Below are 272623 nucleotides of genomic sequence, written 5' to 3'. Positions count from 1 at the left end.
ACATCACATCTGTATGCATTGATTATTTTCCAGATTGCTCAGCAAAAATGTTTTGGAAACGTCGATATTTCCACAATTCTTACGTTCATGAATAACAATACTGTAGAGTATTTCATATTTTAAATCGACGACATCAATGTTTCATTAATCGTCGTACCCCGCCCCCCCCCTAGACATTGCTTCATACATTTTCACAGCCCTTTGTCATTGCACTGCTCGTTCAAGGCCTTCCTATTCCACATCAGTTTTGTAGGTTTCAAAATACAGTACAGTATTGTACAGATTGGTTCGGATGACTTTTGACCTCCATTTAATTCTTTAAAACGTAATATGTTTTAAATAGGGCTTATTTAAAACATAAATCAATATCCAAATGGCAAACAATGTTAAGAGTCAAACCAGATGTCACAAGACATCTGGACCACCCATAACACGATGCTGGTCAATACGGGGGGGGGGGGAGTTGGAGTTGAAAGGGTGGGGGGGGACCAAGACTGGGTTCAGATCTTCAGACATCACTCTGCCACTGATGTTATCCATGGCCAGAAATCAAGCTCGGGCAAAAATATTAAATTAGTTGTTTTTAACAATTACATTTCAAAACCGACGGGAAACATTGTTCAATGATAACCGGTGTGATCATAAAATTATTCAATTACAATTTTGGCTTGGCACTCGGCCATTCATCCATCCAGCCGTTGATGAAATACACCACTTCTTGGTAAGTCATTTATTTTTTTACAAGACTCGGTGTTGCGAACATGAGATTTACACCACCCCGCGTTCATTTGAGCGTAAGGCCATATTTTACATATATACAGTGCCCTCATCTAAAATATACACCAATAATAAATAAACTGATGATGCATTTTAGGGGTTATTAAACAAGCGGTCGGCCCATAAAACACGGAAATGAGTTCATCAGCGGCTAGGTTAGAGGGTCCATATGCAGCCATTCGCTGAGCGATACATTTCTCCGTGGGCCAGATGAAGCCCTAGATATGGGCGTATTGATGCTGATGGGACACGCAGCATCTGCCGCGGTGACAACGTATTCCCTCCCAGAGGGCAATCATGCAGCCCAGTCACTCTCCCTCCCCATCTGCCGGCAGCGGCGAAGAAGAAAATAAAATAAAATTATAAAAACATTTACCGCCCGCGAACATAGCCACTGCAAGACCCTGAAACGGAATACGGCCCGCGTACTGCATCCAAATCATCGGCAACCCGAGCTTGCACCACGGTAAACAAGGACCAGCGACATTGCCCGTGCCAGCCTAGGTGCACTGTTAGATGACGTAGGATGGCAAATGCAGGCCAGACGGGAGATGAAAGGACAGGCCCAACGTGTTATCGGTTAACACACCGAGGTAACTGCCAGATTCCCCAATATTTGCTCCCGCTATGATACATTTTTTATTCATCCGATGCTCTAATCATTGTTACGAGCGTCACTTTCTTTCCAGTTGTTGCTGGAGGGCAACTGTCCGGTCGCATTGCTATTCATGAGACGCCTGTCGTTGTACACGCAACAGGGGCTGATCCTGATGCAGCTGGAACCAGCAAGCCCACTCATATCCAGCGTCCGTCTGTACGCACGCGAGCCCGTCTCTTCCTTCACCGGTGCCAATTTAATCAGTCGCATCCGTCCAAATTCTCACGCGATCCCGCAAAATAGGCGGCCGCTCTTGTCCCGCGTCTGTCGGCGTAATGGGAATGAATAGCTCGTTGTACATTTACCGCGCGAGGCTCCGAATAGCTCGTCACTCCTGACCATTTGGTCAGGACAAACGAGCTATGACCATTTGGTCACGACAAACGAACCTCATGGTGGGACCCCGGGGTCCCATTCGTCCCCGGCTCTCGCATAAACATGAAATTAGAATGTAAACAAACACTTTGTTATTTTTCACCAATGGATTTGAAGGATGGTGGCAAGTATTGTCTTGTTCAACTATGCCTTTAATACGGAAAACTACTTACCTGCAGTACCTCTATTTAAATACAGTATCGAAAAAAATATTTACACCCCCCTCTGTCAATCATCGTGTTTCTCAGCGCGGATTTGTGAACACACTTTCTAAACAGTACATAAAATAGTACGCGTTTTCAATGCGCTGTTCATATTGTAACAAGCGTTTATACCAATGTTACTCTACATAGTGGGTCGCCGCTCCTCTTATCCACATTGATACGAGCGGTATGTGGGGACTATGGCTTAACCGCAACAACAAAAAAAACTATCTGCACAGATGCATACGGACAAGAAAAGTATTATCAAACAGGAGGAATTAACGGTGCAACGCATCTCATCTGTTAAATATATCTGCAGGTAATAGGACTGTCATCGATTGATCCTGGCTGCAGACATTAGCAGGTCGCAAATAATAATGAAGATAAGAGAGCATTGCTACAACTCGGTGGGCTCTCATGAAATTGTCTTTTCCGAGACCAAGGTTCTCTGCAAACCTCCTGGCTACCATCAAAGGTTTGTACACGAAGCCATACAAATATACAAACACAGACATAATTTCAACCGTGATGACGGTCACAAACTGAGTAATCATTGGAAAGATGTGATTAACCATGCAAAAAAGATTTAACTACACTTATTTGCCAATCTTATTTGACAGACAACTATTACAGTTTTACCATGTTTAGTGGTTGTCTCCCTGTCACAGGTTGATTCACAAACCGTACCTCTCCATAACAAAGGCTCACCCTCTTAAGCCTCACCTTACCATATTAATAAAAAGTATGCGGCCCTTGCCCCAACACCTTCTCCAACCATTATATAAACGGAGTGGTAGCTCCTGCAATCTCTCATTTACTTGATACATCTGTCGTGGCTGTGACGGTTCCACCTGAAGACGGAAGCTTGTGTTGCCTCCGAAACGTCGTGATTTTTATTTTATTTTACTTTTTTAATTGTTTCACCTACGTGACTTTACCGAAAAAACCTAAGAATATAGATAAGAGAGCAGTTTCACTGCATTATGCATCCCGTGGTGACAAATAAAGTACGTAAGTCGTGCGTAGGCAGTTTGAGCAGCTTTGGATAAGACTCATGATCCTGCCCATGCCCGAGCATGGAGTGCATTCGCTTGTTCAGCTCTTCAAGCGGATTCGTCCTCGCTGCTGCGCTTGGGACACAACGTGACCACAAGAATGATCCGCGCCAGGCGGGTCGCCGGCGTTTGTGTGCGCGGTGGGACGGAGTCGCCAAACAATGAATGCATTCGTTACGATTTTGACTCCCGTTTAATTCGGGACCCCGGGGTCCCGCCATGAAGGTTCAAATATTGACAGGCTGTAAAAGGCGCTTGCGTGTTCGTTTCAGCGCGGCGGCGTTTCGTAAGGCAAGCCGGGGTAACAGCAAGGGGTTGGTTGAAGGAGAGGGGGGAGCGACTGTAATAATTAGGCTGCCATAAGAAGCAGGCAACAAGGAGGAATTAGCCAGTGCCATGCTCGGCGTAGGGGAGGGAAGGCCGGGAGTTTGGGGGGGGTGGAGTGATATCGATCGGTAGAAACAACGTCGGAGAATAGAGCAGCCTAGGCTTGTCGTAATGGGCTTCATTATACGATGGTGGGTTTAAGCTGCGTCCCAGCGGGCATTGTTACGGATGCTTCTACGGTGCCTTGTGAACCTCATGCGTGCGTGTGCCGCACGCTCGCGACCTGCACAGGGATAGTTAAACACAACTGTGGCCCCATACTTTACAATTGCAGTTTGCTACGACCAGACTGGGTTTTTGTATGTGTGTCTGTGTGTTTTACAAACAGAGCCCATCGCACTCGCAATTAAAGCTGCAACGCATTGCGGCGTGGAGCATTGCCGGCGGCCTATATGCAAAATATGTTTTTGGACCTAAAAATAAAACGCGAAGCGAATGACGCCGCAAATGAAGACGCAACGTCAACAATATGCTGCACGGAAGCACTTCGAATCGCCCCCTCTCGCGGCGCATCGAGACATAGAACGGGAATGGGACCCGTAAAACATGCAGGTGCGATCACCGAATATGATATTAGCTGCCAGTTTATCAGGGCTTCAGATGCATACCCAATGAAGCTTGAAGCAGATGTGATGGGAATATATATGTACAAAGACAAAGATCCCCCCCCCATTGGTATAGCCTTAACAGACTGCTGGGGAAAGTGCTGTTGGCAAGCACCTGTGAAGGCCCGCACGTATACACGAGGGTGTTGTTGGCCAGCACCACGCCCGACCGCCTTTGTCTCCCCAGTGGCGATCATTTCACACCGCACCGAGTTAACTAATTTGAGGCCGAGTCGACCTAGGGGAGGCCCCAGGACCGGTTCAGGTCATCGTCGCTGGTGTCGTTGGCGTGAGTTCTCTTCATAACCTGCCCACATCCGCGTGTGCTCAGCCTCACGCACCTGGATGCTTGGGGCGCGACACTTGAGCCACGCTGAGTCGTTGATTTTTTTTTATTACTACACGCTTTCTTTTAGATTTGAAGTTTTCGTGACTGCAAGTCACGTAGGTAAAAAAATAAAAAATAACGACGTTTCTGGCGCAACACAATTGTCCTTCTTAAGTTGTCCCCACCTGTTGTCCCCACCTGAGGAAGGACGCTTGTGTTGCGCCCGAAACGTCGTGATTTCATTTATTTTAATGTTTTACCTACTTGACTTTACCGAAAAAACTCACTGTCTGTTGTTGTTGTTGTCGTTGTTGTTGTATCATCAAATCTTGTAACTCATTTTTTACCCACTTCCCAATGTGCTATCGACTGCAAACTTGGTATACTTATGTCATACTGATGACAATACCATATTCTATCATTAAAAATTAAAAACACATATATTTCAAAACATTATTTTTAATGTTATGTTTCGGCTTGGGTATAATTGTCTTACACGCTTTTATTTAACTCACTATGCCTGTTGTTGTTGTTGTAGTATCCTCAAATCTTGTAACTAAATTTTTACCCACTTCCCAATGTGGTATCGACTGCAAACTTGGTATACGTATTTCATAATGGTGACAATACTATATTATATCACTAAAAAATACATATTTTTAAACGATATTTTGTATACGTTATGTTTCGGCTTGGCTCTAATTGTCCACGGTCAACTGACGTTGGCTGTAAATCACCACGGCCCCCTTACGTTATGTCAAGCTTCGGGGCCACTTCCTGGAATCGTGGATTTCTGCCTTTACTCCCACGGTACATTTCATTAAAGCGTGTTTAAAAAAAAAGTTTTTTTTAAATATTCTACTTGTTTGCAACTCGACGCGGTCGTTGGAGGAAGTCGGGGGGTGGGGGGGCGGTGGGGGGGGCGGGAGAACGCGTCCTAGCTGTGAACTCGCCCGGCTGAGTCATTTACGCCGGGTACACAGAGGCACGGCGTGTGTCCACCCCTCGAGTCGCGCTGTCAACTCCGAGACGCCGACGCGGGGAGCCAGCGCACAACTCGAACCCTCCCTCCCTCCCACCCTCCCTCCCGCTCCTCCTCCTCCTCCTCTCTGCATGTCCAAAACAAAGATCCCCCGTGTAGCGCGTAGCAGACCGTTGTGGCGAGTGCCGTTAGCGCGTAAGGGGGGCGTCCATAAATTAGGTCACGCACCTAGGGAGGGGGGGGGTCAGACGAGGGGGGGGGGGGTGTTGAGAAATGTGACGTTACATCAAAATGTGCAACATGAAATGAATATAGAATGATTTTCTTGGTTCTTTCGGTAAAGTCACGTAGAAGGGAAATAATACAATAAAATAATACAAATATAAAAAAATGTAAATGATCACGACGTTTCGACTGCAAAGGTGTGACATCCACAGCAAGAACATTTTCTTGCTGTGGATTTCACACCTGATGATGATTGCTTGTGTTAATTATTTACCTTCTACGTGACTTTAGCGAAAGAACCAAGAATATGAATCCCTGCAGTCACGAAAGCTTTAAATCGGAATATAGAATTGTTATATCAATACTAATTGTTATAACAACACTCCTACAACATCAGAGTGCAGTGCCACATGAAATACGCACTACAATGACAATAGTTTAAAGCGATTTGAAGCATATTTTATTTTCAAAATAGAAATATGGTTTTGTGGGGGGGCAGAGCTTTGTGACGTCATTTTTGAGGGGGGGTCTGACTTTTTGTGACGCCATGTGACGAGGGGGGGAGGGGTAAAAATTCGTCCAAAATCGCGTGACGTCATTTATGGACGGCCCCTAGCACCTATGAAGGCCGGCATGGCACACGATGGGTTTGGGTGGCCAACACCACGCCCGGCCGCATTTGTCTCCCTAGTCGCGATGTTTACATACCGCAGCAGGTACTCATTTCAGGCTAAGTCGACCTAGGGGAGGTCCAGGACCGGTTCAGATAACCATGACTGGTGTTGGCCGTGAGCGGGAATCCAACTCGGGTGACCGGGTCCATAGCGCAGCGTATCGCTAACCACCTGTCCAAACACTTGTGGTCATTCGCTCGGCAAAACTCATCAGCGACGATGATCTGAACCGGTCCTGAGGCCCTCTCCCCCAAGGTCGACTCACCAATGTGGCGAGATGTTGACTACCTCGCCAGGTATGCAGGAGGTCGAGGGTTCGATCCCAACACCGACGTCGTATTATTTTCACTTTCCGTGTTCTCCCCCGTGCTCGCGTGGAATTTTCTCCAGGTCCTCCGGTTTTTCTCCCTTAGAGACACGCATTTAGAGTATTTGCCTGCTAGAAATTCCCACACGATGAGCCACTGAATTGAGCTGTCATTTGTTTCCAGGTCGCTTCTGAAAAAGAACTATTATATAACAGCTCTGCGGGCCTTACCTGGTAAAATAAAAGTTTTTAGTTTATACTCAAACGAGTCCCTGGTGCGGTGTGTAAACATCGCCACGAGGGAGACAAAGGCGACCAGGCGTGGTGCTGGCCACCCACCCCCTCGTGTGCCGTGCCGGCCTTTATTAAGCTGCTCGTTAAAAAGCGCTAAGGCTGTACAGGGGAGCTTTGTCTTTGGGTGCACTTTTTTTTTAGCGCTTATTAACCCTCTACTCCGTTACAAACATCACCTGAGCTCGATTCCTCGCGACGGCGAACTTAAGTGGCATCAGAACCTTCCCTGGGCACCCTCTACGTAGACTCAGCCTCAAACAAATGCCCGATTTAATGTGCAAACATCAGCAACCGGGGAGACAATCGGCAGCTGGGAGTATCACTGCCCAAACGACCAATTCATTCATTGGCGCTGGCTTTAAATAGATGCTCACTAACAGCACTCATCCCAACAGTCGTAAGCACTGCATCGGGGATCTACGTCTGAATGTGCATGACTTTTGCAGCCGCTTAGCAAACACGGACACCCACGAACGACGGCTCACGCAACCATTTCGTGTGTGCGCCCTGAAACACCCTTTGTGTGTTGAGTTGCTAATATCGATCCAGGGGGTACCTGGGCAGTGTCTGTTGTGTGCTTGCCCATGCACATTGGTTTTAGCATGTTGACTAACGCACTCGATTATGAACCTCGTAACGTTTATATTATTTGGGTCTCTTCGGTAAGGGGTCGTCCAAAAATGACGTCACGCACCTTGGGGGGGGGGGGGGGGTCAGACATTTGTGACGATGTGTGACAAGGGGGGTGGGGGGTTGAGAAATGTGACGTCACATCAAAATGCGCAAATTTAAATAGATATAGACAACACGTTCTACTTAATTAAATATACTTTTTAATAGATGCTTTCTCCTACAACATCAGAGTGCAGCGCCACATTAAATACTCACTACAATGACAATAGTTTAAACCGATTTGAAGCATGTTTTTTTTTTTGGGGGGGGGGGCAGAGCTTTGTGACGTCATATTTGAGGGGGGTCTGACTTTTTGTGACGCCGTGTGACGAGGGGTGGGGGGTCAAAAATTGTCCAAAATTGCGTGACGTCATTTATGGACGGCCCCTAACCTTTGTTTAACTCCCAGCCATTGCTAACTTTAGTGGCAAATGATTGTCAGAAAACAACCCTTCGCTGCCCCCTATACACCTGATTTAATGTGTAATGATCAGCACTGGGAAGACAAAGGTGGCAGCATCTGGTGCTGACCACGCCATCACCTGATGTGTTGTGTTGCCCTAAATAGGTGCTCGCTAACAGCACTTCCCTCAATAGCCTCTATGGCTATACAGATGAGTTTTATATTTGTACGTGTGTGTGTTTGTGTGCGGCGATATACGTATGAGTGGCGGTGTAGTGGTTAGCGCAATGCGCTACGAACCCAGCGACCCAAGTTCGATTCCCACTCAAAACCAATAGCGGTGACATATCTGAACCAGGTTCCCGGGCCTCCCCCTAGGTTGACTCGGCCTCAAATGAGCGCCTGGTATGGTGTTTAAACATCACCGCTGCATAGACAAAGGTGGCTGGAAGGGAAACTGGTCACCCACTCCCTCGTGTGCCGTGCCGGCCTTCATAGGTGCTCGCCAACAGCACTTGCCCTAACAATCTGTTTAAGGCTATACTGGGGATCTTCGCCTTTGTTTGCATTCTTCATAAACGATTTGGCACCAGAATCCTTATGTCATGGTCGCAAAATTGAAAGGCACATAAATGAGGATAATTATATACGTCTATTATATACTCCATTATGTACTTATGTAGGAGGGCACTCAGCTACACATTTCCGAGGGGCCAAAGCTGATTACTGTAAACCGTCATTTATATGGACATACAAATCGGCGATGCAGTGACCGTCTTATTGCGCGTTTATGTACGTAAGTAAATGTTCACTGTATTGGCTGTTCATTATACGTGACCAAATCACGTAACTCAGGATATATTTGGTTAACATGGAAATCGTAACTCAAGAATGGAGTATTGGAGATGTATTCAGTCTCAACCGGGATACAAAGACGAGCTATCTAGTCAAATCTGTGAAAAGTGGTTTCCACTGCACCTCACTCGCATACCAGGATATGCAATTGATTAGATGTCCTCCCTAATATTGCTGATGCATTGTGATTTTAACCCAGGCAGGCCTTACTCAGAAGTCTCAATAGCACTTTTTCAGGAGGCTCCTGCATTCGGATGTTCTCTAATTCCATCAATGCTTTGGCAAATAAGAGAATACCAGCATACGCAGAAAAAACCCAAAAATTCCCCAACAAATAGATTAATTAATCTATTGGAGTAGTGTAACTTCAGCACCACATTGCAGTCCGAATCTACAATACCTGGTATTGCCAGGTGGTTTCACATCCGGACTCACACCGGCTTAGCTTTTTTGTCATCTGTTGACTACATCCCTCACCACGGGACTGAGGAAGTACCACCACTGGTTCAGGACCATAGGCAGACTCTTTCTACCAACTCGAGGTCATTAAATCATAAATATACCCCCACCCCCCTTCTCTGACCCCTTCTTCTTCTCCCCTTCACCCCCCTCTTTTGTTGCCCCCCCCCCCCCCCTCAAATTCGCCCGTTGGCTTTGTTATATTAAAACAAAAGTTTGTTAACGTTTTATTTTCTATTTCCCTTATTGCTGGTATGAACCTCCTGGTTACACCAGCCCACAGGGGATTATTGTGTCCGTCCGTCGTGCAGGGAGGGGCTGGGTGGGGAGGGTGGGGAGGGGCTGGGTGGGGAGGGTGGGGAGGGGCTGGGTGGGGAGGGGCTGGTCACCCCGTGGTGCCCTTATAAAACTCAACGTTTAACCTAATCACGTCGGCTTGTGCCCGCCCTCACAGTCGGGCATATTTGCGGAATACACCACGCCGCCGTTGACCCTGGCCATTGACCGAGCAACCCAACGTTCCTACCAGCTCCCTCAGCAGGACAATGTGTTTTATTCCGGTGCAACTCCATCCCTTCCCCTCCAACCCTCCAGCACCCCGGGATCCTCCCTCCTGTGGTACCTCACTTGACTCAGTTCCCGCTTCCCCCCTCCCCCCTCCCCCTTGCCTTTTTACTTCTTTCCCTACTGACCTGAGAGGCGTCTGTAATGGTTAGCAAAGTTTTCTTTCCCCTCCTGGAAAAAAACAACAACAACACACAGAACGATGCATTGCTCGGCGGCTTATGCAGCATTCTCCGTCCGCAATACGGCCACTTATTCATTATCGTAAACATTTATCTTTACAAGGCTAAATTACACATAACTGCCCCGCGGCTCCATTTTAATTTCTGCACACTGCAACATTTGAAGTCAGAATCTCTGCCCGTTTGTCAACAGCCACTGGCTGCAAAGAACCAAACGCAATTGCACAGACGCAAATAAGCATCTTGGATTCGCGAGATCGACACGGAAAGGATCACCCGGAGATTTGTCATTCTGCCACATGAACTGTTATATATTTTTTTACGTTGGGGGTGGGACCCTACATTCCTAGTTAAACACAATTATTTGAAACATTCAATGGGAGGAATTTGGTTAAGAGTAAATTAGCACTCCCATTATAGATGGCGCATTAGATTAAAGCGGAGAGTTAGGTGCATTAAATCACCAAGCACCTCTCCGCCGAGGCAGTTATGACTCCGACAACGCCATCTGCGATCATCCCTCGGGTCATTTTAACCAGCAAGCAGGAGGTAAAGGCAGGGTAGTTTGGAGAAAACATGTTGGGAAGTCATGGCCACTGAACCGATCTCCAATCCATCTCAGCAGGAAGCCTACTTTACTTTCCTTAAGCGACAACGTGATGCCTATAACACTGGTCAAAAAAAAAACATTTTTTCTGGCCTGGACTTTTGCAGCTGTTTTAGATTAATTTCAGGGCACTGATTTCAAATCTGATTTGCTCAGATTTTCTCTATCACATCATTTTTATGCTATCGGCATACCCCATTTTCATTGATTTTACCCGAAATTAACTCTGTCACTTATGATTGCAAGTTGTTGCGAGTCAGTGACTGCTTTAGTGTTAAAATATGGTGCTGTATTTTTAGGATAGTGTGTTTATAATATCATTTTATGTAGATATCCACATTTATTTAAAATTATTCTTCTGCAGTTTTTATTGAAAATGCAATATTTGATATCTCAAAAAACCTGATGTGATAGACAAAAACTGATGCCAGATTTGGAATCAGCACCCCAAAATTACCTTAATACCGTTGGAATACCTTATGCCAGAAAAAAGTGTGTTGACCAGTGTAATTTGTGTTCTGTGCCAGAGTCCGCGTGTACCTCTCCCGCTCTCTCGGTGTCATTCTCCCCCCCCCCCCCCCCCCGCGTGTCGCTCTCTGCACTTTGTGGGCGCTTGGGGCGCTTGGCAAGTCATAGAGTCCACGTTCCTTATCCACATTTTATGGGAGGTAATATGCACAGATCGAAAACTTTCTTTATTGAGCGCACTGCTCGATATAAACTTTTTGTTTAATTTCATGAAATATCATTTGACAAAAGCACTTCACCCAGCTCTCCCTTGCCTACTCTTAGTTTTTTCGGTAAAGTCACATAGGTGAAAAATGAAATTAAAATTTATAAAAGTAATAATAGAAATAAAATAATAATAAAATCACGACGTTTTGGAGTCAACACAAGTCTCCGTCATCAGGTGGGACCGTCACAGCTATATTTGCTGTATCAAGTGAGGCAGGGATTCCAAGATGCAAGTTCTTAAATACAAGTTAAGGTGGAGGAGGGGGGGAGCTTATATCCCTTGCCTCTTTAGTTCATCGTTTAATCCCGGTTTAACTTCATTAATTACCATAGCTTTACTTATTTCATTGGGTTTTCCAGTTGTGTCCCTCCGACAATTATATGTTTTTTTATGTTTCGAGAACTCGTTATTACTTTAGTTTAGCTCGTATTCATCTTTGTTCTAATCTCACGCAGCCTTATTTTTTAGGTCCCTCTGCAATATCCGGAAGGTTAGTTTATACCAGTTGTTATAACGAATACCAAAATACCATTGTGCCTAGCTTTTGTAGACAATGCATTCGATTCAGTGAAAAGACATTTCGATTCAGTTGAATTCGATACACACATTCAAGTTCTTGCAAATGATTGCCTTAAAAATATATATATATAAATTTTCAAAATAACGTATTAAGAGAGAAGAGCTATACTGGGATTACATGCAGAAATTTGCACCGTACAATAAAGTCAGGCATAGAGATATGCTCTCACAAAAGCTCCTGAAAGTGACATTAGAAGATGGGGGGTTTTTTTTCTCTCCAAAAAGTGCATTGCAGAAATAAAGGAGCGAACAAAAATGACTAGAATATCAATCATCCCAGATTTCCTGACGCCATGGCCATTATAACAACCACTGTGAGCGTATTAAGTGCTTCCACGTCTCAAGTAATACTTGGACCGCAACAAGAACGTAAAATACGAAAGTGGTTATCTTGCTGCAAGATCTGAAATAGATAGTAAAACAAAAGTTAATTTGAAAAACCATCGTCTAAAATGATTGTATTTCCCTAAAGCAGCACTCGGATTGCTTTTGCGCTTAAGATTCACACATTGGCACAGGATCTGAGGTATTTAACCAAGATTAAATTACCTTCAAAATTCAAGAATACTCAGGATTACGAAAGTACATTTACCATATCGAAGGTGGTATTTTTTCCGTAATTTCACAGTTTGATTTTCTATTTTTATAATTTCACACAGCTTATGAAAAGGGAGAACAATATTTCAGATAGGTGGCATCATTGAAAGAGTACAATAGGGCCTGAGTTGGGCGAGAGTCAGCCAGAATCTGGGTGGGTGGCTCAATCTGTGAGGCTCAATCTGTGGGGCCGACCAGAGGAGATGAATGCCGACTGGCGGGACCAACAGTTTCAGCAAGGAGGGCAAGTTTTTAAATCGCCTTTGTGCAAAATTGCCCTCGTGCAAAGCTCGCCGATCACTTGTTTACACAGCTGCCTTGACAGATAAAGGGAGAGAGAGAAAGAGAGGTTAAATGCAATGACATCAAATTGAATGTAAGACGTAGCTCGGGTGGTTAGCTTTGCACGCTGTTGAATCAAGTGCCGTTAGTGAACACCTGTTAAATTAAAGGCTGCATGGTGGTGCAAGAGTAAGTGGAGAGGCCAGAAACACGTAGGCTGTGCCAGTGCTCCTATTGACCACACTAAGTGGGAATAGTTTTAGGCCGAGTTGACCTATGGCAGGCAAGGCTAGGTTCAGATATCAATTGAGCAACAACTGAGCAATCGAGCATGACTGGGAGTTGAACTCAGGCCACTTGGACTATACCGCAACAGCACCACCGCTAATCTCCCCCATGGCATATCAATCCACTGCATCGCCTGTCCATTGCCTGGAGAAAAAGTAAATAAACTTAGTCAGAAAATTTACATTCTATTGTTTGTTATTGTTTAAAAAAGTCAAGTCCCAGTGGCGCACTGCTCAAAGGAGAGTTGGCAGCAACGGTCTCTTGTGGAGGCACAGAATGACTTTATTCTTCACCGACACTCATAAAAGTGACCACATCACCCCCATTCTCACGTCCCTCCTGTGGCTTCCAATTGAATCCTGTATCAGCTACAAAGATCCTCCATGGACTTGCCGCTGTATAACTTTGCCCCCCCCCATCCCCTCTCATCTTACTCTAACAAGTCGTGTAGTGTGGTTGGCATGGGACCTCTTGCAAGGGATGAAACGGGGTCTCCCCACTGTCATCCAATTGGCCCCCTCTTTATATTATTTCTAGATTTGAAGCTTTCGTGACTGCAAGGATTCATACTCTTGGTTCTTTCGGTAAAGTCACGTAGGTAAAAAATGAAATTAAAATTAATAAAAAAAAAAAAAATCACGACGTTTCGGAGGCAACACAAGTCTCCGTCATTAATTTTAATTTCATTTTTTTTACCTACTTGACTTTACCAAAATAACTAAAAGTACCCCTCTTTATAGCCCGGCGTCTTGGTCCCCTTCTGTCTGACCCGTGGGCCCGGTGCAGTTGCACACTCGATAACTACCCCACTGCACTCCAATGTCCTCCACGTGCCCAGCAACCAATTCCATCTGTCAAGACTGCCCCTTCATTCAATAGGAGGTTGCTCCATCTCCGTTGCTGCCCCCTTTGTGAAGAATTGTCTTCCTGCAACCCATCGCACTGACGATTTTCAGATCGAGGCTCAAGACTTTCCCCTCCTCCTCTGCCTACAACTGGAAGGATTATCCCGCAATATGAATGGATTTAATTTGCATCTTTACCATCACGACTCCCTTTCTTCCCTACCCAGGAGCCTTCTGCTATTCAGTCCCCCGCCCTGCCATTAAACAAAAATGAATTGCTTCCATTAAACTCCATGCACGTCTTCCCATGAGCACAGCGTTTTGTGATGCGGTCACATTTATGCAATGCATGAATCCAAAGATAATTGTATTATAATGGCCTCGGCCAACGTATCCATAAGAAGACCACTGATAAGATCTTACGGAGTGGTACTCATTTTTGTTTACCCTGTAGAGATAATGGCATAAATAGATTTCAATGCGAGATTTCAGGTCGCAACCCTCACGATCGCAAGTTCAGTCCAGTATTTAAATCGCGATGCCACCTGGCCAGATGCGTATTGTTTCATAAACTCGGGCTCATCATCTTGACATTTTCGCTTTAAGATAAATGAGTTTAAAAAAATTTGCTATTCTTAATTGTAAGTAGATTACTCGCAGGACCGCCATCACAGGAAAGGAGTATGGGCACGAGAAGTCACGCTGCCGTCTGGTTGACAAGTGGACAGTTACTCGGTGCATACACAGAAGCCCCGGAGGTAATTGCATCTCTCACGAAGGGGTTGTGAGAGCGGAGGGCCAGCACCTCTTGGGGCTGTGGCGGCGATGGAGGCACGTGTGCCATGCTGCAAATTGTACCCCACAGCGTGTGTCGAGCGTTCGTGCCATTACGCGTCGACAAACACAGCCAATGAATAAGGATTCATACTCTTAGTTCTTTCGGTAAAGTCACGTATGTAAAAAATTGAATTAAAATTAATCACTTGATGCAGGAAATCTGGCTGTGACGGTCCCACCTGATGACGGAGACTTGTGTTGCCTCCGAAACGTCGTGATTTTTATTATTTTATTTTATTTCTATTATTACTTCTCTAAGTCACTTGAAAGTATTTTTTCCATTTGCTCATGAACAAAGAATTTCATATTTGTGCATGAAAGCCATATGAAGACAAATATAGCACGTGTGTACCGCTGCAAAATACAGACCTAGATTTCTAAATTGAATCCTGTCCATGTATTTGTTTAAAGTGAAACAAAACATTTTGTGGACTTTAACAGCCGTGAATAACATTGTCTGTTTATACTTTCCGCCCGAATGTTCATTTTAAAATGATTCCAACGTGTTGCAGGCAAATCTTTATTCTGGTTAATTATTGTTAACCACTGGGCATTTGTTTACACCGAAATCACTACGAAACTATAATTTCGTGACCCAGGAACAAAAGACTGGATCTCCGGTTTAAATAAGAATTTAACGACAACGATGATTAACTTCGGTAAAAATGTAAATCGTTAAGGTCAACCTGAACATGAAACCAAACAATGTCCAGTACTCTCAAGCTGTTTTGAATGCAAATGGGGCGCGCACACGTGGTTACGGGCCCCAACCCATTGCGTTCCCAACATTTGCCGTGCAGGCAGGCCCCAGTGGTCAAGATGATCACATGACGTAATAAACCTCATCGTTCTTGCGCAAAACAATGAATGATGCAATCTGAACCTGGTATTGCATCATACATGATATGAATTGCATCATGTTATTCCTAGAAGTCATGGATGATGCAATCATAACTCTGCTGAACAAATTGCCCTATATCAGCTGTAGAAATCATACAGTGTCGTGCTCTCTTATTTGTCAGTCTTTGATTTTACAAAGGGACACAGTTCTGTTTAGCCAACGTGAGCAGAGATGCCTCGTACTTGTGTGAACAAAGCAGAAAACTTCTGCTATGTTTGAGAAGTGACTTTTGCATCACAAAACGCAGTATAACCACTATGGTTAAGAGAGCCTATCACTTTTATGTTGGCTGCAAAATTGGAGATCAGGAAAAGATGTATATGCTACAACACTTGTTCAACAAATCCTCACCAGTGGTTGAACAGGAAAAGAAAATCTATGCCTTTTGCAGTACCAATAATTTGGAGAGAGCCAACAGATCATATCAGCAATTGTTACTTCTGCAACGTGCCTCCAGTTGGGAAAAGTGTGTCAAAAAGAAAAAGTGGACTGTGCAATATCCAAACATTCCATCAGCTATACGCCCAGTACCCCACAGATAAGGATTGCTGCTTCCTGATGCACCAGAATAATTCTCACTTGAGTCTGATGAGGAAGAGGATGAAACTAATGGTCCTGAACCCTCAAGGTCACATGACCCACAGTTTCTCCCATCCTCCTCCTCTGAACCACACCTCATCGCACAAGGTGAACTGAAAGACCTTGTCAGGGATTTGGAACTACCCAAGAGTAAGGCAGAGCTGTTGGGCTCCAGACTGCATCAGTGGAATCTCCTGGCAGGTGATGTTTCTATGTTCCGTGACCGTCAAAAGGATATTGTCCCATTCTTCTTCATGAAAGGTGATCATGTAGCTTGCAACAACATCGATGGTGTAATGACAGCCCTCAACATCGTTCATGATCCAGATGAGTGGCGACTGTTCATTTATTCATCGAAAATGAGTCTTAAAGTTGTTTTGCTGCATAATGGAAATGTTTTGCCATCAATTTAAGTTGGTCATGCAGTCCATAAAAAGAAAACGTATGACAGCATGAAATAACTTTTGAGGTGCATCAACTATAACCAACATCAGTGGCAGCTTTGTGGCAAATTGAAGGCTGTTGCTCTCTTGCTTGGTCTGCAGACCGGATACACAGAGTACTGCTGTTTTCTCTGCGAATGGGATAGTCACGCGAGAGATTCCCACTACATCAAGATAGATTGGCCACTCCGGCAGTCATTGGAGCCTGGAAGAAAAGTGTTCGGCATCCACCACTTGTTGAATCAAGGAAGATTTTGTTACCACCCTTACACATCAAGCTGGGTCTGATGAAGAACTTTGTCAAAGTCATGGACAAAAATACTCTTTGGTTCTTTCGGTAAAGTCACGTAGGTATAAAATAAAATGAATCACGACATTTCGGGCGCAAAACACAAGCGTCCGTCATCAGGTGGGACAACCACAACAAGAAACAATTGCTGAAGTGGACAAAACACAAGCAGCTTTCAAGTACATCCGTGGTAAATTTCCAAGGTTAAGTGAAGCTAAGATGACGTAAGGTGTCTTTGTTGGTCCTCAGATTCATGAACTTCTTCGAGATGTTGCATTTGAGAGTGCACTGCGTGGCAAGGAAAAAACGGCACGGAAACCTTCCAGTTCGTGGCAACAAAACAACAAGACAGACAACTACAACTACTACAGGGAGTTGGTGGAAAACGTTCTCATGGCATACAAAAGCCTTGGTTGCAACACGTCACTAAAATTAAAATTTTTGCAGTCTCATCGAGAGTTTTTTTTTCCAAACGAACTGCGGAGCAGTGAGCGACTTCGCCAGGACGTTGCAACAATGGAGAAATGGTTAAATTTAAATTTAAAGCTTTCGTGACTGCAGGGATTCATCTTCTTGGTTCTTTCTACGCATTTCACAAGTAGTACTGATCGCATATCTGCATTTGCCATAAATATGCTAAATTCCTCTTCATATGCAAATTATTTTGTCAAGGCGCTCTTCCCCCCTCCATCCCAGCTTAAATAGACACTCCAAGCCTGGGGTGTGTCATTCAGACTCTGTCTTCTCGACAGACCTGTTCTTCACCTGAGGACGGCTGCTTGCGTTGTGGCCGAAACGTCGTGAGAATTATTTGATTATGTTTTATTTTAATTATTTTATTATTTCCATTCTACGTGACTTTACCGAAAGAACCAAGAAAATGGAGAAACGCTGTCAGGGCAAATGGAGTCCATCAATGATTGCAGACTCTTGCTGGACAGTGACAAGAGATGCTCCATTTAATGAATACAAAGAGACAAGCCAAGAAGCACCCAGAAGACACTGAATAAGAACTAAACTATGTACTTATATGTAAATAATAGTTAGTTTTTACTTTTTTTTCATAATACATTTTATTTACATAACCTTTTGCTGATTTTTTAAGTGTTACATGAACAGGCCAGGTGACATGTTACCATGTAAAGCAAGCATAAACACATGAACAGACCCATGTTTACAATTTATGAGTAAAAATCTACTATTTACACAATATACATAGACGTAAAATGTAAAACACTTATCTTGGGAACAGTAGCCAAGCAGTTGTTTTTATTGTCATATTTGAATTCAGCACATCAAAATCCATAATGAACAACACATTTCATCTCTGAAGCAGACGACGTCTAAAAAATTGCAGACCAGTGTTACCCCAGCTGGCTAAGTACATACAGAGCGCTTCGCTTACAAACATATACAAAATGCAAAGTTTATAAAAGAGATTTTAAAAAATATATTTGCCTAATTTTAGAAACCACAACACCTTCATGGTTTACTCCACCTGTGTGTAAACAGAGGTGCGGGGGGAAGGACACCGAACTAAACACAAAGCAGTTTTTAAAAATTCTATTTAGATTTTAACACTCTGCACAATAGATACCCCTTACACGCAGGCGCCAGGCTGAGAATCCTGATACTCGGGACTACGAACCCACACAAACCTACCCGTGAACCTGAACTACAAACCCCAAAAACCTGGACAGGGCCTTAATAGCTGCTCACTTTTGCCCGGACAATCTATAATGCCTTGGTGGTAGTGTGTGCGCGTGTGAGTGTGTGTGCATTCCTATTGTGGGGAGCGATAGTGCAGCGGTTTGCGCGCTGCGCTATGAACCCGACGACCCGAGTTCGATTCCCGCTCACGGCCAACACCAGTGACGATTATCTGAACCGCTCCTGGGCATCCCCTAGGTCGACTCAGCCTCAAATGAGTACCTGGTGCGGTGTGTAAACATCACCACTAGGGAGACAAAGGCGGTCGGGCGTGGTGCTGGCCACCCACACCCCCTCGTGTTACCGTTGCGGCCTTCATAGGTGCTCGCTAACAGCACTTGCCCCTACAGTCTGTTAAGACTATATGGGGGATCTTTATCTTTTATGCATTCCGATACAGGGCTTTACAATGATTGACGCTTGAAAGAGATGGTCACCCCCTCCCCTCTTCGCCTGCGGGGGTAGAGAGAGGTGAGAATGGCAGCAGTAAAACCAGCTCATGGCTTCCTGCAGCTTCCGCAAGAGATTGCGTTAATTTTTTCGCTCTTCTTCTCTCGATGCCCAGATTAATGGCCTTTTAATATACTCTCCACAATTGTGCCCTTTTTCCTGGAGCGCAGAGCAAATTCTCTCACGCCGTACTGCCAGGAAATGGGCACATTTCATTTAAATCGCAACAGTCATAGCTGGGGATTTTTTTTAAATATATTATTGTTTTAGCATTTTATTCCATTTCCCGTGGCATTACATGCCAGTCCGATGGCTACTCAGAAAGCAAAATAAGATAGAGGCACCCTTCGGGAACCCATCGCAACACTTCTCCAAACACCAAACACATTTATTTTATTTATTATCCGCACTGGCTCTCACCTCAATCCCACATCAATTACACGATTGCCCTCAATGTTTTTCAAGAGCCTCCATGGACCTGTCCCCTCGCCTATCTCTCCCCTCTCATTTCATTTCCACTCCTCTCTCCGTGCCCTCTGCCCCTGCAATCAAGGCCTCCCTGTCGACACCCCTTGACACCCCCTAATCAATCAATCAATTGGGAGGTCACTCATTCTTTTCTGGTGGACCGCATTGTCTTAAAATTCCCGACCGTCTTCAAATCGGACTCACGCCCTGTTACGGATCAGACCTTCTCTCTTCTCCTCTGCTAAATGTTCTCGCTAGCTGACGCTCACTCTCTCTCCCTTGCAGTTTATTTTACCTTCTCCCCTTCACCAGCTGCAACCTTGTTCTCCGTGCTCTGAAAAAATAGGGGCTCTTGTAATTGTATGCACATGGATACATATATATACACAGCAATTTGTTAATCCACTGCTGGATGAGGGCCTCCCCATGCTTGTGTCATCCTCGCAAGGGTTTTATCTAGATTAAAAATAAATTTCGTTAGAACTGCTTTTTGTGTTTAATTTGCTGTCCTTCCCCCGCACCTCTGACGAACAAGGTTTTCTATGTACGATGCAAAAGAAGTTCAAGATACATACATACCTTAGCTTCTGAGCTCTGATGATATCGGGCACCTATCGGTCAATTTGGTCGCGGGCGTTGTGCATGTGGGAATTCCCAGCTCAAGATCGTCCATTTCCTTTTCCCCATGCTACCTCTGTACCTGACCACCTTCCCACCCCTTACTAACATTGCGTTTTTTCCAAACCCTCCTTATAAAGCATTGCAATCACACACTTCATAGATCCAAACGTTACTGTCTCAAGTAACGCGCCACAATGTTTACGAAACTGTGCGATCCTTCCCGAATTTATTAAACATTTCTGAGTTATTTTTCTAATTACTGCATGTGACTATTTGATAACATAAGGTGTGATGGGCATAAAATTAGGTTAGCCGCATAAATATGCAGAATTGAACAACCGAACCCACATGAAGCGAAGGAAACCTGCATATATACGTATGCATATAAGTCTACTATAATAAGTGACATGACAATTCATCTGTAATATGATTATTCATTGCTGAAGTTTCAACCAAATTTAGTGCGAGGATTTTTTTGGGCGATATCAGTGTTGGGGCTGAAATTGTGAAGTAGTCTGCACATTTCAAAAGCCTTTGTTCGTCTTTAAAATTCAACTGGGTTCTCGAGACGAAAGGCTTAGTGTGCTTAGATTGGCAATAGCCTTTGAAGCCACAAAGTTATCTCGACACAGCTCAGATACCAAATAACCTGGATCATCCATACAGCACAAGAACACAACACAGCCTAAGTGCATTATGGTTGTAATATGTATCGGCACCGGGGAGCAGTGGTTATGAACCCGTGACATTGAGTTTGATTCCAGATGACGACTAACATCAGAGGCGGGTGATATCTGCGCGAATTCTGGCCTCCACGTTCACCAACCTGCATGGTCCAGTGTGGTGAAGTATGGCCAACAAACCCCCAAAAATTAAAGGAACTCAAAGATCCTTAGATATGTGGGAGAAACATCACAAGCTATCCCGTACGGCTGCTGCCTTGTTATTGTTTTGTGTGACCAGGGAATGGAAGCTCGGAGTTTTCAGTTTTCTAAGGCTCTGTCCTAACCTCTCATTTCCACCATTCCCCATAAAATGCATGTGTAGTGAGGCTGACACACGTTGTCCTTTATTAGGAGCCCTTATTCAGACCCAGCACTATCGAGGCCCAGGCTTGTATCTTGGTGCTTGAACTCCATCTTCTCTACATCCGTCCCCTCCCCCGTGTGCTGTCCCCTTTCATACCCCTCGTGCCCCCTCTCTGGAAGTCGCTCGCCCCACTCCTCTCAGCCAATCCACGTCCTCCTCCACCAACGGTTGTCAACCGTCGCCTCAACCGTCGACCCCCACTTCCCACCTTTAACGTTTTTAATCTCCCCTCCAATTCCCTTTTGAACCTCGCCTCCCGACCAATCACCCTTGTAGGCCTCTCTGCACCGATCGGAGGCCTTGGACGCCTTCCTGACTGTCCGTCTTGCCCGTTAGGGTTGTCTTCGGTAAGCGGTCTGTTGCCTCGGTCATTGCACATGCAAATATGCGAGGTGTATACAAGCGGGACTTTAGAAGGACGGGGCGAAGAGTTGACGGCATGCGAATACAATGAGCGATGAAATAAGGCAGCCAAGAGAATGAACGCACTGTTTGGGATTACCTCAGGCGAGACAGAGCAATTCATGCATGGCACTCTGTGAGCTCGTCGAATAAAACTTTCACGGATGGATTTACATACAACGTGCACAATATTGACTTCGAGCTGTGAACCCAGACCCTTTTTTTTGTCACGTGGGTTGCTTATAATCTAGATTTGAAGCTTTCGTGACTGCAAGGATTCATACTCTTTGTTTTTTTCGGTAAAGTCACGTAGGTAAAACAATCAATGAAATAAAATGAATGAAAACAACCAAATTAAATCACGACGTTTCGGAGGCAACACAAGCTTCCTTCATCAGGTGTAAAAAAGGCACAGCAAAATAACCGTAGCGAGAGTTATTTGTGATGAGACATTGTGACGTAGGGTAAGAGGAGGGGGAGGAGCCAAGGAGGACCTGATGAAGAAAGCTTGTGTTGCCTCCGAAACGTCGTGATTTAATTTGGTTGTTTTCATTCATTTTATTTCATTGATTGTTTTACCTATGTGACTTTACCGAAACAAACTAAGGGTATGCTTATAATCTATTGCGTAGCACGTGAGACTGCATTCCAGAACGGTTTCACACACGCTAGCACAATGATCAAGAGCCAATTCGCGCAATTGCATGAATAAATAACACTTTTTATGGCTATAAGGTGTCAGACATTGCACATTCATAACTCAAATGATGACACAAGGGTGAAGTTTGGTTCTGAAATGTGTAACACTTTTCTCCATAGAACCATATAAAAATATACAAAATGCTTGAAAAAGAAAGCCATAACTTTCAAATATGTGTTTCCTTCATACCTTTCCATAATTTAATCCAATTATGCAATTGGTGTCGCATTGCGAAGATCCGTTTGGATCTCCATGTGTTCGAGAAGAGTCTGCGGAAGGTGATGTCATAAAACTACTAATTAATATTTTCTCAATTGACGTTTTTAATTCACTTAGGAATCACTACAATTTCCCCATGCATTATGATGCAGAGAATTGTCCGTTTTTACGACAGTCAAACTGATATTCTAAATTCTCAAGAGTTGTGTTTTTTGTGCAAAAATGCGTGGATGTTAAAATGTCGCGACAATTTTGCTTTGGTTCGTGCAGCCATCGGTGACTGGACTGAGCCCATCAACTGACTACACGTGAGATAAAAAAAAACATACAACAAAGTCACATTTCAAATTCAACAAGAGTCTGAACATAATTACAAAGTGGACAAAAGTTTTCTAATGAAAGTACTTCCATAATCTCCTATTATTTATGACCGAACATTAGCACCCATCATTTTACAGGTAATTTAAAACATCGTCTTAAATCGAATTGAATCAGATATAGCGAGGCCAGACAGAAAGGGTAGCTGGCTATTTGGATTTGAGGCACATCTTGCCAAGTATATTTTAAGCGCTGGCATGTCACAATATACGTGCCCTTACACTCTGACATGTGCCCTTACGCCATGAAATTCGTCATTATATGCAGTTGTTGAATGAGCTGCTTGGATCTGAGACATTGTGCCAATTATCAAGATGAGCCAATGATCTTCATTAAAAAAGAAATGCGACCAATTACTGCGTGAATTGCTTGAAAATAATGGTTTTACAGCCTGCATTATTACGATGTTTTTTCTTATTATCATCATCATCATAATTTACAGATTCGACTAATTACTAGCAAGGAGATATGGAAACCCAGCTAAAGCAAGCGTAGTGATTGGAGCATTACCAACGCAGACGTAGACCAAAGAAGTCAGGGCAGAGGCATGAGTGTTAATTATGGCTGCAGGGTGGAAGTTACAAATATTAAAAGCCTAGGGTAATCATCTCGGGTGGCTGTCCTGAATCCAGTGGTGCGAATTCTTCATTCCCATCGCAGTCCAATGACTTATGGCAAAACTGTTGAATTCCCACGGTGTGCTTTCTCATTTTATCGATCTTTGGAAGGATGCTGGGTTGAACCTATCCGACTAAACGTTTTACTCGTAACCCTTGTGATGAAAATTAAAGACAATTGCTATGTTTATGGGAAGGCCTTCATCCAAGCAGTGTATATAGTCTGGTCACTGATATCCTTACAGCCTGTGTTAAATATTACAAGCAATTACATGCCTTAGAAAATAGATGGTTTACTTCTCACCTCCATGTATACCTCCTCCTAAGCTTCAAGCCAAACTATGAATAGCACGTTTGTCTACGTACGGTGCGAAGTAAGTTCAACATACATACAAGACAAATGTAAAAGTTACTTTGTGTGCTGCTTTATTGAGCACGGTGCAGTGTTCATTTTATGTTTACAGCCCTCGGGCAGTGGTGGAAATTACACATTCCTATGACAGAGGCGAGTATTTTTGTAAGACAACCACTGATGACTTCTTCAAAAAGCGGTACTCCTATTTATCCACCCCAAAGGGATGATGATGGGACTGAATGAAACCCCCGATAAGAGGGGCTTTTGAGCTTGGAAACCTTTCGAATGCGAGCTTCACTCTCCGCAGCTGAGCCACGGGGCTGGTTAGAAAGACGGAGAGATTTCATTTGTTGGTAACCAGGTGAGAGACCATTGAGACGAGGGAGTCTCGTTTTCAAGAGAGATACGAGTCAATATAAAAGCACCGTCCAACAAACCAGAGAAATCGTGACAAACATAGTGCAGTACATATTCTTGGTTCTTTCGGTAAAGGCACGTAATTAGAAAATAAAGATAATAATAATAAAATAAAATAAAAATTGGAATAATAAAAATTAGATAAAAAATTATAAATTGAAAATAATTAAAGCACCTGATGAAGACCGCTTGTGGTGCGATCGAAATGTCGTGGGTTTTTTGCTTTTATTATTTTCAATTTATTTTAATTTTTTTTTGCTTTTAATATTTTCAACGTGTTATTTTTATTTTAGTTTTATTATTTGAATTATAATTTTATTATTATTATTTTTTTAATTTCTAATTACGTGACTTTACCAAAATAACCAAGAATGTGAATTCCTGCAGTACAATTCGAAAACATCTGAGAGGGCTACATAGCACAACTGTGAAAAGCTATATAGAACATGAAGGTCTTGATCAGTGATGTAATGATTCATCGATTAATCGTATTTCTTAAGCTCGTGAAAACGCATAGAATCTCGTACAAATAATGAAGACGTCTTCGATTCGCACGTGTTGTACGCAATGAGTTCACGTGACCCCCTGCAGCTCACTAATGGACATCCACAGTCACCACAACGGCAACAAATACATAATTTTATCGCGACATTGCATGCGTATCGTAAGGCTAGGAAGCCGCTATAATTCCAGACGTATTCTTGAACCTGGACTTGAACACGGGGGCAGGGTGCAGGGTGCCCGCAGAACGAATATGCGACAAACACCGTTCACCTAAATCGGCCACAGCTCTAGCGGGGAATTTGAAAAAGGCGTCGTCTGTGTGTGATGCCCTGCGATAAATGCTCGGCTCTGCTACGAACCACGCTGGTTGTCCCCAAAAAAGATCACTGTTGCCCCCACATGTCCCTTCCGAGTGCCGGTAAGAGCATGGCTGGTGTGAAGCCGCTAGGGCTACGTATTATGCACTTTAACATCCAGATTGAAAACTCATTTCTTTAGAGCACCTTTTTTGTGTTCGGTTTGTTGTCTATCCCCTGCAACCCTGATTACCACGGTTGGCTGGCTACGTGTGGTGCAAAAAAAGTTCAACATGCATACGCACACTCCTCTACTGAAAGGAGACACAGGCGCTTGTATATAAACAACAAGGTAAAGGTGCAGTTCTGCAATTACTATCATGGCTGGCTACATATCGTGCGAAAGAAGTTCAACATACACACAAACATGCAAGCCATGCGGTGGTACAAGCACACTCATTGTAGAGTGGAGTGCAGGAACAGTGGTTAATTCTAGATTTGAAGCTTTCGTGACTGCAAGGATTCATACTCTTAGGTTTTTTCGGTAAAGTCACGTAGGTAAAAAATAAAATAAAAATGAATAAAAGTAAAATAAAAATCACGACGTATCGGGGGCAACACAAGCTTCTGTCTTCAGGTGACGGAAGCTTGTGTTGCCTCTGATACGTCGTAATTTTTATTTTACTTTTATTATTTTTAATTTTTTACCTACTTGACTTTACCGAACAGTGGTTAGCCAGGTGACCCAGAGCTCGATTACCTGGCCATGGGGAGTGATATTTGAACGTCGCCTCCAACACCAACCTGCCACTGCCCAGTGCGGTGAAGGATGGTCAAACAACCCCCAAGGCTGACACAGCATGGGGAAAACTCCACGAAGCAGTGGATTGGCAAAGGTTTGCACATATGTTGTTGTTATTATTAAAGTTTCAAATGTCTTATTCTTTCCAGGACATTAATATTCCTGCTTTTTGTCAGTTGGGTAATATTACACCACTCGGGAAAATGCATGTACATGTAGTTCTCCCAACTTCTGGTATTGTGAGATATGCTTATTCCGGTGATGTCCATGGGCCCTACCTTCTATACATGAACCATTTTTCGGATGCATTTTTGCAACCTGCAGCTGAGGAAAACAAGTTTAGGAATGGAAGTGCTGACTCCTTGACTGATATACCAACAACATGTCTTCATGACTGAACTGCAGAATCCATGCGAACGCATTGATACATTGGGCAAGCGTCAGTTGGAAATTCACATATGTGCAAACACATCACAAAAACGTATAAAAATTTGTTTTCTAATATGCTGCTCTATTTTGGAATGAGATGACAGTAACAAGGGTAAAGGTGCAGCCCTGCAATTGCACGCTCTCGCCACTGCTCGGTCAATGGCCAGGGTCAACGGCGGCGTGGTGTATTCCACAAATATGGCCGACTGTGAGGGCGGGCACAAGCCGGCGTGAGTAGGTTAAACGTTGAGTTTTATAAGGGCACCACGGGGTGACCAGCCCCTCCCCACCCAGCCCCACCCCTCCCACCCCCGACCCAGCCCCTCCCCACCCAGCCCCTCCCCACCCTCCCCTCCCCACCCAGCCCTCCCCAACCCAACCCCACTCAGCCCCTCCCCACCCAGCCCCTTCCTGCACGACGGACGGACACAATAATCCCCTGTGGGCTGGTGTAACCAGGAGGTTCCTACCAGTAAAAATTGCAATGCGTGGCCATGGTGCAGTCACCGCGTGTGTCCACTAAGTGGCGTTTGCGTCCGCTGAAACTATGCAGACCAGGAGCCAGCCATTTCAAATTCGTGCAGCAGAGGGCACGTGGTGAACATTTACTGCAAAAGAAAAGCCTCTGCCATGGAAATAAACGTTTGCCAATTTGTTTTCATCGCCTCTCCAGCCGAGACTCACCGCCCACGTTCATGTCAAGCTCCGACCGCAGACATTTTGCATCGAGCGCGTGCGTGTGTATGAGGGTTGCCCACCTCTTGAGGAGGTACAAACAAAAACACTGAATCTTTCAGAATCGTTTTTTTTCCCTTAAAAAATCCGATGACTTATGAAAGTCGTTTTCACCGACGTCTGGTCAAACCAGGGAGATATCATGGTAAGATATCTGGCAGCACGGGAAGAGGGCATGGCTATTTGTGGATGCATTACGCGACTGATCAAAACCGTAACCAATTCATGTTCCACGGAAGACTTCATACATTTCAGCTGCCTCCTCGACAAGAGGGCGATCCTAGACAAACCCGGAGAGTTTGCAACTCGCATTTATTTGTGACTGATATTTTCTGTTTAACACGTAGGCTTTCGCGACCAATATTATTCATAATCAACGTTTTTGGGTTTAGATTGCGTTATTTATAAATGTGTCGTAACCCTCCACTACCCGACACGGCCAATCAGTAAAAAAGTGTCACGTTGACAAAAGACAAAAGAATAGTTCACTGCTTTAGCCCACCGGTGTGTTGAAGCGTGAAACCACAACATTTACAATTTGAGTACGACGTTTCGCTGGTAATTGCATCCAGCATCATCGGGCAATTCAAATTGTAAATGTTGTGGTTTCACGCTTCAACACACCGGTGGGCTAAAGCAGTGAACTATTTGTCTTTTGTCAACGTGACACTTTTTTACTGATTGACCGTGTCGGGTGGTGGAGGGTTACAACACATTTATAAATAACGCGATCTAACCCAAAAACGTTGATTATGATATTTTCTGGTTTCCTCCCGTGTGCTGAAAATGAAACAACAAAAAAGAAACGCTCATTCGTGGAATTGGCCAAACATGCCAGTGCAGGACATTCATGGAATGGACTTGAAACTCAGTGAAGCTTTCCTGGTTCAATAATTTGTATTTTTGTTGTGTTTACATTTTTTATTTGACCAACAAAAATGTCACTTTAAGATAAGAAAACCAGGTTGCAACCAAAATAACTTAATTATTTTAACTTAACATTTACGCGTTTAAAAATGTTCGTGTTATTTGGGGTCACAACAAAGCTCCCTCGAATGAAACGTATTAAGTATTTATTTTAGTAACTGAGCGCACGTCGAGAGAACCAAAAAAAAACACTTCAACTTGTTATGGTGCACACGGAATTAATGAACCAAAATGTGTTTACGGTTCAACTGAATGGTGGTGAAAACTGCCAATTGCCAATCAATGTATTGTTCTTATTATTAGTATTCATCTTTAATGGGGGAGTGCATGATGAACGTAAGACCTGAGCAAACATGTTTATTGTTTGAAAGGTCGCGATGGCACGGAGCTAATTAATCACAGTTTTGGGCTGTGCCGATAAGCCGTCGGACCTCATGAGAACAATGTCAAGACGCAAAATGGACATCCTTTCATGCCATTTAATTGCCGGAATATCGACGCATACTCGCCGCTCCGCGTATGCTTTCTCATTATGAGCGATGCGCTCTCTCAATGCTTAACACCATCGCCGAACCAACCCCTCGCAAAATTTCGATTTAAAGCTTTCGTGACTGCAGGGATTCATCTTCTTGGTTCTTTCGGTAAAGTCACGTAGACCACTCGCACTTTGGTGCAACATCGTGACATCGGTGCATTCGTGACCCACCTGCTCTCAATTCACCGTTGAAGTAGGACAGCGTCTCCCCACACATCGTGTCGGTTGTGGTTGCCGTGTTTGACCATACTTCACCACGCTGGACGGTGCCAGGCTGGTGAAGAAATGACCGGGGTGAAGGAAGTGAGGGGGAAATAGCCTGGTTCAGATATCGCTCGCGACTGACATCGGCGTGGCTGAGAATTTAACTCGGGTCGCAAAGCTTCGTGGCACAGTAAGGAGCACACACTACGCCATTACTCACGTGTTGAGGGCACAATGATTCACTCCCCTCCTCCTCCTCACCGAGCCGCTCCCCCAACGATCAGATGCATTTCCACAATTGTGGGCCGCGATTTGATGCAAATAATTCATTTTTTTCACTCGTCATTCCGTCTCGTTTCTAACGTTTCTCATTAATTTGTTTCCTCTCATTTGTAGGTGTTTTGCATCAATGAGCGAAGATGTAACCGCCGGAATGTAATTAGCATCCCTCTAACAATCGACTGCTTGATGAAGGCCTACTGATGATGATACTGTCGGCCATGGCGGGAGTAGTTTTGACTACATTTCACCAACGTGGCCAGTGGGTTAGTAAAGTGAGTTGGTGAAGTGGGTTGGTGAAGTGAGTTGGTGAAGTGAGTTGGTGAAGTGAGTTGGTGAAGTGAGTTGGTGAAGTGGGTTGGTGAAGTGGGTTAGGGAAGTGAGTTGGTGAAGTGAGTTGGTGATGTGAGTTGGTGAAGTGAGTTGGTGAAGTGGGTTGGGGAAGTGAATTAGTGAAGTGAGTTGGTGAAGTGAGTTGGTGAAGTGAGTTGGTGAAGTGAGTTGGTGAAGTGGGTTGGGGAAGTGAATTAGTGAAGTGAGTTGGTGAAGTGAGTTGGTGAAGTGAGTTGGTGAAGTGAGTTGGTGAAGTGAGTTGGTGAAGTGAGTTGGTGAAGTGGGTTGGGGAAGTGAGTTGGTGAAGTGAGTTGGTGAAGTGAGTTGGTGAAGTGAGTTGGTGAAGTGAGTTGGTGAAGTGAGTTAGTGAAGTGAGTTGGTGAAGTGAGTTGGTGAAGTGAGTTGGTGAAGTGAGTTGGTGAAGTGAGTTGGTGAAGTGATTTGGTGAAGTGAGTTGGTGAAGTGAGTTGGTGAAGTGGGTTAGGGAAGTGAGTTGGTGATGTGAGTTGGTGAAGTGAGTTGGTGAAGTGATTTGGTGAAGTGAGTTGGTGAAGTGAGTTGGTGAAGTGAGTTGGTGAAGTGAGTTGGTGAAGTGAGTTGGTGAAGTGAGTTGGTGAAGTGAGCTGGTGAAGTGAGTTGGTGAAGTAAGTTGGTGAAGTGAGTTGGTGAAGTGAGTTGGTGAAGTGAGTTGGTGAAGTGAGTTGTTGAAGTGAGTTGGTGAAGTGAGTTGGTGAAGTGAATTGTTGAAGTGAGTTGGTGAAGTGAGTTGGTGAAGTGATTTGGTGAAGTGAGTTGGTGAAGTGATTTGGTGAAGTGAGTTGGTGAAGTGAGTTGGTGAAGTGAGTTGGTGAAGTGAGTTGGTGAAGTGAGTTGGTGATATGAGTTGGTGAAGTGAGCTGGTGAAGTGAGCTGGTGAAGTGAGTTGGTGAAGTGAGTTGGTGATATGAGTTGGTGAAGTGAGCTGGTGAAGTGAGTTGGTGATATGAGTTGGTGAAGTGAGTTGGTGATATGAGTTGGTGAAGTTAGCTGGTGAAGTGAGCTGGTCAAGTGAGCTGGTGAAGTAAGTTGGTGAAGTTGATTGGTGAAGTGGGTGCCCCCCCAGGATAGGTTAAGATAGATGGCCAAGGAATAAAACTCACGTGACCGGGTTCAAATGATATAATTTCACAACTTGAAAAAGCATAAATCCTCACACGTGCGATTAAATCTGTCCATTGGGAGTCTGGATAATTGATAGTAATCCATAATTCAATGAATGCATTTGTACCCAAATATTTGTAAGTGAAAGTAATGTGTGCAGATTATTATTGTGCACCTTTGTGCAAAAGGCAAGTTTTTTTTCTTGAAAATGTCTTAATTAACAAGAGAGAGGGAAAAAACAGACGCATACGTGAACATATTTGCATACGAATAGCATAGATATAAAAAAATACACATACAAATTGCGCATCTATCCAAGGCGTTAAATTGGGTGTAACGTGTTCAGAAGAAAAGAAAAAAAACACATTGGAAAAGACTGAGAAATGAAAAACTGTTATCCCCTACACTGCAGCAAACAACATCACCACCACCACCGCGATGCCTTGCTTGCTGTTTGCTTTCATTGTCAGCGTGTGTATGGTTGCTTTTGTGAACACATAGTTGTGGGAAATTGCTAAACCGTACGTGACATTTGGGTGTCTTGGAGAAATGAATTATTAATGGCAATCCATGCATATTCTTTGAGGTTGGACACTTGTTTCTTAAAGGTCTAGTTTTCAGGTATGTGTTTGTCTCTCTATGTTGTTTCTACGCTCCACAATAATTATTCCTTGAGTTGGAGTACTGAGCCCAGCACTGCAGACAACCATGGAGTTTAAAGCCCAGTTTCAGCCGCCCATATTTAAATTCTTTCGCAAGTGTGGAGGGTCAATCGTCGCAGCCCGGCCATGCATGGATTGCATCAAATCACCTTCCAAAGTTAAGCTCGCTTTCCTCACTTAAATTTGCCTAAGATTTAAAGTACGTCAGAAATCGTCCCACGGACAGAAAGTCAGAATAACAATCCAGAAAGTCATTTAAAAAACAGTGTCACGTAAACCGGCCTCTTAAATACCTACGAAGTGTTTTTGTTTTCCTGAATGATGTTTCTTCACCTCGACTGATGAATGAACAATTTGGATCTCGATTCGAGTTGTGCAACGTACTCGATTTCAGCGAGTTTTGGGCCGATCGTTTACAAAGCACTATTATTATTATTGCAGTTCGCAAGTTAATTGCTTATTCACATCCTGTACACAGCAAGTCGAGGTTTTAATGCAGAGCATATGCAGCAAAAGTTGTTATTATTATTGACAGAGAAATAGATTAAACGTGCGACAACCAATAAACCATTTGACATTGAGCCGTAATATTGTTCCAATTTACCACTGTTTTGTTTTAAAATAAATGTCTCTTTTACAGCATCCATTTCGTGATAACAGATGTTTGGCAAGTATTTAAACAAAAGGCGGGCATTAACATTTTAACATCCTGCGCTGTGCTTTTACAAACATACGCAGACACATTTCACGATATCCATAATCATGAATTTGTAGTCAAATCAAACCTTCAATGTTTACTCCGCACATCGCATGCCAAAGAACTAAAAGTTACCAGTAATTATGCAGCGTTTGCAACACCTATAAACGCTTCACTTGGACGCAATGATAATATTACAATAACAATTTGGTTAATTTTTTCAAGCCACCTATGATCGGTTCAGATATCGCTCGGCCACTGACGTCAACCCTAGCCGGGAATTGAACTTGGGTTTGCTGGGTTCAAGGCTCAGGGTTGCTCACCGTTGTGCCATTACTCCTTCCTTAAGCGCAGTTAGTGGAGCACATATTGAATCCAATACAGCACACAATAGGTGGAACTTCAACAACATTCCCTGGATCACATTTGAACCTCATGGCGAGACCCCAGGGTCCCATAAGCGCCCGGCTCTCGCATAAACATTATATTATAATGTAAACAAAAATGTTTGCTTTTTTTCACCAATGGGTTTGAAGGATGGTGGCACGTGTCGTCTTGTTAAACTATGCCTTTAAAACTGAAAACTACTTACCTGCATTACCTCTATTTAAATACACTATCGAAAAAATAATTTACACCCCTCTATCAATCATCGTGTTCCTCAGTGTGGATTTGTGAACACACTTTGTAAACAGTATATAAAATACATTTGTATTTAAAGCTTTCGTGACTGCAGGGATTCATTATATAGTTTTTTTCGGTAAAGTCACGTAGAAGGGAAATAATAAAATAATAAAAATATAAAACAATAAAATTATCACGACGTTTCGACTGCAACACAAGCAATCATCAGGTGTGAAATCGGCAGCAAGGAAATTTGAAAAAAGTGGCGTTTTTTTTCTTAACGTCAGCACCATGGACAGCGATTTGGCAGTTGGTCAGATGGACTTAAAAATAGTACACGTTTTCAATGCGCTGTTCATATTGTAACAGACGTTTATACCAATGTAACTCTACAAAGTAGTGGGTCGCCGCTCCTGTTATCCGCATTGATGCGAGCGGTATATGTGGGGACTATGGCTTAACCGCAACAAAAAACCTATCTGCACAGATGCATACGGACAAGAGAAGAATTATCAAACAGGAGGAATTAACGGTGCAACGCATCTCATCTTTTAAATATATCTGCAGGTAATAGGACTGTCATCGATTGATCCTGGCTGCAGACATTGGTAGATCACAAATAATAATGAAGATAAGAGAGCAGTTTCACTGTATTATGCATCAAGTTATGACATAAAGGACTTAAGTCGTGTCGCCAGTTTGAGCAGCTTTGGATAAGACTCATGGATCCTGCCAATACCCGAGCATCGAGTACATTCGCTTGTTCAGCTCTTCTGCGCATTCGTCCTCGCTGCTGCGCTTGGACATGACAACAGAATGATCCGTGCCAGGTGGGTCGCGGCGTTTCTGTGCGACTTTGACTTTCGTTTATTCGAGACCCCGGGGTCCGCCATAAGGTTCATTTGTCGGAACGGTTCAAATGTAAAGATAAAAGTGCAGTGCTAAAATCGCTTGCGCATGCGACTATTTGGTAGAAGACCCCCCCCCCCTCCACTGGGAACTGTACAGGGTATTTGGCCTACTCTTTCATGCCGCCCAGACGTCTTGGACGAGTCGGGAGCACCCACACTTCACCCGACCACACACGACCTGCCAATGGCGCATCTGCGTGGTCCACTCATTTTAACTGCTGGGTGCACAGTGATTGACGCTGTCGTTGTTCTGTTATTTACGATCAGAGGAAACAAGAAGATGCTCGGTGTAGTCGGCACTTTGCTTCGTTCATTATTTCGTTTTTTTTTAATGCTTTGCTTTATGTTATGAAAGATTTAACAAAATATGTATTGCTCTGCTCTCCTTACCTCTTTACCTCTCTCTCTACCCCCCTCTCTGCCCCCCATCTCTCTCTACCCCTCTCTTCCTACTCCATGTCGCTGTCTCTCTCTCGCTCCTGCTTTTAACTACTACAAGTGCTGCATCTGCACGCAGCCCTTCTCGCAGTCCAACGGCCTCCGACAGTAGCTCATATCTGCATGCAGAGCTCTCCGTCATCTGCCACCGAGCACACGGCCTCCTCCATCGCCCACTGCTCCTTGAAGGCCGGCACGGCGTGGGTCAGCCGCACATGGCGGAACTCCGGCCACACACCCTGGCTCCGACCAGGCTGCTGGCCGGACGTTTCCCCTCCAGGGCCACCTTCCTCGCCCTGTATATGGCGAGCTTGGCATAGCCGACAAGCACGTTGACCAGCCCCTGAAGATGTTGGGTCTATCGCTCTTCGGATATCCAAAGATGAGGACCGTCGGGGAGAATTGGAGACTGAAGCTGAGGAGGATGCACTCCACGTATTGGTGCACCACCGTCTCAACTTTACCGCAGAACCGGCACTCCGGGGACGTGTCGGTGAAGCGCGCCAGGGAGGCGTTGGTGGTGACGGTGCCGTGGGCGATGCTCTAGCTGAGGTCGCCGATGCGGTTGTACGTCGGGCTGGAGTAGAGTTACCTCCAGCGAGGCCTGTCCAGAGAGATGCAGGGCAGGGCTTTCTTCCAGGCATGGTTCTTGTGGCTCAAGGTGTCCTGTTTGTGAAACCGGACCATGTAGGAGTAGAGGTAGAGCACCTTCCTGTTCAATCACAAGCAGCGGTGGCTGCTGTCCTCTGATATCGTCGGGAAGATATCGCCACCAAGTCACTGACTCAGCGTGGTGAAGTCTTAACAACGCCGATTCTTTGACACGGCAACGGTTACACTCTTAGCAAGGTTGTTGCTGTAACCCTCGGTTGGTTTCTGTATGAAAGTTTATTATATTATTTTCCCCTGTTCTGCATGAGTGCCCTGTATAATCTACATTAAATCATACAATTTAACTGGTATGAAGAATCAATGTAACTGGTCTTGGCCAAGCATCCCGATAAATACAATTATCCTGCAAATTGTTCAATTGGGTTTTTCGCGTAACAACTCTGCCCCCTACTGTGACAACTTGGCAGGAGGTTCTTGAAAAAGAGTTGAGATTCAGTGAGGCTTTCATGGGTAAACGAGCTGAATAAAAGTAATTAAACCCCAGAAAAGCCATACAACAAACCAAATAGATAAACACATTTCAAAACCCAAAAACTGGGAGGGGGATCATCTTTGTGCGACAAGAAAGCGTGAGTTTTGTTCAACCAAGTGGGAGCTTTTCTGATAAAACTGTATCCAAAGCAGGTATAAATTTGGCCATATGAGCATTCGTGAAATAAACACAATCGATGATTGAATATTTGAAGCCTCCGCGGAGCTTATTTAATACCACGACGGAGGCCTTCCATGTGAGAGGCCAGTCTTGTTCTCGGGTTCTCCCAGGTAAGATTTTTTCCATAAAAATACCGTTTTAAGTTTCTGCCTGGGGACATATGACCCAGAAGTAGTTAGTGTGTTCCTAAGATCGTATTATTATTATTTCCCGATGGTCTGCTCAACCATTCCTCTGTGTATTTTGGAAATGTCAATCATGGCTTTTGGCTACCTTTCAATAATGACTGACTTTCTCACGTAATTTGCAGAAGCATCTTTGGATCCATAAGTGAAACTGCGATCCAATTGCCACAATCGATATGTCAAAGAATCCGCACGAGGAAAAACAAATTATAACGCAATGGGCGGTGGGGGGGTGCATGCAACTTGAAATGTTAATTGACTTCGTGGTGTCAGTCATATTTTATCAATCACGAATAAGGCTATTTTAGACTCCATTGTGTGGGCTGGGCATGAAGTGTGTGACATCCTTCTCTCGCAGGGGTAGAGTCTTCTGCATTGATCAATCAATTGGGATTTTGTGGTGACGGTACGGGTGTCTTAAGTAAACACATGGTCACAGGTCGTTGGCTTGGAATTTTTTTTGGTTCAAATCTTGGGACACGACCAAATTGCAGTCGCCGTCTGTGATCAAATCGTCCAAATGGTGTTGAAGGAGGAGATCGATCCATTGCAACGTCTCAGTGACAACAAGGTTTACACCACTGGAACCTCATTTGCCAGTAAAAAATATGATAATTGTTTTTTTACCCTTCTATCTGGCAACAAAACTGACACCATTTTTTTACAAGAAGTCATGTTTGCATAGACCACAATACCTGCAGCCATAATGCAAACAAAAAACATAACTCTGATAGGACAGTGCATATGTAATATAATTGAAAACTCTTGGACGCCGGGGTTGGAGACACACGTATTTATTCCGAGATATTTGGCACAATCGCGGACATACAACACTGGAGGGGGTATCGGCCCCCTCACCCGGCTAGCTGGGGATACACTTGCTAGCTATGCCTAACCTACCTCCTAGTCCTCCACTAACGGGCTAGGGGAGGCTATCTGGCCCGACACTGGTAAGTCGGGCTCACGGTACCCGGAGTCCCAGACCAGCTCTGATAAGAGCACCGGCTCTGGCTCTCGGGACCACGCCGCTGGCTCGGTCCTGTGCAGCCCTGATAAGGGCGGCGACCCAGGGGAGTCCAGGGCTCTATCTAGACGATCTTCGGTCTTCACTGGTTTAGCTTTAACATTATGCCTCGAGCTCTCCGGCTCATCCCCTTTTATACCAAAACCCCCCGCTGAGGGGTGGGGCCCCGGGGGATCACAACTCCGGGTCAGCCCCCCAGGCTGCCCGGTGCGGACGTCGTTGAGAGCACCTCCCCGTGCACTCACGTCGCCCCGCCCACTGTGTTTGTTTCCCGTGTGATCCCATGTATACAGCCTCTCCGTAACACCCCTACACATACATTATCAGAGTTATGTTTTTTGTTTGCATTATGACTGCAGGTATTGTGGTCTATGCAAACATGACTCCTTGTAAAAAAAAGGTGTCAGTTTTGTTGCCAGATAGAAGGGTAAAAAAGCAATTATCAAGGGGTGTGTTGTATCCTAACCCTTCTTCCAAACTTGATATTTTTATATATTATTTTTTTTACTTGATATATAATGAATGAAAACACACCAAAGCACAGCAAACTGCAAAACACCAGGTGTTGTTAAGTGATGAACTGGAGGAGGGCTGGGATGACAGAATTTGCAACTTTGTCTCAAGGAAGATAAATCCAGGGTGAGTGGTCAAATGAAGTGGGTCAGCAACGCTGTGTGCACAGGGGAGGGAGCTGATTAACAACCCTGCCCGGCTGAACCGTGAGGGGGCCTTTGACCTGAAATTAAGAATAACACTCCCAGAGCAGAAGGTTGGATGACCACAGTGAGACGAATAAGAGCGTTGTATATCAAGGATGCAGACTCAGCTGAACGGCGAGGCTGCGGAGGTTACCAGGAGTTCGCGTTCGCCTAGTTAAGTCAAAAAGCTCAATAATTCTGTATTGCTATTAAAGTAACGTTAAAGTCAGAATTTAACAACAGGATAGGCTAAAGTTATCGATATTCACACCCACTCCAATTAAACCAGGCCACAAGTTACGCCTACTGAACCATCACCATCATTAAGTCAATATGAAATGTTATTTCCATACTTTAAAATACAACTCGACCCAAAGCATATGACAATCAGAACCTTCCTAAGTCAAAATTGAATCGCACCCAGACAGGAGCGAATAGTCGATATAAGGTTGAAGAGGGAAGGAAATTAAGAGCACGGCGAACTGCAAACGTAAGCAAAAAGCCGGGAACAACACACCAGCCAGCAACAGCAAGTCGGGCTTCGACAGGCCATAAAAGTAGGAATGATAACTCCCGGGGTCAGGGGACATCAGAAAAAGCAAGCAGACAAAAACCAGAACTGACTCCAAGGTTCAACCGCCCTCACCTACAAGGAGTGACGGAAATTAATGAGGCCTTGAGTTAACGGCGTCAGCTGGACAGCAACAACAACGGCGAGCAGAGACAGAGTGAGGCAAAAACCTGCGAGGCTATGAAATGCAACTTCATGTCAGTGAAGCCTGACCAACAAGTTAAGTTAATGACATCACAATACATAATATCGTACATAACATCAATGTTAACGCTATTCACCGTCAACTATATTCCGCTTATATAACCATGCAGACACCAAGGAATACGAATTCCTAGGATCAAGAAACTTACCCCTTAACCTAAGATATCGGAAATAAATTAATAATAATAAGCCTATGCATGAAAGACAAAAGTAAAACTTATGAAAAGCCAGGATAGCGGGATAAATCACCACCAGGTCGAAATAAAATACATAATAAAAGAGCGATGTTAAACCCAGGGTCGGAGAGAAAGGGAGATCCCGGCCGTCTTTGTATCCCCGCAGCGCGGGATGGGAGTGTGTATGTGCTCGGGGAGGCACCTCCACTTGGGTCAAGCACCACGATGGGAAACGACACACCTTAGGCTACATACAGAATCATAACTGGGAAATGGTAAGGGACAAATGTTAATTTAAAACTTTTTAACCATGTCTGTGTGCGTCTGTGAGGGTCGGAGGGAGTGTGCCCCTCCCTCCAGGTCGTGCACCCAGACAGAGAGACGACTTCGAGGCAATTTGTAACATCTGATTGTTTGCTCATGGATTTTATGGAGGGAGTATGACAACGGAAAATACCATGGGTGATGCACACAAGGACACACGGACGTACGGACACACACATGAACACACCTACACACGGACAAATCCTGACACAGTAAATCAAAAGAAAACTCCGCCTTGTGGGCAGGACCCAAAGGGATTTTTCGGCATAAAAGAAAGGACCCTGAGCATTGGAAACCAGTTCGACCAGGAGTCAACTCATCACGAGTGCGACCAACAGGGTCGGCTCAGGAGCGAGCTCGACCGGGAGGGTCGGCTCGACTCATCTTGAGTTCGACCGAGCGGGTCGACTCAAGGGCGAGCTGCGACTAACGGGTCGGCTCGACTCTTCAGCTTCTGGGACTCAGCCGAGTTCAGACGGCTCTCGGGGCTCGACTCAAGCGGCTCCCCGTCTCCTCTGCAGGCGGGCAAGACCCGCTTGACAGCTCAACTCGGCCTGCGTGGGCCAACCTCTGCGAGTCGAAGGTTTCCCTGCTGCCGCGAGAATCGCGGTTTGGCGACGACGCTGCGAGCGAGCTGTGGGCGCCACCTACCGACCGGGTTCCGAATTAAGACAGCGTATCAACGGACATCCGAACCAAGTTCACCGCGACAGGGGAGCGATTGATACGTATGACGCGCACCGCCCCCTCACCACACGACCACCAGGCGTTTGTCTGACATAAAGAACCGACTCCGAACATTGACTCTTCAAGACCACTCTTACCACTCAAACACACTCGAACCCATAAGCCATCCGTGGCTGTGAAGAAAACACTCGAGACCGAGTGATGGCCATCCGTCGTTTATAAGAGTATTCGTAATTTTATCTTTAATATTTAGTGGGCTGTACTCTTAATCGCATAAATTCCCAACAGATCCATCAATACGAATTGATTCTTGGCACCTCCTTCCGCCGAGCAACGCTCACGTGGGGAGTGGTGGCCCACCAGATCCTTAACAGGTGATCTGGTCCCCAATTAGTAAATTTGATATAAGATAACGATCTTCGGAAAAGGAGCATCGTCGCCGGCCCTTACTCCGAGCCATTCTGTTGACAGATAACCTGCCGATGTATCTGTTGAGACTGGTGCCTTTAAGAATAATAACTGTTTTGATTGTGTTTTATCGCCGTATAATCTTTCAAGTATCTTTCATTCATTAACGTTAAGGTTTTCTTAGCATACGTATTTGCATGTTTTAACGACTCTCTCCCACTAACAACCATCGCGTTACGCGGGATCCATGTGCCGTTGTCAAGTGAAATCAGACAATCATTGATGATACTGTATTGATGCCGTGTTGACGTTCCGGGATTAAGAGTTCGCATACTATATCATAGTTGAAGTTGAATTAGTAATAAATTGATTAATACAGAAGTGGTTGTGTGATTCTTTCCTGAACTATGCACAAGATCTGCTTCTGCGTTGAGATCTGAACTTGGTGACCTTAATAAACACACTAACACATACTCAGTAAATGTTAAAGCGATAACGGGGCGAACCGGGGACCTAAAATAAGCGAGAATAAGACGAACCTAGACAACGATGCCGAGTTAATCTAAGTTAATCTTGCATACTTACACCACACCTGCATAACTGCATACGATTAATTGCCTTATTCCGATCGATAACCCACCCTCGTCACCGAGGCGGGGGTCTGGTTATCATAACGACTTGCATTATCATAATTACACCCACTCGCATAATTACTACGATTACCTCTCGAATTGGCATAACTAAATGTGCATAATTACATAAATTAACATATTTCCGGATAATTACACATTTGGCCAAATTTCATTTGATTATTATTATTTTCACTGAATATTCATAACCCACATATACGACATAATAATTTCACCCACGCACGCATACAACACATCAAAATTTTCAAACCCAACATATACAACAGGTGGGTTGTAAACATTCACCGAGGTGCGGCTGAAATCCACACAGGACGTCTCCCAGAATCACAACCATCCCTGAGGAACGGCAATGTACAGGGTGCTTCAAACATCTTTTTGAACACGTATATGGGATGATCGTTTTGAATGGAAAAATGACCGATAATACACTGCAATCTTCTCCAGGTGGTCTCCAGAGCCCGGCGACACATTCCTTGTGGTGTTGTTGCAAATTCTCCGAAGTGTTAACATTTTATTGAAGCGCCCTGTATGGAGTATGTTTCAATTAAAACTTGTCTATGAATTATATTTTAAACTGTTAGTGGTATGAGTCACTGTGGGCCTGATTGACCCAAGCACCCCTCTTTATTTGTGCGTGTTAAAATAGAGTCGAATGCATTTCTTGAAGAAAAGCAATATCTGACTTAATATTGTCACGGCGCGTTGCCATTTTGTTGAATGTTTCAAGCCATTAATATGCAGATAAACCAGGACATTAATTGCTGGGCTAGTGAGAGACGATGGGGGCGGGGATCACAACCCTTGTCTTTATCTGTAATCAGTTTTGGAAGCGGGGGGCGGGAGAGGTCGATATCAGGTGTCAGGGAAATAGTCACATGTCAAAATGTCAACTTGAAACGCAGCCATATGGCACAGAAACTGATTTTAAACTACAGGAAGTTGTGGGTTCAATCCCTACCCTGATGCCTGTATAGTTTGTATTTGCACGTTCTCCCGTGGTCGCATCGATTTTTCTCCAGGTCCTCTGGTGTTTCCCTCCACGTTCAGAAACATGCGTTTACAGTATTTTGCTACTATAAATGTCCACATGATAAGCCACTTCATTGAGCGATCATTTGTGGCCAGGTCACTTATTAAAAAACAGCAATATTGCTCAGTGGGCCTTACCTAGTAAAACAAAAACTGTTTAGTTTTCATTCCCTATTATTTTAGGAAAAGGATGAAGCAGGCCACTTAAAGGATTTGTTTTGGGTGAAGTTCCGTGAGATACATATTCAGCGACCATGATGTTATCTCCCTCGCCTGGTATGCAGGAGGTCGTGGGTTCGATCCCGATCCTAATGATGCAAGTATACTCTTTGTTTTTTTCGGTAAAGTCACGTAGGTAAAACAATCAATAAAATAAAATAAATGAAAACAACTCAATTAAATCTCCAGCCCGTGCCGTGCCCGTTAAGCCCCCTCTATGCGGCCAAACAGAAGCTGCTTGGGCATGCGGTGGTTGAGCATGCGGGCAACATGACCCAGCCAACGCAGCCGTGCCTGAAGGTCAATAAACATGCATACAGTTCATAGAAAGAGCCCCTCTCTCTCGAGGGTATTTTGGATTACTCTTCCTTGCTGGCCAGACGTTTTGGAAGAGACGAGAGTATTCACACTTTACCCTGCCACACGCGACCTGCAGATCCGTCGAATGTGGTGTCCTCGTGTATCATGATGGTGTGGACAGGCACGGGAGGAGCAGGCGGGGGGAGTCTTTAAGAAACGCGCCCTTCACTTGAACAGGAGATCAAAACCAGCTGACGTCTGGACTCGCAATCTGGATGGTATTAACCAACACAGCACAGCAGCATCCGTAATGACTGCACGAGTGCGATTTAGCAATGACTTGGAGAAAGACGAGTCGGTGGACGACGTGAAAATTCGCCCACCCCCCCCCTCCTATAATGTTTGAGTGGTATGTCCTCCCGTGGGTACACCATTATGGAATATGGATTCGAGACTGCTGAGTTACCATTTCTAGGGACTATCTGCAAAATAGGGCAGATAATAGGCGGACATTGAAAACGCTTTCTGGTATATGCTGATTTTAGTAGTTACATTGGATTGTTGAGTGGAGGCTATTGGCAAAAATATTCAAGTTTATATGCAAACACGTGGTGCCAGGATGACATTCCTCGATGGAAAAAAAAGTTGCTTTTATGAACAGAGATGGCCCAGGACATCTGGCTGGGCTGGTGAATTCACCATTCCAGAGCCTGATGCATCAAATCACTATTGAGACCCAATTCACTTTGTTCAAATCATTTGAACAAATTGCCCCTGTTAGTCACTGTGCAATGAAATTATCCATTTAACGTAAACATGGCAACAATGATTTGGCAAAGCATAAATTCCAGTAAAACAAACGAATTAACACAATTTTCTGTCAATTAGGGCCCCGTTGTAAATTCGTACACATAACAGCCTTATGAAACATGCTTATATTAATTTAGAAAAGGAAGATATGCAATCACTTGCACTGTGGCAATACCCCTGCTCATACGCATGGTAATGAATATTTTATTAAATCTACTCAATGCAATTTCATGAAAGTTTTAATGTGTAATGTTTAACATGGAGATTGCCGCTCTGTTGTTTACATTGGCGGTCCGTCAGAGCCAGCAAGGCCTTCACTGCTGGCCTCGATATTGTCAAAATCCTAAAATGTTATTTTGAAAAATGTAATATACATTTTCACTAATGTTATATTTATTTTACACAATTAGTTCCCATCAGTGTATTAACGTCATTTCATTGCTACTCTCTCTCTCTCAGTTGCACTGCTTCCAGTGCAGTTCATCAATTAGAGCTTTTATCCAATCAGATTTTCCACCTGTGCTGTCTCTGGGTGAACAATCTACCCTGAGGCCTTCAGAATGTCCAGTGAATCCCCTCTGCTGTTGAAGCAAATGGCGACGATGTTGTTGAGTGTCATATTCTTTAACCAATCAAATTTCGAGTTTGCCATGTTGGGCGTGTCCTTTGACACGCCGGAGCCTTCTAGCTGGCCTAGCCGCCTACGTTAGCCTTGTTCGTGTGGTGTGATCAGAGGGCCAGTTAGCTAACTGAAGTAAAACTAGCTAGCACGTAACGTAGCATCATCTAAGATTTGTTTAAACTTTTGTGACGTTTAGATTTTTAATGTAGTGATTTAGATTTTTTTTCTGTGGGGAAGCCTGTTGAATCCTGATTGTGTTATTTGTGTTTTACGGCATTTTTGCTTGCTTGGTGGTCGTATGAGTAAATGTGACTGGTTGTTGTGAGTTTGTTCTTGTTTCTTTGGTAATGACATTGATTTGGGCTACGCGATGTCTATTTGTGATGCAGCATCCTGTCATACTGCATACTAGTGGTACATCCTTTGTTGGTTTCAGTCACCATCTATTCATATCTCCGCAATTAGTGTATTGTAACTCTCGTAGGTGTTGAGCCTCGTGTTAAATCACTTTATTCCATTTCGATTTAAAGCTTTCGTGACTGCAGGGATTCATCTTCTTGGTTCTTTCGGTAAAGTCACGTAGAAGGGAAGTAACAAAATAATAAAAATAAAACATAATATTATGTTTATAGAAGGGAAGTAACAAAATAATAAAAATAAAACATAATATTATGTTTTATTTTTATTATTTTGTTACTTCCCTTCTACGTCACTTTATTCCACTCGATAAAGGTTAATCGCACTGTGAATGTGGGGTGGTTACGTCCAATGGCAATAGCCTCTCGAACTAGTTTCACGGTGAGGTTATTCAAAGGCGGTTGAATTGCGGGAGGATATCACTGAAGGCCTAGGTGTAAAATACACGGCCCGCCATTGGTTGTTAAACGGGTCACTTCGAAGCTGCGTCGTTTCCATTGTTCGAGCATTTGGTTTACTGGTACTTAGTTTGTTTTGTGAGCGACGAAGAGCTGACAATATTGAAACCATAATAGTAGAGTCTTGAGTTCAAATCTTGATTGGGGATTAATTCAGCCCATCATCCATCCTGGGTCAATAAAATATTTAGCATTTATTCTTTCATTGTCCTACGGGAAATGTCCCGTGCCACGGAAACAAGGAATTTCCATCACAAGAGGGGGGGGGGGCTATGTTCAAGAGGCATCTTTAAGCTCAGTAAGGCTTTTCCGTGTAACTATTATTATTTGTAATGCAAGAAAAAGAACGAGTCGCAAAATGAGCCGTCGGTTAAAATGCAGTAATTTTTTTTTACGGCTTCGCGACGGGAAAGTTCGACGTTAGTGGTTTTTAAAACGTGACTGTTTTTTTTCCTTCAAATAGCTCAGGAGACGTCACGGTAAGCCGCGGAGGGGAAATGCCCTTCGCGCGACTTCTACAGGAGGCGGTAAATCATCCGCACTGGTTCCCGGTGCTGGATTACTAAATGATGAGAGGGGCTTTGCCTCAGTGAGCGGCGTCTTACTCTAAGCCACGCGCATAAACACCATGGTATCGCGGTTGCACACTGCTCACCTAAAACATAGGGCCCTCGCTGGTGGCGCACGGCAGATTTGTGACCTCTGAGATGCGGCGGTATGGCGAGATTTGTGACCCTCTTCCGAAACGCACAAATTTGGGGAGAAAGAATAAACATTTTCGTTTTCTCAAGCCACCAAAACGAGTGTCGTTTTCGCAGATCGAATTTCTGATAGCCGATCGCATTTTTTAAATGGTTTTCGACGATGCTACTGGGGAGGCAGCCGCAGCAGTATATTTCACAATATTAATAATGCAAGGTAGAGGTGCAGGGACTGCAATTTCTGAATCGTGTCATTGCTGGTGGAAGGACATCAAATGGAAAGAGCTCTAGAGCTCCTCCTCGTACGTGTGCATGTTTTCTAAACTTCTTTCGCACCGTACACAGCCAACCATGCTAATCGATGGCATTTGGCCTGATCTTCCACACTGATCCGAATTCTTGGAAAAGGTACGAATCACCCACACTTTCGCCCACCACGAGACATGCCGATTGATAAACCGTGGTGCACCCATGTATACTGTGGACACAGGCAGCACGGGGAGGGGAATTTGAGAAACTTGTACGTTTGTTTTAACTGCCACGCCGGGAAATCGAACTGGCGACCGTCCAGACTGTAACGCCGGACTTGCGTTGCTAATTTGAACAGGTGAAACACGTTTGCATTCGTACTTTCATAATATCCCACTTGCGTATGCTTACCATATATTGTTTTAATATTAAGGTTTTAAATATTGTTTCCTACTTAATGAAATTCGTTTCTCTTCTAAAGGCCGATCAATAAATTATGACTTCGCGACTGATGTTGTTACTGTCGCTGCTGCTGATGATGATGATGAGGACGACATTGATAATTCCGTTTCCGATTATGGTTCTGGGATTTGATCATGAGTGTGATGATGAAGACAGCCAATTTCATAGGTGCGCAATATGAACCATTGGATGCAACTGGAAGCATCTCATGCAAAGTTGCTTGGCAACATAATTCGACGGAGCTGAATGGAATGAAGGCTACGATCACCGCAGCGTTTGTATGTATGTTGAACTTCTTTCGTGCCGTACGTATCCAACGGTGTTAATCTGAGGTGCGGGGGGTGGGCAACAAACTGAGAGACATAAAGAGAGAGAAGTAAGGATACGATGATGCTGCTTTTTGTTAGTTATGATGGCAATGATGATTACGGAATAAGTCAACAATCATTGCATCGCCTCTTCTTGTTAAACGAGACTTTTGCTCCTCATTCACGCAAAAGTGGTGTGCGGGAGGTTGAGTTTCGTTGAGCGAACCACACAGCATTGAGAGTCTTAAACAAATGTCGCGGAGAATATACGAACGCGGCACGGCCGTAAAATAAAATAAAAAACCCCACCAAGGCTATATCGTCCTGACGGGGACATTACATCCACGCGGCCTCTCCAATGGCAAAGTCTTCCGCGATGTGCGCTGCGTTTGTTTTTGCAGCTCCCCCCCCCTCTCTCTCCCTGGCGGCGTACACGATGCATCACGCGGCAAGGCAGGCAAGCAAATAGAACACCGCTATCGGGAAAACGCAGAAGGCAGGGGAATCAAGTGTCGAGTCACTTTTATAGCAAATGATTTCGGTGGGGTTTTTTTTGGGGTTTTGCAGCGACGGCTTTAGTCGGCGTTATTATCATTCATACGGGCGCGATTTTTATCCGAGCAAATTAAAAAAAAAGACGTGGCAGAAGCAAATCATTCGAAAGCGAGGGAAGGGGGGGGGGGTATCATTTTTTTATATTATTCGCATTTAACAAAATAAAAGAATAAAAAACCCACAAGATACATATTTGTTTTCTACAATTCATGCCCTTAAAGTGCTTTCCGCATGTGTCTGCAGATGAGCGATAAGATAGCTTTTTCTATAAATTAGGTTGTCCTTGTGAAGTCCATTACATGGGAGAACAGAAGCGGGGGTCTTTGCATAAATCAAACGCCTCTGCCACTCCCGTGTAATTGTTTGTTCACCCGGGGCCACATTACGAGGGGGTCCAGAGGCCACGGACGAGCACGTTGCCAGGCAATGGACAAATACCCACAGTGCACCACCACACCCAACGCAGCGCTCAGCGAGAGTCAAAATGTAACAAAACTGATATTTTAAAATTGACCCGCTGTTTGAATGTGCCTACAATGTACTCCGTGGGAACATTCAAACTACAACGTTAATCATGCGACCTCCTTTGCCAGTAGCAAAATATGAGAATAGGTTTTTCCCCATTTTTCTGGCAACAAAACCTGATGATGATTGCTTGTGTTGCAGTCGAAACGTCGTGGGAATTTTATTGTTTTGTATTTTCATATTTTTATTGTTTTCCTTCTACGTGACTTTACCGAAAGAACCAAGAATAACAAAACAGATATTGAGGTGTTAAAACACCAAACTGAAACCTTTTTGCAAGGAATAATGTCTGCATTGACCACATATACTTGTGGTGAAAATACAAACAAAAAACATGCTCTGACAGTATGTGCATTGTCTTTGAAACTGATTGGTCCACACCAGAGACAGCTTTCTTTTGAGCCTAGTCTCAAAACGGTGCTATCAGAGTATGTTTTTTTTGCATTCTGACCACACTTATTGTGGTTAATGCAGACATGATTCCTTGTAAAAAGGTTTCAGTTTGGTGTTTTAACATCTCAACACCTGTTTGGTCTCATGCAACGTTAATGTGAAGGCCTGCATGTTTTCCTGTGGTTCAGTTGCACAAACTTCACATTCGACAGATTCACCACCGATGATCACAAACAACACAAGGAGACCTTTGGATAAGACACCGATTGAAATGCTAACAGCCAAAGCCTACAGCACCAGCTGTTTGTTAATTTTCAGGATAGAGATGGAATAACCCCGCAATGTGGGAATGATGTGTGGGAGCATGCACTGACTCTGATGCCACTTAACCAATCGTAGCTTGCATCGACCAGGCTCGACCTTGCTTTGCCTCTGAGATGTGCTGAGATCGGGTGCACTTCACGGCGATTTGGTCAAGAGGCAAAATACTGCGCTTGCAACTCGAGTATCCAGCCAGGTGGCATTGGCTAGAGTGGAGCGCTACGGTGGCAAGATCTTAACTCCCTCGCCTGATATACAGGATGACGTATGGTCGATCCTGACGCTGACGCCGGCTGTATATTTGGAGTTTGCATGATTTCCCCGCAGGCGTGTGGATTTTTCTGCGGGTCCCCCGTTTTTTCCCCTCCACATTGAGATATATGCAATTAGAGTATTCGGCTGATATTAATTTCCACATGATAAGCCACTTCGTTGTCTTACCATTTGAGACCCGCTGAGCTATCTCCATATATATAAAAGGCAAAGTTGTGAGTATGTGTGTCTGTTCAAAATGTTTAGCGTACTTCCCAGACTGTACACCATGCAAAAAATTATGAAAATACACTTTTTTGTTTGGGGGGGGCTCAATAATGCATATGTTTTTTGCACGGCAAGTGAGCTGTAACGTCATATCCGTCATTTGACCCGCGCATGTGGAAGCGTAACGCTTTGTAGTGTAGCGGTTAGCGCGCTGCGCTACGAACCCGGCGACCCGAGTTCGATTGCCGCTCATGGCCACCACCGGTGACGACTATTTTAACCGCTCCTGGGCCTCCCCTAGGTCGATTCAGCCTCAAACGAGTAACTGGTGTGGTGTGTGAACATCGCCACTGGGGAGACAAAGGCGGCCGGGTGTAGTGAATCCAAGTGCCGGGTAGTGCAGCTAGTGTATATATAGCTATATAGGTCAGTGGGCCTTACCTGGTAACATAAAATAGTTTGTAGTTTAATTTAAATGGAATGTGCCACGGTCATATCCTGTTTGGAAAATCGAATCAGCCCACTGTCCTTCAGCAGGTGATCAAAAGAGTATCAGTTTTAGGAAAGCTAACAGTGGTTGTTAAATGGATAGACATGTCTCTGCCATTATAATGTGGACTTTTCTAAACACTTATTCTGGATGACCAACAGAGATGAATGCTACCCAAGTGATAATATTAACGCGTACACCATTTAACTGCGAAAATTAGAACTTCAAAGTTATTATTATTAGTATTATAACGTGTTCCCGTTGTAATAATATAATTAATTCAGAAATGTATTTATTCAAAACGCAGTGAGCCTGAGCGTTGTTAAGCAACTTGAGACGCAGTTGTATTTTACGCGGTGTAGAAGACACCAAACGTTTTGGATGCAGTGCACTGCACCACGAACTCGGTAACCTGCGTTAGATTTCCACCCAACAGGTCACGTGATTTCGATTTAAAGCTTTCGTGACTGCAGGGATTCATCTTCTTGGTTCTTTCGGTAAAGTCACGTAGACGGCTGCTTGCGTTGTGGCCGAAACGTCATCAGAATTATTGTATTATATTTTGTTTTTATTATTTTATTACTTCCCTTCTACGTGACTTTACCGAAAGAACCAAGAAGAGGCCACGTGATATCTGAAGTCCTGGTCTGGTTTTCCCACTTCACCAACCCCCACTGACCAGTTTGGTGAAGTTAGGTAAACAAAAAAAAAATTCCCATGATCAATAACTCCATGGAGAGGCCCTCTCACCCAGCAAGAGGACTGACAAAGCGCGTTAATCTGTAATTGTAGATATTGCTCTCCCGATGTATTTTTGGATTGCAACACGTGTTTAGCTCCGAGTACATGGAGCAGAAAACGAATCGGATACCTTGCCGAACAACACACAGAGAGCTCCACACCACACCCAGTATAAAATACATATTCTCATTCTGACATATGTGGAAACCTGGGAGGTAGTATTATTATTGTTACCATTACCATGACTTTAAGGAGGGCAGCTACTTCACCTTCGTTTCAAATGCTCTGTCTTGAAGCCACGCCATAGTCTTTCAGAGCAGCTATCGAGCCTTCTCTCCAGCTGGCCTGAGAGTAGCTTGTGTACAACAGCAAACTGCCGATTGTCACATTATCAAGTAAATTAGGAAGCACTCAAAACAAAAGGTGAATTTTACGACTCTGCCACAACTCGTGTCTCTTGCAAAGCTTTCTCCATTGGAGAGGCGCGTGCGCAGCGGCTTGAAGGAATGAAAGCATCTACCCCTACCTGATAGACCGGTCTGCTGCTTCACGATTGCATTCGTGTGTATTCACACGCGGAGATGACATCACCCCAATCCCTGCCCAATACCTCCACTGGCTCCCGGTCCAGTCCACGGCTCAAATCTAAGACCACACTCGCTGAGCCACGATTGATGACACGGCACTGGGCATTAAAACAATTGCCCCCCCCCTTCACATCCCTCCCCAACCCCCCCATCCATCACCAACCCACACTCACACTGGCCATTGTGGTGAAATATGGTCAAGCAACCCTCGTGACCGACACGATATGGGGAGATGTGTATCCATCAGTTGATATGCAGTGGTTCTGTTATTGCATTTGCTATTATCGTTATTGTTGTCATTGGGAAACTTTTTTTCTAAGGTAAAGATTAATCAAATAACATGTAATGTAGGAGCAAGAGGAGACGCTGCAAACTTGTTTAAATACGCAATATGCGTGTCTATAAACACGGAAACACGTGCAACCAGTGCAGTTTCGTTTTTAACTCATTAAATCTCAAACTTCCGTGATTACAACTTTTAAATCTGCCAAGCCTATGAGTTAAGATGCACTAAAACATAATGTTTACTTGCGTTTTACTCGCATATTATGGGGTTAGCTCCGCAAAGTCGGAATTGCATTAAAAGCAAGTCAACACGATCGAATAGCGTAGTACAAATGTGAGTCTTAGAAACATCACGATAAACGGGCAAGGCCTATCTACTCCGTCGAGTTTAAGGATCCTGAGCCCTGGAATTCCTTGCTCAATGCCAGTGCTGGCGACAGGGCCCATCTAGAGCAGTGGTTTATCTTCTTGCTTCTTTCGGTAAAGTCACGTAGAAGGGAAGTAATAAAATAATAAAAATAAAACATAATAAAACAATTCTCACGACGTTTCGGCCACAACGCAAGCAGCCGTCCTCAGGTGAAAACCAGGTCTGTCGAGTGTAATGCGGGAGCAAAAGGAGACCTGGTTTTCACCTGAGGACGGCTGCTTGCGTTGTGGCCGAAACGTCGTGAGAATTGTTCTATTATGTTTTATCTTTATTATTTTATTACTTCCCTTCTACGTGACTTTACCGAAAGAACCAAGAAGATGAATCCCTGCAGTCACGAAAGCTTTAAATCGAAATTTAGGGCAGTGGTTCGTCTTAAACCGGAGTTGCACGCTCCCGCTGAGGATGCGAAACGCCCTCTCTGGGGGTGCGAGACATGGGCAGATTTGTATTTTTAGAAGGTAGAAATCATCGACAACACGAATTAAGCACGCGCACGCAAGCACAGCGACGTTGTTTCATCAAACCTACGTATTTATTAACATTGTACATATTTGACGATTGAGAACCAAAGGGATGCAGGCTGCTATGAAGGTTAAGAACCAATGAATTAGGGGAAGCTCAAGAAGGCCCCACACGACCCAGGCGTCTTGGAAGAGATCGGAGCATCCCCACGCTTTACCCCACCACGCGTGACCTTCCGATCGACTGACTGGGTGTGCCCGCTCATACTTCGTTGGGTGGACAGAGGCCGGGGTGGGAGGGAGGAGGTGGATTTAAATAAACTTGGCAACATCGTAAGATCGAATTGAACCGGCGACCTCTGGATTACGAGTCCAGCGTGCCAACCGTCACTACCACGACAGCATTAGCTCTTGCGTAGGGTCTCCACCACCCCCCCCCCCATAATAGCTACAACCAACCACTGGCAAAACGTTGCCGCAAGCTTCGAATTAACGATTTAATTTCGCCACCCCGCGGTTCATATTACACACAGAGTCGTGTTGAACGTAATTTTATCAGTCAGTAAAAAAAATCACGTTGTGTGATGTACGCCACCTGCCGTGGCCGATAATATGCTCGGGGGGCGCCTCACCGTCCACGTGTTTGGTTGGCCAACATGAATCTGTGCGGCCTTAACAGCGCGCTGAAGGATGTTGGTGAGCTACATTCGCGCGGATACGTCTGCAGAGCGGCGATCAAAATTAAATTACCGTAATGAATTGATTAATCAGAAAGGGCCGATAGGTCAAACCTGGCCACGGCTTTCAATATTGACATTGTGCAGGCGATTCGCATAGAGGCGCGTGGCCGAAGTCTTATCGAGGCACAAATTGGCCCATTAAGGCATTCCGCGCACACGTGTTGCCTTTCCCATCGGCTGATCGAATTGACAATGTGTCAGAGGGTTGACCGAGGATTGCGAAAGAGCACCGTCTCTCTACGCCACCACCGCCTGTCAACGCCGGCGTGAACACAAATGTGTGCGTTCACGTGCACGCGATTTATAATTAAGCGTGGCTAGCTATTAGGCGGCGCTCCTGCGTTAGCCTGAGCTCAAAGATTACGTTTAAAGAGTGCAATGTTTGTCAGCAACGTTTGGGGTTTAAACATGTGTTTTTTTTATTAAGGTTTTTAGAGAGTTGTGTAAACAATGTCTGTGATGTTTCACACCGTCTAGTCAAATTAACGGCACTATTATATACATATATTGTTTAAGTTGTGCCTATGTAATTGTTGGAAAGAGTTGCTTCATATTATCTGCGGCATTGCGAGATTTAATCTTGTTAAGAATTTTTTTACGAAAAAATAACATCTCCGTTTTTTGTACAATGCCTCCCATTAAAACCTCATCATTAGGCACACTTCCTGGCACTGGTTAATGCTAAGGTCATCTCATTTGCAAGTATCATAATCTCACATATTTGTTGCAGTGCCATTACCTTATTTACTTTGTTGAGGTCCCCAGTGTTGAGAAAATACTCCTGGGGAAACAACATCCATTTGGTGCACTGCATCCACACAATTCAATTGTTTTTTTGTATCTTGCACAGTGATGCATTGCCAGTGCGTTGCAACTCAGTATGTGCTTGTGGCTTTAGAACAACGGGCTGCGTTTGCATTCCGAAGTGTGTTCTACTTTTTGATTTAAAGCTTTCGTGACTGCAAGGATTCATATTCTTGGTCCTTTCGGTAAAGTCACGTAGAAGGGAAATAATAAAATAATACAAATATAAAAAAATATAAAAAATATTTTTTATTATATCACTTCTACGTGACTTTACCGAAAGAACCAAGAATGTGTTCTATTTGCTTCACAGACGTAAACGCAAATACAAAGGGGTGCAGCAAACACTCACACTCACTTATGGACCAGACGCACTAGGCCAGACGCTAGGCTGCAAATCGCAGTTGGGGGGGGGGGGGCACATCTCATTAACGATAGCTCATTACTCACAACTAATTAACAAAAAATAAAGTGGTATTTTAATAAATGTGAGAAATGCAATCACGTGCCAATCGTAAGGCTGCAGGGTTACTCTCAATTACATCGGCCATAGGCAACCGCAGAATTCGGTACCACTCCTGGTGGCAGCTATTTAGTGATACATTTCTGTATATGTAGAATGAAAGTATGTGATAACATACTTATCGAATAATGTTGAAATATAATTCACGACAATTGGTAATTTAAAAACTCTGTTTTTTTTTATTTCAGGTTGTACGAACAAGCAAAATTATTGGATGGGCCCACGAACTATTTTTATTTCATGGACTTGGATCTTGGAAACTGGTTTCTTGCAGCGGGGGGGGGGGGGGGCGGTGATGCCCCCCGGCCTCCCTTGAAACCCTCAAAATCGGTAGAAAACACACTGCACGTTTGTTTTATTAATATAGGGCCTTATTTAATAAATACAAAATCGGGACTGCCCTGCCCCCTCCATGGGGAAATTTCTCAATCCGCCTCTGGCTTCTGGAAAGGACAACTTCAAGGATACGAAATGTGGCTTGGAAGCCAAGGGTGAGAGGCTTGCGTGCAGGAGGGGGAAACACATTTCTGCACAAATGTGCAGCCCAATGTTCCCAAAAAAAAAAACCTTGAGGCTATTTTGGCTGTGCTCATTATTTCGCCTATACACTGCCAGACCCGTGTGCCCACACTCCTTTAACCCAACTCTATTCCACTCTCATTAAGCCAGCGTGCATCGCATACGCTGCGAGTTGTTTTTCGTTGTGGAATTAGAAACAAATGGAGGGGAAGAAAAAAAACACTTTAAGGGACAACTATTATCACTTCGAGTTGTGGCGTCAGACAAAAAATGCGCCTTCTAATTATTTGCGAGAAAAAAAGATATGCTATTGTATTCACATAACCCGAATAGATAACGGTTAACTACACACAGATAAGGTACTGCGTTTGCATGCCTAGACGTAACGCAGAGTGAAATCCATGCAGTGTATAACATCCGCTCTTGTTTCACGCTGTATACTGGTCTGTGCCAAAAGTCCATCTGAGCATCTCACAGCACAAATCAAGCACAGGGCGGTGCCTGTTCGCCAGTGTTGCCAATCACACGTGGGCTATGACACAGGCAGGAAGCGTCGGTTTTTCGGGAGAGGGTTTAAAGTGAAGTTTTCTCATGCCCCCCTTTAAACAAGGTCGTGCTACAGGGGCTGCCATGACAGGGATCACTCACACTATAGGATGACCATCGTTGACACCCGACAAAGTAGTGATCGTTATTTATTTGTTCATCGTGTTCACCTAATTTTACCCCCATTGTGCTACTGGCGTCACGTCATGGGATAAAAAAAAATCCATAAGATCCCTCTCACAGCAGTGTGACCCTTAGCGTTAGAGAACGGCCCTTGGAAGCAGATACCACAGAACTGCTTCAGAGATCCCTTTAAGTGACCTCTGACCCATGTAAGAGGGGTGTAGAGGTCACCTATTGACACCCTATTGCGTGGACCTCTGGTGCACGCAGTAGGGTGTCAATAGGTCATTGAAATGGACCTCTACGCACAGTAGGAGACATCACAGAGTGGTGTTCGTTGATCTAACCTCAGGAGGAATGAAAGGCCGAGTTAACCCAGAACTCGGAGCTTCAAACGTTACGATCGCAAGCCGTGCACCCTCGCCCCGTTTCGCACCCAGCCTCTCTGTAGACGCATTAAATCAAACAATTGCAGGTGTCAGCGGAGATTAATTTTCTCTTTTACAAGACAAGAGTTTATTATTCCCCTCCTCTCACCCCTAACACAGGCCCCTTCTCAACAATTCAGCAAAAAGCCCGTAGTGAAAAAATATATACGTAGCAAAGTGCCTCTACAATTTCCGTCCCGTGTAATGTGCATTACCTTTAAAATGCAACGTAAAATGAAACGTCATGTTCCTTTCCCTGCACACAAATTGTTGTGTCAGAGTGTTGACACAAGATGTAATCTAATAACATTAAAATCACGATAGCAAATACATAACCTCACATAACCACACACACACACATATATTTGCCCTCAGTTTTTTTTTATGAAAAATGTCACGAGGCTTGCGTCACATGCTGACTTTCTGTATTTAAGCAAAACAAATCAGCATTGGTCGGAATGCGTCTGCCTCTTGAACCACAGAGTGGCTGGCTCACGCTGAACTGAATACCGATTCCCGCACAGCGCTCGCTAACCTGGGGAGTGGGTGCTGCTGCCTACATGGGACGAGTCATGAACTGTCAGGTCAAATTAGTTACCGTGGCTCGCGTGCGCAAGTCTATTTAAGTCTTTTATTAATGCCTTGGCATGGACAATCACGCATGCTTCTAACGGGCACAAACGCCATTAAACAACACTCGACACTATACTGTGCGCGCGCATATGTTGCGCATGTCTGTTTAGGGCATATTCATGAAATACATATTCTTAGGTTTTTTCGGTAAAGTCACGTAGGTAAAACATCAAAATTAATGAAAATAAAATAAAATAAAACAAAAATCACGACGTTTCGGAGGCAACACAAGTCTCCGTCATCAGGTGGGACCGTCACAGCCGAATTAGCTGCATCAAGTGAAGAATTCATGAAATACCATCCATACCCACGGAATGCGCGCTGGCGGGGTGCAACGAGTTAGCGGTTCGGAGATTGCCGGTTCGTTTCCATCTCTCGGGCGGCAGCAGATGAAAGATGGGGCAACCGTATGCGATCCCCACGTTTCTGTCTACCCGGCGGTTGTAACGTGCACGCCGATGTTAATCGATCGGCAGGTCAGTTGTGGTGGGGTAGAGTGTGTGTGTGTGTGTCACTTCAAACGTTTTTAAAGAGTAGGCCAAATGCCTGCTAGAGAAGTTCTCTAGAGCTAGATTTAGTGGAGGCTCTTCCGCCAGCAGTGCTGTGAGCAAGATCTGTGATGTATGCAACTTTACCTGTTCTAGACACATTCTGCCTATTATTGTATTTTTGTTCACGTAAAGCATCGCCAGTATCCACTTGGCCTGACAATCACCATAATGAGAATTTCGCCTCAATTTAGCCAACCATCCACTCGTTGTTGATGAACTAAGCACCGCTTTGCAGTAAGCCAACAGGGTATAAGATTCCCTGCCATGAGAATGTGGAATTTCCACCACAAACTCAGAACGACCAGTAAGAGATGAGTGACACCAAATGTTCACTTTGAGCAATGAGACACGTGTCTTTGTTGGTGACACTTTGTCAAAGTACTGTACTGTGCAATATTTCGATATCCTGTATGCAGCACTCTTATCATACCACACGCCTGTCTAGAAAGTACTGGACGTAGAAACATCACACCGCTCGCTTTTTAGGCGATTTAAAACACAGGATAAGCCAGTCCCAGGTTTAAATGTTGATGCTATTGTCAATTTGGTATCTTTCCACTCCTGTTCTGTGTGGTTCCCGTCCAGTAGTGGCATCTGTAGGGGGGGGGGGGGGGGTTCTGGCTGCCACGGTGGCGAGATGTTAACTACCTCACCTGGCATACAGGAGTTGGTGGGTTCATTCCCGAACCTGACACCTGTATATTCGGAGTTTGCATATTTTCCCCGTAGCCACGTGGGTTTTTCTCCAGCTCCTCCGGTTTTTTTTTCTTCCACATTTAGAAAACATATCGTTTGGTGGGGCTATACATGTCCACGTGACAAGCCACTTTGTTGAGCTCACATACGTGGCCAGGTCGTTTCTTTAAAAAAAATAGCTACACAAACCAGTTGGTCCTTACCTGGTAAAACACAAAAGAGTAGCTTAGTTCGAGCATCTGAACCCGTTGATTCCGTCTTCCTCCGCTCGTTTCACCCTCCGCATCGGTCGAGACGTCGTCAATGACCACAATCTCGAACTTCGCCGTGCCGTTCAACTCAGCAAGAAGAGGCAATTTAGTGAATAATAGTCATCAGCTGTTGTGACCGGTGTGTACTCGAGTGTGTGTCTCTGCACGAGTGTTTGTTTTTGTTGTTGTTAGGGTCGGCTAGGGGGCCGCTGACGGTCATTTGCCTCGATGAGTTGCGAGCCAGGCGACCCGCGTTCGATCACCGGGTCGTGGCTGACGTGCATGCACTCATTCGTCCGTCGTCCTTCCACCGCACCTCCGATTAGCACGGTTGGCCACGTGCGGTGTGAAAGAAGTTCAACATGCACGGCGAGTGATTTCGGATCCGATCGTGGGCCTTCCCGTTCAACAACTCGCAATCAGTCCAAGATTCACTTGAACAGGTGCCCCATGGCTCTGATAGAGGGGGGTCGGGGGGTTATTTGATTTTTAGATTCCTTCTCTCGGGCTCCTTTACCACCACCTGTGCCCGATGCCAAAGGCTCCACTGTTATTCACTTTGGTTATCTAAATTCCCGGGTCGTGAGTGTGATGTACCAATTTTAACACTTAAAAAAGCATGCAATCACACCTCTGCGTTCATCCCGGCAACGTCCAACGTGGTGAAGTATGCTCACACAGCCGCCCACAACCTTAAAGAGGCCTTTATCAAGCGGTATATCGACAAAGGGCTTTAAGTTAGTATTTGCTGTTGCCATAACCGTGGAGAATCTCGGCTTACTCGCCTTGGTTTCAAATGCTCCTGGCTTCAACCCAAGCCTCGGTGCAGTCCTTCAAAGCGGATATCGATCGTCTGCTCTTCAGCTGTCCTCAGAATAGCAAAAAGGTTCTTCTCGCGTGCAGCGGCAACCTGCCGCACGTGGCATTATCCAAGAGAATGGGGCGGCACTCTGACACAGGTTCCTTCTATGACTGCCCCACAAGGCGTGGGCTGCGCTCAAGGCTGTCCCTGCAGGTGCAGCTGTTTGAATGGGAGCGAGGCATATTCTTAGGTTTTTTCGGTAAAGTCACGTAGGTAAAACATTAAAATTAACAAAAGAAAAAGAAAAGAGAAATCACGACGTTTCGGAGGCAACACAAGCTTCCGTCTTCAGGTGGAACCGTCACAGCCACGACAGCTGTATCAAGTAAATGAGAGATTACAAGAGCTAACACTCCGTATATATAATGGTTGGAGAAGGACCAAGTACAGCAACACTTTTTATTAATATGGTAAGGTGAGGCTTAAGAGGCTGAGCCTTTGTTATGGAGAGGTACGGTTTGTGACTAAGCCTGGCCTACATAACAATAGTGTGAAAAAAGAAACAACTAAACATGGTAAAACAAGTCTGGCTGTCTATCAATAACCTGTAATAGTTGTCTGTCAAATAAGATGGTCCAAATAAGTGTAGTTGAATCTTTTTTGCATGGTTAATCACATCTTTCCAATGATTACTCAGTTTGCAACCATCACCACGGTTGAAATTATGTCTGTGTTTGTATATTTGTCGTGATTTTTATTTTATTTTACTTTTATTATTTTTAATTTTTTTTACCTACGTGACTTTACCGAAAAAACCTAAGAATATGAATCATTGCAGTCACGAAAGCTTCAAATCTAGAATGGGAGCGAGGCAGTTAAAGCAATTTGGTCCGAGCCGATGAGAAGGGCTTTGCTACGTCGTGATTGCAGTGGTGCGTGGTTATTCGTGGAGTTGGCATCACCCCAATACCTCGATCCCTTCGCTGGCCCACCGATCCAGTCACGGATCAACTTTAAGATCACACCATATTCCAGATCCTCCATGGACTCGCAACTCTGTCCCATGATCCCACTCTCCTTCCCTGTTCCCCTTCTCATCCCACCAGATTCCCCGACACGGACATCCCAAGACTATCCGCCGCCAGTCAACCTTCACTCAGTGTGAGGTCGCTTCGTCTCCTTTGCTGCTCCCAGTGTCTTGGATTCACTTCCCCCCCCCCCCTCCAATCCATTGCTGTCGGCTCTCTTGACCCTGCTTGGGTATCCTCCCGTCACAAATGACGGTTCTGAACAATGGAAGTGATGTCCCAACAACGACACCGATGTCCAACACCTCGCAACCACGTTTGAATGAACGTGCAACGTCCACAGCAATACATTGCCCCAAATAATTGTGCTGAGCTCAAGCCATTCGCCCTTCTCTAACCGAGTAAATGATCTTATTCACCAAGGGTTTATGCAAGATGTTTGTTTGTCCCGTTTGAGTTAAAATTGCAGCTGTGTTGGTTGTGCAGCTCACTGATAATTTCCAGAACCTATTGTCTGTATTTATCCGTAAGAAATTACTGCTGTTACACTGACAATAGGGTGAATTGGCGTCCACTTACTGGTGACTCGTTATCAGTGCCTATTACCCAACGCAGACACTTTGACGAATATAATGCGTATACAGCTGTGTGACTCCTCGTATCTATGGATAAGAGTAGATAATAGGACAAATGCATTTCTAGCGGGAGATCACTTCTAGGTGACTGTTCATCATTATCATCATCAGCCCTGATTAATCCACTGCTGGATGAATGCTTCCCATGGACGTCGTGACAACGTTATCAGCCATCAGCCAGATGAGGGCCCCAATGTTTGATTAGTCTCGCAACGGTCGAACCAAGAGCCGAATGGCTCACAGGGCTATACCTAATTAATGAACTTGAACTTGAACCACCCCAGATACACACGGGATTCGAGCTTGGCTCCGGCATACGCTCGCTTTGGAGCGCTCAAAGCGGAAAACGTCCATCCCTTGGTTCACCTCGACAGCACTGACGTGGCGCGCAGTGAACGAGCGCGCACGACGTTCGAACGATGCGTGCCACCTGATACCCAACCAGGAAGAAGGTTCTCTCTTTGTTGCACCATGGGATGTGTTGGCATCAGAATCTCATGGTGGTGGTTCTCGAGTTGGTGGGTGGGGGGAGCGGGGCGGAGGGCAAGGCACCCCCCTGACTGTCACACGCGAGTTACGCTTCCTGATGCCTCCACCAAGCTGCTGCGCCCTCTCGCGATCCTGCGATGAAACAATTCACCCCCCCCCCCCCCCCGTTGAGCATCTGCACGTGAGCTGCTTTCATCGCTCCACATCCTCGGTAAAGACATCCCACTCGGATCCTTCCTCTTGGGCTGCGACTGTCACTCTTCTTGACCAACGGCAATCGTCACTTCTCAGCCACGTCCTAACCAAAGGCCACTTTTAATTGACGGTAAAAAAATATCCATTATTTAGTTGTATTTGTATTATTTCCCTTCTACGTGACTTTACCGAAAGAACCAAGAAGATGAATCCCTGAAGTCACGAAAGTTTTAAATCGAAGGTCAAAATTAGTTTTTTTTCTATATATGATTTTTAATTGACGATACATATTTTTCAATTTATGGTCAAAATATGATGCGTCTAACTTGCACATACGTTGTCACCCATGTGTCCCTCTCTATGTATTAAATAATAATGCAATGTTACTTGAAGACTCCCACGTATGGAGTGTTATACAGTGGAAGGGGGTTTGATCGCTGGTTCTCCCGCCATATTCAGCAGTGGATCCTATTTAGGACTCCAACAATTTGCCAGTACGATGGGGTTGGTGGGGAGGGGATGGGGCTTTCTCGTCGTTTACAGATTTGATCGGTGGCCCCGTTGGAGTTCCATCTGTCCCCGCGACATCACAAATGCCCCCCCCCCACCATCTAACGGCTTCACACACGGGGTCACTCCGCTCACAAAGTCCAACCGTGCCGGTCCTCGTGAAGTCCCAGAGCTGAGCTCAGCAAGGCGCTCTCCCAAACTTCCCTCCCCACACACACACACGGCCCACGCGTCTCGCATCCACCTCGCCAACCCCCACGGGAAAATCAGCATCGGGAGTCGGACGTGCGGCCATGAAGCAAGTGCATCAGCAGTCTCATTACAGCCGGGCGCCTCCACCGGAGTAACACTTTCGCCTTTGCAAACCAGGGCACTGACCTGTAATGGCTTGGCAGGCAGTAGATTATGTTCTGCTGCGCGCAGGACACCATTATGAGAGTGCTGACAGTCTCGGAACATTCTAAACCCCCACCCACCCACATCTACGGGACTCGTATGTCACCACAAACCCTTTGTGTGTGGGGCGGAGGTGAGATGTGGTAAAGGTGCAGGCCTGCAATGACTTGCTCATGCCACTGCTAGCGGAAAGGCTCTCCGCTACAGGCAGCTTCGACAGAAGCCCTCTGGAGGGTATCTGTGACCCGCTCTTTCACCCTGGCCAAGGCGTCTCGCAAGGCACGAGGAGTACACACACTTCACTCGCGACCACGCGCTAACCTGCCGATCAGCAATTTGCTGTGAGTTGTACCCATTTATACTGCTGGCGTTTCATAAACTCGCACCGGTGGCCAAACAGCCCGCAATGGAAAAAAATTGACTCGAACCGACGAACCTCCCGATTGCCTGTCCGGTGTGCTCACCATCATGACGCCACCGTAGCAAGCAAGCAAGCAGCAGCAGCAACATCATCATCATCAGCCCGTGTGTGGCAAAAATAATCTAGTTGTAAAGTAAACGAGGTTCGCTGCCGCCACTGCCGCCGATGACAAGTCGCTCCGCCGACGCTGTGCGCATTATTAGCCTGCGGGATTGTTCACGGCAGCCCAAATGGAAACAGGCGCCACAGAGAGCACGAGAGAGAGAGAGAGTTAGAGGGGGGTGGAGAAAGAAGGTGGTGATTAAAGCAGTCGGCCGAATACCGCAACGCTGTCCCCCTGCGCTCTCCTTGCATGGGCGAAGCTGATCACCGTTGCGGCGAGGCAATGTCCGAATCGAAATGTTACATTGAAAACGGATGCACAGGTATAACTCGATTTACGAAAGGGATGCGTTCTATCAAACACGAAATTGCGTAAATCGGAATGGCGTTTCACATTCATGTCGTACGGAAAATTGAGGGATGTATTTCGGACAGTCATTTAAACGTTGCTCCAAACCTAAAAATATACAACTGTATCACTTTCACGTTACAAAATATCAATAACAAAGAACGTGAATGTTAAAACTATTGAAAATGCAATAATAAAAAATAATTTAACCTTTTTAGGGAACCATACTCTTTGGTTCTTTCGGTAAAGTCATGTAGGTATAAAATCAAATGAAATGAATTAAATCACGACGTTTCGATTGCAACACAATCAATCATCATCATCATCATCATCAGGTGGGAAAACCACAGCAAATTTTTATTTTTTTATTTTATTTTATACCTACGTGACTCTACCTAAATAACCAAAGAGTATGGATCCCTGCAGTCACGAACACTTCAAATCTCGACTTTTCAGGGAACTCACCAAAAGATCTGCTGCACGTTGGAATGACTGTCAAGGTGATAAGGAGGCCTTCCTCTGTAGGGGTACTGTGACGCAGCTTCCCGCTGATGCTTCTTGTTTGATCTCATGGCGCGTGCCACGTGGCATTTCGTTCAAGCGGAAATTCGATTCCGTTTATTGAAAAAAAAAATTGTCCGTATTTAGTGAATTGCGTTCACGCGAAATCTCGTAAACCGAAGGTTCGTTAAACGAGGGATACCTGCTTCTAAATATAACCATCTAAATATGGCGATATTGACATATTTGTGCTGCTGCTGCTGGTCGTTTTCAACGGTGACAGCTTGTAGACTTATATAAAATTAAGCCGCACTGCGTTATACAGACAGCGATGTGCTGAATACTTTAAGGTGAGTCAAATATGTATGCCCGGTGCATTTATTGAAGGAGAAACGGGGTATCATATAAAAAGGTGGATCACGGATGCGTTGTAGAAGTGGGACGAAAGTGCTTTTGGAAGAAAATAAGAAAGTGAACTTTGACAATGACACGCAGGGCACCAATGCGCCTGCCAGATCGGGAAAGTTTGCAATCAGTGCGCATTGCCGTTCCATGTCATTGGGATCATCACCGGTGCTCGACTTCCATCGGTCCTCCCGATCCCAGAGGTGGGAAATTCGTCAATTTGATGGTAGGACGTCGTTCTTACGGCCGATGTTGATGTAGGGCAATAACTACAGTTTGTACGAGGTTGAGCCAGATCATACTGGTAGGAACCACCTGGTTCCACCAGCCCACAGGGGATTATTGTGTCCGTCCGTCCGTCGTGCATCCGAAAATGGGAGGAGTGGGGCTGGGTGGAGAGTGGAGGGTGGGGAGGGGCTGGGTGGGGAGGGTGGGGAGGGTGGGGAGGAGAGGGTGGGGAGGGTGGGGCTGGGTGGGGGGTCGGAGGGGTGGCGCTTGGTGGGGAGGGGAGGGGCTGGTCACCCCGTGGTGCCCTTATAAAACTCAACGTTTAACCTACTCACGCCGGCTTGTGCCCGCCCTCACAGTCGGCCATATTTGCGGAATACACCACGCCGCCGTTGACCCTGGCCATTGACCGAGCAACCCAACGTTCCTACCAGCTCCCTCCGCAGGAATGTGTTTGTGTCAGGAGTAGCGGGGTGTATCACTGTGATGCCTCCTTCCTATTCGCCACAGCCTCTGTCGACTTGCCGCGTAGCACGAATTCTATAGACCTCAAAAGTGCTGACAGACTAAGTCGATTCCCCAGATGGGAATCAACTTGCGATCTTCCATCTGAACATAGCGCTCTCGTCCAAGCCATCATCACCATCACGTCATCGTAAGCCAATCGTCTATGCGCTGCTGCATGACGGCCTCTCCATGCCACCACCGATGCCATAATCCATCTTACGCTTGCACGTGAACTCATCTCATCGCTTCATCTCCACGGTAGCGGCCCTCTCGCGTGCGTTCCCTCCTTTGGCTGTCATTCTGTCAGCCGTCTCTTCCATCGGCCTTCGTCGCTTCCTCCAGTGATGCATCCTGCCAATGCGGACAGACTCTTCTCGACACTCAAACGGATTTGTTGTCTGACATACCTTGGTTCTGTAATCCATGTGTTCTATTGTCTTCGCTGTGCGATTCCGAGCCAATGCCGCCGTTCATGCCTCTTTGCGCACCTTTCAGCGTCTGTTGCATTCGTTTTGTCATTATCCTTGTTTACGATCCGTGTGTGACAGCTTAAAGTGTTCCCCGTCGGGCACATTGCTTTACTTTGTTTCATAATTAAATTCAGTTTTACAAAAGCTCTCCATCCCGTTTTCGTTCGTCTCTTTATTTTATCATTTTGCAACCCATTCCACCATCAGTGAATTCCCCGAGGCGGGTCGTCATTCCTACGCCTTTTTTTATAGCTTCGCTCCTTCAAACAATGACTTTACGTTGCTCAACTATTGCCCCGCCGCTAATTACGCGAAAGGAGATCATCCCGAAGAAAGTCGACTATTAACATACGTGGCGTGAGCCTTCGCGAGATTTCGATTTAAAGCTTTCGTGACTGCAGGTATTCATCTTCTTGGTTCTTTCGGTAAAGTCACGTAGAAGGGAAGTAATAAAATAATAAAAATAATAAAATAATAAAATAATTCTCACGACGTTTCGCGAGATATTGGGTTTCGTTCCCCTTTATGCCCCGCCTTCGCAGACAAAGTGGGAGCGTAAGGATTTTCTTCTTTCACATCAAAGACACCTTTGTGCCTGGCAGATTATTCCAATTCCACAGGCTCCCCGTGCATCTCTATGCAGCGACGCCTGTATTGACATTTGTCAGCTTGGTTTGTGGGGGAGCTCCCTCGAGATGGCAAAGGCTTTCATGGTTGCCAGCAATTCCCGCCCCCCCCATCTACCTCAATGCTACAACATTCACTAACCTCTGCGACTCACGACATATATATATAAATAAGAAGGGTAGAGGAGAAGAAGAAGAATGAATAAATAAATAAGCATCGCTTGCGAGTCAACACAATTAAACAGAGCGCGTGCGAAACGTTAAAACAACAAGACGCAATATTGTTTTTCTTTCTATCTAAGCATCGCGCGTTGGCAGTAATAAACCTCATTATTGCAGAGTGCAGCTCATCAAGGAGACTCGCACTTGGCGAGCTTCATTAGAAAGCCATGCATAAGTAACTGGTGGCAGGTTCGGGCCGCCCGGCATGCATTTTAATAAGGCTGCCGAGAGCGCTAACGAGGAGCTGAGAGTGGGAACCGCTCACCGGCACAACGCGTGCCCAGAACGCGGCCATTTCATCGCAATCACCCGCCCGGGTTATTGCGCCTCTAAATTACTGCGGTTGTCTTCGGCGGGACGTAAATTACTTATTGGATTTGAGCCGGGGCGGTGGATGTGAGCCTGCGCTGGGAAGGTTTTGCGTTGGCGGTGGTGTTCCCGGGTTAAAATTTGGTTTTGTTTGTGATGCATCCATCGCTTGCCCTCGACGTCTGCCCACGCCAATTTACCCAAAGGTTTTTTTTTTTGCCGGCAGATGGCTGACGGCTGTTTCCGTACGAGAGGACGCGTGCAAACCGACTCGTACTGGAAGTTCTCTATCGATAATGCCCGCTTGCCGCCACGGCTGCCTCTGGCTCTGCCATCCTTTAACACAACCCCCCCCCCCACCGCTGTGCCCTCGTGTTGCCGAGAGTTAAGTCGGACACCCCAAAAAAGGTCAAATATCGAGGTGGTCCAACGCCTCCGAGGTCACGGTTGCCGAGGTGGCACTGCTGAGATTCTTGGTTTGAATCCCAGGCAGCTGCTTACGATCGAACTGGGCTCACGGGTAGGGTGAGTTGATCGTCGCAGTCCGGTCACCAATGACTCCACACACACAAAAATTATAATCACATTCAAATTTGACCCTGCACTTAACCGGTTCTGAAATCCCGCACAGCTCGCGTTAGCTACGGTAGGGAATCGAAGCTAACCCCTGTACCACCGCTCCACCTGTTCTGCACATTTGTTTTTCTACAAAATTCCAACTCTGAGAATGAATATCAATTTGTCGTGCGATTAATCTGAACCTCAAAGGCAGAGGGGGTAGGAACGTATTGACACACTACCGTGTGGGTCAGAGGTCACTTTGAAGGGGCGTCGGATGTAGGCTTGTGATGGCCGCTTCTGTTGGCCATTCTCTATCATGGAGTGTTGCGCTGCTGTGCCAGAGTTCTGAATGGTTATCATGTGATGTGCTGCTGATAGCACAATGGGCAGATTATCGTGGGTAAATTGCACGCATTTACATGATGTCAAATAACTAAATTAATGCAATTTCTGATGCTCGTTCGACATGAGATGGATCAATGTGCACCCGTGGAAATCTTGGCCTTGTCTCAAGAGCATGGCAATGCTTGGCCTTCCCATATCTATGTACTTTCCGTTAAGAAATGCCGCTAGAAAGAGTTGGTCAAAGCTAAAACTTCTAAGAAGAGATTTGTCAAGGGCACAGCGGCATTGGGAAAGTTGTATGGATTTTTATAGTCGTATGGGTAGATTGTTTAGCAATGGACATGTAATTTTAGCAGAGGAGTGTTTTTTTTTAGAAGCTACAGGAACGCAGGGAGGGCACGATTTCTCACGATAAAAAAAACATTGCATGCAACTCTCTACGTTAAGCTCATATCATCTCACGCTGATGTCAATAGATGCATCAGAGAGCTGGTCTCTAACGAATCAGCTCTCAAATACGTTGTTGGCATTTGAGCCCACGTATCTGAGACCGATGCTGGGAATTCAGTCGCGAGACAGGAGAAGCAATGAAGAGGTCCGGAAGGGACCCTAGCAAGTAGGTGGTGGAGCTACGCTTCGGCTGGCAGGGACGTGCGTGCAGGATGGGAGACGCTGGTTATTGGGACAGGATGTGGTAATGGGTCTTCGCGAGTCTGGCGATGAAGATAAAGATCTCAGAGCAGATGGTGGGCGCCGGTCTACTGTGCAGGGATCTGGAATGAGATACAAAGAGTTGGTATTTAGCCAACCGTGCTTATCGTAGGTGCGGGGGGGAAGACAACAAACCTAAAAAAACAAAACACAGTTATAAAGAAATGAGTGTTGAATCTAGATTTTAAAGTGCATCGCTAATGTCGCTTCCTAATATGGGTAGGAACAGCGTTCCAGACGGCCAGCAGAAGTGCATCTGAAGGCGCGCGATGCGGTGACCATCTTTGTTTGATGGCCAATCAAAAGCCGCTGCGAGGATGACCGGATGTCGCGTGATGGTTTATGCACCTTGACGAGATCAGCAAGGTATCGTGGTTCATTTGTGTCAAGCGCTTTGTGTGTGCAATGAGTGGCACCTCGTGACGTATTTGTTCGGCAACCGGAAGGCAATGCTGCTCGCCGAGCACCGGACGGACACGGTCGGACCTTGTAGTACCCGTCACGACACGTGCCAGAGAATTTTACACAATTTGGTGGTGTGGTGGCATTGACAGATGTGACCATGATGGCATTTTGATTTTGGCGATAAGATTGGAACTTTGACAATGTCAGCGTTTTCTCTTTAACGTGATCTGCAATCTCAAATTTGTTTTAAAGGATGTCTACATATTCTTTGGGTTTTTCGGTAAAGTCACGTAGATAGAACAATAAAATAAAAAAAAGCTTTAAGTCAGATGTCTACACTCACCGCTATCTTGGGGACTGTTTCCAAAGACGATTCTGCTATTTTCACCGCACAATGCAGTTGTGTTGTTGTTGTTTCTTCACCAAGGGTCACTCTACTACTCAGGTGAGAGTAAATGTGCATAATATAGGTTGTTTTGGGATTAGATAGCATAAATATAAATGTTTCGTTAAACTCGCCACCACCCGACACAGCCAATTAGTAAGGGTTGTCACGTAAACAGAACGTGCCAATTCGTTACCAGTACAGCAACACCGGTGTGTTGGAGAGCAAATCCACAATATTTACAATCTGAGTTCGACGTTTCGTCAGTAATTACAACCGGCATCATCAGGCGACAGCCATATTTGTGGAGAAATCCTCCCGTTTCGTTCCTTAAATAGAGGGATAGATGTGATGACGTCACTTGTGAGCCCCCTTGACGTGCAAAGATGGGAGGGGGTTTACTGAATGCATATAAATTACAATGGGTATCCAATGCCGGTTGGGTTATTCACATGGTCATCGACGCACATTGTGCATGCACATTGCTCTTGTACCTCCTGTCGTTTGTCTGCACTAAAATAGCAGTGCCTGCTATTGTCTGCGTACAGGTAATTCCCATTGATGTACATGCTGTGCCGCAGTCGACGTAAACAATCACTACGCACTATTATGGAGCATTCTGGATAATAAAAACAATTAAATCACCCTCCATTCCGTATTAAAAGTAAGATATATATTTTTTTATCTATGGGACGTTTTCCCTTCCGTGTTCACGTCAATTGTCAGCATTTGTTTAAGCTTGCCAACCTCTCCACCCGCGTTGACCTCTGGATCTTGTCAGCAGAGTTCGGGCTTGTTAAACATAATTTGTAAAAGTATTGGGAAAAGGTCTGCCTGCAAATGATGGGGCCCTGTCAGCGCTAAAAACACAACATTGTACAAAAACGCAGTTGTATCGTTGCGAAGCATTCTGCGTAATAAAACAAATACATCACCTTCCAAGAGGCTCGTGAGTGTAGTCTAAGATGCTGAATAATAATAAAAATAACGACATTTATCCACTAAAACCCTCGCTGAGGGACCTACATTGCGATCGTTTGGCCAATTCCATGTCTGGTTCTTCAAAGTAAAACGTATTTTTTTAAATATTCGAATCTGCCTCACGACTTTTGAGACACTATCATAACCAGCAGAATTCGCTTAATCGTGTAAACTCTGGACTGGTCACATGACCTTCTTGATTTCCTCAGAAGCCAAGCAACCCTGAAGATTTTCGTTTTTTTTTACTTAGTCTTTGACCTGAAGCCCAGCCTGCTCACCGGCCATTTAAAAAAAAATCCTCCGTGAGGGCCTCAATTTGAACCAAGGTTATCGGAGGGGGAGGTGGTGGGCACAGTCCAGAACACGAGGTGAGCACGACGGTCCATATCATGGCCTTTGTGTCAATCAGAGACCCCTAGAAGACCCAACGCCAAGGCACCCTCTCTCCTGACCCGGCGTCAGCTTAAAATTCACAAGCGAAGGGCCCTCAACCTTGAAGCAATGCTAAGCCCGCCTTTGTCGCAGCGCCCCTTCAAATTAAGGCGTGCCTCCTCGTATTCCAAATTTACCATCCCTCGCTACTCCGCTCTAGTGTGTAAGCATATGGCATGAATTAAAGATTTAATTTAAATAAACTCGCGTAATATAAAAACCAGCCTTTGTACTGCATGTAGCAGAGCATGTTTTAGGATTTGGCCGGTGGCCAGATCACCCCAAATGCCCCCGATCTCGTCAGATCACGGAAGCTAATCGCGAAGTTGTACCACTGGCGGGGGTTTCAGAATCAGAATCTCAATTTAGACTGGAGGAATCCGATGAGCGGTGAAGTTCTTCTTCACAGATGTCCGTTATGAGCTTGCCAGGTGTTGTAAGTGTGAGGTTGCAAGGTGACCAGGAGATGGTTATGGCAGTGATGACCATTGTGCTTGAGGGTATTGTCTAGTGCAGCGGTCGGGAACCTATGGCTCGCGAGCCATATATGGCTCTTCCAGTGACGGCATATGGCTCCCAGACAATTTTGAGTTGAAAAAAATTATTAAAAATGATTAAAAAATCAGTTTGGAACTGATTTTAAAATACTTGTGATATTGCTTAATAATACTGTGTCATTTTAAAGTAAACAGAAATTAGTTTTGAAGATAAATTTCACGGGTCACGCCTGCATGAAGCTCAACCTCACCACGTATGAACCAGACTACAAGGCCATCAGCAAAACCATGCAGCACCAGAAGTCGCATTAAAAGCAAGACATATTTAATTCATTATACGTTAAAAATACTATATGGCTCTCAATGAAATATATTTAGAAATATTTGGCTTTTATGGCTCTCCCAGTCAAAAAGGTTCCCGACCCCTGGTCTAGTGACTCGGCTTTCCTCCCACGTTGTGAAGCCAAACATTCTATCGTGGAATTGGCCACAAACAATCCAATGCAGGGCCATCCAAAAAATTGATATTGATTCCCGCGTGAGGCATTCCTGGAAAAAGATCACTTATTATTCAGCATCTTGGGAGTTCACTCAAGAGACCCTATTTGTTTCACGGGTATTTTGGTTTGTAAGGGTATCTAACAATGGGTTTAATTTGAAATGGTTGGTTAGATCGTGTAAATATATAAATGTAAATGTGTCGTTAAACCCGCCACCACCCGACACAGCTAATTAGTCAGATTTGTCACGTAAACAAAACATGCCAATTCGTTACAAGTTGTTTATCCAGGACAGCCTCACTGAATCTCAACAGTCTTTTTCAAGAGGGCCCTCCTGCATTGCGAGATCCGGTCAGTTCATAAAATAGTTTTGGTTCATTCATCCAGGAATGCGCTGAAAAAATACGTGATCACTTTTAGGACATTGCACCGATTGGTTAAAGCGAGTCGTAACTCTTTGGCCACACTCCACCACCGCCCCTCCTGTGAAGGTTTCCTGGCTTGTTTGGGAATTTGGGATTGTGGTCTGAGATGTGAAGTAGACCTCGTAGACATATTTCACTGTTGTAAAAACGTGTTTGTTGTTTGTGCTTTAAGTTTTCGTGGAATTATTTAATTTCATTATTAATTTGTATTTATTGTTTTACTTGGCAGTGGTTGTATTTGGGATTTGGTCATTATATATATGATTAATTTACAGCGTTGTGGGATGCGTTATGGAATGCATTATGTTCTCCACCTCCGATTAGCATGGTTGGCTGCCTACTCTACAGTGCGAAGTTCAACATACATACATGCTATTGGCATGAATGACGCTATACAAAATGAAAGTATGATTCTTGCACATTTGGCATGTTGGATGAAACCAGAGTCCACTAACAAACCCCACCCACACGAGAGGATACCACTAAATGTGCCATAACATTCAAGCCGCCTGCTCGAATTGTCATCTACCGACCACGTCACAGTCCAGCTGGTGGGGGAGCTTTTTCACAAATTTGCGTGAGCCACCGGACCCCTTTGCCATCCAGCATCAGAGGCATTCACCTCCACCCCCGTGATCTTCGCTTGATCGACCAGCTCCCCCACAACTCCATCACAGCTCCACCACAGCTTCACCACAGCTTCACCACAACTCCACCACAACTCCATCACAGCTCCACCACAGCTCCATCACAGCTCCACCACAGCTCCATCACAGCTCCATCACAGCTCTACCACTGCTCCATCACAGCTCCATTACAGCTCCACCACAGCTCCATCACAGCTCCATCACAGCTCCACCACATCTCCATCACAGCTCCATCACAGCTCCATCACAGCTCCATTATAGCTCCACCACAGCTCCATTATAGCTCCATCACAGCTCCACCACAGCTCCACCACAGCTCCACCACAGCTCCATTACAGCTCCATTACAGCTCCACCACAGCTCCATCACAGCTCCACCACAGCTCCACCACAGCTCCATCACAGCTCCACCACAGCTCCATTACAGCTCCACAACAGCTCCATCACAGCTCCACCACAGCTCCATCACAGCTCCACCACAGCTCCATTACAGCTCCATTACAGCTCCACCACAGCTCCATTACAGCTCCATTACAGCTCCACCACAGCTCCACCACAGCTCCATCATAGCTCCTTGACATCTCCACCACAGCTCCACCACAGCTCCACCACAGCTCCACCCCAGCTCCACCACAGCTCCACCACAGCTCCATCATAGCTCCTTGACATCTCCACCACAGCTCCACCACAGCTCCACCACAGCTCCACCCCAGCTCCACCACAGCTCCACCACAGCTCCATCATAGCTCCTTGACATCTCCACCACAGCTCCATTACAGCTCCACCACAGCTCCACCACAGCTCCATCATAGCTCCTTGACATCTCCACCACAGCTCCACCACAGCTCCACCCCAGCTCCACCACAGCTCCACCACAGCTCCATCATAGCTCCTTGACATCTCCACCACAGCTCCACCACAGCTCCACCACAGCTCCACCCCAGCACCACCACAGCTCCACCACAGCTCCATCATAGCTCCTTGACATCTCCACCACAGCTCCATCATAGCTCCTTGACATCTCCACCACAGCTCCACCACAGCTCCACCCCAGCTCCACCACAGCTCCTTCATAGCTCCTTGACATCTCCACCACAGCTCCACCACAGCTCCACCCCAGCTCCACCACAGCTCCACCACAGCTCCATCATAGCTCCTTGACATCTCCACCACAGCTCCACCACAGCTCCACCACAGCTCCACCCCAGCTCCACCACAGCTCCACCACAGCTCCATCATAGCTCCTTGACATCTCCACCACAGCTCCACCACAGCTCCACCACAGCTCCACCACAGCTCCACCCCAGCTCCACCACAGCTCCACCACAGCTCCACCCCAGCTCCACCACAGCTCCACCACAGCTCCACCCCAGCTCCACCACAGCTCCACCACAGCTCCACCACAGCTCCACCACAGCTCCACCCCAGCTCCACCACAGCTCCACCACAGCTCCATCATAGCTCCTTGACATCTCCACCACAGCTCCACCACAGCTCCACCCCAGCTCCACCCCAGCTCCACCACAGCTCCACCACAGCTCCACCCCAGCTCCACCACAGCTCCACCACAGCTCCACCACAGCTCCACCCCAGCTCCACCACAGCTCCACCACAGCTCCACCACAGCTCCACCACAGCTCCAAGCAGCAGAGCGGGACCCTCCTGAAAAAGAGCCACCAAACTCAGAAATCTTGTTTTTAAAGAATGACGTTGCTTACATGCAGCCTTTGCAATACTAATATACCTTCCGAAGCACATTGCCGGCTAAAAGGATTTTTTTAACTTTGGTTGAAAGCATGAAATGTGTTAAACGCTTTGTTTAAAACAGCTTAGATCTCTCTGTACTGTGTTGACATTCGTTGCCATTGAAAAAATTCAACTCAATCCCAGGAAAAGTACTTTTTTGAATATCATATTTAAGAGCCAGCTTATGCACTGGTGGCCACCGCAAAATTCAACATTCGTAACGTCACTTTGAAGGTAACAAATAAATACACCTTTCCACACTGCATTTGCTTCGTCGATGAGTGCTTTTTGATGCGCACCGCAGGTGTACGTGTAAGTATTAGACTCACAATTACGGTCTAGGATTGTAAAAATAATTTCCCTTTTAAGTCAAAAGCTTTCCGTGCGCTCCACTACAGAGAGAGAGAGATGGCGCTAACTGTGTTGCGATGGATCTGTTTAAAGTCTGCGGAATTCGCTGGATTTCTCTGCATGCCGCCTTCCTATTCAGCCTCGTGCCATTGTTTATCTACAGTCCTATTGACCGCTTTGAAGAGAAATTCTACCAAAAATAAGTAGCACATTTATGTAATTGTATTTATTTTGAAGATAAAAAAAAACAATAGTGAAAAGCAAATAGCAAGTTCACAGCATTTTTTTTTTTAACGATGACGACGTCGACGACGAGGAAGACCACCATCATGGTCTCGGGGGGAACATAAAAATGACGCGAGTGGCGGTCGTCTGATACCACAGCAGTGTGAACTATTCACTCCGCTAACAGCATAACTCACGCACGCTGTACGGAAATCTCGAATGAACGAGCCCGGCGTTTGGGAAGGGGAGCAAATGAACCTCATGGCGGGACCCCGAGGTCCCGAATAAACGAAAGTCAAAAACGTAATTAATACAATTTATGTTTGGCGACTCCGTCCCACCGCGCACATAAACGCCGCGATCCACCAGGCGCGGATCGTTCTGTTGTCGTGTCGTGTCCAAGCGCAGCAGCGAGGACGAATGCGCAGAAGAAACAAAACGTTGATTAGCGCATCGTGTAGAGCTCGTCGAGAGGAATCGATTGCCGTGTCGTTCGCCTTCAACAGACATAAAATGACGTCGCAACGCAGTTCATGCGAGAGCCGGGGGCTTATGGGACCCCGGGGTCCCGCCATAAGGTTCATTAATGAACAATTATCCATCTCTCACCTGCCGTTTTTTTTTCTCGCCCTCCCGCAACTTTTTTGCGACGTCCTTCTTCAATCATTGCATTTCACGAGGAAATAAATGGGCCACAATTGGCCGTGATTTAAATCGGTAAATAATTAATTAGCGTGCATTCACTCGCGCCTCCATTGGCAGTGCGCTCACAGCTCTCCATGTAGTCGCGGTGTGAATGTCGCCGATTGAGGTGTGAAATGCAGGAGCAGCTCTTTAGAGAGCTAGCCGCATACCTCCCACGTAGAATATCGGGATGTTGAGAGGTGTGAGCCGTTAAGCACCGTGACTCAAACTCAGAGTTGTCTCATCATTATTATTGAGTGTTTCTGCTGCCTGAGTGCAGCTTGCAAGATCCGTCCTTAATATATCTGAGGTCAACAGGCAGCAGGTGAACGGGTAGCTCAAAGGTCAAGAGTGCTGAGCTCACCGCTGGAATCCTGCATTATTAACGGGGTTGCCAAGTGTATTGAGTTTCATCAAGTTCTCCAACTCAGACATCGGTGCAATTTGGTTCTTGGTTCTGCATATAATTAGTTTTTTTTTAATCCAGCTATGAGAATTAAGAAAACAGCTTGATTTGACGATTAGGGGGAAAACTGCTCCACCTTACTCCGAGAACCAGAAGGCCCTTTAAAGTGATCTCAGAAATAGTCATGTGATATCTGCTTCTGTGGACAATTTTATAACATAGAGGGTTTGCATTGGATTATTTGGAATCGTGACCATGGCACCGATAAAACAATAATTATAACATTTCGTGAAAATCATCTATATTTATATGACTGAGAAACTTTGAGGCCAGATGAAACCAGAAAAAATAAGCTGCCCTTGCCATAAAAAAAGAAACCATGTTTTAGATGCCTCCATAGTTTGACTTGGCTTTGATATGAGTTAAAAATCAAAGCTTTGAAGCAAACACTGCCGAACAGTACGAGTTTTCAAGGCAGCCCATCTGATGTCGATGAAAGGAAATTAAAAGTTACCCGATGTTTGTTGAAATGTTTCATGTATCACGCAAAGTACAAAGATGAGAATGGGACTCTAAAATAATAATAATAAAAAATATTCCGTGGGTGGCTTAACATGTTTAAAGTTCTTCACGACAACATACATTTCATATGATGGATGCTGCTAATGTTGAGCTCATAGCTTGCAACGCAGAGGTCACTGATTCCACCTCCTGGCAGGACAGTTGAAACAGCGAAGAGCTTGATAATTGTTTTTTTTACCCTTTTATCTGGCAACAAAACTGACACCTTTTTACAAGGAGTCATGTTTGCATAGTCCACAATACCTGCAGTCATAATGCAAACAAAAAACATAACTCTGATAATGTATGCACTGTCCTTAAAGTTGATTGGTCCACACCTGAGACAGCTTTCCTTAGAGCCTAGTCTCACATCTGGTCCAACACCATGTGAGACTAGGCTCTAAGGAAAGCTGTCTCAGGTGTGGACCAATCAACTTCAAGGACAGTGCATACATTATCAGAGTTATGTTTTTTGTTTGCATTATGATTGCAGGTATTGTGGTCTATGCAAACATGACTCCTTGTAAAAAAAAGGTGTCAGTTTTGTTGCCAGATAAAAGGGTAAAAAAACAATTATCATATTTTTTCTTCTGGCAAATGAGGTTCCAATGTAGCGAAGAGCTTCTTAAAATCCCCTCGCCTATGTCCACCCAGCTGTGTAAATGAGGACACCATAGTAAGTCAACCGATGATAGTTTACAGTTTACACGTGGAGAGGTAAAGCGTCGTTACTCTCATTTCTCTCCAACACATCTGGCCAGTATGGACGACTAGGATAAAATACGCTGTACAGGGATTGAAAGCTCCTTCTGGTGGAGGCCCTTCCAGCAGCAGTGGCATGAGCAATGCAATTCAGGGCTGCACCTTTACCTTTGCACTGAATGTAAATCAACATTTCTCATTCTCGCCATGTGAAGTGACAAGAATTTCATTCGGGAGTTCTACAATGATGTGAGAGCACAGACGTGCTCTCACATCATTGGTGTGCGATACAATAGGCAGGAAAAGGTGCACGCGTGTAAGTATGCACACGCTTCCATTCCAAGGTTCACATTCGCCATCGATGCAGCAGGGTAGACGCACCTGGTATGGGTCTTCAACAGGTCAACTCTGTCCGAAATATACCCCCATCTTGATGTCTGACTGGAATCTACTTGGACTCTGAGTTGTGGCTTTGGCAATCCAAGCAGTTTAACAAGCGTCACAAGAAAACCAACTGAGAGTACTGTATTGTAAAAGTATTTTCAATAGAGAGAGGGGGGGGGGGTGGGGGAGTGCTGGTGCGGTGGCTTGCATACACCGCTATTGACCCGGTGACCGGAGTTAAATGTGCAGCCACATTACGATCATTCGTGGCAAGTGATATCAGAACCGACCCTGTGGTCCTCCCCATTCACGCACACACGCTGACCAGGAGAGTGAAGCGCGATGATCGAACGCCCCCCCCCCCGTCTCCCGCCCGCCTCCAGAAAGCAATACGGCGTGGGATGTGCCTTCATCCAGTACAAAAGAGGCCTGTAAATTGTTATTATTTTCCAAAACAACGAAAATTTTTAGGTAGAAGCCATTACTGCGACTAAAAGGGTCGGTAATTGCGTTGCGAATTATCGAACCTCCAGCAATCATCTTTTCATTTCAACAACATTTTCGAATCCAAAGAGTTTCAGCAATCTTTGCGGCTACTTTCCTGAAGTGACTGCCATTACTCGGATTGTGAATTATTCACGGCGGCATCTGCCGTATTTTCCCCGGTTACATTATGCAAATTCTGAGTCCACCTAATCGTTCAACACTACAGCAGGCAAGCCACACATCATCGCGGTGTGTAATACGCACTGCACTCTTGCCCAGCGTAAATTCTGCTGAACAACCCAAAGCCTGGGTAGTTGGTAAATATTTGAAGAGAGAAATAATGAGCCGCTGTACGGGACTATATTTTACATTCTCATTTAGGAACAGCTTACGGGCACCGAATGGTGAACAGGGTCTCATTTATCAGTCACTGTGATTTAAATCTCTCCACAAAGAACGGTATTTGTTAAAGACTCAAAAACAATATTGCGCAGAATTGAACTATACATCACCAGGGCAGTCTCGGCCCAGATACGGCACGGTTGAGATATCCGGACCGTTCGCCTGGGAATCTAAAAAAAAAAATTGCCTTCCTAATCCACACAATAAAACGCCACAAAAACACTCATAAATCTACTTTGACCTTGCCATGTCCTCTAATCTTGGAGCCTGTGCACAAACGTAATGAGTTCACTCACCGGTACGATGGCGTGTATTATTATCGTTGCTATTATTTAAAACAAAAAAAAACGTTTAATGGCACAAAATCCGTTCACTTGTGCGCGCGCGTCAGAATCGGGCAAGAGCGGTAGATCACGATTAGTGGTGATGAAGGCTCGCCAATCATTGTTTTCATCATCACCGTCGTGGCAGCCGCTGTGTAAATACGATCGATAACACTGGTCAACAAAAAAATAACATTTTTTTTCTGGCCTGGACTTTTGCAGCTGTTTTAGACTAATTTCAGGGTGCTGATTCCAAATCTGATCTCAGATTTGCTCTATCACATCTCATTTTTGTGTTATTGGCATACCTCATTTTCATTGATTTTACCCGAAATTAACTCTGTCACTTATGATTGCAAGTTTTTGCGAGTCAGTGACTGCTTTAGTGCTAAAATATGGTGTTGTATTTTTAGGATAGTGTGTTTGTAATATAATTTTATGTAGATATGCACATTTATTTAATATTTTTCTTCTGCAGTTTTTATTGAAAATGCAATATTTGATATCTTAAAAACCTGATGTGATAGGCAAAAACTGATGCCAGATTTGGAATCAGCACCCCAAAATTACCTTAAGACCGTTGGAATACCTTATGCCGGAAAAAGTGTGTTGACCAGAGTAATTTATCATCAACCCCTTTGCCAAAAATAACGGGCACGCACTTGAGCAACATCACCATCGCGCCACCGCCGCCGCTGCTGTCGCCGCAATTATCGTGAATTATAATGAGAATTTAAACAATACTTCACAGGACCTTTGTCGATTCACCGCTATACGAAGGCCTTTGCAGGATGTGCCGCTCGTGGATTTTGTCGGAGGAGACCGCACCAAGTTGTTCAGCGTAGGTTGGTGAATTGACGGAGACCAGGACCCAGGTTCGGGTGTCACTTGCCTGCGATGTTAGAAGTGTCCCGGAATCGAACTACGGTCCATGCAGGTTCGTAGAGCAGTGCGTAAACCGCTGAGCCACCGTTCGATCGCAACAATCACAATTATTTGTATGCAACATAATTGCCCGTATCATCATCATCTTCAAAGTGATAATAATGTTCATAATTACATTTTTGAAGCAATGGAAATAGCTTAAACGTTATATCCTGTCCACTCCAATCAACGTGATTGTCCCTTCATCATTACCATCGTAGTCATCGTAGACGGCTGATAGGATTAACAATGGAGCAGCGGCTTCATTGTTGACAAGGAAAGAGAACAATAACAAGATTATTCTGTAGTTACTAATTATATGTCGGCAATGTACGCAGAAAAATGCTGCAATTGTTCAAAGGAAAGGCCGAAATAATGAGGACACGGTTAAGACACTTTATATTGGACTATGAAGTATTTTATCCAACTTGAAAGCGTACAAGTATTTTTGTGTTTTTTTTCCGAGCTCTTATCACCATAAATCATCATCAACATGGTCATCATTCATCCTCATCTGAAACATCAACATCATCAGTTCTCATCAGCGTTATTATTAACCTAAGTTAGCATCAATCGGTAATGATTTCACGACCACTGAAGCAAAGAATGGTCCAATATCCTCGCCATATTAAGAGTGGCAATTGCCTTCGGTTTAATTAATGTTCGAAATTAATTAAGCCGGAGTGGGCGGGGGGGGGTGAATGGGCAGACATACAACGAGGCAAGCGTTCGCTGATTTTCAAACTTTATTTTGACGACAACTCTTATAACACATTTCGAATAAGCGTGTGCTTTACAAGTGTGCGCAGTCGTAATATATTCAAAACTTCTGTTATTGTAGGAAAGTACTGCATACGGGACTGTATACAGAAGATTTGTTTTAAATACACAAAAGAGTCAATAATTTAATATTCTCTCATATATATACCGTATAATCTCGCACTACAAAGAGTCCAACAATCCGGGTTTTTTTCTTCATCACAAAAAACAGATGTCATCCGCATCCAGGGAGAGAAAAAAAATCGTCGTTGGCCAGTCCAGCGGCATCCATCCTGCACCAACCCAGCCACCCACCTCACCCCCACCCGGCATCTCTTCTAAAACATTTTCATAAAAATCCGCTGGTGCGGCTGTGCCCCGGCCTGGGGCGTGGCGCTGCCCGCCTGCCTCTTGGGCACGTACGTAATGTGGACGCTCTGTCTGTGCTTGCCCTTCCCGCGGCTCCACGTGAACACGACGAGCAGGCAGAGCAGCACCACGCCGAGGAAGGTGAGGCAGCCGATCGCGATCGCCACCAGCACCGTCTTGATGTCGCCGTGCGACATCCCGAGGCCCCACACGTCATCCTCCTCGCCCGCCGACCCGTTGTTGTTGATGTTGGCGGCGGCGGCAGCCGCGGCGGCGGCGCCGCCTCCCCCCGCGCTCGCCGCTGTCTCGTTGATGTAGAGGGGCTGCGGCGAGAATCCGCGCACCGAGAGCAGCGTGCGCGCGCTGTCGTTGCCGCCCGCGTTGCTCGCCACGCACACGTAGGGGCCCCCGTCCGACGCCTGCACGCGGCGGATCAGCAGCGTGCCGTCGTGCAGCACCGCCAGGCGGCCCGTCGACCGCCGCGCCGTCACCCGCTGCTTCCACGGCGCCAGCCACGCCACGTCGGGCGCCGGGTCGCCGTCGGCTCGGCACGTCAAGTGCACCGCCTGGCCCTCGACGGCCGTCAGCTGCTGGGTCCGGCGAGGGGAGATGCGCGGCCGCCGGCACGCCAGGTAGCCCTTGGGCAGCGGCTCGGGGAGGTCGGCGAACTCGGCGCCGCTCACGGCCTCCGGGGTGTCGCACGACGGCTCGCCGCCGTCGAAGCTCAGCCCGCCCCGCCGGTTCAGAGCCACCACCCAGAGCAGGCGGCAGTCGCACGCCAGCGGGTTGCCGTCCAGCCGCAGCACCTCCAGGAGGCCGGGCGACTCGAGCGCGCTCTCCTCCAGCGTGCGCAGGCCGTTGCCGGACAGGTTGAGCAGGCCCAGCTGCTCGATGCCCTGCAGCGCACGCGGCTCCAGGACGAGCAGCCCCGTGCGCTCCATGCGCAGCTCGCGCAGCCTCGTCAGGGTCGCGAAGGCGCCCGCCTCGACGCTGGCGATGGCGTTGAACGACAGGTCGAGCGTGCGCAGGTGCACGAGCGGCTGCAGGGCGAGGCGCGGCACCCGCGTGATGTTCGTGTTGGTGACCGAGAGCGACGTGAGGTTGAGCGACGAGAAGCTGCCGGCGCCGAGCGTCTCCAGCAGGGGCCAGTGGTCGATCTCGAGCGAGCGGAGGCGCGGCAGGCGCTGGAAGGCGTGCGGCTTGACGGCGGCGATGCCGAGGTGGCGCAGTCGCAGCGACGAGAGGCCGTGCAGCTGCGCCAGCGCCTCGGTGGGCACCGACGTCAGGTTGCAGCGCTCGAGCGCCAGCTCGCGGAGGGCCGCGAGGCCGGCGAAGGCGTGCCGCGTCACGTACACCAGCTCGTTGTCGCCGACGCGCAGCTCGAGCAGCCGCCGGAGGTCGCGGAAGGCGAAGTCCAGCAGCACCACGATCTTGTTCTCGCTCACGTCGAGACGCGTCAGGTTGCCGAGGCCCGCGAACACGCCGGGCGGGATGAGCTTGATGCGGTTGCCGCGCATGCCGAGGGCGCGCAGGTGCGGCAGCCCGCCGAAGGCGCCCGGCTCGACGCCGGCGATGACGTTCTCGTTGAGCTGCAGCTCCTCCAGCTGGCCGTGGCTCGCGAAGTCGCCGGCCGAGAGGGCGCGCAGGCGGTTCTTGCTCAGGTCGAGGAGGCGCGTCTCGGTGGGGATGCCCTCGGGGATGGACACCAGTTTGCGGCGGTGGCACACGACGGAGCGCAGAGGCGCGGAGCAGTCGCAGCGCGCGGGGCAGCCCATGGCGCTGCTCTCCAGCACGGGCAGCACCACCGTGACGAGCGCGAGCAGCACCTGCGAGCAGCCCGGCGGCACCGGCAACATGGCCGCCCGCATCGACATGTCTCGCCTCTCCTCGCCTGCGGAGCAAGCAGAGCAACTGGCGTTAATACCCTTTCCCGTTCCGAGACGTCTGCAAGTTTGCAGGGTGTGGGCCCCGTTCACCACTGAATCTGGGAACGCGCAAGCGACTCGGCAATGATTATGTTTCGAGAGGTTTTACGCCGTTGTAGCGGCACGAGCGCAATCTATAATAGCTGACGCCAAACTCGGCCACCAAGCCCTCCCGTATGGCCCTGCGGGAGCCTCGGTACCAATAAAGTTATTTTATTTTTATTTCCGGTTTCGTTTTGTTGACGTACACATACGTCATCAGAACGGGAAAAGGTTAAAGGGGCGTTCTCCAGATAGTTTGTATATATATACGCGTGTGTGTATATATTTACATCAGCAGTGTGCAACACGCAACTTGCAGGCCTTATCTGGCCTGTCATGTACTCTCACGTGGGCACATGAGGCCCTTTCTTATTCTGAGCCATGGGGGATTGCTACTTATTTGTCTCCACGTACTCCTAGTCTGTGCCCATTCTCTGGTCACACCGACTGTCCTGACATAGATATCCACAGACTTACACAAAGACCCACGGACTCGCATACACTTAGATTATATGCAGCATTGCATAGGTATCCACATACTTGTCCAGAGACCCATAGACTTACATTAACTTGCGTGACAACCCATACACGTGTTCCGAGCCCAAAGTTCCCATCATTGCATGATGTCAGCTGCGTCAATTTTCTTGCTCCACGAACTTCTTTCTCCTCTGTGCCTCTTTTCTATCCAGCCCTCAGGAAGGAGATGGTTCTCCGGCTCTGCTTTAAAATCTAAATGAAGCATGAGGCAGCGCTTGCAAGAATGGCACCTCCTGCTTCCGCAGGGCTGGTTTACGATGCGTGACAAACATCGACGCTTTTGGTTTCCCACTTCATCTCACATCAGCGCTTGTCCACACGTGTGAGTTTTAGCAGCCAAAAGGGCGATCTGGAAAATGCCCTATCAACGGTCGGTGTTGATACAACATCAAAGGGTCGTGGCAAACAGCATACGCTCAGCCACAGCTGCCCATCCCAGTTGATTTCAGAATCCGAATCTTCATTTATTCCGGAGGAAACCGATGACCTATAAAGCTCCTTTTCACAGATGTCCAGTAGGGGCAGGTCAGAAAGTTAGAACAAGCAATACAGAAATGTATGTATGTTGAACTTCTTTCACACCGTACGTAGCCAACCATGCTAATTGGAAGCGTGGAAAATACAACAGGAGTGCAAAGTATAGGAAAGGTAAGCAAATCACGATTCTTTTACTGACCTATTTTCTTATTTTTTCCGAAGTTACCTGGCCACAAGTGATAGCTCAACGAAGTGGCTTATCACGTGGAATTTCCTAGCAGCCAAGCAATGGAAATAACCTGGCCCACCTCCCAGTCCCGTAATCTGAAATTGTTGCCGTGTATTTTAATTGCCATCGGTTTAAGCAAGCCGGTCTTTAATTGCTTAGTACAATTCGATAGGACCCTCCGATGTGTTTTCGCGCCGCACTGCGTGTTGTTCCGTCCGATGCTTCGCCACACGCTCTGAGAGCTGCTACGTCGGGGAAGAGAATTCGTTGCAGAGATCTATGCCAACCTACGCGGCGACACGGCATGATCGAATTCGATTTTTTGTTTCTTCAAATTGTGAAAAAATCTAAAGACTGGGGAGAAATCTAAAGCGGTTTGGAGAGATGTCTACGGAATGGAGAAGGTGGATAGAATGCTACAAAAGTGAGTGGAAATTTAAAAGACATTATGATAACAGTTACGTTTTAAGACTTTGATTGGTACTCGGTATCTGCTCATGGAGAGCTCTTCATGTGTCACGACAAAACTTGTAGACGGGTCAATTTTTCTCGTTTCATCAACGGCTCCACACGGTCATCTCCCTTTGCCATTCAAGATTTGAAGCTTTCGTGACTGCATACTCTTAGTTTTTTCGGTAAAGTCACGTAGGTAAAAAAATGAAATAAAAATTAATAAAATAAAAAGATTTTTATAATTTTATTTTATTAATTTTAATTTCATTTGTATCTCTTTGCCATTTGTTGAATCTGAAGATGTGCCGCCACCAAAAAACACATTCGTCAACATTATCATCGTCGTCCCTCCACTGATAGATGAAGATCTTCCCCACGCCATCACCATCCCTCGTGGTCCTACGACGCCGCCACAATCCATCTCGCTCGTGCACACGAGTGGCTCCCGTCACGCCGCCATCTCCGCCACGTGTCCAGTGAAGCCCACTCGCTTTCCTGAATATGCACGCACGTAGGCTGAACTTCTTTCGCACCGTACGTGGCCAACCGTGCTAAATAGGTGACATTCTAGATTTGAAGCTTTCGTGACTGCAATGATTCATATTCTTAGGTTTTTTCGGTAAAGTCACGTAGGAAAAAAAAAATAAAAAAGTAAAATAAAATAAAAATAAAATAAAAATCACGACGTTTCGGAGGCAACACAAGCTTCCGTCTTCAGGTGGAACCGTCACAGCACGCTTGCTGTATTCATTTTTATTTTACTTTGATTAATTTTAATTTTATTTTTTTTACCTACGTGACTTTACCGAAAAAACCTAAGAATAGGTGACATTTTGGGAAATGGTCCTTCTTCATAGGACATGTCTGCCCTTTGAAGGCAGTGTTATTGACGAATGTGTCTGAGTTTTCTTCTTGTCAATGGAGCTTCGACAGCAATTGCCAATGCAGCCCAACCAAATAATTAGTTTTCAATATATTTCCCACTGCGGGGCAGGGTTTGAGCAGTGACAAATGTGGTGTGTTATTTTACATCAATAATAATAATAACCTCGCTTGCGTGATGAGATCTCACTGTTTCAGGGTCACTGTGGGGAGGAGGAAGAGGGGGGGGGGGGCGAGGCGATTTAAATCTCAAAATATAGGTGATGATCTGGCGAGGTGTCATCACGAGTCACAACGTGTCAACGTGAGCGGCAACATGCGGGGAGAGTCTGGGAAATGAATAAATAGGTCGAGACGGGTGGGAGGCAATGTCCAGCCGAGCGACAGGAATCAGCTGTTTCCCTCCCAGGCCCTGCTGCTGATGATGATAGTTACACTTCAGGAGACCTAAATGATTGCAAGAAAATGTGTGCACAGGTACAAATAAAAGTGCGTCCCTTGAATTGCCGTACTGTTTGTCTGTCCTTGCCCGCATCTCCAACGAGCACGGTTGGCTACGGTACGGTGCGAAAGAAGTTCAACAGACATACGCCGCTCATGACAGAAGGGCTTCCACTTGGGGGCCGTCCATAAATGACGTCACGCGATTATGGACGATTTTTGACCCCCCCCCTCCTCATCGTCACACGGCGTCACAAAAAGTTAGACCCCCCCAAATATGACGTCAGAAAGATCTGCCCCCCCAAAAAATATATATACATAAAACATGCTTCATATCGCTTTAAACTATTGTCATTGTAGTGCGTATTTAATGTGCCGCTGCACTCTGATGTTTTAGTGGAAAACATTTATTAAAAAGTCGATTTAATTAAGTAGAACGTGTTGCCTATACTTATTTAAAGTTGCTCATTTTGATGTGACGTCACACTTCTCAAACCTCCCGCGTCACACACCGTCACAAATGTCTGAACCCCCCCCCCCTAGGTGCGTGACGTCATTTATGGACGATCCCCTTGGAGCACTTAAGGGCTTGGCCAACTCTCCCATGCTCGGCCTACTCTTCCATGTCTTGGCAGAGGAGGGATTACCCACACGTTGCCACGCTACACGCAATCTCGCAATAACGTTACTGGCCGAGACGAGCGAGAGAATCAAACGAAATTGAGAAGAATTCAAATAATGTCAACCGCTGTGATAGCTACAGACTCAGCGAAGCCTGGAAGCGTATTATTAAGTAATACACAACACGTTGGTATTACTTCTAGAGGAGTCACATGCTAAGCGGCTGATGACTGATCTATTACATAATTGCAATACCCCCCACCCACCTCCGCCTGTGATCTCTAAACGTGATGGGGTTCAACGATTATGACGTCATCCTGCACTATTTAACACCGGAAGCAGGTGGATGTCTACACTATTCTGGCAAATCGCCCGAAGATGCTGGATGTAATTACCAGCGAAACGTCGTACTACTCAAATTGCAAATGTTGTGGATTCACTCTTCAACACACCGGTGGGCTGACGTAGTAAACAATGTCTTTTTGTCAACGTGACACTTTTTTTAACTGATTGGCCGTGTCGGGTGGTGGAGGGTTGCGACACATTTATAAATAACGCGATCTAACCCAAAAACCTTTTATTATGAATAATACTGGTCGCGAAAGCCTTCGTGTTAAACTGCACGCAATCTGCTGATCGACGAACCGTCAACAGAGGCAGGTGGGATTTCTTCTCGGACTTCCTGCCTATGCCTTCAACTCCTCTCCAACAGACACAACATTCCTCAGCCCATATTTTTCACCTTCCCCACAATTCCCACACTTCTGCTGCCCCTTCCCAACTCCACTGGCTCCCAGTCTACGCCCACTGCCTTTTTAAAATGCTCACTGCTGAGCCTTCAAATCCCTCCATGGTCTTGCCCCGCCATATTTTGTTTCTCTCATCTCTTACTGCTCTGTGCCACCCCATCCCTCTACGCTCCAAGTCTCTGCTGCCCCGCTCTGTGCCTCCATCGATCTGCGCCGAGTCTCGCATCCATTTCCTTCTTGCTCCCCTTCACTGGAACCAACACCCACTGCATTTAAAATAATCATGTTCACTATAACCTGCTTCTGTTCTTCCCTTTAAACAACCCCCATTTCTTCTCCCTAGCCCATCCTGCTACTGCTACGCCCTCCGAGCTCGGACCAGGCCTAGCCCAACCTCTTATCACTTCCCCAACCCCTATCACTACCCCTACCCCTATCATTACCCAACCCCTATCACTACCCCAACCCCTATCACTACCCCAACCCCTATCACTACCCCAACCCCTATCACTACCCCAACCCCTATCATTACCCAACCCCTATCACTACCCCAACCCCTATCACTACCCCAACCCCTATCACTACCCCAACCCCTATCACTACCCCAACCCCTATCACTACCCCAACCCCTATCACTACCCCAACCCCTATCACTTCCCCTACCCCTATCACTACCCCAACCCCTATCACTACCCCAACCCCCATCACTTCCCCAACCCCCTATCTCTACCCCAACCCCTATCTCTACCCCAACCCCTATCACTACCCCAACCCCTATTACTACCCCAACCCCTATCACTACCCCAACCCCTATCACTACCCCAACCCCTATCACTTCCCCAACCCCCTATCACTACCCCAACCCCTATCTCTACCCCAACCCCTATCACTACCCCAACCCCTATCACTACCCCAACCCCTATCACTACCCAACCCCTATCACTACCCCAACCCCTATCACTACCCAACCCCTATCACTACCCCAACCCCTATCACTACCCCAACCCCAATCACTACCCCAACCCCTATCACTACCCCAACCCCTCCTTAACCACTACAACCTATTCTCCTCACCGTCACCATAGCTACACAACCATCCTTAAGAACCCAACTCTTTATTTTAACCACTAACATCTAATGTACAATTTCAATTTTTCTATTCTTGGTTCTTTCGGTAAAGTCACGTAGAAGGGAAAAAATAAAATAATAAAAATCTAAAACAATAAAATTCTCACGACGTTTAAATCAAAATACAATGTCATTGTTACCGAATAAGCGGCTTGGACCCAGGCGCCGTATACATCTGTAATGTGAGGACATATCCGGGTTGCTGTTGGATTACACCTCGTACGATGATTGGCTCTGCCGGTCCTGGCCCATAGCCAATGGGGAGAAGTCTAGGGGCGTGGCCCTAACGTAATGGGAAGGTGACATCTATAAGTAGAGGATTGGTTCTGCTGGCTTTAGCCACAGCCAATGGGGGCACGAGTCAGGGGCGTGGTCCTGGGAGCGTACCATGGAGTCTAGAAGATTCCATAGAGGCTAACCAGGATTGGTGGAAAAGTACCACGTGACCCAGGTATTAAAAGGGGTGGAGACGAACAACACGTGGTCAGAACTGGAACGGAGGGAGAGGCCACGCGAGAGTGGGGGTCCAAGCAGCCACGTGGCTGCGTGTGTGTCTCTCGCTCTATCCCTCTCACGCTGCCTGTTAGCAACGTGAAGGAGTGTTGTAAAGAAAAACAAATAAAGACCGGATTACAGAAGTCGCTTCCACGACCTTTGTTACACATCGATGCAAGATAAGAGTCACGAGTGCCGCGACGGGAGATCAAACTGACGACCTCTGGATTGCAAGTCCGGCGCGCAGACCACTACACCACGACAGCATCCAGTACGGGGCGCCATGGCGGCGAGATGTCAACTCCCTCGCCCGGTGTGCAGGAGGTCGTGGGTTATAGTCCTGGCCGTGACAGCTGCTGTATATCTTCTTGGTTCTTTCGGTAAAGTCACGTAGAATGGAAATAATAAAATAATAAAAATTAAACATAAAATCATTCTCACAACGTAAGCAGCCGTCCTCAGGTGAAGAACAGGTCTGTCGAGAAGACAGACAGACTCTCTCTGAAGAACAGGTCTGTCGAGAAGACAGACAGACTCTGTCTTCTCGACAGACCTGTTCTTCACCTGAGGACGGCTGCTTGCGTTGTGGCCGAAACGTCGTGAGAATTATTTTATTATGTTTGTTTTTATTATTTTATTATTTCCATTCTACGTGACTTTACCAAAAGAACCAAGAAGATGAATCCCTGCAGTCACGAAAGCTTTCAATCGAAATTTAACCTGCTGTATACTTGGAGGTTGTATGTTTCTCCCGGTGGTTGCGTGGATTTCTCCGAGTCCCCCGGTTATTCCCTCCACATTTAGAAACATGTGTTTAAGAGTATTTGGCTGCTATATATTACCACGTGATAATAAGCCAATTCGTTTAGCTATCATCTGTGGCCAAGTGGCTTCAAAGTGGGCATTTCCTGGTAAAATAAAAGTATTTTTTTTACATCTCGAAACAGGTATTGAGATGTATCGATTTGTTTACTGGCATGGCTTCCCTATATATTCAAAGGGCTATGGAAAATAATCTATCATCTTTATCGACACTGAACAAAAAACGAAATGTTTCCTTGTAAAAAATGAATCTAACATGACAGCGTTACAATGATAGAGTGCACGATAATGTGGACCTGCCAAAATAAAAAAAAATAAACGATCAACAAAAAAACAAAGACTGACGGACAGTCTTTATTTAACTGGTGATGGCAAAGTGATTTAAAAAAAATCAAAACGTCTTTAAACAGCCATGCTGAGACGTTACACGTTGTTGAATTATACTAAGGCGGTTCAGAAAAAAAAACGGCGTACATATCAGGAGGTCCGATTCAAGATTCACCTCCGCAACAGCCCGTGAGAGTGCAGCCTGATGCTGTAATCCATTCACGACCACGCGGGGCCTTTCGCATTACACCCCACGACGCAGCACAGACGCGGAGAGGAGCTCTCTGGCCTCTCCATCTCGCGCCCTCTGCGGCCTCGCCCGCTCTGCCCTCTTCACGATTGCTCTACTTTACACCGTGATTAAAGCCAACATCGATAATAAGCATCTTAATAATCGCGTAATTACCGCAAAAACGTACATTTCCCCCAGAACCGTGAAATTATTGTTACGGAGACGGAGCAAAAAAAAATGCAAAAATACGTAAATAACCATAATCAGATTATTGCCATGGCTTTATTAATAGTAATGGGTTATAGATTACCGTGCACAATCTCATTTGCAGCAATGCGTCAGCACAAAACGACGAGACCCCCGAATGTGACGACCCCCACCCCACCCCGCTGCCCAGAATCTCCCAGCGCGTTGGCCGCTTCCTCGCGAGCCGAGCGTGGCAGCAGCACGTGATGATGAAGACGTTCGATGCGGACTGCACAACTGCAAAAAAAAGGGAATTCATTTTCGCGCGTGCGCCGATGTGTGTAGAAGGGGGGTGGGTGGGTGATACTACGGTGAGGATGGTCAATGCGCCGTGCGGTTACAGCAAAGTCCGCTCGTGAGAGCGAATGAAATGCAGCACGTGCCTTTTGAAGATGTCCGGAACAATATTCTTCATCGACATTGCTTAAGCAAGCACACTCTCGACCGGTTTCAGCTGTCTGGATCTCGCCAGCAGCCACCAGGCTTGTTCAACAAACGCTGCCGGGCTATCTCAGATTTCAATGGCAAGAGTAGTCCATCTAACCTATGCGGCGCTGTTTAACAAATTAAAGCGGCATTTTATGCACAAAGCCATTATGCGTTTGTCGGTGAAGCATTGTGGGCCAACGCCTTTGTCTGCATAGAAGGTGCAGTGGGCTCGCTCACTGTGCTATGCATCCGATGACCTACGTTCAATTCACTGCCTTGGCGAACACCGATTTTGATGTCTTGACCGGTCCCGGATCTCACCATTCACCAACCAATGCTAACAATCCCCATGACTGCCGACAACAGCATAAAGGAGCCCTTCATCCAGCAGCGGGTTGACAAATGGGATGACTATGAGTGTGCAGGACCGTAAGCTATATTGAAAGCCAAGTTAATTTACGCGAACATATCTCCGCAAATGCATTCCGCTGTAAAATAAAACAATTGTAAGAATAATGCGCAGACCCAACAAGCATGCTAAAGCAAAGTGCCAACAATGGGTGCTATGAAATCCAAAAGCAGTCCCAATAATGGGCTTAGCATAGCAATACCCAAACTGATTGGCTGGCGAAATGACTGAAAAGCCTTAAAAATTGACAAAACGATAATGGCATGCCATTACCAACATCCATTCCGATCCCTAAATATGCCAGTGACTTTCATTACCTCTCCAATAGCCCCCAGTGACCCTTGCTTTGACAACGACTCGCCATTTCTTGAGTGTAATCACAATTGGTGCTTCAGGAGCTTTAGGGTAATAAAAGATAAAAGAAGGTAAAGGTGCAGCCCTGCAATTGCCTACTCACGTCACCCCTGGTGGGCGGAAGAGCTTCCACTAGATGGGAGCTCCAGAGTGTCCCATCCTCGAGTATGTGTTGGCCTACTCTTCCACCGCCGTTGTTTCAACTGTCGCCGCTGGCAGATCGAACCGGTGACCTCTGGATAACGAGTCCAGTGTGTTTGCACACTTGACCACGGCAGCATCCACCTGCCCCTTCTAGGACATCGCGAGGATTTACATCGCTCGAGTCACGAACGGGGTACAATATGGGAATCGCTGGCTGGGAGAGATGCCGTGGTGTCGCGGAACAGCTGGTTCAATTCCATCGTCTTACGCAGTCTGGTGCAACAACGGCGCACGTTTATTTTCATCTCCCCTACCACCTCTGCTCACCCAGCAGTATGAAAGGGTACGGCCACAGTTAGTCGATCGGCAGGTCAGGTGCGGTGGGTTAAAGTGTGGGGAGCTACCCACCGCTTCCAACGCGTCTGGTCAACGTGGAAGAGGAGACCAAATACACTGTAGAGCTCGCTCTAGTGGAGGCCCTTCCACCAGCGGTTGACATGGAGAAGTAACAACAGGGCTGCCACGGTGGCGAGATGTTAACTACCTCGCCTGGTATACAGGAAGGTTGTAGGTTCGATGCCGACCCTGACGCCCGCTGTATATTTGGACTTTGCATGTTCTCCCCGTGGTCGCGTGGATGTTTCTTCGGATCCTCCGCTTTTTCCCTTCACATTTCTGCTATTAATTGACACGTGATGAGCCACTTCGGTGAGCTATAATTTGTGATTAGGTCGCTTCTGAAAACGAGCTACATAGCTCAGTGGGCATTACCTGGTAAAATAAAAAAATGGCTCAACAGTGCTGGGAAATCAGAATTGGTCGTAGAAAGGACAAGACTGGCTCCAGCGCCAGCATGAAGACACACAAGGCGAATGAGCACCGCTGAGGACTCATTAGCGTAATGGGATCACCGTGACCTTCATCAACACCGTCTAATTACGTGTCTGTCCTGTCGGAATGCTAAAACTAAATCTCCGCCATCGCAACAATTTATTCTAAAGCAAACCCCGTACCGGTTGAATGAATAAAAATTAGATAACACGTAACTCAAGTTGATGGTCGTTTAGTATTTAGGCTGCGGTGCGCAACCAAATCTCATTTTGGATGAACACTTCAGATGCCAAGTGCCAGTCAAGCGCTGTGAGCAATGCAGACAATGACACTTCAGGTGACTCGTGGCCGACTGCCGGCGGTGACGCTACCAACGTGTGTGCAGTGAACCCGGCGCTCCGGCGGTAGCACGGCCAAAGCGGAAAAGTGGCTCCGCGAGCTCTCGCCCTAAGGGGCCGTCCATAAATGACGTCACGCGATTTTTAACGATTTTTTACCCCCCCCCCATCTCGTCACACGGCGTCACAAAAAGTCAGCCCCATCCCCCCTCAAATATGACGTCACAAAGCTCTGCCCCCTCCCCCCCACAAAAAAATAAAACATGCTTCAAATTGCTTTAAACTATTGTCATTGTAGTGCGTATTTAATGTGGCGCTGCGCTCTGATGTTGTAGGAAAAAGCATTTATTAAAACGTATATTTAATTAATTATAACGTAGTGTCTACATTTATTTAAAGGTGCGCATTTTGATGTGACGTCACATTTCTCAAACCCCCCCCCTCGTCACACATCGTCACAAATGTCTGAACCCCCCCCACCCCCCTTAGATGCGTGACGTCATTTATGGATGTGTGCGATCAAGCCACCGCGAATGCAGCAGATTTTATAGGACCTTGACAAGCCAAGCAGGTACGAACCAGCGTATCTTCTAAAGCAGGTGTGAATCTGCAGGTGTAAACTTGCTTCGCTGATAAAGCAGGTGTGTACCCGCTTAGTTTCTAAAGCAGGTGTGAATCTGCAGGTGTGTACCCGCTTAGCTTCTAAAGCACGTGTGAATCTGCTTAGTTTCTAAAGCACGTGTGAACCTGCAGGTGTGAACCTGGTCAGCGCTCGGACACGAAACTGCTATGGAATACCTGGTGTTGATTATGCTTGGGCTCTGCGAGGTGGCCAGGAGATGGCCGTACAGCAATGTATTACTGAGTCAATCTCCCTGTGGAGATCCGAGTATTCAATCTAGATGTGTGACTGCAGGGATCCATACTCTTTGGTTCTTTCGGCGAAGTCACATGGGTAGATCTGAAACACGGCAGAACTAATTCCTCCGCCGTGGCTGACAATTGCTATAACGCTGTGGGGTCTCATCATATTGTTTTTTCCGAGACCAAGGTGCTCTGCAAACCGTCAAAGGTTTGTTCATGAAGCTATCCAGATACTGTATATAAATTAGACATAACTTCAACCGGGAAGATGGATACAGATTGAGCAATCATTGGAAGGATGTTATTAACCAGGTAAAACCATAACTGCTTTTGGCCTGCCTTCATATCCGCATCTCCAGTTTCCTAACCCTCCCACTTCCAGCCCCGCCCACTTCCCCTCCCCACCCCGGTATTTTTTGCCGTGCTTGAGTCTTACTTGTAGCCTCCACCCCCCCTACCCCACACCCCCTACCCCACACCCCCACCCTCCCTGTCTCTCCTCCCTGGTCCCCCCCCCCTTCTCTTGCCTATATGGACTCTTCTTGCAGTAGCTCCTTTTGCACACTTCAGCAATTGTTTCTTGCTGTGGTTGTCCCACCTGATGACGGACGCTTGTGTTGCGCCCGAAACGTCGTGATTTAATTTAATTTATTTTATACCTACGTGACTTTACCGAAAGAACCAACGAGTATGATTACAGTATTATTGCTCCCTCACGTGCGTGGATTTTATCCGGAAACTCCAGTTTTCCTCAAGCATGCCAAACACTAATAAATGGAATTGCCCAAACTTCTCCAATGCGGGCGTGATTTGGGCTTAGGCTGAAACGTGGCCAGGCGATGAAAGTACGGCGGGTGCATTATCGCAGATCCGTGTTGAACTTTTATTTCGCACCGTACGTAGCCTACCCGTGCTAATCGGAGGTGCTGGGGAAGGGCAACAAACTAAACACAGCCTCTTCTTGGTTCTTTCGGTAAAGTCACGTAGAAGGGAAATAATAAAATAATAAAAATAAAACATAATAAAATAATTCTCACGACGTTTCGGCTTGCGTTGTGGCCGAAACGTCGTGAGAATTATTTTATTGTTTTATTTTTATTATTTTATCACTTCCCTTCTACGTGACTTTACCGAAAGAACCAAGAAGACGAATCCCTGCAGTCACGAAAGCTTTAAATCGAAATTTAAACACAGCCTGTGTGTGTACAGAGCTCTGAGTGTTACCCTCTGGCATAATCGTGGTGCTCTGGTTTTCGCCTCGACCACGGCCAAAAAACTCCCTAATGGAACGAGCCAAACATTAGAGTGCATGGACCATTCTGAAAGGTGGAGTCTCGAGACTCGGTGCGGGCACGCAACAAGGGGTCACGTTATCACTGTGTAGAGGAGTAGAGGAGAGTGGTGGCGTCGTGTGCGCTGTCCGGTGCGGTGACATCACGGGACGTGGGGTCGCGCGCGCTGGGCAGTGCACGTGACGTCACGCCTCAGAGGGTATTTAAGGGAGACCCCGTGACGTAGGCGGGGTCACTGGAGGAACGGGGATAGTAGAAGGGGTGAAGAGGGAACCAGGGATAGTGATACGTGTTAATAAACCCTGGCGGAAGCCCCTAACTCACCTCCGTCTCCGAGTACCTCCGTCTACTACTCAACAACTGTAACGCGTTCCGCGAATTTGTGGCGTTCTCTCGCAATTCGTTTCGCGATTCGCGTCACGCAGCAATCGGCCGAGCTGAGGAGGGAGGGCCTTGCGGAAGCGCAATTACGCAATTTTCAACGCGCCGAGTCATCACTAAACTGAACCGAATTCGTCAGAAGCACAACTTGCATAAGCGTCCCACCATAATGAGGCGATGCGCAGGAACTCTAAAATTGGATCCGCACAAACGTAAACCACAAAATCGGCAAGTTTTTGGAGGTTTCTTTTCATTTCATCCCCTGCCGCTGCTGATTCCGTAAATGCCTCAAGGAAGCGCGATGATTGCGTTCGCTATTTTACATCAATCCTTTGAAAATTCCGGCATTTAGGCTGAAGGGAAAGACACAACCTCGCGCCATGCAAAGGCTCCTTTGAACGCGGTAGAGCTCTGGGGAAACTCTCGCCCATGGAGTTTTAAATCCAACTGCGTTCCACCGTGCTCAGTTCACTTTATCCTTTCAGTTGCAATATCCTGAACACAGACCTGAAATGATTACATTACGCCCAATGTAATATAGGTTTAGCACCACGGCAGCTTTGAATCCTGGAGCTCTAAGACAGCACACTGCGCTTTGTGCTCGGTGCGACGACAATTACGATGCCAACATCGGCTTTCAGTCATTTCTGTCGCGTGATGGATTTTTGACTGCAGGGTTCTATTTGTAAAAAAAAAAAAGCAGTTGCAACAAAAAGTCAATCCATTAATAGAGGAGATTATTTTTGCGGAATGTATTTATTGTCAGTAATCCCAGTGAAAATTAGTTCATTTGTCACTTGAAACAAAACTTTATCTGAAAACAAAACGACCCAGTGCTTGAAAAACATCCTTTAATTCACTGAGGGAAATGATAACGTAAAATGTTCACCGCTTTGGGAGTCAACAATGGTCATCCTTTGGAGACAATGACCTCTGTCATTGGAATGTGGAATTTTCTCCACTCACCCAAAGCTGCCAAAAAAAGAATGAACACTGCCCCCTTCTGCTCAATTGAGCAGGGAGACATGTTTACTCTCTGTAATCAATCAGCAGCATATCTAATATTGTCTACGGCTAATATCAGTTGCCAGTGATATCCAAACCAGTCCTGGGCCTTCCCCCAATGCCTTCACTAACCCACATTAGCCAGTGTGGTGGGGCGCCGCGGTGGCGAGATGTTAACTACCTTGCCTGGTAGACAGGAGGTCATGGAGTTCAATCCCGACCCTGAAGCCTGCTGCATATTTGGAGTTTGCATGTCTTTCTCCCCGTGGTCGTGTTGATTTTTTCTCCTCCGGTCTTTTCCTTCACATTCAGAAACATGAAATTCGACTATTTGGCTGCTATACAGTACATTTCCACGTGATTAGCCACTTCATTGGCCTATTACTTGTAGCCAGGTCACTTCTTGTGTCCAGGTTACTTCTGGGCCCTACCTGGTAAAATAAAAATTGTTGAATAGTTTAATATGTTTTTACTAACTCAACGACTGATACGGCGTGCGAAGCTCCTCATTGAGCGTTCGATTGACAGAGAGCTGTAAATGATTGTTGTTGTGACATAATACACGGAGACAAGCTGGACTGAGTAACAGATGCAAGCTCCGATTATATTCAAGATGGGCTGGAATAGCTGATGGAAAGCCGAATGGCGGTCTAGCTGAAATTATAAGGCACAAATATAGCAGCATCTTGCTTCTAAACGAGAACAATCCAAAACCCAACATTAACATTTTTTGCCCCTAAAGAAATGACAGCCGAAAGTTGAGTTTGTTTCACTCACGCGGAGGGACGACCTCAATGCTTCGAGTCTCGTGCATGATTCCCATCATCAGCACACCAAGTAATTTTACCTCTGGGGGAATGTGAGAGTGCGCTGTAAATTGGGCAAAGCCTGCTTATAGTTACCGGTAAACTATTACAATTCATGGGGGGGAGGGAGGGAGGGATGGGCTTTGTTGAGAATTGAGTTTTGTCATCTGCACAGTGGAACTGCTTTCACTTATCCGAGTCCCCCCCCCCCCCCCAGGCTCTGACAGGACCGCTTCGAGGAGGAAGTGGAAGCAGGTGGCAGACTCAGCACCCCACCTGCCCTATGTGATCAACCAAGCCGGTTTCATCACCACCCCCCCCCCCACCCCGAGGCCACCGTCTCGCGGTTGTACGCACTGGACGCATCCGAAGAAAATCCCGCGGCATTGATGACTCATTCTACGTTGTCGATTAATTATTCTGCTGCCAGTACGCTCACTCAGTTTAATAACCATTGCTACAGTCCACATCATAGACTGCCAATACGCTCACCAGCTTAAAAGCCAGGCTACAGTCTACATTATAGACTGCCAGTACACTCACCGAGGTTAGGAACCAGGCTACAGTCTACATTATAGGCTGCCAGTACACTCACCCAGCTTAATAACCATTGCTACAGTCTACATTATATACTGCCAGTACACTCACTCCGATTTAGAACCAGGCTATAGTCTACATTAGTATTTTTTTGTTTTTTTATTTTATTTTTTATTAACTTTATTATCATAGTTTTCTATCTACGTGACTTTACCGAAAGAACCAAAGAATACGAGTACCTCAAATCTGTTGTTATTAAATATGATGTCATATTTGGACTCAAAACAACTGAAATCCTCCAGATTAAAACCGTCATAGGCTTTAGTTTAATATTTTTAAAGTTCAACATTTTAGTTGCAAAATCAAACATTTTTGGGTTTTTGGATTTTAAATTGTAAGCAGAGACCCGGCTACATTTGTGCCAAATTTCTGCTTTCTCGCCCTTCTGGTTGTGCAGCCGCTCAAGAAGCCTTCTTAGGACGATGTGCAATTTTAATGGCTGCCTTTCAAAGCCACCAGTAAGCAACCCATCCATATGGGCACGGGAGAGCCGGCGAGTTAGACCCACGACGGCCGTAGCCTCGCAAAAACAGTTCAACAGAAGTATTGGGCATTTGACTGAAATTGAATCTGACTTGTCAACAGTTCACAATACGAGGCACGGATATGTCCGGGAAGCCATCTAAAAATGCAAAGCGGCGTCGTGCTCCGCGGGCATGTGGTCCTCCCGAGAGATGAATAGCAATGCATCGAAATCCACGCGAGCGCGTCCACTGGTGCTTTGAGCCCCAGCGCACGGGAAAGGAGAAATAAGGGGCATCGCAACAACAGACGCAGCCGTCGCGCAAATCCACAGTGGCGGCGGCGATGGCTGCGGCACCATCATCATCATCATCGCAAACACGCCGCGCCTTGCATTCAAATTCGTCACCCGCTCTCCGGCTGTCAATCACCCGACGATTTAAGCAGAGCAGGGTCTGTGATGAAAGCATTTTTCTTTTTCTGTCGGTGCCCCCTGCGAGCAAAAAAAAAAATCCAAGGCTTAGCAAAAAAAGCCAGCCAAGAACTGCAATTATCCAGCCATTTCAAATAATGGTTTCAGATAAAATGTACACTGCTGGCTTATTTGTAACTAGGGAATTTGTATTGTCATTCCATCACCCTTTTGTTACTGTAAGAGCTCAAGCCACCGTAGGTTCATCCCTACCCCACTACACACCGAAATTAGGGTGTAAATTGAATGTAATTCTGCATAATGACACGTCCAGCTATGCTGCAGAAACACAATGGCGTTAAAGCATTTGAGAGCCTTATCTTTGGGAACGTCTTTTTTTGTGTCGGAAATCGCCGGCGTGAGCCAACATCAATTATCAAGGAAAGTAACGGTGCCGTCACCCACGATGAAGAACTATTATGCAACGTAACAAACAGTTGTGATGGAAAAAGAGTGGCAACTGAATTATGCTATTAGTTTAATTTAATAGTTTTTTTTTTACATACAAAGGAGAGAGAGAGAGCACTGTGTATTTAAGAGCAGAACAACTACTTTTAGCACCACATCCCAGTAAGTGAAAATGTTCTAAGTGAACGCTACTTAGCAAAATGAGTCAGATTACGAAGACAGGCAAATTATCAAGAAAGGGTTCTTAGCACTGGTGGTAAATACTGTGTGTGTGAAATGCTAATGCTTTATCCTGCAGTTAAGCTGTTTAGCAGGCTTAGCAGTTTAGAAGCAGCGTCATCTCATAAATTAAGGTTCTCTCGGCTCAAAACCACAGCATCTGCGGCCCTAAGAGAGGTTGAGGTCACGCTGTGGAGAGAATCTTTCAGAGAAAATAATTACACAATGGACCTCGTGTGGAGAACTTCTCAGCGCGTGGCAGCGATCACGCGAAGTACCTGCTTTGTCAAATCCGGGTCCTAAAAATATCCACTTTTAAGAAATTACATGTGAACCCTTCTCGGGGGGTGCTTACGGTTCAAAAGCAGGGTCATTAACAACAACAACAACGACGACGGAAACTGAAAAAGTGCACAAAGAGGCATGTAGAGATGCACACTCGAACCCGCATTACGAGAAAGGCAGAGGGGCACGTGGATTGGAAAACACGTTTTAGGCTACTTGACATCATTAAACCTGTGAAGGCAAACGTGAGAGGGCTTGGGCGTGACATATTGCTGGAAGGGATGACGGTCAAGAATATATGTTAGAGCGGCAGACGAGGAATGAAAAGCGGTCGAGAGGGCACGTCCATCGATGGAGATGGAGCAATGAAATCAGCTCGTGCCGCAGGCACTGTGGATCATCACATCGCCGAATCGCGAGAGAGGTGGCAGCAAATTTCGGGAGGCTGTCATCCAGCAGTGGATTGCCCGTTGCCGATTTAACAGAGCGCAGTGATGTTATGGTGTCAGTGTGACAAAAGGATTTGAGGATATTTACAACAGATTTGGACTCGTGGTACTGGTTTATCATGCCCAGAACCAAGGGGATGGTGGTGAATTCCGGCGATCCAGAACTTTGGAGGCAAGGGCTGGTGGATCGCAACAACATATTCGTGAAAATATAAAACCGGGCTGCACTGTGAGATGGACGGATGATGGAAGAACCGCAAATTGCTTGAATTATTTTGTTTTGCTGCCACTATCCTCTGGCATGCGTGGGGTTTTTGTTTATTTTCTTTTCTCTGGACACTCCGGTTTCTTCCGACATGCCAACCACTTATTATTGGAGTTGATAAGACCTTCCAATGCAGGGTCCTCCTACAAAAGGAATCATGGAAGTTATAGATAAACGAAGGGTATTATCGTTTATTAGAGTGCGAGACAAACTACCATCAGGGATATTCGTGTGCTTGTAGGAGGCAGTACAGCAACTAGGAGCTTGACCTACACATCGGATTTAAGTGTTCTCCTTGCGTATGGATAATATAAAAAGTAGCACATTAATTCAACTTTTAGATGCCCTTTGGCTATCTATATTATGCAATGACATTTGAAAACGAGCCACTTCACGGAGAAAAAAAGGGCTTAGGGGTAAACCCGAAGAAGCTAACCAACAGCGAAAACCTTCATGAAGGAGAGCTTCACTGAGTCTTGGGGCTCACTCTCAGGAGGTTCCTGCAATTGGAAGTTTGGCCAATTCCATATTAATGTGCCTTTGTCATCTGGGAGGAACCGAAACCAACAAAAACCTCAGCTCTAAGCCACATCGCAGCCGAAGCCTAACACATGATATTTACACGCAATCCAATCGCGAACCGGGCATGAACCTGCTTAGCATCTGAGATCTGGTGAGATCGGGCACATTCAGGGTGCTCTGATCATAGAGAATGCAATACCTTGCCTGCTGTGATGTGCATTCGTGTAATAAGTCATAACATGTGAGTCTCCCATATATATATTTAAGATACACAGTAGGCGAAAATAACTTCAAATCACAGTCGTGAGGCACGGTGTCAATTATATAAGCAATCTTTTGCATTGCATAAGCAACGTTTTGCATTATATAAGCGTCATCTTTTGCATAATAACACCTCTGTAACCCTCGCTTAGCGGTGCCTCGCTCCCCGTGCAGTGGAAAGAGGCCTGCGTAAGCTACGAGGGGGCATCACAGAATTGCTTCCAAGACACCGCGTGCCACGGTGGGGACATATTAACTACCTCGCCCGGTACGCAGGAGGTCGCGTTGGGTTCGATCCCGACCCTGGCACCTGCTGCTGTATATTGAAAATTTGAATGTCTCACTTTATGCATGCGTTCGCGTGGATTTTTCTCCGGGTCCTCCGGCTTTTTCCCCTCCGCGTTTAGTACCAATGCGCGTTCTAGAATAATGTGTCTGCTCTACGTGTTCACGCCGCGATGAGCCACTTCGTTGAGCTATCATTTGTGGCAAGGTCGCTTCTGAAAAAGAGCCCTACAGCTCAGTGGGCCTTACGCAACACAAAACTAAAGTTTTGTGTTTCAAGTCGGGTCAGTGACGTGGCCCAGTGGCAGGTAGCGTGCGTTGCCGACGTTTAATAACCGTTAATAAATACACACCTTCTCCTGCACGGTGGACGTTAAAGATACCCTGACGTCATTCAAAACGAGGAGGTCACAGCGCACCGGTGTTATGCTCTCAACCGAGATTTAATTGTTAAAAATTGGGGTTGGTTACACAAAAAAATTATCCCCCCACCCCTACTAGTGCCACTCATGCCCGCTTGCAGGCCAGGTGCACAGAGACACCTTGTGCCCACGGGGGGGACAGCTTTCTCACTGGGTACGCACTTGCAGGGGGTGCCGTACAACCATTGGCGATCTTCTAGAGAACCTCTTTTCATTCCTGGTGGCTGATTACTGGATTTGGACCCAAGTTCTCAGCCGCCCTGCGCACCTCTATATGAGCACGTGGCGAGATGAAGTCCCGAATGCTCGCATCTCTTCCAAGACTTCTCTGGCCAGCGGTGAAGAGAAGACCAATACCCTCTAGAGTGTATTTACACTCTAAATGGTAAATGCCCTTCGCCACACCTCCGATTAACACAGTTGGCTACGTACGGTGTGAAAGAAGTTCAACATACATACATAAATACAGAAGGGTTCTCTAGAGCTATCCTGCCAACAATGGCGTGAGCAGGCAATTGCAGGGCTGCTCCTTTACCCTTTTAACTATTTTTTTACGGTACGGTGGTTTATGAAACCAATAATTTTCCGTGTTTCTTTTTGGCACAGACTATCATCACAATGGATATACATTAATAGATGAAATTATTGTTTAAACACGAGAAGAGGGAGTTTAGTTCTCGTCCACCAGCGGCTCGCACATTTTTGAAGTCAAACGCACAAAGCGCGTTGGTCGGAGACTTGTGGGGAAACACAGCAAAGGGGTTTGGGAATGGGGTGAATAATGGGGGGGGGGGGGGTATATGGAGGGGCCTGCCTCCCTCCCCCTCCTCCTCGGCTTGTATCGCTGAAGCTTGATGGGCTTGACAACAAATCAAGAATAAGCGGGCCGCAGCTCAGTTGTGTCACACGTGGTGCAACACGTGGTGCTCAGGCCCTGGGGGGCAGATGCGTGACCACTGCGCCGCAGGAATTCAGCTACCGAAGTCCACCGCCGGCAATGCGCGTAACGGGCGAACATTAAAGAGGGCGAAGGGCAAATGAATGAATCAAAGTACGGGGCAAAGGTAAAAGGATGGCGTTTAAGGGAATTTACTGTACTTGTGGCTTCGCGTGCTGCTATGCCGTGGCGCTGCCGTTGAGTGTGGAAGAGCGATGCGTTAATGCAGACGCGTTGCATGTGCGTGCCGGGAGATGCACGTGCAACCCACGACGAGGACGTGATGATTTAAAGGGAGGAAATAATTAGGGCTTCGTGATAGCGTCGTCAAGAAGTTAAAGAAACATTAATTAGGAATAGAGGAAATGGCATTTGTTCTTATTCGATAGTAATAATAATAATAGGTGTTGCATTTCGTTTAAAAGCTAAATTATAGACTTGTTCACACTATTAGTCAATTACACTTGCAGTTCACTTTTAACCTAAGCATATGTATGCAAGTATATTGAACTTATTTCGCAGCGTACGTAGTAGCCCAAACGTGCTAATGTTCATTAAGCGAAAGGGAACTCATGATGAAAGCACACTTCTGATATAAAAATATCACTTTCCCTTACTCCCAAGGGTTAGGATTGCCATCTTTTCCACAGAGCAATCCTATATTTCCAGTCCTGTAAATGTCAGCCACAAAAAAATATGGCCTATTATTATTATCAAAACTGCTGCAGTTCACTGCAATAAAGTTGAGCACAATACCGGTACAAGATCTTGGTACCAATCGATTCCCACCACCCGAGCAAACATGCCAATTCCTGGACTCAACCGGGGCAATCGTACACAGGTGGCAACAAAAAAAACAAGAAAACCCCCAAGGGGTGAGCTTAGATCCAGCTACTTGCGTTTCACGCGTGGTTTTTTTCCTCCCCGATTTTCCCCACTCATTTGACGCGGCGATGATTTGTATATCCTGGTTTCGCGTAATGCAAGACACCCATCCTTGTATTTCTCAGAAACGTTTCACAGTGAGCTAAATACAGGGAGAAAAAAAATCTAAAACCTCCAAGCGCATACCGAACACCTCCGCTACTTTATTCCACAATGTAACGTGAAATCTTCACAAATTCGTAATTGCTGACAGTCAGTAATCTCTGATTACAGTTCCATAGTGAATTTGATGCATTGCATCGCAGCCCTCTGCACATTTAATTTCGCCGACGAGACATACACAATGGTAATGTGACCTTTTATTTCACAGCCCAAAGGCTCCGTAAGTAGATACGATCATCTTGCGAAGATCATATTTCTATACGCTTGAAAGAAAGCCATCAGATTAAAAATGTGATCCGTTAGCCTAATAGAAGTTGATGTAGTAATGAAACCCACAAACCGATGCACGGGTGTGCGCAGTGTTGATCCGAGGAGAGGAGGTCATCACAGCCAATGCCGTTGGTGCCACCACACCTCGAAATCGCTTCCTTCATTCCGCTAGATCCATCAGCTGTTGTGGACGGTTTTCGCCCGACTTCCGATGTCTGCGCTCACAGTCTCATTGCCACCACCGTTTGTCTAGCTTGTGGTCAACAACTTCCCACCGTTTGTCTAGCTTGTGGTCAACAATTTCTGGGTGCCAAGCCAATGCCCGACGTGATGGCAACCTGCCCTTCCTTCATCCTGCAACACGTGGTGTATCCCACCCATCACAACTTCCTCTTCCTGAGTACATCTGCAGAATCAGCATCTTTATTTATTCTGGACGAATCCGATGAGCTATGAAGCTCTTTTTCACAGATGACAAGCACAATTGGCAACACATTCTTGCTATGTGCTATTCCGAATTGCCAAGTTGCTTAACGTATTATGCCATTCATTGCATGTGCTCATCCACCATACACTTGTAATCATGCACCTTCTATGCTTTTAGTTTCACAAAGCAGTGTTGGATAAACACGGAATATGTTTAATGTATTCATACAATTTCACATTTAAATTGCTTTTTTTTATATATATGAGTAGATAATAATAATGATGCGTTGGAAGGCTGCCAGGCAGTGACCGGCACCAACAACTCTGCAAGCTCTGCAGTCCTCTCTATATAGCATTATGTTTTCAGCTCAATCAATGTCCCAATAAGAGCAGAAGTTTATTTTTCCAAGGCGATGTGAGTGAAAATAAATCTAATATATCGGAATAGCAAAGCAAAGGCTGTAGTTCAACACAATTAATAGGCAAGAGTTAAACATAACAGCAGGGACCCCCCCACCCCCAGCACCTCCCCCCACCCATGTTTCCCTTTAAGCATGTGTCAATTTTCCTCGCCTTTCCTTCCCCATATTAAATTACAAAAACAAAACTGGCCGCATCTCGCTCGCAAGTCCCAACGTGAAGTGGGGCAGTGAGCCCCAACCTCTTCCCCGTTGCAGAACCACCCAGGAAATCTGACTTCGGTCGGAATTTCTGTACCCCCCCTCCCCCCGCATTCCCTTATTACAGTTCGTGCCTTTTACAATGAAACAACTAAAGTAATAAATAGATAAACCATCAGAGCAGGAATCGTAAGCTTGGAAAACAAAGTTGTGGACAGCTACAAATGAAAATTAATAATTGAACATCACAAACCGTAACATCATGACAGAAAACAGAGAAGCGCAACAATATTTTTTTTTAAAACAACAACACGCATTGAAATAATTAGTCACCCCATACATGATGAAACCGCCATTACTTTTGATGACTTTTCTGTCGTATTTGTATAAACTAATAACAACAAGCATAAATCAGCTCAGACATCAAAGCAAGCAAGCTTGTGCGTCGGTATATATATATGCGGTATATATAAGAATAATAAAAACTGCTTCTACATTAGCACGGTCGTAAATTAGTCTTTACTCCGCGAGCATTACACTCCCAGGGAAAAAAATATATATACGCGGCAATATCGAGAGCTTGCGGAGAGATGAAACAGATTGCTGCTCACAATGCTTCCACTGGCAGCGAACATGAAGTCGAATGGAAGTTGATAGCAAGGCACTGCGCCACACTCCGCCTTCCTCCGCAATTGCTCAGCCATTCGTTTGACGGCGAGCACGACCCTGGGATGTGCCGTCGCGACGAGTGGAGCTCATTCCAGGACCGAGTTGACCCCGGCGCAGCCCGTGGCCGATGCTGGTATCGCGGCGGGCGGGGTCGCGACAGTCACGCGGCCGTAACCCGCGTCGCGCCCATCGTTCTTCGCACGGACGCAATCCGCTCGCCACTGGGTTACGAGATGGGATGCGAGAGATAAGCGAGGGACGGATTGCGCCGGGCGGTAGCTTGAGACACGGGGCCAGAGTGGGAGGAGATGTTGTCTCGCCGCGAGAGAAAAGCGCTCTGCGGTGGAGATAGCGTGGACGGCGAGCGTCAGCTCCAATGCCAAGCTCCACCATGACCACAACGTGAACCGCCGCGCAAACTCCGGCGTTCCTTTCGGCGAACCGATGAATCAAAGACGGCGGTCGCCGCGTCGCGCGGCGCTTTCGGATGCGCTTCTGCGGCCGTGCTGGAATGCTCTTCCTGTCCGATGTTAGGAAGCCACCGGAGCTATGTGCTTTTAAGGCATCTAGATTGGGAAACTCATTTCTACAGAATTGCTTTTTGTGTTTTGTGCGTTGTCCTTCCCCCGCATCTCCGATTAGCACGGTTGGCTACGTACGGTGCGAAAGAAGTTCAACCCACATTCACACACTGCTCTGCTTAACAGACAACACAGGCGCAATTGCCCGCTCACCCCACTGTTGACGGAAAGGCCTCGACGAGAGGAGGCTCAAGAGAGCCACTCTACAGAGTGTTTGGTCTGCTCCTCTACGGTGGCTAGACGTCTTGCAAGAGATGGGTGCTGCCCACACTTTACCCCACCGGAAGATACCTGCCGGACGACTAACTGCGGTGTGCCCATCCATGCTGCCGTGTGGACAGAGAGGGAGGGATTTAAGAAACGATCACCTCGCCTGTGGAACAGCCTGCCACGGGATCCGAGGGCTTCACAATCATTAAACATCTTCTTGGTTATTTCGGTAAAGTAGAAGGGAAATAATACAATAATAAAAATAAAACATTATAAAATACAATTGTCACGACGTTTCGGCCACAACGCAAGCAGCCGTCCTCAGGTGAAGAACAAGTCTGTCGCTGTCTTTCCGACAGACCTGTTCTTCACCTGAGGACAGCTGCTTGCGTTGTGGCCGAAATGTCGTGAGAATTGTATTTTATTATGTTTTATTTTTTTAATTGTATTATTTCCCTTCTACGTGACTTTACCGAAAGAACCAAGAAGATAAATCCCTGCAGTCATGAAAGCTTGAAATCGAAATCATTAAACAGTTTTGAGTAAAATCTAAGAACGTACTTTTTTCAACTTGCTTTTACTTCAGATTGTTTTATAGTGTTATTTTAACTTTTTTAACATGCCCTTGCTAGCAATTTATTATAATGCGATTTTGTTTTGTCTGGAAATTGATTTTTATTGTTCTTGCGATTTAGTCTTTTTACAATGTTTTTATTTTACCTGTACAGCACTTTGAATTGCATCTTTTGCACGAAACAGTGCTATAGAAATAAAGACTTGATTGATTGATTGACCTCTGAATTGCAAGTCCAGTGGGCTGACCATTGCCACCAACAGGGGCTGTATCATTTAATTATATTCATGCACCGTTGGAGCGGTACGTTCTCGGAGGACATTCTAACCACGTTAATAATTAAAAGAAATAACATTAAATTCACATTTGTTAAGTATACTAGACACCCAATAGCCGAATAAATGTTAGGTAATGTCTTGCATTACAAGGTAACATATGGCATAAAAATGGTGCACATTTTCAAAAATGTGCAAAATGCAAAATTTGCATTCTAGCGCAGCCCAACATATACCAGACGTTGCTCTTGCAAAGGCATCCCATTAGTAAGGCAAATTAGTGAGACAAATCACCTGGCCGGAGTTTGGAAGCTAAGCTGGGTTGACCTTTGTTAATGCTACGATACGTAGATTTTCATAGCCAAAAACAATAATCCACGGTTTTTTTTTCCGGGCGTTAGACCACGTGGTTCTAGTTGGATGCCCAATTGCGGTCATTAACTCACCATCGGCCGACAAGACTGTCACGTTTACAAAGATATCATTAGTATTATTATTATTTATACTTGGCCAAAGTATCGGTCAAATTGTGATAGATAAAGCTCCTCCTCCTTCTAGATTTGAAGCTTTCGTGACTGCAAGGATTCATACTCTTAGGTTTTTTCTTCGGTAAAGTCACGTAGGTAAAAACATGTAATTAATAAAAGTAAAATAAAACAAATTAAAAAAAATCACGACGTTTCGGAAGCAACACAAGCCTCCGTCTTCAGGTGGAACCGTCACAGCCACGACAGCTATATCAAGTAAATGAGAGATCACAAGAAATACTACCCCGTATATATATGGTAAGGTGAGGCTTAAGACCTCCTCCTCCTTCTCACCAGCGGCTTGAGACTTTGCACGACGGAGTTTAACGTCAACGCACAGCAATGACGTCTCGCTCAGACCCGCTCTGAGCTTCAGCGGGTGGCGATACCCCGGGAATTGAGTTGGAAGACCGTCTGGAAAAGGGGTCAGGAGGTGACAGTACGCCGTGGCATTCTTGAGAATCATCTGCGCGGAACTATCAGTGTCGGATCCTTCGCGTGCACGGGATTCACTGTGGATGCCACCCCTAGTTTCCTCCTCCCACGTGAAGCAACAAATTTATTAATTGGCCAAACGTCGCAGTGCAGCATCCTCCTCGAAAGGTGTCTTGAGGCTCAGCGAAGCAGTGATAAATACACGAAGGGCATTGTGTTTTTATGGAGATTGTTTATTAAACAGCTAGAATTGTAATACCTGTACTGCACATTGAATTCACAAATGATTCACGATGCATGGCAATTTAAAGGATGTCAGGCCATATCATCAGTCCTCAAAATGCAAAACTATACTCGTCTATATTATGCCATCACTTGTTACAATATTATGGGTTTAGCTTTTTGACTTTCCTCAACTTTGCAGTCGTTCAGCTCGTAAATGAATAGGATACGCACCCATTACTAAACCTTCGGTAAACCAAGCTTCTAAATTCAAGCTATAAAATCTCCAAAATCGATAACGTCTGCGCAAAAAAAAATGTCTGGTAAAAAAAAACATGCGTTGCTGATCACAAATCAGTTCCCAAATCTCACTTCCTGGACCCAACTTTAGGTTTTATTCGATTCCGAGAAAAAAAAAATTGACGAGCTTTTTCGGAAACAATTTTGATGGAGTTGTCCATCAGGCACGTTGGCCACATCAACATCATTGACGACAACGTCAATCATTTATCCACGGAAGCGTCACTGAGTCTCAAGAATGGTTTGCATTTGGATGTATATCAGCAATACCGTTAATGAACGTTTCGAAACGTCGTGATTTAATGTATTTTTATTTTATTTTTTACCTACGTCACTTTACCGAAAAAACCAAAGAGTAACAATCCATTTGCCGAGCTGGTTACTAGAAATTCCCACGTGATAAGCCACTTCGTTGAGCTCTCATTTGTGGGCAGTTTGCTTCTGAAAAATAACTAATAGCTCAGTTGGCTTTACTTGGTAAAGCAAAAATAAAAAAGTTTTCGTTTTTAAAATTGATTTTAGTGATCTGCTTACCTTTCCTATGAGTTTTTTTTGTATTTTTGTCGTTGTAACTTTCAGCCCCACCTTCCGGACATCTGTAAAAAAGAGCTTCATAGCTCATCAGATTTCTCCAGGATGACTAAAGACTCTGATTCTGTCACCGGCCACTGCGAATTAGGGAGCTTCATGAATCTACATGACGCACCAATCAATTTATAACATTTTTGACATGCATTTTTCTGGATTTTGTTGTTGTTATTCTGTCTCTCACTGTTCAAATAAACCTACCATCAAAATTATAGACTGATAATTTCTTTGTCTGTGGGCAAACGTACAAAATCAGCAGGGGATCAAATACTTTTTTCCCTCACTGTATGTTCAACCCTTTTCAAGTCTCAGTGCCGAGAAGAAAAAGGCAGGAATATTTGATGGCCCTCAAATAAGAACACTCATCAGGGATCCACACTTTGTTACAACGATGACTGCGGCAGAGGCTAGAGCTTGGAATGCATTCTCTGACGTGGTGCGGAATTTCCTTGGGAACAGGAAAGCGGACAACTCTCGAGAGATTGTGGAGGAGCTGCTCTTGAGTTTCCAAGCACTTGGCTGTGGAATGAGCATCAAGGTTCACTGCTCACATAGTCACGTGGCCCAGTTTCCAGAGAATATGGGTCAAGTGAGCGAAGAGCAAGGTGAACGCCGATGGGATTCAAATATGATGGAAGATTACTGCTGGTCCTTGATGAGAGACATTCCACAAGCTGTACATCGGAGATCGTCAAAGAAGAGGTCGTTTATGCAGATGTAACATCACTATTGTGAATGACGTTTTTGTACATATTTTTCTTACCTTCACAATTCAATTCTTACACGGTAATATGCATTCACTCACATTTATATGCAGTCACTCACTCTCACAACTTTGTGCTACGGCTCATTAAATGTTTGTTTCATTGTTATTGTATGTTGTATCTTATCTTATTCTTGCATGGATGTCTGTTTAGCTATTCGCAAATGAGCATAAATTTGCTGTTTTTATTGAAAATGCAATATTTGATATCTCAAAAACCTGATGTGATAGACAAAAACTGATGCCAGATTTGGAATCAGCACCCCAAAATTACCTTAAAACCGTTGGAATACCTTATGCCAGAAAAAGTGTGTTGACCAGTGTTATTTGAGTTCGGTTCTTCAGATTTCCTTTTTTTTGCATGCACTTCTGATTGTGTACCTCTATTCTCGTCACGTTCACCACGAAAGATACAACAACAACAACAAAACGTGAAAAATTGCGGGTTTAATATGCAGATTAAAAGATTGACAAAGGGGATTTGATGGAAATAAATAAATCAGCAAGATAAGCGTGAGCTGTAACACTTAAGGCTGCGCGCGTATTTTTGCAAAGGCACGCTGCTCACAAAAGACACCCATGAGCCGGCTCTTGGCAAAGACGATCTCCTGTTGTGCACTATTAGGGTACCGCCATTCAGCCTCCGCCAGAAATCCTGAATTTGCACAGAATTTTCTAAAGAACTGCAAGAGAAAGGATCCTGTGGAGTTTTTTTTTTGCAGTGAAAAAAACATCACTGGATGACACTTCTGAAGGTATAATTCACGAGCATCACCCCGTTGAAATGCAGCAAAGTTATTTCTGGCGTTCGGCGCTTTAGCACATTCAGTGCACAAGTGAAATACATCTTCGACAAAAAACAAAAATCATAATAATAGTCCACTGCATCCGAGAACAATTTACTTTTTGGCCAAACACATGTAGTTAAAAACATCTCTATTTCTCCCGAAGGATCGTACGGGTCAACTGCTCGCGAGCGCATATTTGGCTTAAACATTGCACAAGGGGATTGGAGGTGGTGTAGGTAGCAAAGCTTCTGTCTGGTGTTACTGGATTTATTTTTGGTAGATACAGCTCAAACTCCCATGCACAATGTGTCTGCCCTTGTGCTTCACCAGGGATTAAACCTAGATTAGTGAGATTGCGTGACAAAGCACTGATCGCCATGCCACCAATTTCACATTTCAACACACAAAGACAAAGATCCCCCGCATAGCCTCAACAGGCTGCCGGGGCAAGTGCTGTTAGCGAGCACCTATGAAGGCCGGCACGGGATACGAGGGTGGTGGGTGACCAGCACCACGCCCGGCCGCCTTTGTCTTCCACACACCTCACAAGGTACTTATTTGAGGCTGAGTCGACCTCGGGGAGGCCCAGGACCAGTTCAGATAATGATCATTGTTGTTGACCGCTAGTTGAAATCAAATTCGGGTTGTCGGATTCGTAGCACAGGGACACTTAGCGCTGCGCCACCGCTCCTTACCTTTAAACACACAGCCACACACTCGCAGACACAGGTCCACTCTTTAACTGCACAGACTTCAGTGCTCACATGCTCTCGTTACTCGCGGTATAACGATGCATATCAAACATACTCTAGTTTTTTGCACGTGGGAATGAGGTATGTTGCCTGAATATGTATTGAGCACATTATCGGAGTCGTGTATATATATATGTGTTAGCATGTGTGTATTATATATATATCATGATGCTAATAAGTGTTTGCGAACAAATACATTTGAGGAGAGCAACGGAAAAAAATCATCATTGCACCACACTCGGAATCGCGGCAACCTAAGTTCAACTTCTGGTCACGCTAACATCAGTGACGAGCGATACCCGAACCAGTCCTGGCTTGCAAATTCTCTCGAGGCCGCCTCGGCCTTCGACGAGTGTCTGGCACGGGTCGGTGTGAAGTCACCAGCACTCGGGAGACCAATGCGGCGGTGTGTCTTACTCCTGGCCTTAATAGGAGCTTGCTAACATCTTCCCCCAAACCACCCCCCCCCAAGGCAGTAGTAGGTGAGGGAGGCAGGGGCGATCTTTTCATACAACGCGGGTATCAAATTGTGCGCGTGACAACAGCTTCAAGTCATTGATTAATTGTGCAAACCTGTGTGGTGGCATGAGAAATGTTCTGCAGCTGCATTTAAATGGATTGCACGAGTCAAACATTATATTCTCATTCGACTATAACCGTCATAATGGATCCAGCGTACACTATGTTTTCCTTCATCAAACCAATTTGATCAAACCTTTCATTGGAAAATCCTTTAATGAAATCCGTCATGCTTAGCCAGGGAGTTGGCATTCATTCGTGGCTTCCCAGCTGCCAACGTTTTTATTCCCCCCCCCCGCCACCACCCTCCGTGATCGTGATGGGAAGTGTACACATGCTCCTTTCTCGTCGTTTCATTGTAAGGTATTTCACAAATAAATCACACGCAGCTTCACGCATAGCATGATTGCCACCAATCTCTCCCCACTGCTGCCTGATGATTCCAAGCGTGGACCGCCGCACCAGGCGAGCATTCAGATCCGAACTGAAATGTCCCACGAGCAAATCACCCGCTGGACGAAATGGAAACCCCTCTGGGTTGAAAAGACGCGGCGATGGTCGGAGAGAAACGAGTTGAGAGACCACGGCAAGGAGATTTTGCCCGTGAATGACGTAAATGGGGAAGGCCCAACAAACAGGTCAACAGGTCACGGCGGAAGAAAAATCCGGTGATGGGACCGCCCTTGCCAGTATCAAAATATAGGGTGCCTCAAACAAAAAGCGTTTAACACTTCTGAGAATTTGCAACACCACAAGATATGTGCCTCCGGGCTCTGGAGACCACTTGGAAAATATTCCAGGCACGTGTTGACAATGATGGCGAACAAATGGAGACTCTTTGACTTTTTGAAGCTATTAACATACATTTTGATTTGAAGCTTTCGTGACTACAGGGAGCCATACTCTTTGGTTATTTCGGTAAAGTCACGTAGGTAGATAAAAAATTAACCCGTAAAAACAAAGTTTTTCACTATAAATGCTTTATATGCGTGGCATCGGTTTTATTTTATTATTCATTTCTGTTTTTCTTGAGTAAGAGTTTCATTTTTATCACATTGGTATTTTAAATTAAATATGAATTTTTTTTTTCCTAAAAAGTGGAAAATGTTGTGAAAAATTTTTCACGAAAATAAATTGTCACGCACAACGAGTCTGTGTGCAAAATGTCAGCTCGATTGGATCACGGGAAGTGGGTTAAAACAACGACCGAAAGATTTGCACGGTCGTAAGCGCGCAAGCAAGCAAGCAAGTGAACTTAATATAAAGGATTTAATAATAGATGACGATGTTTCGATCGCCACACAAACTATCGTCTTCAGGTTGGAGAGAGAAACAGGCTGCTGAAACAATTCCTTATTTCTAGAGCCGCGAGGGAGTTCTATATCCGTTCTTTTTCCAATAAAAACGATAGTTCCATGTAAATGGTAACATTTTTTTGAAGCAACCTGTATAAGAATAGGTTTTGCCATTTCTGGTTAAAACACCAGATGTTAAGATGTTAAAACACCAGAGACAGCTTTCTTGAGAGCCTAGTCTCAAACAGTGTTAGACCAAAGCCCGCCACAATTTGAACAGCCTCTGGTCTAACACTGTTTGAGACTCGGCTCTGAAGAAAGCTGTCACTGGTGTGGACTACTCAGTTTCATAGACAATGCATATATTACCAGAGCACGTGTTGTTTTCATGTTCACCACATGTATGTGTGGTTAATGCAGACATGATTCCTTGCAAAAGGTTTTTGTTTAGTGTTTTAACATCTTAACACAACTGTTTTATTGCCAGCATGGGTAAAACCTATTCTTACAAGAAGCAAGTGTTGCTACAAAACGACTGCTGTTGAGCTTACCAACCCATGATGCATGATATGAGTCAAGTCACAATGCAACATTTGAATTTAACAACATTCCATTGACAAGCCGGGCTCTCTATCTATCTATCTATTCGTTGCGTAACCGTAACCAGAAGTTAAAGAGTCTTCGGGCAATTTACATTATCTGGCAATCAGCAAAACGTATGTTGTACCAAATCACCCTGAACGTGCCTGGACCTGTGGGCTATTGGACGCGAAACAGGACCTGGTTAGTGGTTGGATGGACGCGAAACAGGAGTTGAACCTCTACTCTTTGGTTCTGTCGGTAAAGTCACGTAGGTATAAAATAAAATAAAATCATGACTTTTCGGGCACAACACAAGCGTCTGTCATCAGGTGGGACAACCACAGCAAGAAACAATTGCTGAAGTGGGCAAAAGGGCTGCTGTAATCCACCTGGCTCCTTCCCCCCTCTCTTACCTATATGGCCTCTTGCTACAGCAGCCCTTTTGCCCACTTCACCAATTGTTTCTTGCTGTGGTTGTCCCACCTGCTGACGGACGCTTGCGTTGTGCCCGAAACGTCGTGATTTAATTTAATTTTATACCTACGTGGCTTTACCGAGAGAACCAACGAGAGGGTGGATCCCTGCAGTCACGAAAACTTCAAATCAGGAGTTGAACCTGGTTAGTGGTTGGATGGTTGACCCCTGGTGCTTTGCAGGTGTTGTCAGCGGGGCGACTGTGGGTGCTGGGTGTTATCCCTCTGGGACGCACGGCGTATGGGTAATTTGCAGCAATTGCGCAACAATCACAGGTTCACTACAATCGTAAACAACGATTCCGTGTCTTGTTTTTGGACGTCAACGGTACGTTATAATTACACTTTTAATTGTTTTCCCTTTAAAACTATTCATGGCCCGGGCGAGTCAATTAGTTTATCATTTCATTATTGGCTGCTAATTTATGCAAATTGCACATGTACGCACAAACGGAATGGACAATTTTAGAATCGTAAATTTAATTTGATCTGGCCCCATGTCAGGTTGCATTGCCCAGCCGTTGACAATAAAACAAAACCCAGACTGCTTTGAACAAAAATAAACACAGGTCCTGCAAAGGTATTGTAGATATCTTTGTTATAAATCCTTAGCTTATTCATTCCCACGCTAACGTGCTCTTTTAAGAACAATTCACAGCCTTTTTTGCAAATCCACTACTGCTAATCAGATGCAGTGACATTCATGCAGCTCAATAACACACGTGGTTACACAAACCATGACGAGCCAATAAAGGCGTTACTCCGATGTAGCAGCCTATGACTAAATCACCTTGAATTTTCATGATATCACGAGTTGTCAAAAATCCTCGTTTGTACTTGCATGGGATGATCGCCAGAAAAAAAAAACATAAATTGCAGACTTGGTCTACGGAGAAGGCCAGGTGATGCATAGATGCATTCTTGAATTCATCTGTATGGGGCGTGTCGTGAGTTTTCTCTGGATATTCCAGTTTCTTCCCACCCAATTTTAATGGAAAAGTCTGAAAACTCAACGAGGGCTTCTTCCCCGTATAAATGATGGAGGAAAATCCTTAAAACACTTCACAGCTGAGTTCAAGTAATCTGCTTCGAGTAAAATAAAATGTGATACTCTGAAACTAAAAATTACTCCAATAGAAATTAATAAATGCGGTAATAAATAAATAAAACGGTTCCATGTAAAAATAGAAAGACATGGTGCTCAGCTCTTGTTTACAGGCCTTAGCTGGTGATGGAAATTCCACATTCCCATGGCATGGGTCAGTCCACAGTAAAACCCCTCTTAAGTTCCCACAAGCGATTATAACAGAATGTCAACCCACAACCGAAGTTTTAACTTGCAAACTTCACGTTGCAAGCTACTTGCTGTCGCCAAAATGAGCATGAATATAAATCAGGCAGACTTTAAAGATACGTTTTATCTTTAAAGTAACGGAGAATAAAATCGACAGCTGTGATGGTCATAGGAAGTTCATTGAAAAATTGTCACACACAGAGCCAATAACGACCCTCAATAGAAAATGTTTTAGACAGATTCCTGGCACCGCTAACCTCACCAGCTGTTTCATACAAATGATTTCCGCAATCGCTATTCTTCTACCAACCTCGTAACCCTTCTGTAGGGAGACAATATAATCAATAAATAACTGTAATAGAAAGTGCATAGAAAAAGATTGAGCGATACAACCGGTGCTGTTCCAAATGGTACAGAGGCGTTGGGTACTGTTCTCATGAAGAAACGAGAGAATGCATGAAAGGGCAGACATAATAATGGTGAGATGGCTGTTGGGGACATATCAGAGGGAAAGGAGATAGAGTGAAGAAGAAGTTGAAGCCTTAGCTGGGCTTAGTAATATTCTTGAGTTCAGCGATGGGTTGGGCTTGTGGTGAGACAAAGAAGATGCACAGAAGGACTTGGAGATGTCAGAACAGGGCAGGGGGAGTAGAGGGAGACCGTGGATGTCGTGAAACAATGTGATCCATAATAGAGTGGTTTTTTTTTGGGGGGGGGGTTAAATCGCATGAATATAAATGTGTCGTTAAACCCGCCACCACCCGACACGTACACAAAACATGCCAATTAGTTACTACCCAAGCACACCGGTGTGTTGGAGAGTATACCCACGGCATTGACAATTCGAGTAGCGTGACGTTTCGCCGTTCTAATAATAAATGAGAAGAGGTACAGTATACAGGAGAAATAAAACAAAATTAAACAAATCACGACGTTTCGATCGCAACACAAGCAATCCTCATCAGGTGGAACAATCACAGCAAAAACAAATGCTGAAGTAGGCTGTGGTTGTTCCACCTGATTGAGGATCGCTTGTGTTGCGATCGAAACGTCGTGATTTGTTGTATTTTGTTCTATTTCTACCCACGTGACTTTACCGAAAGAACCAAAAAGTATGGATCCCTGCAGTCACGAAAGCTTCAAATCAAGATCGTACAGTAGAAGTTGATGGGGAGAGAGAGAAAATAGAAGCAGCCGACTTCATGCAGCGATGTGACTTCTCCCTTTGAAGACGAAGACAAAGGTATAATGACTGCGGGCGACTTCCCAGACACACGCTATCACAACCTTGGCTGGCTCTGGCTGTCGGTGTCACTGGATGTCTGAATGCTTCAAAGTGACAGTGGGGGGGGGGGTCTAGTGGGAGGGGGGGCACTTAGCCCCAAGGCACGGGCTACCTTTTCGCTCACGTTGAAGGAAAATTGCGCTCGAGAAATGCCCTAAAAACCAAGACTCTCTTTTTTTTTAACAAAAAACTTGTGCCGGAGTTTGTTTTCATTTTCTCAGCAGAGCTAAATCTACTCCCCCTGAAGGCTCGCTCTTATAATCAGGGGTTAAATTGCAGTGCGGGGGGGGGACTGCTTTTGAGAATTGCCCGAGTCTAATTTGAATAACTCAATCTGAACGCATTAAAACAGGAGCCGGCACGAGCGAGCTTCTCCGGCACGATTCATCGCGCTTCAGGTCTGATGAATCCCAAAATGTGCCTCGATGGGACTAAACTGGCAACGTCCGGGGTATCGTGGGAAAAACAAAACAGGCCGTGTGCATATCGTTGCATGGCGAGGACGTACGCAGAATAATAGTGTTTGACCAGGGTGGTGTAATGTTGCGCGTGTGTGCGTGTGTGGAGCAGTAGAAGTGGAGCGGGTAGCCCCGCTACGAGCCTGCGATCCGAGTTTGATTCGCCCTCACGGCACAGAACGGTGACGATTATTTGAACCGGTCCTGGGCCTCCCCTAGGGGGCCGTCCATAAATGACGTCACGCGATTTTGGACGATTTTTTACCCCCCCCCCCCCCATCGTCACACGGCGTCACAAAAAGTCAGACCCCCCCCCCTCGAATATGACGTCACAAAGCTCTGCCCCCCCCCCCCCAAAATAAAACATGCTTCAAATCGCTTTAAATTATTGTCATTGTAGTGCGTATTTAATCTGGCGCCGCACTCTGATGTTGTAGGACAAAACATTTATTAAAAAGTCTATTTAATTAAGTAAAACGTGTTGTCTATATTTATTTCAAGTTGCGCATTTTGATGTGACGCCACATTTCTCACCCCCCACCCCTCGTCACACATCGTCACAAATGTCTGACCCCCCCCCTCCCCCCGAAGTGCGTGACGTCATTTATGGACGGCCCCGAGGTCGACTCACCCTCAATTGAGCACCTGGTGCCATATGTAAAAACATTGTCACGAGGGAGACAAAGGCGGCCGGGCGTGGTGCTGGCCACCAACCACCTCATGTGCCGTGCCGGCCTTCGTAGTTGCTCGCTAACAGCACTTGCCCCGACAGTGTGTGAAGGCTACACTGGTGGTGGATCTTTATTTTTATATACACACACACGGTATACGTCACGATTTTACTCTAAATTCAATGCAATGTCCTTCCATTTTCTAATCAGGTGTAGGTTCACGATGGCTCGACAGCTCTTTCGGGAAGAAAAAAACACCCAGGTAAATAAACATAGATCAGCGTTGTGATTTTATTAAAGATACGTAAAAAAAATAGCAATACAGTAGTCCATCGGTTAACGTTTTTAATCCGTTCCGCGAAATTTACTGTTAACCGAAATAACTGTTAATGGAATATAGGAATTACATGTTAAAAGCATTACTCCGTTCCATGTTCAGCCCGCTTATGAGCACTCGAATTCGCCAAAATTGGCGCCCGAGTGCATAACGCAAACTTACCGTTAATCAAAATGTTAACGTCATTCGAAACCATGGGGTCCTACGGGAGGCGAAACGTTCACCGAAAACACATTAACAGATGTCACCGTTAACCGAGGGACTACTGCACAGCAATTAATGTCACAGCCCTACGTCAATCCACTGCTGGATGCGGCCCTTCACCGCGCCATGCCCAGTCACGGGGTCCATTTGAACATTGTTCACCGCGCTGGCAGTTTGGATGTCAGGCCCCCAGGCTCCCGATGCCAAGCCGAGTGACGGCTGGGAGCCGGCCAGGCTGAGGCGAGTGTCAAAGAGCAGCCCACGGCATGCGGCGGGGGAGCCACGTGCAAGGCGTGCAATGTCATCGCATTGGTCGGTAAAGCCGAAATCCTCGAGGCATACGGATTTAATCGTCAAGTTAAGGGGCAAACCCTTCGATGAACGTGGCCTGTTTTCTGTTGTTGTTGTGTGTGCCTTGCGGTATTTCACTGAGGGCAACGTGGTCCACTCCCCCTTACATTAACGCTTCCAGCCCCAAGTTGCACGTGATAATTTTGAAAGCCCACCGAGTGCTTGAAGTCCCCGGAGACGACGAACGCCCGGGGCTAGAGAGCCCCCGAGGGCGAGGTCAAGGGAGAATATTCTCAAGAGGGCCGTGAGCCAGATCCAATACCGCACGCTGGCCAGGCAAAGAGCCGTTGCCAGGCATCTTCATGCCCGGGTCAAGGTGCCATCCCCACATGCACCCCCTCCTCCCAATCCCATCCCGCCCACCCCTGACCCACCTACCCCCACGAAATATGTGACACAGCAGCCGCCGCTGCACCTCCGATGAGCACGGTTGGCTGCGTACGATACGGAAGAAGTTCAACGTACATGCCTACTGCACGCTTCGCTTCCATGAATCCTCAAATTGGGCTACACATTTTGGTGCCTGCCCCCCAACCCTACCCAGCCCCCCCACCCCCCGAGAGGGACGCTCGCACTGGCTTTGCTGGCCAGCGTGAGCCGGTGGAGCAGCCGAGTCGGATACGATCGCTGCTTCCACTCACAGCCGCCCCAACCCCACGCCACTCGCAGCTTAGTCCCTCGGTGTGGGGAGGATGGAAATGAAGAGCCCTCGTTGTTTTCACACCACTACATTTTACGTCTAATCACAATGTGATGCCATTACGATGGGTCCCCGGAGCCCAACTTGCCTCTGAAGAGAAAGTTTTTTTTTTTTTTACGAATGTTTGGAAAATTACTTTCCTGAATGCCGCAAAGTCGCTTTGCAAGTTGGGCAAGCACACACTTTTTCTTTTGTTGCGGAGCCAGCCGTTACTGTTGGTCTGGGTGTCCGTAATATTTTCCAGTGCATTGCGGTTATAATTATTATAAAAACTAGCAGCTTGCACGTCGTTTGGAGGCGACCGTCTGTCCATCCCCTTCTGCCCAGGCAGCCAGCCAGTGAGCAAATCTTTTTTCGAAAATAATACGATTATGATCACACAGCAGTTTGAGCTCGATCAGCATGTCTACACACACACCAACACATTTGGTAGTACCATTTCCCACAAACAAAGCCAAGACAAAGATCCCCCGTATAGTCGCTAACAGACTGTAGGGGCAAGTGCTTTATGCGAACCCCTGTGAAGGCAGCACGACACACGAGGTGGGGGGTAGCCAACATCACACACGGCCGCCCAGTGGTGATGTTTACACACCGCATCAAGTACTCATTTGAGGCTGAGTCGACCTAGGGGAGGCCCAGGGCCGGTTCTGATGATCGTCACAGGTGTTGGCCGTGAGCGGGAATCGAACTCGGGTCGCCGGGTTTCTGGCGCAGCGACGCTAACCACTACACTACCGCTCCCCACCATTTCCCACATACACACTCACGCACACAATTCACTGCGAAGCCCCTTTTTCCATCAATCTGCCCTTCCAAACCCTAAAACCCATCGCTCATAACACTAAAAAAATAACCGTAAAAAACTGAAATTAATTTTTATAGCTCACGTTAGACTGACAATTCGGCCGTATAAAGTACTTAAATCTTTTTTTTTTAACTTAGACATCCGAAGGCATGCTGCAGCGGTGTCATAGTCAGCACAACTGGACTTGGAATCAAAAAGCCGCCGGTTCGATCTCCCGACGAGGCAGTGCGAGCTTCTCGGTGAATGTTTCACTTCCACGTGAAAACGAGGATGTCGCTATTGATTGATGTATTTCCCGTTGCTCATTGTCACGAAGGTTATCATCAAACCAGAGGGACGACCCAGTCGCAAACACGCAGATTGTTTCAATGCATTACATTTCCAAGCCTTTGTCAATCCATTGATCGATGTAGCCCTCTCTGTCCCTTATCGGTCATCGGGGTTGTTTGACCATACTTCACCACACTAGTCCGATGCAGTATGGTAGAGGGGGGGCAGGATCAGTTAACTACTGATGTTAGCCGCGACTGGGAATCGAACTTCAACGGCCGGGTTCGGAGCCTCGCGCGCTCACCACTGCACCACCGTTGCCAGTTTGATGTACTTACGTGAAAATAGCTCAGACATGGGGGGATGTCTTAAACCCACTCTGCGAGGTTAACTTAGGCTCTGTGGGATATTTAAAAGAAAGAAAAAACATGTTTGGCTGTGTCCCATACTCGTGCCATCGCCATCACAACCTCCAAGTCGGCAGATGGGACATTCCCTCCGAAGAATAGTGCCTTCAGTTGATGGGGTCTCCTGCCGTGCATTGGCATTGGCTGAGACTGGTTGCTGTAAATGTGGTTTCAACCTCCCCGTATCCCTGCGGGATACATTCGCCACGGTGACAAAGATCCTTTCAGGACAAGATGCACTCTGGGAGCGGTGCCCGAACTTTTGTTCGCCGTGTAACCGCCTACCAGTCGTGCCCACTGTCGGCGTACAACGACCAACTTGCTCAGAAGTGTCTCGGTGGCTCAGAGGTTGGACATCAGAGGTCGCAAACGGGTTTTGATTCCTTACCCGTACCCGGCCATACCAGGGTCGCAAACGGGTACCCGTACCCTACCCGATACCCGGCTACCCGTACCCGGCCGGGTATCGGGTAGGGTACGGGTACGGGTACCCGATTGCGACCTCTGAGATGAAGCCATGTTGCAGGCGCGGGTGGTTTGATTCTAGGAACTTGAATTGTGAGAAGAGACAAGACGTTGGAAAATGAGTGACAAACGGTTACTCACCAGTGACTCACGGCCTACCCGTACCCGGCCGCACCAGGGTCGCAAACGGGTACCCGTACCCGTACCCGGCCGGGTACGGGTTAGCCAGGTATCGGGTAGGGTACGGGTATCGGGTACCCGATTGCGACCTCTGTTGGACATTGAGCAAGCGACCGCTGAGATTCCTGGGTTCAAGTCACGGAAGCCACCCGAGATTAAACTGAGTGCTCAAGCGCAGTGAGTTGATGGTCACCAATCACTCTCCAAAACAAAACCGTCACGATGAATGTGGTCTTGTGCCGAATCGGGATATGTTCACTAATGACAATCAAACCGTATTGGGGCAATGTAATGCGATAGAAGCTGAATGAAATAAAAACGGCGCTTAGCCAATCAAAGGATGGGAAAAGGGGGGCGTATTTACAGCACCGCCGTGGCGAGATGTTAACTACCTCGCCAGGTATACAGGAGGTCGTGGCTTCCATCCCGACCCTGATGCCTGTATACTTGGAGTTTGCATGTTCTCCCCGTGGTCGAGTGGATATTTGTCCGGGTCCTCCGGGTTTTACCTCTACGTTTAGTAACATGAGTTTAGGAATATTTGGCTGCCATAAATCTCCACGTGATAAGCCACTTCGTTGAGCGATACGTTGTGGCCAGGTGGCTTCTGAAAAAGAGTAAAATTGTTCATTGGGCCTTAGTTTTAATATTAAAATACAAAAAGTCCTTAGTTTAAAGACATGTTTGGGATGACTGTATGAAAAGTAGTTGTACACTTAGGGTGTGTGAAGATTAATTTCCTCTACCACAGCGACATTGGTGCCCTTCTGATCGCTATGTCCTAGCATTACGACTGGCGTTGTCCCACACACGTCTGAGAAGAGAGACACTTCACCTTGACGTTCATAAGACAAAGGTGCAGACCTGCAATGACTCCACTTGCTCGCAACCACTCCTAGCTAGAGGGCTTCCACGAGAGAGCTCCTCTCGAGAGTGTATTTGGCCTACCCCTTCACACTGGCCAGTCTTGGAACAGGTACGAGTACTCTTACTTTACCCCACCGCGTATGACCTCTCGTTCAACCGAGTGTAATGTAACCCACTTGTACAGCCGTACGGACAGAGTTAAGTTGGAATCGAACCGGCGACCTCTGAATCGTATGTCCAGTGCGCGGAGCATTTACATTGCGGCCGTGGCTGTGACAGTGACCTGCGTTTGGAGCGGACGATGAACAGCCGCTAATGAAAAAGAGGAAATAGCATTAGCCAGGGGTCACAGGGTCCGGTGCTACCAGCCCGGGCTGCTCGCCTCGGCGTGATTGCGTGAACAGTACCGCGCGGTGGTGGGATGCACGTGTGTACGTTGAGCTTCTTTCGTACGTGAGTCAAACCACGCTAATCGGATGTGCGGGGGGGGGGGGGGACAACAAACCAAACGCAAGAAGCAGTTCCAAATAAACGAGTTTTCAGTTGAGATTTAAAAGTGCATGGCTCCCAGGCGGCTTCTTAACATCGGAAGGAAGAGCGTTCCAGACGGCCACGGAAGCGCATTTGAAAGCGCGCGATGCGGCGACAGCCTTCTTTGTTCGATGGCTGAGCCGGAACCCGCTGCTGCGAGGATGAACCGGAGTTCATGTGATGGTGGTTTATGCTCGCGCCTAAGCCCCACCATGCGTGCGTGCGCCCCGTGACGACGCGCCTGTGACAGTGATTGCCCCAATTGAGATGCCAAAATTGTGACGGCATTCGCATCGCGAGCAAAAACCCGGGCGGGAGCGATCGCACACACACGTGCGCGCGCGATGCGGAATTGCCCGCGCTTGCCGTGGCGGGGCTGTTGTTTAAAAAATCAGCGGCTTGAATTCGGAGTGATTGACTGAATACCGCTCCGTTTTAAAATCACGCGAAATATTCTTCACCTGCGATTCCGTTCGAAGGGCGCTGCTGTTATACACAGCGGTAGCATTCTTTAGAACTCCATGTCGTGCCCCCGACCGTATCACCCTAAATGCACCCGGTTGTGTCGGATCTTGGAAGCTGAGAGTCAGTTGAGTCTGGTTAGCATTTGGATTGGTGACCAATACCAATGATGGCTTTGCCCGCTATTGTTCGTTTTGATTTGCGAGGTGACCAGAGGATGGCAGTGCAGAGTGGCGCCCACTCGTGTGCGTGGCTCTTTCTCTGGACGCTCCGCTTCTGTACCACAAAACAAACGCTCATTTGTGGAATTGACCAAACGTCCAAGCAGCAAGACCCCTCAGCAAAAGAAAAAAACTCATTTGGCTTAAAGAAGCTTTTCTGTTTTTTTTTAATAAAATATTTGTTATTCCACATCCTCTCTCATATCATACATTGCAACATCCTGAAATTCAGGACGGCATTACCAGGGGCATCAACGGTATCAGGCAAACTGGGCTCATCAAAGCGGACAGGGCAGGCGTGGAGGGGAGGTTGGCCAGGTCATTGCCCTTCTGGGCTCAGGTTCCAAAGATAGTTCTAAGGTTTAGGAAAGGACCCATGTACGTGTGCATTCTTCTTCCTATAGAGGCTTTTTTTGAATAACACATTTTCGTTATAATGCAATACTGTATTATCACATTCGAGCCACTGCCATTTACTAAATTTCAATAGGAATCAAGTTTCACCATTTGTATTGCAAGGGAGACCTGAAAATTGAAATTGCAATTGAATATCCATTATTATTGTGTTGTTATCATCATCATAATCGCAAATAAATGACTTAAATAAGTCAACATTTACATATTTTAATCTTGGAATGTGTGTCCTTCATAGTATTGTACTTCTGCACGATTTCCCAGCGATGTATACGGAACATCTAATAAAGTAAGAATTTGGCCAGGTGACTCAGAGGGTATGGCACTGAACTTTCACGACTAAGATCATGGTGTTTAATCTGGGTTTGAGCCGCCCGTGATTAAACAGAGTCCTCAAGTGTGGTGAGCTAATGACCTCAGCCTGGTAACCAATCACTATAGAAACCAAACCATCATGTTAAATGTCGTTTGTTGTTTCACTTAATTTGCCTAAATTCTGGCTCTGAGAATCATAATATGGGTCTGCCTTCTGTGCAACAAACATTTCTCTTTGTAGCGGGGCATGTGCGACAAACGATACACTCCCATTGCACAGATAAACATGTTCAAAGGGACCTCAGACTCAGAAGAGGTCTTGTGAAATCTACTTCCGCAGGCTATTTCTCGAACACATGGGCCAACGCACTGCTGGGCAAGAGATCTGAATGGACAATGTGTCTAATGAAATGACGCCGATGGCACAGTTTGAATAGTATTGATAAAAGAAAAAATAGATATACAGGAGCGTATTCATCTCAGCGAAGGATATCTTCACTGCATGGTTTGGCCCGTATCTACCTGCAAAACCGCATCTCCCTGCACTCCTCAGGCGCATACAACACACTCTGTTTCACGAGGGCTTCGAGAGACTTTGCCCAGCCCACGAATGTGGCCACAAACATCTGGAACAGCCTCACCCTGCCTGCCTGCCTGCGACCGGACCGCCCAAAACACGCCGGGCGTGTCTCTCTCAATCCCGTGGCGTGTGCGAAATTCGCCTCTCCGCAGACTTTCCTTCCCGTAGCATCAAAACATCTAAATGAAGAAAAGTAAAAAAACTAAAAACGATCTCTTTACTTTTGATTTATTTGTATTTACTAGTCACCATTCTCACGCCATTCGTTGCGAATCGGTGCACTTTATTTTTTGCGCGCTGTTTGCAATTTACTCTGCTCGGTTGGTATTATCCACTGAGGTCGTGACGTGTTTATTTTTTCGTCATTCCTGTTGACTACGATGCCCCCTGTACCGCACCCGTTCTGCCGCAACTGTGCGCGCTGATGCCCACTTTATTTGAGGGCGATATTGGCACGAAAAATAAAGATCGCTTTGACAAAGCCTGCAACGGAACGCAATCGTACACCGTGGACGTATTCTTTGCTCGTTTTGCCCTGCGCTGCTACGTGCTGCGAGGAGACACCGGGGAGAGTGAGAGAGGGAGAGAGACAAAGAGAAAACGTTACCACGGGGGACACGCGTTTGTGGTCGCGTGCACCGACGAGTCTCAGCCGAATTGTCAATACCTGCACTATATTTAGCAGGCATTTGTCTTTCAGACACGGTTAATCTATCAGCTGATCGGATGGGGGGGGACAACCCTGTTAACACGATGTTTACAGCAAAAGTAACATTGTAAGGGCAGGTCGTTAAAACAAGTACGTCCTTTCATTACTACATTTTACGTGATTAAACAGTTAATTATGGGTGGAGCAGCAGTTGCTGGTGGTTCATGCACTGCGCGATGAACCGTTTATTAGTATTATTATTCTGCTCGTTTACCTAAAAAAGCCTCAATGAGCCTCAAGACTCTTTGCAGGAGGGTCCTGCCAATTGGCAGGGATGTTGAATCAAATACCAGTGACATTGTACGCGTTGTTGTTGTTGTTGCTATGGGAGGAATCCGAAGAATCTGGAGGAAACGCATGCAGGGCAAGGGCAGAACACACACAAACTCCACGTGGAACGGTACCTAAGTTGGGAATGGAACCCAGGTCCTTATTGCTGTGAGGTACACCTCCGATTAGAACGGTTGGCTCCGTACGGTGCAAAAGAAGTTCAACAGACATACATGCAAGTGTGACTGCTCCACCACTCTGGTACCATTTGAGACACTGCGGCATCTCGAAGGGCATGATATAACAAGGCCACGAACCCCCGACACCTGAGTTTGATCCCCGCCACGAATAGCACAAGTGGCGCATCATATCTGATGCAGTCTGGCTGCCCGCCCCACTCGCTCAGCCCAACTTACTCACCAGACCGTGTCTGGAAATATTATCATTCAGTGTATATGCCAAGGGCTCCAGCAGCCAAACTAAAGAGACGTATCTTATCGAAGATCCTGCGAGTAACGGGAGAAACGTCCCAAGCCATCTGCGGCACGGCTTTCTTCGCCACAGCAACGGTGGAGTGAATATATTGATGGGGCACGAGCGGCATTGGAAAAATATGTCGGCTAAGCAAATGCCACCGCTTGGCTTAGAGTGACCGCCTTTCACGTTGCCCTTGCAATTGATTTAATTCCAAGATGAGACTGATTGTATTACATTGTTGGCGTTTTGAGTGGCACTTTTTGCTAATGTCCCTGAAAACGTAAAAAAAAAATATTTAACCATCATTGCCATCATCACGAGCTCAAAAGGACTGCGCAAAAAATTGCATGCTACTGAGCACGTATCCATTGGCCAGCATGAGAGGGTGGTAGAAATTCCTCATTCCTATGGAGTAGGAATGTTTATTCAAAGAACAACAAAAACAGCAATTGGCTGTGCTTGCGACAATTTGATTTACCTGGAACAATAGGCAAACAAAATCACCCACTATCACTCATTTTCACAGCGCGAAATAATACAAAAAAACATTTCGGGATGTCCCCGCAGCTGCCACCTCACAATAACGTATAGGCCTGACCTCTGAGCCCATCCGAAAAAATGAAATGATCGCTATCGTGATATTATTCTGAGTGACAAAGAGGCCTGTCCATGGCTTTGGCAATGAATGAGTTGCTACGCCCGCGCGCGGCTCTCCCCCGCCCATCGATAGCAGGACGCAGTGTTCAGTTGTGCTTTTATCTGGCATTTATTGACGTTCACATTCTCAGGGATGCTGCCGCTGCAGTGAATTCGGGTGGTCGGCGCGCTGGTTCGATTCGTTTTAAAGGGGGCGCGGCAGTCAGAACAAACGGTGCAAGTTTATTAAACCCTCCGCCTCTGTCGCCCCTCGTGAGTGCACGTGATGGGCCACTCACGGTTGGTTGACCAGCAGGTCGCGCCTCGTTGGGTTAGCATCGGCGTGTTGTGATGCCGCCACTTCCAAGACGTCCGGCCAGCGTGAAAGAGTAGGCCAATCATCCCGTAGAAGGAGTCCAATGAATACATTTCGTCATTTTTGACCTCTTACTCTCTCGAGGCTCGCTCTGTTGGAGGTCCTTCCATCAGCGGTGGCGTGAACAAGGTAATTGCAGGGCTGCGCCTTTAACTTGTTTACACGGATGTCCCTGGTCAAACCGGAGCGGGCCACAGCTTTCAACATGGCTGTGTTTCATTAGACCTCCTTTGCCAGTACCAAAATATAAGGGGAAAAACCCTATGATTATATTTTGGTACTGGCAAAGGAGGTCTAATGATGTAGATGCTTACCCCGAGCCCTCATCACTTTGATAGTGCATTGTCGTTGAGCTGTACGCCTTTTGGCGTCCTCTTATCGAGCACCAATTGAAACGAGGCTCAAAAGAAAGCTGTCTCTGGTGTGGAGCAATCAGTTTCAAGGACAATGCATTTATTATCATAGTGTGTTTTTTCTTTGCATTTTGACTGCAAGTATTGTGGTTAATGCAGACATGAATCCTCGTAAAAACGTTTCAGTTTTGTTGCCAGAAAAAATGGCTGTATTTCTCATCGCCCGGTATCCAGGGTTCGATCCCGACCCCGACGCCTGTGCGTTTGGAGTGTGCATGTCCTTCCTCTCCGTGGGCAGCGTGGATTTTTCTCCTGGAGAAAAAAAATGCCGCTTCGTCGAGCTCCCGTTTGCGACAGCCAAGGTCGCTTCTGAGAAAGAGCTGCATAGCTCAGTAGGCCCTTGCCTGGTTAAAAAAAAACTGTTTTACTTTAATGGTAGATGGCAGCCGTACAACTGGGGACGGAGAGTGGCTCAGGGCAGCCGCTCTCCGCGGCCGTAATTGCGGTCACGCGCTTAACCGCAGCGGCAGCCCCTCGAACGGAACGCAGCATCGGACGCGGCGTGGGGGGACGGGCGGACGGGCGGGTGGGTGGGCGGGCGGCAGCCACGCGGCATCCGCAGAGGGAAAAGCCACGGGCAAAAAAACGAAGAGCGCAGCAGTAAACCCCGCAGCGGTTGACAAAAACGCCGATCCCGTCCCCGATTAATGATCCACTGCTGGACGATGAAAATCTTCCCCCCACCCCTCACCCCTCCCTCCACCCCCATGCCGTTGGAGATTGTGAGACTCGTTTGACCATACTTCACTGCGCTGGTGCAAAGAACCTTAGCGGGGCACCCAATCGATATGATTGAATTATTAATTCTGTTATCGGAGAATATCTGCCGACAATACGCAACCACTGCCACAATGTATTGCTCAATACTTTATAGCCCTTCGTCAATCCACTGCTGGATAAGGCCCTCTGCCCATGTCATGTCAGTCAAGGGGGTTGAATGTCCATACTGCACCATGCTGGTCAATGCGGGTTGGTGAACTGGGGGGGAGGGGGTGTGGGGGAATCAGGACTGCTTCAAATATCTCCTGCTGGTCACGATAAAGACGGCCAATATGCATGAGCAAAGGGAGACGCTACAGTAAAAAAAATGCGTGTATATTGCAAAAGCTGCGAATATTAATGATTTCAACTCTCCTCTCGCGCGCACTGTGGCCAGGAATCGAACCCCGCATCGCCACATTATTTTATAGCACAGCGACGCGAACCCACCATACAACTGCTCCACCCACCCAAAAAAAAAAACATGATAAATTACACGTAAAAAATTGCATACTCTGCAGCTAATAAATACACATATCTCCGAGTGAGCTACACGAAAAAAATCACACGTGTATAATTGTGTTTTTTGAACCCGACAACTTTACGTTATGTTGCCGAACATTAATTAAGGCCTGTCATTTTGCCAGCACAAGTTCAACGTTCAGGTCCGTGGCATCCTCGTGATTATAAATTACCTGTGCTGCTCTAAACAATAATAACGTTAATTAATCAACTCCGATGCACAAAGAGAGAGAAAGAGAGACGTGGCCGAGCAGTGCAGCACACCGCCGCTCGCATTCCACAGCAATACATTTGATTTTTTCATTGTTCTATGACAATGCTACAGCTGAAGTCTACGATCTACAACTATCAATGTTTTGTGTACACACACAAATACAAAGACCCCCCCTCCCCCCAAATAGCCTTAACAGTATGTTGGGGCAAGTGCTGTTAGCGAGCACCTATGAAGGCCCTCACGGCCCACGAGGCGATGGGTGGCCAGCACGACGCTTTTGTCTCTACAGTGGCGACATTTACACACCGCACCAGGTACTAATTTGAGGCTGAGTCGACCTAGGGGAAGGCCAAGGACTGGTTCAGATTATCGTCACTGGTGGTGTCTGTCAGCGGGAATCGAACTCAGGTCGCCGAGTTCATAGCGCAGCAAGTTAACCCGCTACACTACTGATCCCTACATATATACACACATAAACATAAACACACACGTGTGTTCATATGCACAGTACATATATGCATATATACATATCTCCCTCTACAACATAAAACATTGAAAAAATTACATGCTGGTATGTCTGTCCTTTGGAAGTTTCACCTTCCAGTGGTGATTTGCAAAGCTTCTAAACCAGTCACATTTGAATTGTATTTGAGCGATTTGAAATTGCTGAATCCTGAGCGAACCCGATTATTTTAGTGCCTTCCCTGTGCGATTTTGTGACACGTATTAATAGGTGTCCCTGGTTTATTTGAGCGGGGGCAGAACACCTCATGAATTACCAATCATGTGGTGATAATTATTGAGCTTCAATCAGGTGACACCGACACATTCAGATGACAGAGTTGAATATCATTCTGTTTTTTCATATATATGGATAAACGTGTCCCTGCCATAAGAACGTGGAATTTCCAAAACTGAGTGAGAGCCACGCAGCAGAGATGGACATCAGTGCCCATCTGTGCAAAGAGAAAGCGGAGACTTTGCCTTGACTAGTTTGTCTCAAGGTAATAGTATGAATCAATTCCAATCAGCATAAATCCATAAATAAAGAGGTGACATGATCCATAAGACAATAACACTATGTAGCACGATTTTTTGTTCCTGGGTCGTAAATGTTATTTGTTTGCTTGTGCCTAAAAAGTATAGAAAATGGCTATTATTCCCCACAAACTTTGCTTTTGTGACCAGGACTTTAAGTCAAGGAATTACACAAATGCACACGTTTTCTCATTGAAAATGGATACATTTCTAAATATCACTGTCCTGGTCACAAAAGCAAAGTGTGTGGGAAACAATAGCCATTTTCTGTACTTTTGAGGCATAAGCAATATGGAAATAACACTTACAACCCAGGGACAATTTTTCATTTTATTACACAGTGTTATTGGCTCGTGACACTGTTTGGCCTCGATAGATGAGTGGCAGATTGTCAAAGTGTTAAATAAATCACAAAGCAAATTAAATTAATGCGGGCACCCTATTATCCCTTGGTGCGCGTACAAGTGCCCCACATAAGTAAAGTGCGCGCGAAAATAAACCGTCAAATCATTTCAATTGCCATCATCATCGCCAACGCTCATCAAGCCCCGCACTGCGACAGAGGTTGCTCGCTATAAGTAGGGCGCTCTAGCTGTTCCATTAGGGTCTTACTTTTTGCCATTCCTATGCTGTTAACATTTGCGCTACGGCGGCGCTATGTTGCTGATGCGGCGGTACAGGGAGCCGATGTGGTGAGGCGATGGCTCAGCCCTGCAATTAGCTTGCTCGCGTCACACGGCTGACGCGAAGAGCCTCCCGTGGAACGTGAACTCCAGCGAAAGAGGCACGTGGTCTGCTCTTCTTTCGCTGACCGAGACGTGTTGGGAATGCGTGGGCGTACTCACGGCTAAGCCCCCCCCCCCTACACCACACGTGACCTAACGCATCGCCATACCACACGTGACCTGACAAATGGCCACACCACACGTGACCTGACAAATGGCCACACCACACGTGACCTGACAAATGGCCTTCACCACACGTGACCTGATACATGGCCACACCATACATGACCTGACACGTGACCATCTCATCCTATTGGCATCGAGGTGCCATACCCTGCCCAGCCAGGAGAAAGCGCAACAGCAGCGAGTGTTGAGTCCGGCTGTCCCCATCTGTATGAGATTTAGTGTTGGCCCCTCGCACCCGTGGGGCTTCTCCGGGTGCTCCAATTTACTCCCAAATATTAATGCTCATTGACTTACCAATAACACCTTGCTACATAGAGGACCACAGAGCTTTTCTGTGGTCCCACCTCCCTCGTGCCTCCGAGTCGTTCTCTCTCCGTCTTCGAGAGTGAACGAACACCGAGCGGCGGATCGCAAGTCGAAATCATTCATGTGGGCAGATTGTTTGCAATATATATGCACACACGCATATTCATTACTGCAGCGTCTCCCTTCAGCTAATGCACATTTGGCTGCCTTTATCGTGACTAGCGGGAAGTGCGCCGTTAATGAAAGGGGCCTGAGTGGCAAAACAAACGGGGGGGACGCAGCTGTTGTACGCGGCGCATTTTCCATCCACGAAAGCGAATATCTACAAAAAAGGAATATATATATTTTTTAAAACGCCAATAACAGAGGCGGCGTGTTCAAAGAACAGCGCCACGGGGATGAGCGTTGACAAAATTATGAAAGCAATTTTTTTTTTACATTGCCGATCTTCGCGAGATTCATTATTCTGCGGCCCTAGAAAAAAAGAGGCTTCACGCCACGCCGAACACAAAAGCACGTCGAGACACAGCGTGGGTAGAAACCAATGTTATAGTAATAATTCCATCTTGTATAGCGTCGTTCATGCGAATAGCATCCCATAACGCTGCACATTAATCATACATATATGAGGGCCAAATTCCATATAAAGCCACTATCAATAAAATGAAAGCCCTACGACTATCAAGAAAAATCTAAAATGAATAAACAAATGAAGAAATGGCACCAAAACAAAGAGCACAAACAACAATAGTCATCGCAACTCTATTGACCCCCCCCCCCCCCGCTTGAGCGGACATGGAGTAAATGGCATTCAATATTTTTCATATCGCATGAATACGACACAAACGGCCTCATAACTAGTTCATAAAAGCCAGACCATGTGTCCTTCAAAGGGGCAAGGGACAGCCTTTGAGAGTGCAGTGTAATCAATGAGTCACCAGGATGCAATATCTTGGGCTGCAGTAGTTTGACGAAGATATTTAAACTGTTCAAGGTCATAAAGTCCCAAAAAAGTGTTAACTAGGATGACTTTAACCGCTCAATCAATTCAGTCACGTCCCATCTGTGATGTCCAACAGGACAGCACCGCTGACATCCTCCGTCTTAACAGAGGCTGGACCTACCTGCTGATTATTGACACTACAGAGCACTCCATCTTCCTTGAGCACCCTCCATAACTATGTGGATATCTCCCACTTGTCTTCCTGGTTCCACTCTTACCTCTCAAACGGCTCCTCCAATATGTCCAATAATGGAGACGCCTGTGCTATCGTTAGCCTCCACCCTTCTCAATGTGTCTTCTCTTGCTTGGCACACCCATCCAGTTTTCACGTCGATTGCTACTTCTACGCTCATGACGCCCATCTCCGGCATCGCCATAAAGCCCCGTGAAGCCAACCACCCCGTGTCAACTCTCACACCCTGCCTGCCTTCACACCGAATCGTCTTGGATTGGTTCTAACTCCCTCGAGCTAAATGTCGCCAAGACCTAAACGAAACCTAAACACTCCTCAGCGGCAAAAAAAAGTCCACCCTCATTAAGGCCTCCAGTCTGAGCATGCACCTCCTAAACTGGACCATTACGCTGGAAAAGTGTGTTAAACACCTCGGACCTGCTATTGATCATGAGCTCTCATTTGTCTCCCCACATATCTCGACTCTGCAGGACCTCATTGCTCCATCCCTGCACGATCCTCCACATCTGCAATTCCCTTAGCCCAGCCGCCGCTGAGACTCTCATTGACGCCATCATCAAATCCTTAGTCGACTATTGTTACTTTCTCCCCTACGACCTCCCAACATCCCTCACCTAACAATTCCAGATGATCAAACATCCCGCTGTCAGACATCTCACGCGCACGTGCAAATGAGACCACCACACCCCAACGCTCTCAAATGCCTCCACCAGTTCCCAATCCAATCCCAGACCAATTTGAAGAACCTCTGTGGACTCGCCCCCGCCTACCTCTCCCTTCACATCTCATTCTACTCCCCTCCATTCACACTCTCCGCTCCGGCGACCAAGGCTTTCTGTCAATGCCCCCCAATGAAACTTTTGCTCAGTGGGAGGTCACTCATTCTGCTCTGCTGTCTCCATTGCCTGGAAGTGCCTTCCCCCAGCCATCCGCGCTGTCAAATCCCTGTCCCTGGTCAAATCGAGGATCAATACCTTGACTTTGTTTTGCTCTGCCTATGAACGACTTCTGCTTTGAGTTTTTCACTCTCAGTAAAATATACGTCCGCTGTTTCTTGAGACGCAGTTTTCATGATACGGCAAAACATGCAAATAACCTTTACGCATGAACCGTCAGCGAAAAACAAACAACATTTTAGAAAATAACTCACGACGCACTACGGTGGAACATTTCTGGATAATACATTTATCCTCTTCTCTCGTTTTAAACATGTACAATAGTTAAAAATCACAGACTTTTTAGGAGAAGTTGGTATAGGAAGGCCCAAGACTGGTTCAGATATCACTCAACCCCTGATTTTGGCCATGGCCAGAAATCAAATTAAGGTGTGTGAGTTCATTATTCAGTGCGACAACCACTGTGCTACCGCTCAACTCGAACAGATCGTTTTAATATGTGGATTTAATGTTTTCTCTGTACAATGTCTGTATTGGAGCGCACACTCATGTAAAATGTGCATCATTGTCATCACCAGTCTTGGTCAATCCACTGCTAGATGAAGGCCACCCCAAGCTGCATTCATCCGCCCTGCACCTATGCACGAAATGCTTCCAATGCTCCAACTTCTCGGAGGAAAAACAAAAAAGTTTTGAAGAATTACCAAATGTATTATGCATGCACAGATGCCAGCGGGAAAACAAACCCAAAACCATTCCATTAATTCATCTTTAAGTGAACATTTTTTTTTACTTGGGAAGCATGTCGCATTATGTATGTCCAATGGCAGCTTCCCACTCAATCTGGACAAGATTGGCTTTTTCGTGCGCTCTGATTTTTATGAGGCTGCACCTATTTAATGTTTCAGCAAATCTAAGAAAACGTTGGGCAGCTTAGGACTAGAATGGTCTCCTACATTTGCATTCGTTTTTATCTAAAAAAGAGTCTTACATATTCCATCTTCAGCAGCGAACGAAGGCTTCTCGCGCGCTTGGCGAGTCGATTCGGTTCGAAAAAGGTCCCAGCTCTTGCACGATGGCAGCCGCCCCTAGTCGGGTCGGTCGCCTTCCACAGACGGCGAATGGAAACGCGGCTCAACTTCCATCGCCGAGGCATCCTGGCTAATCCCGTCACCGGGAACCCATGGGTCGGACGCACCGCCCAGGGCCGACATGTGGCGAGCCAGGAAAGCAGCATGAGAACAAATTGCCTGCAGGACACGGCGGAATATGTCTGTCCATCTCTATCTCAAGTCTGCCCCATCACCCTGGTATACGGACAGGTCGTGGGTTCGATCCCGACCCTGACGCCTGTGTATGTGAAGTTTGCATGCTCTCTCTCCCCGTGGTCGCGTGGGTTTTTCTCCGGTTCCTCCAGTTTTTTTCCTTCTCCACATTTAGAATCAACGTGCGTGTCGAGCATTTGGCTGCTATAAATATCCATGAATAAGCCACTTCCTTGAGCTATCATTATGTGGCCCGGTCGCTTCCTGAAAAAGAGTTACATAGCTCAGTGGGCCTTACCTGGTAAAGTAAAATAGTAGTAGTGGAAGATTTAACCCTTTCCCATTCAGAACGGAATTGGTAGTAAAACGAAAATAAAATAAGTTTGTCACTGCCGAGGCTCCCACAAGGCCATGCGGGAGAGCGTGTGGCACAGTTTGGCGCCAGGTATCAGTGTGGTCGTGTCGCTACGGTTCTCTGCGGTGAGTACAATGTATTTGAAAGCAACTGCACTATGCCTCTCGAAATGAATTTCCCACTTCCCTGCAACTTGCAAATGTCTCAGAACGGAAAAGGGTTCAAGGGTCCGCCTCTTTGAATATAAAAACTCACGACCAGTGGTGCACGACAGTCAACGTTAAACTACATTTAAATAAACAATGCGAGTAAACAAGATGCTCTTCATTTGCCTATCGTGCATTCTGCTCTCACCCCCTCTGGGTACGTGGAAAGGCTGCCAGAAAAAAAAAATCCACTAGTGTTAAACATCGGACCAACATTTTTTTTACATGACTGTAAAGAAATTATAAACAACTTGAATATGTAAGTCTCAAAGATGTTCAATGACAACGCAGCACCTTGGCGAACCGTACGGAATATGCCGCTCGCGATGGCATTAATACACTGCGGGAATCATCCACGGCAAGCTGTGAAATGAGCTTTGGGTTTAGGGGAAGATTGCGAATGTGGCTCGGTGGCTTACAGGGTTAATGACCATGCCGTGGTGCACAGCCAGCAGCATTTTTGAGATACTCCACGAGTTGGCAAATTGATAGGACGAGCTGCCGATTGGCGGTGAAAGGGCTCGCAAATGAAATGGGCTCGATTATCTCGACCGATGCGAATCAAGACGATGCATCTAGCCGTCTGATTGGGCTATGAAACAGCAGCCCTCAGTCTGCCCCCCCCCATCCCCGATATGGAGGGGGGGCAGACTGAAAAAATTGAGTTGGCCAAACCGGGACCAGATGTGAACTCAGCTCCTCGCAGTGGGGACAAAAGATGGCGGCATCCAATCGGATTGTCGGCAGAGGTCACATGACCCACCCGAGGTTGTGTGATCTGCAGACCCAATGGCTGGGCAGAACTCTGTCACTCGACACTATTGATGGTGAAAGTTGCCATCGTTCATCATCATCAGCTATGATCAATTCACTGCTGGATGAAGACATCCCCGTATCACCCGTTCCTCGTTCTGCTCTCTCAGTGTAATTCCGAACGTGCATCTCTCCACGCCTATTGGCTCACTTTTCATACTTTTTCTCCGTGAATTATCACGAAGACTCCACAATGGCTCATTGGCAAATAACTTCGCGGCATCAACAATCGCCCTCGAATTGCCACAGGGTTGTGCCACGTCCTTTAAAAATGTCAGCGAATGTAGTGTTTGACGGCAGAGATTGTGAGCCGTGGGGGAGGGTGGGGGGGGTAGACGGGTGAGTTTGGGGTGCGCTGACTGAACGGCAATTCGATTGATTTTTTTTATGGAGCTCTTTGAGAAAACTGGAATTTGAGCTCCATCTGATTGCGCTGACCAATGTGCCATTCTACATCATTTCTGATATGGAATGGGCGGAGGGGGGGTGTCAACGGTCCATCCTCCCGGTGGCAACCTCTTGGGATCCATACATGAAACTGAGGCGCTGTCATGAAAAGACCTTTAGATAGCTGTGATATTATTGCACACACGTGGAAACTTGCAGTCCGCCAACACATGCACATTCACTTGATAGAGTCCGCGTGCGCTACTCTGGGAATTTCTACAAAAGGTTGATTCATTTCTGCTCTATTTTTCTTTTTTTAACATCTTTGTCTTGTCTCCAGAGGCTCTCAGAGTGTTAAAAGGCTTGTTACATGTACAGAATTAAAAAGGCTGGTGAGATGGACAGTGGACGCGAACATCATTAATTTGTCGAACCAAGAAAGGCGAATCGTGTCTCGCTGCCAATGTTGGGTGGTTCTCTCTTCCCTGTTTGCGTTGCTGAGCCAAGGGTGGAAATTCCACATTTCTATGGTGGAATGCGGTACATTTTATTTCCATAGCAAAGCGATGCTCATTTACGTCCGTAAGTAATAATAACACTACAACTGTCTAGTGCCGTACGAGCCAAGCAACCTGAGTTAGATGTCTGGTGACAGTTAACGTCAGTGATAATATCTGAACCAGTCTTGGGCACCAAACTAAAATCCATTAATCGGCAATGACCAGTGTGGTGAAGTATGGTCAGGCAACCCCCATGCCTGATATAGTGCTCAGGAGGCCTTCATTCAACAGTGGGTTGACAAATGGATATTTTTGTACGACAAAGACAAAGATCCCCCATATAAGCAAAGCAGACTGTTGGGGCAAGTGCTATTAGCGAGCACCTATGTAGGCCGGCACGATACACGAGGGAGTGAGTGGCCAACACCACGCCCGGCAACCTTTGTCTCCCCAGCGGTGATGCTTTTTTACACACCGCACGAGGTACTCATTTGAGGCTGAGTGGACCTAGGGGAAGCCCAGCGCGCTAACCGCCACGCTCCCCACACTACACTACCGCTCCGCAAAGGCAACCACACAAACTCATGCACACACGAACATTTGTTAAACTCACAAACCTGCTGGGGCCATGTAGTGGTGGCCAGGAAGATGGCAGTACAGCAAACGGGATGGGATCATGAACTCCTCTGTAAATTTTGACTTTTGAGGGTTATGCTCCCATAAGCCAGGTGTGTTTTCTCCAAGTATGTTTGTTTCATTCCCACACGAAATTAAAAAAAATATAATAGCATAAAATATCGCAACGCAGGAACCTCCTGAAAACGAGTATTGAGACTCAGCGAGACTTGCCTGCATAAAAAAACGTCATTATTATTAATAGAAAGTTGTTTTAATAACGTTAAAATGAAGATTGCTAAGGTTACAGTGATTGGCGAACACGATTAGACTTGCTCCAACAATGAATATAAATTAAATGTATTGAAGTACGGTCGTTTAAAATTACTTCAGAATTAAACAATTCAATTCTAAACGATCAAATACAGGATTAGAAAGTAATACACTTCTTAACGATTGAATAAAAAGGGTTGAAAATAAAATATTAAACTTGCATGACAAATTGTAAAATGAATACATTGATAACATTTGATATTACATTTAGACTTTAAAAATTTGTATAATGTCATCATTCAGATGCTTGAGACTCGGTTAAGTTTTTTTTTAATAAACAAATGGCATTAAAGTATTACTGTGTTTTAACCATTTTAATTCATAGGATTTCACTGGTGCACATTATTTTTACAAACTCACATAGAGGGAAATCATATAATTTAAGGAAGCTCATGTTAATGAATATCCTATATCTGCCAGATTTAACTGCTCACTAAAGGAAGAAGTCAGTTAGCGTGCAGGCGCTGTGTGGATTGTTGCATCACAGAGTCGTGAGAGGTCGCAGCGGCGTATGGGAAGCCTTCATTCAGCAGTGGATTGACCAAGTCCGATGAAAATGATGATGATGATTGAAGGAAACTGAAATATAGCCCAGGTGGCTATGATGACGATGGCGTAGGTAGCGTGTAATCAAGACGCATCGCATGAAGTGTGACAGCGCCGAACGCGAAACATAATTTTAAGATAAATGATCCATTACGAGGCGACGAATACTTTCAGGTCACTTAGGAAACATTATTAAAAAATGTGGAAACGACATGTCTTCTAATTAAGGCGGGTCTTTTTTTTTTAAACCATGACTCATAGGATTCCTGAGACTAAACGAGAATGCCTGAGGCAGTGAGAAGGCGAGGCGAGGCGTGTGCCTAACTAATGAGACAGAACAACATGCACGCAATACAAGAAGCATTTGTCACCGCATGGAAATGAGACATGTGCCTGCTCTCTGTTCCAGCTAACCTTCAAGTTCGAGGGGGCCCGTTACGCGGCAGCTGGCAACGTTTGCTCAAACCCAGCCACAGTCGATGTGGGAGTAACAAATACCGAAGATGAAGATCCCCCCATACAGATTTAGCATACTGTCGGGACAAGTGCTGTTAGCAAGTACCTAAACGTCGTACTCAAAAATTGTAAATGTTGTGGTTTCACGCTTCAACACACCGGTGGGCTAAAGCAGTGAACTATTTGTCTTTTGTCAACGTGACACTTTTTTACTGATTGGCCGTGTCGGGTGGTGGAGGGTTACGACACATTTATAAATAACGCGATCTAAACCCAAAGCGTTGATCATGAACCTATTTTTATGCCAGGACGGTACACGAGGTGGTTGTTTGGTGAGCACCACGCCCGGCCGCCTTTGTCTACCGCAGTGATGTTTGTTTACATACAGCACCAGCTGCTCATGTAAGGCTGAGTCGACTTTGGGGAAGCCCAGAACTGGTTCAAATATCCCCCACTGTTCTTGGCCGAGAGTGGGAATCGAACTCGGCTCGATGGGTGCGAAGCACGGTGCGATAACCTCTGAGTCACCACGCCTCAAAAATAAGAAAGACGAAGGACAAAAAAACCCGTATAGCCTTAACGGACTATCGGAGCAAGTGCTGTTAGCGAGCACCTATTGAAGGCCGCCACGGCACGCAAAGGGTTGGGTGGGCAGCAACACGCCCGGCCGCCTTGGAAAGAGCACCAACCATCTGTCGTGCATCGACAAAAATTCAACGTTTTTCAGGCACGTGATAGCAAAATTAAGAGTGCATCCCGAGCCGCGAAGCGCTGCACCCGTGCTCGCATGCTCGCAATAAATAAACCCGCGTTTGGCAGAGGCGAGAAAACATTTTTGTTTTATTTCGAGCCGAAGAAAATAAATAAGCGAAGGTGCATGGGGCGAACGGATGTGTCCACGTTTTTATCGTTTATTTGCTTTATCTGTGGCTGTATCACAATGAAAAAAAAACATTCATTCTTTGGTAATCCGTATTGTAGCTCGCCAATCCATCCGTCAATCCATCTGTTCGTGCGTCTTCATGTTTTAAACCACTCAAGAGCGGCCGCAAGGAGCAAACCGGCGTATTTTCTATCTTCTTTAACATGAATACAGAGAGACACCGTTCGATCCAGCGCCCACCGCGGAATACGGTCACTGACGGGAGAGCTTGTGACATTCATTGCTCTGGATTTGTGGCATTCACAGAGCCGTTGGCCATCGACGACGCAGCTCGGGCGCAATGCCTCTGTGTTCACCTGCCTAGTCGGCGCATTGCATGCAGGCACACGCAGGCACGCGAACTCCAAGGGCGTTGCCGCAAGAAAGCGGCAGCTGACACTGGCGATTGCGTCTCCCGTCCCGCTTGGGCGACTTCTTGGGGAGCAGTACCCGGAGACTGCGGTGAACATTCTGTGCTGCTCTAAAAGGGGCACCGGCGACCAAGCCGCTGTGTTCACACAAATGCATTATTTTAATTCCGCACGCATTCTGTCATGGGTATTGCAAGCCGGACTTGCAATACGGAGGTCAGTCGGTTCGATTCATTCACCCCGATGCGGCAGTTGACACAACGGTCAGGGCCGGATTAAGATTGTGTAGGCCCCTGGGCTACAGGTCCTGCGAGGGCTCCCAGTAATATGTTCAAAAGGAAAACGAAGTTGAAGAAAAATAAAAAAAATATTTTTACAAGGCTAACAACAAATAAAATTCAGCATTCACACATGAAATAACTTTTCACTTCATCTCTGGAGGCCCTCCAGCTGGCGGAGGCCCCTGGGCTGCAGCCACTAAAGCCCCCCGGTGCCTTGATCCGGCCCTGACAACAGCGCACGTTTCACAAATCCCTCAAGCCTGTGGCCACCCCAGCAGTATGAATGGGTGCAACCAGAGTTAGTCGTTTCAGCAGGTCGTGTGTGGTGGGATAAAAGTGTGGGCACTTCCACCGCTTCCAAAAACATCTGGTCAAATACCCTCTAGAGTCCGCTCTAGTGGAGTTCCCGTCCGCCAGCAGTAGCGTGGGCAAGCGATTGCAGGGCTGCACCTCTAACATATTCTGCGCAATGGGTCATTATGGCGAATTGCCCGATGATGCTGGATGCAATTACCAGCGAAACGTCGTACTCAAATTGTAAATGTATGTGGTTTCACGCTTCAACACACCGGTGGGCTAAAGCAGTGAACTATTTGTCTTTTGTCAACGTGACACTTTTTTACTGGTTGGCCGTGTCGGGTGGTGGAGGGTTACGACACATTTATAAATAACGCCATCTAAACCCAAAAACGTTGATTATGGGTCATTTCACTTCTGCGGGTAGGTAGAGACGCTGCCGTTTTCTGCCGTGTTACAAAAATGTAAAGACTCCTGAATCACAAAATAAATCATCGATATTGCTGATGGGGAGTGAATCATGCTCGACAATCCACTCGCTCTAACAAGGCAACCGACAAATGACCTTCATTAACCAGTGGAAAGATGCTTGAATCGTCTTCAGGAGATGAATTAAATTTCTGCAGAAGCTGTCAGAGCTGTGGGTTTTGCGGGCATAATGTTACACATCATTGACTGCCAGAAACTGAAAAAAACATTATTTATTCATCAGGAATACCTCATTGAGTCCCAAGAATAATTTTCGGCAGGGTGGTAACAATTGCTATGTATTTCGCAAATAAGTTGTTGATCATGTTCATTATATTTAGAAATTTTGGCAAATGATGCGGGCACAGAAGGGGCGACTCTTCTTCGAGTGACATCACGGGATCTTGAAAGTCACCCGTGAAGCAGACGTCCCGTAGTATTTTGCGGTTAATACACCCAGAGAGTGTTAGCAAGGATGCCCTCTCGATTCGACACCGCAAACCTCGCGCTACCGCTGGGCCACGTGGCTGCTTTGTGGTAATCTAGGTGACACTTTTATTATAGCTTTTTTTCAGAAGCAACCTGGCCACAAATGATAGTTCAACAAAGTGGCTTATCACGTGAAAATGTAGAGCAGCCAAATACCCTAAATGCATGTTTCTAAATGTGGAGGTAAAACCTGGAGGACCCGGAGAAAAATCCACGCGACCACGGCGAGAGAGAAACGCAAACTCCAAATATACATTCTATATTTGAAGCTTTCGTGACTGCAAGGATTCATATTCTTAGGTTTTTTCGGTAAAGTCACGCAGGTAAAGTCACGTAGGTAAAAAAAAAAAATTACGACGTAATAAACAGCAGGTGTCAGGGTGGGGATCGAATCCACGACCTCCTGCATACCATGCGAGGGAGTTAACATCTCGCCACCGTTGCGCTCCCGGGGACGATATGCCGCCATTCAAGAGGGCACTGCTGCATTGCTCCAGAAGCGTTGCGACGGGCGCAATTGTGAATAAGTGCCACGGCGTAGCGCAAGACTGCGAAGGAGCGCATGCGCTTACAAGGGGGGCTAACATGATCCCGCGGCCCTGAACGTCAACCCGCTCAGCCAGTCACCCCACAGTCTCGTTACAAAACGACGTGCGACACCAGACGTGGATTCAGCGGCCGCGAGATAACGGCCCCTTGTGTGCCGAGATCACACAAAGCGCGATCGGGGAGCGAATCTATTTGCGTACGTATCGAAGCCCCAAACGCACACATGTTTTATATAGACACGCTGCACAGTGGAGTGAAAATGGATCCGCATTGGTGTGTGTAGGGGGGGGGGTGATATTTATCTACACCTGCCCAGAGAAATAATTTCCCAAATATCCGTGCAGTTGTCCACGGACGAATGCGGATAATCATATTAATTTACTGCCACTCCTTTTACCTCACCCCCCCCCCCCCTCCGAGTAGGTAGGACTGTTTTGCCAGGCTTCATCCTGTTTGGCTAACGAGATCTCATGATCTTCTTGGTTCTTTCGGTAAAGTCACGTAGAAGGGAAATAATAAAATAATAAAAATAAAACATAATAAAATAAAAATAATTCTCACGACGTTTCGGCCACAACGCAAGCAGCCGTCCTCAGGTGAAGACAGACCGAAACGTCGTGAGAATTACTTTATTATCATTTATTTTTATTATTTTATTATTTCCCTTCTACGTGACTCTACCGAAAGAACCAAGAAGATGAATCCCTGCAGTCACGAAAGCTTTGAATCGAGATCTCATGAGTTTGAATTCCGGGCGTCACCCGTTTGATTCCATATTCCAGCAGAGCAAATTGAAACAATCGTAGTACTTTATTAAATCCGACCTCGGTTAGTCAATCGACTGGTCGTGTGTGGCGAGGTAAAGTGTGGGTACTAGAACGAGTTTGGAGTTTATAAACAGTCGGGTAAATGCCCTCTCTAGATCGCTCCTCATAGTAAAGGCCCTTTCCACCAGATGTCGCCTGAATAAACCATAATAGGGGCGGCACCTATTAGCTTTATTCTCATTGAGATGGAAGCATGGAGGGAGATTGTAGCTCTTCAAGGATGCCACTTTTGGCTGATTTCTCTTATTCGTGTATGCAAATGTACCACGAAAATGAAATCAAAGATAACAGAAGTTCCTGTAGATCGACTAGGAGTGTGGATAACATGCATACCATATAATAGGGTTCATAATCACCGTTTTTGGGTTTAGATCGCGTTATTTATAAATGTGTCGTAACCCTCCACCACCCGACACGGCCAATCAGTAAAAAATTGTCACGTTGACAAAAGACAAATAGTTCACTGCTTTAGCCCACCGGTGTGTTGAAGCGTGAAACCACAACATTTACAATTTGAGAACGACGTTTCGCTGGTAATTGCATCCAGCATCATCGGGCAATTCGCCATAATGACCCATTGCGCAGAATATGTTAGAGGTGCAGCCCTGCAATCGCTTGCCCACGCTACTGCTGGCGGACGGGAACTCCACTAGAGCGGACTCTAGAGGGTATTTGACCAGATGTTTTTGGAAGCGGTGGAAGTGCCCACACTTTTATCCCACCACACACGACCTGCAATTCGCCAGAATGGTGAATTGGTCGCGAAGGCCTACGTGTTAAACTCATATAATAGGGTCACCAATACGAAGAGTTTCACTCGGGATACATGCAAATGTACCCGTGGTACATTTGCATGTATCCCGAGAGCTTCACATTGTGTCATTGCCTGTACAAGCAGACAGCAGCTGACAACATGACGTTCCACCAAAGATATCTTAATCATTGATACACAGGCCTTAATGTGACTCTGTAGACTTAGCGTCGCGTCTGTCACACAGCGGCAAATGAGAACAAAGTGAGGCCATGTTCGCACTTCGTGACGTCGAAAATTTGATGTCTGTTTTTTTTCAACGAAATCCCCGATTTATTTCAAGACCCGCATTAACTCTGCGCTGAGATGTGACTTTAGCTGATAATAATAAAACGGCGCTGAGCAGTTACTTGCGCTTCAGTTGGGGAAATAAAAAAAATGACACTCGGAAAAAAAGAGCGATGAAAAATTAAAAGCTCGCGCGAAGATTCCATGTGTCCCGAGAAACCCAACATCGTTTATCAATCAATTCGTTTTGAACTATCACAACTATTGCCTTTATTAATTTAGAGCTGCCTTAGGGCGATCTACTATCAGCCTCGGCTTAATTACCAAATCTAAATTCAGCAAGACAAAATGTTGAGTCGTTTAAATTTTCAGCATCACGTTAATGATAGGCTTTTGGGGTCTCGGAAGCAGAAACCCGCGGTGGTGGCAATGCGTCCCCTATCTAGAATCTCATTTGTGCCACACACAGATTTTGCTGTTACAAACGCTCAGCAAGTGTATAAGTGAAATGAGCATTGAGGCATTGCTGCTCATCTGATGTTTGTACCCCTGAGCAAGTGGTGGAAAATGTCACTATTCTGTGACGGGAACGGGGAAAACCACTTTAACACGTAGACTTTCGCGACCAATATTATCTATGACAGAGGGTTTTTTTTTGTTTTTATATCGCGCAAATATAATTATGACGGTCGCCTGATGATGCTCGTTGTAATTACCGGCGAAAAGTCGTACTCAAATTGTAAATGTTCTCCAACACACCGGTGTGCTGAACTAATATCTAATTGGCATGTTTAGTTTACGTAACAAACCTTGGCTGCATCAGGTGGTCGCGGGTTTAACGACACATGTATATTCATGCGGTCTATCCCCAAAAAAACCTGTATTTGGGATAACCACTGTTGACTTTCCCACGAAGCGATACTCATTTAATCAACCCGGAGGGGGTAAATGGCACTGTTCGAAATAGAAAACAATCGACATTTTCTTGGTTCTTTCGGTAAAGTCACGTAGAATGGAAATAATAAAATAATACAAATTAAACATAATAAAATAATTATCACGACGTTTCAGCCACAACGCAAGCAGCCGTCCTCAGGTGGAGTCTTCTCGACAGACCTGTCTTCTCGACAGACCTGTTCTCCACCTGAGGACGGCTGCTTGCGTTGTGGCCGAAACGTCGTGATAATTATTTTATTATGTTTTATTTTTATTATTTCATTATTTCCATTCTACGTGACTTTACCGAAAGAACCAAGAAGATGAATCCCTGCAGTCACGAAAGCTTTAAATCGAAATTTAATCGACATTTTGTTAACGGCTCTTCTTCTTAATCTCTCTGCTCTGAAAAGGGTCATTGCCAGAAACGTTGTCTGTAATATATATGTTTCCTCTTCAGGAAAGTGTTATCGATACAAAAACAGTGTTCAGCGTAAGCTGTAAGACTATACGCACAATCTTGAAACACAATGTAAAATAAAACCTTCACAGATAAGCGCCACACGTTCTGTAATCCTATATAGTGCTCCAATTCAGCTAAAAGCCTCGTTGTCACTCATAAGTGAAGGCTGGGCATGGTTTCATTCGTAACAATGAGCATGATATGTGAAACTGTTATTTTTGTTCAATGACCATCTGTCCGTGAACACTGCCAACATCCGGATGCCAAGCCAAACTCACATTTCATGAGTCTGGCGAAACACAATAACTTAATCACTCCCTGGCAACAACCAATTGATGCCTGCGCTACACTCCGATTATTGTTTGCGACAATTACTGGAAGCCTTTGTACAGCAACGCATTTTTTTTTATTTTCTCGATTCCCTTTCCTTTCGGGGAGTCGGGTGGTGGTTAGCGCACCGTGCTTCGAGCCCTGGTCAACTCAGTTTGGTTTCCCGGCCACGGCCAACATCGATGGAGAATGAACGATAAGCCACAGCGGTGAGCTTGTGGCCATGCAACTGAAACTACAGACCGCAGAGCAAATCCACGGTGGTCTGCAGCACCTCAACGGAATCTCTCTGGTGAAGCCCTCTCGTCGTGGCAAACAGAAATCAACATTGGCATTCAGCTCCCGAACATACTGCCACCATATGCAAAAAAGAATAGTGGTGAGCGATATCTGAATCAGTCCTTAACCAACCTGCATTAACCAGCGTGGTGAAGTATGGATAGACAACACCTTCGACCAACACGTCATGCGAAAGCCTTCGTACAGCGGTGAATTCATGAGGCGCTGTGAAGCATAATTATTTAAATTATTTAATATTTCTCATTATTTTCTATTCATTATTTTTTTTACACTGCAGGTTTATTTTTTTATCGTCTCATTCAGAGATACAAATCGGAGCTGCTCTGCCCACTTGCCAGGTAGAAGAAAAGTGGCAATTATATTACCGTATTTCGTTTTTGTATTTCTGTAGAGTAGTATGCACAGGGATATCTCACCAATACGGCAGTCTGGCGAACTCTATTTCATGACGGAGGAAATATATAAAAATTTATTTAGTTTAACTTAAATGTACAGGGAATATGAAAGTGCCATTCTACAAGTTAAAATCAATAGAGCTATCTCTCATCCACATTTTAAACATAATCAAGATCGCATCAGAGAAAGGGACCTGAAATGGGATATGTAATGAAATAAATTATAAACTGCTATATATGTATGGAATGAACAAGGGTTTCCATTGTGAATTTCATTTTAAATTCCTTGAGGAATTTTATTGGAGTCATTTTTTTGGAGTGCACAGGCCAAATAACTGTGTATACAAAATTGATGAATGCGCATTATACTGCATTTGTTTGCATAATTCAGAATTCACTCTAGTCTCCGAAGAAGCTGTAATCTTATAGAAGCATATTATTGCACAACTAACAATGTATTGAAAAAATACGCCTTTGAAACAGAAACACTTTTCTGTTTAGCATACTTTGATATGGATAAGGTATCATGGGTCCTGTTCCTCTAAATAATTATAAACGACATCATTGCTATTACAATCCAACCCAGCAAAAATATAATAGCATGCACATAACTATCCTGTGTTTAAATACAGTATAAACCAATATTTGTCAGCCTATTGGCTTTCCAGACCATTCATATCGAGCAGCATTAGATTAAGCAAGCAACGTCTGGGCTGGTTTTACCATTTCTGGGCCTCATCCGCACAAAATGAGGCTTTGTGAAACAAAAGATGTTTAGGTGTTATTAGCAAGAGCACTCCCTATATAATAATCTATGGGAACCCCATAAAATGCAAAAAAGCAATCCAATACACCAACTTTTTATGTCATTGCCATGGCGCATTGTGGATAACTGCAAATATAACCAGAGCTCCCTTCTGCTCCTCCAGAAATAAAATGGCCATTTGTTATACATTTTTCAGAACTTGGCCAAAAGTTAATGTGTTTAAAATTAAATAACTTAGCTCTAAATCATACAGCAGACACACTGCCAGACCCATCTACCGCACTCTCAAGGGTGAGTTTTCTTTCGTAGCTCTCAGCTTTGCTGTTTTATGCACGCTTTTAATGACTTAAATATTGATATACTTTCGGTTATGTACGTATTTAAATTCGAACCGAGGCTATTAAAGGGTGCTGACGAAGAAGCACACTTTTTTAAATATTTTCTTCTGCAACGCCCTTGACAAAAATACATTCTCGGAATAGATGTCCGCACACTTTTGTATGCACATTTTAAAGCCTTAACAGGGTTATGGGACAAGGGCTGTTAGCGAGCACCTATGATGGCCGGAACGGTACACGGGGGGGTGGAATGGCCAGCACCACACCCCACCGCTTTTGTTTCCCCAGTGGCGATGTTAACACAAAGCATCATGTACTCATTTGAGGTTGTATCGACCTAAGGGAGGCCCAGAAGTGGTTCCGATGATTTCCGTCACTGACGTTGGCCGTGGGCGGGAATCAAACTCGGGTCACTGGGGTTCGTAACGCAGCACGCCAACTACTACGCCACCGCTCCCCCATGTATGTGCATCTAACACACACACACGCGCACAACTATTACTTTGCGATGAATAATGCATTGTACATTTTTCATTAAATAAATATGTATTTGTACAAAAGCTGCCAATGTAAATATGCATCTCTACATGTTGCACATTCCACATTTACACTATTAGATTGCACACTAAATACATACTGCACCATTTGAATGTTTGTGCAGGTGTGGACATACTGTAGAGCGTGGGGAGCGGTGGTGTGGCGGTTAGCGCCACGCTCCGTTAGCTCACCGGCGACACACGATCGATTCCCACTCACAACCAACACCAGTGATGATTATCTGAACCGGTCCTGGGCCTCCTCTAAGTCGACTCAGCCTCAAATGAGAACCTGGTGCGGTGTATAAACATCGCCACGAGGGAGACAAAGGCAGCCGGGCGTGGTGCTGGCCACCCACCTCCTCATGTGCCATCCCGGCCTTCATAGGTGCTCTCAAACAGCACTTGCCCCAACAGTCTGTTAAGGCTATATGGGGGACCTTTGTCTTTGTTTTCCTTTATAGCGGTAACACACATATCCCTTTGTTCCCGGATTGACTAACGAGGCAACGTATATTTGCAAGCGTCCATTAAGGCCGGTCCTGTACACGAAAGATAGCCATGCTCTGGCAGGTAAATGTCTCCACTGCCCCTACCATGAACACAAATAATCATGATAGTTTACAGCCCTCTGTAAGTACACACACTTCCGATTGAAGGCATCCTGACCCCGTGGCGGTCAATGGACTTACGCGTCGATACTCTTCAACCACACTCGCCAGCGTGGGTTGGTAAAGCGGTGGTGGGCAGGCCAGGATAAGTTGAGATGTCACTCGCCACCGATATTAGCGGTGGCCGGGAATCAAACCGAGGTTGGACGGGCTCGTAGCGCAGTGCGCGCGAACTGCCGCTGAAACCCCCCCCCACCCCCTTCCGCCCATATTAAATTAAAATCGAGAAGAATATCGTTGACGTTGTTCTACAATGAAACTCTCAACGCTGTTGTTTAGATCTTCCGAAACCCGACACCTCTCTCAAATGACATCAACCTGCCGCGCGCAGTGTCAAGAAGAGTCACCAAATTGGCAGTGTTTCCATCATCATCAACATCGTTATTATTCCGTCATCATCCAATGGTGCGGAGAGTCCTCCAAAGACGCTTGCTTCGGTATCATCCTCCCTCCTTCAACCGGCGAGCCACGGGGCCATCATCAACGGGGGTGGGGTGGGGGCGATTTAGCCAGCCCCGGCGGTGGCGCGGCGTGACTAAAATGGGAATATAATTAACGAATGGCGAAAAGGTCCCGTGGCTACCCACCCGGGAGGACTGCAGTACCACGGGCAGGTTGGCATTGCCAAGTGTGGTCAGGCACACGGCCCGGTGGGAGCCGTGGGGTCAATCCGCCAGGCTGCCAATGTTGTCGAGCGCGCGAACCGGTGGAAACGATGAACCACGCGGTCGACCAAGATGGCTTTGCTCCGTTATTGATTTTACCCCCCCCTCCCCACCGGGGCAGCTGCCAAACTTTTTCGGCAAAAAAAAATTTGGTGGAAATGTGAGCTCGCGAAACCCAATTCTCTGCGAGTTTAACTAAACTGTACTCGAGATGTTATGTGTCCGATGAATTATTAATGCTGCCATTCCTGTTGCAACGCAACCCAGCAAAGCAAATGATGTGTTTGCTGTACCGTAGGCATGTTTTATAAATTTTGCAGGACTTGGTCAAACGTTAATGCCTCGCAAGTTAAGCAACTAACTTCTACATCATACGTCAGATGCCGTTGCAATCACAACTGTCTGCTAAGGGTGAGTCGCGTGTTTATGTACAATGTTGCCACTTTTTGTTTAATCATCACGGGTTGTATTTTGATATTTAGTTATATTGGATATCCGATTAGTTAAGTAATCGAGCACCCGACACATGTTCCGTTCGATTGCTCAACTCATCCTACGACATGAAAATCGCGTGTCAAAAAAAAAGCCAAATCTCTGTTCCCCACGCGTGCTACTGAACGGGACGTGACGGGCCGAACTTGTTGACATCATCAGACGCGTCACGCTGAGTGTGACTTATCGGGGGTTTCCTGCCTTCGGGATAATTTCCAGGCACCGTCCCACTCCCCCAAATTTCAATTAGTCGACCTCCCCCAACAAAATAGATTACGCTTTAGTCGACTGAACTGACTTATCGCCCCAGCGAGTGATATTTGAATGAGTCCCATGAGCCAAACTTGCAAGCAATGCTGCCCAATGGGGAGAACCCACGCAGTGTGCCCTCTGGATGGCTCTCCCATTTTGGACATCGAAATTCAAACGCTCGTTGAGACGCGGTACCGGGGTGGGGCTGAGAGACCGTACGATCATACAGCCTCAACATCTCAGAGCCAGGAGAGGGGGGGAGGAAATGACAAAATGCAGAAGTTAATGCAGCGGCGCCATAATGCATTAGAAAGTTTGGAATGTCATGGAAATTTACAAAGCACGCAAGAAGGTGCTCGCTTGCTCAGTAGTGACGAGTTGCTGTGTTGGTTTTATAATTTAAATACGTACACTGTCAAAGGCCGAGGAAATATTAAATCTTTTCTAGAATGTCTAGGACAATATGAGGAACCTGTGATCTAGTTTGATCCCATTAATATATAATGTGCTCCTGTCGTAGATCACAAAGCGTGGGTCTCCAGTATCACCCACCTTTATTCTGCTCTGCTGCTCCCTGTCACTGCGTGTGTGTGCAGGTTGTGAGGCGTGCCAAGTCAGACGTGGCACGCCACCGACACCCCTGACGATTATCTCTACTGGTCCTGGGCCTCCCCTAGGTCGACTCGGCCTCAAATGAGTAGCTGGTGCGGTGTGTAAACATCGCCACTGGGGAGACAAAGGCGGTCGGACGTGGTGCTGGCCACCCACCCTCTCGTCGGTTACCGTGCTGATCTTCATAGGTGCTCGCTAACAGCACTTGCCCAAAAAGTATGTTAAGGCTGTATGGGGGATCGATGTCTTCGTGTGCCAAGTCAAGTGTGCATCATTACTTTAGTTCAAAATTCCATATATTAACATTGAACTTCAATGAAACGTTCTTTACCTGTGTAATTTTCCCAAGATTTTTAACTATTTCCTAACTCACAGTGGCTATAACCACTCATTGAACAGTGTATTGACATTTTCATCGCTGGCAAGTGATATTTGAGCCAGTCCTAAGCCACACTTGCAAATATTTTCAATACAGTAAAGCCTCAATGTATGTATTTATATAAATTATATAGCAATGTTGAGGTAAGGGTGTGCTTGTGTTAGGTTTTATGGGGAGCAAAAGTGTATAGGTTAGTGCACGACAAACCCGGTGACCCGAGTTCAATTCCCATCCACAACCAACACCAGTGACAAATATCTGAAAACGTTATAAGCCTTTTCTAGTTCAACCCAGCCTAAAGCGAGTATATGGTGTGATGCATAAATATTTCCACGAGGAAGACAAAGGCGGCTAGGCGTGGCGTTGGCCACCAACCCCCTCGTGCACCATGCCGACCTTCATAGGTGCTCGCTAACAGCATTTGCCCCAACAGCCTGTAAATACTACACAGGTTGATGTTTGCCTTTGTAACGTCTTCATCTCATCACTGCTCGATTCCATTGTAACGCCGTGCGCTTAGCCTGCACTGCAACGTCACATTTTAATGGGTGCAAGGTTACAGAGGGTGACAGAGACAAAAGGGGCGGAGGGAATGGCAAAAATATATATTATTTTACATATTAACTGTTTTCAAATCCATGCTGATGTATGCAATGCATACATTGACGCGACTGTGCGCCTCCGATAAAATATGCAGCGGCGCGATATTAAACAAAACCTGCAACTGGATTGACGTCATGCACATTGGACTGCCGCGCAAAGCGAACAAAGAATCTCCCATCATAGAGGGGGGGGGTTAGGGTAAGATCGCATGAATATAAATGTGCCGTTAAACCCGCCGCCAATTAGCAAAGGTTCGTCACGTAAACAAAATGTGGCAATTCGTTGTTCGTTGAGCACACCGGTTGTGCGTTGTAAAGTAAAACCCACAACATTTACAATTCGACTTTTCGCCAGCAATTGCAACCAGCATCGTCAGGCGGACACGCAGAGTTGTGGAGAAATCCTCCTGCGTCGGTCTTAAAGAGAGCGATGAACGTGACGTCATCACTTGTGAGCCAATCACGTGCGACGGCCAGAGGGGGCGGGGCCAGTGCCGGATTTATCCCAGTAGCACAAGTAGCTACTACACATGTAGCTATGAGCCCCGCACTTTCAAGGGCCCCGCTCTAAATGCTTTCAAGCTATCAATTCCGGTAAAGTCACGTAGGTAAAAAATTAAAATTGATGAAAGTAAAATAAAAAATAAAATAAAAATCACGACGTTTCGGAGGCAACACAGGCTTCCGTCTTCAGGTGGAACCGTCACAAGCACGATAGCTGTATCAGCTATCGTGATAATTTTTTACCTACGTGACTTGACCGAAAAAACCTAAGAAAATGAATCCTTGCAGTCACGAAAGCTTCAAATCGAGAAATATCAATTCCGGTTCAGTGATTCTGCACTTGCTCTATTACTATAGTACTATGCTGCCTTCAAATTTTATGAACGACTGGGTGTTTAAGGGTAGCGATTTGTTGTATTATTTTTTTGCTGTATTGCAAATGAAAACATACAATAACGTTACTATGCAAGTAAAAATAATTGTGTTTTAATATTTACGTGTTTTTTTCATTATTTAGGGCCCCTTTATAACATATGTTTCAGGCTCCGCACAAGCTTAATCCGGCACTGGGCGAGGGGAGGTAATGTATGCATATACATTTATATCATCTCCCATGTAGCTTATACAGACTGCTGGGGCGAAGGCCTGCTTGCGAGCACCTATTAAGGCCAACGTGATGAGCACAGCAAATGTGGAACATTAGGAATGGTGCAACACAAGTGTGTGTCGTCCACACACGCGCACACACGCACACAGTTCGTAATTGTTGGTGAATGTCCTGACAACACGTGGAGCTTTGAAATGAACAAAAATGCTGCTGCTGCTGCAGCTGCTACTTGTTGTCCTATCACTGCTGTTGAATTCCCAGTGAACACAAGTTGGTGTTGCCATTTCAAAGCTGATCGCTGTCATCAATATCTTCGTTTTCATGAGATGAGGGCAGTGTGTATTTGTTTGTATTTGTCTTTAATAAGACATCTTCCGGCGCAAACTGCATCACATTAATACACACGTGACGCCTTTGCCTCACTGATTAAGCATTATCTCAGTTTACCCAGGAAAACCTCGAGAATATCATGAGAATATCACGCTATTCATGAGAATATCATGAGAATATCATGAGAATATCATGAGAATATCATGAGAATATCACGCTATTCATGAGAATATCATGAGAATATCATGAGAATATCATGAGAATATCATGAGAATATCACGCTATTCATGAGAATATCATGAGAATATCATGAGAATATCACGCTATTCATGAGAATATCATGAGAATACCATGAGAATACCATGACTCGTTCTCAGGAGTGCCCTGCTCAGGGATGCTTGGCAAATTTCATCTGCGAGTGTTTTAGCTTCACGCAGAAAGAAACCGAGAACCAAGAGACATCCCGTGCATTTTTAATAACTCATACATCGACTCATTACAGCTACGTTTGAAACCTACCCGTGATATTATTTCATATCGGCAGCCAGTTATACATAGACATTTAGACATTTTATTTAAGCTGGAAGAAACCCGATGAGCTGTGAAGCTCTTTGTCACAGGTGTTCAGCCCAAGATGGGGGGGGGGGGCATTACAGAGCACGTTACATGGGTTCATAAATGTAACTATCGTGCATGAACTCGAACAACATGCCTACTGGGTTAATCATACATACACCCTGTCGGCGCGTGTGTCATGCACGTTTTCTCTTTATATAATCCACCAATCCATGATTATAGTCACCGGGACTCCTCACAAATAACTGCACAAAATAAAATAAACCCCATAATATGACATGTGTGCCACAGTGGCGAGATGTTAACTCCCTCGCCTGGTATACGGGAGGTCGTGGATTCGATCCTGACCCTGACGCCTGTATATTTGAAGTTTGCATGTTCTCCCTGTGGTCGCGTGGATTTGTCTCTGGGTCCTCCCGGTTTTTCCCTCCACATTTAGAATCAACGTGCACTTAGAGTGTTTAGCTGTTTAAAATGTCAACGTGATAATCCACTTTGTTGAGCCATCATTCGTGGCCAGGTTGCTTCTGACAAAGAGCTGTATAGCAGCTCAGTGCGCCTTACCTGGTAAAATATAAAGTTTTATAGCGTTTAGAACGTTGTGTTTGTTAATTAATTTGTCGAAATGCCGCCTTCCAGACTCACAAATGTTGGTTTTATTGAGCAATCTGTTTTGGGCAAACTTTAAGAGGACGAGTCTCTAATGTGGATAAAGTGGATCAGAAATCACTTTTAAGACACGGCAAAGAAAACATGATAAAAACAGCACTGCAAGGCGTCTCGTGCAGTGGGAAACGCCGGCGGGACTTGAGAAAACATGGTCACAGTTGATCTGACCATCTACTCTCACCTCTGGTCGACGTTTCCAACTGCACGAGGCGTCTTGCAGTGCTAGTTTCATCATGAAAAGATCAACGGAAGCGACTCGGGAAGTAGTGACGTGCAACATCATTGTCTGGGCAATACTCCGACACAGGGTGATGCACTGCTCGCCATAAAAAAAGTTTCCAAAGGGGAATGTTTCCCATCTCATAACGCAATGCCAATGATGCAATTTGAAGAAAGTTACGGGGAGGAAACATTTTAAAACATAACATACATATATTTAAACATTCCAAACGTAATATTAATGCTATTTGAAAATGCCATCTGTTCAAATACTGTTATAAAAGAAGCCATTACATTTCCGCTCCAAGTGTTAATATAAAAGCTGCAGCTGTTAAACGTTCAATCTTATTAAACGCTTTTGGAATGAAATGATAATCAACTTAATCGCACGGTTTTAATTAGTTTTTTTCTTTATTAAAATTAATGGTTATTAAAGATTACCCATTGATATTTATCTATGGCCATGTTCTGTTTTCATTACCGTTATTATTATATTAAAAAAGAATAACAAATATTCAAAGCTATGTGTCACGTAAACCCACATGTAGTTTGCGTCAAAGTCCATATGAACACTGATAATTAAAGAACGCAAGTAGTCATAATCAGACATTTGGCAATCCACTGCTTGATGAATACCCCCCCCTCCCACCATGTCATGACCGCCTTATGCAAGGGTTGCCACTTGTCCTGGTTTTCCCAGGATCTTCCTCTTTTTGAAGAAGCAGCTGTCCTGGAAAATATGTAGTCTTCCCAGTCCTGGGAAATCTGTAGTCTTCCCAGGATAATAAAATGTTTGTATATGAATGTTCCGCTCCTAGTCACGTGTGTGTGTGTGATAATTCACCGCTGAAGACAGTGCATTGACATTCAGTTCACTCTTCGACTGCTTATAATCGCATGTATACAAATATACTGGGTTTTGGATTGTGTATTGTATGCTGTGCTATTTAGTAAATACACATGAATTCATTTATAGGCCACTGTGCCCCAAGGCAATGATGGGAGATGAAATTACTTATAAATATACACACTATAACATGTAAATATACACACTATTACATGTAGAAATATAAACACTATAACATTTACCCAAGAGGAAACAAACAACAAAATACAAACATGACATTGTCACTTAATAATCTGAAGTTTTCTGATCTGTGGATATAACAAAAAATGCATCTGTTTTCACAAAAACCGGGAGGTCAAATATCGCAGAACAAGCCACCAACTGTGCAAATTATGTTCTGCAATAATAATTTGTTGTATCGAGAAAAGTTGAACAAAATGAAAATGTTAAATGAAAGGGTTCAATTACTTCGTGCGTCTGTGTGTGTGCGCACGCGTGCTGTGGCAGTCCGGCAAAAAAAAACAACCGCCCACCTCCTCGTTGGCGCCGGACAGTAACGCTGTCGCGGCTCTGAGCAATGCCATTTGGGGAAGGCTAATTTATAATCGGCGTTTTCCCCTTCATAGCACTCGTAGCCACCACAGACGCAAATGGGGCTCTGGATGGGTGTGAGGGGCTGATGACCCCTCCACCTTCAATTAAATTCCCACAAGACTATTTAAATATCAAATTAAGCTTGTGCCGGAGGCCCCGGGGGAACAGCCATCTATGACGTCTTCTGGCCAAACCCCATATGGCAGAGCTTGGAGACTCAACCCTTGGGGTTCCTCCAGAAATGGTAAAAAGGCACTGCGAGTGACCACGTGGAATGTTGGAATGCTCACCGCGGAGGAGAGGCTGCCACTCCTCTTGTCGGTAACTGGACTGGTATCACCTAGATCTCTGCAGTATTCAGAAGGTCCAGATACAATGGGAGGCTGATCGATGCCCGAGTGTAGTCAAGGAATGGCTCCCAATTGGTTAAGAATACTATGTCATGTTGATGATCTGTTGATTGCTGGTCGCTCAGAGAAGGAGTTGGAGGCACTGCTGCTAAACCTGGAGTGTGCTACTAAGAAGTGGGGCCTTACCATCAGCGCCACCAAAACTAAGCACCTGCCTGGGTATTTTGTGTGATCAAACACTCCCTCCTCTGAACTTTCCATTGGTGATGGGTCAGTTGTGAACATAGTGGAGAGGTTACCATCCTGGGCAGCGTACTTATGACCAGCTCCAGTTTTCTACAGCAGCGGTCTCACTCCAAATCAGTCGAGCAGCATTATCTTTTCATCGGTTGCATAACACTGTGTGGAAGCTACCTGGTCTTTCGCTCCGCACGAAGCTTCGGATCTTCTCGGCCACAGCCATTCTCTGTGCTTACAAAACGTGACCCCCCCCTAATTGAACATCTTCACTGGTTAGAAACATTGAGGCTGGTCTGCCTACGATCCATCTCAAGTTTAAACAGTCTGGATTGCTCACAAATCCTTGAAAGTTCTGGACACAGTCCCATCGGAAAGCTCCCCCGGCAAGCAATTCTGAATTGGCTGGTACATGCAGCGGCCATGCCCAGCCACCGCATGCCCAAACAGCTTCTGTTTCGCTGGACAGAGAGGGCTAAATAGCCACAGCTCGGGCTAGAGAAGAGATGTACTGATGTTGTACAAGAGGATATGGAGCTGAGTGGACTTGTCAATGACTGGTATCAGCTGTGAGTTCAATTCCCGTCCATGGCAAAACACCAGTGACGATTATCTGAACAGGTCATGGGCTTCCCCTAGGTCGACTCAGCCTCAAATGAGTACCTGGTGCGATGTGTAGTCATCGCCATCAGGGAGACAAAGGCGGCCGGGCGTGGTGCTGGCCACTCACCCCTTTCTTGGTCGTACCGGCCTTCATAGGTGCTCGCTAACAGCACTGTCCACAAATTTACATTCAGGATTTAACGGGGTATCTTTGTATGAAAAAGAAGAATATATTTTACCCTTTCTGTCAATGCAACAGGTGTTAAGATGTGTCTTTGTCTCTGCGTGCATGTGTCAGAAAGGAGTCTCGCAAAGCACACGACGATGACTCAGATGGTTAAATCAAAAGACGACAACAATGGTACATTGATACATGTGCGCGTACGTCTGCGTATCTGGGAAAAACGTCGTTCACGCACTTCCACCAGTCTCACCAAGCATGGGTTTCAATTACTGACTACGCACATCAAAGCCGAAGGGCCCCGAATGACAGCTCTATCATTCTGCCCAAAAAGTGATGGATTTACAGGTATCTCCGGAAAAGATTGATATGACCAATTTTTTACATATATAATAATAATAATAAACAATTTATATCAGGCGCATTTTTCGTGAATCGGGCACAATTTTCAATCGAGAAGCGTTTGAAAGAGAAATGGGTGCACTCGAAGCTCATCTTTATTAACTTGAACTCGAAGCTCATCTTTAATAACTTGAACTCAAAGCTCATCTGTATTAACTTGAAGCGGTCTGTGGTGGCTATGCACGTGACTGCCTGCAATCCGGCACCGTGGAGGCATCGGCAAGGGTCACACCGACCCTCACCGCACAAAACGTCGTGAAATTCCCCTCCCGTGGACATCGAGGAGGTGCCACACCTTGGTTTTGCATGGAGAATGCAGTTGCAACAAGTGGACTAATTGTCCTCTTGTTTCCATCTGTATGGGGATGGAGCGTTGCCCCCCCCTCCCCCGCCCCACATGCGTGGGTTTTACTTGGGTGCTCCGGTTACCACCCACGTGAACAAACACTCATCATCGATTGTCTGTAACCGTCTTCAAATAAACAGCCAGTGCAGGACCCTCCTGAAAAATACCGATGACTCGGTGTGTCTCTCCGGGACAAATGAGTTTCGCAGATGATTTTACCATTTAAGTAGCAAAATAAATAAACAGATGATAACTCGCCTCCTTCACACATCTGTTCCCTCCACGCATAACAAAAAATAACAATACATTTTTATACATTCCTGATTTATTTTATACATCAGACGCATGGCCTTCTGCGGGTGCATAATTTCCACATCACTGGTGTAATACAAGCAAACTCTGGGACCGTTTCAAAATTCAGTGTCTCATCACTCATCTGTAGAGTCAGGCTTGCTTGAACCAATGCTAGCAGCTGCCAAATGTTTATAGGAAAGGACCCCCTCTGTTAGATATGAGCTGTGTGGCTGACGTGGGATGTGTAAAATACCTTTAATATTCACACGGCAGGACAGACATGTGAAGAAGGAGTATTGTGTAGGATGATTACTGCAACGCTCTGACCCGCCCCGACCGTACATCTGTGAAGAAGAGCTTTTCAGGTCATCCGATTCCTCCAGCGGTATAAATAAACATTCTCATTGTGACAGTACCCCTTATTGTGTTCCTCATTCTCCGCAAACGACGCCCAGCGATGGTTTGTCGTGCTGCCGTGACATTTCAGCTTGACGCGAAGGCGCAGCCGCGTATTTTCCCAGTTAGCAGAGGTACACCGCCGGCAACATTAACGGAGGGAGGAGTGAATCATAATTTACTTTACGCAGCGTCGCGCAAAAAAAGCTTTCATCTGGAAGCTCCGAGTTCCTGGCGAATGGCCACTGTCTCCGCTCGCCTGATAATCCGCACCTCGGAAAGAAGCCTTCGTGTTTATTTATTTCCTTTTTTCAAAGTGGAAATTGTACCGAGCTGATGTTTAATTTTTTTGCCGCTCCCTGCTTTTGGTCATGCTGTACGAATGTGCTTTATCCTTTCATAATGTACTGGCAAAGCCCTGAAATCATTTATGCGCCGAGCACAGTCGCCTCTGTGAAAACATATTCTCGCTCGCAAGGCTTATTCAATCAATGGTACAGGCATCCAAGTTTGCTAATTGCTTTCTAAGCACCACTGGATGCTCCGGTTGAGAATTGTCAATGCAAGGCCTTTGGCCCCACGTGGTGGGCTTTGACCGACATCATCACGGCATGACTGAAAAGAGCGATACTCGCTGCCTTTACTCAGTCATGCGGCCTAACGGTACGGCATGTCAAGGCTTTAAGAATCCCTCCTGCTATGCACAGGCAAGCCCATTCACAAGGCATTGGCCGCTCATAAATGTAATGACAATTATTCACTCATTACCATATTTAAAGCATTAATTCTGCATAGTTCCACTGAGATTCATGCCTCGCATTTGCACATTCTCCTCCATAGGCAATGAGTTTGTTTTCCATATCAATTGCCCTTCACCATATAATTTCCCACCCCCAATGTGAACATGCCCAATGTCATTGGAAGTCAAGAAAAGGCTGAGCCTGGTAAGTACCTAGATGAGATGGGAAGATGGATCTGATAATGCCACGTGTCGTGGATTTAGGCTGTGACGTGGCCAGGAAATGGACCAGGGCAGTGGATTATTGAGTCTGTGTGGAGCTTTCGTTGTTACCACCTCGTTCATGAGGCTGTGTTTCTCTAGCTACTCTGATTTCATTGTAAATTCTCTGATTTCCTTCCACGTGCCAATCAATCAGAAAAAATATTTGGCCAAACACCTCAATGCAGGACCTTCCTGAATTACTTGTTTGATTGAGACTCAACAAGGCTGTCCTGGGTAAATAGAGGGCATTTATTACATATAATTTTTTTTTATAAAGCTATGAAAATAAAATTAAGCCATCACAGAAACCTTCATTCCAGGGTCAACTCAGGATATTAGCCACGGGCACCTGGGCTAATGCGCACCGCTCTTATCAGAGATGAAAACAGGCGGCATCCCGTTAACGGCCACAGGCGAGACAGCAGCTCCGTTTCATCTCGTATGAAATGCAGCACCGATTATAGCACAATACCCCTCATAACCGCAATGGGACATCAGCTCATATCTCTGGGATGAAAGTGGGACCCCCCCCCCTCCTGCTGAGCATACATCTTCATCATCTTACCGAGGCATTGCCCGCTGTGGTAAAGCCAGCTTTACTTGATGCAACTGAACAGACAGGCAGCTGAACGGCCCATTGGTTAATAGTATTGCTACTGGGCCAATAGTTTGAGTGACAAAGCGTCCAGGCCATGTCTGCTGATTTACCATAGACCATCCTTCTGCTGTGCAGTAGACATGAAGGATCGCGGTGGAATTATTTCTCATGAAGCTTGAGCAAGCGCCTTAGTTGCCAACTCACGGCTGTGTGCACGAGGGCTCAAGCTGGCGATACTTTTAGCTCTTCGGTTGAGATGACAATTAAAAAAAAAACTCCAAACAAACTTCAAACGTCGAGTGAACGTCGATACCGCATTGCCATCTACATCGGTGTGATGACGGCGTTTGAGAACTGTCCATGAGGTTCCTTCACTTGGGGCAGCACTTTTTGCTCCCCGTTTGGCATATGAGAGCAATGTTCGTCACGTGGCAGTCCTAAGCGATGCTTTTTTTACGTCTCAGAGATGGAATTTAAGTGCATTAAGTACCGACGCACATTCATTGTCATATTAATTGTAGCCTAATGTGTAGTATACTTAAATTCTCGTAAATAAATAAGTAGACATTTGAAAGCAAAGCAAAGTGACTTAACAACCAAAAAACTAGTGGGAAGGCAGATCTCACCTCTGTACATGACCCAGAGTCAATGTGCGTATTTTTCACATTTCTAGGACAGTGGTCAGTCTACCGAAATACAGTCGAACGAATGCATGGTCAATTAGGTGAACAAACCGGCGACTTCACTGGCAGAGGAACAGTAGCTACGTTCGTGTATTAAAACAGGTGTGGTTTTCTTAGGTTTTTACCGAAAAAACCTAAGAAGATGATTCCTTGCAGTCACGAAAGCTTCAAATCTAGAATTAAGGTGTGGTTTTGATTCTGCTTTTTACGACGCAACAAATGTGATTGGAGCATCGCATATCCGACCCTCACAAAGCCGGCCTGAACATTTCACCGCGCAAAAGTTCGGTGCAAGCATTGTGCGTGGTTCAACCGCAATTTTTTTTTTGCTACAGACGTTTACTTATCCATTTTTTTCCCAAGCAGTAACGTGTGCTTGATCTCGCACACGAAGCAATCCTCCACCCCCCCACGTTTTAAGCAGCTTGCGTCTTTATTAGTAGTCCGGTGACCTATTTGTGCGCGATGCTGTGCCAACTCTCTCGTTGTCGAGAGACGGTCACGCGTCTCATATTTTCCCATATCCGTCCGTACCTCGGCAGAGCGGGGATGTGAAACGCGCTCTTGCCACAGGCATCCACGAGTGGTGGGGGTTTGCACGACCTCTGGCCCTGCTTGATGGCCACATTTTGACTTTCAGCCAGTGGTGCTGAGCTCCTCGACGAACTTTGAAAAACATAAGACGTGTCCGACCTCCCTCCCCAGCACATGATGAAAGCACAAATTGCGAATCTGTGGGGGGCTGCAAGCTTGAGTATAAAATTCGGGCGACATTTTCGAGTTATTTTTGGTGGTATCCAGCTCATTTGTTGGCGTTATTTTGGCACCGTTTGAAGGGAGTCTCTGCTCAAATCAAAAGAGCAATCTCACGTGCGTTTCACATAAACTCCTGAACAACAAAGAAAGGCTGTGTCAATTAAGTTGATTGTATCTGAGAAGTCCCGGGATAAACAGAAGAGTTGAATTTAGATCATTATTTTTTTTATAACGCAGCACTGTAATCTTTCTTTAGATTGGTATTAGAAATCAACTGTTTGTTTGTTTCATTCGTTCTCGTTGTCCTTCCACCCCCGCAACTTAAATTAGCACGGCTGTCTACGTACGGTGCCAAAGAAGTTCACCAAATATACGAAACAGTGCGTTGGGTCCACCAGTGATGAATTCGACGGCATGGGCTTGATGCTTAGCCGCTCATACGTCCACTGCAAGCGTATAACTTGCCGGCGGTAAGCGATGTGATGAGCTGCTTGCACTAAGCCACATTCGCAGCACGGCGAACCTTTTCACACCGCACCGGGAAAAAGCAACACGCCACGTGTGCTGTGCGACGAATGCCGCGCGCAGGAATCGCGCGGCGATTGTGTGTGTGCACTTACATTGGGGTTTCCCAAAATGTTTAGGTTCGAATACGAAAAATTCTAATAACGAGAGACAAGACTGGTGACTGAACGGCAGCCCAAGGAAGGGATCACATCCCGAGGTGACGACCAGCACGGAGATGGAACGATGAGATCGTCTCGTGCGCAGCTGCGGCGTGCACTGTACCATCGCGTTACTACCCACTCTCGCGAGAGTTATGCACGTAAGATTAACTTCTTTCGCACCATACGTACCCAACCGTGCCAATCGGATGTGCGGCGGGAGGACAACACGTGGGTAACGATGACACAACGGGAAAAGGCTTCGTCCAGCGGTGGATTGATCACGGCTGCTGATGATCACGATGCACTGCTACATTTAGGCTAATGGAGCGAATGAAACCGCAAACCATACAAATAGATATGAAAACTATTACTGCGAGAATGACGGCAAGGAGACGGGGGGCACTGAATTGCTACACCCTGCTCAGTATTCATAATATTCATAAGTATCCCTGAAAATAAATGTTTCGTTACGTAAAATATTTTGCGCAAAATCGCATAACGGCTGCACATTAAGGTGTCAGAATTGACGGCGACAATCTTGAACAAGCAACGCGGATTGCATAATCCTCACCATCGCCGGTTGATATATTTTGTTTCAATCATCTTTTCGCTTTTTTGTTGCAGACTTTGCTAAAACTCTTCCACTGCCCATGACTGCCAATGGCAAGCAGCAGCAGCAGCAGCGATTTATCTGAAATCGGGGGACACTGCAATAACGGAAGGCAGATTGCACAAGAAGCGATGATAACAACCGCGTGTGCTCCTCTGTTTATAAATGCCCGGGGAATCTTCACCAATGCAAGTTGCATGCATTTATTTTCACGAGCGAGCAATGGGGAGGCTAAAAACGCGGCGCTGCGGATGCACGCGCCGCTCGCAAAAATGTTGCGCTCGCTTCTCCGTTCAAAACCGCCCCGTGGACGCCACGCAAGGTTATCTCGCCATCATCGTTCATCACCATGAGACATCCTCATCATCGGCTCGCCATAAATCAGCGTCCCAATAGCTGCTGCTCATTGCCATTTACGACGGTGGCGCTAAACTGCGCCGTCTCTTTCTTTTTTATTTAACGCGCGCGTGCGTGCGTGCGGGCGGGCTGGCGTTCGCTTCGTCAACGCGTTCTGTTGTGCGGCCAGACACAGCACGTGTGTGTGTGTGTCCACATCCCCCCCACCCCCATCCCTCGCTGCCTGCCCGGGGAACACAATATCTGCATTATCCCGAGTAAATACATCTGGAAAAGCACAAAGAGTACCATACATTTACGGGAATAAAAAGCAAAAAAAAAATTACCATTAAATGTCAACTACGTGGTAGACTTGCCAGGGCCGTGTGATTGTAAGGATGCCCAATGCATATGTGTGAGCTCACGGAATGTAATTTAAGCAAGCAAACGAACTACGGCACAACGCCGCATTTCCGCCCATCACACACGTCCGCAGGCTTCCTGAAGAATCCACGGCCCATGACTGTCAATGGCAGGCACCAGCGATTCATCTGAAACGATGAAAATCGCATGACGGAGAGAAGAAAGCGCGCGAGACTGCCGCAAAAGCCACGTGCGCTCTTGCGTGAACGCAATGACGAGAGTTTCCAAGGAAGCTGCCGGGGCCGGCACGTGGGGCGAAACGTCGGACGTTGTGCCGAGCAACGCAAGGCACAACCCCCCCCCCAAAAAAAACGCATCGGAGAACCTCGCTGCGTGTCGGCGGTAAAACCCTGCGCGAGCCAACGGCGCGGTCCCGAAGATCCGGCTGAAGGTTCCCGCGTCGGCTGCCAAGCCACCGATTAAATAATCCCCATTATGGAAAACAATCGGGGGGGTAAGAGCCGAAACAATCACGCGCACATGTACAGCCGCGTTGTAAAGAGGGGCTGCATTAGGCACACGGCACCTGAGCTAAAGGTCTTTGGGGGCCCGTTAGGGACATTTGCCAGGTCCCGTGGTGCATCAGTGCGAGCTTAGCACTTTGCCGTTAAATGTACAAATGGGGCTGAATGCTTTCAGCAGCCGCGGCCCAAAAGGCACACACACTCGTGCAAACAGCGATCTCTCCCCCCTCCCATTATGTCAACCAAACCACCCTGTCCTTTGTACATTAGTACGAGCGCGTGGCTTGCCACACGCGTATGTTGCACGGTTTTAGTTTTCATCATCAATCGTAATTTTCGTACGAGGAATGTGTTGTCAATGCACAACCTGCTATATAGTATCGCATTTCAGAGCAATATTTAATGGTGTAAATACATCGTCGATAAAATATGCATTCATATTTCGAGACGCTTATATAACTTTACACATTCTTAGATAAGGCATTCGGGGATTTAGATTCTAATCGTCGACATTTTGAACGTGTGTGTATATATCCTTCACAGAATACGTTTATCGAGCACAGGCTTTCATTTCTAACTTTATATTTTCAGGAACGTTGCAAGGCTCGCGAATAGGGGTTATCAGCATGAGGCACTACCACTTGATCACCAGGTAAACCTCTCTGTAAGAATCCTATATTACTGTACCCTATAACCATATGAACAGGTTGATGAAGGAAATAAGAGGACAATCTCCCGGCTCGGCAGCTGAAACAATGCTCCAAGTTTCTTAAATAGGGGCCGTCCATAAATGACGTCACGCACCTAGGGGAGGGGGTCAGACATTTGTGATGATGTGTGACGAGGGGGGGTGGTCGGTTTGAGAAATGTGACGTCACATCAACATGCGCAACTTTAAATAAATATGGACAACACATTCTACTTAATTAAATATAATTTTGTGTTAATGTTTTCTCCTACAACATCAGAGTGCAGCGCCATATTAAATACACACTACAATGACAATAGTTTAAAGCGATTTGAAGTATGTTTTATATTTTTGGGGGCGAGGGGGCAAAGCTTTGTGACGTCATATTTGAGGGGGGGTCTGACTTTTTGTGACGCCATGTGACGAGGGGGGGGGGGTCAAAGAATCGTCCAAAATCGCGTGACGTCATTTATGGACGGCCCTTTACCCTCCGCCTATTGTCCACGTAGCAGTACAATCGGGTACACTCACAGTCAGCCAGATCGGCGGGCCTTTGTGTGGTGGGGTAAAATGTGGGTACCCCCACCTCTTCAAAGAACGTCTGGCCAACTCGGAAGAGCAGGCCTATATACCTTTCAGATGGGGGGCCTTATAGAACTGCCTCTGGTGGGGGGCCTTCTAACCAGCAGTGGCATGAACAGGCCTTCTCAGGGCTGCACCTTTACCTTTTGACACAATCAAGGGGCTCAGGTGGAAAAGTTCATTATACACGCGCGTGGCCAGGGGAGACCCGCTGCTCTGAAGGGTGATGCCCATGTCGAGAAGGAACAATCCGGCAACCTCAGCTCAAAGAATCAACGTCGTCTTCCTACAGCGGCGAGGATTTTTGGAAGAGAATTCGCGCGACGGCCTCGACAAAAAAAATCAACAAAAAATCACCGGCGAGCGTGTGCGGAATGGCGACTCGTGTGATATTCCCAACAACAACAATGAAAACCGTGCCCTCTTGCACACTTCGGCCACAGGCAGCCGTGAGAACGCGTACGGCAGGCATGAGATGAGAATGAAGGAAGGAAGCGAAGGAAGCGAAGGAAGGAACCTCGTCGACTGCGTGCGGTTTTCACACTCTGACAGATCAGCGGACGGGGCGGCTCCGTTAATGCGATGCGCTCAATTGATGGCCCTGCCTGGTATCGAAGACTGCGAGAGTGAAAATGCCCTCTTGATAGCGGTGGCTGATTGATTGGCACTAATCAGCAAAAAATTAAGTACCCGGGGGGAGGGATGGGGTGGTGGGTGAAGAGTTAACGCTCGCAGCCACGATTTCCTCCCCGTAACGCGGAGTCAGAGGAGCGGCAGGGAGGGGAGAGAGACAGAGTTCCTTTGTTTTTCAAGCCAGGGGTTGATTGCCTCCATTGGGGTTACTGCCCATCGATCCGAAGCGGCAAGATTTTGTGATGCGCATTCACGAAATGTGGTGTGCTACTGCGTTTGGGCTGCGGGTGCGCGAGCACCAATAAAATACAATTGATGAATGAAGCTGCCCTCAATAACAATACATATGTAACAGGCATCGTTTGTGGCCATGACCCTTCTCTTCTCTGCCGTGAAGAATGGCCATCGCTCGAAATGTCGCCAATCCTCTATATTTTTGTGAGAGGATCGTATATTGTCTCGAATTTTCACAAATCCACAGATTCATCTGCGCATTTCTGTGGACGCACGCAACTTGCTCGAAGCTCAAGTTCGTCGGTTGGTACAAATCTCAACGGGCTGCCTGGTTGATTCAATTTATGTCTTGTGATCAATGCACGCACGCAGTGCATCCACATATACATCGTCAATTTATTAAGGAATCATAATTGAGACGGCAGTTTGGGATAGGGCGGTAAAACCACGCACGCGCACACACCTGGCAGTGTGCGAATTTGATGGTGCAGGTCTCATCCATCTCAACCTCACTGTTCACACACCACCTCACTTGATGTCCAATCACAACGTGATTTCATTATGGTGCCGGGCCCCTGAACATTACCAAGCTGCAGGCGTGTACACGATTCAGTGGCACGTGCCGTGACGAGTACTGCAAGATCCCACCGTGTCCGTCCAGTGTTCGCCAAGCTGCTTAACACGTCGGCTTTCGCGACCAATATTATTCATAATCAACGTTTTTGGGGTTAGATCGCGTTATTTATAAATGTGTCGTAACCCTCCACCACCCGACACGGCCAATCAGTAAAAAAGTGTCACGTTGACAAAAGACAAATTAGTTCACTGCTTTAGCCCACCGGTGTGTTGAAGCGTGAAACCACAACATTTACAATTTTGAGTACGACGTCTCGCCGAGCTGCATTGGCTTCCGGTTGCCTAAGGTTGCACTGATTGCACACAAAGTGCTTGCCACGAATAAACTACAATACCTTGTTGATCTCGTCAGGCAGCATGAACCATCACGTGAACTCCGGTCTTCCTCGCAGCACAAGTACAAATGGAATGCATTGCTAGCATTTCAGATGCACAGTGAAAACTGTGATCTGATTAGAATTCCATTTCAAACAATGATGCTCCCTTCATGGCCGGCCTGTTTATCAAGAACAAGGGCAGAAGAACCTCCAATGCGAGATATTTCGTGTTATCTATACTCATTAATAACTAATCAAGTCCCATGCCTAACGGTAACGCAGTATGAAGTGCGTCCGCGCAGTAACAGTGGGACATTCTGTTGCAAGTCGGAGGAGAGGATTTAAAATAACAAGCTCTGGCTGCCGGTTGGCTGAGCCGGCTCAACCTTGCATCAGAGAAGCCACGCTGGCAATCCTCTGAGGTTCAACATCCAAATTGAGCCCAGCGAGGTTTTGATTTAAACTGGCAGTGCCCTCGATCGTAGGCGTCGGAAAGTTCCGGTGGACTGCTCTTTGACTCACCGAGAATCGCGTGTGTTGAGCTTGCACAGCACAACAAAGAGCACGCACATCTATTACTATTTTAATATATTATTTTTTATGTTAGCAGGTAAGGCCCACTGAGCTGCGTAGTTCTTTTTCAGAAGCGACCTGGCTACAAATTATAGCTCAACGAAGTGGCTTATCACGTGGACATTTATAGCAGACAAACACTCTAAAATGTGGAGGGAAAACCAGAGAACCCTGAGAAAAAATCCATCTGAACACGACGAAAACATGCAAACTCTAAATATACAGGTGCCAGGGTCGGGATCGAAGCCAAGGCGAGATAGTTAATATCTCATCACCGTGGCACCCCATTCGCGCAGCCACACATCGATGCCCTCTACTTGTATGTATATCAACCCATGTTTGATGGAATTGTAGGTGGCATTGTGTGTGAACCACTCTGCTACTTACTCGCATCGATATACACGATGCTTGCGTGGTGTAATGGTTATCGCACCGGACTTGCAAAACAGATGTCAATTCCATCTCCTGGTGCAGCAGTTGTAATGAAGGTGCAAGTTTTTTCAATCCCTCCCCACATACCCCTCTGTGTCTACCACGCGGTATAAATGGGTACACTTGAGGTCGCGTACGGCGGAGTGAAGTGTGGGTACTCTGCCAGGATGTCTGGCCAACGTGGAAGAGTAGGCCATGAATACCCTTTTAGAGGTCCCCGCCTAGAGCTTTCTCTAGCGCAGACCCTTCCGCCGGCAGTGGCGCGGACAGGTAATTGCAGGGCTGCACCTTCACCTCAACGTCCACGTGTTTGTTCTCATGCCACTTCAAAGCCTAATGCTGTCGGGCACCGGAAGCTTTACGCGGCTGGATTGCACGAGGAACCTCCAAGGAAATGAGCAATGGCGTCTGTAGATAGCGGCATTAAATGCAGTAAAGTTGAAATTCTGGGAGGGGAAAAAAAATGGCTCCTTTCCTGTGGCATTTTTGCTGCTTCGGAGTTCAAAATTAAACACGGCAGATTAAAATTAACAAGGCAATTACAAAAAAAAATGGGGTGGAGGGGAAGGTTGCAACGAGACATTAATTTTGAAGCTGACGTCTCTGCTAACGAAGCTGCCGTTAATTTCCTGACCTTGCGTGACAAGTCCTCAGCTGCGACTCAAAAAGGAGGATGTAAACCGTTTGCGTGTCTCGGAGGACGCAACACAGAAATAAGGCTGCCGTGTTGTTTTTTTTTTTCATGAGGCCACCTCGCGACTGCCACTCCAGCCAGAGGCGTTTGGAGTCGTTGAAAACAATCCCGACAGGAATATCTTTATTCAGAGACGGCGGTGTTGCCTGTCAAATCGCCCTCCCCCCCGCGTCCTAAACACATTGTCATCAAATCCCGCGATCATCTTCACAATTTGTGAAATGGAAATAGTTGCCCTTGTGCGGTGAGGCCGATTGTCTCAAACCTATTTATGAAGCCACTGGAGACGTGCCCTTTTAAAAGATAGATTGAAAACTCGTTTAGTTTTTTAGAACTGCTTTTTGTGTTTAGTTTGCTGTCCTTCCAGCGCACGTCCAATAAGCAGGGTTGGCTACATATGCTGCGAACGAAGTTGAACACACATGGAGACCCCGAGACTCGCACAGAAACCCATGGACTCACACGCTGCTTCGCGCACTTTCAGATGCGCTTCTGCGGCCGTCTGAAATACTCTTCCTTGCAATATTAGGAAGCCACTGGAGCTACGCACTTTGAAACGTCGTTTGAAAACTAATTTCTTTACAATTTCGATTTAAAGCTTTCGTGACTGCAGGTATTAATCTTCTTGGTTCTTTCGGTAAAGTCACGTAGAATGGAAATAATAAAATAATAAAAATAAAACATAATAAAATAATTCTCACGACGTTTCGGCCACAACGCAAGAAGCCGTCCTCAGGTGAAGAATAGGTCTGTCGAGAAGACAGAATCTGTCGACTGCTTGCGTTGTGGCCGAGACGTCGTGAGAATTATTTTATTATGTTTTATTTTTATTATTTTATTATTTCCATTCTACGTGACTTTACCGAAAGAACCAAGAAGATAATTTCTTTACAGCTGATTTTCACGTTTAGTTTGTTGTCCTTCCGCCACACCTCCGATTAGCACACTTGGCTACGTAAGGTTCAACATACAGCACATACGTACCTGTGACCCGCCGATTTGGAGGCTAGGGTTTGCTGGTCGTGATGGGGTGAGAGGGCACTGCTGGGCTTGCGAGCAACGTGACCAGGAGACGGTGTCTCTGTAAGTAGGTTAATGGACTCTCCTGTGAGTACTTGTGAGCATTTGCCATACGAGTAAATAACAACAACATTGGCGCCCAATATCTTGCTGGATTGGTGGGTGCGAAGCTATTATCATGAGTACAAGTCTTTTTCACGACTTCAAAATAACCAATTACAGTACAACATCGCAGATCTGCCCGTCACATATCCGCAGCACCCACTAAACCATCCCGGCCGAGACAAGAGTTTTCGCGTGTTTAAAGCAGTTTTCTCGATGGACACGGTTAAGACCTACAAACACGCCTTCTGCAATGTGCCCCGATGTGGCAAAATTCTACCGTGACATCGTGGATTATTTCGACTGGATCTGCAACACTGAACTAAAGCCTCTCAATTGGCTCAACTCTGTGGGGCCTGAAGGCCAAGCGGGGCGTCAACGATCGACTGCAAACCTTCCACATCGTAGCAAAGAAAACCATCCTAGCCAATTGGAAAAAATAAAATAACGCAAACCCCCTTCCTGGAGATTAATGCACAATCCTCTCCTTACTCTGGCAGGAATGGAGCACCTTGGCAGTAAACTTACAGGGAAAGAACTGGAGTATGAGGCTGGATGGTCCCGGTTTCTACGAAACCCAGTGTGAGAAGGCAGGTAAATGGGGGGGGGGGGGGGGGTGCGGGTGGAGGGGATGAACTCTTGACACGACACTTTCTCGGTAATCACGTGGTGGCCATTGTTCCAGGGGATCTGTTACGAATTTACTAACTCAAGTTGGCGCGTGTGTGTGTGTGTTGTTTGTTTGGTTCTGTTTGGTTACATTCTCTCTACGTCTCTCCTCCTCCTCCTCTCCCCCTTCCAGAAAAAAATATGTCCTGTCCCCGATCGTCGCCCCTACGGGAGTTGGGGCAGTGAGCTCCCAGCCACCTTTGGCCGGTCATTATTCCGAGGGCGCTTGGTCTCGGGATTTGTATTCTTCCCTCCCCCGATGTGCACGCTCTGTATTTGACTCGTGAATAATGAAAAAAAGCCGTCTGCACTCTACTTTTTGCCCGGTAGTTGCAAGGGACGGTGTAACTGTCAACAATGTGATGCCCGTACAACGTCGGACATGCAACATTCTAATGTATATATTCTTAGGTTTTTTCGGTAAAGTCACGTAGGTAAAAAATTAAAATTTCAATTAATAAAAGTCAAATAAAAAATATTATTGTACTTTATTTTACTTTTATTAATTTTAAAATTTAAAATTAATAAAAGTAAAATAAAAATATTAATTTACTTTTATTAATTTAATTTTTATTTTTTACCTACGTGACTTCACCGAAAAAACCTAAGAATATGAATCCTTGCAGTCACGAAAGCTTCAAATCTAGGATTTGTATGTATCTCATTTGTTACGATTAAATTTGGAGTCCATGGAAGTGTAGGTTTAGAGGAGGACTTAAACTAAATGATGAGCTCAAGCCTCCCACCCACAGTCCATCATCACTCCATGCCCACCCATCTCATTTTGCAGAGATGTTCACACATTCGACCTTTTCACACATCCCGAGCGAGTAAGATATGTGACATTGTCAACTGAGCTCTTGGCTCCATTGTTTTCCAATAATGTTTTTTTTTTCTTTAAGGTAAGCAAACCCTTGACTGGTTGCAACTTTCTGATTTCTCATCAGCATGGCTGTGGTCAGTCATTAAAAAAAACAATGATTGCTGCTGCGTTGCCTGACCAAAGACATCCATCGACATCACGAGGCCACCCCGGTACGCCAAAATGGTACACCATCGCGTATCCTTTCTCGCTGGGGGCTGAGGTACAGAGGTGGATATATGAAAATGTCAGATATGTGAACGTCTATAGAAAATGACGGTTTGCACAATGCACAAACACTCCACTGGTTGTGGGCAGTGAATTGGCCAGGACGGATATGTGAAGGTCGGATATGCAAAGCTGTACTTCATTATTCATCATCTCAGTGGGTCGCGGGTTAAAATTAACCGGGATTTGCCGCTGCACCAGGGGTTCCATAATAACGACAAATTCACCCATCGCGTCTACGTTATTTTACTTTGCGGTTCTGTTTGAGTATACTTTCCCCCGCCCCCCCCCCCTCCTTCCCTCTGCTTCCCCTCCCCTAAAATTACCACATTCCCGACCACTACCCCCACGTGAGTAGGGGGCAGTGAGCCAAATCACTCTTTCCTCCCCTTCAGAATCAGAATATGTGTTTGTAGTGGAGGAATCAGATGAGCTGTAAAGCTCTTTGTTACGGATGTGCTTCTCCCGTAGGCACCTGGCCTCGGGCTTATCGTCCGCGAAATAATTGTACCCCTTTCCCCTATTGCTCATGCTTTGCAATGGGCTCTTGTTCAATAAAAAAACTGACTAAATATCACGGGCATTTGCCGACAAAAAGCAGTTTTTCAACCCAGTGGAGCTGGTCTGGATAACTAACTGGCACCATCATCACAACTCTATTAGAACTCATTTCAACGAAGGAGCAGGCACTTGTGAAGGAGGCGCCGAAATTGGACACTTTAAATTATTCACGGTTGACAATAAGTCGCCCTTGATGGCAAACATTGGGGCAAACGAAATAGTTGACATGCTGGAAATTATTAAGTGATAGCACAATTATATAATTGACTGTGTCACCATATTACTTGGTTGGAAGATTGGAATAATTCTCAGGCAAATGCATACCTCTCTCCCACTGTAAAACGCGATTGTGATCACACGGAAATTACATTTTCAGCTTTACTCTGAATTCCCAACTGTAATTCTCAAAGCCATTTAAGGGATGACACATTCTGTATTTCTAAACACGAGATTCTTATTTACAAAGTGCCATTGCAAAATAATTTAATTCCAGGTTTAAATTAAAGCAGGAAATTCGTTACTCTTTAGTGTTAGTAGTCTTTATCAAATCAATAATTGATGAAAATGGGAGAAAATGCTGGAAACAAATTGTGAACAAGCTGATGTAATAAATTACATATTTTAATTACAGCAAATAAATACATTATAGGGGAGTGGTGGCGCAATGGTTAGCACATTGCACGATGAACCCACTGAAATGCATTTTATTCCTGGCCACGGCTATTATATCAGTGGCGCATAATGTCTCAATCAGTCCCGGGTGCTCGCCTCCCTTCACCAACCCACACTGAGTAGCATGGTGAAGTATGATCAAACTGGTATCCATGACCGACGTGATGTTGGCAGGCCTTCATCCAGCAGTGGATTGATGGACTGCAAAATTCTAATTTATTTACGATTAACACAAATGTCTAACAAAGCGAAAGTGGCTGCTATCTGTCGTATATAGGCAAGTAATTATTTTGAGTTATTGTGCAAGTGTAATGCCTCGTCACTTTTACAGTCGTGCATGTGCAATCATAGGCAACATCAGTTTAACGTCCTTCCAATTAAGCTCCAATTAATTGGAAACAACATTAAATAAAAGTGTATTCATGCTATAAGTGCCTTCAACGAATGACCACAACATACGCACTTTTGTAAAAAAAACAAAAACGCAATATTTCAAGGTGTGCAATATAATATCGCTTTGCTATGAGCTCAGTAACCAGAGTGTGATTCCTGGTCACATCTAACATCAGTGGCAGGTGACATCTAAAGCACTGGTCCTCATCACCCCCCCCCCTCCCACCTTTGACCCCCTAGCAATGACCAACGTTGTGAGGTATGGCGAATCAAGTTCCACGACATATATGACTTTGGGGGGTCGGAAATGTGGGTGTCGCGGCGGCGAGATGTTAACTACCTCGCCTGGTATACAGGAAGGTCGTGGGTTCGATCCCGACCATGACGACTGCTGTATATTTATCTCTCCCCATAGTCGCGTAGGTTTTTCCCTCCACGTTTAGAATCAACGTATGTTTACAGTATATGGATGGTATATAGTCACATGACAAGCCACTTCGTTGAGCTATTAATTGTGGCCAGGTCACTTCTGAAATGGAGCTACATAGCTGAAGTGGGCCTTAACTGGTAACAAGAAAAAATTCGTTCATATATTCATGGTTATTATTTTATTTCATACAGTTAAACTATATTGCATTAAACTTTTTGCAACCCTGATTTCACTCTCTCAAGCTGATCTAGCGTTTGATTTGCAGGCACAATTTGATCAGCCTCCATAGAGAGCAAAGGAAATGGGCCTATCTCCTGCACGGAATGAGGCCACGTTGCAAGGCCTCAATGTATCGATACATGACGAAGTTACCATATAGCGGAGTGTGATACCCTCGGAACGTGACGTGTCATTTACGTGGGAGGGGGAAAAATTAGCATCTCATGTAAATGTTATGCAAGGTACACTATACACGGTTCTAACCTGCACAATGACGGCACGAGGTCATGTGCAACCACGCTATCAAAGTGGTCGTGCATTGCACGCGAGATGTTTCATCTCATGTCCACCAATTTCTCAAAGCACTCGGTTAGGCACAGATGCCCTACATGCTTAAGTGCTCCGTTAACACATCGCTGGCGCATTGCTGCCATTAACTTAGCATTAGAAAGATAATATTTATTAAATATTCATACAAGCAGCAACACAATTCGCATTTAAGTCACTCTGGAACTGATTCACATTAGGATTTGCCAACTAGACTATAACAGACATGTTCCCCAAGGCAGTCGGTCTTCTATCCTTATGTTACATTTTTTAAGTGGACCAAGTCAGGCCTGCTTATCGTAAAAGAGACATCTATTTGTTAAGCTGGAGCCAGCCAAGTGACGTCACTGGCTGTATCCGATTGGCCCTTCCCACAGGCACGTGACTGCAGGGGTCTGTGATTGACCACCAATGTCTCAGTGCATTGAGCAGGAAACCTAAGACACCCCTCCATCCCCCATGTGTCAGGTGAAAATGTCAAGCTTATATTTGTTTCATTGTTTCACTACGTGTGAGACTTTAGGAGACCCAGAGAGAGTGTCTCATTTGCATGAGCGAGCGACCTGGGTCGCCACAAACGCCAAAAGCATCACAGATAAAGTACAGCCAATGAAGAAAATTGAAGTCCTGTGTACCACGGTCGCGGCAGTCACAACGTGTTAAGACTAAAACGTTGTGAGCAGTTGAGGCCGTCTGTGTATGCTCGGTATTGCAAAACAAACGCAATAAAGTTGCAGTGGTTAAATTTCGATTTAAAGCTTTCGTGACTGCAGGGATTCAGCGTCCGAATGCCTATTCGGACGCTGTCTTCACCTGAGGACGGCTGCTTGCGTTGTGGCCGAAACGTGAGAATTATATTTTATTATGTAAAATTTGTATTATTTTATTATTTCCGTTCTATGTGACTTTACCGCAAGAACCAAGGAGATGAAAATTGCAGTGCTTAGCGCATCATTTTTAGTCCACCATTCAGAAGAATGCAACCAAGTTAACGGGCAGCCAAGATTGCACCATTTAACTTGGACTTCACGCGTCGGGCTGACATGAAGCATCGAGATGCCACCTACGAGGTAAACAACACCGGGACATATCATGGGAAGAAGAATAATAACATCCCAGAAGGGAACACTACATGGAATTGCCTTGTCTCCAGTGCTCTAAAATGTCCTGGGATGACTTGCAAATTTCCCAGGGCACCTACCTGCCCAAGAGAGGAGGTCAATCTTGGAGGAAGAAAAAAAATAACCAGGACAGGTGGCAACCCCGGTGAAGTAACGAGCCCAGCAGCTTCCGGGCACACATCATGAATCCCCTTGCAATTCAGGCAGACACCTCGGCATCTATCCAAGAGCCCAGCCATAAGTACACAGGCAACGTACATAAATCCCTCCGACCCTACTTCCACCGCACCTCGAACAAACAAAGACGGAGAGACACACACGCGCGCGCGTGCGCACGAGTGGCCCTTAATCCAAAATAATTTCTCCCAGTTTAACGGTGTTTACAAACAAGCCCCGGGCCAAAGTGGTGAGTAGCGCAGTAAGTAGCAGGACTGATAATGATGACCTTTTGGAGCTGAGGCCGTAAAGGTCAATCGCCATTAACGCAGACGAAGCTTGTTTATAAACCGCTTGCAGAAAGCCAAGCCAGGTGCATTACATTGTGAGGGGCCAGCATTATCCACTATTGGCCGTTGCATATACTTGGAAGGTAACACACTACATATTTACTTATTTAAAGTATAATTACATAAAAGAAACGGATAGTTTTTGACAATCCCGCCGCTGAAGGCTGGACCTCCCCACTCCATACTTCACCCCGCTGGTCAACGTCAATTGGAAATATAAAGTTAAGTCGCCTCTCCCAAGTAAATGTATAATAACACTAGTCAACAAAAAAAACATTTTTTTCTGGCCTGGATTTTTGCAGCTGTTTTAGACTCATTTCAGGGTGCTGATTCCAAATCTGATCTCAGATTTGCTCTAGCATCGGCATACCCCATTTTCATTGATTTTACCCGAAATTAACTCTGTCACTTATGATTTCAAGATGTTGCGAGTCAGTGACTGCTTTAGTGTTAAAATATGGTGCTGTATTTTTAGGAAAGTGTGTTTATAATATCATTTTATGTAGATATCCACATTTATTTAATATTTTTCTTCTGTAGTTTTTATTGAAAATGCAGTATTTGATATCTTAAAAAACTGATGTGATAGACAAAAACTGATGCCAGATTTGGAATACCTTATGCCAGAAAAGGTGTGTTGACCAGTGTAATAATATACTGTGTATTGGCCGCAGAAGTGGTGTAGTGGCTAGCGCACTGTGCTATGAACACAGAGATTTGCGTTTGCATTCTCTCGCAGGGCCAACTTCAGTGTCGAGCGATATCTTAACCTGTCCTGTGGGTCTCAAGTATCTGCTGTGTTGTGTGAACACCAGCACTTAGGAGATAAAGGCAGATGGTGCTGGCCACACCACTCCGTTCAGCATGCCAGCCTTAAACTGTGACTGCCAACAGCAGTTGCACCAACAGTCTGTCCAGGATACACGGGGGATCTTTGTCAATTGTGCTTGTGCATGAGCAGTGGTGGTATAATTTGTAGCACACTACGCTACGATTCCAGTGACCTAGATTATAATCCAAGCTGTAAATGGTATCTGAACCTGTGCTGGTCCTCTCCTAGGTCTACTCAGCCTCAAATGTGGTGTGTGAACATCAAGGCCGTAGCCATGGAGTCAACATTTGGGGGGAACAAATCTTCCAGGGTGTCTGTGGGTCCCAACCCAGAGAAATATCTAAATTTGAAAACGAATTTCCTGCCCTAAAATATTAAAAAATCCACTAACACATGGGATGGACTTTTTTTTTACAATAATGTTTAATAGTGTCTTGTATTACATTACTCTGTTTTTACTCTTTTTTTACCATTTCTTGTTTCCTTGTAATGGCAGATATGAGGGATTAATAAAGTACAACCATAACCACAATCATATAAACTGAAATCTATGCATTGATGTATATGAAGACAAGTCCAGATAGCGTGGCCAAGGTTTAGCAAATTGTTATTTTTATTTTCATAGCATAACAATTATTTTTTTAATAGCAATATATATTGGGGGGGACATTTTTAGCATATTTGAATAGGGGGATGTGTCCCGCCCCATTATATATTATAATTACGGCCTTGGTGAACATCAGCACTTAGGAATTATAAGGCGGCACAGTGTTGTTTAACCTTACATTGAATAACAAAATAGTCGATTTAATGGATGCTTTCATAGATTCATATGCTGCAGCAACCGTATGCAGCTCCTGTATTTGCGTTAGCATTAAGTTAGTAAAACTGGCACAGAAAACAATCTTAAACAACCAACAAAAAGTTGTTTACTCTTGCCATCTTGGGAGCTGATGAATTTAAAAATAATGTATTCGCTCTTGTTTCAGGCTACCAAAACGTTTCCACAGCCAGTGACTGACAAGAAGAGATTTATCTGAGATCAGTAAGGCGCATAATGGAAGGAAGATAGCGCAGGAGCGACGATAAGAACCGCGTGCGCTTTTTGTGTAAGTAAAGAAGTCCCAGCATCAGTTGTGAATACAGTTCATGAAGAAGCTCCCGGCATGCGGAGCGAAACGTTGGACATCGTTATGAACATCGCGCGGTGCGACCCCAAGACACGTTCGAGACCCATACAGCAGGAACGAAAAAATCCTTCGCAGTCGAACGAAACTGAACATCACGGGATATGTGTACAGTTGTTGCTCAGTAAACATGCAACGTTGGGTCAACGTTGACACGCGGATGGAAACGTTGGGCCAACAGTGGCCCATATGTTGGGTGTTTGATGGGTTGTGGCCATCAACTCACTATATAGTTCTTGAGAATCCTGTTGAACCCTTTCCCATTCCGATGGGAAGGAACTGGAGGAAAAACTAAAATAAAATAATTGTATCGGTACCGAGGCTCCCACAAGGCCATGCGGAAGGGCGTCTGGCACAGTTTGATGCCAGCCATCATAGAGCGTGGTCGTGTCGCTACGGTTCTCTGCGGTGGGTACAATGTCTTTGAAAACAACGGCGCTACGCCTCTTTAAATACATTTAACGCGAACGGGACCCAACCCTGCAACGTGCAGTCGTCTTGTAATGGGAAAAGGATTTAATCGCGTTTGGCAGAAACCCAGGTTCAAACCCAGTACCGGATCAGTGCCATAACCCAACATACTGCTTCGGCCGCAACATCTCCACTACCCCTGTTCAAAAAAACCTGGATGCATCTCACGGTCGCAGTCTGCCTCGGAGGGCACCGCTGGTCGTCCGTCCGCTCAGCGACGGCCGAGGTCAGAAGCGACGCACGGGGAGAGGGCGCGGAAAGTTTCGTGATGGAGTGTCCTCCTTTGTTGAGGCACGAGGGTGCCCTTGGCCCCCGCGAAGCAACGGAGCCGTGAAAGGAGGCCTCGTGTGTTTTTTGACAGCCCATTCCCATTCCCTCGCTGCTTGCCAGACCGGCTCGCCCCCCAGTGATTTAATTTTTATTTCCCCACCCCAGATGAACGATCATCTCGGTGAGATTTCACCTTGCCTCTGATATCACTGCCGCTGCTGCTAAGGAGGAGGAGGAGTGGCTTGGATCCCAATTAGGTGCCTCCTTTCTAGAGGGCATGGCAACAACTTTGCATGCGACGAGAGTTTGGAAGCGTGTTGAGAATTGAATGTATGCCGACACGGACCGTTGTGCTCCGGCGTGGATATTCACGACGCGCCGTATTTGCATCAGAAACTTGTTTAATTGACCGCCGAATAACATATCGTCACGCGCGTCTGCATTTGACAAATTGCTTTCCCTTTCATCTTCTTGGTTCTTTCGGTAAAGTCACGTAGAAGGGAAGTAATAAAATAATAAAAACAAAACGTAATAAAATAATATAATTCTCACGATAATAAAATAATATAATTCTCACGATAATATAATTCTCACGACGTTTCGGCCACAACGCAAGCAGCCGTCCTCACCTGAGGACGGCTGCTCACCTGAGGACGGCTGCTTGCGTTGTGGCCGAAACGTCGTGAGAATTATATTATTTTATTACGTTTTGTTTTATTATTTTATTACTTCCCTTCTACGTGACTTTACCAAAAGAACCAAGAAGATGAATCCCTGCAGTCACGAAAGCTTTAAATCGAAAAATGCTTTCCCTTTGTTCCACTCCCATTAATTTGTGAACGTTATTGTTGCAGTTTTGTGAACACGTTCAACTGCTGTAGAAAGCGAACTATACACGCTTTTGTTCTCTTTTTGGCAGCAGCAATTCCCGCACTCACATTTGCATTGTTCCAAGGCGAGCACAACGGCTCATTTAAGCCATTTAACTCGCCGTGTTTCACATAATCTGTTTTTTTTTGGGATACATCCAGTTAACATAAATGTGTCGTTAAACCAGCCACCACCCGACACAGCCAATTAGTATGCGTTGTCACGGAAACAGAACGTGGCCAATTCGTCACTAGTCCAGCACACCGGTGTGTTGGAGAGCCAAGCCACAACACTTACAATCTGAGTACGACGTGTCGCCAGTAATTAAAACTAGCTTCATCAGGCCACAACCAGATTTGTGGAAAAATCCTCCTGTATCGTTCCTTAAATATAGTGATAGATGTGATGACGTCACTTGTGTTTATTACACAGATAAACTGCAAACATACGCATTGCATAGTCTGCGCAAAAAAAATTGGTCCGATATCAACACCAGCTTCTCTCAAAAAAAAGTTTTGCATAGAGGTTATTAAGATACCCTTAAATTTCGATTTAAAGCTTTCGTGACTGCAGGGATTCATCTTCTTGGTTCTTTCGGTAAAGTCACGTAGAAGGGAAGTAATAAAATAATAAAAATAAAACATAATAAAATGAAATAAAATAAAATATTATTTCATTTTATTATTTTATTACTTCCCTATTTTTATTATTTTATTACTTCCCTTCTACGTGACTTTACCGAAAGAACCAAGAAGAAGATACCCTTAGTTGACGATTGTAGAATTAAGCAAATAGGCCATCACATACAGCAAGCGTTCGCCAACCACGGAATTCATGTATACACGGTTTATTGACATGCATTTGTTCTAATTTTATTTTTTACGCTTGTTTAACCCAGGAAAGTGTTTCTGCAGTAAGGGGCTCGGGGTGGGGATGGTGGGGGGGGCGAAATTGCGTTTGTGTAATCCCACTTGAGTGATATGCACAAATACTTCAACATTGTGATGTTTGGGCAGTACAGATACATTTCACGAAGGTGTTTTAGTTTATTTTAAAGCTCATGGGAGGAAACCGAAGAGCCCAGAGGAAACCCATGCAGAAGAGGGAGGAGAGAGAGAGAACACACAAACTCCACACAGAAAGGAACCAAATTCGCGAATCAAACCCAGACCCTTCTTGCTGTGGGTTATAAATGTTACCAATGTACCACCCTGACACCCATTATGTATATATATATGTGTGTCTACTCCATTGGTGCAAAATGTCAGCAGGTAATGGGAATAAGCAATGGATTTCTACAACAACAAACCACCACAGGGAATGATCCTCTTCTACGGGAGACTAAGATTGAGATGAGATTCAAGGGTGTGCGGGAATGTGAAGACTTCAACCACTGCAGGGTCAACCACACTCTCATCCCTGTCCTCCGAAGAATGACCTCCACTAAATTATGCATCGGCTCTATATCATCCCCATCGCTCTTTGTAGAGCAACACCATCGAATTACCTGGAATGAGCATACGGGCAGCGTTCTTTCACTCAGAAGCCAGGAGGACGTCTGTGAATGTAAATTGCATCCCTCGAAGGTAAACCTGTAATTAAACATTATAGAAGCACAATAAGGTATATTAAAGAAGTTACGTATCTTTACTCAATAAATGCATTAGTTGTGTGCACAGATTTTTCAGCCATCGATCGTTTTTATTTTTTGGGGTTCACCGCCCCCCCCCCCGACCTCCCTCTTTTAACAACCCTCCATTTGAAAGGCCAAAAATCAATCCATAGCAGATGAAGGTAGCAGTCGTCTCCATAGAAGTGAATCTGTCTCTCTCACACATTCTAGATTTGAAGCTTGATGCAGCAAATCTGGCTGTGACGGTCCCACCTGATGACGGAGACTTGTGTTGCCTCCGAAACGTCGTGATTTTTAATTTTTATTTTATTTTTATAAATTTTAATTTCATTTTTTACCTACGTGACTTTACCGAAAGAACTAAGAGTATCTCTCACACATTTCATCTGACTGTTGACCGTGCGCAGTGGTAGGATAAACCGCGGGTACTCCCACCTCTTCCAAGACTTCGGACTAACTCGGAAGAGTAGGCCAAATACCATTGAGAGCTCCCTCGCGTGGAGGCCCTTCTCGCAACAGTCTCCTGAGCAAGCAACTTCAGGGCTGGGTGGAAATGGGCCGGAAGGCCCCGGAACGCAGTGGTGGGAGTGAACACTTGAATCTGAATGCGCTCCAAAAGGAATCGAGGATTCATTTTTTTTTGCATTCGTTTGACTCACAGATAGACCCATAGACGAGCAAAAAGACCAGCGGACACATTCAGAGACCCACAGACACACGTAGAGACCCATATACGAGCACAGAGGCCCACAGACACACACACAGACCCACAGACACACACATAGACCCACAGAGATACACACAGTACCACAGCCACATACAGAAACCCACAGGCACACACAGAGACCCACACACGGAGTGAATCTCCCCCCCCCCCCCCTTAGATCGAGTGGGCGGTACAGATCCATTACCTGCCCTGACTGCACCCTTATCTGTTATGCGTGTGGAAAGCTAGGGATAACGTGGTTAATAGGAGCCATTTGCTTTCTGGCGACTCCTCGTATCCGCTAAATAGCTGCACGTAAGAGGAGTTGGCGGCAATTGAATGAGCCCTGGATAAATGCGGGTAATCAGAAAAGAAATCGCGTGCCACGACTCCTCTCATCTGCAATATGGCTGCTGATGATGAGAGCGATCTGCATTGCGTATAACAGGAATTTATGTGGATACAGCCAGGCCGAGGCTAACCGGGGATGCGGGGATAACAGAGTTGGAGGATAAGACAAACTTCTCGCCGTGGGTCCCTTTCTCAACGTATTGCGGGGCCTCTCCTATACTGCCCGTCCAACACGTTTCCCTCCTACACCCACAGGTACAGCTTCAGCATCGGCAGCATACAAGACGACGAAGACAAACACCACTTGTAGAGGCAAGTGGTGTTTGCGAGCACCTATGAAGGCCGGCACGGAACACGAGGGGGTGGGTGGGTGGCCAGCACCACGCCCGGGCACCTTTGTCTCCCCAGTAGCGATGTTTACACACCGCACCAGGTACTCATTTGAGGTTGAGTCGACCTCAGGGAGGCCCATGACCGGTCCACTGGTGTTGGCCGTGAGCGAAAAATCTAACTCGGGTCACTGGGTTCAACAGCTGCACTACCGCATCGGCAGCACAACACACAGACACACACACACACCTCCCTCTCTCTCACAAACGTCACCTGTGGCATGGCTTAGAGTGAATTCACAGTTCAAACTCATCGCACATGAGAAGCTTCCGAAACCTGAATAACATTTCTTTCTTTCGGCTTTTCTTTTCACTTCTCCACCCACGGGGGCTTGTACTGTGAATGTCAAATGCCGTGCCTTTTAGAATCACGAGCGCGCTGACCCGTTTGTCCACCTCTGTGATAGAATCGGGATTAAGATTTGCCGGAAGAGTTGCTGTTGAATGCTATCGTTGTTTGTTCAAGCCAGGGCCGGCGGACGAGGCCAGAATATCTTGCCGACTCAAATAGACTCTAAGCCTTAAACGTTGGAGGTGGGTCAAGGATTTTAAATAGACCCCCGTGCCCTTCATGATCGGCTCATGCAAAGTAATTCCGGTGCCAATCCGATTTAAAATGCCTCTTGAAGTCACAGGTGGATCAGGTGTGCCACCACGCGCACACACGCACACACGCGCGCACACACACACACGCACACGCGCGCGCACAGACGCATGCGCACACGCACGCGCACACACGCGCACACACGCACACACACACACGTGCACGCGCGCGCGCGCGCACAGACGTACGGACGCACGCGCGGACCTTTACGGGCGACCCCCGTCACCTTTGCCTGTTCACATCCAAACCTAGAAATAATTCAGATCTGTTGCCATTCCTTAACCATGCAGCGCACATCAGTGAGGCCAAGCTGACAGCAGAAGCAGCATCCCCCCGTGGCCAGCGCAAACAGAGTGCTCCATTCCGTGTGCTCAGCGGTCGAGCGAGCGGCTCGCAATCGGGAAAGACGCGAGTTCATATTCCGGTTGGAGAACGGGGGCGGGGGAGGGAGGGAGCGGATGACTCAACCCATCATCTCGCCAGAGGGGTGGGCGATAAATTAGGTACCACTTTGTGGGAAATCCGACAGTGGTTGTCCTATGGATATACTCAGATGAGCACCGCCTCAATGCTCGTTTGAGAAAAAAATTCCTTTGACTCTTCCTTGTTTTTTTTAAAAGGACACACTTTCCATTTCAGACTCAAACCTGGAAAATGCATTAAAACGCGCCTAAATCTGAACGCTCTTCCCATAGCCCCTCGACTTATTTGTGTTCTCCTTTGACTGCTTGTTAAATAAGAAACCTTTACTTTTTTGCGCGGCTGCTTTCAGCATTAAATAGACGCCGTATGAAGCTCTGGGAGTCTTTTATGTGAGGCACACCAACTTACAAGGCCACATCGTATGCGCACCCACGCGCTCGCTCAGCCACCCAAGCACTGCAATCATTAGAGTCAATACGAATCTACGAGAGCCCAAATTAGATTGACCGTGAACTAATTCATTTCCTCCAGCAATTGGCGCAACAAAAAAAAATGCGTTGCCTAGAGTGTAAACAACACAGCTCTCCGCCCCGTCCGATGTCTACTCTGGCCGCGGCGCGTGTCGTTCGGCGTACAATGTCCAACGTTTCACACCACGAGCCAGAATTTTCTTCGCGAACTCAAACCCGGGCCGCGGGAGCGACAAACGACCCGGGAATTGTTGCCGAAGCGACACCGTGGCAACGGCGCGGCGACGAATCGGAGAGCTGAACGGCACGGACCGTTTGAAAGGTCCACGCGTCCGCGATTGTTGCCGTGTTAAGCGAGAACAACAAAAAGTTCGGCCGTTGCTTTTTTTGCGAGCATCATGCAAGAGACCTCGCCGACATCATTTGGCGACCTTTTCACCTGTTCAAAAACATCGGAAGCGCGCAGCCTTCGCGCAATGTAATTAGCACGTGAACAGAGTGCGTCGTGCGAGCACCGTGCCACGTTTTGAAATTCATCATCTCAAAACGCCGCCGTTGCTCACGTGCCATTATCTCCCTGCCGCTGAATTATTCATCAACGCGACAAATTAGATTGTAAAGCCCGACTCGACGGATGCATCGCTAACTCCGAGGAGGAAATCCTGACGCGAAATGTCCATAAACTCTATACGAGGTCGGCGGAGAGAACGGACTTAGATTTATAGCGATCAATGAGGAACCCGCACCCGCACACCACAATGTGGCCATTAATGATATTAATTTACTCATTAACGCGTCAATCTGTCGCCGAGAGTCAATACTCAAGATTTTTCAATAAAGCCTCGCTTTGTATATATATATTGTATTCTCGTTCACGTACAGCCCTTTTATCAATCCACTGCTGGATGACAGCCTATCCACGCCACGTGCATCATGGCTGATATTTAACCATTGATCCCACCCTCGATCAGTGAAGTTTAGTAAAGGCGCGCAACATCGGTCTAGAATTGTAGAACTCTGTCTGGTATGAGCATGGATGTTGCTGCGAGACCTCTTATGCCAGACCCACGTAGCTCCACAGCCTACAACACCTGCCATGCATAATATCGGCCCATCCAAGCGCTATCCAGGCTCGACCCCGCTTAGCTCCCATGGATCAGACGAGATTGGTGATTTGGTCGGAGGCAATTCTTTGCTTAATTTAACAAAATATGTTGCCGTTGCTGTGTTTTCGACGCCACGTCGTGAGATACAAACATTTCGATTTGGAACCAATTCGCATCACCTTTGCGCCAGAGGAAAGCTGCAGGACATATATATGAATGTATGTATGTTGAACTTCTTTCGCACCATAGGTAGCCGACCGTGCAAATCGGAGGTGTTTCAGTAGACCTATTTATCAGCCTTTTGTGCCCTAAGAATGGCACAAATGCCACTATTCTGTTCATATTTATTCGGGGGGAAATCAGAATGCCTCGAGAAACACCCACTTATACGAGGGAATAGCACTCAAAATATCACACAGATAGGGCAGCAGACCCAGTAGACCGCTTCAATTCCATCCGGTACCTTTATATCGGCGACGAACGCCATTCCCATTTATAATTCAGCATTGTGAAGCGCAGGGCCGGAAAATGACGAACATCGGCAGACAGGGCTGAAGAGAAGTGTTCCGCTTTGTTAATCATGATCAAAAACCCGGGGGCCAGGGCACCTTTGAGAAGGTGATGGGGGTAGGAAATAAAAGTGGGGCTTTACAAAAACAGCATTTATTTTGGGATTACGAAATAAAAAAAGAACAGCCTATACGGTCACGGCGGCGTGTTTTGTTGACCCATTTTATTTTTCACCTCGGAAAGTCAACAAAGATAAATTGGCGCCTTTTTGGCGGGGGTGTGGATTGTATCACCCGGCCCCTGTCCGTCTTCCCATTGCATACATTAAGTACAAAAAATGGAAGATCTTTATCGATGTGTTGTTGTCATTGCTGCCGTATGTGTGTACAGCACATGGGGCTTGCAGCTTGGAAATGGTAATGGGATGAGGTGAATATGACTGACCTGTGCAAAAAGTACATTCATGTTAAACTAGATCTGTTTATGTGTATAGATACATATAAAAATGGGAGTGGTGACACAGTGGTTCATACATTATGCTACGAACGCAGCAACCTGACTCTGATTCCTGGCCACAACTATAACATCAGTGTGAGTTGCATTGCAAAACTGCCCTGGGTCTCCCCTGGGTCGACTCAGCCTTAAATAAGCACCTGGTGCAGTGTGCAAACAGTACTACACGTGGCGCTCGCCATACCACCATCTCACGTGATGTCCTGGCGCTAATAGGTGCTCGTTAACAGCATTTGCATCAAGAGGTGCAATGGGTTTACAGTGGTGGAGGTGGATCTTTGTTATTGTGCATACAAACATAAGCGGTCGAATAATGGTTAGCAGATTGTATTATGAACCTGGCAAGCTAAGTCATTTTCCCGGCCTTCGCTAACATCTGCGACAAGTGGTATCAGAACATTTCCTGGGCGTTTCCAAGGCAGAGCCATCCCTCGGGTATGGAAAATCGGGGCGAACGCCCCGGGCCCCGCACTTTGGGGGGCCCCGCACGTCGACGTCACGGTGTCAGATTTAACACTTCCGGTTTAGTTTGAAAGCGTTGAGGGGGGCCAAATGGTGGGGTTTGCCCGGGGCCTCCAACACCCCCCCACCCCCCCCCCAGCACTTACTACAACAGTATGTGGGGCTAAATGATGTTTGTTTGGTCTCGTAATGTTTAAAGTGGGTAGATGTATCTATGGGTTGAGCGGTGACTCGGTGGTTAGTGCGCTACGCAATGAACTCAGCAACCTGAGTTCGATTCGCAGCGGTGGATGACATCAGTGGCGAGCGATATCTAAACCCGTCCGGGGTCCACCTGCTTCACCAACCCACACTGACCAGCTTGGTGAAGTATGGTCAAACAACTCCGCAAGTGACAAGACATCGAAGGGGGCCCGTCTTCCAGCAGTTGAATGCCAAAAGGATGCACATTATTATTCTCATTATAATTATTACTAATCTGTCAGCTCGGAGTGGGAGAGTAAACCGACTGTCCTTCATATGAAAAAGCCATAGGCTTGGCCAGTGGGTTCAAAGGTCAGAGCAATGAACCGGCACTGCTGAGATGATGGGTCCAAATGTGGGCAGCAGCCGCCCGTAATTAACCTGAGTCCTCAAGTGTGGAGAGTTCATAGTCTCGACCTGGTCACTAATGACTGCGTGCACGAAAAAAAAATAATTGCATTCCTTCCAGTCACGAGAATGAATGAAATATCGGCTTGGCTGACGTGCGATGGACAATCTTCACCGGTTGTAGAACTCACTTGGGTCGCCCAGGATGTGAATCCAAAAAGGGCCGATTGATGTGACTTGGGAATTAATTATGTGACCTCATTTTCCGGAGATGTTATTTGACACAGGGTGGGGATCGAAGCTGCGAATTGTGAGAACAACTCCATTATCAGAGAAAAACACAGCATTCCCTCGTTCTACACGAACTTGCTATATGCGATTTTGGCCATCCGCGAATCGCATCTGGGACTCTGCACGACTGCATCGAGAGAGAGATGAGATAAAGTGATGAGATAAAGGTACGTTCATTCATAAACTATCATTTAATACTTTCATATATTTTTGTATTTCCAATGTTATTATAAACAATGTTTTGTTGTTATTATCATATATTTGACAGCGTATTTATGTATTTATGTATGGTAATTCATAAAAAGACAGGTTTTCGTAGGCCGATGTCATTATCCGCGAAATGCTCGATTCACGAGCATCCCTGGAACGCATTCCCTTGCGAATAATGAGCGAACCCTGCTACTGCAGGGCTGGAAAACAGCAAGCTTTAAAACCACGCGCAAATAGTTGCACAACACACGAGGTCGTGCACGTGTAACTGTGCAGTTCCCGGTGGAAATGCGCTCACCTCGTGGCACGGCATCAAAAGTACAATTGTAGCATAATGAAAAAGCGTAAAAACGTAAAGTAAATATATTTTTGTTAAATCTATAAGCTTGATGCCCTTTGTCATGGCAGTCCTTTGAAATGCATATGTTTCGTTACCGTGTGTTGCTCCTGCTATTCCCATACGGAATAATGCGCAGTAGTATCGTCACATGTGAAGTCAGCAACTGCGTCGTCTGCTAACCTTTAAATCAAAGTTAAAAACATTAGCGTTTGAACTGCATTAGTCGTTGCGAAGTGTGAAATGAATCGTGCGCGCGCGGTATTTGTGTGTGTACGTGTCACGACGCTTTGAGTCACAATGTTGTGACAGTACACACCATTATTATTATAATAATAATAATAAAACAATGATGGTGATGATTAGAATGATGATGCTGAATGGTTATAGTGTAGTATATGATGATAAATGATCATTACAAAAGATGATGACGATGAATTATAATCCCAATAATAATGATCAACAATCATTTGATGGTGGTGATTCTGGTGTACAAAATTATGATTATGGTGATTAGTGTCAATTATGAATAATTATAACTAAATTATGATAATGACAATGACTCAAATATGATTATGATGGAAGACGATGATGAAGATTGTGTTGCATGGCATATAAATGATGGTAGTATAGTAACAATAATAACAATGATTGACGTCAATGATGATTATACTTAATAACAAATATGATGATAGTGGTGCCAAGATTATCAACGATACCGTGACTGCCATTGCATGGGCAGCGTGTACAACCCTGTTCTACACACGGCATGTACGTACGGAGCGCGCGTGCGTACGTGCATAAATACACGCGTGTCAGCCAGACCGCTTCTTGGCCACATACAGCAGTAGCACGCATCACGATGCCGTGCAATGGAAAGCATTCGCGAAACGCACATGGGAAGCGAGCGTGCCACGCCGAGTGAATGCAACGGCCTACGGAGTGAGGCCAAGGGAGCGAAACAAATAGTGTCGTGGCTTGCTTGAAGGACAACGAGCCGTCCCCAATTCCGTAATTAGCTTCGCGGAACAAATACAGAATAAGTTGACAGTGATTCCCCCATTGCATTTCACGCTATGAGATCCCCTTATGTGTATTTGTGTGTGTCTCTTGCTTACATGTGCATAGACATGTACGCAGCGTTTGTGTGCAGACTGTCCATCATAAGTGACATGACCACAACCTTCTGGAGCACGGGACAGGTTCTGCAGATTTCGAATGATGTCCTGGCGGTCCCCAATTAAAAAAAAATTGGGACTGTCCTGATTGCAACGACTACAGGGCGATCTCCCGCCTCAGTGTGCTGGGAAAGGTTCTGGCAAGGTTTATTCAACATCGCCTTAGCAGGCACGCTGAGCAAAGGCTTGCGGAGCCCCAATGTGAGTTTCAGGCCAGGGCGGTCCTGCAAGGATGGCATATTCTCTGTCCCGTCTGCTACAGCACAGGTGCAGAGAAATTTCGACAGGACCTAACATCTCTGCTTTACTGCCCTGGTCAAGACCTATGATATCATCAATAGGCCAGGGCCCACTTGTCCCAACAGTCTGTCAGCATTAATGTGGAAAATGCAACGAAAAGAATGACTATTGTAGGCGTTTGATGAACCCCGTGGGTAACAAACAAATGACCTTTCATCGCTATGCTGGTGAGCGCGAGTTGGCGAAGGGGTGTGGGAGGGAGGGGGCGAGGTTCGGATGCGACATCGCTTACCGCTGACAGGAATCGAACTAAGATATTCCCCAACCACTGCCAATACCCAGCGCCATTTGCCACGAAGTGACGGTGACGTCACCACGACGCATGTGCCAGGCCAGGTGCACATTGAGGCCACGTGAAGCGTCGAAGGCTTCAGGAGTGTCTCGGGACAGACTCAGGTGCCATGGGTTGGCTGACTGAGATGGCTGAGGCCGATGTCCCAGCTGTAACCCCTTCTGTGCCAACTTGCTGCTTTTTATCCGCCCGGCGCTCCGCTCGTTGTTGTGAGCGTCGCTCCTCTGCCCTCCGTTGTTGCTGGAGGGCGACTGCCTCCAACTGCCAAGTAGCAGCGTCCTTCACGAGCCTCCTCCATACCCCCCCGTCCACCTTACCCCCCTCCCCCCCCCCCCGAGACTCCCCTTCCTCAAAAAGAACCCTCTCGATGATTTGGCAAAACAATGATCTATTGGAGCGGCCCTCCGCTACTAATGACACGACCGCTGCCCGTGCGACAGACTGCTTGCGGGCCTGACGTAAAATGACAGCGGCCAGACGCATCGCTAATCGATGAGTGGCGAGCACCAGGGGCATTTACATGCCCTGCGCACGCTGGGGCATCCACGTGCTCCGGAGGGGATGACCTTGAGGAGGTGAGGTGGCGAGCAAGAAAAGGGACTGCAGGGATTCGTCAATGCACCAGCGGCCAACCAACAAACACGGAGCAGCGTGGTCGCACTTTGCAACTTTTCCGTCGTAAGTCAGCCAATGAAGCCGACGGCAATAGGGCGTGCGATACATCATACCTGTTGCTGCTGGGTTATACATCATCACCACTTAGCATTTATACCAACAACGACAACAACAGGCGGCAGTTAATCACTAAGTGGCGGTGACGTCGGCACGGCGCTTGTGACATGCTAGGTGCACATTGATGCCGCACGTCCCGTGAGGGAGCATCTCCATGCACCCGGTGGAAGGGGCCCCCCCGAGACTCCCGGTGACAGCTGTCCCTGTGCGGCACAAGGTGAACGCAGCATCGGCCAGCATGTGGATGCGAGCGAAGTGGTCGACAAGTCGTGGGCAGCTGTGTCTGCTCGACACAGTCACCGTCTGGGCTTCGTTTCTCACTCGTTATCTTCCTGGTTGCTGCTAGACTGGAAAAATTTTTTATTTAGAATTATTTTTGTGTAGGGTTTGTTGTCCTCCCTCTGGCACCTCCGATTAGCACGGTTGGCTACGTACAGTGCGAATGAAGTTCAACATCCACACACGTGGCACCTTACTAGCCACGGCCATAGCGAGAGATGTACTCGATGTGGTGGTGCCAGGTGCATATTTTTGGGGTCGCTCTCTCAGACGCCTGAACTTGAGCCTTAAGCATGGGTACATTTTAATAAACAAGCGCAAGTCACCATGCGCACCTTACTTGTGAGTTGACCTCGCCAGGAGTGAGCTTCCCGCACCTTCGGGCAGGTAATGCGCAGGTAAGCTTGGAAGGCGTGCACAGAAAATGTGGCTTCAATTCAATCTTGCCCTATTGGGCTTAGACTGTACGCTGAGGAGCGGCGTCGTTGGGAAATGGGACATAAGCAAGGCTCGCTTTGCTTGCATGTACCGCTGGGTAAATATTGGCTCAATGGCTCACGAAAACATTGGCAGGGCCCCATATCTACCCGTCAAGATGTTTACACAAAGTCAAGCCTTAGTCGAGCGCATGTTAATTGGTACTCCGGGCTTAAAGCTATATCCTGATTTGTGGCATGTGTACACTGCAGTGCTAATGGTGGCGGTGGGATGAGTGAGGTGGGAGCTTGCACGGAAACTTTTAATCTGCCACTGCAAATAGACTTTCTCTCTGCTCCCCTGGTGGTGAGCTAACACAGAGCTATCACACATCACGGACATGAGAAAGGTACGATTCTAAAGAATAGCGCAAGGGAGTCGCGAACGGATGCTGCTCGATGCAAATTGAACTCCTGGGGCGCTCAGCTTTTAAAAGTGAATGCTGAATCACAATAGAAGTATGCGAAAAGTTGTTATTCCACTGTTGGATGCAAGGCTTTCTGCAGCATTATTGGTCACGAGGGGTTGTTTGAGCCATACTTTAGCAAGCTGGTCATACTTTCATAAGTGCAACAATTAAAGGTGATTAAACAGGTTGTGGTACTCCCCAGACAAACATGAATTTCTGTGCAACAAATTAGTGTTTTTCTCCTGCTGCTAAATATGAATCTGTTGGCTATTATTACATAGGGGTTTTCAATTTAGGACTGGGAGAAAATATTATAATTTTAGTTGCAAGAAACATCTCAATTCTTTTTTTGCAGTTTTTCCACACATAACGTGACTTTTTTTTATGTAATCAACGCGCTATTAAAAATCATCCCCATTACAGTCACAGCCTCAATTCACAACTTAACGTGCGAAAAAAACAACACTCAGGCACACGAAAAAAAACTATTTTAAGATTAAACAATTTTGGTGAGAAGGCATGTCATACGATGAAGATAAAATTAGTCTGACACTAATTATAATTATCGTGGGGCGGTGCTCATCTCATACGTAGAGTTCTGAACCATTCGTGCAAATTCCACGTTACGATGACACGCTCATGATGCACAGGGCGGTCATTGTCAATATCCCCAGAGTGGTATTCATTCCACCTCAGAATATGAAAGGAGAATATCGCCTGGATGGAAGAATGCCTGGGACCACCTAGTGCTGTAAGTTTTGGCTGCAATGTGAGCAGATGTAGAGTTATTGCGTATTATCTCCTCGTATGTCCTGGGTTTCTCTGGGCACGCTGGTTGCCTTTCATAACACAAATAAAGACAAAGATCCCCCGTATAGCCTCAACAGACTGTTGGGACAAGGGCTGTAAGCGAGCTTCACCTATAAAGGCCGGCACGGCGCACGAGGGGGTGGGTGGCCAACACCACGCCCGGCCGCCTTTGTCTCCCCAGTGGCGATGTTTACACATCACACCAGGCATTCATTTGAGGCTGAGTCAACCTAGGGGAAGCCAGGGAACCGTTCAGATAATCGAACCCGGGTCGCCGGGTTCGTAGCGCAGCGTAGCGCTAACCGCTACACTACCGCTCCCCGCAAACACACACACACACACACTAATTGAATGGCCAAACATGCAGCGTCCTCTTGGGAAACAAATAAATAGTGAGACTCCATGAGGCTTTCCCTGGATAAACAAAGATAATTACCATATTTATTTATTTATTGCCACCAAAGGGATGAAGGTATATAGGGCTGAGTTGATCCCATAACCAAGTGGTGAACCTGCTACCTTCCCGTTGTGAGAGACGTGCTCTAGCCACCGCAACACTTGGCCAGAGAATTATCTTAAAGAGCACATTTCCATATATATAATAAGGAAATATTAAACAAAGCCGAGGGATGCGGTGGCGCGGTGGTTAGCGCACAACGCTGTGAAACCAGTGGCTTGAATTAAAATCTCGCCCAAGGCTGATAATCGGCAGTGAGTGAAATCTGCACAGGACCCATGCTTCGTCAACCTCCACTGCCCAGAATGGTGACGCGTGGTCACGCAGCCCCAGCACCCAACATCGTGTGGAGGGGTAGGCCTTCGTCTAGCAGTGGATTGACAATGTGCTGTGTATGATTACCGTTATTAATCACATACGGTACATTCAACAACTAAAAAATACCCAACCCGTTTGCGTGACCTGTGGCTGTGCACCACCGCCCACGCCGAATTAACCAAATAATCCATCACTATTATTATTATTATTTATACACAACAGCTCATAACAACGAAGAGCGCCAACATTCCGAAACGGGCAGCTCGTTTCGTCGAACATTGCATCCACGCCACGTGATTCCCTCTCTCTCTCTTTGTATTCCCATTACGTCCCGCGACGTGCGTTAAGCCACAATAATGGCAATTTGCAGAGGTATGATGCATGGACGCGTGCAGGGGTCCAAGCATTGATTTTTAAGTGAGCCACAGCGAAGAGGCCATGCAATTTAGGAGAGCGTGCGCGTCCGTGTGTGTGTGTGTGTACGCGCGTGTGTGCGGTTAGCGAACTGCGCTACGAACCTGGCGACCCGGGTTCGATTCCCGCAAACGGCCAACACCGGTGACGATTATCTGAACCGGTCCTGGGCATCCCCTAGGTCGACTCAGCCTCAAATGAGTACCTGGTGCGATGTGTAAACATCGCCACTAGGGAGACAAAGGCGGCCAGGCGTGGTGTTGGCGACCCACCCCCTTGTGTGCCGTGCCCACCAACATAGGGCCTCGCTAACAGCACTTGCCCCTACAGTCTCTTACAGGCTATATGGGGGATCTTTGTCTTTGTGTGCGTATCCGCATAATATAGCGGTGAGAGCGCTGCGCTAAGAACCCGGCCATCCGAATTCGATTTCCGCTCACGCCAGCACCGGTGACAATTATCTAAGCCGGTCCTGGGCATCCCCTACGTCGACTCAGCCTTAAATAAGTACCTGGGGAGACGAAGGCGGTCGGCCGTGATGTTGGCCATCCACCTCCTCGCGTGCCGTGCCGACCTTCATAGGTGCTCGCTAACAACACTGGCCCCATCAATCTGTTAAGGCTACACGGGGGATCTTTGTCTGTTTCGTGTGTACGCGCCGACTTGGGCGTGTGTAGATGAAACCGCCATCGCACGCACGCAATTAACACACGTCCCGGTCCCGAGACAGCCACGTCAACACACATGCCCCGAGTGCAGAGCAAAGCGCGGTACAGTGGTCATCATAAATTCACAGCCAGTCAAGAGTTTTGCTTGCTTGAAGAAGAAAACAAAATTGTGTATACTGTAAAACATTGGAATCACGGGCCATTTCGGCGATGGCTTTGTTGACGGACCGAGTGAAGTGTTTTCCCTTACAACAAACGATATGGTGCAGGCGGATATGTGAAAGGGGTTGGATATGTGAACATCCCGCGATGCGTACACACTGCATTGGGTGTGCGCGTTTCATGAGTCAGGGGCCGTCCATAAATGACGTCACGCGATTTTGAACAATTTTTTACCCCCCCCCCTCTCTCGTCACACGGCGTCAAAAAAAGTCAGACCCCCCCCCTAAAAAATGACGTCACAAAGCTCTGCCCCCCCCCCCACCCCCCTAAAACCATATTTCCATTTTGAAAATAAAACATGCTTCAAATCGCTTTAAACTATTGTCATTTTAGTGCGTATTTAATGCGGCGCTGCACTCTAATGTTGTAGGAGAAAACATTTATTAACAAGTCTATTTAATTAAGTAGAACGTTTTGTCTACATTCATTTAAAGTTGCGCATTTTGATGTGACGTGACATTTCTCAAACCCCTCCCCCTCGTCACACATCGTCACAAATGTCTGACCCCCCCCTTCCCCTCCAGGTGCGTGACGTCATTTATGAACGGCCCCTCAGCGTGGAAATGCAACGGTCGGACACGCAACAATATACCGTGAGAATAAAGTAGTTATATTCACGGACTGTTTCTACACACAATAAAAATCACGATTGAAAGCCCACGAACCCATCGGCCACTTTAAACCAATCGACCGTCCAGCAGCATCTGTTTGAGCGAGTTAACCGTCAACTGGTTTTGAATTCTCGGCATCTCAACAGCAGAGCGGTGTGGCCTGCGCTGCGAAAAGCTGACGGGATTATCATATTTTAGAGACAACAGCACTCCACGAACACCACCCGAGGCATTTTCAGCCGCGGCACGGTAAAATATAGATGCTGCGAGGTCACGTCCCACTGCTTAACGTACAGCTCATCTCACATTCTGACGCACGTGAAACCCGCTCTGATATTCCAAAATAGATATATTTTTTTTTAATTAGACGAAGAACTAATTTTGACGAAACACGACATTGCGATCGGGGACCGCTGATGCAAATCTCTTCCGATATTCGGAAGCCACTGAAGTTGTGCCACTTTTAAATCTCGATTGAAAACACATTTTCTTGGTTCTTTCGGTAAAGTCACGTAGAATGGAAATAAAGACAACGACTTTACCGAAAGAACCAAGAAGATGAATCCCTGCAGTCACGAAAGCTTTAAATCGAAAGAAAACACATTTCCTTACAATTGCTCCTTGTGTCCAAGTTCATTGTCCTTCCCCCGCGCCTCCGATTAGCGCGTTTGGCTGCGTACGGTGCGAAAGAGGCTCGTACGAAGACATCATTTGTTTTCATCGAAGGACACCGCGCGCGTCACGGCGAGTGAACACAACGATCGGAGCGCGTAGCAACTTCCGTGTCCCGGGATGCTGAGGATTCAGCAGCAGCAGCCGCAGGAAACCCGGCGGCCGCCTTTGGCGACTTGCAAGGAAAGACCCCCCCCACCCACCCAACCATCAGCATGCACATCGATGCGGGCATTCATTACGTGCTTGTGCTTCACAAGAGATTTAAATAGTGACCTCAACTAATCCCAAGATTGTTCAATATCGATTAACATAAAATGCACCGTGGCGCCTTAATTGCCGTTTTGTGTGTGTGTGTGTGGCCACGCCGCGCATGCGAATTCCTCCTCCGCATTCACCCTTTTCCCGATGACGACCACCTGTGTTGCGATCGAAACGTCGTAGTTTTTTTTGTTATTTTCTTTGAACCTATCTACGTGACTTTACCGAAACACCCAAAGAATGCGCCACCGATTGTGCGGCCGGAATGACGTTTACAATTCAAATCGCTGCCGCAATGATGACCGAGCGCGATTAATATTTCAGCTGCCAGTCGATAAATAATCCAACGCTGCATTTCCACGAACACAAAAAAAAACCGGTGCTGGCCAAGTCCGCGAACTGGGCAACAAGCAAGTAGCTGGTTCATGGTTTCAAAAAAAAATGGGGGCGGACAAACACGCCATGCTGAGCCGTTCCACAGATGACCAATTGCATCTCCGATTAGCTACGTACGGTGCGAGTTCAACATACGAGGCACTGCTCGGGGCTCGTTGCGAATTTTCATGGGATCTTGGTGGCGAGATGTTAACTACCTCGTCTGGTATACAGGAGGGTGTAGGCTCGATCCCGACCCTAACGCCTATATCTTTGAATTTTGCATCTTCTCTTCGTGGTCGCGTGGATTTGTCTCCTGGGTCCTCTGGCTTTTCCCTCCACATTTAGAAACATGCATTTGGAATATTTGGCTGCTAAAAATTTCCCCATCACGATAAGCCACTTCGTTGAGCTATCTGTTGTGGCCGGGTCGCTTCTGAAAAAGAGCTACGTAGCTCAGTGGGCCTTACCTGGTAAAAGGGGAAGCATAGAAGTCCAATACAACAATGAATGTTGCTGCACTCACCACTACATAGTTTTATAGTTTGTAGTCATTTTTTTGTGTGGGATTGTTGCTACGGGTGGCAGGAAGGGTCGCGCTCACCTGCACAGGTGCGTCAGTGCTGAGCGGGGTGCTTCCCAAACCGTGCTCCGATGTCCTTGCACGTGCGTCACCGATCACCTGGAGCCAAGGGATGAGACAGATCAAAGCAGATGGTCACACGGGCAACCGAATGGTTGGGTGGACGTGAGCAATGGAGGGGAACTGCCACGTGTAATCCACGACTCATCCATCATCGCATGCGCCAATGTTGAGTTCACTGTCGGAAGAAGCCCCCTCTGCTTCGTGGAGTATTCCTGATGGACGAATTTCTTTGCATTGCTTACTTTTTTCTGCTTGTGCTTTTAATTTTGGTGCCATTTCTTAATTAGTTTTTTGCTGATTTTCGATTTTGCATTTCGTTGTAGGGGTCTCCATTTGCTTGGTGTTGGGCTTCGTTCTTGCCACGCGTAGCCAGCCGCGTATATGGGATTTGCGCCTTATATAGAATTAATGTACAGCGGTGTGGGATGCTGTTGGCATTAATGATGCCGCTATATAAAATTTAAGGAATATTATAATTCCGCATTCCTACGGTGGGGGTTTGTCTATCGGTAGGGGTCGGCTCATTAGTAGAAATGATGAGCCGACCCCTAACCAGGATTTTAACTCGCAACCTTCCGATTGCAAGCCATTCGTTCTCTCGCCGAGCCACCCGGCCATGCATCAAAACAGTGCTCTGCTGCTGGATGAGGGCTCCCCCACCCTCATCATGTGTGGATCACGTGGGTTATTTGACCATACGTCGCCATGTGGCCTGATGCGGGTTAGTGAAAGTGGACTGCATAGAAGGGGAAGCATAGAAGTCCAATACAACAATGGATGTTGCTGCACTCACCACTACATAGTTATATTGTCCATAACAACGTGGTATGCATGGTGACCCACTATTTCCCCAGACTAACCAGGCTCGACCCTGCTTGGCTTCTAAGGTATGACATTTTATTTTTCCTAGAGAAATGTGCAACCGCCACTCAATCAGCTTTTGTAGGCTGCTACCGGGGCTACGTTGTCGTCAGAGGGCAGTGCGTCAAACATATTGTACCCTACTGTGCTCCAACGTCTATGCTCCCCGCGTGGTGGAGCACGGTGAAATAACTGCCGCACAAGAACTGTTCACGTACGAAAAAAATACGTGCGGCTTTTTAATCGTTTGCCTGCGCGCGATTTGCTTTTCTTTTTTATTTCCCCGTCGTTTCTTTTTTCTTCTCGGCGTTTCCATTATCAGTGCGGTGAGTGGCAGGCGCGCGCCGCAGAGAATTGCTTCCACGGGCTCCGACCTCGCTTTCGCATCCTGTATTAAACCGTTAAACAGGCTAAGAATTCGGTGTTGTGGGACTTCTCCCAGTGGCTCCATTCATGCCGGTTCAATGGCGTTCACCTTGCGTTCAGAAAGCGCTGCCCTTAAATTCCCCCCCCCCCCGCTCTCGGCGGTGAACAACATGAACGCCCAGTTCACCGGTGTTAGTTTTTTTTTTTGTAATTTCCAATTATACACCGATGGCGTTATTTGGCGTCAGCCGCCGAAGCAAAGCCGCACTCTATTTGTGAGTCCCTGCAGACAGCGGGGGGAGAGTTCGTTGAGAGCGAACAGCTGCCGAGCGAGACATCGGGTAGTTTCTCCCTCAATTAGCTTCGAACGCAGCAGAAACTTTGCAAAAGTGCGCGGCAGTAAAAAAATACTCAAGCGCAGGATTCTTTCCGGTGCTGGTTCAGTGTTGGGGTGAAACTGATTACCCCCCCCCCCCACGCCACCGTCCCCAGACCCTCTTAATCCTTTCAGTTATTCAGTGAATTGCCACAATTCAGGGTCACGAGCAGTAGCGCATTAACCACTTCTCGCAGACGTTTGCGGTTCGAGCAGAGCGGCTGCCCTGGTTAATACTACGGATGTATGAACCAGTGAATAAGTGAACCCCGTTTCACGTGAGACGCTAGGGAACAGATTCCAGGATGATATCCATAAGAGTAGACAATGTGGCGCACTTAACCAAATAAGTTGAACGGTCAAAATGACTAAAGTGTTCTTTGGTTCTTTCGGTAAAGTCACGTATAAAGATAAAATAATAAATTAAATAATTAATAAAACATTTTATAGCATACTTTGTTCTTTATCTTTATACGTGACTTTACCGAAAGAACCAAAGAGTAATCCTGCAGTCACGAAAGCTCTAAAATTAAGATCGACTAAAGTGTTCTCAATCTGTGAAAATGTTTGGGTCTCGGTTCTCAGAGTTTGAGTTTTAGCCAATATAAAGTCAGCTACGACGTGAAAGTCACGATGTGTGTGCGAGGGGAGAGGCGATGCAGTGGTCAGCGCATTGCACTGCAAACCTCACCACTCATTACGAAGGCCGGCACGGCATGCAAGGGGGTGGTGTGACCAGCAGCACTTTGCCCGGCCGCCTTTCCCTCCCCAGCACTGCACCAGGTACGATGGGACGGGGAGCAAGGCAAGCTGTCGTGGCATTAGTTGTGGCCAGGAATCAAACACAGCTCACTGGGTTTTGCAGCGCGTTGCACTAACAACTACAGCGGGATGTTTGTCGTTGTCTATTTGTGTGTGTGTGTATGCACATGCAGTCGTCACTGACTAGGCTAAGACCATCAGATCCGTGCTCCATGAGATCCTCTTCCAGAGTGAGGAGGCAATGTTCATTTTTCAACTGTCGCACCCCACTGCTTAAACCCGGGATATCGGAGGCACTGGGCTGGCTCCGGCGACACGGCGCATTAGACCCCCGAGAAGCCAAGCCTCGCAATCTATCACTTTTGTGATTTATTCCGCTGTTTCTCTCGGATATTACAGCAACTGGGATGCCACATTTAATTTCCTGAGGGGTGGGGAGGGGGGGAGTTCTCTTGAGAACTGGGGGTAATTTTCTAAAAAGTTACTCCTCCTCGCGAACAACAATTCTCGATAACAAAACAATTCACTCCTGAAAATGCATAAGCTAATCTTGCTTGAACGGAGTCTAGAATCCCCTGTTGTTGTCACTTTGCTCTAAATTCCTCACTGCCCACATGTATCCCCCCGCCATGAGGACTCCACATCGCTTGGTGTGGCGGTGACTTTTGCCAAGGTTGGAGACTTCCATAGAAAGGTGAGGGATTGTGTATTTGCAGTGAAGATAATTTTGATGTATTGTTTGACAGAAATGTCCGATACCCTGGCCCTTACTTACTTGGATCGGCTCCTGTTTAGTTCACGTTGGAATCCTCCCTGCGTTGCGACTAATGCCATCTTACCAAGCATTCCAGTTAATGATCAAGTATCCCGCCAGTGTTATAATCATATGCGCCTATGTGAACATGTGTGTAATACAGTTTTAAAATGGCGTGTGAGACACAGCTAGAACACACACATATATGTCTTTCTCGGAAGAAAAAAAAAATCCGATTTTCAAACTAATCTTAAAATAGGGCCTCGGTATAAAATGGCAGATAATCCAGTCAAAAAAATTGTTCCAGAGTCATCCGGGGTCATTTACATTACCGTTGGTAGGGCTATTTTAATAAACACAAGAGACAGGAAGGACAAGGTCAAAGGGCTCGCATAATGCACATGCATAATGTACGTTACCTCAGTAACCCCCCCCCCTACATTGCGCAAGAGCGCAGTAGGGTGGTCAACACATCTACGCCTCTATATAAGGAACGAAACAGTAAGACTTCTCCACAAATCTGGCTGTCGCCTGATGTAGCTAGTTGTAATTACTGGCAAAACGTTGTACTTAGATTGTAAATGTTGTGGCTTGGCTCTCCAACACATCGGTGTAGTGCTGTACTAGTGACGAATTGGCCACGTTTATGTTTACGTGACAACCCTTACTAGTTGGCTGTGTCCGGTGGTGGCGGGTTTTAACGACACATTTATATATTTACGCGATCTAACCCAAAAAAACTCTTATGGACGTCAACAACTAATTGAACTAGTAACTACTTGGCATTTTTGACCACAAACTCCGGTCGTCCTCGCATAGGCTATTGGCTAACCGTCGAACAAAGACGGTCACTGTATATGCACTTCTGTGGCCGTCTGGAACGCTCTTCTTTCCGAGATGAGGAAGCCACTGGAGCTATGCATTTTAAATATAGATTGAAAAATCACTCCCTTAGAACTGCTTTTTGAGTTTAGTTTGCTGTCTTTAGCACGGTTGGCTACGTACAGTGTGAAAGAAGAACAACATACATCAATACATCTCAACTGTCATTGTTTCAAATGCTTCCTTTTTATTTGCTTTTGAAGATCACTCACGCTTTTTACCGCAAAACAAACAATAACCTTGACCATCTACGTCAAGGTTAAGTTGCCAGCATTTCAAAGCAGGAGTCCAAACCACCGTCTTATGATGATGATGATCATTAAATTACGGAGGATACAATCATGAACACCATTGGTGTTTATTTATTTTCCGTTAGCACACTCGACTTGTAATCGAGAGGTCGCAGGTTTGTTTCGATCTGCCGGCGTGGCAGATTAATCAATTCGGCAAACTTCTTAAATCTCACCACCTCTGTCCAATGAGCAGTATATATGGGCACACCGCAATCGATTGGTAGGTCACCTGCTGTGGGGAAAAGCGTGGGTACTCTCTTCCAAGACATCTGGCCAGCATGAAAGAGTGGGTTAAACGTATGTGCTTTGAAATTAGTTCGCACCGTACGTAGCCAACTGTGCTAATTTGAGTGCTCTCTAGAGCTCCCTCTATTAGAGGCCCTTCTAGCAGCAGTGGTGCGAGCGGGCAATTGCAGGGATGCACCTTTAACTTTTAACCTTGAAAAGTAATGATGACATCACCTCCAGCGGAACTTTGCATGCTCTTTCATTCACTGTAATTTATACAAATGCTTTTTTTTGCCCAATTATCCAAGAGGTTTGGTGCAAGATTGTCTTGTCAGAGTTCCATAAATTACTTGAAAGCAAACTACTTAAACTAAATTAACATGAAGAGTGGCCAAGACTTCACCAAATCATTTATCTCCAGAGGAATTTCAAATAAATGGTTTCTGGTCTCACCGATTTGCATGGATGGTTTATAATGAGTGCAAAGGAAAGTGAAAGAAATGGCTAAAGGGCATGATCCATAACAAGGCATTTGGGAAAATGAAATTATTATTTTCTGTGCAGCAAAGAGCCCCTGAAGAGAATGCGATTGAGGATTTCTAAATGACAAAAACATAGTAAATGGAATTGATGAAGTAAAGTTATTCTAATTTAATTCAACTGATTACAAAATGACAACGTGCACAAAATGGAAAAAAAAATATCAAAAGCCGGTGCCGATGTTTTATCGTGCACACATAATAGAAGGTTAATTGGAATTGGTTTTATTTTGCAAATGGTGATTCTGTATTCCATCGACTCGTTTGAATATTTAAACAGAATATGAATGTGCTTGCGTGTCAAAGCGGACCGAGGCATGGGGCTATATGTGAATGAAGGTCACACATCGATCTTCGACGATCAATCAATTAAGTCGATCAATCGACTGTCAATTATAATCAACTACATTTTGTGTTGCTCGATTATTAGGGCACCATATGAAAAAGTGTCGGCCCTTAGAAGCCACGCGATGCAGCTTGTGATGCATTGAGTTGAAAACTTGTTTTCTTTAGAGATGACTTTTGCCTTTCGTTTGTTTTCCTTCCCCGCACTTCCAATTAGCACGGTTGGCTGTGTGCGGTGCAAAAGAAGTGCAACATACACAATATACGTGACATCACTGAGTCCCACCCATCACTTCCGGTTCAAATGGATATTTCGTGTTATTCGATTAGTAGAGAAATTGAACGGATATAAATGGGAGAGTAGTTTATTGCTGGACTTAATCATTAATCCCGGTAACCCAGGTTCTATTACCATGTTTTTGTTTTACCGCAGAGAACGAAAAAGATATGCAAAGGCCAGTTGCATAATACAATGAGGCAAGATGAGCCGTGACGATTAACCCGTACATCACAATATTGCTGACGGTGAAGTCACGTAGGTAAAAAAAAAAAATTAAAAAAAGTAAAAAAAAAATCACGACGTTTCAGAGGCAACACAAGCATCCGTCTTCAGGTGTGTTGCCTCCGAAACGTCGTGATTTTTATTTTATTTTACTTTTATTAATTTAAATTTTTTACCTACGTGACTTTACCGAAAAAACCTAAGAATATGAATCCTTGCAGTCACGAAAGCTTCAAATCTAGAATTGCTGACGGTGGTCAAACGAAGGCAGCGAGGGAAGTTTTGCATACGCCCAAACGCATTTGATGACACACCTGAATAGTGGCATAACGCTACCCAATGGTGCAATGGTTACCACGCTGAACTTGCAATCTAGAGGCTTCCGGTTCGATTCCCAAACAATGAGCAAGTTTATCCTTATTACGCCCTCGTTTCTCAGATCAGCAGGGCCTAACTACCTCCATATGCACGACACCCCCCCCCCCCCCGAGCCTCATGCGTCGTCGAGATCCTAACCCAGTGTTCTTCACTCATTTTCAGGGGGGGGGAGGAGGGGGGCACTTTCTCTGATAAAACATCATCAGTGTGAGGGCCACCAAACCATTTGAAACCATTGGGGGTTTAACAGCAGCACGATGATGATGGGGGAGTGGTTTCACCATTTCTGTATAAGCTCTGCTTAATGGCAGGTCACTCCTTGTCTGCTGCTTCCCCCACAGTCATGACATCTCTCTCTATCTGGCCATCTGTGCTACTGCTTTCCAGTTACATTCCAGGTACATTCCAGGTGCAAGACTTTCAACTTCCCCTCTGCCCGTGACTGTCTCTTCTCCATGAAGTGTTTTCCATTGCAGCTTTCCTCTAAAATAGTTTTCCCATTTTATTTTCGGGCGGTCCCGTCACGCACATGCACAGCGCCTCGACATGTAGTTGCGTTTAAAAAAAAATGTATGCCGTGAGACACAGCTGATGGGAGCCGTCCACGATTTTAACAGAACGACGAAAGGAAATTCTGCGATGTCTCAATCCGCGGGCAAAGCATAACTCACTTCTGTAGGCAGCCATAAGCCAGTGGTAGGGGTTCCGCATGCCTATGGCGGGTGCCACTCTCTCCGTAGCATGACCAACGTTGAATTTCCACTAAGTGGTATTTTACGGTAAATCCCTATTACAGGGGATTTCCATGCAGCTTCCTTTTTATCTTCAACTGTTTGGTCACCGATGGCCACATAAACCTGCGCGTGCCGTTGTCTCGTCAGATCTCGGAAGTTGAGGAAAATGTGAGCCTACTCAATGAGTGCGTGGTTGGGAGAACGCCTGAGAAACACCACGTGATCTAGGATTTGGGGCTGCAAGGTGGCCAGTATATGAAAGTACAGAATTGCATCAATTGCATCTGTGCAGAGCTTTGAGCATTACCCCCTTCAAACGTATGGATTCTCTCCAGGCACCCCCCTCACCCACACTTGCCTAACCCCAATAAATGGAACTGGCCAAACAGGCTCCATAAAGGGCCCTCCTGGAGAAGGTTGACGAGCAGTTAGTGAGGCTTTCTTGCATAAACAAATTGCATTGCGCTTAAGAAGTTGCTGATTTAAGTGGTACAACTGACGCTGCTACCACAATTGCAGGAGCAAATTACGTTTTAATTGGTTTAATAACACGTTCTGAATTGCATTGCTCTCGTGCAAGAGTCTGAACAATTTCTCTGGTAGGATGGGGGATGATTTCGTTTAATTTGTATGTTTTGCTCCTGAACATCTGTGAAAAATTACTTAATAGCTCATCCAATTCCTCCGGTATAAATAAATATTCTGACTCTCATTCTGAAACGCGACAGTATTTCATTGAGCGCACTTGACGGTTAAACATTTCTGCAGAGCGAGACGTCTCTGGTTCGTGTCAATTAAAGCGTGTCCCCTGCCTTACGGTCACGAACGAGTGTCGGTGGAAGTCTTTATTTTTGTTTCTTTCTCCCGTTGATGAATATGCAATTGCAGCATAGCACATGTGCAATGAGTCATAGGTGCAAAACACAATTATTCATCCATTATCGCTTTTTTTTCTAACCAACAGAAAAGCCAACCAACGCTGCACATAATTGCATTCGTCATAATACAATCCGCATTAGCGAGCGTGCGGAGGCTTTGGGCATGTGTAAATGTATGCAGTGTTTTCATTTTTTGTTAAGTGAAGGGATTGTAACCTTTGAGAGAAAAAAAGAGCCAAAGGCCATTTTTATATATATATTATTTTATTTCTGGACACATCTGCCAATGGGCAGAATTAAGGTTCTGCACATGAATAACCTACTCAAAGAAATGCACACTAATATATATACATGCATATATTCCAGCAGAAATTTGATTTATCAATTCAGGGCAAATCTCTTGACTCGAGAATTTTTTTGTTACATTTTTTGGCACATTTTCAAACCCGCTTTATTTACATTCACGCGTCGGTCGCTTTCGCTCTCAAATGAGGCGGACGCTCATTTCCGTGCAACTGAACAGGGGTAGGCAAAGTGTAGCACAGCGCAAAACATTTTGTCCACGCTGCGTAAAGCCAATTTCTGAGCATATGCCGGACCAGTTGATTATTTAGATGAATTCAACGGTGGTGGCTGTCATCTGTCGATAGTGGACGACACCCCGGACGTTCACGTGAAATCAAGGCGTTCATGTCTACGCAGGTTCATGCGCATGCAGCTATTTTTATTGGCATCGAAATTTCTCGAAAACGGTGCACTGGCAGCTGCATTTTTATACCGAAGGCAAAATATTTTTCGATTTAAAACTTTCGTGACTGCAGGGATTCATCTTCTTGGTTCTTTCGGTAAAGTCACGTAGAAGGGAAATAATAAAATAATAAAAATAAAACATTATAAAATTCTCACGACGTTTCGGCCACAACGCAAGCAGCCGTCCTCAGGTGAAGAAACAGAGCTTAAGACGCTGTCTTTCCGACAGCTCTGTTTCTTCACTTGAGGACGGCTGCTTGCGTTGTGGCCGAAACGTTGTGAGAATTGTATTTTATTATGTTTTATTATTATTATTTTATTATTTCCTTTCTACGTGACTTTACCGAAAGAACCAATAATAAGGCAAAATATATTTCCGATCATTGCGAACTTCAAAATGCACATTGCAGTCGTGTCTCCCAAAAGACCTACCCCACCTGAATGTATTTGCCGTGTGAAATCTCGTACGGTGTTCCCTCGTTATTTGGCAACTTTCTCTCCGCGATTGTGTCTATGCGCGAATCGCATCTGGAACTCTGCACTACTGCATCAAAAGAGAGATCGAGATAGAGAAGGAAAGTGATGAGATAACGTGGTGAGAGATAAAGTGACGAGAGATTAAGTGACGAGAAATTAAGTGAGAGATAAAGTAACGGGATACTTTGCATGGTATTAATAGCGAATTTAAGTATTTATTTAAGGTAACTCATTCAAAAGATAAGGTGTTCGTAATGCCAATTTGATTATCCACGAAATGTTCTATTCGCGAGCATCTCCACAACGTATCCCTCGCAAAGAACGAGGGAATCCTGGACTCTTCTGCACACCATTGTGGTATCATACGAGCATGTGCTGTTAACCCTTTCCTGTTCCTGGGACATCTGCAAGTTGCAGGGTGGATGTCCAATTCACCTCTGAATCTCGGAACACGAGGAAGGCGTCGCGCCGTTGTTTTTAAGACATTGTACTCACCGCAGATAACTGTAGCAACACGACCGCACTCTATGACACCTGGCGCCAAACTGTGCCACACGCCCTCCCGCATGGCCTTGTGGGAGCCTCGGTACTGATAAATTTACGTTATTTTAGTTTGTCTTCTGGTACGTCATCGGAACCAGAAGGGTTACTAGTGCGCTAAGGTAACTCACTACAACAGTCTTATTCCTATTTAGAATATCTTCCAATGGGAATATCTTCCACTTGAGTTAGCGAAACGTCTCCTCGCTCTGCACCCACGGTGTGCTTCAGAACTGTCAGAGAACTAGTACTTGAGCATAATTCATTTTACTTGTTTGCTCAATAAATCTCCGTTCATTTTCAGGAGTGCCCTGCTAAGCTTTTGGGGGGAGGGGGTAACGATTGTCATGTGTGTCCCAATGAATTAACGAATACATTCGCCAGTAATGTTTCTAATTTGAACCATGACGCAGGAACGCAATGTATGCATATGTATGCATGTATGATGAACTTCTTTCACACCGTACATAGCCAACCATGCTATTCGTAGGTGCAGGGAGAGGACAACTAATTAATTAAAAACAATGGCCCACTCTACCTGACCCACTGTGGAGCAAGACGGCATATTAACCAGGGCATCCTGTTGGATCGAACCACGATCCTCTACAACATTTGGCGGCTGCACTACCACTGAGCCAGGTCACTGACCCCATTACTGATACATAAAGTGAATATCAGTAAACACACATAGCTTAACAAAGTCTTCACACTTAAATGTACTGAACCGCAGTTGAAAAACACCACATTCATCATGAAAAAAACGTACTGGGAACAGAAACTCATATAACCTGCAGACGTTCTGAGCAATGGCCCTTTTTAAAGCACAGAGAGAAGTTGAACATTGTTCTCACTTAATGCCATGTATTGACTCAGGAAAGCCTCACTGTGCGTCGCGATTATTTTATTATTATCAGCCGGGCCTTGCATTGGAAGGTTTGGCCAATGCCATTAATGAATGGGAGAGAACCAGAAAAGCACCCACTCTTGCGATGGGTGATATAGCACGGCACTGTCATCTCCTGGCCACCTTAATTCCCAAACACCTAGAAACCCTTTACCTACGTGACTTTACCGAAAAAACCTAAGAATACCTAGAAACCCCAAGCATTTACTCAACTCTGACGAGCTTCCAACATGCGGTGATATCCGACGCATTCTGGGTAAGTAAAAACTATTTTAAACTCGTAAGTGGTCTATGGATGCAAACATTATCTCGTTTTGGAAAGTGAGAATTCGAATTCATGTCATGTTTTTTTCCCAGAGCACCCAAAGGGTGAAGTGCGACCTCCAACCCCGAGATAGACAATCTCTCTTGCACTCTCTCCCAACCATAATGTTGCCACGGAAAATATGAAGCCAAAGGCAGCACGAATGATAAACACGACGCGTTTGATTCGTGCCTGTGTTCCAATGCCATTGCAGTGCCTTAATTTAGCTCTTTGCAAACGTACATGAAGAGATGTTTTAACCAATTTCAACAGCAAAACTATAAATCGTGCAAATTATTTACTGCTGATGACCATTTACGCGGGCAGTCCTTCAATACTTAATTTCAGCAATTATTCGCCAAAATGAATGCAATTTTCACAGAATCAACTTCGCGGAAGCGTGGACTGCCCACCGCCTACTCAAGTCGTTAATGGCAAATTGTCAGCAGTGCGTCGAGAATGAGATTACCCGCGACCGATTTTCCCAGAGAATTCATCAGCATTCAGCTACCACCTTCCACTCCCCTTGACATTCACGTGCAATTGAAATAATATTTCAGCTGCCGCTTGTGTTAATGCAGCACGGAAAAGCACTTTCAGGTTATGTGCTTGAGTTGGTCTGTGCAGTGTCATGCTTGCTGTTATTGACTCGTAGGGTGCTTAAACATACATATTCTTGCCTTTTCATTTCCCATTACCGGGAAAGCAGTAACTAATGGCAAACTGTGCCGCTGACGAGAGGCATAGCAGCGTGGGCAGCATGGGCCTCTGGTGCATGATATAAAATGCCCCCTCCCCCTTGAATTCCATCCATTGTCCCCCCACCTTGCCTTTCCAGGAAAGCTCCCGTCGATGTAGTTTTATGTTGAAATTGATGAGGCTTTTTTTTCTCCAATTGATGAGATTTTCCTGGATAATGTGCATGATTCGTAGATAACTAAAGTTTAAAATAGTTCATATTCTTGGTTCTTTCGGTAAAGTCACGTAGAAGGGAAATTAAAAAAAAATAATGTTTTATTATTATGTTTTATTTGTATTACTGTAGTATTTCCCTTCTACGTGACTTTACCAAAAGGACCAAGAATATGAATCCATGCAGTCACGAAAGCTTTAAATCGAAATTTAAAATAGTTCTAACTCTCACGTCGTTCATATACGTATAATAAAGTTGATAATTGGTTTTTTACCCTTCTATCTGGCAACAAAACAGTTTTGTTGCCAGATAGAAGGGTAAAAAAACAATTATCATATTTTTTACTGGCAAATGAGGTTCCAATGGTATAATAAAGTTGCTAAATGATTTCCGGCCTTTAGTCAATCCACTGCCTGTGTGAAGAAGCCGCACCCACGCCACGTTGGTGCTGGGGATGCATTTTTTCTCACCACACTTCACCACGATGGTCAATGCGGGCTGATGAAGGAGGGGGCCCCAGGACCGATTTGGATATCACTCGCAACTCACGTTGACCATGGCCAGGAATTGAACCCAAGTGGGCGCACATTCAAAGTGCAGCTCGCCAACCCGCTGCACAACCGCATTCAGAGGAGCATTAATCTTCAAGGGAGTGTGCTAAAATTAGAGTATTCAAATTGCACTTCTATAGCCCATAAATAAATGAGCACTGGCCAATAATTGACAGCGCGAGTATGCGTGCTACACAGGGCTGCTCTTGATCTGTAGTGAAACGCATGTGAACAGAGCACTCTGCATCGGGCTCCGCTTGTAACAATCCCCGCCCGCGTTGTCTCCGACTTATTTAACTCGTCTCACGGCTAAGACTCTGCAATCACCGACTGCAATCTCCAGATAGGAATTTGCCGTTTGAACATGTTACACTCGGGAGATAATGCCTTACGTGCCTTTAAGAAACAAATAGAATACACAACAATAGCAACAACAACAACAACAACGGGTAGTATGTAAAACATTAAGCCCCCTTTGCCATAGCCGACGTTAAACAAATTAAAAGAAATAATCTGCTGCACGAAATGAAACGAGTAATTTGCACTGTCTTCAGTTGGGATGAATTACTTTGCGGTAGCGTGTCATACATTGCAACGTAATTTAATATTGGTAAAAAAAACTTGAACAGACAATCTAAGAGCTGTAAACATGGAATTACCGAAGACATATCGAGCAGATGTTTCAGCTAATTTGGGCTGTTAGGCCCGGAAGTCCCTTCCAATGGGACAAAAAAACACAATTACCAAAGTGGTGCAGTGCATTAACTGTTTGTGACCCCCCGAATACTCTCAGCACAATGCTAAAATCAATTACTGTACCGCCACTCAATGACCAGACATTTCGACCACCATTACTGCATATTCTGTCCGGTGCAGATCCCGCGATAGTTCCGTCGTGAACGAACTGTCGGGGGGGAGTCGACGAGTGACAGCGTTCAGTTCGCCCCGCGCACGACGCTGATGCAACTCAAAACGGCGATTCGCGCATTTTGGTTTTGTTTTCGCTTCGAGCAACGAGCGAGGCGCGTGATTGCGTAAATGGCTAATTATGCGGGGGGGGGGGGGCAAGGAAAATTGGGGGGGGGGGGGGGTGGGGAAATACAGGCGGATTCAATCAGTCGATCGACAGACTCGAAATACAAATGCACCCTTTAGCAGGCGGTGCTGTTAAGAACATCAACGCTGCTGCAGCCTAATGCACGGTGAAATTACAGCGTTGCACTCTCCGCAAACATGTGCTTCCTATCATCTTCGCACGGCCGATGTTAAATGGAGAACAACAGCTACAGCTTCACATCGAGCTGGTTGGAGCCAGATAATTGCTTCCTATTATATAATTAAATAATGTTGAATACAGTCCTGATGGTGGCCGGTTGGCTCAGAGGGGTCAAAGCGTGCGGCCAGCACCAATGAGAGCCTACACTCGAATCGGGATTTCAGTTGGACGTGATGAAAATTGGGTTTCGAAAGTGTTGAGAGCGGACTGGTCGCATTGACTGCACACAACAAAAGAGACTGTTGCATTGTTTTGTTTTAGTTTGACTTCGTATGGCTAAATTATAGCCGTGAAAATTCAAAAAAATACATCAGTTTGACTTCCACGTGATACACATTTTTGTTTCTGTAGGAGGGCATGACAGGCAGCGCAGCGCCCCCTACCGTGGGTCAGAGGTCACTTGAAGGGTTTGCACGACATCTCCTTCCAGAGCCGACCCTAGGGTAACACAGATAATCGGGGCGACCGCCCCGGGCCCGCAACTCCAATCCCCCCCACCCATTTCCTTCCGTAGGCATTTCTCTAACACGGCGGGACTGAGCTGCTCTGCGACGGTGTCGAAGTGACACTCTAGCTCGAGTCATGATGCTCGTAGTCCAATTGTTATGAAATTTAAAAAAAAAAAGTTGCATTATTACCGACTGCCCATAAACCTCTGAGGTATAAACAACCAAAAAAACTATTGGGATGCATCATATCGTGGAAAGATTCATACTATCTCACAATCGCGGAACAGGGGGGGTGACTGCGTGTAATTGCGTTGTCTTGAGTGGTGCAGCATTATTACGCAACTAAAAAAAAGGGATTCTTAATGTCCCCGGGAAGATGTGCAGCTTTACCAGGATAACAGCTGCCCCAAAATGAGGACGGCTCCCGGGAAAACCAGGACAGATGGTAACCCCAACGTGCTTCTCACCTGCACGAGACTCTGGGTTTCTGCAGATGTCACTGTGTGGATGCCACACGCGACGTGAAACGAGCCGGACTTGAAATCAATATTGATGCATTCATACGATACCATTACGTCAGGTTTTAGCGATAACAATATAAATACCTCGCTATCTTTTTTTTGTCATCGATATCGTGACTTGATTTTTGTTTGCATTATTATTATTATCATTGTGAAGCTATTCGGCTTCTTTTTGAGCACATTAACGGGATGTCACCTGAGTGATAGCTCTGGTGGCGTCATCAGTCTTAAGTTGCACAACAAACGTGGACAGCTGATCACACGTGCACAGCTGATCACACGCAAGCATGAAATACAGGAAAACCTTGCCCGAACGCGGCTTTTGTCGAACGCGTGTTTCGGCTCTCCACGGTTAACCTGACGAGGTCTGTTTTCCGGAACACGGGGGGTGACGTCTCGGCTGTTACACGGGTTTGACGCTGCTTAAGGTGCGTGTGGAGTGCCGTGAGTGCGCTTCGTCCGTTGGACGGTGTTGTGAATGGATCGACTGTCAGAACGATTTATTCAGCCGCGTATGTTCATGCGCACGCATTTTTAATTTCCGCGTGATAATTGAACACACTCAACACCGCACATCGGCGCGACGCCAAAGTTAACACATTATTGTTGACTTACAAAGCAGTGAACCGTCTTGCGCAAGCCTCCACCGTTTGTATGCTGCACCCACAAGTCCTCTCAAGGTCCCTCAGATCTGGGGATGGAGATGTTCTCTCTGAATTCCCTCGTCGAGGCTTCGGTCTTCGGGTGACCGAGCTTTGTCCCGTGTAGCCCCCAGGCTATGGAATCGCTCTTCCCCGATGATATCAGCGCAACTCTGAGTCTGTGGTCATTTTAAAAATGCGTCTTAAAACCTTACTATATTTTTAGTTAATTTAGTAAATGGATGTTCTTAAAATGGATTTATAACGTGATCATTTTTTTTAATGCTGAGTTTCTAATTCTGCAGCTGTGTCCTGTGCAGCCCTTTGAGATGCTCCGTGAAAAGCGCAATATATTTCATGGAATTAATATTATTATTTAATCACCGCATGCCTATAGCGGTCCACGCGTCGAGTAAGTCAGTCGGACGGACCGCCTCGGTGGCGAATCATCAACGTGGTCAAAGGCACAACGCAAATGTTGATGACGGTGCCGCATGCATCAAGCCGTGCACTCGGTGAGGATGTGAGACTTGGACGGCCGCTGAGATGGCGAATCGTGAACACACCATGGATATAAGCACACCTTGCCTTGCTCCCAAGTGGTGTGCTTACACACAGCTTCTACTGTAGATTAAAACTAATATAGAGTGTATTTAATCCAGTCGTGAATCTATACTTATTGGGTTTTTCGGTAAAGTGACGTTGGTAAAAAATAAAATAAATGAAAACAACTAAATTCATTTATTTTACTTTTTACCTGCGTGACTTTACCGAAAAAAACAAAGAGTATGAATCCTTGCAGTCACGAAAACTTCAAATCGTGAATCTATTTAAGTTGTTTAAGAACAAGAGAAACCTGATGGGTACATACAAGCTGGAAATATCACTGATGTAGCATACATTGCCAAGCATGAACTATAGTATATATAGTTAGCGCGTAATGATTTATAGACAATAATTAATTCTTATGCTCACCATGCATTTATCTAATGTCATATGATGTATGATTTATGAAAGTAATATGCTAAGTGTATGCTAATGTCACATTCAGGCGAAAAGGAGTGAATGAGAGAGTCCAAATGAGACGGAACGCGACAGTAAACGATGGCAAGGAAGCCGGCAAAAGCAAAACACATTGTTCGAGGGACATTTCATCAAATCATGGTGGGGTGGAGGGAGGGAATTAATCTATAAACTCCAAATTAATGTACTTTATTTTTTTTTCAAATCAGATTGTACATCGCATTGCGAAGTAAGAACTATACTGGTGTTGTTTTACTTCGGTATCAAGTGTAATACTTTATAATTACGAGCTCCTTAAAACAAAAACCTTCACGACAATAATTCGTAGTTTGAAGATAATGTATTAACATAATTTTAAACGTATTCCAAAGTGATTGCATCTGATAAAAAAAAAAATGTACAGTCCTTTGTCAAAACGCTGCTGGGTGTTCTTTCTGGGGGAGTTGGACCATGCTTTACCACCCTGACCACTACAGGTTGGTGAAGTGGGGGGGGGGCAGTGTTGATCGATTGTGTAAAGTTCACTTTGATGTCAGTTGGTGGGTGGGGAATGGTTCGTGTACTCAATTTATGCATCGCTAATTGTAAAGAGCTTCTGTGCTGGAATTTTTTTACTTAAAAAAAGGTGAAAAGTATGGTAATTTGCATAAACAATTTTCTAAATTGAAAACTAATTTCTTTAGAAGTACTTTTTAGTTTGTTGTCCTTCCCCCACACCTCCGATTAGCACGATTGGCTAGGTACAGTGCGAAAGAAGTTCAACATACATACATAATTGGAATTTCATTTAAATACAGAAAAAAGCAACACATGCATGCGAGGATATACGCACGTAAAATACAAGTTGGCTTAGGAAGGTCACGTCTCATGGAAGAGATGATGGCTGATGAAGAAGTCGCAACCAAGAAGGGAAATGCATCTGATAGGCCGACTGACACGGAGATGGAGCTATGAAATCGGCTCATGTGCAGGTGCGAGTTAGATTGTTGCATCCCAGAACCGTGAGGATCGGTGATGACTTTGAGAAGCCTTCATCCACCAGTGAACTGATCACAGCTTATGATTATGACGACTATGATGGTGAAGAGTCACGTACTTATGATATCTACATTTGCTTTGGCTGCCATCTGTATCTACTTATGCGTTTGTATACCTGTGTAGTGACATCGCCGTATGTCACTGTGTAGTGCCGGCCCTAGAGAGGCACGGCGTGCGGTGTAACGACAGCCCTATAGGATAGGGTGTGGGAGTGCCGGCCGTAGGAATGAGGTTACTAAAGGCCATGGCACTCTGGTTAACACGTGACCAATTAAGTCTACAAAGGGGCCCCAAGTTGGGAGCTAGGGGTGGTCACGTGGTCGGGGTCCAGATCCTGCTCGAGGGTTCTGGAAGGTGGGCGTGGCCAAGGGCGGAGCCGGCCACGCCGCAAAGAATATAAGCCGGGTCCCCCAGAGGGACTAGCATTGTTGTTCATCCTGAAGAAACCTCCGTCTACGCTCTACGAGTCTCCAACACGTGGACCTGGACCCGAGCTGTGGTCCCCGTCCGTAGTAGCAGTTACGTTGTAATTGGTGTAGTTAGCCTGGTGGTCGCCACCATAGGTTGTTATTCTGTTAAGAGGCAGTTACCCCGTGTGTTGGTGTTAAATCATTGTGTTGCCTCCAAGTGTACGTCCGCGACTCAGTTGAAACCACTACACATGTGTACTGAGGCTCCTAAGTATTTCATCCTCGGAAAATCAATGGAAATTGTATTGCAATGATCTCCGCAGATGTAAGTTTGGCATGATTAACTTTCAACCATTGGCACACGGTAATGCATTCCGTACTTGCAGAAACCTAAGGGAATATTCAAGGTTAGTATTAGAATAATAAATATGTACAGTGCTACGGGCTGAGATTACTGATCCATGTGCCAGATAATGCATGCTCTGGCCCATAAACAATTGAAAATACATTCAACGTAATTCTGTTATGATCTCAATAATTCCATTACACATTGTCTTACGAAGAGAACGTATCCATTGTATATTGAGAAACACAAATCCTTCCACACGTTTGATTACCGAATCTCTTTTGAGTTTGGGAGTTACCTTTATTTTTACACATTCGCAGCATTACCGCGTACTTTAAAACGGCCGGCGCGGAGATTAAAAATGCATTGGAAAGCCCTCCATTTTGACCCTTCGAGGAGCTGGTGAAAGGTGCTCTCAGGTTTTTTTCGTGTTGAGCGAGTCTATACGTGCAAATTCTTCTTAGGCCTCCGTATCAGAAAGGGACTGCGAGAATGTCACCTTAAGAAGAGCGAATCATATTCAGAATATAGCTTAATACAAAGCCACGGCCATGAAATTGCACGAGAAAAAAGACAAAGATCCCCCGTATAGCCTTAACAGACTTTAGGGGCAAGTGCTGTTAGCGAACATCTATGAAAGCCGGCACGGCACACGAGAGGGTGGGTGGCCAGCACCACGCCCGGTCGCCTTTGTCTCCCCAGTGGCGATGCTTACAGATCGCACCGGGTACTCATTTGAGGCTGAGTCGACCTAGGGGAGACCCAGGACCGGTTCAGATAATCGTCACTGGTGTTGGCCGTGAGCGGGAATCGAACCCGGGTCACCATCTTCGTAGTGCAGCGTAGCGCTAACCGCTCCACCACCGCTCCCCACGTGAAATTGCACACACGCCGACACCCACACGCACCGGCAAACGCGACACGACACGCACGCCCACACGCCGCGACTGCCAGTATGTGTAAAATAAAAACTCATCCGGTATTAATAATAAAAAATATATATCAATAGACCGATTTTTTTTCGTGACGCCTAAGCACGCACGAGAGCTCTGAAGTGTGCGCTAGGCGCCAAAGGGACTCGCATCTCCCCACCACCCCCGCGAAATGTGACTGTCCGCGCCTCCTAAGGGACACGCGTGTCTGTCAATCTCTGCAGAAGATAAGCTTCCGCCCCATCAGCACCCATTAGCAGCCACCGCCCTACCGAACCCCCCCACCCACCGACCCAATCTAATTTTCTGCATTCCACATTAGGCCAGTCAGCACATATTTATCTAGCCACAGTGGATATTGGGCCGAATTAATTTCGGAATGGTGTAGAGAGCTGCACGCCAAAACGACTCGGCGAACGGAACGCCACCACGAAGTTGGCCGTTGACATCAGGGGGGGAAGCCCCAAGCGACGTTGCCCCGCCTGCACCTGCGGCCGAGCCACATTCCTCCATCACCGCGAACATCGAGGGCGACGCAAAGTGGCGTCACTATCGCGGCATCGCGATCGCATTCCGATGTCGCGAAATGAACGAGATTCCATTTTTGCCAGGCATTCCAAAGCTACTCGGAGCGTCCATACACAATCCCTGCTACCCCCCCCCGCCCCCCTATTCTGGAGGCATTATCGCGACCGCAGCAGTGTGGCACCGCTTGGCACGCCGTTGTTTGTTGCCTGTCACGTTCGATGTGTGTGTTTTACAAGGCAAGGAACACCCAGGCGATCGATGCCCGAGCACGCGCGTGTCGCTTGGCTTTCCGTGCTGGCATCGTCTAGATTCGGGGGTAGTCGGCCACATGGGGTGGGTTGCACATTAATAACCTGAGCGCTGAGTGACTGGGGGTTGGTAGATTGCCCGTGGAAGGGAGGGCCGTTACAGCTCAGCGGTTGTGCAAAGCCAAGCCTTGTGCGGCTGTGAACTATGTAGATTCGCTCTGGCCTTTGATGCTATTGGGTGTTTGAAGTGTAGCTCCAATCAAAGTCAAAGTCAATACCTCCTAGCTCGTATGACCAATGGGGTAGCACTCATCTCCCTTCGCAGCCCTCAGCCAGTGGCAGACATGTAAGATTAAGTTTTCACGTGAAGATGGATTTCGTAAGCCTTGGTAGCACCCGCAGTCACCACTGAGAGGGATATTCTCTGGGCATTCGCCAGGATGTGTAGACACAGCCTTCTTCTCTGCCCCACCGATACACGTGACCATATTACAGGGCCGGGGATATGCCTTTTCAAATGTCAGACATACACACAGTACACGCTCACGTGTGCATGAAACGGTACAAAGCACCCAACACTCTCGACTAGACAGGCAAGAGTTTGATCAGCTAGTCCGCGAGAGAGGGCACATGATGTGGCTATTTGGATGCCCCCACAGAAGGTCCCTCTATGACAAGCCACGCACCCCCCCCCCCCCCCCCCCCCCAGTTTCTAGAACTTAGACAGAAGCTCCCTTCACTCTGCTCTTCGGAAATGGCACTGCCTCCCTGAGCACATTGTCCACGAGATCACTGATTCCGGTCTTCAGGCCTTCAAATGCCGAGCACATGGGACGATCTCCTAACTTCACCACACGATCTTCTTGGTTATTTCGGTAAAGTCACGTAGAAGGGAAGTAATACAATAATAAAAAATAAAACATAATAAAATAATTCTCATAGTGAGAATTATTTTATTATGTTTTATAATTATCATAGTGAGAATTATTTTATTATGTTTGATTTTTATTATTTTATTACTTCCCTTCTACGTGACTTTACCGAAAGAACCAAGAAGATGAATCCCTGCAGTCACGAAAGCTTTAAATCGAAATTCACCACACGACTTGTAGGACTGAGTCTTTGAGCTGCAGTGAACCAATGATTACGCTGATTAGACGTATTAATGTCTGATATGGCTATAGTTCACAATTTGAACAAAATGAATAAAAAACGCGCGGGCAACTAAAGACGAATCCACAATCGAGGACCAAGTCCTCGGCATAACTGAGAGATGGAGGCCACGCACAACATCTAAGATTAAGGTTGCCACGTTGAATAAGCCTCCAAAGCTGCCTAGAAGCTTAACAAAATATTTCCAGAGCTCTGGTGTGTTTTCTGGTTGGACTGTGTGTTATTAGGCTCCACATGCCAGGAGCTTCTTCCGTTCCTGAATTCAGTTCCTGAAGAAGCGCTCAACATGTGGAGGGAAACGTTGGACACGTGTTTCTAGTTCAAGCTCATTTTACTTGTCACACGGACGATCCCATTTAGCCAGTTTCCTGGCTATTGCAGGAGGGTGATCTGTGGTGCGTGAGCACAGCAGCAGCAACAAAGACAAAAACACATCAATATTGCAGAGGACGAGTACAGGGTCCAACCGTGCCAAACAGCACGCAGTCACAACACGATAGGCATTCGAGAGCCACGCGGCACGACTGCGGATGCCTGTGCGGTCATAATTTTTCGAGCTCCCACGGAGAATAGCTCCGAGTGGGAGAAGATAAGAACGGTGATTCAGAGGAACTCTGGCGGTGACGCAGGAGCTCTCAATCAACCCCCACGTGCTCTGCAGGGCTCTGTCTAGAAGGCCGTGACCACATGTTAAGTAGCCAACCGTTTGCCCTGCGGTGGTGGTAACTAATGTTTTTTGTGTTAAGTTTGTTGTCCTTCCCCCGCACCTCCAATTAGCATGGTTGGCTTCGTATGGTGGGGAAGAAGTTCAACAAACATTCATGTAGCAGGTCTACGCGAGGCTGTACTCGTGGCAATCGGAGATTATTTGTTTGCTACACAGACTTGAGATGTATCAAATTAAACCATCGTCAATTTGTGCAACTGCGCAAATACAATGTGCAATAGCGCGTACAACAGCGCTAAAATCCTGCCACGCATTGGCCCGCAGATACAATTTGCATGAATTTACCTAAACTGTTTTCAAATTTTTCAAAAACGGGATGAGAGCCCAGTTGGCTTAGTTTGTTGGTCCCGAAACGATCAAAGATCCCCGCCCAGCCCCTCTCAGCTGCTAGTGACCACCTGCTAAGGACGTTACAATTCTCGCCACTGCGGTGCTCCAGCCCCTCTCAGATGGGTGGACGAGTTGGCGCAGCGGTGGTGAGATGTTAACTCCCTCGCCTGGTACGCAGGAGGTCGTGGGTTCGATCCCGACCTTGACGCCTGCTGCTGTATATTTGGAGTTTGCGTGTTTCTCTCTCATCATTGCGGTGGCTAGGAGATGTTAACTCCCTCGCCTGGTATGAAGGAGGTCGTGGGTTCGATCCTGACCTTGACGCCTGCTGCTGTATATTTGGAGTTTGCGTGTTTCTCTCTCATCATTGCGGTGGCTAGGAGATGTTAACTCCCTCGCCTGGTACGCAGGAGGTCGTGGGTTCGATCCCGACCTTGACGCCTGCTGCTGTATATTTGGAGTTTGCGTGTTTCTCTCTCATCATTGCGGTGGCTAGGAGATGTTAACTCCCTCGCCTGCTATGCAGGAGGTCGTGGGTTCGATCCCGACCTTGACGCCTGCTGCTGTATATTTGGAGTTTGCGTGTTTCTCTCTCATCATTGCGGTGGCTAGGAGATGTTAACTCCCTCGCCTGGTATGCAGGAGGTCGTGGGTTCGATCCCGACCCTGACGCCTGCTGCTGTATATTTGGAGTTTGCGTGTTTCTCTCTCATCATTGCGGTGGCTAGGAGATGTTAACTCCCTCGCCTGGTATGCAGGAGGTCGTGGGTTCGATCCCGACCTTGACCCTGACTCCTGTATATTTGGAGTTTAGCATGTTCTCCCCGTGGTCGTGTGGATTTTTCTCCGGTTTTTCCCTCCATATTTAAGAAGCGTGCATTTTGAGCATTTGGCTGTGATAAATGTCGACATGATAAGCCACTTAATTGAGCTATCATTAGTAGCCATGTCGCTTCTGATAAAGAGATACATAGCTCAGTGGGCTTTGCCTGATAGAATAAAAAAATGAATAGTTGTTGGGGTCATGAGGCCACCTTTGTTGCCCTCCAGAGTTGATGTGGTCCACACCGCCATTCTGACTACTATGCATGTAACGATGCATCATTTATTTGATTCAAATTGATTCTTATGTTCACGATACGTGCACATTGAATCGAGCATGTAAGATTGATCGTTGACACTTTCTATGAATCCTTTGCAAGTGACGTGTTCGTGTTACATTTAGGCTCGTGGCTTGAGTGAGCCAAACTGTCCAAATGACACGGAAAAAAACTGATACAAACGGGCTATAAAAATTAGACGAAAAATAACAACACTTTCCTGAATCGAATCATGATCCCCAAACGGTGAAAATCCCTCAACCTGCTGCGGAGCTGAACTTATTCCATTGCAACTTGAGTACTCATTTTAGTTTAAGTTGACCTCGGGGAAGCCCAGCTTCAAGTTCGGATACCACTCGTGCCCCTGCTGTTCATCAGAGCCAGGCATGGCAATATTCTTAGGTTTTTTCGGTAAAGTCACGTAGGTAAAAAATTGAAATTAAAATTAATAAAAGTAAAATAAAAAAGTGTGCCTTTCCGGGCCCTTCCCCCCTCAACCATTATATATACGGAGTGGTAGCTCATGTAATCTCTCATTTACTTGATACAGCTGTCGTGGCTGTGACGGTTCCCCTGTAGACGGAAGCTTGTGTTGCCTCCGAAACGTCGTGATTTTTTTTTTATTTTACTTTGATTAATTTTAATTTCAATTTTTTACCTACGTGACTTTACCGAAAAAACCTAAGCATATGAATCCTTGCCAGTCACGAAAGCTTCAAATCTAGAATTAAGGCATGGCAATGTGCACATACGTTGCAGGGAGCAAATTGCGCGGCAGCGTTCATCATTAGGCGACCGTTTCTCCACGTGCACGTACTCGCACACAAACCCATCCCGCACATACACGCACACATTCTCCTGCCATATTTGCACAGCTGGAAACATACGAAACGGCCTCAAGGTAGAGGTTTGCAATAAAGAGGATGAGCAGCACATAACCCCCTATTATTTTACAGCGATATTCCCACCGGTTGCACCCCTCCCCCACTCGCAAAAATTGATCGCGCAACCATCGCAAGAGCAAAGACTGTGAATTGATAGTCGTCCAAAATGTAATAATCCACACACACACACACATATAGAGCAATGTCAGCCTCTGTGGCAGTGGCAAGTCGTGTAATATTTGGTTGCGACTTTTTATTTGTATTCGCATTTTCTTTTTTCTATTCCCGACTCTCAAAACTGTCATTATACGTGGCCACGAAATGAGCAGTGACTCGAGGCTGAGCAGTCGATAGCAGCCTTCGTTGATTTACCGCGTCATCTGTGAGCAAGCAGACAACAGAGGGGCGGGCACGCCGAATTTAGACCCATTGCCGCACGCTGTCAATGACTGGCGATGGCTATATGACTTAGGCCACGTTAATGATATCACCAAATTTGTCCCGTTAATACCCTCCACCACTCGACACAAATGATGAATCCCTTGCACAAGCGTCGTAATCATCGTTGTTTCAGCTCGCCGCTAAGTTGAAAAACTATTCTCCCAACCAAAATATAGCAATTAACGACACAATGTTGGTCAGATCATTTCGCGGCCCAAAAACCAAAGAGTAAATTCTGAGAGGTATTATGAGCTGCGAACGAATGTATGTAGCTATGGGGTCTGTTCAGCCCTTGTGCAATAATGGGAGCCCCATTATATTCTCAGAACAAGATGTAAGTCTATGGGTCAAACTATGTCTCTATTTAAGTCTGTGGCTCGCAATATAATTGAATGTATATAGGGGGTCTCCATGTAAGTCTGTGGTTCACTATGTTTAAACCACGAGTACTGATGTGTGGCTTGGACCCCGATCATCAACGCGACCACATTCTTAATGGGTTTATTCTGACGTTCATGGGGCAGGTAAGACCCACGTCTAATGGCCCTGCAATAGAAGAGCGCAGCCCCCTACAGCGCTGTGCCTTCTTTGAAAAATTCCAGAAGCACGGGGGGGGGGAGGGGCGGGAAAAGGGTAATTTGTTCTGTACGATAGCCCAGTGAAATCGGGGCCAAATAAAAATAAAAAGTTACCCTTCTGTTATTTTATTAGCCAGAACGTTCCATAACACTGTATAATGAGTTTATATATATATTGTATAAGTAAAATATCAGTCATATATACTATTATCGAGGGATTACACTATTTTTTATGATATTATACAATGTAAAAATTCTAAGATATGGTCATTATCGCAATGTCAATTTCCTTTAATGTGTTGGTAATTGTTCTTCACATTTTTACTGCAATGGCTTTTGTGCGTTGCTGTACTTTCAGGAAGTTGTCAAATGCAGTTCACCCAGCATCAGCCTGCAATTCGCCTTGTAATCATTACAACATTACAATCTGCAAATCACATATTGTCAGTTACATGATAAATAATTTCATAATATAATTAACTATGAAAATGACAATGTCATATCATTGTCATGCCCTCCATAACAAATCATAATTTAGAATATTTTATTACAATTTTTTAATGGAGCAACAGTAATCACAATCTAACAATATGTATGAACAGAGATTTTGATTATTGTGGATCTTGTAGCATATATAATATATTGTAGTATTAGCATATCACAGCAATACCTACTTCTGTCAAAGCCAAATTGCCTCCCTGCTCAAGATGAGCAAAGGTGTGGTTCTCATCTCCATCGGTGGCACTTCGCCAGTCATTGATTCCTATGACTGGCCAATTCATGCACAGATCTGACACTGAAATAATTTGTCATGAATTTATAAATAAATAAAAACTGAAATACAGTTGTCTTATGAGACAGTAATAAATCAATACCAAAGGGTATGCTGCATCGTCTAAATAAGAAGAAATAAAATAGTAAAATGAACATTGGCAAGAAAGATGAAGTGAGAAGGGCTGTTGAGATGTCACCGGTGCAGGCCACGAGGAGCAGAGGGAGACCGATGGGTGAGCCAGGAGGATGCGGTGGAGCGAGACATGAGGGCGGTGGACGTGACGAGAGAAGAGGTGCGGAATCGACCTTCACGAAAAGAGAAGAAACCAAAACGCGACCCATCCCCCCCTCTCACATGTGCAATAGTGAAGCTAATTATTTCATGACACCGCCACGGCAGCGGTGCAAACGCATAAATAACAACAACAACATCAACACGTTCGTCAATAACGCTGCCATTTGTAAAGGGCAACAGCCCTTCTTCATAGCACGCAAATAGAGAGGCCAGATAGATAGAGTGGATGATAAGAGTAGGGGGAGGCTGTACTTTACACCAAAGGGCCTGATAACGATGGTATCTTTCGCTTGACCGGTTGCATAGATTCTTCACGGTCGATCGAGAAGGCGCCATGCTAGACCACTGTCGACCACCTCTTCGGTGTACTTTGCGAGCAGTGTGGAACCTCGTCGTTTCATTGGCTTCGTTATTGAAATCCCCACGTTGCTGGACAAGCAATGACTGCGTGAAGGGCATTGCCCTCTTTCTCTTTGTGCGGGCAGGTGTGGCACGATGTGTAAGAGCGGCGGGGAGTGCGACTCTCTCGGTTGGTATGACGCAGATGTGGCGGGTGGACGTTTTCCCTGCGCACTGATGGGATAAGAGACACAGAGCTTGAGCGGAAGCTATCGGCCGCACTGTGGGCAAGAGTTGCTGCCAGAGGTCGCAAACGAGTTTTGATTCCTTACCCGTACCCGTACCCGGCCGCACAAGGGTCGCAAACGGTTACCTGTACCCGTACCCGGCCCGGTACGGGTAGGGTGCGGGTATCGGGTACCTGATTGCGACCTCTGGGATGAAGCCATGTTGCAGGCGCGGGTGGGTTGATTCTAGGAACTTGAATTGTGAGAAGAGACAAGACGTTTGGAAATGAGTGACAAACAGTTACTCACCAGTGACTCACGGTCTACCCGTACCCGGCCGCACCAGGGTCGCAAACTGGTACCCGTACCCATACCCGACCGGGTACGGGTAGCCAGGTATCGGGTAGGGTACGGGTATCGACCTCTGGTTGCTGCTCGTCTGCGGGATGGGAAACGTGTTGTTGTGCCGTCATGGCTGCTGGTGTTGATGCTGATGGGTTTTTTTGTGGTTTTTTTTCCCTTCAACCGCCTTGACCGAGTCGGCTACAGAAACTTCCCGACTGCTTGACTGACATTTCCACCGGTGTCCACATCGATATTGGCTAGACGGGGAGCGTCTTTCAAAACAATCCTTCACCTCACCGTGAATTATTGGACATGAAGAGCATCTGCTGAGCGGCAATGCCTCCACTTCAGAGCCGCTGCAACAACAACAAAAATGCAACGCGTGAAGCCAACTTGCGTGGTCGTCAGATGTTAATGTCCTTGCCGTTTCGCGATGGATGAAGTCCCAAGTGGGATTTAATCCGCCTGCTTCGGCTTCAAAAGAAGATGCTTGTTTTTTTTAAACGAGGAACCTGAGGCTTGAGATGGACATGGACATGCCAGCGCAAAAAAAGTTAATTGGCAGGGCTCGTACGGTGCGGAAGTGTGACACCGTCACACTCCATGTGACATTCCATGTGAGGGTGTCACGTGGAATGTGCGAAGCATTTCTATTTCGGGGATCGGTACACTCCTTGTCCTTTGTAACGGCTTCTTTTTGTTTCTTTATTTAGTTTAGCCAAGTAAGAACTCAAGAGACCAGGATAGTCTCAATTTCCTTTCAACAGTAAACCTGGGGCTTTAGTCTTGCCAGTAGCGTGGCGATGATTGCTATGTATATTCATAGGTCAAACGTTTTTAGGTCTGATTTTAGATTTTGGCATATTTTCCCAAATTTGGAGCCTGACGCTGACATCAGGGGATGTTTAACATCCACGGTGAAGCGGACGGCACGTAGTCATATCATTATGGTTATATCACCCACAGCAATGTACGTATGTTGAACTTCTTTTGCACCGTACATAGCCAACCACGCTAGTCGGAGGTGCAAGGCAAAGACAACTAAATAATAAGGGTGACCGGCTGGATTTGAACCGTGAACCTCTGGCCCTGAAACCATCGACGCCGCGGCAATGTCCCTTCCTTCATTAGTACGAAACAGGTTTATTTATTCGAGCACCATCATCTCCAAACACCGCCTCCACTTACTTCTAGCCCCCCCCCCCCTGCCCAGCCCCCCCTCCCCTTATCCCCCTCACCGCACCTCTCTGATTTATATAAACGCCTTAACTCCGGCTTCTTTCCCATTCAGTAAACATTTTCTTGCTGTGGTTGTCACACCTGATGATGATTGCTGGCGTTGCAATCGAAACGTCGTGGTTTAATTTATTCATTTTTATTCTTATTTTATTTTGTCACCCACGTGACTTTACCGAAATAACCAAAGAGTATGGATCCTTGCAGTCACGAAAACTTCAACTCTAGAACAAATTTAGAAAGAAAGGTTTATTTACTTTGCACATTACTTCATGGTTGGAAAAATTATCAGCGCAATACACTAAAAAGCTCCGTTTCTTCCGTTAAACACAAGTGTCAAAGAACGCGTGTTCCGTTTTTTTTGTTTAATTTGCGCTTATGCACCCACTGCCAAAGCAGCCTCAGCAGATAATTTATATAACCGACACCATTAGCAGCCTTGCCACAGCTCACGTGTCTGACACTGTAGAACCCAAAACCAAACGTCTTGGGATTACATTCAGTCCTCTGAGCTTCCCATACTGATTCATTTATCGGATTGAATTTTAATATTTTACGCCAATAAACGTCTATTTAAGAGGGCTGCGCGGAGACATTCATAACCTGGAGCACAATGGCAATGGTGTACGACCAAATTACCCTAAATCATACTATTCTCACCCAATATTGACACCCAAGCAGGGATATGCATGGTTAGTACTTGGATGGGAGATTCCATGAAAGTACGACACACGTTCCTTGTTTGGGCAGCGAGCAAGCCAGGAACGAATTATTGCATCTATCTGTGTGTGCGTTGCGCCCTTCATCTGCATGGGTCAAATAGAGATACGTGGAACTGGAAGGAAAAAAACATTCCAATGTAGTTCCCGAACGAAAAAAATAGTCTTGAGACTCCGTGAGGCTGTCTTAGTTCAATAAAGGACATGAACATTATCAAACTTTTGTGTTCAGCTTGCAAAGGTAAGACACCACAATGAAAACATGAACACATCATGAGTTATGGTGCAGCGTTATGGGTAATGGTCTACGTAAATAAACCTCCGTTTTATGTATACAGTACACACAACATCTGGCAACTCAGCAGTGGTTTTAACAAGTCTGACTTTGCTGATGGGACCCTGAAGGTCAAAACTGTCCGAGGCTTTGCTTCTTTTCAATGAATGCCGCGATAGAATGTCGATCTGGGCAGCCCAAAAGCCGATGGACGAAACAATATTTCTAGATTTTTGTTTTTAACGGAGAGATCAACAATGTTCTATTTACTCGTGCAATGACTCGTCGTGCTGCACAAGGGCACAAAGTGTTTCCGTTGACGTTGTGGCACCACAAACGGCAGCGGTAGCAGTATTTGCTTCAAAAGCCTGACTGCTGATGAGACCCAGAAGGTTGAAATCGGTCCAAGGTTTGCTTATTTCCACAAATGCCCCCGGATAACATCAAATTTGTTTATTTATACTGAAGTAATCCGAGGAGCTATGAAGCTCTTTCTCACAGATGTCCAGAATATCAGTATGGCTGAAGAACAGAAACGTGTTACATGTACAGACATACCGAGGCGTATACACTGTATAAATGTTATTGCTGAACCTAACTGGACTGCTGCCTAGGTGTAATGGCCAGCACCCTAGACTTGAATTCAATGTCCCGGCCTGTGTCCACTCAGCAGTGTAAATGAGTTCACCACAGTGGGCACATCACTGATCAGCAGGTCACGTGTGGTGGGGTCACGTGTGGTTACTCTCACATCTCCCAAAGCGTCTGGAGAGCGAGGAAGAGTAGGCCAAAACATACGCTCTATCATCATCACGATCCACGGGAAGATAGCCCGTGGGTGTTCACTGCAATTTGTTATTTGTTTGCCAATATTCTCAGGTGGTGCCACATCTTTCTTGCACCAACCTCTTGTGTCGTCAAGCCTAAAGGGGCTCCATAATTGCTCCCTCTAGTGGAGGTCTTTTGTCCAGCAGCGGCTTGAGCAAAGGATTGGAGAGCTGCACCTTTAAATTTGTTTAACTTAATCCGAGTGTCTTTGGGTTGAAGTTGTCATGGACGGTAGGAAATGTATCCACCGTGAGACGCACTTGTTCGAGGTTAAACACGCAACGCTTCATCGATATTGAACACGTGCTAATCCCATATCCGCTGCACACGAATGAAATTGTGGAACCGAAATATGAATGTGTAAATTATCGTTTCCTTTTTTTGAGGAAGAAATTCAGTTATTTTACGTTATCAGCAGTGGGCAGTTTTGAGGCCACATGCCAGTGGTTGGAAATTCCACATTTCCATGGTGGGAACAAGTCTACATATTGGTCAACTACTGTTCAGGCTTGGTGGAATTTAGCCCTGTGGTTCTGCGTTTCATCATGTGAGCAAATATACGAGTCACGAAAACATGGCATCAAAATCAGGATTGTTTTTTTACGGCTTGGATTATACATGTTTAAAAGAAGAACTAGAAGCAGAATTTTATGGAAATATGAATAACATTTCATCACGAAGTGTCAGTGCTTCTGCAGATTTCTATGAGCATCCCATGAGAGCCAACTTAGTGACAAAACATGTGATTGCAGTATTTTCTCGAAGGAGAGCTATACTAAACTCTCATGATGCTCATAATTGCATTCATATCTCGAGAATAAAGGATGTTTGCGACGTTAAAATAAATCAATGCTTAACCAATCCCAAAATGACTACACGTTCAAAGGCTACATGATAACCGTTATCACAAATCACTGTCTATCCACTGCTGGATGATGTCCTTGCCAAGCAATCACCACCGCTCATGCCACAATCCATCTCAGCCATGCATTGATTTGATCTCATCGCTCTGACCCATTTCCCCACTGGTTGTCCTTTTAGTTGCTTTCCCACCCTTTGGCTGCTATTCCCATCCACCGGTCTTGTCCCGTGACCATCATTCTTCCTCGCCATGTGCCCTGCCCCAAGCCCGCTCGCTATTCCCGAGAGAATTTGGATATCCCACGATTCGTCTTTGATATCCTCCAGATCGACGCGGTTCATTTTTGTCTCCCGGTGCATCGTAGTGGAATAATATCGCCCTGGTTGAGAAGATTCTTCTTCAGGCACATTGGTGTGTTCGGCTTATAAATTATTTTTATCAAATTCACTTTCCCCGAAGCACTCTCCCCTCCTCTTGTTTGCCACTTTTTAATGATTTCGGTCCGTGTTACATAATTTTCCTGGGTTATATATTCCAATATAATTCAGCTGAGTTTTCCAGTTTCGTTCCTACGTACATACATGCCTCCGGGTCACCGTATGAATTGCTTGTGCGAGAATATATATATATATGTTCCACCTTTTTTCGCACCGTACGTAGCCAACCGTCCCGATCGGCTATGCTATAGAATGTTTCCACGTATAAAAATGGGGTAGAGTAGGAAAGCGGGGTGGAGCAGTGGCACACTCGGTAGCATCGCTGCACTATGAACCCGACAACCCGAGTTCGAATCCCAGACACGGCTACCATCAGTGGCGAGAATTCTCTCAACCGGTTGTGGAACATTCCTTGACAGCCCCCTAACCCCACAACGGTCAAGCATGGCGTGGTATGGCCAAACAAACGCCACGACTGTCACAGATTTGGGAGACCTTCATCCAACTGAGGCTTCACAAACAGCTGAAACATTTTGATGATATTATTATCACGATGCTGTAAAGCCTCCAGCCGAGTAGAGCAATGGATAGAGTGCACAGCTCACAATCGTTATTTCGCGAGTTCATATCCTGGCCAGGGTGGACTCGGTCGACCATCCCTCCGTGATCAGTAAAATCAGTACCACGTCATGGGAAGGCAACATTGGTTTATCGTTTTGGATAAAAACCTCACCCTCGCCATAGATATGTAGAATTCTCACCGCTGCCTTGGCGTTGCAAACACTCGGTTGAGAAGGCGATCACTTCGCCTTTGAGAAAACTGCCAACGCAAGTTAATCGTCAGTCATTGTCTCAATTGCCTTCTTGAAGGTCAATGATCCACGATTAGCATCACAGTATGTGTGTGCCCTCATTAGACAGGAATTCACGTCTACTTACGAAAGGGTAAAAGTACAGCACTGCAATATCTTGTTCAAGCCACTGCTGGCCAAGGGGCCTCCACTAAAGAGAGCTCTACAGAGGCCCTCCAAGGGGTGTTTGATGTACTCATCCACACTGGCGAGACATCTTGGCAAAAGGTACAAGTGCCCACGCTAAATCCCACTAGATAGAACCTGCCAGTAGACTGACAGCGATTAACCTCTTTATTTAAAAAAAAATACTTTAAAAAACTAAACTCTTTTTTTATATTTTACCAGGTAAAGCTCACTGAGCTATGTCGCTCTTTTTCAGAAGCGACCTGGCCACAATCGATAGCTCAACGAAGTGGCTCGTCACGTGAAAATGCAAAGCAGCCAAATACTCTAAACGCACGTTGAGGACCCAGAGAAAAGTCCACGCAACCACGGGCAGAGAGACATGTAAACTCCAAATATACAACAGGCGTCAAGGGTCGGGATCGAACCCACGACTTCCTGTATACCAGGCGAGGTAGTTAACATCTCACCACCGTGTCGCTCCGCTGAGCGGAACAGATGTTGGAACAACAACAACAACAGCAAAGAAAACTTGCAAGACTGTTTTAACCGCCGTACTGAGAGATCGAAATCGACCAGGCGATCTCTGGATTGAAAGTCCAGCGTGTGAACCGTTAAATCAGTGCAGCGTGCAGCATCCCTCTTTTGCTTACGCGACACTAAAGTGCCGGGCCTTCTTGCGCGAGCAGCGCTCACGGTGTGTGCAGCCGAACACTCATTTTTGAGGAGCATATTTTATTCAAGGGGAGATGTGCACTGTACGTGATTCATGGAGGTGGGCTCGATGAGCCGGGGTGCAGGCACACAGCGGCAGGTTCTTGGAAACCGCGCCGTGGAATCATTAACATTGACACGGGGGGGGGGGGGTTGTAGCGTTATCATGGCCCTGAAGTGGAGATCAATGGAACCTTTGCTGACACTATGGCCAGAAAATGGCTTTGCGGAACAAGGATCAGCAATTTTTGTTTCCCTCCCCCACCGCCGGTACTATCCAAGCTTCGGATGCTCACATCCCTGTGTCACAACATTTCTGGCCTTTAATGTCGCATTGCAGTCTGTAGGTACGCCACTTCTGGTGAAACTTAAATACAAAATACAGACGCATGTCAGGGACATGGTCACATTACAAAAACTCGGAATGATAAAGAAATATCTGTAAGTAAAACAATCAAACAAGTGCCCTCTGAAAGGTCATCCATGTTGGTCACGGGGTTTGTTTCACCATACTGCAACGTATTGGTTGAAGAAGGTAAGCTGACCAGAATTGACTTAGATACGACTCGCCAACCGATGCCGGGAATCGAACTCGGGTAAACTCGGCTCCACAATTCTAGATTTGAAGCTTTCGTGACTGCAAAGATTCATATTCTTAGGTTTTTTCGGTAAAGTCACGTAGGTTAAACATTAAAATTAATAAAAGTAAAATAAAATAAAAATCACGACGTTTCGGAGGCAACACAAGCTTCCGTCTTCAGGTGGAACCGTCACAGCCACGACAGCTGTATCAAGTAAATGAGAGATTTCAGGAGCTACCACTCCGTTTATATAATGGTTGGAGAGGGGGGGGGGGAGCGGCAAGTACAGCACACTTTTTATTCATATGGTAAGGTGAGGCTTAAGAGGGTGAGCCTTTGTTATGGAGAGGTACGGTTTGTGACTCAACCTGTGACAAGGAGAAAACAACTAAACATGGTAAACCTGTAATATCTTCTTCTTGGTTCTTTCGGTAAAGTCACGTAGAAGGGAAGTAATAAAATAATAAAAATAAAACATAATAAAATAAAATAATTCTCACGACGTTTCGGCTACAACGCAAGCAGCCGTCTTCAGGTGAAGAATGAGACACTGCCAAGCTAGGAGCTTATATACAACCCCGGCATCCCACCACGTTCCAGGAGAAGGCGACATTTAACAACGAAGCATCAACTCCGTGCTCTCGGCGAGTTCCATAATGTAACTCGTGTAGAATTAGCTTCACAGGCGACATGGCAGCCGAGGCAGTCCACTCCAATTACAGGCTACCTCTGTTGCGCAAAGGTGTATGTGCTAACTCTTCATTGTATTCATCGCATTGCTGCCTGGATCAAGTTTGCACGTGATAATCTCTCTAAAGTCATCTGTATTGTTACCATCCTCCCTTACCCGATCACACATTTCACACTATGAACAATGGGCTCCGCAACAAATGGGAACCACCGAATATGCATCCGTTTCTTTTGAAGAAGAAAAAAAATGATTCTCATTAGAGAGTAAGAATGAGATTGTGCAAAATCTTACTGTCGTCCTTCACATGTTCAACTCTTTCTTGTCCCTACATTTACAAGACACTGGTTCAGATCATTATCTCTCGATCAGGAGCCTTTACAAAAAAAAATCATCACTACCGCAGTGAGGCCATCTGCATTAGCTAAAGGCACAGGCTTGCAATTGCTTGCTCATGCCACCGCTGGCGGAAGGAACTCCGCAAGAGGGTGCTCCAGGGAACCCCTTTGGAAGGGTCATTTGGCCTACTCTTCCACGCTAGCCAAACGTCTTGCAGTACCCACACTTGACCCCACCACACGCGACCTACTGATAGATTGACTCATCTGCTTTATTCAGCTGCAGAATGCATTTTAATCCCATTCAAGGGCAGTCGCTACTTGCATACAAAGCACAAAACCAGCCAATTTTGGAATCCCTCTGGTCATATCTGGGGAGGAGCACCCAGATCATACTTCACTGCATTCGGAGGGAATTCCGAGCAGAGCAGTCGGTTTGACTGATGATTATCCAACACTCACCGACTCACTCGCTCACCAAGCGGTTCGTCGCCTCCTTACCACTCTTCTACCGCTGCTACTACAACCACGGCGGTTACTGTTCACGATGGACTTCCACTCATTGATCGCTCTCTCCATTTCGTCTCGTCCACACCGCGCTCAACCACCGTACCGTACCGCAGGTTCACAAACACTTCACCAACATTAATTTTCCATCAACGTGACTTTACCGAAAGAACCAAAGAGTATGGATTCATGCAGTCACGAAAGCTTCAAATCAACACTGCACAAACACTTCTCTTCCGTTTCCCTTGCACTCCTACACTTAATAATACCCCCCCCCCCCCCCCGCTTAATTCAATGTGTACTCTTTAACGCCTGTCTATTTTTACACCTTTCAACAGTGCTGTCACGCTACTTGACTCTTGCCCTTTTTTTTTGTTCATTTGGGGGGGGTCTGTGTTCTCAACCGCGGAGGAAAGAAAGACGTTTTAATTTTTTTAAATCCCACGATTTGCCAACGTCCGTCGCAAAGCAAGGGCCGGGGAGCACTTCTCTGGGGTTGCATCAAGCGCTCGTTGCCGCTCGCTTTCTCCGGGTGAAATGTTGACAACGATAAATGTTGACAACGATAAATGGTGACAACGCCGCCAACGACAAATTGTACATTAATATTGGCTGATGGGGGGGGGGGGGGGACGGGATGGGGTTTGAGTGTTGGTGGAGGGGAAGGGATGGGAAGGAAGGGTTGATGGTTGCTCAAGAGAGGGCTGGCGAGGTTAGGAAGGATGGAGGATGGCCAAAGTGTTAAGGACGCGGACAGAAAGTAGTGGAAGGGATACGCTATTGAAAAATGATGAGTCTTAATCATTAAACTGCACAATCAACAAAGGGTCAGTGGGTACCTCGAGGCGACTCAATGGAATAATTATCTGTGCGCTTGCACCCATTAGCACACACACACACCACACCGCACCTCCGATGAGAACGGTCGGCCACGTACGGTGCAAAAGAAGTTCAACATACGTACGTGCATACATACACACGCTGGCTCTGCGAGCGTGACGCGGTGGAGGAGTGGTTACCTCGAGGTAGTGATAGGCACACAGCTCAAATATTGCCACAAGGATCTGGGATGCAGGCGTGTGTTGATATATCAAGATTTAGAAATGTGGCTCGAGCATTAGAGAAGCACTTTAAAACCATTTTGCATGCCTTTAACCTTCAAGATATATCGAGAGGGTCGTGATAAAACATTAACGCAGTTTAACCCCTCACCCATACTAAATCCAAAAGGGATTTTTTAATTTTATATTGATATTCATTCTGAAAAAAAATCAGGTGACGAGAGACAAATGACGTGTTGTTGTTTTTTTCAGTTGAAACAGGGAAGAAAAAAAAAACAAGGGGCACTTTACCCATTCCTGACAATCACCTTTGAAAAAACCAACCATCAACAAGCCAACAGTGAACGCTACTCACGTGCCAGAATTCGCGAACGACGCCGCGTAGAGAGACGGTTTCGGACGCAAAGTTCGCTCGTCCCAAACACAAGCACGCGCGCGCGCGCAACCGTTGAACATCTAAAAACATACGCGCGCGTACCTACGTGAACCAATTTATCCCGAGGACGCGGTTGGAGAGAAGACGCCGGTCGCGAAGTCAAAGAGAGCGAGCGCCGCCACCGGCGTGGATCAACTCGGCGAGGAGGAGAGGAGCGCTCCGCTTGCTCCGCTTGCTCCGTTTTCTCCGTGCCGCAGCAGCCGCAACTCGAGCAGCAGCAGCAGCAGCAGCCCCGCCGACGCGCGACTGCTCCCTAGCAGATGAGGAGGAGAGTCGCACCGTGGGCACGACAAACAGAGCGTAGGTAAAAAAAAAAATTATAATGGGGGTTGGGGGGGAGGTGGTGCAAGTAAGCCGCGGGGGGATGGGGGCGAACGCATGGGACGGGGGGGGGAGTGGGCTGGGCTGGGTCCTGTGACGGGCGGTGGAAGAGGAGGAGGAGGCGGTGGTGGAGAGGTGGTGGGGGTTTGAAGGTCCTGTTGAGCCGTGCGCTCTCAGCTACCCCGTGATCGCTCGCTCGCTCGCACGCGGTCTCGCGTGCTTTTTCCGGCTTCCAATGCCTCTCTGCTCGCTCGCCTGATTGTTTCTTTTTTTGCTGCTGCTGCTGCTGCTGCTTACTTGTTCATTCGGTCCAGCGCACATTTCTCTGCATAATTCGTTCGGCTGTCAGAAAAAAAAAACGAAGAAAAAACTGCGCGCGACCACTGCCACGTGGAATAAAGATTGAGATCCAGATCACGGGTTACGGAGCCATAAAATTACATTTCGGATCGCTGGATACAAAAAATAACTGAAACGACTGCCCTGAAGTGGCGGAGGGCCTTCTGAAGCTGCCCAAATGTTACCGCGCTGTCAATCCGATGTGAAACGTCATCGGTGAACTGTCAACTTGGGATGAGAACAACAATGCATTTTAACGTAAGCCATGGCACTGCGACAGAGCATTCATCTCACAATCAAAAGGTTTAATGAGAGATTTAAAAAAAAAATGTGCAGCCCTGCAATTTCTTTCTCACATCACTGCTGGGCGCAAGGAGCCTCCACGTGAGAGCTCTGGAGAGCCCCTCGAGATGGTAATTCGGGATATTTTTCGACACTGGCCATAGATTTTGCAAGAGGTGGTAGTGCCCACACTTTACCCCACCACACGTGACCTACCGATCGACGAACTGGCGGGTGAAGAGAGGTTAGGCGGCGGGGGGGGGTGGTTAAAGAAACGTCCCCTGCTGTTTCAACTGCTGCGCTGGCAGATTATACAACTGCTCAAATCCTGGACGGGGCTTGGCTCGTATCATGTAGCGAGGACCACACTGCGGGAGGCCAACAACGGTTGTTCCGTACGGACCGGGCCCCGGCTAAAGGTTCATGGAATTTCCACCAATGTCTAAGGGCCACTGATGGAGACAATTGACGCGCAATGCATTTTCTTAGCGCAGAGAAAATGGCATTTAGATTTGACTATCGCGCGTATGAAAATATTGTAGAAGCGTAAAAAGCGCGTGACCAAATGAGGACTATTACGGGAGATTTATTTTTTTTAACGGTGAGCGACATGCCTTAATATAATTGGGACCAATTTGTGGGCCCTGATGTGGAATTCGAAACTGCGAGGACAGCCCTGAGCCAATGAAAAGCTATTTAAAAAAAAGGGGGGGGGGGGGACATGGAATTGTTTGCACTTCACATTTCAGTAAAATGTAATAAACCAGAAGACACACGCTTATTTAGTTGCTTATTTGGCATTCAACGTCTGTGCAGGATCTCTGTCCCCCCCCCCCCCTCAATGCTTTCTCTCCCACCCTCCTCCCACCATCTTCCTCCTCTCCCTCCACCCCTCGCGCCATCACCTCCGCGCACCTCCCCCCACGCGGACGAGCAAAGGCGGCCGCGGTGTCTGGGCTTTGAGGTGCCGCCTCGCCTCAACGCCCCCCTCTCCTGACTCGCCCGGCCGCTGACCTCTCTCGCCGATCACCCGCCGAGGGAGGAGGAGGCGGGGTTATGATCGTGGCGGCGGCGCGCGTCTACAACAACGCCGCTCTCGGCTCTTGTGCACGATGGAAACTATCCCCCGAACCAAACCGACGGCCACCACCAATCACCTCCAACCCCGCTCGCCGCTTCTGCCCGCGCCCATCTCTCGCCCATCTCTCACAATCTTAAACAACCTCCGGAGAGGGTGGGTGGGTGGGCGGTGGGTTTTGCATTCGTTTGAAAAGCACCCCCAAATGACCCACGTTTTCTTTCGATGACCTTTTCACAAGAAAGACAAAAAAAAATGCGCCTACGCTTTGCAGACGGGGCCATGTGAGGCGTCACTCCCATCGTGCCTTGCATGCGTGTCACGTGATCGCCACGTGGCATGGTGCGGTGCTCCCTCGGCCTTGTCTAAGCCACTAGCTCCAAAGAGCTGAACGCGCGACCGTGTTTCTGCCGCCACCCCTCAACGTTGTGCGCAGGAGCAATGATGCGGCCCTTAATGTATCCAACATTCGTCGAACTTGTTTCGCACCGTGCGTAACCAACCGTGCCAATCCAGAGGCGCTTCAGCCGAAATCTCCTACCGAGCGGGAAAAATATGGCAGCATCCTCCCGGTGCTCTCCTATTGGAGAGATTGCTGCCAGGGTGGCAACAGCGATAGAACTGGGTGCTTCAAAAAAATGTGAACACTTCGGAGAATTTGCAACAACACCACGAGGAATGTGCCTCCACGTTCTGGAGACCACCACAATTATGGCGAACAAGTGGAGACTCTTTGACTTTTCGAAGCTATTAACATACTTTTTTTTAATCATGTTACAGTGTATTATCCAGTATAGTAATAGGTTTTTACCCTTTCAACTGATACAAAAACTGACACCTTTATACAAGGCATCATGTTTGCAATAACCACAACACAAGCAGTCAAAATGCAAACAAAAAGAAACAATTCTGATGATGATAATGATATGCACTGTCCTTGAAGTTGATTGGTCCACACCCGAGACAGCTTTTCTTAGAGCCTAGTCTCCCATTGGTGTTGGACCAGATGACGCCAAAATGCGTACAACTCAAAAACAGCGCACCATCAGAGTATTGAGAGCTCGGGGCAAGCATTTACACTATGAGACCTCCTTTACCAGTGGCAAAATATAGTAATAGGTTTTTACCCTTTCAACTGGTAGAGAGTTGTTTCTTTTTGTTTGCATTTTGACTGCTTGTGTTGTGGTCATTGCAAACATGATGCCTTGCATAAGGGTCTCAGTTTTTGTACCAGTTGAAAGGGTAAAAACCTATTACTATATTTTGCCACTGGTAAAGGAGGTCTCATAGTGTAAGTGTATATTATCCGTTCTTTCTCTCATTAAAAACGAAAGTCTCATGTGAGTGTTAACATTTTTTTGAAGCACCCTGCATAAGCATCGGCGTCGTCTAATGCTCTGCCTCACAGCGTCACCGAGTTGGAAATGCAATCGATGGTTACAGGATTGTGCACAGTAAATACAAAAAAAAATGCGTTAACATTGGTTACATGCTCCTAACGGTCGTGGATTAGGTTACGTGATGCGCATGCCTAATGCTACTTTGTTAAGAAGTAACTCCCTCCCGTTCGGGCAATATAAATGACCAACTCTGACTAACAATTGTACGGAACGATAATTAGTTTCGACATTGATTGGAGCGGAGGTACACACCGGATGGGATGTTTAACTGGAACAAAAGGCGAATCGACGTACAAAAAAAAGGCCACGCTGAGCAATGCAATCCCAATATGCGATCTCGCCTGCTCGTTTATTTACACAAACGAATCACGGTAGGGCGGATGTATCTTACAAAGTGCGGTGTGAACGACCACGATGTTGTCTGCGCTCATGCTTCGACAAAAGACGTGGCCCTACGTGCTTCTGTTATTTCCAATTTTAATCCAAGTGTGCCTTTTTTTGACAAGACGAAGGATTAAGTCGGGTGAGTCTCGCGTTCGAGAATGACCCGCAGAAGCTGACATCGCAGAGCCGCTTCCGAGATTCCGTCCCCTTCTTGGTTCTTTCGGTAAAGTCACGTAGAAGGGAAATAATAAAATAATAAAAATAAAACATAAAAAAATAAGAATGAATTTATTATGTTTCGATTTAAAGCTTTCGTGACTGCAGGGATTCATCTTCTTGGTTCTTTCGGTAAAGTCACGTAGAAGGGAAGTAATAAAATAATAAAAATGTTTTATTATGTTTTATTTTTATTATTTTATTACTTCCCTTCTACGTGACTTTACCGAAAGAACCAAGAAGATGAATTTATTATGTTTAAAAAATAAAACATATAAAATAAGAAATATTTTATTATGTTTTATTTTTATTATTTTATTATTTCCCTTCTTCTACGTGACTTTACCGAAAGAACCAAGAAGATGAATCCCTACAGTCACGAAAGCTTTAAATCGAAATTCCTTCCCCTGTGAGGCCCCTGAGCCCCAGCATCAGGCGGCGCGCTTTCCACGCAAATTTTCGGCCGCAACGGACAACGGCCGTCACGTGACAGGCAAACGATCGGTGTCAATGCAATTCCGAGAGCAAGAATGCAAATTTAACCAAATTGTTCCGAAACCAGGGGCAATCAACTCGCAAAACGTGAGATCCTAGTTTAGCCCCCTACATAATGAACGGATGTAATAATGCCACGCACCTGAAACACTGATTCGAACCCAGGGTCTCAGCGCTACCGGCCTCCGCACTCAGACATCCACGAGCCATTGGGTCACCTCTTGAACCTGCCAGAATTTGATGCAGTGAGAGCAGTGCGCATTATTTGTTTATAAATGACCCCGAAAGATGCACGTGACACGCGCGATGCATGGACAAGTCCGAAAACGACCGTGCGACTGAATTGCAAGTGCCGGTGGAGAACCGCCCTTCCTGCTATGACTCATGAACGGCCGTGCTGCGTGTATACGTCTGAGTAGACACCGCTGGCTAAAGGTCACTGGGTTTGTGGTGAATGCTGTCACTAATGTTTGGGTGCCTGTCTCCTACCACATCTATTCTCTGGGCCCCGGGAGATTATGTTACCTGGGGCGGGCAGGGGAGCGAGCTTTTATCACAATGCAACAGGAAAAATAAGAAAACCCACACACAAATCAAAATATTATTTGTGCAATTCACATCCGAGTATAACACCGCACGCACACGAGTATACTCACGCAGTGACGATACACCCATTTATATACATTAATGCACACAAAAATAATCCCCGTATAGCCTTTAGAGACTGTTGGGCAAGTGCTGTTAGCGAGCACCTATAAAGGCCGATACGGCACACGAGGGGGGGGAGGGGTTGGGTGGCCAGCACCACGCCCACCCGCCTTCGTCTCCAAAGTGGAAATGTTTACAAACCACACCAGGTACTCATTTGAGGCTTAGTCGAGGTAGGAGAGGCTCAGGACCGGTCTCAAATAATAGTCCCTGGTGTTGGCCGTGAGCGGGAATTGAACTCGGGTCAGCAAGGTTCATAGCGCAGCGGGCGAACCGCTACACTACCGCTCCCCACAGTGCACACACACCCACACAAACTCACGTGTTATCATTGATATATTTCTTCTGCAGCCCATGTGTGCGATCATGTTTTTTTTGCGGGCCGGACAGCTCAAGAGGACAATGCTCGTGGCAGGGTATATCAGACGCGACTGCGGACACCTTCACAAATTATTAAATTACGCTACGTCGTCAAGATCCTTGAACTGGCATTTGTTTATTTTGTTCCTGCTCAGCTCGGAGCCATAAATACCGGCCACGAGAACCTATTTTTCGAATCACTCTCCCAAATGCATAGCACACCGCACGCGTCGAAGAGCGGTCATCGTTTCAGAGCCACTCCAACAGAGGGAGCTGTGTGCATCCTCAGGTTCAACGTTGCCGAGTGGCCACGTTCCAGCGAGATAGTCATATCTCACGGCATATCTTATCCTGAATAACGATCATCACTACATATATATATCGGTTTCCTGTACATATGGTAAATTTATTTAACATTTGTATTGTATCCTTAATGTGCTTTAGCTGTTCTTCCAGCACGGATAGATGACGTACTTTAAAATAAGCCTTCCGTGAGGCTTCTAAAGCCAAGGAAACTTGGCAATATGCAACGCTTATAACGCACGTGCTGTCAATTCACGAGAGGTAAAATATTAAAATTTGACTTTTACACGAGCACAGGCTCACCTTAAGTTGTGCTGCAGAAGAAGAAAGGAAAAAAACACAAGAATATTCAGTGGGTACTCGTGGAACTATTATATTTAAAATTCAAATTATTGTTTGTTATTTCCCAAATGCTTCGTCAGGAATCAAGATGTTTAAATCATGCATTGAGAAAAATATGTATATTTTTCGATTTAAAGCTTTCGTGACTGCAGGGATTCATCTTCTTTGTTCTTTCGGTAAAGTCACGTAGAATGGAAATAATAAAATAATAAAATAAAACATTATAAGATAATTCTCACGACGTTTCGGCCACGACGCAAGCAGCCGTCCTCAGGTGAAGACCAGGTCTGTCGGGGAGACAGCTTGCGTTGTGGCCGAAACGTCGTGAGAATTATCTTTTTGTTTTATTTTATTATTTTATTATTTCCATTCTACGTGACTTTACCGAAAGAACCAATAATATGTATATACATAATGGGATTCTGCCAAAAGGGAGATGTGATTAGTGTGGCTTTAGTAGTGACCGACACATCGTAGTATCGCCAGTGTTGGTGTACGGTGCTTTTTTCTGCAATATTTTGCGGTCTTTTCTTGGATTTTCTGTTTGCACATAGTCACTTTAAGATGTTTTCTTGTTCATGTTTTTGTTTTTTGTTTGTTGCGGTTGCACCCGATTCAAGAGCCGAATGGCTCACAGGGCTCTATCTAATAAATGAACTTGGTAATAAATGAACTTGATGAGCGCAGCAAGCCTCGTGAGTGTGAGATGGTCTTGAGCTGCCAGTTTGCCGTTTGCACAACCGCTGCTGCCTCGTCCACAGAATTAATCCACACGGCAATTCCAGCGATCATTCTAACCTTTTGTGAAACGGTAAAAATGCACTTCAGTTTGAGAACCATCTTCCTGCGAGAGCCAAGTTGAATTCCCATAATTAGGTTTGGGCCACTGCATGAGTGGCGGTGACAGTGGTTAGCACGCTGCGCTAGGAACCCGGAGACCTAGGTTTGTTTCTTGACCACGTCTAGCATCGGTGGGGATTGATATCTTAACAGGTCCTGGGCTACCTCGTTCACCGATGCACTTTGACCGATGTGGCGAAGAGCCTCAACAACATTCCTGCTGTGGAGAGGCCCTGATCCAAAGGCGGATTAACAAAGAGCTGCTCATTGTTTGTTGTGAACATCCATTGCGCGTGGAAGGCATGTGTAGTTTTTTTTTTATCCAGGAACGCATCATTGAGCCTTGCATCGGCCTGCATTCGCCTGCATTGGGATGTTTGCCCAATTACTTTTTTTAACATATATGTAGTGTGCTAATTCAGAGACACTAGTAGGAGGCACTCCCTCATGTTTTTTTCCGGCCTTCACAGCCATCGGGGATAACTACATACCGGGTCAGGAGAGACAACACGCTTCCAGACCCACAGCTCGAAGAGGCGATGAACACGACGACAGCAGCACGATGAGTTCCACTCCGAATGGCAGCAGCCCAGACTGTGAGTCGGAGCTCGCCTCTTATCCTCCTCAGCGTGGCCAGGCTCCGCCCTCGGCCACGCCACCTTCTGGATCCCCCAGAAGGCTCCGGGCCTCGCCCGCGGGTCCAACTGGTAGAACGGGCTGCTACCCCCAATCCCATTGTCGACCAATCTTCCAGCGCCACGCGCTATAGTGACTCATTCAATGTCACTACACATATACAACATTACTTTACATGCATGTGGAAGACAACTAGAATACGCGCAGAAAACCCCGCGCATGAATGAGATCACAATGATGAACTTCAGTTCGCATTTCAAATGAAGCCGTACGATTATTAGAAAAATGGGTCAAACTCTGTGATTGCGTTGTGACTTATTGCTGCTACCGGCTTTGGGGAAATAACAAAAAGTGGCAAATAGTTTTTGTTCATTTCTTTGCTTCAGTGGAGTTAGTGCTCCTGCTGATATGACAAACGCCACGGGTTTCATTTTATTGTCAACTCAGGGCAGGCCGGCTTCAGATTCTCTCGGATGGGGAGGGGGGGCAGTTGGCGCCACGGTGGTGAGATGTTAACTCCCTCGCCTGGTATACAGGGCTTCTGGTTTCGATCCCGACCCTCTGCTGTATATTTGGAGTTTGCACGTTCTCCATAGCTCGGTGGGTCTTACCTGATAAAATATAAATAAAACATAGTTCTCGATTTAGTTTAGTTTCAATTAATGGGCGACGTGGCTTACGTCTGGCGGTTAATTCGCAGGCATCACGGACACAATGGTTTGATATACGGTTCCCATTCTTCTCGCTTAGTTTTATACCGAGTAAATGTGCAGAGCGAATGGGGCTGTTATTGCACGGCATCCATATTGGCATTATTTTAAACACGGCTCGACGAAGCCAGCCATCGAAGCAATCGTATAAAGCAGCGAAAAACGCTGGCCTTTTCTCCCTGTCAATAACTGTGGGTTTATACGGTTATATATTGTAGGGGCTCACACCCCAATAGCCGCAGCTTTTTTTTTAATGGACATTTTTTTCTATTGCATCGTGATTTAGAATATGCCATTCTGTCAATTATGTACACTGTATGCGCTCCCACAAAGTAACAAATGGTCATAAACATATACTGTCATAAATATATACTGTCAGCTGCAGCCCAGTATTTTTCTGGCAACCGTTTTCATTTCTCAACCAATTCTTCCTTCAGTTATGCTCTTGGCATCGTGCCCTGAGATGACGGGTCCATTCGTAACTGTCGCAGAACAGTGCATAGCGCCGTGGGTCAGACAATGTCCTGCGGAAGGTGATAACGCTGAACTACTACAGAGATCCCATCAGGTTACATTTGTCATGTCCGCACTCGAGGTGTGGCACTTTCCTGCACAATTTCTGTTGTTGTTGTTGTTGTTGCAATGAAATGATCATCTCGTGGCAGTCAAGCCCACATTTTTCTTTCTTAAATTAATTATCAAAGCTAGAACAGAGCCAAACCAAGTGTTGACTTACTGCACTTTCAGAAACCCAGTTTAACCACAGACAGCTGAGATCCAAATTCAAATCCCAGGGTCTCAGTGGTGACAGTTCAAAATACACCACAACAGTGAGCAATGTGCCTGCATTAACTCGCTCAAAGAGCCAGGCAATGCCATTGTCTGGGCAGAGCTTTGCAGTGCTTTGAACACCGGGACTGCCAGTTACAATAATACGATTTAAATTGAAGATTTGGAGAGCGTACACCATGACCACAGAAGTCATCTGGCGCAGACTCTTAAGTTCGGGTGACATTCATTTTCACGCGGGCGAAACTTGTAATTTTAAATGGCAAACACTGCGTTCTCTTCTCGCGGGAAGTGATGAGAGGTGACTGTGCCATTGGTGCATTCTCTTTTCCCCCCATGAAGTCTGCTTCATCCCAAGTACTTGAGCGCCAATTTCGACGCGATGCACCGAGAATATCAATGACTCCGAAATCGGAATCTTTACTTCGACTGCTGCAGGAGGAATCCGATGAGCTATGAAGCTCTTTTCACAGATGTCCAGTATGGGGCGGGTCATCAAGTTACGACACAGACAGCAAATGATCGGAGTACAACATAAAGATTATGGAAAGCAAGTTACAAGATAAATAATAATTATTCATTAAAGTCACATTTATAAAGATTTGGCTCGGCAGCAAAAACAGCAACAAAACAGTCCCAGTTCACACCAAGATAACAACCGCGCAGCAGCAGTCCCTCAACAAAATGCCACATTGACATTGAACTATCGACACTGCACAGGTAACGATCAAAAGTTACAAATCACATCCTGCGCTAATCCGGATAATCGTTTTTTTTTAAGGAAGATTTCCGATGAAAATAGTTTTTTTACCCTGACAACAAAACTGACACCTTTTTTTTACAAGGAGTCATGTTTACATAGACCACAATACCTGCAGCCGATGTTACGGCAGGAGAACGAGGTTGTTCCAAAATGTTGGCGCTGCAGTGTCAGTGGCTGGCCAGCGTTTGTCATGTCGGTAGTCGGTGTCGGTGGCCCACGCTCTGCCTTCGTTTTGCACAGCGAGTCCATCTGGGCCCGACTCTCTAGCGGGTCACTGTGCCATTCGACAGTTTCGCCGGTAAATCTGATAATCGTATTTAAATTACATCGCCAATGTTACCGGTGTCTCGAGATGAACGCAGGACTTCTCAAAACATGGCAACGCAGCTGAACACGACGCCCCCCTTCTAGGACATCTCGTACATTTTTTGTTTACGACGATTTTTTTGTACACGTAAGGGCACCTTTAAGTGGCACTGTATCGTTCCACAATTGGCGTTGCTGAATTTAGCATTTTCCCAATGAAGCGATTTAGAAAACATGTACCTACCATCCGGTCTTTCTGTTGGTGCTCCTCGGGGTCAGGGCCGGCGAAAATGAGGGCTGCTTACTTGGGCCCTGCACTGCCAATTCTCCATTGGGCCAAAACCCAAGTTCACGCTGTCCTTAGCGGTAAATCACCGTGATCACGGTGGTGAATCACCGTGATGATTCACCGGTAAAACCCACACAGCAGCTCAACTAAACTAAACTACTAAAACATTTTTTTTATTTTATCAGGTAAGGCCCACTGAACTGTATAGCTCTTTTTCAGAAACGATCTGACCACAAATGATAGCCCAACGAAGTGGCTTATCGCGTGGAAAATTTCGAGCAGCCAAATACTCTCATCGCACAGTTGATTCTAAATGTGCAGGGACCAACAAATGGAGCACCCAAAGAAAAACAATCCACGCGACCACGGGGAGAACATGAAAACTCGGAATATACTGTACAGACGTCCGGGTCTGGATCGAACTCTACGGCCTCATGTATACCATGCGACTTACAATGCGTAGAGCAGGCAATAATAATGCTCTTATACTGCTCGGGGCACGCTCTATGGCTTGTACTTGAATTTCTATATCATAGTTCTGTATATAGTATCTCCTCTTTTCTTGTGAAAAGGAGACCTCACGAGTTGCCGTTGAAAGGGGACTTCATTCATCCAAACAACACCAACACGAACACTTGCTACGTGGTTTTATCTAAATAAATAAGTGATTTGTGATTTTAGTTTGTTTTGGGCAACCTGCATTTTGACGCAGGGGACACGTGGCCAATTCTATTTGTGACAAAGCATCACGGCATCAATAATGTCAAGTATTAACCAGGACAGCAGCGGAGCTGGAACAACAAACAGGGACAGGGACAATAAGTGGCTAAAGTGGTTCCTGCAGAGGTTCTTTGCATGAAAATGCATGGCACAAAAAGATATAATTTTACAATATCATTCATTCGGATGTATCGAGCATCTCAATGCAACAACATTAGTATAAAACAGCATTTTACGCAATTTTAAATATGATTTGCAAGCTCATTTATTTAGAACTGATTTTTGTGTTTCGTTTGTTGGGCTTGCCCCGCACTTTCAATCAGCACGGTTGGCTACGTACGGTGCGAAAGAAGTCCAACATACGTACAAAACAGCAGGGGGCATTCGTATCCTTGGGAAATCATGGATATTTTTTCAAGAGACAATCAGTCAAATGCAAACACAATAAGACCGCTGCGTATACAAAAGAAGGCTATGAGTACACATCACCTCTCATCAGTTTAATGGGCATTCAGTGAAGAAAACATTTTTATAACCGCAAGTGCTATTGCTGCTCTCGAAGTGCTGATGGGCTATTTGGGTGAGGCAATAAATACATATTTTTCTCTAAGAAGAGAGATTATGGAAAAATGCAATAATAAGTTACTGGTGCAATGCGCATTGTATATTTTCAATTAACTGCCTCCAGGGTGAATTCATCTTAGTTGCAGATCATTAACATTCGACCGAGTGCAGTTTAAGTTTCATAATTTAAATTTTAATTAAAACCGAATTATAAGTGTATATTTACTAAATACATTATTTTTGCTGGCCATTGGTAGCTCAGTGGTGAGTGAACCCTGAAAACTGAGTTATAATCTTAGCCATGGCTAACATCAAGCGTAAGATGACATCTGAACAGATCCTGGTGGCCTCACCCTTTGACCATCCTGTACTGACCATCAAGATGAAGTGTGGTCAATTAAACCCGATGATGATGATGATGAAGCGTTTGAGTGTCAACCGCTTGTTGGTGTAGAGGGCTCAGTTTTCCTCCCAAATGTCCAAACGTCTCAATGCAGGCAGGAGCCTCCTGAAAAAAAAGCCTTGAGACTATCCCGGGTAAATAATAATTTCCGTTATTGTCACTGTAGATTTTTTCCCGATGTGAATGACCAATGCGGTGTTTTTTTTGTGTTTTGTTATCATTAGTTGTGCCTGCTCACAACTGCCAGCCCAGTCCCTTAATCGTGTTGTTGTCTAAGCGAGTTTGCTAAGCATGCCACACATGTCCACCCGTTCATTATATTTTATTTGGGGCCCGTGTGTCCGGTTTTATTTTCACGAGGAGCACGGTCAGATTAGATTGAATTTTGCATGTCTCAAATTCCGGGAGGGCAAAATTGATTAAAAAAAAAACTTTTGGTGAAATTTTTCTGCACGCACATCCACGTGCACAGTGACAAAACTTACAAATGTCACGAATGGACTGCAAACGCGGATGGATCGAAAGGGAAAACGTGTATGAACAGCGCGGACAAATGTTCTTCTAAAGGCACCAGCAGAATGAGAAATCATGTTTGAAGCAACGCGTGATGCGATGGTGCAGTGTGGCCAGTGCAACTTGGAGTTGTATGTACTTGTGCTCAACAAAGACTCATTTCCTGGCAGCGATTTAAGCCGCACCACATCTACATAATAATAATAGGCTCAGTCAACCATTCTACACAACAAAGACTCATTTCCTGGCAGCGATTTCAGCCGCATCATCTCTACATAACAAAAAGGCTCAGTCCCTTTAACACGCACCTATACATCAGCCGCACCTAGTTTACACAACAAAGGCTCATTCCTAACAGCGTGCTTCAGCCGCACCGAACCTCACAAAAACAATATTCAGGGCCTACCTTGGCTCCTCCCACCCTCAACCAGTATATATACAAGGACTGTTTCCTTGGAATTTCTCTCAATTGATACAGCAATCGTGCTGTGACGGTTCCACCTGAAGACGGAAGCTTGTGTTGCCTCCGAAACGTCGTGATTTTTATTTTATTTTTTATTTTACTTTTATTAATTTTCATTTTTTACCTACGTGACTTTACCGAAAAAAACCTAAGAATATGAATCCTTGCAGCCACGAAAGCTTCAAATCTAGAATTGTGCACCACTGCCAACGCAGTTCCTGTTCTCTTCGCTCGATTGTGATTGGATGGTCCTGCCACGGCACCACCGGGCCAGCGTACGTCGTAGACATTCGTGTAAAATAAATAACCGGGAAATAATAATAATGAGAGTAAACTTGGTTTTCTGTCGCGCAATTCAAACAAAGACTCAAATCCAAGACAGCTCCTTCCCGTGTCTATCCACGTAATTTTAAAATTTTATTTTTACACATCCCACCAACCCACACAGCCTTCTGGGAGTGCACATTTGGTCAGCAGCATTATTTTAATGCAACAAAAGCTCTGGACCGGTTTCACCGATACGATGTAAGTGGTTTTATATGCATACGGGAAGGCGTATTGTATTATTTATGTTTCCCTACATTGCCCGCAACGACGCTCGCAATGATTTCCGTGTTATACATCTTCAAAGACAGAGATGGAGAACGCCGCTCATCTGCACGGATGAAGGAAGCAGTGTCGCGCCATTGTGAAGGCTGAGGAGCAACGAAGGGAATCCGTAGGCGGTGTCTCTCCAAAGGTCAGCGCTCAGCGTGACACAATGTTGTGCCGCGTGACAGGGATTCTGAGACGGGTAAGCACAGCCCCTCCGTCCCTTGATGCCGATGCGGTACAATAAAAGAATAAAAAATATATAGACCCAAGAAAACTAGATTTGTCTTGAAGTCACCTTGTTAGAGAGCGCCCGAGTGACTGCCAGAGGTTTGTTTCGGATTAGACATGGCCCCAGGCCAGCAGGAAGGCGGTTGAGATTATTGTGATACTGATGCGGTGCTCACGATTTTTTATTTTTTATAATAAATATCGTGATCGAGCACACAAGACCGAGGCGGTGCGGCTGAAACATGAATGACGTTGCATGCAGTGATTGGGGGGGGGGGGCATGCACACAGCTCGAGGTGCCGGCAGCGAATGACGGCATGTGACATCAACGCCGGTGCTCTGCAAGCCCAGGTGCTGGACCATCGTCGATGGTGGCGTCGTTTTTGTTTGTTGTTGTTGTTATTGTTGTTATTGTTGTTGCTGTTGTTGTGTTTAGTTTGTTGTCCTTCCCCCGCAACTCCGATTAGCACGGTTGGCTACGTACGGTGTGAAAGAATCTCAGCATGCATACTACACTATAAACTACACTATACACTACATTACACACAGTACGCTATACACTACACCACACTATTAAATTGAAAACGAATTTCTTTAAAACGGATTTTTGTGTTAAGTTTGCTGTCCTTCCAGCGCACCTGCAATTAGCACGGTTTGTCTAAGCATGGTGCGAAAGAAGTTCAAATACACATATGCACGTACATGCATGTCGTTCGACAAGGTACCACTGGCTGTAAAAATAAAAATCCTCACCGAGGAAGCTGACAAATGGCAGGGACGCAAAGAAATAGCAGCGGCCTGACATCAACAGACCCCCATCCCCAGAACCTCCTCCCGTGTGTGTGTGTGTGCACGCGATGGAGATTGCACATCTCAGAGGTCGGTCCGCGTAGAGCCCTCTCCGGACGCACCGAAGATTCCGTCATCTGCGGAAGCCACCCTCGTACCGAGGAGATCGCCGAGCTGAAGCGAGCCCCCCACCCCCCCTCCTCCCACCAACTCTGGAGGGTACGTTCACTTGCTCTTCCACGTCGCTGGCTACACAACTTGGGATAGGTTGGGAAGGACCCACAACACTTCACCCCCCCCACCCACCACCACCACACGTGACCTGCCCATTTGTACTGCAACATGGGAGCGGATTTGAGAAACCTGCACCGAAGTTGAAACCGCCACGCCGAGGACGACCGAATGGGAATCCGCGACCCCCGAGCGAATAAACAACACAGCTCCTCCGAAAGGGGTCGTAGCAAAAACCGAACGCCTTAGAAATCCGTGCGAGAGCTTAATTTTGTGTCGTGTCCATCCCTCGGAGATGTATCGAAGGTTGGCTGCGAGCGGGGGACATTCGCTGCTGGGAAACGGAGTTCATTGATTGAATATTGTGGCTTGCAACGCTTTGGTTTGTGGGGGGGGGGAGGGCTGACCCTGGTTAGGCGGGTGTGATTGGCTCCCTGTGAGGTGAGGCTTCGAGTAATACAAATTGGGTTCCGCTTATTTAACCGTCTCAAGAACTGTGTGCTTCGTCTGCAATGGGGCTAAAAAAAACGGCGCAAAGGCGACATGCTAACACGTAAATCTAAAAGGACGACGGAGATAGGACGGGACAAAATAAATACGTCAATAAAATCTCCGCAAAATATTTTTATTCAAATATTTAAAAAGAAAATCCCCCCTCAGGCAGGCATGGTGCGTTTGAGATTACGTCCGGTGGGTAAAAAATAACATTTCCCGGGGTCGGTTCCGTTCCTGAAATTGCACCGACGCACGCATTCGTGCCGGCGGCGGTATTCTGAAACCGCATCGGGTGCCGCTGGGCGATAAATGGCAAAATCCAGTGGTGGGACATGGTGCCGCACAAGGACTGCACATGCTAAATTCGATGGGTTGCAGCGTGCGTGATGCGCCGTCGTGGTTTGCGTTCCTTGATAATGAAATGGATTGAGACCATTCATCAACCAGCTCTGACCGCCGTAGTGAAACGTGGTCAAAGCACCCGCCCCCCCCCCACCCACATGACCAACACAGCATGGGAAGGTTGTCATTCAGTAGTGGATTGTGAATTACTGTGTAACAAAAAAAATTGGTTCCTGGGTAGTAAGTGGTTTTTTATAATTGCTTATGCCTCAAAAGTACAGCAATGGCGAGTATTCCCCACAAACTTTGCTTTTGTGACCAGGACACAAAACAAAGGTTATTATCCACTCCATTAATAACACTGTGAAACAAATGTATTCATTTTTTGTGCCTCGGTAGTAAGTTCCCCACAAACTTTGGGTTTTTTTTTAGGCATAAGCAATTAGGAAATAACACTTACTACCAAGGCACAAAAAATGAATAAATTTGTTTCACAGTGTTATTAATGGAGTGGAGTATTACCTTTGTTTTGTGTCCTGGTCACAAAACCAAAGTTTGTGGGGAATAATCGCCATTTTCTATACTTTTGAGGCATAAGCAATTAGAAAATAACACTTACTACCCAGGAACAAAAATCGTGTTACATAGTGAACTTTAGTCTTTGCTATGTTAATCAGTGACCGGCACACTAGGACAAAAATCCGCCGTATAACTTTTGCAGACTGTTGGGGCAAGTGCTGTTAGCGAACATCTATGAAGGCCGGTATGGGAACACGAGGGGTTGGGTGGCCAATACCACGCCCGGCCGCCTTTGTCTCCCACGTGGCGATGTTTACACACTAGGTAATCATCTTGTTGGTTCTTTCGGTAAAGTCTGTCAGACGCTGTCTTTCTGACAGACCTGTTCTTCACCTGACAGCCCTGTTCTTCACCTGAGGACGGCTGCTTGCGTTGTGGCCGAAACGTCGTGAGAATTGTATTTTATTATGTTTTATTTTTATTATTTTATTATTTCCATTCTACGTGACTTTACCGAAAGAACCAAGAAGATGAATCCCTGCAGTCACGAAAGCTTTAAATCGAAACTAGGTAATCATTTGAAGCTGAGTTGACCTAGGGGAGGGCCCAGGACCGGTTCAAACAATCGTCACTGGGTGTTGGCCATAAGCTGGAATCGAACTCGCATGGCCGGGGTTCGTAGCGCAGCGCCAACCACATACATGCGCGCGCCACGCTGTGCGTCCACACGTGCGTTGTTCTGCTTCCTCGCCGCCTTCAGCTGTAACCTACTGACCCCCGTGCTCGTATTGGACATCTGTGGGGTGAAAAAAGCTTCACAGCTCATCGGATTCCTCCTCCTGGAGTCTACAGAAAAAAACTCAAATCTGATTCCGAGTTCAGTGACTAGGCGGACAGCACTGCCCAGTCGAAACAATGCGGTGAGTTTCTGAAATACCCCCCTCCCCCTCCCCTAAGAAGTACTTTGCGTGGGCATCTACCAGAAGCAGTAGGTTTGGGTACAGGACGGTTAGTCGATCGGCAGGTTGCGTGCGGGTGGGGTAAAGTGTGCGTACTCCCATCACATGACCCGCTCTTACCGGGCATCTGGGGGGATAAAAAAGAGCCTCATAGCTCGTCGGATGTCTCCAGGATGAATCCAAACGTCCCTTCTCTCATCTTTCACCGCACACCTCCGATTAGCACGGTTGCCTCGTGTACGGCGGGGAAGAGGTTCAACGTACGTATACACATCTTCTTCTCTCTGGCCAGCGAGGGAGAGCAGAGCCCAGCTATCATACGGAAGGGATTCCCCAGAGTTCCTTCTCGTGAAGAACCCTTCTGGGGGAAGTGGTGTGAGCAAGCAATTGCAGGGCTGAACCTTTACAGTTGGCAGGGAATGCATGCACGTCGATGGCGTGATGCACAGCCCTGCCAAGCTGCCAGTGTTGTATTCATCGCTGGTCGCAGCCCGAGGGCGCAGCACTCGAGCATGTTTACATTTTGTCATTAAACTCCAGCTATCGACTTCACATTCCCAAGTAGTGCATCTCTGGATAATTAAGGGCGCTCTTACACAAACGGATGCTCGGTGTGCATCAGTAACAAGTTCGGGGCCAGGTGTATGCCCCAGCTGACATGAACACGGTCATGCCGCTTAAAGGCCTCCCCCCCCCAGATATTCAAGCCCCATTGCCAACCAACATGATACACTTCCCCGTCTTCTCGTGTGTACGTGTGCTTAGAAGAAGACGAAGATGATGAAGAATCAAATGCAAGCTACATTTCACGACTATGTACAACCGCCTCCAAAAATGTAAGAATAGTTTATGTAATGATTTCGTTGCGATAAGGTATGATTTAAGGCACTTGAGAGATAAGGGGGGAATAATTAATAGCTAGAAGAAGAGGAAGAAGAGGAATGTAGCGAGATGTTAACTACCTCGCCGAGTATGCAGGAGGTCGTGAGTTCGATCCCGACCCTGACACTTGCTGTATATTTTGTGTTTGTGCGTCTCTCTCCTTATGGTCCTGTGGTTTTTTCTCCGGGTCCTCTGGTTTTTCCCTCAATATTTAGGAATCAACGCGCGTTTAAGAGCATTTGGCTGCAATACATTTCCACGTAATAAGCCACTTCGTTGAGCTATCATTTACAGCCAAGTCGCTTTTGAAAACTAACTATAAATAGCTCAGTGGGCCTTCTCTGGTAAAATAAAAAAAAATCTTTAGTTTTAGTTTATGCGGCGTGGGGCTATTGAGGAGTGTTCCACAACCGGTTCAGATGTAATAGTTTTAATAGGTCATTGAGGCTCGACTGAACAGAGGCAGGGGGCCAGTGGCATGAATGGATGGGGCAGAAGAATTTAGCAAACAGCCACGACGTGTCCTTTGGGCATTTCCGTAAAGTCACGTAGATAGGTTCAAAGAAAATAACCAAAAACTACGACGTTTCGATCGCAACACAAGCGGTCGTCATCAGGAAAAGGGGATTGGCTTCTAAAGCGCAAACTGTTTATAAAGGTTTAAAAATGGGCGTAGCTTTAAGTCTCCCTGCCTCCACGGCAGTCTTGACTCAGGGTCTTGACGGAAGGTCTTGATTGCCCGAGTGGGAGGCAGGCAAAGGATACTCTCCAGTTACTTATTTGATGGGAGGAAACCAGTGCGCCTTGAGATAACCCACACACACACACGGAGGGGAAAGAGGGTTGCAATGGCGATGATTGGTCAGACACGTACTCTCTGTACCGCAGTGATGTATCTACTATCATATTTTTTCCATGTTTTGTTGTTGTAACGTTCTGACCTTGTGCCGCTACTGGCCATCCGTGAAAAAGAGCTTCATAGCTCAATGGATTCCTCCAGTATAAATACATATTCTGATTCTGATCTGACACATGAAACCAAAATGTAATCCGCCAACCGTACCTCCAAGTGTCTTGGAGGGTAGGATTACAAATAAATAATTCGAGGATGAAGGTGGAGCCCTGGAATTGCATGGTCACGCCACTTGCTGGCGGAAGAGCCTCTAATTATCGATGAGAGGTCTCCAGGCCCCCCCCCCCTTCTAGAGGCTAATTTGGCGCCGTCACAGCCAGCTGGCCAGGCACCTTGATAGAGGTGGGAATACCCCACACTTTACCCCACCGCACGCAACCTGCTGAACAGAGGTCGCAACCGGGTACCCGATACCCGTACCCTACCCGATACCCGGCTACCCGTACCCAGCTGGGTACGGGTAACCGTTTGCGACCCTGGTGCGGCAAGGTACAGGTACGGGTAGACCGTGAGTCACTGGTGAGTAACCGTTTGTCACTCATTTCCCAACGTCTTGTCTCTTCTCACAATTCAAGTTCCTAGAATCAACCCACCCGCGCCTCCAACATGGCTTCATCCCAGAGGTCGCAATCGGGCACCCAATACCCGTACGCTACCCGTACCCGGCCGGGTACGGTTAGGGTACGGGTACGGCCGGGTACGGGTACGGGTACCCGTTTGCGACCCTGGTGCGGCCGGGTACGAGTACGGGTAAGGAATCAAAACCCGTTTGCGACTTCTGCTGCTGAACGACTAACTGCGCTGTATTCATTTGTACTGCTGGATGGACGCAGTTGCAGCATTTTAAATCCACTTGCAAAGTTGTCTCAACGGTCGCACGGGGTATGGGGGGAGTAATCGACACCACGGTCCATGCACGGCAAAGTCTACCGTGCGCTAACCAATAACAACAACCACCTTAGTATTCCCTATCGACCCCTATATTTGGATTCCACAAATGCATCAACGGCAGCTCCAAACTCTTATTCTTCATTAAAGTCCAATTCACATGTGTGGCTATGTACATCCCCAGACTGAAGCAACTAAATCAAGTCAGTCGCGCAAAGAAACATCCCAAGATAAAGCAACTAAATGAAGTCAATAGCGCAAAAAAAAATGCGCAGGGCTCAGGATGTGGACCCATGAAAGCACCTACCACATCCCCCCCCCCCAGCTCCATCTTTTTCCCTTGCATCCACGGGAAAACAAAGGTGCTGTGCATAACTTGGGAAGAGAGCTAAGCCACGTACGCACGTGCGTGCAGGTCGGAGGTGCGCTGTGCGGGGGGGGGGGGCGGAGGAGTGAAGGACACCAAACTAAATGCAAAAAGCGGTTCCAAAGAAACGAGGCAGGAGCCTCGGCTGAGGCAGCGTGGGTGAAATAGCCGGTGACGTCGGCTGGCGCGTAGGCGACGCCGGCGCATCAAGCACGCGACTCATGCGGAGCGGGGGCAACACGAGCAAGTTAACAACGCCGCACCGCTCCGTGGAGTAAGCGGGGGGGGGGGTGAGATGCACGATTGGAATGTTAACAGTCAGTGAGAGACGGAATATCGCGGGGATAAGGAATACCGTGACGCAAAGAACGTCAATGGCACGTGTCGTGATGGGGTACCGTGAGATCCGGCCGTGTTCGTCCAACGCATTAGTTCGGTTGCCGAACGAATGCTTGCCACAAATGAACCACGATGCCTCGCTGATTTCGTCAATGAGCATAAACCAACATCACGCAAACTCCGGTCATTCTCGCGGCGGCGGCTTTTGGCTACCCATCGAACAGAGACGGTCACCGCATCACGCGCGCTCTCATATGCACTTCCGCGGCCGTCTGGAATGGTCTTCCTTCTGATACCAGGAAGCCACTGGGAGCTATGCACTTTTAAATCGAGATTGAAAACTCGTTTTCTTTAGAAATGCTTTTTTGTGTATAGTTTTTTGTCCTTCCCCGGTGCATCCGATTGGTTACGTATGGTGCGAAAGAGGTTGAACGTACATACATACATCATTAAAACTGTGAAGAAGAGCGAGGGTACAGGACTGTGTCACGGCTAGAAGGGGTGATGGCGTAAATAGAGACTCGCGAGGGAGCGGCAGCCAAGAGATGGAACGCATCCCGAGAGGACGTCACGACGAGGAGATGGAATGATTAAATCAGCTCGTGCACAGGCGTGAGGTGGACTGTTATGTCGCACGATTGTGAGATGTGGTGGCGGCTTGGGGAAGCGGAGGCCTTCATTCAGCAGTGGATTGACCAAGGCAGATGATGATTTGGATAAGTGGGCTGCAATTATCTGCACTGTCCATGTATACACATTTTGTAAGAGACAATATTGGTATGCGCTGGTTTTGTTATTTTTCCCTTTGGGAATTTCCACAGTTATTGTGTAAGTTTGTCGAAATATATACAGATTCCGACTTAACCTGCTCGACACATTTTTTTTAATATCAAAATGAATGGGGGGGGGGGGGGAAGCAGCTGAATGTGAAATTATTTTCTAAAATTGTAAACAATTGCTTCGGTGCATTCAGCAGTTAAATACACAATAGTTATCCGGCAGTGAAATAGCTCGCTGCTAAACTTTTTGTTTGAAAAATCATGCAAGATTAAAGAGTCCAGAAATATTGCATTAAACAGTCAAAATAAGTTTGTATTTTTGTTCTCAAACCCAGCCACTCTTTGAGCAGACTTAAAACAAAAGAATAAGCGAAACTACCTTATCTTACACCAACCGCATGCTGTTTCATAGCCGTACACAATAACAAAAAGACAAACTTTCAATTGATAATAAAAGCCAAAAACATTTACACATGGCATTTTGTAAAAAAAAAACACTCGAAATTGATTCTTAAACACGAATTCGCCAAGTCATTTTTTTTCCATAATAGAGGTTTTTTGGGTTAGATCACCTAAATGTATAAATGTGTTGTTTAACCCGCCACCATCCGACCCAGCCAATTAGTAAGGTTTGTCATGTAAACACATGCCAATTCGGGTGGTGGTGAGTTTATGACACATTTATATATTTACGCGATCAAATCCCAAAAATCTGTATTACGTATGATATTGGTCGCGGTAGCTTTCGTGATAAACTGCATTTTTTTACAGCCCTTTTATAAATATTCTACTTTGTCAATCAACCAGCCCCCCCCCCACGCTGTGTCACCAGTGGCAACACAGTTCAATGTATGTGTGTATGCATGTTGGCACGGTTGGCACAGTAGGGGGCACAGGTGGTGCATCGGCCAGTCATCTCAGTCAGTCGACCTATGGCACCTGGGTCTGTCCCGTGACCTGGCCTTAACGTGCACATAGCCTGGCACAGGCGCCGTGGTGACGTCTCCACCACTCAGTGGCGAATGGCGGTTGTTGGTGTATGCATGTAGTGTGGGGAGCGGTCGTGTAGTGGTTAGCGCACCACACTACGAATCCGGCGATCTGGGTTCAATTCCCGCTCGCGGCCACCACCAGTAACGATTATTTGAGCCGGTGCCGAGCCTCCCCTAGCTCGACTCAGCCTCGAAATGAGTACCTGGTGTGGTGTGTAAACATCGCCACTGGGGAGACAAAGGCGGTCTGGCAAGGTGCTAGCAACCCACCCCCTCGTGTGCCGTGTCGGCCTTCATAGGTGCTACTCAATAACAGCACTTGCCCCAACAGTCTGTTAAGGTTATACGGGGGATCTTCGTCTTTGAGTGCGTTGTGAAGAACTTTCCAGACGGCCGCAGAAGTGCATCTGAAAGTATGCGATGCAGTCACCGTCTTTGTTCGATGGCTAGCCAAAAGACGCTGCTGCTAGGATGACCGGAGTTGGCATTTTGGTTTATGCTCCTTAAACGAGATAAGCAAGGCATTGCAGTTCATTTGTGGCATGCACTCTGTGTGCAATGAGTGCAACCTTGAAATGTATTAATTCGGCAACCGGAAGCCATGCAGCTCGGCGAGCACTGGACGGACACGGTCAGATCTTGCAGCGTTGGGCTGTGAGCATTGGTCACGTTACTGACGAGTCCTAATTTCGGACAAAACCACCGTTTCACTGCTACCTGTTCGTCGGTCACACTTGCAAAATGCAAACCGTTGGGCTTTGTGAGCCAGAGGCATGGCAGCCAGCTGCAGTCAAGATCAAGATGTCATCGTGACCAAAGCTGTTAATGCCACCAAACCCCACCAATGCTTTCAACCCTCCGCCAGACACGGCAGCTGCTGCGCTGTAGACACGCGACCTACAACTTGGTGCCGTGGTGACGAGATGTGAATTACCTTGCCTGGTATACAGGAGGTCGTGGATTCGATCCCGACTTTGACGCCTGTATAATTGGAGTTTGTGTACTCTCACCATGGTCGCGTGGATTTTTCTCCGGGTCCTCCGGTTTCTCCCTTCACATTTAGAATCAACATCACGTGTTTAGTGTTTGGCCGCCATAAATTCCCAGATGGCAAGTCACTTCGTTGAGCTATCATTTGTGGCCAGGTCGCTTCTGAAAACGAGCTGTATAGCTCAGTGGGCCTTACCTGGTAAAATGTTCAATGATTTAGTTTCGTTTTAGAATGTGCAGTGGGAGGCTGTTGAGGAGTGTTCCACAACCGGTTCAGATATAATAGTTTTCATAGGTCTTGAGGCTCGACTGAACAGAGGCAGGTGGCCAGTAGCATGGAAGGCCGGAGCAGTAGAATTCAACGCCGTTGGGTTTCAGCAAAAAGAAATGACGTGACCTCCCATGCCGTCTCCTAGCCTACACGGCAGTCTTGACTCAGAGTCTTGACAGAAGGTCTTGTTTGCCCGAGTGGAAGGCACGTGAAGGAAACCGGCCTGTTTTCCTTATTCGATTGGAGGAAACCAGTTCTTCCCTGACAGTCTCTCAACAATCTGCTCTTAGATCTTCCCCCCGCCCCGCCCCGCCCCCCTGTTCATCGGACTTGTGGAGAGTGATCCACGCCCACCTTTGGAACTAGCTCTCCTTCGTCCTGCACGCGTCCAGCGCAGTTAACCCTATTTTACCGAATACATGTGTAGCGACATCGCTGGATGTCAACATGCTGGGTGCAGTGCCGGCCCTAGAGGAGCTCGGCGTTTGGTATAGCGGCATTGCGGATACACAGCGGTGTGGGTGTAGTACTGACCCTAGAGGAGGAGCCTGAATGATAGCGCTAGATGGCACCACGCTTTGCGTGCAGTGATAGCCCCTACATGACAGGGTGTGTGGGTGCCGGCCGAAGGACGAGGTTACTCGAGGCCACGGCACTCTGGTTGACCCGGGAGGACACGTGACCGGTTAAGTCTACAAAGCGGCCTCAAGAGGGGGCTAGGGGTGGTCACGTGATTGGGACCCAGATCCTTCCCAAGGATTCTGGAAGGTGGACGTGGCCAAGAACGGAGCTGGCCATGGCACAGAGAATATAAGCCGGATCCCGAGAGGGACCGGGTTTGTTGTTCATCCTGGAACAAACCCTTCATCTACGTTCTCCGTTCAACGAGTCTCCAACACGTGGACCCGGGCCGAAGCTGTTGGTCCCGGTCCGTAGTAGCAGTTATGTTGTAACTAGTGTAGTAACTAGTGTAGTAACTAGTGTAGTTAGCCTGATGGTCACCACCTGGCTAGCTACACCAGTAACGTTGTAACTAGTGTAGTTAGCCTTAGTGGTCACCACCATAGGTTGTTATTCTGTTAAGGGGAAAGTTACCCGTGTGTTGGAACTGAATAAATGTGTTGCCTCCAAGTCTACGTCTGCGACTCAGTTGAACCCATTACACATGTTTAAAAATGCGTACCTGCCATATTCTCTTCCGACAATACATTTTAGAGCTGCTGATATGTAGAGTCGAGCTCTCTGATTCATGCTGATGTAATGACAACAGAGCCTGCATGCGGTGTGAGGGGACTAATGGCTACGGGAAGTAATGACAGGGGAGTCAGCCTGCAGTGCGAATGCACTAGTGGCCAGGGGAAGGGCAGGGGTATCAGTTGTGAGCGCGAATGGACTGGTGGCTACGGGAATGTTCGAGAAGGTAGCGTGGTCAGGCGACGGAAGAAGACGGTAAAGTCTGCCGGTGGAGCGAGCGTCCAGAGTCAGTGAGAATGGTCGAGAAGGGGGGCGTGGCCTCGTGTTGGTATACAAGGGGGAGATGCGCGGGAGATTCGAGAGCTGTCTCGGGTGTGCACCAATCAACTTCAAGGACAGTGCATATCATTACCATTATCAGAGTTGTTTCTTTTTGTTTGCATTTTGACTGCTTGTGTTGTGGTTATTGCAAACATGATGCCTTGTATAAAGGTGTCAGTTTTGTACCAGTTTAAAGGGTAAAAACCTATTAATAGATTCGAGGTTGTTGCAGTGGGATCTCCGCCTGATGTCAAGTGAACGTGTCTTCAATAAAGTGTAATTTCAAGAGAAGTGTGTCAAGTCGTCATTACACTGAGATAAAGAGAGACACTGGTGCCTTCAAATACCTTCTTTCTCACACTCAGAGCCAGCATAGGGCGTGCAACAGATCCATTGTGCAGAAGGAACCAAGGTGACATATTCATTCATCTGGTGGGAAAGCTGGGAGAGGTCGTCCCACTCTGTCAACGTTCAGGAAATATTCAATAATTGTACAAAAAGTTATCGACGAGGTTTCTGCAAGTGGAAAAAATAAATTGGGCACCTGAGCTGCACGGCCCTGGCGCGGTTCGGTTGCGCAGTGGAAAAGAGGTATAAAGTGACTCTAGGCTGGTGAGTGGAGGATGACGTTGTTGAATAAGGTAAAACCATGTTTATGCATTTAATAAGTAACTAATTATGGTTTAATTGACAATCATAATGGACGTTTTAAAATGTTGGTGTGTAAATATACTTCCACTTTTGTTGGTAATTAAAAGGGTGTTTATTGCCTCTGTGCTGTGGGATGGGAAACTGCATCTGTGTGATGATGATGATGATTGTTGTAAGTGATATAGTATAACATCCCCGAAGGACGATAGTCCAAAAATAATACTTCGTGTGCCTTTTGCATGTTCAAAACATTCACCGATCGTCTCCAAAAAGGAACTTTAAATATATATGCATACATATTCAGATAACGACTCACACTTTGAAATGAATGCTGAGAAATGAGGCTGGCAATTGCATGCTTATTGTCAGAGATTCGGGTGGCGGTTGCACGGAAAATTGTGTTTTCGTTCGGGGGAGGGAGCAATTATTTCGTGAAAAACGCTCCCAAAATTGGCCCGTGGCTCTATCTCTGAGGAGCTCATTTTATTGTTGGGGCTGGTATGAATATTTCGCCACCGCTATCTCATGAATCAGCATATAAGACGCGTAAATGAAAGAGGATGCGCGTTTGTTTTTATACACTCGTGTGCGCGCGCGCACGCACGCACACGCGCACCCAGTCGTTTGTTTATTCGGAGACTGACATGTGCTATTAAATATATTCTTATCGGCGTATATTGGTGGGGTGGGGTGGAGTGGGTGGGTGGTGTTCTGTCATTGGGAAAAGAAAAAAAACCCGTTGTAGTTTGCTGTGGGCAATCATTGTTAAACAATAGCGTTTTTTTATCACTGAATAATTAAACGATTAACTCGGGGCAACAACAAACAAAAAAATATATTAATCCTCAACGTTTATCCCAGATTGCACAGCGTTTAATCTTAATTGTGAATGAAAAATGGTTCGCCCGAGTGTTTGCGGACACACGATTCCAGAGGTATTGCTCATTCCCTTGCCCCACGTGGGCTTAGCCAGTGCGGCCCCACGTGGGCTCAGCCAGTGCCGCCCCCCCCCCCAGACCCCTAACCCCCTTGCCTCCTCCCCCAAACCTTCAGTGTACCCCTTGCCAAATAAACACTCACGCCCTCGTTATTTTAACACGGAGGCTTTCGCGACCAGTATCATCCATAATCGAGGGGGGGCGGATTTGGGGGGGGGGGGGTTAGATCGCGTAAATATATAAATGTGTCGTTAAACCCACCAGCCGAATTGCCATGTTCTGTTTACGTGACAAATCTAACTAAATTGGGTGGTGGAGGGTTTAACGACACATATATTTACGCGATCTAACCCAAGCAAATAACCTCTATTATGAACCCTCTTTATTGTAACTCTTGACCACTGCAGCCCCCTCCCCCCACCCACAACCCACAACCTTTCTGAAGCCTCCAAAAGAACCCCCATCGCCCTCAGCGTTGGGTTGCCACGAGACTTTTGATGGCCAAACATCGGGGGAGCTCAATTTGACGCGCAAGGAAGGCGTTCGCCACCAAATGTGGTTCGAAAAAAAAGGTGTTTCGGGGGTCAGATCTGGTCAATTATAATTCTGGCAAATCGCCTGATGAAGTTGGGTGCAATCACCAACGAAACGTCGTACTCAATTGGAAATGTCGTTGTGCCGAAGTAATAGCTAATTGGCACCTTACTAATTGGCTGTGCCGGGTGGTGGAGGGTTAACGACACATTTACATTTTACACGATCTAACCGAAAAACATCTTGATTATGAATTTGGGGGAGCTCGTTCAACGATTACAATAAAAACTAATTAACTTTCTCAATTGATATCTTCACCAAACAGTGCATGCGGAGCTCGCCACGGATGCTTTCAGAGCAGAAAACATCGTCACAACACCGTTACAATGCCGTAAGTTCGGTTTGTGATAGGATTTCTCGTAACTTCGAATAAGCAAGGGAGTTATATGATATTGGGCGCTCGAACAATGCTAAGGGATATATATATAACGAGAATTGTCTGCACTTTTACCCCTGGGCATTGCCTTAGTCCACAGTGGTTGAGGGGAATGTGCTTAATTTGGGCCCTTCACAGAGCGAATGCATTGAAATGTGTTATATCCATAGGGTGCCTTGTACACATGCAGAGGCACGTAAAACATGTATAATTATCTAGAACACGTTATGCACATCTAAATGCTCAAGTAACAAATACTTGTATATGATCCATTCAAATCCAATGCAAATAGTATCTTTCAGATAAAGAGTATGAGCACTCATGCCCCTGCAAACACATCTGGCCAAGCACGGAAGAGTAGCTCAAAAACAGCCTCAGTCTCGATTTAAAGCTTTCGTGACTTTACCGAAAGAACCAAGAATACAAAAACACCTATCTTAGAGGGCCGCTTTTGAGCTCCCTCTCGCGGAGACCGATCCGTGACGATTCACAGAACGACAAGAGGTAGACTTTGAAGTAGGAGGATCAAATCCACGCCAGCACAAATGCCTTGACAAGGCAATGGGTTGGCCTCGGCTAAGCAAATTGGTTTCCTTCTTAACTCATTACACCACGATTGGCCGCATTATGAATGCTGATTAACTATCTCCGCGCCTGAGTCCGATTGGCAGCCCCCTGTTCTGTTACCATGTGGTTGAGTTGGCCATTGCCTCGGGTGCGTAACCTCAATATGCCGGTTCTTGCCAGCTCGATTCTGTCCTATAGAGTTTTTTTTTTTGCCGTACGACTGCAGAGTTCCATTAATCATTTCATACGTCTCGTGAAAAAGCGTTTGGTAACTTTTAAAAACTCATAACACTAAGGCGCTGCGATTACAGTGCAGTTTATAATGCAGTGCTGGACCTTAGCAATGGCGTGTCAACATCAATCAACGTGAAAAATGAATAATACAGCACAATGGTTTATGAACAAATTTACGTGGCCGTGTGGCCTCGTGTGATTCATGAGATTCTGCCTCTACCCCTCCCCCCCATCCACCCGCCTTCTACATCAGAGCAGAGTAGAACAGCTCAAGAGGGAGGGAGGCCTGTTGCATTGTGGGACAAACTGCACTCCACTTGCTATTGTTTATGTGACTGCAGCAATGGCTGCGTATATTCTCATGACTGCCGTCCCAATTGTTAACATGAATAATTGATAAAACATGTCGAGTGGCCTCAGAGTATTCATTTTCACTGCGAGGGATTATGCCAGGCTCACTTAAGCACGCCTTGAATGTGATGTGCCTGGGCGCAGGAGTGTCATTCACAGATGCGACGAACATTTGGAGTGCCATGATGAGACAGGGGGATATAATAGGCTTAGACAAAACCACGATCATCATCATCAGCAATAGCCGTGATCATTCCACCGCTGGATGAAGGTCTTCCCTAAGCCGTCCCCATCTCCCGCTAAATCACAAATGCAAACTAACGTACCATGCTCCCAACATGCTGGACACACCGTGTGACACACACAAAAAAACGTTGTTGAAACGGCCCCTCGATAAACCATTTCGTGAAACATCAGCCGTATATAGTCGAGTGAAAACTGTCTTTGCAGTGTTTACATTGACCTCTCAACTAAAACACAAGTTCAAAATTGTCTCACTGAGCACAGGCCCAAAAGCCCAACACATAAATGCGGCCAGGAACAAACTGCACTAAGTTGTAATAGATAAGAGTGCATCACATGTTTCTTTAATTGAGCAAGTTTATTTGAAGAGCGTGGGAAAAGTGACGATGGGAGTGAACTGATTGTGAGGGGCGCAGCGCTTACCCCCGGCATACAGCCCTGAGCCAATGGTGGACATTCCACACTCCTATGACAGGGTCCAAGTTCATCCACATGACAACCACTTCCCCTACAAAGTGGCTCGACTAATATAGGCAAAACATTTACACATTTTTGCAAATGTACGTCAACTGTTTAATGTTTATAAATTCTGAGGAATGAGATTACATTTTTTCATGAGCCCAGAATTAAACCACATGGGGCATAACGTATCCAGTCTTTTTTCCCCAGAAAGCTTAAATAGCCCCGCGGTTTACTCAAAGTCTCGGCAAGGCGCGGCACTTAAGCGGACAGACGAAAAAAAGAAGACAAAAATCCATAATGTATTTTTTTGTTCACAGCGGTTGGTGAAACTCATAACAGCCTAATCTGTGGACGTGGCGAAGCACGGGGAAGAAATTAATTTTCTTCGTATCACATGAAGTAGGCCTCGAGCTAAGACAGGTCTTTATTATTTAAGGAAAAGTTTGCTCAACTACTTTCAAAGAGCTAATGCTTTTTTTTTCTTGATTTAAGCTCATTATATTTTCACAAGGAATTTGACGATACTGCGACACGTTTCCGCTGCTGTCTTCTTCCCATCACCCCCCCCTCCCCTCTCCCAACTTTTCCCGTCCCTCCCGCAAAAGCAAAAAAAAAATAACAATTCCGCGAACAGTAAAAGACTAACTGTGCATGTTATACGGCCCAGACTTACGCAGTCAGGCAACGTTTAATTTAGTTACCATAATGAAACAGCTGTTTCTCGCGCGCGCTGAGCTTCGGTCCGTGCGGAGTCGTGGAACAACCGACGGTATTCTGCGAGCGTCCGTGCCGTGCCTGTCCGTGCGCGGACGAGACTTCTTGAACGTGTGCGCTTTGTCGCTTTGTGATTCACGAAGTGCCCATTGACGAAAAAGCTCGGCTTAATCGGAATGAAGCCGCTGCGGGGGCGTTCTCGTTGGTGCCCGATTGTAATCGACGCCGAGAGAGCATTAATATTGAACACCTTATATGTTTTAATTCGCCCCGAGTCCATTAACTTGTTTAATTGTGGTGGTTTGGGGTATCTCGGTGGGAAGTCCCCCCCCCCCTCAATCATGTGAAGGAAGCGACCTTTTACCGATAGTGTGGGAGGCATAGTAACCCAAAGGCATGTACCCATCACAGCCAAACTCTTGCCAAATTGGCCAGTGGCCTTGATATGGTATTGGTAAACAGTACGCGTGCAGCACTACAATTTCTTGCTCTCACCACTGCTGGCAGAAGAGCCTCTACTAAAGGGTGCTGAAATGAGCCGCTCGGGAGGGTATTTCGCCTACTCTTCCACGCTGGCAACACGTCTTGGAAGATGTGAGAGTACCCACAATTTACCCCACCAACCACGACCTACGGTGTATACTTCACATCCGATTAGCACGTTTGGCTACGTACGACGCCAAAGAAGTTCAACATACAATGCTGGGTGAATTTAGGTGGAGTGATTTAAGAAACGTGCCCCCCCATCATTTCAACTGTCACACCGGTTGATTAAATCGAACCGGCAATCCTCTGGATTTTAAGCCCAGTGTGCGAGACGTTATACCACGGCAGAATCCCATTGATGTGGAGTTAATGCATTTTTTATTGCAAGGGCGCTCCTTAAAAAAATACATTTCTCTAAGCAACGTGTGATCAATCTTTACTCTGCATTTCAACGCTGCATGATATAAAGCATAGCAGCCTGTTGACATTCACCTTCCAAGTTCAAATCCCCGGTCGGGAGTCAAATCAGTCCATCGTTCCTCAAGTTTCAATCAAATGAGTACCGCTTTATTGATGGCGAACAGTAATCCTCCTGTGGATAAACTGGCGAATATAAAATTTTTGTACAGCTTAGAAGCACCCACCGTCGTTAAAAAAAAATATGTGAGATCAAAATCTACAGCTCAACATTGCAATATGTACTTAGAGGAGATGTCATTAAATGAGTGATACTTTAGGGGTAGTCAATCGCGGTGATCCTATAAATAGGTATTGGACCTGCCATAGGAATGTGTAATTTCCACCACTGGCCGAGGACCCTTAGGGAGATAGCTCATGAGCAGAGCTATCTGCTGAACGTTTTTTTTACATACCAATGGCTACATGCTAGTGTGATGCTTTCGAGATTATGAGTTTATGACTATGGACTATAGGCTAGGAATACTGGGTTAGAGGTCAAAAGATAGACATAGAGCAAAGCAAAGTGTTATGATTTAGTGTGTAATGGTAATGACTGGAGGTGGAGGTTAAGGGTTACTGTAACAGATATTAAGGGTATCTGTTGAAAGGTTAGACGCAATGGGTTAGGGCCGTTATACAGGTCACCCAATTAGCATTTTCCAGTGCAAACAGCCTCTCGAAAATTGCCACTCTGCACCAAACTTTATAAGCAGCATCTCCAATTCTAAACGGCACGCTGAGCATTAAGTAAGGCGTGTAAATTGTCTGGTCATTAAACTTGACTGGGGTTTTAAAGGCGAGTGCAGAGGACATTTGTAGGTGTGTAGAGAAGAAAGCTGAAATGCCTTTGTTCCATTTTATTTATTATTCGAGGTGGATTCTCTTTTTTCCCCAATTTTCTTTCATTCCACGGTGAAAAAAGAAACCCATCCCATATTGATATGCAGGGTGACCCCGTTGTGTCCCAGAAGGGATGTACAAGAGAGACGTCCTTCCGCTGGCCTTTACACGGTACGTTATGTTGACATTCTTTCGCACCGTACGTAGCCAACCGTGCTGATCAATGGGGAGGGGGGGGACTCACACTTTTCCACATATTGTGCTACTGACATTTGTATTGATTGCACGAGTCCATGGAATTTAGCCAAAACTAATCGGAAAAAAACTAAATGCCTACGTGATTGTAATCTTTTTTTTTTCTCTCGTACAGTTATTGGTGATCGATGCACTTGGTTTTCATCGCCGTTGGCTGCCCTGGATTCGAACCCAGCGATTTCATCGTCACTGGCTCTGCGCCCTGACCTCTGAGCCATTCGGCGATCTGCTATTTTATCTTCTGAAAAGCAATCCTTGCACTGAGATGTTGAGCTTTTAAAGAATGCCCCAGTCCACTTCATGCTCTGTGATTGCCAAAGATTATTTTTCTTTACAGAAATGTTTAACATAAAGTGCTTTCAACGTACGAGGGAGGTGGTTATTATTTTGGAAGTTTGAACTTAAACGAGATTAGCTACAATTCCGTATTCTGCGCCGCACTTAAAGAGTCCACGTGCACCATCTTGCAAAAGTTGAATTAAACTTATACCATAAGTTGATTAAAAAAAATACATTATCTGATAGCATGGGCTCTATTCATACGACGTAAGTGGTCAGCAGTTTTAAAGTCCACGGGATTTTATTTTTAAACACACTGCGTTTGCATTGGTCATTACGGGGTGGCGATGTATGTTTCCATGCACATGGCTAGTACACATAAATGTAAGTATTTATGTAAATGCATTGCAACAAGCAATTAAATTGTTGCTGCATCAGCCATGTGAATAATGGCTCAAGTGAAAAAGCATCAGCAGAATTTTATTTCGTTGCAGAGGAAAAGAAAACACTGCGATTGTTTTAATGACCAATTGTCCTCAGTTATATGCCGCAGTCCCCTTACTCATTTGGGGAGTGTTGGAGCATCACATTGTTTGAAGAGGCTGCGTAAAAAAAGAAACACCTCAATGTTAAAGTGACTTTTGAACAAATGTTCGACTCATAAGCAGAAACAAAAACGTAAATATTGCAGAGAATGAGCACCTGGTCCTTAATAATATTGCACAAATGGCTGATGGTCGTAACATAAATACACGCAGACAAACACACGAGTCAATATGAAAGGTTGGGCACAGGTGCAGTAAGCTCGATATTTTAGTCAAACAGTTACAGCGAGATACATTCCGCAAAATTCGCTCGGGAAGCGAACACTCGTTAAACGATCATCGTTTGCCCACTGACTCCCCCCATGCTAAAAGCTGAGCTAACGTTTCAGCCCCCCCCCCCCCCCCAAAAAAAATGTTGTACTCTCGAACAATTTTTTTTGAACGTGAGAAACACTAATTGCATTTTTTATTTTAATTAAACATCGATTGTAACACTTACCAAACATGAAGAAGCACACTGCTTGCAGGTGCCTGGCACATCAGCACTTGGGCTATCGAGGCGGCTGGGTGTAGTTGCCTCCTCATTGCTCCAATCATAAATAAAGTGCTCTAACCACCGTGCCACACAGCCACGTGTGCAGCATGTGTGCATGGTTATGAGAGAGAGAAAAAAATTAACCCGTAAAAACAAAGTTTTTCACTATAAATCCTTTATATGCGTGGCATCGGTTTTATTTTATTATTCATTTCTGTTTTTCTTGAGTAAGAGTTTCATTTTTATCACATTGGTATTTTAAATTAAATATGAAATTTGTTTTTTCCTAAAAAGTGGAAAATTTTGGAAAAAAATTTTCACGAAAATTAATTGTCACGCACAACGAGTCTGTGTGCAAAATGTCAGCTCGATTGGATCACAGGAAGTGGGTTAAAAAACGACCGAAAGATTTGCACGGTCGTAAGCGCGCAAGCAAGCAAGTGAACTTAATATAAAGGATTTTAACACGTGCAACTGAGGCAGCAGGGATGATGTAATGACTCTGCAGTATGTGCAGGCTGAGGCGCAGTGTGCATTGCACCCACCATGCTCATCCCGTATACCCAGGAGAAATCATGAACAGGACTCCTGGATTGACTCCCTGCCACGCAAACCCACCTGCCAGCCCGCCTGTCGCTTACACAACGCTCCACGAAAAAGATCCGATGTTCGTCTTCATTAATGAGTGGATGCGTTTGTCAATTGGCCTTTCTCCATTTCCAGTTGTCCATCAGCTTTGTGAGACGAAACTGTCCACTCGATACTCTCATCGAGCAGTGCGCATCAAACCACGTTTGTAAACGGTTCCACAGAAGGCAATTTCACGGAACCACTTCTGAGTTCCCACAAAGTGAACTTTTACCCATGCGCACGGAGACGACGTACCATCCCACGTGTCCTGCCACGGTGGAAAGTTCACAGCATGACAATAAAACATGTTCTTTGATTTTTTTCGGTAAAGTCACTTAGGTTAAAAAAGAAAACACATACATTTAATCACGACGTTTCGGAGGCAACACGAGCTTCCGTCTTCAGGTGGAACCGTCACAGCAAAATTACTACAGCAAAATTACTGTGATGGTTCCACCTGAAGACGGAAGCTTGTGTTGCCTCCGAAACGTCGTGATTTAATGTATTTGTTTTCTTTTTTCACCTACGTGACTTTACCGAAAAAACCAACGAGTATGGATCCTTGCAGTCACGAAAACTTCAAATCTAGGATAAAACATGTATTCGTTCGTGTTCAGAGCTGAAATTTACCTGAATGTGAAAAACGAATTTCGGATTACTTTTTTTGTGTGCAGTCATTGGTGACTGGGCTGAGGTGATGGATTCGCTGTCATGTCATGCGCTATCGGTGTCACGAGTTGACGGGTTTCCACGTGTCACTCTCGCAGGGAGCGGTGGGTCACCATGTGACACAGAATGTCACCCAGACAAGTAATGTCACGAAACTATCTCTGAAGTCACTTCAATTGAGTTCATTGTCCACACTTAGAGCAGCAGATTTTCACATTGCATACAAATATAATTCCTCTCACGTCAATCCAATCCCAAAAGAAATAGTGTAAGTCTCTCAGAAGAAACAACTCAAACTCAGTGAAAACACAACTTTTTTTTGGCCTTATTTTCTTTGCGCGTGCAGTCTTTGGTGACTGTGCCGAGACCATCAATTTGCTACGTGAAAGCCCGGATTAATCACACTTGGCTGAACCCCAGATTCAAACTCAGCATCGCAGCAGTGCCGGCCCAGCGTGTCTGACCCCCAGAGTTACCTGGCCACCTCCAGTTGAAAAAAATATTCCCTCTTTTATACTCTCGGCTGCATGTACGAAGACGCCAGTGCAACTCAAACCATGAATCGTTAATCAGGCAAGCGGCTGTCCCATTTAAGGGTTCCTCCAGATGGTATTATTTACAGCAAGGCTTGGTGAACTGGCACATGTTGAAAGCACAGGTTTCTGTGCCCCATTTCGGTGTTCGGCGACGTCCCAGTTGGCTGGCGCGTGGCGCTAATTGGCACGGCTGGGTGGGGGGGGGGCATTGAGGTGTCACAAAGTAACACTTTGTGACACTTTGCGCCACCGCTCACACGGCACGGTCTGCTGCGATTGCCTGCGCGCTTTGTGAAATGCGACGGAGGCGCTGGTTGATGCGAGAGACTGACTGCTGTAGCAGATACGGTGAAGGCGTTAAGTCGATTCTAGATTTGAAGCTTTCGTGACTGCAAGGATTCATACTCTAAGGTTTTTTCGGTAAAGTCACGTAGGTAAAAAATAAATTAATTTAAATGTTTTACCTACGTGACTTTACCGAAAGAACCTAAGAGTATGCGTTAAGTCGAATTAATTGCTTGCGTTGTTCAAGTTTTGTGCACATCGGTTAACTGCGAACTGAGATGGTGTGTATCTATACGGTGTGATGCATTGTGTCTCAATCAATAAACAAGTGAAATGAGAATTTTGTATGGATTCTCTCGCATGTTCCAACATGCGTTCGTATAACTAACGACAATAACATTACCTTCCGCACGACAGAATAAGATGACATCACTGCTATCATGGAGAGGTGATGCGGGTGCATGGTGTAAGATGTCATCGCCTTGGCCAAAAAGGCTTGTGATTTGAGTGAGCGTGTTTGTTTTATTGCCAGGATTTTGCTCAACCCCTATCGATACATTTTGCCGGTTTTCTATAAGATCCCTGATAGCAATGCAACGTTTCACTAACACCTCGTGAATATCGTATACCCTTTACGGGAGGTATCACGACGCACACGTCGCAGACCGACAGATGGACAGAGAAATGCACTGACACTTTCAACCTTAGTTGAAAAGCGTTCAAATTAAAACGTCAAAAATAGTTTCCCGTTCAGTCGAGCATGGGGCAGCACGCGTCTCCTTCAAGTCCCGAGCCAGCTATGAACATTTCACATTCCCATGGCAGGGTTAAGGGTGTCCACTGTTGGCTTCCCTCTAAAATAGTACGTATGTTATTGACCTCATAAGGGCTCGAGATCTGGAATCTGAACTCACAACCTTCCCATTTGCGAGCCACGGGCTCTAGCATTGCAAACTCCCAGCTATAGAAGTTAGAAGTGGTAGTAGGGGAAGGTTTATACTGGTAGGAACCTCCTGGTTACACCAGCCCACAGGGGATTATTGCGTCCGTCCGTCGTGCAGGGAGAGGCTGGGTGGGGAGGGAGGGGCTGGGTGGAGAGGAGAGGATGGGGAGGGGTAGGAGGGAGGAGGGTTGGGAGGGGCTGGGTGGGGAGGGTAAGTAGGGGTTGGGGCTGGGTCGGGAGGGGCTGGTCACCCCGTGGTGCCCTTATAAAACGCAAGGTTTAACCTACTCACGCCGGCTTGTGCCCGCCCTCACAGTCGGGCATATATGCGGAATACACCACGCCGCCGTTGACCCTGGCCATTGACCGAGCAGCCCAACGTTCCTACCAGCTCCCTCCGCAGGAATGTGTTAACCAGGGAGGCACCTAAAAGCATGTTTGCCTGTCTGACAAAGTAAACCTAGGTTTAAATATCCACCGTATCACTAAAAATAACTGATGCAAACAGAATAGATTTTGGTGAAAAATATAATTGGAAAAGAAATACATCAGCTCACATTTTCCATTCCTTTTTCAACCTTTTAAGTACAAATTTTCGTCAGTGTTTTCGCCACAATTTCCAAACAAATTGTTTCCACAAAGCCTACTTCCAGTATTTTTACGGCCAAGTTTCTTTTGTGAAAGAAAGCGTGGGCTCTCATCATTATCAGTATAAGCCATGTTCAATCCACTGCTGGATGAAGGCCTCCCTTAAATCCGATTAATCTCTCACGGTTCTGCGCTGTAATAATCCACCTAACGCTTACACACAAAGCCTCGCCTCGTTTAAATAACCTTTCCCTACCCACATCAGACCAATTATATGGCTGCTGCAGTTACCATTTTCTGTCACGGTTTACGGACACAAGTCCAATGGCCCAAAAATGGCAAGTGGACAGCAACAGACAGCACTATTGAAGGTATCATACAGTCGGTAAACGAATAAATAAATCGACAATGAAGGACAGCACGATGTGTAAAGTGAGAATGGATCCCGAACCATGGAACACATATTCAACCACTGCCACCCATGATCCTCCTACTGTGTAACAGGCGAGCTTTTAGATACTTCAATATGAAAGGAACTTTATAAAATAGAGGTCATTATTCATTGGACAATTACCCGAAGCCATAGAATTGATGACAAATATGGGCGTGAATCGTTCACGTTGCTTTTCAAGTTTTCACATGTATCAAAAGTGTGCTGTTTGGAGTACACCAAAACATTTGGCCATCGCGGGATTTTCCATCGGTAATTTGACCATTGAAGTCAAGCATATTGAGGCACAGTTCACCAATCGCATACTTGTGGCTCGACCTTCCGTGGTTAACCCGCACGCATCATAACCCGCACCTTCGATGAGCACAGTTGGCTACGTACGGTGCGAAATAAGTTCAACGTAATTCTAGATTTGAAGCTTTCGTGACTGCAAGGATTCATATTCTTAGGTTTTTTCGGTAAAGTCACGTGGCTGTGACGGTTCCACCTGACACCGGAAGCTTGTGTTGCCTCCGAAACGTCGTGATTTTTATTTTTTATTTTATTTTACTTTTATTAATTTTAATGTTTTACCTACGTGACTTTACCGAAAAAACCTAAAAATATAAGTTCAACGTACATATGCACGACCAAGATTCCTGTGCGCATCGTAACTGCACTGCTCGCGATGATGAATACACGCGCTGTCTTGTCTCCATCTCATTGACTAAGGGCGTAGATATGAGTTACCATAAACCACTGAGGGCGTCAATAGGTTAAAACTGACATTATGGGTCTATGATCTGTTCGTCACCATATTGGAGGTTAGGCCCTAGGGTGAGTGGGACTAAGTGATGCCTCATCCCTGTCACGTGATCCAGATGGGTATAGCCCCCCACCCTCTCTCTAGTAGGGATGGCTGCACAAATT

General features: G+C 46.1%; 1 protein-coding gene across 2 annotated transcripts; it reads right to left on the bottom strand.

Moving 5' to 3' along the window:
* Positions 1 to 79177: 79177 nt before the first annotated feature.
* Positions 79178 to 234014, bottom strand: LOC144946031 (leucine-rich repeat and immunoglobulin-like domain-containing nogo receptor-interacting protein 3). 2 transcript variants are annotated; one of them, XM_078874769.1, is made up of 3 exons: positions 233809 to 234014; positions 197105 to 197182; positions 79178 to 81137 (listed from the first exon to the last, which is right to left on the bottom strand). In XM_078874769.1, exon 3 carries the CDS (start codon positions 81118 to 81120, stop codon positions 79216 to 79218), a length of 1905 nt encoding a protein of 634 aa, XP_078730895.1. In that variant the 5' UTR covers positions 81121 to 81137; positions 197105 to 197182; positions 233809 to 234014; the 3' UTR covers positions 79178 to 79215. The 2 variants fall into 2 exon arrangements, with proteins under 2 accessions (XP_078730895.1, XP_078730896.1); XM_078874770.1 differs by having other exon boundaries at positions 233813 to 234014.
* Between the last annotated feature and the right edge of the window lie 38609 nt (positions 234015 to 272623).

Source organism: Lampetra fluviatilis, chromosome 39 (genome assembly GCF_964198595.1).
Source record: "Lampetra fluviatilis chromosome 39, kcLamFluv1.1, whole genome shotgun sequence".
NCBI classification, from domain to species: Eukaryota; Metazoa; Chordata; class Hyperoartia; order Petromyzontiformes; family Petromyzontidae; genus Lampetra; species Lampetra fluviatilis.
This window is presented reverse-complemented; position numbering and strand designations above follow the sequence as displayed.

Bases quoted from the DNA above. Each gene is read 5' to 3' on its own strand.
- LOC144946031 (XM_078874769.1), bottom strand. From the start codon at position 81,120: ATGTCGATGCGGGCGGCCATGTTGCCGGTGCCGCCGGGCTGCTCGCAG.